This window comes from Anopheles coluzzii, chromosome 2 (assembly GCF_943734685.1).
Source record: "Anopheles coluzzii chromosome 2, AcolN3, whole genome shotgun sequence".
NCBI classification, from domain to species: Eukaryota; Metazoa; Arthropoda; class Insecta; order Diptera; family Culicidae; genus Anopheles; species Anopheles coluzzii.
This window is the reverse complement of record NC_064670.1, coordinates 116,380,407-116,662,256: the sequence shown is the minus strand read 5'-3', so window position 1 is coordinate 116,662,256 and position 281,850 is coordinate 116,380,407. Positions and strand designations below refer to the sequence as shown.

The window sequence follows — 281,850 nt, the reverse complement described above, 5'->3', positions numbered from 1 at the left end:
TCGATGTCATCGACGAAATTCCCGATTTAAAGCTAGAAGAAGAGGCAATTGATCTATTCGAGCTAAACTCTGATGCTGGGATGGACCCACTATTGAAGGAAACAACAAACCCACTCGAGATAAATCCTGATGCTGGGATCAACTTACAATTGGAGGTTAAGGAAGAAATGTTAACAGATCCGTCACCTGATAGTGTCGCAGATAGCGAAACACTTGTGCAAGATTCACTTGTCAAGGTAAAACCGAAGAAACAATCTAAACGGAATATACCTCCAGGATCCAGAGTGTTCAATCGTCCACTTAACTTCTGTCCAGTGCATAGTATCTGGTTTGAACTCAAGCAAATAAGCAGTGAACCGGAGCTAATAGAAATGAACCGACGATTAAAAGACGATGTATTTATGCAGCAGCTGATAAACTGCTTGCGACATATAGCGGAAGAATCAATTTCGGTTCATTTGATGAATAAATCGATGGACATTCTGTTTGACGTAGATTTCCTTGCATCCTGTGGCTGGCGCAATGTGGAGGGAAAAATACCTCTGCAACACCATTCCAAAATTCATGAGCTGTTCAATAGGTTGGGTGTACCCGAAGGACAAAAAATGGCAGCATATAAAATTCAGAGATACTTTGTCGTGAAAATACAACTCGCAAGACGACGAGCTCAAGAATCATTAGATGAATTGCCATCAGAGGACCAAGCGCAGGCGATCCTATGCAATCTGGTACCTACAAGTGGAGAAGAAAACGCCCTACAAGCTGAAGATTTTACTTCCACACACCGATTGAAAAAACGACGTAAAATGTATCCATCGGTCCAAGAAGTTCTTATTCATCCTAAGCGTAACTGTTGTTCGCTGAAACTCAAGCAAATTAGAAGTCTTCCAGAGCTCATCGAGTTTAATCGTCGACTAGAAGATGAAGAGTTCATGAAGCAAGTCATAAAGTATTTGCGGTACGAGGCGAAAGAACCAAGGCCGGATCTCCTTATGAATAAATCGTTGGACATGCTGGTAGATAGGCATTTCTTAGCAACCTGCCTCTGGCGTGGAGATGCTCGAAACTCATTGAAACAACATTCAAAGATTTTGGAGCTGTTTAGTAGATTAGGTGCTTCGGAAGGAACAAAACTGCCAGGATTTAAAGTTGGTGCTTATTTCCAACTTCGACTTAGCTATGTAAAACGAAGAGAAAAGTTTTACAATACATCAAGCGGAACAATGGATGAAGCAAATTCTAACAGTGATACAGAACTGCAAGAAGAAGACATTTTGCGCGATAGCATAGGTAATACACCGTGTACAAGTGTAGAAGAAAGTGTAGAACAAGCTCAAGAGATACATTTCAAAGATCCACTGAAGAAACGTAATCTCAAAGGACCGATGCGCTTTGTTCGATTCAATTCGGGTGCAACTTGCTGCAAGCTCGATATCAAACAAATTACCAGCGAACCAGAGATGGCAGAGCTTAATCGTCGACTGGGAGACGAAGAATACATGAAGCAGATCGTCAGTTACTTACAGTTTGAAACTGGAGAATCAAGGCCAGATCCGCTGATGAAAAAAACGCTTGACATTCTGTTTGATAGACGTTTCTTTGTCGGCGTAAGTTGGACCGGAAAATGTAATAAAATAGCTTTAGAACATTATTTAAACATCCTCGAATTGTTTAAAAGGTTAGGTGCGTCAAATGGTGTGAACGCATCATCAGAACAAATAGAAAGGTTTTTTAATACTAAATTTAGACACGCAAAGCGACGAGCGAATTCAAAGACAGTCAACAGTGCGTCGGCTGCGGAAGCCATGCAACAGGAAATCGTAGTGATTGATGGGAAGAGTAAATAAAATAAAATAAATCATATAAATGTGAAAAAGTCGTCAAGTTCATTTCAATAGCGCTTGAAAGTTGTTTTTTCTACTGTTAAACAACGACGACGGCCGGTCTCGTAGTACAGTCGTCAACTCGAACGACTTAACAACATTCCCGCCATGAGTACAAGCCCCGCAAGGAACGAGCCCACATACGTAGGACTGACTATCCTGCTATTGGCTATCAATAAGTCACTGAAAGTCTAGCAGTGCGGCCTACTCAACGTTAATTTATATTTACTGCGTTTAAGTTCAGGTCCATAATTGTGTATAACTTTTATGTAACACCGCTTCGAGAGGGCCACATAAGGCCCGTTGAATTTAACATATAAACATCAAATATCAAGCCCTCCAGTGGTTGAGGCTGGCCTTGAACGACAGCGGTTGTTGTGCCAAAGAAGAATATGTTACGACGATGTATTCTTCGGTCCTAAAGGAAGGTACTTGTCCAAAATAGGTTTCCAAAATTGGACATGGCTCAAATTGGTAAATCTAGTTTAGCTACAATGTTATTTAGTTGTAGGTAAACTGTGGAATAAAATAGTATTTGAGCGATGGGAACGTACAGAAGATGATTTCGGTCGAGTCCGGCGATTTGTTCGATTCCTGTTGAGTTCGATCATGTCCGGATCTGGAGTCCGAGCCAACCACGCCCACCACTCACATAAATTATTATTTTTTCTTAAATATTCCTCTACACATACGGACTCTTCAGACTGGACCATTCATCACCACTCCCACCCAGTCGAAAAAAACAGAATCTCTCCGAATCTGACTCCGAGTCAGTTCGGAATCGGATTCGACTCCGGGAGCGATGAGTATTTGCCCATCACTACTGTTCAGCGGCTAGCAACTGCTTAATTCCATGCTGCACCATTCGAGTACCATTCGAGCAGTTTCCCTCCCAAATGCCAAATGTGGAATCAAAACAAACTCAACCTATTCGATGGCGAGGTAAACACTATAATTCTACATTTATTTTAATTATGAATAATAGACATAAGAGAGCACCTTGATTGCAGTTGATTCACAAGATGAGTGATACTAGTAGTGTTCCGGCTGGTGTATTAGTTCCGCCACTCCTTGTGCCTATGCCTGATTGTCACGACCAAGTGAATCATGTACAACAACGTCTGGTCAACGAGATCCCCATTCCCACGAGCTACATAGCCAACTGCCGGCTCTGCTTGGGTACCCAATTTGGAAACAGATGTACAACCATTATTGACGAGCCGTTAATCTCCATGATGAAGCAGGTGTTTCCCATCGTGGTAAGTAGGATGATGCTTTTGTCACGATTTGATTGGTGCAACAATCATTTTCATTTTAGATAGCGAACCAGATAGGGCTACCGATGAATGTGTGCACTGAATGCGTAAAGACGGTGGAGACATTTTACGTGTTCAGCAGTCAGGTGTTGGCCAATCAGAACAAGCTGTTGGCAACCTTGCCGGATGTAATACGTCCGGTACAAAATAATGATGGTGTGGAATGTAGAGAAAATCCGGTCTCGACACAAAAATCACAAGAGAACGATCTCCGTGAGGAACCGGAGGCTCCGATTGATACGGATTTGTTGATAAAAATAGAAAAAGACGATGAACAAGAAGGTTCCGACCCTTTGGCAACTACTGAAGATATTGTATTCGATGTCATCGACGAAATTCCCGATTTCAAGCTAGAAGAAGAGGCAATTGATCTATTCGAGCTAAACTCTGATGCTGGTGGGATGGACCCACTATTGAAGGAAACAGCAAACCCACTCGAGATAAATCCTGATGCTGGGATCAACTTACAATTGGAGGTTAAGGAAGAAATGTTAACAGATCCGTCACCTGATAGTATCGCAGATAGCCAAACACTTGTGCAAGATTCACTTGTCAAGGTAAAACCAAAGAAACAATCTAAACGGAATGTACCTTCAGGATCCAGAGTGTTCAATCGTCCACTTAACTTCTGTCCAGTGCATAGTATCTGGTTTGAACTCAAGCAAATAAGCAGCGAACCAGAGCTAATACAGCTTAACCGTCGATTAAAAGACAATGTATTTATGCAGCAGCTGATTAACTGCTTGCAACATATAACGGAAGAGTCAATTTCGGTTCACTTGATGAATAAATCGTTCGACATTCTGTTTGAACTGGATTTCCTTGCATCCTGTGGCTGGCGCGATCGGGAGGGAAAAATAGCTCTGCAACACCATTCGAAAATTCACGAGCTGTTCAATAGGTTGGGTGTACCGGAAGGACAAAAAATGGCAGCGTATAAAATTCAGAGATACTTTACCCTGAAAATACAACTCGCAAGACGACGAGCTCAAGAATCATTAGAAGGCGAATTGCAAAGCGATGAATTGCCATCAGAGGACCAAGTGCAGGCGATCCTACGCAATCTGGTACCAAAAAGTGGCGAAGAAAACGCCAGACAAGCTGAAGATTCTGCTTCCACACACCAATCGAAGAAACGTCGTAGAATTTATCCATCGGTGCGAGAAGTTCTTATACAGCCACTAAGTCATTGTTGTTCGCTCAAACTCAAGCAAATTAAGAGCCTTCCAGAACTCAGTGCGTTTAATCGTCGACTAGAAGATGAACAGTTCACCAAACAAATCATAAAGTATTTGCAGTATGAGACAAAAGAACCCAGGGCAGATCTCCTGATGAATAAGTCGTTGGACATGTTGGTAGATAGGCATTTCTTTGCAACCTGTAACTGGCGTGGAGATGTTCGTAACTCTTTGAAGCAACATTCAAAGTTTCTGGAGCTCTTTAGTAGATTAGGTGCTTCGGAAGGAATGAAACTGCCAGGATTTAAAGTTGGTGCTTATTTCCAACTTCGACTTAGCTTTGTTAAACGACGAGCAAAGTTTTACAATTCATCAAGCGGAACAATGGATGAAGCAAATTCTAACAGTGATACAGAACTGCAAGTAGAAGACATTTTGCGCGATGGTAAAGATGGTCCACCGTGTACAAGTGTAGAGGAAAGTGTAGAACAAGCTCAGGATCCAAATTTCAAAGATAAGCTGAAGAAACGTAATATCAAAGCACCGATGCGCTTTGTTCGATTTAATTCGGGTGCAACTTGCTGCAAGCTCGATATCAAACAAATTACCAGCGCACCAGAGATAACAGAGCTCAACCAGAGACTGGGAGACGAAGAGTACATGAAGCAGATCATCAGTTACATACAGTTTGAAACTGGAGAATCAAGGCCAGATCTGCTGATGAAAAAAACGCTTGACATTCTGTTTGATAAACATTTCTTTACCGGCGTAAGTTGGTTGGGAAGAAATGGTAAAATAGCTTTAGAACCTAATTTAAACATCCTCGAACTGTTTAAAAGGTTAGGTGCGTCAAAAGGTATGAACGCATCATCAGAACAAATAAAAAGATTTTTTATTATTAAATTTCGGAACGCAAAGCGACGACTGACTTCAACGACAGTCAACGCGTCGGCGGCGGAAGCAATGGAACATGAAACAGGGAATTGTAGTGATTGATGGGAAGAGTAAATAAAACATATAAAATCATATAAATGTGAAAAAGCCGTCAAGGTAATTTCAACAGCACTTGAAAGTTGTTTGTTCTACTGCTATACAACGACGATGGTGGGGGCCGGTCTGGTGGTACAGTCGTCAACTCGTACAACTTAACAACATGCCCGTCATGGATTCAAGTCCCGAATGGAACGAGCCCACATATGTAGGACGGACTATCCTGCTATGATAATACAGGGTTTTCCAAGCCAGTGTCGAATGGAAACATTGTTATTCACCACATGCAAAATGTTGTCCCACGTCGATCTGACATTTATTTCATTTCAATCATAGTAATTTTTAAAATCTACAACATGATTTTCAACACGGCTCAAGCTGGATTGAGTTTGACAGATCTTTGTTATGTGTTGAAAATCATGTGTAAAAACTGAATTATCATTTTGTAGCAAATATATCATTTGATAGCTGTTGGAAAACATTTTGGATGCAGTGAATAACAATGTTTACATTCGAAACTGACTTGGAAAACCCTGTAAATAAGTCACTGAAAGCCAACCCCAGTAGTGGTACCGGCAGGCTTTGATCGACAGCGGATGTTGTGTCAAAGAAGAAAAAGAAAAAGAAGATACAACGACGATATATTCTTCGGACCTATAGGATGATACATTTCCAAAATAGGTACCTAGTATATGGCTGGACAATGGCCAAACTGTTCAACTACAAAATTATTTACATGGAGGATTTTGTAGAATAAAGGAGTATTTGAGCAATTGGAACGAACAGAAGATGAGTTAGGGAATGTTCATGATGAGTAATTAGGAGTGGGATGTGATGTGTCTACTCTGAATTTCGGCTTTGAAAACTGAATAAGACTCCGGATTAATATCCGAATTCCGGTCGCGTCCAGCTAGTAAAAACGAGTCCGAAGGCAGGCGAGTCCGAGTAAATTATTATTATTTTTTTAATATTCCTCTACACGTACTTAGATAATAACACTCTTCAGACTGAACCATTTTACACTACACCCACCCACTCGAAAAAACCAGAATCTCTCCAAATCTGACGCCGAGTCAGTTCGGAATCGGATTCGACTCCGGGAACAATGAGTATTTGCCCATCACTACTGTTCAGCGGCTAGCAATTGCTGATATCCATGCTGCACCATTCGAGCACCATTCGAGCAGCAGAACAGTTTACCTCCCAAATGCCAAATGAGGAATCAAAACAAACCCAACCAAGTCGATGGCGATAATTGGAATAATTCTACATTTGTTTTAATTTTGAATAATAGACATAAGACTCTGGATAGTCAACATATTAAAAATGAGAAAGTAAGCCTCTGAGTATGGGGTCGCAAACATAGGAGGATACATCCTTCCCCGCTAAAATAGAAGAATTTCAAATAATATTAAAGAATAAAGCGAAAGGAAACGCATTGATGCAAAGGCGAGTATTATCAGTACGAAATACCAAGGATTCTTCTATAGTGACTATTGAAAGCAGCATTGTTGGCCCTTGATTGCAGTTGTTACACAACATGAGTGGCACTAGTAGTGTTCCAGGTAGTGTAGTAGTGCCTCCATCCCCTGTGTCTTTGCACGCGCAAACGAAACAGGTACAACAGCATCTGGTTAACGAGATCCCCGTTCCGGTCAGCTACATAGCCAACTGCCGGCTCTGCTTGGGTACACATTTTGGAACCAGATGTACAACCATTATTGACGCACCGTTAATCAACATGATGAGACAGGTATTCCCAGTGATGGTAAGTATGATGTTGTGCTCTCGCTACGGTTTGATTGATTGTGATTCAGCAGTCATTTTAATTTCAGATAGAGAACCGGGTAGGTCTTCCGATGAATGTATGCACCGAATGCATAAAGACGGTGGAGGCATTTTACATATACAGCAGACAGGTGTTGGAAAATCAGAATAGGCTGTTAGCAACCTTACCGGATGTAATACGTCCGGTACAAAATAATGATGGTGTGGAATGTAGAGAAAATCCGGTCTCGACACAAGAACCACAAGAGAACGATCTCCGTGAGGAATCGGAGGCTCCGATTGATACGGATTTGTTGATAAAAATAGAAAAAGACGATGAACAAGAAGGTTCCGACCCATTGGCAACTACTGAAGATATTGTATTCGATGTCATCGACGAAATTCCCGATTTCAAGCTAGAAGAAGAGGCAATTGATCTATTCGAGCTAAACTCTGATGCTGGGATGGACCCACTATTTAAGGAAACAACAAACCCACTCGAGATAAATCCTGATGCTGGGATCAACTTACAATTGGAGGTTAAGGAAGAAATGTTAACAGATCCGTCACCTGATAGTGTCGCAGATAGCGAAACACTTGTGCAAGATTCACTTGTCAAGGAAAAACCGAAGAAACAATCTAAACGGAATGTTCCAATAAAATGTAGATTTTTCGATCGTCCGCTTAACTTCTGTCCAGTGCATAGTATCTGGTTTGAACTCAAGCAAATCAGTAGCGAATCGGAGCTAATAGCAATGAACCGTCGATTAAAAGACGATAAATTTATGCAGCAGCTGATAAACTGCTTTCAACATATAGCGGAAGAATCAAGTTGGGTTGACTTGATGAATAAGTCGATGGACATTCTGTTTGACGTGGACTTCCTTGCATCCTGTGACTGGCGCAATGTGGAGGGAAAAATACCTCTGCAACATCATTTGAAAATTCATGAGCTGTTCAATAGGTTGGATACGCCGAAAGGAAAAAAATTGGCAGGTAAAATCCAGAGCTTCTTTATCGTGAAAATACAACTCGCAAGACGACGAGCTCAAGAATCATTAGAAGGCGAATTCCAGAGCGATGAATTGCCATCAGAAAACCAAGTGGAGGCGATCCTACGCAACCTGGCACCAAAAAGTGGAGAAGAAAACGCCATACAAGCCCAAGTTTCTACTTTCGCACAACGATTGAAGAAACGGCGTAGAATTCATCCATCGATGCGAGAAGTTCTTATTCAGGCACGTAATAATTGTTGTCCGCTGAAACTCAAGCAAATTAGAAGCCTTCCAGAGCTCATCGAGCTTAATCGTCGACTAGAAGATGAAGATTTTACAAAGCAAGTCATAAAGTATTTGCAGTATGAGACAAAAGAACCCAGGGCAGATCTCCTGATGAATAAGTCGTTGGACATGTTGGTTGATAAGCATTTCTTTGCGACCTGCAACTGGCGTGCAGATAATCGACACTCATTGAAGCAACATTCAAAGTTTCTGGAGCTGTTCGGTAGGTTGGGTGCGTCGGAAGGAATAAAACTGCCAGGAATTAAAGTTGCTGCTTATTTTAAACATCGCCTTACCTATGTAAAACAACGAGTAAAGTTTTACAATCCGTCAAGCGGAACAACGGATGAAGCAAATTCTAACGGTGATACAGAACTGCACGAAGAGAACATTTTGCGCGATAGCATAGGTGATACACCGTGTAAAAGTGTAGAAGAAAGTGTAGAACAAGCTCAGGATACAGATTTCAGAAATGTACAAAAGAAACGTAATCTCAAAGCACCAATGCGATTTGTTCGATTCAATTCGGGTGCAAGTAGCTGCAATGTACCTGCAAAACTCGATCTCAGGCAATGTACCAGCGAACCAGAGATAGCAGAGCTTAATCGTCGACTGGAAGACAAAGAGTACATGAAGCAGATCGTCAGTTACATACAGTATGAAACGGGAGAGTCAAGGCCCGATCGTTTGATGAAAAAATCGTTTGACATTCTGTTTCGCAGACGCTTCTTCGCCGGTGTATGTTGGACCGGAACAGGTGAAAAAATAGCTTTCAAACATAATTCAAATATACTAGAACTGTTTGCAAGGTTAGGTGCGTCAAACGGCCTAAATGCATCATCAGAACAAGTAAAAAAGTTTTTTCACATTAGATGTAAAAACGCCGTGAAACTGGTTACAGGGAAACGTAGTGGTTGATGGGAAAAGTAAATAAAACATATAAAATCATAAAATCATTATTTTTAACAGCGTTTAAAATTGTTTTTTTTTTCTACTGCTATACAACGACGATATATTCTTCGGTCCTATCCTACTTGTTGTGGGCAGCTGTGCGTACCGACCCCTGGACTTGCCGTGGCAGTTGCGCTGTCACCGGTCAACGGCCAGAAGGACGCACACTGTCGCACACACTAAGCAGCGCAAGGCTTAGTGTGTGCCGAGCGCAAGATTAGAGTGTGTAAGCGAACCGATCGAGCAGGAGCGCTCGGTGCGGCTAGTGCGCGGCCCGTGCAGTATATCATTTAAAAGTGTTCATTGTGATTGTTAATTGTGTATCTTATTTATTATGTATGTTATAAGTGTTTGAATAAAAGCAAAATTATCAAACATAACACATTGGTTTGTGGCTCTCCTATGTAGCTGAAGCCTACCAAGGGATCGAGCAGGCGGCAGGGAATCTCGGATTGCAGATAAACGAGACAAATACCAAACACATGGTGGCAACATTAGCGCTCCTACCAATAAATAATCCAAACCTACGGAGGCGTGACGTACAGATAGGTGAACGCACTTTTGAAATCGTCCCAAAATTCACCTATTTTTAAAGGTCAAAGGTCAGTAACGACAATAGCATGGTAGCTGCGTTGCGTGCCATGATGCTAGCTGCAAATCGGTCATTCTACAGCCTGAAAAATCAGTTCACCTCAAAGAACCTGTAGCGACGAACGAACCAGGCACCTATATAGTACCGGTACTCACATACGCCACTGTCCAAATCTGACGAAACCCTCTTAGCCGACTTCGAGAAGAAGATGCTCAGAAGAATACTTGGCCCCGTAGGTGTGGAAGGGCAATGGAGGAGTCGTTATAATGACGAGCTATACGAGATGTATGGCGACCTCACTGTCGTGCAGCGCATCAAGCTCGCCAGTCGTGGTAGGCCCAAACCGACGTGGCAAGATGGTGTGGAGGCGTCCGCCATTAAGGCCGGGAAAACGGACTGGCAGACGAAGTCGTGAGGCCGTGAGCGGTTTCGGACACTCTTGAGGCAGGCCAAGACCGCAAAGCGGTTGTAGCGCCGGATGAGTAAGTTAGTAAGTAGCTAAGTCGCAAGAGGCCGGAAAAGTGTGGTCTATTTCTGAAAACTTGAAACGAGTCCGACGAGACCAGTCGAGTTACGAGGCAAACTCAGCTTAATTTATTTATTTTTTTAAATATTGCCCTACTCGTTCGGACTCTCGTACTCTTCAGACTGAGCCAGATCCGATATTGGATTCGACTCCGAGAACGATGGTTATTTGCCCATCACTCATGTTCAGCGGGTAGCAGCGGCTAAATTCCATTACTGCACCATTCGAGTACCATTCGAGCAGCAGTTTCCCTCCCAAATGTCAAATGTGGAATCAAAACAAAGCCAACCAGCTTGATGGCGAGGTAAACAACAATTCTACGTTTGTTTCAATTTTTCGTTCAACACACTCTTTGCTTTAGCTCTGTTTCAGGTGAAACATTTCATAATACAATAATGAAATGTTGAGGGAAAGTGGAAAAGGCGAATATAATCAGCACTAAAAAAACCAAGGATTCTTTGAACGTGACTTCGGGAAGCCCCTGCAAGGACAGAGCAACAACAGCATTTTGGGCCATTGATTGCAGTTGGCACACAAGATGAGTGGTACTAAGAGTGTTCCGGTTGGTACAATGATACCGCCACCCCTTGTTCCTTTGCCTAGTTGCCACGAGCGCGTAAAACAGGTACAGACGCGCCTGCTCAACGATATTCCCTTTCCGACGAGATACATAGCCAACTGCCGGCTCTGCTTGGGCACCAAATTTGGAAACCATAGCACAACCATCATTGACGAGCCGCTAGCCACCATAATGAGGAATGTTTTTCCATTTCCGGTAAGAAGGGATGCACCAGTAGCATGGTTTTTAGCGGCCATAGGCTTTAACATTAACTATGCTTTTAGGTAACGAACCAAATAGGCCTACCGATGAATGTATGCAGTGCCTGCTTCCAGTCGGTACAAGCGTTTCACTCATACAGCAATCTGGTGTTGGCAAACCAGCAGAAGCTGCAAGAAGCGCTGGCCTCAGCCAAGCATGGCATTGCTAACGAAGCTCCCCAAACCATCGTCTCCACGGGGGGGAAAGCGCAAGCGAATGTAGTAGAAATTGTGTCCGGCAGTGAGGATGAATTCCAGGAAGACTACGAACAACACATCCTAGACGAATCTGGGCTGCAGCTGGAAGTGGAAACGATTGAAGAAGGCCATGATCCGTTTTCGCCACCGCTGCGGGAAAGCACACCGGTGCGCGCTCCAGTCACCCCAGTCTCTACTGCTGCTGCTGCTGCTGCTACTGGCAAAAGCGGAAAAGCTGCATTAGAGGATATCATTTTTATCGATTGCGAAACAAACGATAACGATAGCGATGTAGAAATACTGTCGGAAGTTTTGGTGCCATCCGCGACAGGGACACGCCTTACGCCCGGAAGCGACACGGGCCGTGCTGCCGCAAAGCTGCCAATCACACCCGACGCAACGAAACGGACGGGGACGAAAGCGGTATACATTTGCAGCACCTGCAATGAAACGTTCGACAAGCACTACGATCTGATGATCCATCAGAAAAAACACTTTATGAAAGTGTGCCCATTGTGCAAGCGGTCGTTCAAATATTCGGTTATCAGGGAACACATCATTAAGGATCACGGTGTGTTGAAAGAAAGTAACGGCCAAAAGAAAGCGTTTACATAGGAGCGGTAGGGCGCGCAAAGGTAAAATAGTGTTTTGTAAGTGTTAGCTCCCCCCACTCTTCGGTATCACCTAGCGCAGGATTGAGTTTGTAAAAATAAATTAAGTTTGATCGAGCGATGCTGCCATCGAATTAGCATCATCGATATCATCACCGATATCACACCATATCGTACAGCGCGCTTCCAAAAGCACAGGCCATGTGTGTTTGGATGGAACGTTGTTTGTACCTATTTGTACGCTTTATGAATGTTGGCCAACGTGTCATACTAATTTTTCAGTTGTTTTAACAAATGCGTGGCGTATCAAATATGTTTACTTTACAATGTGCACATATTAAATGCTCCAATCGGCTGAAACTAAACATTTGTACTGATAGCACTAGCACTTCCCCCTACATAGGAATTGGGCATGGATTAATCTGCTTAAGTGTAAGCCATTGATTGCCAAATCCGTTGACGCGTTCTCAAGCGTCGAAAGATTCTCCTAATCGTCGCTCGAACCCGTCTCAGGCTGATATATCCCCATGTCCATGACAGTAAAGCCTGATGCGCATGCGTTGAAATGTGACTGGTTAATGAAAAAGGTTAATAAAGAGGGGACACACAAGGATTGGGACGGTAGAAATATTCTATTTTTGGGAATTATTATTATTGTACTGTATGATCAATTATGTCAAATAGTAGGAATAATGTGGGCGTTAAAAACGCAATTTAATTTGTAATAATGCCCTGCTGCTGCCCTCCTTCAGAATGTTTTTTTAAGAACTTCGTTTCTTGATGTTGCCAGCGTGCTGCATAACACCGCCCTTACAATGTTTCACACTTGTAAGCTTTAATTTATTGTTCTTTTTTGTCTGTGTTTTAAGAAGCAGAGTGCTGCAGTTAAGAGCTGGCGACTCCTTATTACAGGCTCAGATGAGCAGTATCTTTTAACCATAATAGAGATACCAGGATACGATTCAGTCTATTGTTAACGACTGTAGTTTTGCGTGTTGCCTGTTTAAACCCGTTTTAGAACTTCGTTGGCGCCCCTCCCCCCCACTATTATCCTAGGTTGTGAGCAAAGAGTAGTACTGCAGTTATGTGAGTGCTTATCAAATGCGCGTGTACCTAAACCAAGTCAGCGTAGCAATTAATTAGCGCGGTTCACCTTGCTGCGGAACCACCGGGGTATGCGGTTAGGAATGGTGGCTCGGTGTATAGGTAGTTACTGTACTGTACCAACAAAATAAAATGTGCATCTCAGATGGAGCATGCATTCATCATTCACCGTTCGTAGCAGTTGCACCGTCCTATCCGATTACAGCCGCGGAAGTGGAAGTGAAGGTGAAAAAAACGACAATCAATTGCCAGTGCAGCAGTTCAACCGATCTCAGCATGTCTCTAGCGGGTCAAAGTGCGGTCGTTTTTGGTGGCTGCGGTGGCATGGGAATGGCAATAGGGCAGCATCTGCTCAGGCAGGGAGTGAAGGTGAACATCACACTTTTAAATGTTAATGTGCGAGGCGAATGGTTCGTGAGAATAATGGTTATATAAAAATTGCTGCAGAAACTGTGCATCGTTGATGTGGTGGAGCTGACCGATTCCAATCTGTCGTGTTTGAAAGAAAGCGGTGGCGATGCGCTGATACTCTGCAAAATCTGCGACATCTCGAATCGTGCGGCGTTGAAGCAGCTGCTGGAGCGGGACATCATCGAGGCGCTGGGCTCGATCGATATCTTGGTGAATTCGGCCGGCATCGTTGAGAGTGAAGTACCCGATAAACTGATCGGCGTTAATTTGGTAAGTGGATCGGTCGCAGATCACCATAAGAAGTGGACTTTAATAGCTGATACCACGTGATTATCCTTATCCGAAAGACGGGTGTGATCAACTCATGCCTCATTGCGCTGAACTTGATGTCCCGGGCGAAGGGTGGCAAGGGTGGCGTTATAGTGAATGTGGCATCAACAGCAGGGCTAGAACCGATCCCATTTCTTCCCACCTATTGTGCATCGAAGCACGGCTTAATTGGGTTCACACGATCGCTGGGGGTAAGCGTATGGCTGATCGTTTTTTTAGCTACGCCCGCAACTTATCGAACCTTACTTAATTGAACCGGCAGGTTGAACCTGTGTACAGCGAAACTGGCGTCAAGTTTATCATCATCTGTCCGGGTGGGACGCGTACTCGGATGTTTGAAAACTGCCGCTCACTGTCGATTGAGATCGAGGTGTTGCAAACGATGTTTCGCGAATTTAAACATCCGTATGCGCCGCAAAGGTAAGAGTTTAGGTACTTTTTGTTTTTGGGACGGCAATGAATTATAGAATTTCTTTTCTTATTTCACCCCCTGCTAGCCCTGATGTCGTTGGAGCTTGCATAGTGCAGGCCATCGTAGAGGGAGACAACGGGTCGACTTGGATCTGTAACGATGGTAAAATCGAAATTCATTCCTACCCAGCGTCCCGGTTTTTGTGAGTATGTGTGTTGCATAAGAGTACAGAAAGGATATTCCAAATACATTATATTGAGGCTAAATAAATGTGGATATTGGTACGAATGTGGTTTTAACTAGTTTCCATTAGGATGAGAAAATATCAATGGGTTTGATTCTTCCTCGAACCGCTATCAACTATTTACAGGGGCGATTAATGTAGAAATAATCCAGTAGAGTCTGTATTAGACCGTTAAGTTAAAAACATACCTATAGTTTACTTTTGTCTTCATAATTCCATGTACTTGATTTTGGGGCCTGTTTCGTCGTGTATCACAGTTGCAATATCTTCCTAATTCGTCCGAAAGGTCTTTGGACAACAATTTCTCCATTAATTTCGCCTCCTTTGATCTGTTAAATCATGACTTGTATTGCATGCAATAGAAAACGGTCAAATCACATTGGCCGAGCGAGCTTTTTGCGAATAATATAGATAAATTTTCGTAAAAAGTTAATTATTCTTACCAATTTTTACTTCCTTTTTGAAAATGTGCATTTAAATCGAAAACAACAGTCGAAATGCGATATTGTCAAAACATCCAATACCCAAAGAACAAATATTGCCAGCATGACACAGGGTGTCTCCGCAGGGTGTGTAAACGCTTTTGGGAATTGTACGTGAAATTTCCCCTCTTTTCTCGGTCCAACTGTAATAAAACTAAAAAATGAATTTACATTAAATTGTATCAAGTGTTTTCCACTCACAAACATGAAGAACCCTATTGAAAAATCTTCTTGCACAAAAAAAAATCACCTCAACACAAGACTTTCCTTTTCTCTGGCACTGTTAACGCTACATGGCAAGGCGCCTTAACGCCAATCGGGCAGTTTTGTTTACGTTTCGGACGGAGGAGGGTTGCGTTGCTCGCTGTCAGTTGCTTCATTGTTCAAACAGTTTTTCAACCCCGTCCCGAGCGGAGGTGTCTCGCAGGTTGCTCGCGTCCCTGTTTTTTGTTGATTTTTTTGGTTATACACACGGTGCCGCGATGAGTGCGTGTGCGGGGGTTTAGCGGAGGTTTAGTGCTAAGAAGAAGAAAAAAAAACCCGTTTTCCGTCTGGTAAGCGCACCGAAAAACGGCAGACCGAGCAGAATCGAGTTACCCGCGGGAGTCCCGGGAGCGTAGAAAGCGGCTGCACGGAGAAACCAACTCCAACAAGTGATCCAACTCCAGTTCTTCCAGCAGCCAAAAAGGTTCTAACCATTTTCGTGATAGGTTGTTTTAGCAAGTGTTTTGCACTGTACCGGCATATTACCGGGGGTGAAAATTCTGTGCAATGGCAGTGTAGTGTGGAAACAGGAATTACGTCGTTCTTACGTCGTGTGTGTTGCGATTGCGGCCGTCTCCGTTGTTTACTGCTCCCGTCTCCGTTGATAGCCCCCGGAAGGTTGTTGGTTTATTGTTTTCTGTTTAGTTGAAGGGCCACCAGGGCAGTGTGATAGTGTGCGCGTTTGTGGTCCGAGTCCCAATCGCTCTCTTCGGGAAATTCCAGCGGTTCCTTCGACAGGTGTTATTGAAATCTAGCTCATCAATGCGCTTGTGCATCCGTCCTTGAAACTGGCGAAGAGAAAGGGAGTCTGTAGCAACCGCACACACACACACGCGCGCGCTCACTCACACGCGGGCACATGTTGCTGCAGTGCATGCATCTCCGGTCAAGCAAAGGGGCACACCACATCCTTATCATGGTGTAGTTTTTTAAAGCAACACGAAAACACGAAACCAAACATCACAGAGAGAATAGGGAATGTTTGCCATCAATTGATGTGCTTTTTTTTGGATGCTGCGAAGAGTGCAAAAGCAAAACAGTGCGATAATTATTCCGCTGAGTGTGAAGAGGAAGCAAATAGCCAGCGGTTGCTGCGACTTTGTTGATAGAATTCTGAACATCTGCCAAAGCAACACAGTCCCGTCGTCGTCTCGTCACACCTCGTCATCGGAAATGTCAAGCAGCTGTGTGGTGTGTGTGGCATCGAATTTGATTGATATCTCGGCTAAACGAGAATAGGGAAGCCAGGAAAGGAAGCGGAAAATTTGTACACACTAACAGAACCAGAACCAGAATTGAGAAGGCGCAACCCGGAAGCAGCGTGCGACAGCGCCGAATGTCTCGATGATCGTGCTGGGCGGAAGGAAGGCATCTCGTTGCTACTGTAGCTGACCGGGAGCGAGCGAGAAAGAGAGTGAACAAGAAGCCTGCTTTAAAAGGCAGGGAGCGTCAATACACCGCAAGGAGGTAGTGTTAGGTAGCGGCGGGCACAATGTTCTTCCGCGGCGGGCTCAGCATACGGCGCAATCTGTACACGCGCGTGCTGCTGCTGCTGGTGCTCGGGCTGTTCGTGCTGTTCTACTTCAAGAACCTGAACGGTTCGCCGAACTCGCTCGGCAGCCCGGCCCTCGAGCAGGCGAAACCGCTGGCCCAGCTCGGGCTGGATGTGAACCGGCTGGAGCTGCTGGCGGCGGCCGAAGCGGCCGCCGGCGGGCCCCTGAACAAGGGCAACCTGCTGCCGGCCCTGCCGCCGAGCGGGGACGCCCTGTTCGAGCGGCTCGTGCTGGCCGACCTGGCCAAGCAGCGGCCCGGCCTCGGCAACAATGGCGAGGGCGTCGAGCTGACGGGCGACGCGAAGGAAATCGGCGAAAAGCAGCTGGCCACGATCGCGCTGAACGAGGAGTTGAGCGAGCATCTGAGCTACAACCGGACACCGCCGGACGGTCGGCATCCGGCCTGCAAGCGCAAGCACTACGACCTGACCGGCCTGCCCTCGACCAGCGTCATCATCATCTTCTACAACGAGCCCTACTCGGTGCTGCTGCGCACGGTCCACAGCGTGCTGAACACGGCCGACGGGCGGCTGCTGCGCGAGATCATTCTCGTCGACGACGGCAGCACCAACGTGGAGCTGAAGGGCAAGCTGGACTACTACGTCCGGACCCGGCTGCCGGCGAAGGTGAAGGTGCTCCGGCAGCGACAGCGGTAAGTGTTCCACGCGATCCACGAAACAGGAGACGACCACGCGTCAAATGTGTGCACGCTCGTACGCACACAGTGTGCTGCACGCGCGGATGGCCACGTATCCGGGTGGAAGGTAGCGCGAGCGCGCGCCCGCGTGCGGTTCTACCGTTGACTCATTTCTCACGTCACTCCATACACGCACACAAGCAGAGGCGCGCCGGTTCCAGAGCCCTCTGTCGTTTGTGGCTGTCTGTTGTTTTTTTGGGAGGATTTTTCTTACAACGCGCTACGAATGTTGTGTTTGCTTGATGATTGTTTCCGCTCTTCTCCACGTCATCAGCCACTGGGACCGGTGTGTGAGCTTTTTTCCCATCGCGGGCCCACCACGGCCAAGGCCAAAGTGCCGAGTGACGGGAGTATTCTTTATGTGCGCTGCCTTTCTTTAGGGCCGATTCTCGATTACCGACTTCCCGCTTCGTTTCGCTACATAAACGCTTGTATTGTTATAATTAGACAGCTTTTTTTTCTAGTTTTTGGTTTTTAGTTGTTAATTGTGGTCATTTCATTAGGTTTATTCTGGTTGCAGGGGGTAGCTGTGAATTGTAAAACCTGTTTTCATATGATCTCTTTTACAGTTTTTCAGAACAGATTTTTGAGACAAAAAAAAAAAACGCTTCCTTCACGCACTGGGACAACTTTATTGTGTTCGAAATCCAATAACCAAACACAAATAATGCTATAAATGCCCACGTTCGCCGTAGAAAAAGTTCATCAACTTCTAGATGCGTGCAAGTTCGCCATCTCTCCATAATTGGATGGACACGTTCCAGCTTTTTGGCCAACGTCGACCGTCAAAATCACTTGCTCTGGCTGTAAGGATGGGAAAATTGAAGTTTTCGTCGGAATTCTGGAATCGATTCCAGATAATAAGTCTGGAATCAGTTTCCAGAATTAATTCCGAAATCAGCTCCAGAATCGGAATCGGCTCTGAAATCGGAATCGCCTCCGGAGTTGGTTCCGGAATCTGAATTGGTTCCGAAATCGAAATCGGCTCTGGAATCGGAATTGGCTCCGAAATCAGAATCGGTTTGGAAATCGAAGTCGGTTTCGGCATCTCCATAAGAATAGACGTTTTGAGCCAATCAAACTTACTTGTAAACGATCCATTCTTATGGAGATTACCGGAATGTTTTCGCTTCTGAAACTTCTTATTCTTATCTCAGCTAATTCCAACTCTGGAATCAAGGTCCCAGGACGATTTTGGGAATTGGCTCCGGAATCAATTCCAGCATCGGAACTAGTTGAAAGCCAGCCAGATAGTGGCGGGAGTTCGGAATCGGAAATACCCAATTCTGTGTCCGTGTTCGCAATCAATTCAAGAGCCGATTTCAATGCGAGAATCGATTCCGATTCCGGAGCTGATTCCGGAGCCGATTCCGAAGTTGGCTCCGAAAGCGGTTCCGGAATCGGAAGCGGGTGTGGAATTAGAATCGGATCCAGAATCGAAATGGACTAGGGAATCGTAATTTGCCCTGGTAACGGAATCAGGATTGACTCCACAAATGGCCGATTTCAGAATCGATTCCGGCAACTGATTCCAGAACTACTATCCGGAATCGATTCCAAAAGCACTACGAAGCTAGCCAGAGGCGATTCCGACAAAAACTTCATTTTTCCCATCACTACTTTCAACCTTACCCCATCTTGCCGTGCGGTCGGAACGTTCTCGTTACTGCCTCAGAAGAGCAAGACACATTCGTGCGTTCGTCTCTTCGTTTTGGCTTGGCTTTGGGCCAAGTCTTTTTCGGGACGGCTTACCCAGTCAGACGGCTGGAATGGACTGAGTGTGGTTTGGTCAACGAAAAGAGGAAAACAAACTCCACGACGACCACGTAAAATGGGGCACCACTCAGACCACTAGATCAACGCACGAAGGGAAAGCAGTCTTTCCTTCGAATATTTACCAACTCTATATCGGCCTCAGCTATCTTAGAACGAGTGATCGTCCGCGGGCTGGTAGCCTATAGCGGTAATGGCAGCCAACAACACGGCTAAGCTTCTTAACGCTTTGGTAATCACTACACTTTTTCATTTTCTCTCTCCGCCTGTTCTTCCTTCCCCTAAGATGAATAAGAAGAAGTTCACTCAAACGGCCCACGATGAGTCGGTTACTTTTCTAGCTTGCCTAATGGAGCTAATTTCCACGCCGCACGCGCTACCAAAGGTGCGATCGGGTCTTCGGGTTGCGTCCCGTACAGGCGCTGCCCTGCCACGTCGCAAGTGTGTACGGGGTGGGGGGGGGGGGGGGGGGGTGGGTGGTGGGATGAAAACGGTGGTGAATTAAACCCGATAAGATAAACATTTACTGCCGGTGTTAAGCAATTGTGTTTGCAATGGTTGAATTACTTATTCGGCTCACTCGGCGAGCGCGCCCGCACGCCTTGATCATCGTTCGTTTCGCTTCCGAGGGAGCCTGGATGGTTTTTATTGATACTTATCAGCCAGCCAGCCAGAGCTAATGCTTTCTAGAGAGCCCTTTTCCTGTAGCGCCCAGTGAGTGGTACGCCCATCCACGTCAAATGTGTACTAAACGCTAATTAATTGTTAAATAATGTTCAATCCTGCTTAATGCACCTGATCCGTGGGAATTGTAATACTGTTAAAGAAATGGTTAATGCATTTTTTGACCCGTTGTTTGCTTGTTAGTGGCAGTGTAATTGGGATTGGCATTGTGCATCATTTTGTATTGCTTTGGACATTTACTGCGTTGTGTTGGATCATTTTGGTCAGTCGCTAGCCTTATTGTAATATTGTACTCACTTTAACAGCATCACTGTTAATCTAACCGCATCTTTCATATTTTACAACATGGTTCGGGCTTGGCCTCCAGCTCCACCGTCTTGCGTTTATTGTACCACGTGTGGCAGGCGTGCGATTGTAAATAATCTAAACCGGCACCGTTATAATTGCTTCTGTTTGCCTCACCACGAGTTTCCATTCCATTTTCCCCACAAAATGTTTGAAATAGGCAAAGGGAGATCGTTCGGCTCGCTAACCGAACGAACCGATCATGTGTGTGTGCGGATATGATGCGATCCATTGGGTGCGATGGGTGAAATAGAATATTTGCTGTTTTATTACCGATCGTTAAAGGAAAACTGCCAGCCACACACAACTGCCGTACCGAGGTTTATGTTACGAGCAGCTACATCTAGTGCCGCCGCGATACGACAAAGAAATAGGAAAGTACACTAATGTTGCTATTGTTCTGCGACTGTCCGGTTCGCAAGCAAACGATCGTGTGTCGTCGCTCCGTCTTGGCGTTGCATTCAAAAGTCCCACCTTGGCCAGGAAGGGCGGCGTGTCTCTCGAACTCTCCCGTCCCATCGTCCAGCAAAGCAATGGGCACTCCGGGCACACAGACACACACACACATACCACACTAATCGCGAGTGAAAGTGTTCGCTGATCTTTCCTTCTTTTTGGCTTCCATCGTCATTTCCATGATTCATCCCGCCTTTTCCTCTTCCCGGACGATGAGGGTGATGATGATGGTGGTGGTAGGTTAGTGGTCATGGTGAAAATTATTAATAATTTACACAACAAAGGCCAGCATCTCCCGTCTCAGATGCTGTGAAGGAGAGAGAGAGATAGAGGAAAGGGTTTTTTGTGGTCTCCAAAGTTTCTCCAAAAAGTCAGCTGTTGGAACTGTTGGTAGGGCTTGATCGCCTGGTAGGTTTTAAAAGGAACGTACTGACCAAACGGAAATTATTGTTTTCATCTCGTGGTGTGTGGATTCTTCTGTGCTTCTGCTGGAAATTGGGTTCACAATGACTAGCAGCAATTCTTGTGTTTGGTTTACTGCAGGTGTATGCGCAAACACGCACCAGCTGCACGCAAAAAGGTAGCGCAGCGCAGTTATGAACCGTTTTGTAAGTGTTAATGTTTTTTGCTCCCTCTCATAATTGGATGAGATTCTATTTTCTATCCCTTCTTCCTCCCCTTTTATCTGATGATGAAGGCCAGATTATCTTTAAAAAAATTCAGTCGATCTTCACATAATGCTCCATTCTTTACACCTCATTGAAAGTGTTCATTTACTTTGGGGACAGAAGGTAATTCACGGCGTGTGAGAAATTGCTTGCTGCTCTCGCTAATATGAAGAGAAAAGCCTCCAAATTTGCTGGACTTTCCTTTTTTTTTTTCCTTTTTGGTTGTTGCCAAATTGCTGATCCTGACATTTGCGCCGTGTTTAATGACTCTCTGTCGTTTGTCGCTCAGTACTTAAAACTGACCTATGTGAAGATGGGATATGGGATATGCTGCAATGAAATTAGTGGTCAAATTTCCATCCCACCTATTCTGTACTGGTCGTTGTACTTACAGCCGTAGTGCAACATCACGCAATCGTTAGTTTGTGCGGCCTGACACGGCACTAACCGATGGGGTGGCCATCTTCACTGCAACCGCCTTACCTTTACACGCACGGTTGAACTTGGACAATCACTGAGCTGATGTGTACACCTTGACAAAACGGACCACGGCGTAAGTGTAACCCTTTGCGGGATTTACTCGCTTTCGGTGTACGCTTCTTGAGAAAAATGATAGTTGCGCGCTTTCACTACGCGCCGGCTAGTTTGGAAGGCATTTTAGCGTGCTGCTGCTGCTGCGTGGCTTTCGGGGCGAAGCATGCCATGACTTCGGGGGAAAAAACGATGGAAAGGAAAGGCAAATGACAGCCAGCCAGTCTGCAAAACAATCTCCCAACGTGTGTGTGTGTTCATGGTGCAACGTTTTGCTCATCAAATTGGTGAACCTGGTAGGGCCGCAAGGTTGCCCCAAAGGTGTGCGTGCCTTTGCTGATGAGTTGAGGTCTTTTTTGTGTGTAGAAAAGAAATCACAAACTTATCAATCTCGGGGTGTTCCTTTTTTGCAGTGATGAGATATTCACGTTCCCACCGTGTCAGGTCTGTACCACCTGATGCTTTGTCCACCACATATCGATGGCTAAATTATTCAACACACATCACCCACCGGCTCGATCTTACTCGATTTGCTGCTCCAATTGTTGCTGTTAAGGTGTGGACGACGCTTGAGTGAAGCCATTTTTTGTTGTTGATGGTGTTGAGTGAGTGTGTTGTTCGATTGAAAGTAAAACCCACCCGGCCTGCTGCCTTCAGTTACTCAATCTTTACGAAGGGCGTTACTACGCAACGACTATCGAGCAAATCGGCATCCAAGATGTATGCATTGCATAAGTTTATGGCAACAATGTTCTCGAAGCATCGTTGGCCACCATTGGCCATCGTGACACCGTTTGTTGTGCTAACGGGACACGAATCGGTGAATGGTTGCGTGCCGCGAGGGTCAAGTTATTTCTGCAAAAACCGAAAAGCAACAGCACAACGGGAGATGTTTAACTTTCTAATTCTTGGTAGCACGTTTCATTGTGTCAAAGAACGTAAGCATACAAATTATGTTGGTGTAAATGTTGTTTGTTTTTTTTTTGGTTCATATCGTCGTACGTGACACGCGGAACATGAAAGTAGGTGAATGGTGTAAATGTCACCTTCCAACTTTCCAATGTTGGAAAAATCTTGAAACATTAATTCCAACATCTAAATTGTACCCAAACGAAGCGGTTTGCCGTTCGTAGAAAGATTAATCTATACGCATCTCATCCGTTTTCAGCTAATGGCAGTTGCCTGTTCCGATAGTCACGTTGGTTACGCTATCTACCCACACGCAAGAATGCAATGAGTCAACCGACAGGCATGACGTGTGCCAACGCCGCGCTGTTAAAACCGTCGCAGAATGCCATCCTTCCATTCCCGCCGTAGTGACAAACGCTAATGCCTTCTGCACACACCTTGAACTCGGAAAGACTCGGCCGGGCAAGCCCAAAGCTGGAGATCGCAAAGCTGTTGATGCGTTCGTGCGGCCCACACAAACACACGCACCCTATCGTCGCCGTCTTCGTCTTCAGCGCAAGGCGCTCTTAAGCATAAATATTTAAATTCGGTACCGTTCCTACACACGCCGTCACACGCACACAAGCGTCGCATGGCGACACACAAACCGGTCCGTTTAATAGGCCCCGGCCCCAAAACATCCGCCGTGTGCATTCATACGCTGGTGTGTTGGGCACAATTTTTGAAGGTGGCCTTTTTCCACGCGGTGCTTTCCACGCGGTTATGCTGTTTGATCCTCTTCACGACATTGACGCGCGGCTAGGCTGGCTACGATCACGACGATCGGTCTGTGGTGGCGGTGAGCTTTGCAGGGGGGGAGTTCACTCGTGCAGTTTAAGGGGCTTCTCCGTTTGAACTTCTCCGTGGTTGGAAGATGACAACGGTTTGTGCAAAGCGAGAAAAGATGGCTCGAACCGGACTGTGTGGAGGATGGCGAATGATCCGAAGTCACGAAAAGTCGATCGCCTTGAAATGTTGATCGAGTTAGGTCTGTGTGTCCCCGTTCCATCATTTGCGATGCAGCTTTTGGATGGGGAAAACATCCAATGACATACATGATGGCCACACAAGCATACATTGGGGTATTAGAGGCCGTACCGTAGGTTTGCTTTATCTAAACATGGATCGAGATGGTTGTTTTCTACGAAGAAAAAGGGGTTTTGCATTAGCAAGAGATGTTTTAGTTGTGTACTGCAAGCGAACAAAGATGCTTACAGCGATATGTTCTCAATTCTGGATAGTAAATGTCGTTTTTGAGGAACAATATCCAAGTACCAACTCGAGCTGATCGCGACAAAAGAGATCAGTTGTCTGTGACTGCATGGTGACTAATCAAGTCTAATATTCCGCTTTTGTGGGATAAATGCTTGATTATTGTTAAATTTTACAACTTTACGAAGCCCTAACATCTCTCTAAAGCTCGCGCAGTAAAAATTTTCTAAAGCCCGCGTTAGAGCCCCACATATTGGTTAATTCAATAGTTGGGGAATTGAATATCCTTTCTTGTGGTGTAAGATAAGCCATATTCTGACAAATAATCAATGAAATATAGGAAAAACCAAAATCAAACACCTAAAGCGACCTTAAGGTTGCGTGAAAGTGAACGTGAAATTTTGGTTATTTTGCTATATTTCAATAAATTTGTATCCGAATTTGGCTTATCGTACACGTATTTTTTCACCGTGAACCAAGGGGGGAATCACAAGGAAATGCATTTAATTTATTAATATCAATATCATGCATAGTTGGGGAATTGAATATACTTTCTTTTGGTGTGAAATAAGCCAAATTCTGATATAAATTTATTGAAATATAGCAGAAAAACCATTCATTTCACGTTCAATTTCACTGGGGCTCTAAAGCGGGCTTTAAGATGTAGTCTCTTCAAGATGATTTGTGTCTTTAAGATGAACATTTTGACGGTCCCATCATATTCCATATATTTTATATCTCTTCAAGATGCATGTATCTCTCAGGCGAATATCCTCCAAGCAGCAGGTTGCGATTTGGCAGTCGAAATTCTCTAAGATGAAGGTTTGGGCTCTCATGGATGGATATCTCTCGAAGCTGACGGTCACCTTGAAGATTCACTTTAGAGAGATTTAACTGTAAAAATGTATCGAATATGACGGGACCTTCAAAATCTTCATCTTATAGAAACAATTCATCTAGCAGAGACTACACTTTACAGATATTTCACTGTGTACCGATGACGTCAATGCTATTGCAGCCTGCAAGCAGCAATCGTTTATTCAATTGGTATTAGGCCTTCAAAAAAAAAAAAAAAAGTTGTTAAAATAGTCAAACAGTTTGGGGCAGGTGGGAGTGTGTTCTCCACAGTTGCAACGAATCCGAATTGCAAAACATCAGATTTATCGAATGATTGCAGCTGACGTTGCAGATGATCGACCATCATGCTCCGATCCAGCACATGCCACGTCCACAACCCTGTGGTGTGCATTCATGTGCTACCCACTTCCATATCCCTGTGATATGATCACAATGTACCACCGCTGTCGGGAACAACAATCAATCATTGGGGGTTTTGCAGCGCGCTACTGTGTTGCAATCGAGTGTGCGATCTGCGCGATCGGTGGCCGCAGATATTATTTATCGTTTCTGCGGCGTTCGCTAGTTCGCCGCGCCACGTGTGTCGTTGCACGTACTAGTTGTCGTTGACACAGGAGAGTCGATGGGTTGGTGTGCGCCGTTGCGTCCATTTAGTTTTACGGAAGGGGAAATGGTTTGTAGCCCCAATCAGATCTTCAGCCGTGTGTTGGATGCTTCTGCTATGGAACAAACAGGAACACAACATTGCAGTTATGCGGTGGAGTGGTGTGCCTCATCTTCGTTTGGGGTTTGCCCCTTCAGCTGTGATAGAACCGGTCCAATCGATGCGCCGCTGGGCGACCAAGCTTTGCGGTGCAGTAACGCGCAGAAAGGATGTGCAGGAAAGGTGGACACAGAATTTGCATACCACAATGCATATGAAACCACAACCAATGTGTGTGTGCTGTGTAAAAGAGAAAGCTTTAAGCGATCTTAAGCAGTAGCTACCTTGCTTTCTTACTTTCTTCCAACCTTTCTTCTTACCAGTGACCCCAAAAAATACAAGAACAGCCCAAACCACAAGGAAAAGGACACCCTGTGTGATCTCAATTCCGCGCTTCCACTCTGGTGTGGGTTTGAGTGGCGGTTAATTATGCCAACCGCATCATCACGCGTCGTCGTCGTCGTCGTCTTCGCTACTATCATCCGGCTAGTGTGGCACAGCAACATTGGCAAGGTTCTTTTTTTTCGAGGCCAAACCTAACTCGTTCCAACGGGTACAATCTTTCCCCCTTTCGCATCGCGTATCGTGTGGTTGATAAAATGTAAATTTTTAGTACCCCCGATATGCTTGCAAAACTAGTTCTAGGGGCATGGCGGGCTGAGAGACATCATCTAGCGTTTCACCGGGGTGACAAGCATCTCTTTGACACAGTGAGAAACAGGGAAAATTTTGCAACTACTTGTCAGTGTTGTCGCAACTGGGCTTAGTTTTTGTGGGGTTTTCACTTTTTACTCCCTAACTAGGGCGGACTACGAGGGGACATCTACATAAAAAGTGCTGCCAAAATCGGGGTTAAGCTGGAGCAATTATCAAACGTCAAACTTGTTGCATTAGAACAGTCTTTATCTGTAACATCGCATTATAAATTATACGGTCGATTTGTTTACGTCGTCCCGTCAATCTTTCCCGGTTTGCCTGCTTTGCTCCTCTCCGGTCTGGTAATGATAAAGTATGCAAGATAAATACGTGATTACCACCCGCGATATCGAATGCGTCAAACGGAGGGACGGTTGATTTGCGATAAAACGTCCCAACATTACCCGGCGCAACCTAATTACAGTGTGTATGAAATTAGCCTTAAACACATGTCTTTACCGTTTTTTTTATGGTTGAGTAAATGCTTTAGCAAAGACACTGGGTCATCTTGGTTTGGTTGAAGTTTTGCTTCACATTGCTAATGACTAACTTTTTTTTGGGATTTACAAAACTCACTCTGTGGCCCGACTCGTAGCTCACTAGTTTCGAATTCAACTCACTTACTCTCTGTGACTCGACTAGTGACTCACTCTTGTAGGATCCAACTGACTCACACTCTGGATCAACATTTTTGGCCTTCAAAATTCTTTCTCTCTGGTCTAACTACAGGCTTTTTCGGGATTTCATTTAATCATTATTTGTGCCGAATAGTAACTTACATCGTTGACATTTTACTTCCAGGTACAGTGTTTGGATTAGAAATCAGTTATTTAAATCAGAGTGAAAGAGTAACTATAGATATTTGAATTATTCTTCATAAAGATACATACGAAATATTAAGAAAATCTTCAAGACTCAAGAATCATACAAAAAATAAACATCTTCTTTTTCTTCCTTCTTTGAGATTCGATTCACTCACACTGTGATCCGACAAGTGAACCGTCTTTTTAGGATCCAACTCACTATCTCTCTTCGCAGGGGAGTTCTCTTGAGATTCTAATCATTCTAATGATAAAAAAATGCAAATAAAGCAAGAGATTCATAGAAATACTTCGTACTGAGTTGAATCCATACATTCATTTGGAGGATTCAGTTCACTCACTAGCTCGCTCTCTTACTCAGTGTGCACATCTCTATTTCGCACTGATGCCTTTGAGATGGGGCCTTTGATCGATACAGGTTAGGCACTGCTCTAATGCTGTTGCGTACCGCTTCGAACACACTACGATCAACCGTTTATTTACATACTTTCGGGGTGAAGATTGGTGCGTATGTGTGTGTTTTTTGTATGACGTGTTGACACAATTTCAGCCGGCCAAATGTCAAATTGCATAATTAAAAATAAATAAATAAAAAAAGCAAATGTTTGAAGTCGTGAAAGCGCTGGCCCCTATGATGGAATGTTCAACAGTAGGCCTTGCTGTTTTCATCATCGCACGTCGTTCTTCGAATTTTGAATATGGAAACAGAATTCTTTGTGGCATCGTGTGTGTTCATTCCTCGTTTAGCCGATGCATGCATGATATTCTGTAGCGTATGGAAAAAGCATCACCATTTTAGGGCCAAAGTATCCGGTTCTAGCTGTGCAGAATTTGCATAATAGATTCTCTGTTTTATATGTCACACGAGAATCGCTTTGATCCTATAACTGCATAGACCGGAGTGGGAGAGGGAAAAACGCATGAGTTGCATGAGTAGTGTAGAAAATGTAGTAATTTGATAGATAATTTACAAAAAGAAAGGAGAATCAGATGCATTCAGCATATTATCTCCATTCCCTGCCAATTAGTGCCAGTTTTCCGATCGTTTTTATTACAACAGTTCAATCTGGTGGGATGCCATATTATCATACCAATTAGATCGTATTGCAATTCCCGTTGCTTCTTTTTCCGGAAACTGCGGAATGAACATTATTTTTAAATCCGATATCATCCAGTCCTAACGTTGAGTAGGGAATTGGCATCAAATTCAATACCCGTCGGCATCATATCGATGCGCACAGCGGGCACATGTGCGTTACATCGTTAAGTAGTTGACCGGATTCGGTGTCAATTGGCAATTGAATATCGATTTAAATAGATTTCCTGGCTCTCTCTCCCGTTTTTCTATTCTGCTGCAACGAGTCACGTTTTAAACGAGTTTCGCTACAGAAGGAGGACATTAAAAAGATGTTACGGGGGCAACCTAATGCTAATGCAGGTTTTATTTTATCATTTTAAATGAAATTAGAGCAGTTTTTTCTGGTGGAAATGACTCTATCATAAACTTGTTATTTTCACATAATACGGTCTATTAAAAATGATTATTTGCGTGAACTATTTAAGGCTCGTTGGCACCATATGTCGGTTCATTAACTGTTAATGTGTGGTATCTGACAAAAGAGCTGCATTAACCAAACCGGTAGGGTAGGGACAATTTATTAGACATTATCATTTTGTACTAGAATTTTCTTGCTCGTTAGCCGTGGACAATCAAGCTGTTGGGTATAGACAATTTTCTCCGTTCCACCAAAGTGCATCTGTTTTGCACTGTTGAACTCAACCAGAGCGCAATGCGGGGAAATTCAACTACCTTCACGCTTACGAATGAAATGACACACTAATCTAATCACCTTTTCTTTATTCCTCTTCCTTATAAAGCTACCCTAATAAGGGAAGATGGAGGTAGGAAGCCACTCCAATTGTGTGAATTGAGCTATTTGAGCTGTATTTGCTAAGCGGAAAATCAAACAAAAAAAGCTCAAAATTTATGTCACCTTTAACATTCATAGTCTGTCGGTTTTCCTCCCGGCCACAACAATGGGCCCACCGCTAGTTGATATGAAAGTGAAATTAATGACGGGCTTCGTGGCCCGTGGACGAATGATCGTTTGCAAAGGTGCGAAATCGGTTGCAGCAATGTGCAGCCACGGGAAACGCAGCCGTCTTCTTCGCGTCTTCAGCGCGTCACCTTCAGTGACCCACGATGAGGGTGCACGGCCCGCCTGGAAGAGGATTACATAAATTCAGCTATGTGCGAATGGCGAAATTTAAGATGCATTGGGCGGTATTTATTACTCCAGTCCGTCCGCGCTCGTAAGAGCGAAAGGAAATGGACTCTTTTTTTCGTTTTCCTCCGGTCCGAAAACGGTCTGATTGCAGACAATAGTCTTTTTCAACAATAAACCTGGCTGAGATTGGAATGACGGCTAGGCCAAGGGTTAAGCGAACCGTGACACGATGTGTGAACTCATTGGGGGGAAGGGAGGGGTTTCCTCTTTCTTTGTTTAAGCGTCCAAAAAACAATCTAATTTACAAGATTTATGTTGTGCTTGCGTACTGGCTTTTTTTTTCATACAATACGCTTCGTTTTTTTATTTGCAGGGTCGGATTAATAAGGGCACGGTTAGCCGGTGCCAGGCTAGCGAAAGCCGACGTACTAGTCTTCCTCGATGCGCACTGTGAGTGTATGGCGCAGTGGCTGGAACCACTGCTCGAGCGGATCAAGGAGTCGCCCACAAGCGTCCTGGTGCCGATCATCGATGTGATCGAGGCGAAAAACTTCTACTACAGCACCAACGACTACAACGATTTCCAGGTAGGTGTGGGATCACGTCACGTAAAACAAACAAATTGCAAAGAAGATTAACATGCAATCTGCAATTCTGCTTCTCCTTCTAGATTGGTGGATTCACCTGGGACGGCCACTTCGATTGGCATGATGTGACGAAGCGCGAGCGGGAGCGGCAGAAGCGCGAATGTGCGGAAAAGGATCTGGAGATCTGTCCCACGTACAGTCCGACGATGGCGGGTGGGTTGTTTGCGATAGCGCGCGATTACTTCTGGGACATTGGCAGCTACGACGAGCAGATGGACGGGTGGGGTGGAGAGAATCTGGAAATGTCCTTCCGGGTGTGGCAGTGCGGTGGTACACTGGAGACGATTCCTTGCTCGCGCATTGGACACATCTTCCGCGATTTCCACCCCTACTCGTAAGTGTCGCAGGTGTGCGTTTAGGGGATGAATGTTTGATTTTGAAATATGTTGCCCTTTCCACAGCTTCCCCAATGATCGTGATACGCACGGTATTAACACGGTACGGATGGCCATCGTATGGATGGATGATTACGTCGAGCTGCTTTACCTGAATCGACCGGATCTGAAAGTAAGTGTTTGCATGGTTGAATTCCCATTTTTTCCTTTACTAATCATGCTCTTCCCCCTTCTTCGTAGGATCATCCCGAGCTCGGTGACGTTACGCACCGGAAAGTGTTGCGCGAAAAGCTACACTGCAAAAGCTTCGACTGGTACATGAAAAACGTGTACCCGGAGAAGTTCATCCCGACGCGCAATGTGCGCGCATTCGGCCGGTTGGCCTCCCAGGCGGACAATCTCTGCCTCGACACGCTGCAGCAGAATGCGGACAAACCGTGGAACCTTGGTATCTACACCTGCTTCAAGCCGGAAGTGTCCGCATCGCAACTGTTTTCGCTAACGAAACGCAACGTGCTGCGGAACGAGCGCAGCTGTGCGACGGTGCAGGCAAGCAAGTCGGAATCGAAGTTCGTCGTGATGATACCGTGTATCGATGATGAAGATATCGACGATACGTGGGAGTTTACCGAGCATCGGCAGCTGCGCCACAAGCAGTCGGGCCTGTGCCTGGACAGTAGCGACCTTTCGACGAAAAGCTACGTGCACGTGGCAACGTGTCATCCGGGAATTAAAACACAAAAGTGGGAATTTCAACACGAGTAGACACGGGAGGGAGGGGATCGGTAGAGCGATTCGTATTGTTTTATTTGCGCCCACAACCGGCAGGCTCTAGTGTATGTGTGTGTGTGTGTGTGTGTGTGGAAGGGAAAGCTAGAACTGATGCTTCCTCTTGTTGTGAGTGGTTTGGCAGCATGATTCAAGTATGACTCTTTCGTGAATGTTTGCGTCTTTTAGGTATGCAATAATGGCCAGAGAAATCAGAAATCTGTTTAGTGGCCACATGTGTGTGCGTGTGTGTGTGAGTGTATTTTGTTATCTGTGTACGCAACCCTATGAGCTCCTCAATCGGTACTGCTAGGCGTCAAACATAGAACTTTACTACCACTGACTAAACATAAACGACTACTCGGCTACCCGAGTAAGAGTACTTCGACTGGAAGCAAAACAATAATACCTCGTTAAGGTTGATAGCGTAAAAATCACAAGCTTAACTCCTGCGTGCGTTGTATAAAGCACGTGCGCAATAGTGTGAGAAACGGGGCAACGAACGAACGATATCGCAAGGCTTAGCTAGGAAAAAGGGATAAACAGGAAGGGTATTAAATATGGGCAAGAAAGCATTAAGGAAAATTCTTTCGATCGTTGCTGGAATTGCAAATGGGACGAATGAAGGTGGCAAAATGTGCCGGCAGTAGTAAAGTATTGCAATTGAGGAAAGGTGGAAAGAGGTGCAAAATATCATCACAACGTTGTTACCGACGGAATTGTTGTTAGAGTAGGTCTCGACTACTACGTGTGAGCAAAAAAAAAAAAAAAAAACTATCGACTGGCCAAACTGGATGTGCAAAATGTAAAATTACAGCTTTTTCAGCCAACTTGAAGGTGGAACAGAAGGAAAGGGGGAAAGATTTTTAGAAACTGTGCTCCGACAACCATTACATTGGCCTAGCGGATATTATTTGGTAAGACTTATTTCGACAGCTATTGCTTCCATATTTACTCGTAGACTCGGCCTGAATCGTTTTCGAAAGGGATTTGAAAAAAAAAAAACAACCGCTCAAATACTAAAGGATAATAAGAACAGTTGGTAAAATTGTAATTATTTAATTCTTCCAACTGTAAGGACACTGACACGTGGTAAACTAATTCGTTCACCAGAATGGCGAAACACAAGCAGATAAAAACATTCCTTCCGTAAATTTATTTGATTTTAGAACGACTACAGCGAAAAACTAGGTTCCTCAATTACTTCGACCGTTAGGGATGTTATATGATATGAAAAAGGGTTTTTTTTTATTGTAAGGCAAATAATTGTGAATCTTTAACATCACGCACCTATAATCTTGCTGTAGCTCAACCGAGCTTAAACTGATCTTTTGCAGAAGCGTTTAATAGTCACATCACAGCTAGGAAATTGAAGAAAAAAACTAGAATGCTAGGAAATGGGATACCGTACTTACACAGATGAGCGTGGCCAATAGCGCACATTATACAGCCAATTAGCAAGAAGCGTAGAATGCAAAAACAAAACAAAAAAACTAGAACTCGAAAGTGCCACAGAACTTAAGTTAAAACAGTGCCACGTGGCATTACGCAAATGCACGTGGTAGATGCAGCAAATGAAGCGTGTTGATTATTGTATGTGGATGGCAGTCAGAATATCCATAGCTGTGTATGCGGTAAAAGAGCGTGCTTAGTATAATGCTTAAGTTCTGCCAAAATGCGCCATCACAAATGCCAAATGAGCTTTTTCCCATGATGCATCGATGCGCATCCACGCAGCGCGCTTGCTTAGTAAGAGGATCTTCGTTGAGCAATTGTAAAGGAATTGTAAAAACATCACACAAAATCAAATAAATTGTGCAGTGGAAAGAAAGTGGGAGAAAAGGCAAGGGAAAGTGTATTATAAAAGCAGAAAAAATCGATTGCCACATTAATTGGCACTTTGAAGGAGACTGGTGTACAGAAAATGGGGGAAAAAATTGTTACAATAAACTATTTGTTTAAAAATATTTTTTCTATCTTTGTTTCTTGAAAATTCGAACACTTATTTTATACCTAAAATGAAACTCTTCGTATGAGAAACAATTTTTCGTACCACGTTTCTAAATTCAAATGAAAAAACGAACCTCTTGATTCCGCGCTATTGTTGTCTCTTTCTGTGCAACCCTGCAACACCTACTATGACGTCATTCTGAATTGCACACGCGCGTATTCAGTACGGGACAGCCGTGCAGGGGTTTTGACAGCTGATTTGACAGCTTGCAATGTCAACAACGGTTTATTTACTGTTTACGTCCAACTCCACAGCAGACCGGAAAGGTTCGAAATGAATATTGTGCGAAATGAGTAAGTTTTACTTTGTTTTAGAATAATCGGCACTTGAGAAGCAAGCCCTACCATTCAAACGCTATGTTTTAGCTTCAAAATAATGCCCCGCTCGATGGTGTGCGAGGACAGCAATCTGCGGGGTGACATCACGATCTCCTCCGGATGCGTCATCCATCCGTGCTCCACCATCATTGCCGAGTCGGGACCGATCGTGCTGGGGGAGAACTGTATCGTCGAGGAGTACGCAACGTTGCGGTACCGAATACCGGAGAATCACCCGGACCACGGCGCACTGAAGGCGGAAGGTTCGGCAAAGCCGCTGATAATCGGGCCGGACAATGTGTTCGAGGTAGGTTGCACGGTGGAGGCACTTTCGATCGGCGAACGGAATGTGTTCGAGTGCAAGAGCTACGTGTCGGCGGACGTTACCGTTGGGAGTGGGTGCGTTATCGGTGCCGGGTGCCGGTTAGTTGGTCAGCAAACGCTGCCGGATAAGACGATTGTTTATGAGGCGCAGTGCATGCAGCGGGAAGCGATGGACAAGCAGAAAACGCAAATGATACAGCTGGACTATTTGCGGAAGATACTGCCCAACTATCACCATCTACGGAAGGCCAACTATGATCCAAAAAAGGCACGGGAACAGGTTTAGAGCAAACGGGGGAAATGTAGGTTACTCATTGCTGTGGGTCGTGCACACTTAGCGTGTAGGTTTTCATGAATATTCCGTTCCATTTAATTTTCGCTTTTCATGTTTATTTAGTAATTTAATCAATTAGTATGTTTGTGTAATCGTCGTGCCGAACGTTAAAGGTTTAATTTGAAAGCTAACTTAATAAAGCTTGCTTGCAGTGGAATCATGACGAGGTTCTTTTTCATAATAATTTTATGTTTAGATCTTTGCAACGTTTTTGTCTCGTTATTCATTTTACTGGGAAAAGGTTATTTACTAGGCATGGGCGGGTCGACCCAATCCTACCGGGTCGGAGTCATCCGGGTCGCAATCGTTCGGGTCGACCCTATAGGTAGAAGTAGGTTCAGTAGCTGCAAGAAAGCGACTCCGACTAGTGATGGGTAAAGTTGGAAAAAATCCACAATCAACTCCAATCCAACTCCGATAATTTCGGAACCGTCTCCGTAAGGTTGGTCCCGCATCATCCGGAGTTGCTTGGAATCGTCCGGAGTCGTTCAGATTCGGAGTCGTGTGGAGTCGACTGGAATCGTTCGGAGCCAGAGTTATCCGATGTCGTTTGGAGTCTTTCGGAGTCGTACGGAGTCGGAGTCGTCCGGAATCGGCCTTCGAAACAAAGGCCTGAATACGAAGTGCACAAGCAAGGCGAAAGACAAAAAAACACAACGAAATTAAATGTCTGATCACAAACACAAGCACATTGCACCAGACGGCTCCGATTGACTCCGACCGACACCGATTCCAGTCGACTCCGATCGACCTTGGACGACTCAGAATGGCTCCTAATGACTTCAGGTGACTCCGGACGACTCCGGATGACTCCGGACGACTCCGGATGACTCCAAGTGACCCTGGCCGATTCCGAACGTGTCCGGACGATTCTGGATTACTCCGGACAATCTTCAAACGACTTCGAGCAACTACGAACAGCTCCAGACGACTCCGACTAGTGGTTCGAATTTTGCCGGAGTTGGAATCGGACTAATAATAGCCGGATTCGGATCGGAGTCGTGGAGTGTGCTCCAAAGAGCACATCACTAACACCGACCCGTTGGTGCAGCGAGTTCGGGTTGTGGCCAAGGTAGGTTCAGTCCGACCCGTGGATGCAGCGAATTCGGGTCGACCCGAATGATCCAAGTAGGTTCAATACTCGACCCGAAATCGCTGCTACAACGGGTCGGATTTGGTTCCGACTCTGACCCACCACTACTGTTTACACATTATATTTATTCTTAAACTTTACATACTTTGTAATTTTAACATAAAATTGAGAAATATTGGCTCTTGGAGTATCCGAATTTAACTTCCATGAAGAATCCACCTATCATTCAAATATGCTCTAGATTGTCAGCCTCATCAACCATATGTAGGGAAAAAGGGAATATAAAACATTCTTTTAAGATAATACTCCCTATTTAATTGTGTAACTGGTGTTTGAAGCACAAAATTCTATGAAAAAGTGTCCGTTGAAATAACGTTTAAATAATGCTTTGCGTGCATTTGCACGAACTAGATTACATTTCAGGTCACAGGCGATTTCTAGTCTTCACACCCCAGAAATGCCCGCACCTAAGCTTCCTTCGATGGCCCTTTTCTTAGTGAAATGCAGAGGAAATACGCGAGAATACGCGAGAAGAATGCGCAAAAACGATACGCCACAGCAAGGCATCAGACGCCGCCATGGCTACAAAGAACATCCAATCAGTAACTGTGCTGCCCGTTGTCTGAGACACCAGATCTCCAGGTTGCCATTCGCAATAGCAGAAGCATCAGCACCACCGCTACCGCATTCTCTCCGCAAAGGGCGAATGAAGTGTCACCGTGAAAGAATATTCAAGCGTAAAAAGGCGCAGTCCGACCGACGTGATGGGTAATTAATATGCACAGATGGCATTCCAGACCGATCCGTCGGTCCGTCTGGCATCATCGCCCGCGGTAGCAGCGGCACAATCGTTTGTTGGTGGTGGGCTGTGGGAAGCTTCTCGCTAAACTGTTCGAAGGTTGGGACAAAATTAATTTACGAAGGAATTTTAAGCAATTATTAAAAGTTCAATAAGCCACCTGTGAGGGGGCGCGTACGTTTGAGGGGGTTCAATTTATGATGTGTGTGTTTCCTTTAAATTTTACGATGCATATCCGTTGCTTGTGATGGCAGAGACAGGGACTACGTTTGATGGCGGCCTCGTTTGATGCTGACTTTGCGGTTGGGAATACCGCCAGCAAATGTGCGTCTTGCTGGCGATTATTAAGGGCTATAACTTAATCATAAGCTGTCCGGGGGTTGGTTGATGGTTTGAATTTAGAGAAGTTTGCTTGGGGAAAGACGTTGCCAAGTAATGTTACCCACCACTAGATGGCGTGCAGTTCGTAAGCAGTTGGTGTGCGGAAAAGAGCCGCACCAAATTAATACTGTAACGAGCTTACTTTGCCCTTCTATGTCATTCACGATGATGCTTAAAATTCCACCACTCAACAGTGGCAATTTGACGCCAAAAACCAACAGTGTTTATTTGTTTTTCACTGTACAGCCACGTGCAGGCTGAAAACATCCTCCACTGCGCGCGAAAATGCACGCAACGCATCCGTGCTATAATTTCACACGTTCTTGCCATCAGCCACAGCTCGTTGGTGGTAATTAATGAGATGAAAATTTAAATTTAATTTTCAACACTCCCAAGCACACCCTCCCTTTCTCCTCATTACCAATGCTTGCGCTAACGCAACGCCGAATGATGCAGCTTCATTTCAAGATGCATTTTCTTTCCATTCTGCGGTCTGATCAAGTGAGCCGTGACGTGAAGTGAGCTGTGCGTTGCACAGGATTTGCCGCTCGTTAGGCGCTTGTGAACAGATCGCTGTATGCGTGTGTATGTGTGTGTCTAGTTTAATTTCACGCCGTGTTAGCGTACGCCAGGGTGAACGGAATTTTCACTCCAAAAATGAAAATGTTTGTGATGACGCGCAGCTTTCGTGTTTGGTTGTGAAGTGTGGTGCCGTTTGGTAAGAGGAATACTGTGTTACACTAAGTAGCAATTAGCGTCTACATACAGCCGTTTTGAGGACGACGAAACAGGGTACGATGCAAAACGTGAGTGCGAGTGGAATGTGTGCCGTTGGAAGAATGTTGACAGAATTGGCTTTTGTGGTTTTTATGAATTCCGGTGAACACACGCAAACACACATTAATCAATTATTGTAGGGCGGGTAGTGGTTGTGGGAAAAGGGATGTAATTATATAGAGGAATTTACATTATCAAAAACATGTGTGTTTTCCGTTTGTTTAAGCATATTTGTTGTTGATGAATATTATCATTTGGATGCTTGGCTTTGAATTGATCAAATGAAGGCATTTGGTCTTACTTAAAGTCGAACTTGTTCCTTCCTGAATAAAACAAAATGTCGAACTTGTTCCAAAAACTTTACTACTTTACTACAGCTAGGGAGTCCAATTTTACTTAGCAACTCATAAAAAAATCCTTAGCAACCCACCCGTAAGTCCCTATTTGCTAATCCCCATTGACTTCACCATCCAACATGGCTACCAAAATCAGAGCTAAGCACCTGTAGTCTATCTAAGCACCTTGGTCTCACTGCAGAAATTCTAATAAAAGTTTAGTTTTGTTCCTTCCCTCCCGGCTCCTTGGATGGCTATATTGCTTCGCTGAATTTGAATGCGAGAAATGGTGCGAAACGAGACTTGAACCCATGCACGGAGAGACTTCACCTTTTACCTGCATGCACCAACAACACGCACCATTGAGCGCTCTCTTCTTCGCTGATTGTTTATATCCAATAAAAAAAGAAGTTGTTCCCATGAAAGGTTCATTGACAAGTATGATAGCAAAATCAGTTACTGGATCGGGGTAGGTACTGTAACTGTTCCAGAACTATGACAAGTTTGTGATCCTTTCCATGACTGAGAAAGATACAAGTACAGTTTTTAAACTGGAACTAAAAATAATCGCTGTTTCAGGTCCGCTGGAGTTATTCCAGGACTGATATAGGTTCAGTACCAGTTCCAGGATGTGTTTAGGATCCGTTCCGGGACCGGTATGTGTTAAGGATTAGGTTCAGGACCGGAATGGGTTCGGATACATTTCTAGGATCGGTATGGGATCGGAATCGGGTAAGCTCCAGAACCAAACCTGGTAGAAAATTAGATCCAGCATATGGATATCGATTCAGTAACTATTAAAGGTCAATTATAGATTTGGTAATGATTTCAAAGTCTTTTCCTTGTTCCAACCACAGCTTAAGCTCTAATTCAGAATCAGAATGTAAAAGCTTCAGTTTTCCATTAAAAAATTTCCATTCCAGAAGCTATTCAATGTTTGCACTACACTATCCGGTTCACTTTAAACGAAACTAATTGGCATTATTGACTGTGCGACATGTGCAAAATGAACCATTCCTTTCCCACAGCCAAACCTATCCTGCAAAAAGCTTTCATGTTTTTTTTCTTCCCCATGCTCTGTTTTCTGTTCCACTTTTCCCCGCGTGTGTTTCGTAATTGTTTTCAATATTTGATTAATTGAACAAGCATCGTTTATGTGAGTACACTATTGATTTGAAAACATGGAAAAACATTCACCCCCTTTCTCTCTCTTTCTCTCGCTGTCTCGCTTACTCATATTGATTGGTTCTTGGAAAGTGGTGGAAACTGATGGTCAAGAGAAACTTTTTTTATGTATACCACGTGTGTCCGTTTTTCTATCGCACGACTGTTTGTTGCGCATGTTGGCTGGATAATTGATGTGTACGGCGAAACCGGGTGTAACCGGGTGGACAGCATCGTGTGTCACCACAACACGCGGAAAGTGCGGTACATTTGTAATCAATTAAAAGAACATAAGTATCCGCTGACCTTTTCTGGTTCCGCTTCGAGTAGGTACGCACCGCAAGGTGAATTATAGGGGTTTCTGTAGGACAGCAACTGGTAAGGGTTTTTTATACTAAACTATCATTAGCGAGAAAGATGTTGTAGTAGGAGTAGCAGGAGGTCCTTAAAGGGTAATACAAATTACATGGTGCGAGCAAAAACCCATACACCCCTTTCTGTTGCAGTGGAAAAGGATAGGGTGAGGCTCCATTGAAGTTGTAATTTCAATGTAAATAATAATTATTTGCTTCCAAATATAATTGTTGAGCTTTTTTCTTGTTATCAATGATAAGTATAGTATTGATTTTAATATTTTTTATCATTATTTAGAATAAATAACTCAAGCCAGCAAAAGTTGTCTAATTTGAATATGATAATAAGAGTAAGAATGCAATAATAAGACAAATAACTCGAGATAAGGCAACTACAAGCAGAAAATGATGCGCAAAGAAGAATTCTATTTATTAACATCATATTTAAGTTTTTATTTAAATAGAAAAATGAGCCAATAATCCTACCAAAGTCTCTATAAAATATTAAAAAAAAGAATAAGCGAAAGTTGGTGCTAACGAGAGTTGTACCATTTAATTGGAAGTTAAACTTTCAACGCCGTTTATCTAATGTCACTTCCGACCGATAATTAGATCATCATTAGCAGCATGACGTATATAATTTTTCTTTGTTTAAAAATAGTACCAAATGTGTATGTAGATTCTGTATCTGTGTTCATTGTGCAGTACGACGCTCGATAGAACGATAGAATAACGGTCCCGTCTCCCTTGTTTCCTAATACGAAGTATAGCTCCGCCCTTTTTTTCAACTCCATCTACGCGCGCCTGCACTATGCACCACGAGGGACAAAGCATACGGCACGTTGCACAGCTTTCCCTTGAAACAGCGCCACCTATCGGTGGGTCCTCGCGTCTGGTAGTGCGGAAACGCGCGTGCGTGCGTATTTGCGTGAAGTAGGCGTAGGCTACTGCGTTAGATTGCGGACTTTTCCACAATCCTCGCTCGCAGAAGTGAAATTGCGGCCCCGTTTTGTTCGCGCTGTTTACTGTCAGCAACAAATTAGTGCTAAGGGCATTGTGTGTTGAACAATTCCGCTCCTTGGCAAGTCACTACAATGTTGTAGCCAGGACCGAAATTGTCTAGCAATTAAAAAGTCATTTTTATTGCTCGCTCGTTAGCTTGCAGCTCGTGAGGTGGGTATGGCACAAAACAAAAAAAAACAAACAAATTATATTTGCACAGCACAGAAAATGGTGGAGCTGCTGGAGACATATCGGGAGTGGAGGCGGTATTTTGTTGTGTGTGTGTGTGAAATATTTATTTATCTTGTAACAGTACAAATTAACGGACCTAAAGATTGCTCAACATCCATGAATGAATATGCTTGAGTAGTTTGGTTAGGACAGGCATTTATTTGACTTTCTAATGAATTTTATTTGAATTTTATTTTTTGAATAATTAAGCATATTATCAAACGGTTTTGTATCGACCATTGATTAAAAATTCAATTTAGTTCAAGTCATTTTGAGCATATTTTGGTTTAATAATTGATCATAATTCTATACATTTGCAGTAAAACATTTTGTATTTTTAGTGGTCGGTTTTTAAATGTTTTTAACTAATCAAAATGTCAGTTCTTTGCAATTAACCAATATTGAAGCCTGTCAATCGTTTGATCAGACTGTTAAAAAAATATAATCAAATTTATTATTCATGTATAAAACGTGTTTTCTTCATGTTTTCTTTCTTTATATTAGCAACACTTATTCAGTACCTGTTTGATACACAATCATCTTTAATAGATTAAATTATTCATGCAATGTTTCAATAATTTAATAATTGAGAGACAATTTAACATAACACAATTTGTATTTAAGACCAAAATAAGGAAAAGTGTAGGTGATTTTGGGCAAACGAATATTAGGTATGCTCCATCGCGATAGTATTAATGTTAAAGCTTAAATTTTGCTAAATAACATTAAATTCTAAATGCTAAATTAAACTCTATCTAATATTTATATTTCACTACATTATTTTCATCAGCACTGTAGCGAAAAAGGAAGCAAAAACTAGACAGCTTTTGGGCAACTAAATGTTCATCTAATTCGTCAAAAATAGAGAAAATTGCCATTCTTTCCTTCAAAAATCATCAAATATACTTTATTGTCAAATCACAATTATTGATTGTCTTGTACTTCTGTCAATTCATAAAAGAAAGCCACTCTAAAGCCAACTGTTTCTTTTATAATTATTTCATTATTCTGCCCAATACGACATGTTTGCAGGAATGCTTTAATAAACCCACTCCTTTCCCTGGACTACGAACGCAAACGTTCACACTTTGGGCTCGCCAGAACAATCGACAATCGAAGGTCATTTAGATGAAGTCGTTATGTATTAAGTGTACTTTGCCCACATCCCACTAACAACCACCATCGCTAAGAGTGTGCTTTGTACAAAAAAACACCTACGAATCCATACCGCATTATCCTGCTCACAATGGAGGAGTGTCCTTCTAATTCGCTAACCGGGCTGGATCGAGAAAGAAACGGTACAACACCATGCCGCATACGATGCCGATGGTAGCGGAAAGGAAACGAATATATACGAATACGAATACCAAGCGACAGCCCGGCACCGTCCGCTGCAACAGCAACAGTCAGCCCGCCAGCGAGTCAGTCAGTCGAAAAGTTCCCTCCGCAAAGGGTCGTCCGATTGCCGCAGAGCGTGGTTGCGTATGATCGTGTACTGTGCATAGTGTGTGCGTGTGTGTGTTTGTGCGTATTTCCCCTGTAGTTCCATCCATTTCCTGTGCAGTGTTGGTGGTGGTGTGTGAGTGACACTTCCTATTACCTATGCCGCGGTGATCAAGGATTTAAACGGGTTTAAACGGCAGCACTGAAATCATGGATAAACTCTCCACCGTCCAGCCGGCACCGGTCGGGTCGGTGGTGTGTGGTGTGACGGACGTCAAGTTTTCCCGCCCCCTGCCCAGTTCCTCCTTCAGCATAGAGAACCTCATCGCGGTCAAACGTCGGCGTAGTGCAGGCGCTGGATCCTCCTCACCCGAGATCGATCCCGGCGATCATCATGGGTCGTGTTCACCGCCGGCAGCAGGACCTAACGTCCCACCCGGTTACGGTGGTCTCCTGCTGGAAACATCCCAACAGCACCAGCAGCAGCACCAGCAACACTATCTAGCTGCGGCTGCTGCCGCCGGCTACAGTGCGGCCATGCTTTCTTTCAGCTCCTTTCCACCACTGTACCATCCGTGGAGTACGGGACTGCCGACTGCTGGGCGCTATCTGTCCCAGGCAGCGAATGAAAAATTGTCCTCCCTTCTGTTTCACCACCACTCGAGTGGAGGAAATAAATCGCACCCGGGGGGGATCGAACCCTGCCCGGGGACGTACCCAGCGGCCGAACAGCCGTCGGGTGGTGGTGGTGTCCTACCGACGAGACCGTCCAGTCCGAGGGGTGCTCGAAGTGGCGATAAATTGTTCCCAACCGAGGTGGATCTGCTGTCGAAGGTGTACGCTGTCTACCATCACCAGCAGCAGCAGCAGCAGCAGCCACGCTACCTCACACCGTCCTCACCGGGCACAGGATATACTACTACTGGAGCAGCGTTGGAACCGAATGGCGTGAATCCTGGCACCGGGAATGGCCAACTCCATCACCAACCGCAGTCGCCGGGCGAAACGATTGACCCGGGCAGTGACGGTGGGCCGGAGGATGAGGAGCGAACACGCCCGACCATCGAGGACGGGGGCGAGAGTGCGGACGGGTCGGCATACAGCGATGACATTAGTCTGACACTTTCACCGTCCGGATGCGGCAAAACGACCGGTAAGTTATTAATGATGGGTCGAGTGAGTCGGCAGAAATGCGGTATTGGTTTTCCTTGGAGTGTCTCTCGAGAGGAGGGTATCGACAGAGAAAGAAGTTGTTGTTGCTGGTTGTGATTCAATCGAATGTGATTTGTCATGATTTAATTTGATTTGGTGCAGTCACTTTAAAGGAGGGTGTTCTATTTTACTGTCGGAAGATAGTTGAGAGCGATGTGCCCCCGGGATGTGGAGAATGGGTTGATTGAATTGATCAAAGGGTGATATTGCCTTAAACTGATTATTTTAAAGGATATTTTGTAAGTTTAATTCAGCGAAATGAAGGTGAGAAGGTAATGTGATGTTATTCTCTCAATCTCTGTCGATGCAATTCAGGATTTGGGTATTTTTATTACTTTTATAAAATCTTTCACTTACGGATTATGAAAGCTAGCATGCCGCCGAAGGGCTGTTTTTCTTCTATTTGGCGTAACGTGTTCTACGCGGACATGCCGGCCTGCGAGGCTTAATTCGAGACTTAATTCATTACCACGCAGCCGGATAGTCCTTGCTACGGGGGGACGGTCCATCCTAGGCTTGAACCCATGACGGGCATGACGGAACACGGGACCCATGACGGAAACACGGGACCGTCAAAGGGCTGTTAATAGCCGTTAATTCCGTGCGTGAAGTCGTAGCTAAACTAAGTCAGTTCGGGTGATGGGTCAACCACTATCACAGAAATGCCCTATTAGTTAGCCCTATTGGTGATTTGGTGTTCAATCAATTAGTTGGATAGGCGGTACTAGGTATATCAGTCGCCCAAATAAGGATGATGACGCCCTAAACGTGTTACTCATTATTTTATTCCTGAGCTGTCTATTAATGAATGAATAGTTCTTAAATTGAAAAGAAAAGGATGTTAAAATTTTGTATTACAAATAAATTAATGTTTCGAATGTAATAAGACTTTTCTTCAACAATATATATCATTAATCACATCTTCGAGTGTATGTGGTATTATCTGTAAAGATTTTGTAGAGTAGTGTATAAGGAAAGAAGTTCCGTGTGTATGTGTGTGTATATGTGTGCGCCCAGGATGTAAATAGAATCACGTCCGGCGTTAAGAGGAGCAGACGTGTCAACCGACCGCTTTAATAGAAGTGATCTACAAGTGATAACAATCTCAGATTTATCTTTAACAATCTCGTTTAGTTCGCTTCTAAGTAGGCTTCACAAGTCAGCTCAACACCAAAAGCAAGACCAGTGAGGATCACTAAATTGATCAAGTATCTTGGCCAATTCTCAAGCTAGTTCTAACTTTTGAATGCCTTTCGTTCAATACAAGATTTCCCATGATTGTTTTTTGTTGGTTTCTCGTAATTTTTGGTGTTCGTATAACGATTTATTCACCATTTCTCTTATATTTTTGGATCGTTCCCACGATCGATTGGATTCATCCTATTGCAATACCTATAGCATATAAATGATCCTAAAATTCAATACATCAAAAGGGAAAATATTTCGGGAAACACCCAAAATACTATAGAAACCCTGTACATGTTTCAAGCATAAATATAGTTTTTTTATATAATTAAAGATTATCATACTGTCCTATTTTGGGGGTTCTAAATTTTCCATAAACACCATGATCAGAGGACAAACAACGCACAGCTAAGATTATAGCTGCAAACGTACCTCATTCGTGATCCTAATCCTAGTTTTCATGAGCGATAAGGGTTAATGATCTTATCAGGATAGTATTAAATCATGAAAAATGACTGTCCTATTCGGGTCTTATATTTTAAGCATTTCAATCCTGATTTTAAGGGTTTGTTGTAAATTGCTTAGCAATACAATTAGCCAAATTTACACCTAAACACTACCTTATTTTTGGGTGATAGAGTCTTTGGCTCATTTGACCAAAGTAATGTCAACTTAAAACTCTAAAACAGACACTTTTATCACAAATGAAACAAGTTATTTTACAGTCAAATACACTCAACTTCATAGGATTTGCAATCTGAAGCACAATGTCCTTCCAATGTACTCGATCGTCCGCGGGCCGACGAGATCCTTTAACCATCTTGCTATCGGATAAATTGTACGAACAACTGACATTTTACGCCTCCTTACTCTCTTGCTCTGCTTCATTTGTTATGCTCTTAATAGCAATTTTAACGTGCGTATAAACGAAGGGAAAATGTCCCAGCAGCAGCAGCTGTCATGTACTGTTCCGGATAACCTCCCACCAGCCAGCGAGCCACCCAACCGTCCCATACCCATCAGTCCATCGTCCTTACGCTCGCATCCCTCGCCACCGGAAGGAGGGCGATAATATTCACTTAAACAGATTATGAATAATTTACAAACTGTTCAACCACATCCCCCCCTCTGCCCTGCCATTTCTTGCTGGGCTTCTTTCCTCGGGGCCCCTTTTTTTAGCCACCGTTCGATCACGTGGCAAATCTCGGCGGGAAGGAATTATGATTTGATTACCGAGCTCACACACGCGACCGCAAAGTAAGTCTCTCTGTCCCGTTGTTGTTGTGTTGAGCCTGCGTCCTAAATTGACTTTCATTGTAGGCGGTAATGAAAAGTGGCGCTTTTCTTGTGCGGCATCCCGTGCGTTTGTGGTGCCGTGAGTCATTTGGCAGCCCGGTGACTGTTGTGGTGCCGTTTTTTTGTAGAGTTGTGTGTGTGTGGGTAGAGGAAGGGAAGCTGCGAGATAGGGAAGCGATATTTTGTACGTGGTGTGTGAAGGGGGAAGCAACTGCTTCAGGGGGTGGACGTTTGTGTTTGGTGGGAAATGGGCAATGATTTTTCACGCACAGATTAGAGTTCAAGCATGGGTACAAATTGGTGGGATTACTGTTTCTTACGCTCGCCGCAGGAGGGTGTCTTTTTTCACTGCAGCAGAGCTATCAAGATGGTTTGTTTTGCTAAGTGATCAACGGTGGTGAACTGTATGAGGACGTGTACTTTAAAGGGTGCGAATATAACATGTAGGTGCCAAGCCTCCGATCAAATTAATAATCTAATTAAAAAGGAGGATTTTGAAATAGATCATGCACGTAAAATGTAGTCAAAATCCCAACAGGACTGTTAGTGATACAAACCGATTTAGAATGCTTCTACTAGGCCAACTAGATTGTGAGGATTGTTATGCCAGGAAGAAATACTAGTGATGGGCCTCTGGAGCGCACTCACGGTTCCAAATGGTTACTTCAAATCCGCTTCTGGCGTAAAGAGAATCACCGAGTGACTCCGAACGACTTCGGCCGATGCTGATGCCATAAGACTCCGGGACGATTCTGAGTGGTTCAGATTCCCAGAATCAGGCCGACTTTGGTTGGCTTCGAAAAATGCCGATTGAACCTACGTTCCGGGAGCGATTCCAGAATGTTCGGAACCGAATCACAGCCGATACCGGTTTTTTGGTCAGCTTTGTTAACAGTTTATAGCCTAACTTATTAGCGTGTAATAGCGTGGTAATTCATGTCTAATTTTATGGAAATTTTAACCTTTTTAATCATCATCATCATGTTCATCCTCAAAGGTGTCTCTGACTCTGACGATGACAGTCTCAGTACTGGGCTTGTATTCCGACTACGTTTACCTCCTGATTTAGATTCGAATCGCACTAATGGTCTAAGGCAGATGTGTCACACTCGTTTTTTCGGTGGGCCACTTGTTAACCCGAAAAGCCGTAGCGGGACGCATATAGACCGCCATATCAGGGACCGCCAGTTTGACATACCTGGTCTAAGGCATGTTTCTATCCCCTCTCCAATTGAGATCCTTTATAAGGTCTATGTTTTAAACATTATTTTGACTAGTTTCTGCTTTAACACTATTAAGTTTAGACTATTTTTTGTTATTGTGCAGCATTGCGTTGAAATGAATGTATTTGCGTGTGCTGAATATACAGATATTACAGATTTATTGGTTTAGTTCAATGTACAAAATATCTACGGTTCGTAAACCTTCATTTATTTCAATTAGTTTTGAAATTCATTAGAAAAAGCGCCTAAGAATCATTGTTCCTATTTTAAAATTAATAAAAAAACAACAAATGAAGAGGATAAATAATAAAACGCCTAAAATTTTGGATCAGAAACAATTTATTTCATTCCACATCGTTTCAACCGGTATGTCGATAAACTAGTATTGAAATGTGCGAGTTAATCTTTTGAATTTTTTACAGGCTCTCTTCTAGGCTAAAATAGATTTTTTTCATTATTTAAATCTAGCCTAGCTAACTCTCTTTGCTCGTGAAAACTCATAATCCCAAGTGTGGTACATATGTTCATTTTACCATTGCTGTACGATGGTTTATTTTTAACATTTTGCCAAAACACGGCAAGCACAATTAGACAAACAGTTGTTTAGTGTAACTTGAGAACTCATCCAAATAGTTGCAATAAACTACGAAAAAGTTATATGTACCATTATCGTCACTATCTTTGGGAACAGTTCCTGCAGATGTCTTCTAGATGGATAACAGATAACATGAAGCAAGACAAAGACTGGCTTTTTCAGACAAACAATAAATTCCTAAATCGATTAATGTTTAAACTAATGTCTAATTTGATACCTACTCTCTTTTTGCAGATCTCGGTGACAGCGACTCGGACGCCTGTTCCGAGGACGATTGCACACAAAACTCGTCCTCCTCCGGGCGGGCGGGCAAATCGGGCAGCAGTGCGGAAAACTCCAAATCCCGTCGCCGCCGAACCGCCTTCACATCGGAACAGTTGCTGGAGCTGGAGCGAGAGTTTCATGCCAAAAAGTACCTCAGCCTTACGGAGCGTAGCCAGATCGCGACCAGCTTGAAGCTGAGCGAGGTGCAGGTAAGTCGTTTGCTGGATCATTCCTTTGAGTCCTGTCGTTTAATTTAATCATTCATTTCCTTCCTGGTGTAGGTCAAGATCTGGTTCCAGAACCGTCGTGCCAAGTGGAAACGGGTAAAGGCGGGCCTCAATTCACACGGTCTCGGCAATCGCAATGCCAGTGGATCCGGCACCGGTACAACCGGAACGGCGAACAAGATCGTTGTGCCGATCCCGGTGCATGTGAACCGATTCGCTATCCGATCGCAGCACCAGCAGATGGAAAAGATGAACCTGGTTGGGCCGAAGGCGGAACTGAGGAAGGCTGACCTTGGGCTAGCGGAATCGGGCGGTTTCGAGCGTTTCGGGCTGAACAAACACCTCTCGAAGGTAGTGCCATCCGCGGAAGTAACCGGCAACAGGGTGGACCCTGCGTTTCAAGCAGCACCAGCACCATCAGAGGGTACCTCAAAGAGTTCCATCGAAAGTAGTGGTACAGGTGGTGGTGGTGGTGGTGGTGGTGCAGGAACAGCAGGCATTGGAGTGGGGTTCCAGTTGGGTATGGGGGTGTGTTCACTTGCTGCCCCACCGCACAGTTCCTCCCACCCGGTCGCTCTCGTAGTTAATCCGAAAACATTCTAAAATATGTACAGTACGTGATCGGGAGACGGAAGAAGCACTCCACTGTTTCTCACACTAATTGTAGTTTTGTGACATAGCAACGATTAACTCTAACCCATTCTCTCGTTGGGAGGGGGGTTCTGTGATGGTGATGAAAAGGAAGTGAAATAATGCATCCCTCAGTTCAATTAAAGTGTGTACAAACTGGTTGGTGTTGTGTTGCAATTGCACAATTAACAACAGGAAGAACAAGTACATCATGATGGTAAATTCTGTTCATTGCTGAGTTCGAAGCTGCTGGTGTGTACAATTCACCCAAAATCAACATCATTTTCCACGTTAGTAAATCAACGCTAATTGCTGTGGCATTAAGTGCATTGAAATGATTAATTAATAAACTTAAGCCACACAAACTGCAGCTTCCGGTATTGTGTTGTAAAGTGGAATAGGTGGCGATGGTGGTATTAAACGCACACACTGATTACTTAAATTGATGAACAAGTAAGGGTTAGAAGTGAATAATTGTGGCTTGAATTTAAAAAAAAATCCCTTGTTTTGTTTTATTTGAAGATGTATAAGTTTCGTGAATGTTAATTGATGTTCAATTATTACGAAAGTTTCTATTTGAAATAATTATTTTTCTTCTATTTCCGGGGAGCTAGTCACACCAGTTGAAAAGAAATACTTATTAAATTGTATATAAAAAGAGTAATCCAAATTAAAGAGAGGGAAAATACAACAAAAGCAATAAACTGTTAAGTAAAAAAAATGATAAAAATGGAGCACTTCTACGAGATGTACACACTGGAGAGCAAATCGAGGAAAATGATAACAAAACGCCATACAAAAGTAAGCTAAGTAACGTTAAACACGTGTAAGAAATGTTACGTGATGTAAGAAAACAATAAAAAATGAGATCAACACGAACATTTACGGAAAAGTGTAAAATTATGTGTTTTAAATTGGAAAAAGAAAAACGTTTAAACCATAAACTGCCAATTAACCATAAATAATGAGCACTGGAAAAAAACTGTCGCAAACCAACTGGATGAGAAAAGGGCAAATACTGCTTTACCCCATGTACATATAAATTACCATGAGGCATAATTAATCCACACATTATGCCCTTGTTCGGGGCAGAAACGCCATTGCTTTCTTTCCTACGAAACGACAATTCCTAGCCCGCCCATACCATTCATCCGATATGTTGGGATTTTGTTTTCCACCGTCGAGTTAACGCAATCGGGTTGCGAGATTTCGGGGCGGGATTGTTCGTTCGCTCGCCTCGTCCATTTCCCGCGGCTGCTGCAGTGTGATTACATTAATTGTTGCCCCCTTCATGATTTTGTTCCTTATTTTACCCCGCCGATAGCAAGCCTGCCTGCGCGTAGCTGTGCGAGAGTGTGTGCGTGTTTTTTGCGCATCGTAATTGTCGGTTTGTGTGTGAGCGTGTGTGCTCATCCCAACAAATCGGTTAAGAAACCCCCTCATCCCGGCGCCGGCAGAACGATCCTTGCGTGCGTGGCGCAGCTTGTGTACAGAGCGGGAAGCAATAAGCCAGGATAACAAGGGCATCGATTAACGCACGGCACGTAAAGTCAACAGATTCTAGTGGCGTGACTAAGTGGGACAATTTCACGCACCAAATTGTGGTCTTTTGTGGGTAGCTTAGGGCAACGGGGGAAGAAAGTGCTTTCTTTGTGTGTGTTCTCTCTGTCTCTCTCTCTCTCTCTCTCTCTCTCTCTCTCTCTCTCTCTCTCTCTCTCGGTCTGAGATTGTTCCACCATTCACCAAAGAATGGCTCCTTTCTATCCGTTGCTATGGCTCCATGGGTTGCTACGGCTGGATGTGGTAGGGTCGTCCTACACAACCCCTAAATCACTCGCCCCTGTTACCGGTAGCTCATTCATTATCCCAGGTGTCTCACGCCTTTTGCCTGTTCGTGGCATTATTGCATAAGGCACACAGGCACACACACACACACCGCGGCAAGGCAAAAGCCAAAAAGGCACCATTGTGCCCTATTGTGCGTAAAGATACAATAGCAACGAACTGAACAACAACGGTTAACGTTTCGTTGGCGTTGGAGAAGCGAGGACCGAGGGCGCGGCACCGGGCTGCCGGCTGGTTTGATGTGGGATTGCTGCCACTCCAGGGTCCAGGCGTGTCATTGCGAGGCTGTTCCGACGACACCGATGACACCGATTAGGAAAAGGGGATTGATCCTACACGAAGCCTGCCAAAGCTGACGTTTAGGTGAAATGACACGGGCTTTCGGCACCGTTCCGGCTAGTTCTATCGCCGAATGCCTTCCCAACTCCGTTGTTGTGCCTGATCATAAAAAAATAGCTACGTTTGTTTTAACACAGCAAACTGCAGATAATTGTCGTTTTTTTCCTCTTCCACTTATTTAATGTCATATTTTGGGCAGTTTCTTTGCGCACTTTGAAGTTCAGTGCCTGCACTACTGTCTGCTGTCATCGATCGACGATCAATCAAAACAGGCTGCGAGTTTGAAATAATGAAACAGCATAATAGTAATCAATTTGAAACGCTGAAAAGCACGTTCGCTTGAGCACAAAGAGGAAGGAGAAAATAAAGGATAAAAAGCTGCATTTTCAGTGTTATTGCACAACATTGCAAAGGGGTTAGGGCAGTGTGATTTGAGCAATGTGCAATGTGGACAGTTGAGTGGGAAAGTTTGAAATGAACTATTTTAACAAGGGACTCAACAGAGACTGGCGTTGAATGGGATTGATCGATTGTTTTTAATGTTTTTAATAAAACACAGTGGGGAATTTCCCCATTATTGATCAAGTTCAAAATAATCCTTAATTTCGACCATATTGATCGCAGATGCTTATTAAATTCTTGAAATTAGGATCAGATGTTGCTTGCAATGGCAGATAATAGCTGTAAGAGAAGAAATTTTGCTATTTTTTTTTTATAATAAAACTATACATTGTGTTGTCTAATACCACTGTCGGTCACATGAAAGGCTCCGCCAATTAAATCCTAGAAGTCACAACAACAGCCCCCGGTCCCCCTTCTTTTTCGCACGATCCCAAAACCTTAAACAAACCCCCATTAACTGTTTGCCGAAATGAAACGGAAAGCTGTCAAATCAAACGAACCGTTCCGGGAGCAGGCGGCACTGCTAAAACGGATCAGCAAAATCAAAGACACAATTAATGGCACTGCCAGCAATGTGTCGGAAATATAGTGAAAAGTATATGAGCCCCAACGTGATTATCCTTTGTCAAGCCGGCAGGACCACCGACCGCAGTGGGAATTTTGAAAGGCGAAACCCAAGCCGTCCCAAAAAGGTTCCGTATTGCACTTGATGCCAGATGGTTCGCATATGTGCGCCACGGCAACGCGTAAACGCGCATCGTTTGAAGATGTGCGATGTGGAAGGGTTTTATGGTCAATTTGTGGTTTTAGCACATTGTTAGAGAGGAGTGAGTTATTTTCTCCCTTTGCTTTGTTTGCTTTTGCTTTTTTAAAACAACTAAATCTCTCCGTGATCAAACCTTTTGCTCGTACTTTGAATACGATCATGGGAATCAGGACAGCAAATCGAAACCTTCAGGCCACTCATCCTCAAACCGATCGTGCAGCTCGAAACTCCCTTCGATCAACCCGAACTCCCTATCGTACGAAGTCATCAATTTATTAAACGAAATGAAACAATCTGTGAGGTGAATTAAGCAGTTTCAACAGCAGCAGCAGCAATCCCGGATGGCCGATCTTTTGCAGTGGGATAGCGAGAGCATATATAAAAGAGCATACCGCACATGTGGAGGGGGAGGACTACGGTTACTGCACCTTTCATGATTTGATATATCGGGTGACGTATCGTTAAAAATCAATCAATAAAGCAATCGTATAAATCGTGCACGATTACGTGAGCTGCGTGCGATTCCTGCCCGAGCTGCGATCACGCATTCCACGATGGGAACGAGCGATCGGTTTTTCGGGAGTTGCAAGAATTAATTGCAACAGCAAATTGAATTTGAGCACTGTTTTGGTACACCGAAAGCAACCCAAGGATGTGAGTTGCATTGGTGTGGTGGGTGTTTGAAAATTGCTATTGATAATGTCCTTTAAATGTGGAATGTTTCGACATGAATTCGAGTGATGGAATGAATTGCCTTCGAAGAGCTTCGAGACGTTTCGGTACCAAGAAGAAGAGCTGAATGGATGGATCATGGTAATGTCTTTTTAACAAACTTATAGTACTGTTGTTTAGGTATCAGTTTAGTCTCCCTGACTATAAGTCTATAAGTTTGAAGTAATAGCACTATAATATATCGTTTGAAGACAGTGAGAAGCAATAGAAATGTGGGTAAACCTGTCATCAAACTAACGAAACGACACGAGATGATTTTTAAATAGATTTTTAAACAAATTAATCACAGTTTCACCATGTAGATTTTTTTGTTGAGTTAGAATCAGCATTGTTAAGAATGCTAGTCTCGAAAGCCTATATAAGCCGGCATTTCCATGTAGGAGATCGTTCAAAGATCGTTGATTCGTTCATGATTCAGAATTCTTCAAAGAATATTGACCCTTTTTGCTATGAGAATCGTTCCATATCCATTGGAAATTGAAATCATGTAGTACAATCCAGTGAATTGTTAAACTTCTGTCATACAAACTGCGACCGAAGCTTGTTGATAGCATACACAGCAGAACTGGCTAAAGTCAACCCCTAAAAAAGATCAATTACGATCGAACATCAGAACCAAATAATTCACCTCCACATGGCCATAAATTAAACTCTGCTCGCAGAAATGAAATCATCCTGCTGAACATAACACCAAACACCAATTTTAAACGGTAAATAAATCCAGCACACTTCCACACCAGGTCCAGTTTTGGGTGCAAAGACCACAGGACACACTTTCCCCCCTGCACACAAGGCGAAAACTCTCATCAAATCAATGGTAGCGTGTATCCCGCGGTGAGGATAAACAGCTATGGCAAATAAAAAAAGCAAATTGCTTTACCCAAAAGCGGTACACCCGCACACACACACACTCACACATTAGGAGTCCAATATGATTGTCCTACCCGTGCTGGACCGTGCTGGAACTGGATCCGGTCATATGCGCATCGTCGTCGTTGATGGGAAGTGCAGAAACCGCTGACAACTGCTCTATTCACAGCTTCACCCTCCCTGGGACTTGGGAAAAAATCGAATCCGAGGAAGTCGTACGCTGTGGAAGTCAAACGGAAACGGAAGTCAGTAATCGATGTGGTGAGTAAGAGGGGAGGGGATCGAACGAATTAAGACGGGCGAGCCCCGTGCGAGGGGAAGCGAAGCGGTACAAGCGAGCAATAAAAAATCTCATCCACAGCATGTGCACAAAACCGGACCGGCATAGGAGATGGACCCGGGAACCCGGGTTGCAGCGAATAGCAAACGGGCGATGTAATAAAATTTCCCTTTGTCATCATACAAACTAATGACTTTGGGCACGCCTCTGAAAGTTTGGAAGCGAGCGTGGAAAACTCTCGCATTGTGCAGCCCTGTGTCTGATGTTATTTTGGGTGTGTATGTGTGTGTGACTGGGAGAATCGTCCTGGGGAAGCGATACGTTTCCTTCGGTTTTGAAGATGATCGAACGGCGGGTCTGCAGACCAAGGCGGGTTCATTTTCATGTTGGTTGTGTCGCATTTTTGCTTGGTACAAAAAAAGTTACAATATATCATTTTATTGAAATTATATTGAAAGTGTTGTGAAAAAGACATTTACTTTAGCTCGTTTTTTATATTTCAACCTTGTTTTGATTCAGTATAATGTTGATAAAATTAATTATTGTATCAAATTATACGAATAATTTGTTATTATCATGTTTACAATAGTTGTTATGCTTCGTTTTTCATCGTTTTATACCATCTTTTGTAAATTTAAGATTAAAATTACTACCTCGAGTTGTCTAGTTTATTCGTATGTTTATTTTCTAGTTCTATATTACAGTCTTTCCCCAAGTTATGCGAATTATGCGTTCTGGAGACTTTCGCGTATTTCGAATAGCACATTTTCAACCAAAATATTGTTGATAAATGGTTATTTTTTATTAATTTGAGTAGTTTTATGCACTCAATTACATATAATTTTTACTGCACATACATTTTTATTTTACTTAATACATATCGTACGGAAAATTCGATTATTTCTGTCATTTCAGAGATCTCAAACCTTCAACAATAATGCAATTTATTTTGCACTTGACAAATGTTGGAGAAATTTGTACCGATTTGACATATGAACTGACAACATTAAAAATTAGCTTAACTCAAATTCACGTAACTCGAGTGTCGCTTAACTTGGGGAAAGATTGTACTACTATCTCTTGGTCATTGTTACATTTTAGACCTGTATATTACAGTTTAGGATATTATTTCAATATTTTACAGGGTTTTTTTCAATGACACTAATTCCCACAACCGTTTAATGATCGTTGGTTATTTGCCTTGCAATATGTTGTAAATGGAGTGAAACAGCCACTATTAACATAGTAGGTTGCTCTTCACTCTTACACATGACGAGGTGGCCGAGAGGTTAAGGCGTTGGACTGCTAATCCAATGTGCTCTGCACGCGTGGGTTCGAATCCCATCCTCGTCGAGCAGGAATGAGATATTCTTAGAGAGTTGTTCGCTCGTTTCACACTCTGTTCAATGATGTTTTTAATGGATCTTTTACCGAGTTACTTGAAAAGCTTGTTGTGTCATATCATTATAATAGATTCTATGTTTATTCTCATTTCTAAGAAAATAGCATAATTTTACAATAATAAACAATTATTATTATTTCTAGTCAATAATAATCTTGTTTTTTTTTCATTTAGTTATTTTCTAGTTGTTTATTAATTCTATCGTTCGATCGTTTAAATGAGTAAGAAATGATTACAACCTGTTAACGGTTTCTTTCGAACAAATCAATATTTTTATTACAAAATCTACATAGCGTTTTTACGATCACTTTATGCAAGAAATATTAAACTCGGCACATAAATCATTCCATCACAGCTTATCAGAACTACCTGACAACATTCCTGCAGTGAAAAAAAAAACAAACAAACATCAAAGCACCGACCGATCGACCGACCGACCGGGTTCAGAATCGTTTGTTGGCTCGTGAGCATGATTAGCGAATGGTGACAGCATTAACAATTAATTCATTCAAACTAAACTCGAAATTCCTCGTGGCAGCTTGCATTTGTACGGTAGCAGGCATTAGAAGGCTAACAGGGTATCATCCGCAATAGCTTAGCATCGCGACAAGCCTCGATTCATTCACGGTAATTAAACAATTCATTCCGCTGACGTTTGGTGAATGCTAATTGGTACATCGGCGTTCAAGCGTTTGGTCATTTTTGTCAATGAGATAGAAAATGTGCTGTTTGTGCGGTTTTTATTTTCGGTCTTCCTTCTTCTTCATTTTGATTGTGTGTGTGTGTGTGTGTGTGTGTGTGTGTGTGTGTAGCGACCGGAATGATTGTCGACGGATAATTCGCTCCCCGGTAGATGATCGATGGAATTCTAAGTAGGTATCCGCACCTTCATATTTGCTGCAAAACAGTCAATCTTAAGTCATTTGGGCAGAACGAAATGTCCAAGCTCTGAGACTTGTTGGGAGCAGAAGGAAAACAGAAACCGATTGCAAACGTCGTCGCAATGTCTGGCCAAGGTTCCGAAGCTTGAGTGCTGACGAGTTGCTGAGTACAGTGGGAAAAATGCACTGCTAATGGAAAGGACAGGAAAAGGGGAAAAGGCAAACAAAACGGCCATCATGTATATAAGCAGTTCGCCCCACGGAATACGGGGCACTGGACACGTTTCGACCACAAACATACACGGAGGTCCTAATCTTGTCCAGACATTTTTCGTTGTAATTTGGACAATAATGGTCACCTGATCGGACCGACACGATACTTAGCGTGCGGTTCGGCGCAACACAAAGCGATGGGCGTTGGTGCGTGAGTTGGAAATGAAATTAATTATTTTCGGTTTGACAGATTGCTGAAAGGATGGGCAAGTCTGCAATCGGAAAACGGTTGCAATGGGAATTATATTTTAATTTTTATATATTTTTTTCCTACAGATTTGTTAGCAGAATTGCAACTATAGCTGTTTTGACTGTTATTTTCTTTTTGAATGTCATGTTAACCGTTGTCATCTTAAAAATATCGACTCATAACAAGAAATTGTGTTATACAGTGAAGGGTTGCGAAATTGTGTTATACGGACGGTTTGCAAGGCTGTGAAATTGAAGAAAAAGATAGAGTTCTATCTTCTAAAAGATAGAGTGCTATTTTATTTATTTTCTAAGGAGAGATTTATGATTGGAGTCTGATTTTCTTAACCTTGCTAGCATTAAGTCGTTATTGATAAATTTTGGGATTTTGACAGTTTGCATTAATATTAATATCAATAATTTTAAAACTGTAAATAGCTTTTTCTTCTGTAAATAGCTTCTGGAAATCATGATAAATTCTCTACAAATTTGTGCAACTTGGAACATTTTTGTGACAATAAAAGAGAATTAAAAAAGTCTGTAATTTCAATGTTTTTAGAAAAAAAGTTGAAATATTATAAGAGCTGATCATTTATATAGCGAGCATTTATACTTTAATATGCATACTAGCTTCAAATACTTCATTATATCTTTCGGATTTGGCATATAGTAATATATTAAATAGCATTCATAAAATTCTAGCTTACGTGACTTGAATTCATAAATTTTAAGACAGGTGTTTTCAGAAACTTAATAAAACATTTAATATTAATACCTTAGGAGCAAAACTGGTTTAGATGACACCTTAGAGGTAAAAAATGAGACAATCTGTCAAAAATTGAAACCTTTGTGACAAACATTGAAGAGAAAATAGGCAAATTTTCGCGCCAACAGTAGTTCACTAAATAAGATCTGTGGTTTATCGAAATTTGTAGTGTTTGATGTAGTTCAGTTATTAAAATAATTCCAAACATTTTTCTATATCAGGTATCTTATAAATTCTTCGTGAAGTTAACAAAATATGTGCAATAACAGCAATTGTTTAGAATTAATCTTAGAATACGATTTTATTTTGGTTTTATGCGATAATTAACAAAAGATTAAACAAAGATGAATGAAATAATGTACAGTCTGTTGTCGAGGTTCGACGGTTCTCGACTTACGATAATTCGGAGATACACGGTTTTCCAAAATTTGATATCTGTCAAATCAGAACAATTTGCTTCGAGAATTGGCAAATGCAGAATAAATTGCTTTCCAAATCTATTTGAATCACTTAAAATCCATAAATATCAAAATTTTCTCTAATGAAATTAAATATAAATGGTTAAGTACATAAAAGTACTATATTGAATCGAATATGTCCATGTATTTTAGATGAAAAAATGTACGCGGACTCCTCAGTGACACATAAACCGTGTATCTGCAAATATAGTCTTGCTCGTAACTAATATTTTACCCAATTCTATGAAGAATCACTATAAAAAGCACGACTCTTTAAATAAAAAAAGATGATTTTAAATGTTCTACCACGCTTCTCTAAGTAAATGCAATACTTCTGCAATATAGTAATGCGGAATTTGAAAACGAAACACAACGCAAGTGCTACAATCAAACCAACGAGAACACACAAATGCTACCATAAAACGTTAGTGACTGACTTTGCTTACTTGCTTGCTTGCTTGCGTTAGCACAATTTCCCAAACTGACCGCCCAGTTTTTGCAACCTTTCCCCCAAGTGCATCACAAGAAAGTGGACCAAACACCACATCAGACCTGCTTTTTTATCGTTCCGTTGCCATAAAAAAAGGGGCGAATGGAGCATCACCCCAGACAGATGCTGCTCTGAAACACCCACAAATGGAAAGCATATTTTGTGCTCTGCACATGGTGGTGGTTGTTATGAAAGTAACAAAATGTAGCGACAATAGAATGGTCAATAGGAGAAAACGGTTTGGTGGGATGTTCCCTAGCGGGCAAAATGTGCGGGTTGTGTTGGGTTTATTGTTTGTGTGGAGATTGTGGTAATATGTTTAGCGATTACTAAGAAACAGTAGACAAGTTTTGTTGCGAATGTTTTACAAATTGATAGATGGAATAATTTATAAATGCTAATTCACCATTAACCGAAAACGTATGAAATCATAAATTATTACACCCAACAAAGGGGGGCAAAAAAATGACGAAAGAATGCAAATTTCACTGCTCCGCTTGCTCGGTCGTGATTGACGGATGTTTCTAATTGTGATGGCACATCCACTCAGCCGCTCTTACAAAGCTCACTCTACCACAAACAAACGGCAATAATAGAAAGGATGTTTCCATTTTTCGCTTCGCACAAACACACACACACGGTTGCTTCGGTTGGAAAAGCGCAACGAAACGAGACCAAAGTGTCCCGAGAAAAACCCGTTCCCGTTAACAAACGGCGTGGCGAAGTGTCACTCAACAGCCAACGGGGAAAATGAACTTGTCAACCGGCGCGCCATTTAGCGCCGAAGCTGATTGTTACACTGCTTTTGTTTAGTTGATTGACTATCATATCCTTTGCTGAAGGACTCCGTGGGGAATTATGACCGGAAAGGTATGTCGGAGGGTTCGTTTGAATGGAGGAAAACGTAGCTAAAATATGTAAATGTAAAATATAAATTTGAATTGGTATACAAATAGATCAAAACTGTAAAAACGTTGCTCTGTAAAAGTTAAAGTTAAGCAACTATATAAAGAGTAAAAAGAAAAAAGAGAAAGTAATGAATGAAGCAAAACAAAACAGATAAAAAATAAATTTACAAATACAAATTGGTACACAAATAGAACAAAACTTTAAAAATGTTGTTCTGTAAAAGATAAAGTAAAGAAAATGCAATTATGTAAAGATTAAAAAAAGAAAAAGTAATGAATGAAACAAATCAAAATAGCAAAAAAGTAAATTTACAAATACAAAACACTTTATGATAAATGCTGTAAAATAAAGGAGAAAAACGTTCAAGTATGCAATGCTAAAGTAACGCACAAGTAAAAAAGATGATCCCGTGATGGATCAAACTCATAATCATTATCATCACCATCATCATAATCGTTCTCTATCACGTCCTTGATTATGCTCGGCATTACATGTTACTCAGAAGAGAGGAAAAAAACCGAAACAACCCAGACAAAACCAACAAAAAAGGGGGAAAACTCGAAGGAAACTCGAAGGACCGATCGGCGAATCTTGCCAGCGACGAACGTCGGTCGTTGGGCGCATCGGTGCACCGTGTCGCTGTGGCGGAAGCGGGGACCGTATGCGCGCGGTATGCTTCTCTAATTCATTTATCGTGTTATAATTTTTGAGAGGCGGAACCAACATGGAATGATATTCGCTATGCTTCGCGACGTGCCAAAGGGAGTGTAGATGATTAATATTTATTCCCTTTTCGCCATTGCCTTGGGCGGAGGCCAAACGGTTCGGGAGGGACGGGCGGGTACTGGGCTAACCGGGGTATGCTAAGTAGGAAAATCGGTGCTTAAAACTACGGGACATTTGACACAACGTTAAAAGCGGTTAGTTGTGGGTAAGTTTAGGTAAATTAAGTTTTTTTCGTTAAATAAAACGGTTCATTTCATATGGAAAGTACACTACTACTACTTATAAGTTGCTACATTTCGATGTAAAATAATAATTTCATGTTGTTTAGCAGTGAAAATTCCTTCTCATTTCCCACTGTGCAGCCAGAGCCACTGCCCTCTTTGCAAATCATCACCGAACAACACCATTTTATGGCACGATTTCGCTCGTTTCGGTTCGTTTCCGTACTCACAAATCACTTCACAAACAAATAGAAACCGAACAGCAAGCATCCTTCCCTGCTCGATGATTTGTTTTGCTGCCGTTGTTGAAATACTGTGTGTGTGTGTGAGTGAGTTCTCTTCTTCACTTGTCCATAATTTGCAGCTAGATCCTCTCCTACCATCCTCAGCAAATCTCCTTACCGCGCAAAACGTTTGCTCAAAACGATGAGTTTCGCATAATTATTGCCCGTCAGCCATGTACATCATCATCATCATCCTCATCGTCGTCGTCGTTGTGGCTGTTGTTGTTGTTGTTGTTGCCATCGTAAGCAAAAGTAGCAAACAGTTTTGCAACAGTACTACAAACCACAACAAAGAGGATAATGCTTCTCATCCCGCGGGTTTAGCGAGTGACATGATAAATCGAAAACCATCACCATACTCCACCATCCAGCGGAAGAGTTCCGGACGATTACGGTAGTGCGGCCGTAAAATGGTGCGCATTTCCGCCAACGGTGGTTGTTTTGCTAACTGCTGGCCGTGGGGATGGAGCTGTGTGATCGGTAGTGGAGGAAGTTTATGAATAATGTAGTGATGGTGTAAGTGGAAAAGGAAACGTTTTTCTAGTCACTGCGCTGGATCGATTTGGTTGCATTTGTTTAACAAGTTTATAGTCCGTTTAGTATAATATTTTATAGGATAGTTTAGTTAAATTTATGTATTCATCGTTCAAGAAACTAGATAGCATTGACACAACAAGGTGTTATTTGATTAATGTGGTTGACTAAAAGAAAAAAAAAGATCCAAGTAGTCGTTGAAAAGTTGTATAGCGATATCGACCTGATCACGAGGTCTTTAGTGATCATACAATTGATGCTTAAGGTCCTATTCCTATTTTGAGTGACTCTTTTTGTGACTTGAACTTCTTTTTACAACTTATTAGCACATAAAGTCTTCAATTTAAGACATTCGTGATACTGATACACTTGGAATGATAGCAGTTTGTGGCGGATTAATACGAGTGGAGTATATAAGCGATCACACGAATGGAGTTGTGATGGGAATAATTAAGTTTGGAATCGATTCCGGCTAGCTTCGCAGTTTGCTGGAATCGATTCCGGATATTAGGTCGGGAATCATTTTCCGGAATCGATTCCGGAATCGGCTCCGGAATCGGAATCGGGTCCGGAATCGGCACCGGCTCTGGAATTCTAATTGGTGATTCCGGATATTAGGTCGGGAATCATTTTCCGGAATCGATTCCGGAATCGGCTCCGGAATCGGAATCGGGTCCGGAATCGGCACCGGCTCTGGAATTCTAATTGGCTCGGTTCCGGAATCGAAATCGGCTTCGAAATCAGAATCGGCTTTGAAACGGAGTCGGTTTGAACATATTCATAAGAATAGGCGTTTGAGTCCAATGATGCTACGTATTTATAGCCGCAAAGAATCAAAATGTATTTGTAAACGACCCATTCTTATCGAGATTCCCGGACTGATTTCGCTTCTGAAACTTGGTATTTCAATTCAAGAACTGATTCTCTATCCGGAGCAAATTCCATTTCTGGAGTCAATCCTGATTCCGTTACCGAACCAAATTCCAAGTTCGAATCCGATTTCGGAGCCGATTCTGATTCCGGAGCTGATTCCGATCTCGGAGCCGACTCCAGAATTGGCTCTGGACACAACTTCAGAATCGGCTCCGGAATCGGCTTCGGAATCGGCTTCGGAAACGATTCCAGCATCGGAATCGGCTCCGAAATTGATTCCGAACATGAAGTCGGAATCGAGTAGGTCCGATTGCGAGCTTCCACCACTAGAATGAAGGCCTTCTGATGTGTCGAGCGACAAGTTTTCAAGGAACAAGGAATTCGAAACCAGAAAAGGATTGAGAATCAAAATAAATTGGGAGCGCTTGGTGGGTTCCTTGTCTCGGGGTTCTCGAGGCTTCGGGGCCGCTTAGTTTGCGTAGTGCTTCAACCGCACTTGGTTGGTTGCAAATTCGCTCTATTTTGCACAGTTTCATAGCTGGCGATGCTATATATGACGCACAATGTGAAGGACCAGATAAACTCTTTACACATTTAACATTTAATGCCACTGAAGGGGCAATACAATCTTTAAAAAATACCTATAAATAGAAAACAAATCGATCTGTTTCTGTTGATGGTTTATTCACTACATACACTGCTAACATAACTTTATATGTATATATTTATAATTCCATATGTATAGATTGATATGTTTTACTCAACTACGATAACAATGGCCCTAATGATTTCCTTTCGTATGCTTTTTGTTCGTGTACACAGTAGCTTAACCAGAAAACGATCTGTGCTAGAAGAGGGATTCGAGTAAAGTAAATGAGGGAGAGTAAAGAAACTCGCTAGAGTTTGGACATCGCGGGCAAAGGTTTCTGCGCTGCATACCTCGTACCTATCAAACTAGCACTACGTGTATTATTGCATACCGCTCTATAGCCTAAGTGTAATGGTTCGTATTATTTCTGTCACAGTACGTAATGGTGATCGTGATGGGATTTTTCGCTTTCGAGTTTGACAGAGTTAGAAGAAGAAAAAGAAAAAAAACAGGAAGATATATTACAATAATAACGAGAAAGAGTGTTAAGGGAGAAAGAAACACAGTCAACCAAATACAGTGAATGACAAAATGGCATTAAATTGATCACAATTCACAAAACAATTACTCCACAAAGCGAGTGCTTAAGCAACCAAATGTTGCAACAAAGCAAAAAGAAACGGTACACACGTAACAAATTTAACAAAACATATCCAAACAATCTCTCTCCTTCTGTCTCTTTCTCGCACACAAATTCACTAAGGAGTCAACAGTTCTTTAAGCGTTTTAAGTTAAAAGAAAGATGATTTTTACGTCTGTAAAACCCGTCGCTACCAACCTCCCATCACGACATATTCGTCGCTTCATACACCATCATAACTATTTGTTCTAATGCACCAATTGATTCACGTTTAATCGGGAAAGGTAGAGGGAGTTAGGAAACAGTAAGCAAAATGCGAACAACAAAACCGGACAAAGGGATTGGAATGTTCCGATAAGGATTATTTTACCACACATCCAATGGAAGCGATCGGCACGCCGACGCTGCGATTTGAAGCGTTTGCAGCGTTAGTGGTTTTAACGGATTAAAAGTAAATATAAATTAAACTATCTGTTTGTAGGTGTAGGATAAATCTGTTATTTTTTCTTCTCTTCCCTATTGCTAACATGCGCTCGTTGCACTGCGTAGAACGGTTTGATAATGGAATATAACAGTTTTACGATCACTTTTTAACGCTTCGGGGGAGATTCTGTTCTGGGAGATGATCGTTAATGGAATCTCTTCAATCACAACGGAAAAACAGAAAACAGTACAGTACAGAAGGAATAGATAATGTGTATGTGTGTTTCTGTGTATGACCTTACTTAAAGGAGTACCGTACAATTACTATAACAAATTACAATTCACTTTCCTCTTTGCTTGGCTTCGCGTTTGCAAAACAAAATGTTACATGCTTCTGCTTTACAACAAAACAAAAATTAAACAAAAAAGAAAAACCACGCAACGCGACTCATTGGACACTTTTTGGATCCGCCCAGAGCTCGGGACGATCAGTGCATTGCGTGTAGACGGTCGAATTTTGGGGCTGCTTTGCTTGACGAACGTACAGCACTCGCAGCGATCAGCTGGCCAGGGTATGCAGGACTTTACTTCTTTAGTGGATCGAACGTATCCAGCACATCGTCGGAGCTAAAGAAACCGTTCTTGGTCGTCTGTTGGTGGATGAGAAAGGAAAGCAGAAAGAACATGTTAGTTGGCTTGTAGTTGTACGCTTTTTGTAGGTTAAACTATATTGCTAACGATACACGCACACACGACATGTTTGATCGGAACATAAAACACTCGAGAAGACGGATGAACAGTGGACGTGGACAGTAGGACAACACTGTGACGATGAACAGCGATCGAGACAACTCAGCACAACAGCACAAACAATGATCATAAACAAAACTTTTGTGTTAGACAGACTGGTATTAGAAGGAGCCAACAGAAGCCAACTGATGTGAAAAGCTTCAACCCAACATGGACATTATCATTACTACGACACAGACGACGATCGAGAACAGTGTTAAGACATCCAGTGTTAAGACAACGATGCGCAGCGATCACCGCTTATTACCTTCATCTCGGGCTGCAGCAGCGCGGGCCCACCGGCCCGGCGCAAACGAGCGCCACCACTGTTAGCATCAACGACGCTACCGCCACCGATGGATTTGAGCGACCCGAGCGATGGTTTGTGGAGCGAACGGTCCTGCAGCAACGAGGACTGGCGCTTCACGTTGCGACTGTTGGCGCTTAAATCTCTCTTGAACTCGTTAAAAGCCGATAAAGCAAAATCTTCAAACAGTGCCTCGGAAGCGCCGGCCAGCTCGTGCGCCTGACCGGATGTGCATGCGATGACGGATGAATTGGGGTTAGTAGTACCGGTGCTGTCGGATGCAAGGGCCGCCGGGGCCGTCTTGTTAGCACTGTGCGTCACCTCGCACTCATCCGCCGCATCGAACGAGGCGGAGTGTGTGACCGTACCGGTGTTAGTGGTTAACCGTTCCTTGTCGCCCGTCGCGTTCTTGAACACGTCGTACGCGGCGGCCTTGTGCTGCACGGCCGCCAGCGGATTGCTGCGAATGGCCGCAGCGAAGGGATTCAATTTTGAGGCCAAATTAGCAGCGGTAGTTCCTGTGCTGCTGGTGGTGGTGGTGGTGGTGCTTCCCTGCAATGCGCTTGCACCATTGCACCCATCACCGTAGGCAAGGATCGAATCGAGATGGTAGGAATTTTTGCTCAAAACGTTCACCTCTTGCGAGAACGGACCGAAGCCTGATTGGGTGCTGGCCGAGCTGTTGGCAAAGGAGGAACTGTCCTCCAATGCTGCTGTCTGGGAGTCCTGTCCGGGGAGTTAGTAAAGGAACGTTAGCGAGTAGTTACGCTGGAATAGGGGGGAGAATTTTTGTACGTGTTTCTGTCGCAATGCAACTCGGCGGTACGTTCCGTAGCTTTTTCCTACAAAAAATGAAGGCAATCGGTGCGAAAGCACCCGACACTTACATCATTGCCCTGCGGATTGAATGGGGCCGATCCGAACAAGTCCTGATATGCGCTCGTACCATTGGTGGTTCCATTGGTCTGTGGTACCGTTCGCCGTGGTGCCGACTTTGCCGGTGGAGGAGCCACTACAAATAGAATACGATAATGTAAAAATCAAACTAAAATTCCACCTTTTTCAAGCTTAGTGGCGGGCCTGTCAGGAGCCCTGTAGATGGTTAGCAGATAGTTGGAAGAGTACTTCCGTGAGGGGCCACGTGGGCAATAGATGATGAGGCCCTGTGACCGAGAAACCCTTAGAACCTCACCATCCATGTACAGGAGGCCTCGACTCTTCGTACCGCTTAGGGCCTCCGACACTCTAAACCCGCCACTGCTCAACCTGTGATCACACTTACACATTGGAGGAGGGCTGTTCGGAGCACCGAAACCATTGGTGACGGCACCGTTACCGTTGGTGAAACCATTGTTGTGTCCATTGTTGGTGACGCTGCCAAAGAGCTGCTGGCCAAGGGTAGCACTGGTTGGCTTCGGCGGCTCGAAACCGAACAGATCGTTGCTGATCTTGTTGCCACCGCCCGTAGAGATGCTGGTGTCGGTGTCGGGCGCCCGAGGATCAAAGTCACTGTCCGAGTCGGAGTTGAGCAGCAATCCCTCCAGCTTGGTGCCGACCGATGGCTTGAACGCTTCCAGCGTGTTATTGATCTGGAGGAGAATTAACAAGGTTGTGGTTATGATTGTAATTATTGATGATCTTCATGCGATCGTCGTCTTACCTGATTCTGAATACCGTTTCTCGGAGGTACGATCGGTGCAAAGTGTTTTGGTGACGTTTCGATCAACAGCTGATCATCATTGTTCGGTAACGAGACATCAATTCCTAAAAAAACAGCAATTAACATTAAATTCTGCAACTCTGACTCGTGCTACTTCTAATCGTACCCAAGTCTGGCGTCTTGGTGCCATTCACATTGTGGTTATTGCTGTTAATGTTGTTATTATTGCTGGTGTAGTTATTATGGCCATCCACACCATTCTCTAGCGCCGGCACATCGCAAATATCCCGGATGCCCATCTTCAGCAGCAGCTTGTCCAGGTCCGATTTCGAGACCAGCTCGGACAGATCGCGCAGCCGTTGTCGGTAGGCGGCGATCGTGTGTTCCAGCTGCTTCTTCTGGGCCAGCAGTTTGACCGACTCGAGCGATTTGCCACTGTCGCTAACGTAGCGCCTGGGAATTTAGAAAGGTATTGAGTGAGTAAAAGGAGAATGTGTTTCATTGCAAGAATTTGCACTCACCTGTAGGCAAGATCGAATGCCTGCCCGATCGTCAGCGTAATGTCCGACGCTAGCTTGTTGGAGATGAACACGAAACACTCGTGCCGATCCTCGGTACCGTTGCTGGTGGTCGAGTTGTTGGAGCTGTTCGTATCATCGCCGGAAGAGGCGATAGAGGACGTCGGCGTTGCACCCGTGCCCGTTTTAGCGATGAAGCTGAAGAACTTCTTCACGCCCTTCTCGTCCGCACAGTAGGATATTTTGTGCAGCGGAAACTGGTGCATAATGGTCAGCGATCGCGGTTCCTGCAGGAATGATCAAGAAGCAGCAGTTTAATTTATCAGTTTAAGGGGGTGGGGTTTGCCGTTAAGATTTCATTCACTCCACTACCATCACCTACCTGTATTGCTACGCCGTCCACACTGATGGTGATTTCGACCTTTTTTGTCTTCACATTGCCACCGCCCTCGGCTTTCTTCATCTGCTGTGTGAACTGCAGCCTCCGGATGGCTTCCTTGACGACCTCGATGCCCTTCGGCTGCTCCACGGGAGTACTGCCGAGGTACTTCAAACAGAACAGAAAACAGTCAGTTGGAAGATAGTTGCAGCCTGGTGCAGCCACATAAAGGCGTTCCACTTACTTTGACTAGATAGGCGACGTGCCCGTTGACGAGCACGTCTGGCGCGTGCAACCAGTTGCGGCCGTTTTTTGTGTTCTTGGCATCGTTTCCATTTTGGTTGGAGTTGGAGTTCTGCTTGTTCCAGAACATCAGCGTAGAAGCCATGGTGGATTGGGGGCAGGGGGCAGGGGCACCGTTTGCGCGTTCGTTGCGGGTTTTGTTTCCTCCGGAGTGGAACCGACAGGCCGTGGACCTTCCCTGCTGCGCACTAGAAGCTAATACCCCAGAACAGGCCCGTTCACTGTCCGCCGCGACACTGATCTCTGCAATGAGGCACAAGCGTAAAGGGAAGTTAAACGGGACTGTGACTGCTGGTTCTGTTGTTGTTGTTATTGTTGTTGTTCCGTAATTAGCTACAGCATGATAAGCAATAACCACACAATGACGACACTTATGTATGCAAGATTGCGTGCGTATATCGGGACTTCGGGGAGGAAAGAACGCAGTACGCGTCGAGTGCTGCAACAAAGTGCCCTTAGCTTGGAACGTCATCCCCGCCACTGTGCTGTTCTGCTGGCTCTTCCAGCACAGCGCAGCGGAGGCTGTGACTTCGTTTCCTATTGCGATAAAAAAAAAACACCACACTATCGCAACTGGAAGCGCCAGTCGTCGCGACCGACTTGGGCGTTCAACGGCAATCGAACAGGACTCAAATTACAACCCATTACTTCGTAAACAACCGGGCCGCAGCAGCAGCATCACGATGCTGGTGCGTCATAGTGTTTTTAGTCTTCTCTAGTCCCTCTAACCCCTCCCCCCCCCCCCTCTCCGCTTGAGGCACCAACGATGGAGACCGATCGATCGTATTACCGCTCTGCCGGATGTCATCAATTGTTGCGGGTTCTGGTTTTTGTTCTCAAGGCTTTTTGTGCTGGCTTTTGCTTGTGCGGTGGTGAAGGGTGCGGTGTTTAACCATTCTGATCGCGGCCTGGAACGATAAGTTTTACATCCTCCCCGATGCGCGCATGTTAATGAGGCGTCCATACGGGGAGTTGGGAAAATCCACGTACCAATAGTGGGGCTGTTTCTTGTCGTTACTGTTGTGATAAGACACGTTGACTGTTGGTGCAGGCGTTAGAATTGCTTAGATGTATAAGAAAAAAGTGGTAATTGAAAGCGGCTAAGACCACGGAAATAAAGGGATGATAATTTGAAGTGATCTTCGCACACAAGACATCATAATTGCATGAAGATTGTGAAGATTCTACTCAGAGTAAAATTGTAGATTGAAGTAGGCAAGCTACTGAACCATTAAATGATCAAAACAAAGTCCACCAAGATCGCAACCTGCGTCAAGATCAATCGTTGATCATCTTGGATCGTACCGTGCACTGATCAAATGTACTTTGTATCTCCACGTTTTACAATGTACACAACTTTCAGCTGTCATTTCAACAAAGAACCATTCTACCTTTAACTAACACGCTCTATCACACTTTACTATGCAGCTCATTCGTTTGCTCAATAACTTCCTTTATGAGCACAGTGCCCTCGCGCTTACAAGCGGTCGCGGGAAGGCGTTTGTGTTTTTGTCTGCTTGTCTTGTCACAGTCTGTGGTGCAGAGCAGCACGCACGTCATCAATACTACGCACGTCTCCAGCAAAGTGCGCGATAAAAAAACAGTTATCTTTGAAAGGTAAAGATCTTCACCCTTGGGTAATAACGGCTAGAAAGGGTGACAACAGAAACCGACGAGGGTGTGCCTTGGTGGTAAGATCTTCCGCAGGTTATGTTATGTTTGATGCATGTGTTACTATGGATACTTATACTTATGGATCGCAAAAAGTCAGATAATAGCCGCAGCTTGGATTTGAATTACATGATTTATTTATTATTTTTATGACATGAAAATGATTAAACAGTTTTCAAAACAAAGGGTTATTACCACCATCGAAGAATAATGTAACAATCATCAACGAATAAAAATCCATTATGCCATACACCCAAAGAAATGCGTCCAATCGTCAGCGTTACTTCAACCCGCGGCGAATGGTCACGGTCATCAAATTAACTGTGGCCGAACGAAGACGAATGCCGCACGGTGTTGCAACAGCCCGCGAGTGCATTTGGCAAGCAGCAGCTGACTAACGAAACTCGAGCACTATATAGCGGTTACCTCAATTCCGGTGCATTTTCCACCCACCCGGGCACTCGTTTGGCATTGGATTTCACCTCTCGTTCAGAGATGGTGGCCAAAAAGACCGTACCAAAAAGGGGGGGAACCGAGTGGAATGCAGGTTATGACAGCAGTTTGTGGGCAAACTGTACAGCGCTACCGTTTCGGCTCAAGGTTACCGTGGGGGGGACCGAAACACCGATTGCAGTAATTATAAACCTCAAATTCAAACTCGGATAATAATAGGGGGAGGAAATATTTCATTTCGATTGGGTGAAGCGAGTTGGTTATGCTGAATCCGAGCCCAGCATCGTGGTTCAATTGTGTGGCGTCAAAGCAACACCTACAACGGATCTTGCAATATAAGATCATTCCACAAAAACACGGTTTTGTCTGACCAAACTCCGGTTCGATGCTCTTTCAAGCTGTACGGCCAGTGTGACTGTAACACTAATTTGCTAATTTGGTAGCCGAATTCAAGAGCACAGAGGTAGTGACACAGTGGCATAGTGTTGGGATCAATAAACCATTGGGTTTTAATTGGATTGGAGGTGTTACAAGTAGTAGTGATCGCATTTTTTGATCAAATATAGCAAACATATGTATGAAACTGACTGAAAGGTTAAACATTTGACATCTTTCTGTGAAAATTTGCAAACACCCAATAATATGACAATTAAATTGATCAAAAGGAGGCTAATAAGATCATCTTTAGGATCATATCCTTTACTGTGCTACCAAACAAAGGATCGCAAACACCTCTTCAACTCTCGATAAAGAAACTCATAGCACTAACATCACCCACCAAAAAAGTCTTTGCCTCGGAGACGATTTATTAGAAAGTGTTTCGTTTCGTAATCCCGGATGCGTTCCCGGAGGCGGCCATTCACGATCATCGATCGCTCGTTGTCAAATTGTCAAAATCAGGTACCAGGCGTATGCAAATCGTTGTACCAAATATTATGGCGGACACGAAACAAAAAAAAAGGTGGTATCGATCGAAAGCAACAGTGATGACGCGTTGTGCCTAACATTTGGCCGGCAAAGCAATTAATAATGTGCCACACGGGCGTATGCCTCCACACACAATCTGGTGGAGGAAAGGTAACTCTGTATGGCGCAGAAGCATCATCATCAACCCGACCCGAGCACGTACACAGCGGGAGCAGTTGCGTGAAACTGTCAAAGTGCGAAGGGACTGTACGCGGACGGCCTTTCGCCAGGTTCCGGTGGCTGAATAATGCGGTGTGTGTGTGTGTGAGTCCAATTTTCCAACAATCTTCACATTTATCCATTCGCTCCAATTGATTAAGCACGTACAAGGCATGGAGGGGGGACAGGGACACTGGGTCACATCTCTTGGGGCCGATTATTGTCGTTTAGTAAGCTGTACTGGTTACTTGGCAGTCAACCAACGCGGGCGCACCGACGCCGACCCCAAAAATGGACGACACCGTTGTGCGCCGTTTGTGGTCGTTTCGTGTTGTTTGCCAGAATTGGAGTGCACTTATGGAGAGTGCCATTATCGGGTTAGGTTTCTATTTATACAACCGCACGCGCAACAGCCCCGGGGAGAGAGACCAGGGGACAGGGTACGGGCGATGGATATTTCCGACCTAATGCAAGATCGTTAGGATATATGAGTGTCCTAAACGACAACGCTCTACCCCCGGTGTACTGCCGCTTGTTGCTTAATGATGATGTTTTGCTCCGTTCAGTTCCACCACGGACAGCTGAAGGATGTACTACTTATCTGGCAGGGTGAGTGGTGGTAATGGTGCAAACAAAACAAAATAAGCCAAGTCAACGCGTGACCACAGCCAAGTGTATGTCTGTCAGGGACCTGATTTTGTTTGTGGTCATAAAAATTATGCTCGATGATTGAAATGATCAGGTTCACTTCACAGCAGGCGGACCTTTGGCCTGCGTTGGTCGCGCTGTTCGCTGATGCCCTCTACACACACACTGCTGGCGGGTGTGTGGTGTGCTATAATCGCGTTAAACCATTTGAACTGATTTGAACATTTGATGCTCTCTCCTCCTCGTCGTCGTTGAAGATGGAACGAAGAAGAAGGTTGATTTGTTGATTGAGTTCTCAGTATCACCGTCTGGGCGCAGTGCCGACCCAGAGAAGAATGAAAGGTTGATAAGACGTGAATTGACCAAGAATCACTTCGTTGGCCAAGAGAGAGAAGAACAAAGAAGCAAAAAGAGTGCATCTTCGCTGCATGCCAATTAGATAGAGGGACGAATGCAATGAATATGTTTTCGGTAGAACTGACATGAGTCTGCAACGGTTGGTGTGGTTCATATCAACAGTCGCAAAGTGCTTGTAGTCGGTGTATGAATGAATTGCAGCAGTGAAATTTCAGGAAAAATACGACCTAAGTTCACCAGCCATCAAGATGAGTCGGTGTAGAAATAATGAAATAATCAGCACATAGAACAAAGTGTAATTGCACACTCGACTGCCAGATGGAATCGACGTTCGTGGTACACGATGCGGCTACCCAATGCGGCATCATCCGCAACCGTGTGAAGGTCAACTGCAAGCACCGTAATTAAATGTAGTCCTTCTGAAGTCAGAACGATTTTCTTAAGTGATTATCGCTTGCCCCGTCCAATTTGGTGCTCCACTCGTTTATTTTTTGCACTTGCAAGATGCAAGCCAAGGACACGGCGGAGCATCGCTTGCAGCATCATCAGCGCTTGAGCCGTGAGTAATTGTTTCAACCAGAAGCTTCAAGGATACAGAACGGTTCAGATTTGTGAAGAATGTAATAATAGATGAACATTTTGTATTGTTTTGTGTTTATCTTAAAGAATTCTTCTTATGATATTCTCTCTATCCAAGGCAACGCCCTCTGCCGGAATATTAACGTATTAGTAGCAAGGTAGTAGCTAGAGATGATCACATTAGTTTGACACATCTAGTAGCCTACGTCCAAGCTTTAATGATCTCCGTTTCCAATATCCAAACCAACGGTTGTTTGTGAATGAATGTTATTGAAACGACTGTGCGTCCCAAACCCAAAAAACCGGATTTCATTCGCCATCCATTTGGCAGCGTATACTAAGACGCTGCGAAAAAAAACACACACACCCCATTCCACCCAGCCGAAGACACCGAAGAGCGCGTCAACACACCAAAGACTGTCGATTGACCCCCGCGCGCGCAAGGAAAACCGGAAATTTCATAATTCGCTCCAATCACGCGGACTGCTCCCCACCAAACCCCAACCACTGGGATGGACACTGGCAGGCGCTTCTGGTAAGCACACGGAACAACCGCGAAGGCACACAACCGACAACCGTACAACGCTTCCTTCCGCTCCCACATAGGGGCCACCCTTGTTTGGAGCCCTTTGCACACTCTGCACGCTCGAATACTGGCAGTGTGTTCCACCACACTCGGTGGCAGTGTTTGTGTCTGTGGAACGCGTGCTGTAGGGCAAACCGCAACGACTCGACTTTAGGGTTCCTCATCACTTTCTCCTTTGGCGGGGTGCGTTTGTTTGGCTCGTCTTTGCTATTACCTTCCACGGCGAGGGCCCTGCAAGCGCACCAACGAGACCCACGGCACAAACAGACGGTGGCGGCGTACGGTGTGATTACACGCCGCAATAACCTACCACATGCGCCACAGCTTAATGCCCTCCCTCGGCTAGCAACATTCACACAGTGGGTGTTTTAGTCGGACGGTACATGAATGCATAGGTTGTGGTTGCTTATTTCGCTGGCCGATGCCATCGGAGGGCGCTTTGCCTCGCGTTTCCCTTTCGATGGCACACAGCAACACAACAATTCAACTGGAGATGGTGATTGGACAGGGGGGAGAGGGTTTATGCCGCAGAAGAGCACAGCAAAGGGCAATAGTTTATCATTTGTTTGATGTAGTATAAGTTATAATTTCAATTGAAACAATCGCTATATCTGTCGATCAATTGGCGAGTAAAATAATAGCAAAAGGAAGCAAACAACGCTAACACTCCTCAGAGTTTGCAGCAGCAAACTCCGAAGCATCATAACCTTCTCTCTACCGTAATCCCGCGAATGTCGATGCCCTGGTCTACCAGGGGGGGGGGGGGGTAGCCATTTGGACCGGTTGCGGTTCCAACAGCGGCGGGAAAAACTTGTCCAGAAAATAACGCCCATCCACCACGCGTTTGACTGACGTGAGAGTGATAAGCTGTGCTACTGCGCCTGAAACTGCTACGCGATACAGACCCCGACTGCGGCTTCCTGCTTTGCTTTGGCCGGCGCAAACGGTGGTAGATGCCACTCTCCACCTTTCCAACGGCGCTCCACCATCATCAGCCGGAGAGTGAGGGTGATGCGATTTCTTGCTGCATGCTTGGCATGCAAGACCCATGATAGCAGTCCAATAGCGGTGCATTGGGATGGGGTAGTAATAATCACATTAGCAATAAGGGTAACACTCGGCCGTGTTTTGCTTGGGACGAATAAACTAGTTCTCCCGCAACGCCACCAGGGCCGCATGCAATGCAAGATCGGCTGTGGCATGGTTTTTACTTCCTGCTTCCCTGCAGGGTAGCATGCCGGGGTGCCATTTCGAGCCCGCTGTGCTGTAAGACCCAGGCCCAAACAGTTGGTGGAGTGATTTAATAGATAGAAAAATGTAGAAGATGTTTTTCATTACATCTTTCCTTCGCAATGTGTCACAAAGATCACTCTTCTCTAATGCTCTTCCATCATGGACGACGATGAGTTAGGGGAAAAGAAACCGCAAATAGGAAGCAATCGTGACATCATCCCGCTGTGCCAAATTCACCTTGGTTTCAGCTCTGATCGCACAGCACCGATTAGCTGCGGCTGAAGATGATCGGCAGCAAGAAGCAAGCCATTGACATTGTTCCGGTACAGTGAAGTCGATCTAACCTACAAAAGGGGTGAAACCTAAATTGACATCTTCACAGTGCAACCGGGTCAGTAGGAGGCGGTTTTTGGAGTAGCAAAACGAATCCGAGAAAGTAGCTGAGTAGAAGGAAAAGCAGATGACAGCAATCCCAAATGAAACGTGATCGTGACCTGCAGATAATCTCACAACCTACTGGGAAGGGAGCGTGTTGAATTGGTGGAATAGATCGTTAGTTGCAGCTCTTATTTTGATAGTTCGTTGGGAACTAGGCAAACAGTTTTGATGTTGAATAAAGAAGATAAAATAAAGCACCATTCATGCATTTGAATTTCCTTAACAAAATTGTACAAGTTTGTACAGCGTGATGCACCACACTGCTTCAACACAATCAGCAAGCCGCCACAAAAACACCACACAATAAAATGATGCCCTTGAATGTACGTGACAGCGCGAGAATCGAACGGTTCGATAATCGTTCGTGTGATTTATTGTAAATTCATCACCGATCGTTGCATGTGGTGGAATTGATTTTTAATTAACTGTAAAGGTCGCAACGGGTTTCTCTGTATAACAAAAAACAAACAAACGATTGTTTGCTTCCGTCACAACGATCACAATGGCAACAATGAGCTTGGAGCTGCAACTTTAGCGGGGGGAAGAGGCTTGCCAATACACATGTTGCACGAATAATAAACATAAAATCTGGGGTTTGTTACTAGGGCAGTTTACATAGAGTCACGCTTAAGTTTAAGGGAAAATCGTGCAAAAAAAAGGTTAATTTGGATAAGCACAGGGCAAAATTATTTGCTTGAAACAGGCTATTTAGTGTTTCATTATGTGATGTTATGCCTTGAATGAGCCTCACTTTGCTTGCTGTGGTCTGCTACAATATTAATGGCAGTTAACTCGTTTTTAGAGGGGTTTAAATAGGTAATGGAAGTTATTAAAAGGAAATAAACTAACAACCTCCCATAATCCTATAAGATCATGCACATACAGAAGAAAACCCTAAGCATTCAAACGATCGTGCACAATCGATCCCGTGTTTTAAAAATAGCACCGAAACAAATCAACTACACTGTACCTAAACCTTCATTTTTCCCCTTTACCGGAAGACCCACTAGTGTACGTTGATCACGTACCAACGGATCGTCGTTTTGTGGCAGTGTCTGTTGTGCATTTTTATCTTCAACATGCACAGGTGCACAAACAAAACCCCCCTGTAGCTGCACTGTTGCATAATTGGCAACAAGTAACACAGAAGCAGAGCAGCGCAGTGTTTAGAAATTGGCCAGAAAACAAAGACCTAATTAGAGCGTTGTTGTTGTTCACGGGCCTGTATACAATGGAGGGCCCCCTGCAGTGATGCATCATTTCTTGGTCCGATCGGTGGGTTTAACAAAAAAAAATCCGATCGAATAAACTAAAACCGATGTGAAATGAATAATGAATGATTCATCTTACCACCGCTCCCCAAGACAGCGAGAGAGAGAGAGACTGTCCAAATCGTATCGTAACGGTGCCAAAACACGTCCATCAAACCAACCGTGTCCAGCCACTACCGGTGGTTGATTAAAGCAGATGTGCATCAAGCGATAAAGGGAGAGATACACTTTTGGACTGCACTTTGGTAGTGGTGAATGGTGCTTGATTGCAGCGAGATGGTGCAATGCGCAACGAGAACGTTTTGCTCGCAAAAGCCCGGAATGCGACTAATCCGTCTGGAGCTCGCTCGATAAAATGTAATTGCTGAAGATTTCATTCAGAAAACAACAAAGAAGGCGTAGCGAGGAGGCGATAGAAATTGTGCAAAGTACGCGAAATGCACGCAAGATGCAAGTAAAATGCAACGGGAATGGCAATGCCGTTAGCGAGTCAATTCGAGATTTCATTGCGAGTTTAATGAAGTGATTATTGTTGCTTAAAAAAACATTTTAAATAGCTTTATTTTATTCCATAGCTCGACATACCGTAAATGCTTTCTCCTTAATTGAAAAGGTTTTATTGTAAATTTAAGAGCTTTTCCATCTTACCTAAAAAAAGAAAAAAAAACAAATTAAAATACTGAATCTTAAATAAATAAAAATGTTTTAATTCCAAAGTATAAGATAATTAGTTTGCGTTCGCGTAACGCTCATGAAATTTTCCGCTAAGGCTAGGCTACGAGCTGCGGGCCAAACGAGCTGCGACACCGAGAGGGCCCCAAAAACCTTCGACTTCGAGCCGCCTCTTCAAGGTGTTCATCCTCATTACGTAGTAATGATGGCGTTTTAGTTTGGGCTTTTCTAGACCACCGACCTCGTACCGTGTTTGGAACCCAAAACCGGGCCAGCAACGCGTTCGCTTGCCTCCTCTTCCCCCCTCGGGTAAGAGACAATGCCATCGGTACGCGTTGATCGGTGACACGGTGGCCGTTGCCGTTTTCAAGGTGTTTCTTTTCATTATCAAAATTTAATCAATGTAGCATTATTTCTGCATCCTCCATAAATACATAAAGTGTGTTTCAAAAACACGGACCAAAGCTACGCTTTAGCAACACTGCATTGCGACACGTCCGATAGGAAACCCGAAGCATACATTAGCATGCAACTGGTGACACATTTGTTTTAGCTACAGCTTTACGGTGGAATTTCACATCATGTTCGTGCTGCTTGATGTGTGTTAGGTGTCTATCACGTCACAATGCGTCTTGCGCCTCAAAAGCTAGCCTTACTGCGCCTTAGGGCCCTAACGGATAAAAACCTTTCGCACGAAGCATCCCCCGCCCGCACTGCTCTTCTCAGTCAGACACTCTTCCATGTTGCCTGTTTTAAGGTCACGCTAAGCCCGCACACAAAAACCTTATCTTGTTGGCGTCTGAAGCAACGACGTTTGTCTACCACCCCATCGACACTGTCACAAATGGCAGGGTATATGGGTGGCTTATCCTTGCATCTTTGCAGCAGGAGAGTAGTCAAATTATGCAAGATAAGGCGCGCAACCCGAAGACATCGCACGTAAACCATACCTCAACTGCGTGTTGTGAACCTAAGGGTCTAACCCTAGCAGACGGACGAATCAGGCACGAAGCATTCGTTTTGCTTCCATCCTATGAAACATTCACACCTGCTGCCAGGGGTCGTCACATGCAAAGTTTGTTGCACCCAAGCACCAACAGTGTGGGTGGATGGAGATCCACAAATGTATACGCTACACCGCAAAAAAAAGAGAAGCTTTTGCTAATTGGCCGCTATTGACTTGTTTCCTTCACAGAACGACGTAGCAACGACACTGCACAATTCACTCTTTAAAACACACTCTCACATACTCGGCCACATATGTGCAAGCGCCTACTGAGTGGACCAATTGGACGGTAATGTTGGTATGGAAATTGGGTTGGCCTATTGTTAGACAGTTTCCACACGGTCACACAGCCACCCATTACCACCTACTAATAAAGTGGAGGTGGGTGGGTGGATGGCTGGTTGGCTAGGCAGCGTCCATACTCCCAAGACTGTGGCGGTTAGTTTATTACCCGCCGATTACTTCATTCTCGTGTGGATGTTTGGTGAAAAAACGGGCAGGTAATGGGCATCCGGGCACATCATACCCGGTGGGTGATCATTATTATTATTATTTCACACCGTTGCTGCCATTCTGCATAGATCACCGGGAGGGGGGGGGGATAAGAGGGTGCAGCGGGGAGGTCAACAGTGGGTCATTGGCCCCCGTGTGCGACGGTGTGAAAATGCATTCTATTATCGTGTAGGCGAAAATGGCAAAATGTGGAGCTTTGAACGATCGGGGATGGTGGTGCAAGAATGGTTCGCATCTCGTGTGTGCTTTTTTTTTAGTTTATTTTGTGCAAAGAATGCACCACTGGTAGGGCACAGTGTTTGGTGTGAATTGGTTTGAGTCTGTGCGTGGCGTGGTAATTTGCATGGCAATTTAATTGAAAATTGACGAGTTTTTTAAAGTATTTTCTATTGTCACAAAAAAAGTCTCATTAATCGTATTAAAATGACTTTTTGCACCAACAAAAATTTAGTATCGTTCATATGCATCACAATTGACTGTAAGGTGCAGCTGACGCACAGATTCAAATCCCAATCAATTAATAAATAAAGTTACAATTTACATACAACTTACCAACAACTACACAACCAAGCGTACGGCAGCGCAACAAATTGCACTTCGTCAAGAGCGGCTGCAGTTAGATGGCAGCAAAAAAAGAGCGGAAATATAAACAACAAAACAAACAAACACAAGCCGCCTGCAGCACCGAAACCAAAACACCATTGCGCTGCACTGTGTCGAAGCGAAGCGACTGAAAGGCAGTTTCGTAATCCTGCATGCATCATCATCAACATCAAGGCACAGGTGATTGGCGTGATGGCTGCTGGGTGCTGCTATTGTTTGCCAATAAACAAATAACAAATTCGAAACTGTCCCGCCGACTTCCGCCGGGGCCCTAGGTACCATAAATTCCCTTTTCTCGTTATCGCGGAAATCAATCTTGGTTGCTCGAGGGCTCGCTATCTCTCTCTCTTCCTCGGCATACGATCGCACTCGAGCGCTGGTGGTGTGTCGTCAGGTGCACGCGCCTGCATATGCTTCAAACGGATCGGGACGATCAAAACGGTCGAGGCAAGATTACGACGGATGATGCAAATATTTACATTCCATCCCTCGCTCGGACAGAACGGGAACGAGGAAGGACGTATTTATTTTTATCACGGAGCTTCCTCCGTTCCTTTCCAGCCAGCCGCCATTCAGCCGAAAGGACAAACGGAGGGCAAAAGTTTGCTCAGTGTATTTTTCTCTCTCTTTTTCCCTCTACATCTCCATTCACACGCTCGCAAGTGAGGGTGGATGATGAAGGATTTAGAAGTTTTAATAGAGAGAAGAAAAAAAAACCTGTTCTACAACAATCGCTAGCTAAGACGGGATTCTTCTTTCCTGCCGTAATCCATCGTTAGACCGCACGAGCGGGGTTTTACCGTCCCAGACACAGTGCTAGAGCTTGCTTTAGAGCTTGCTAGAGTGCCAACGTTGCGACGCAGTTTTGTAAAGGGATAAGGCGAAGTGAGCTTACCACTTCCTTGCTTCGATTGTGCGAAGACGGTTGAGCTTTTGACCTTGGCTAGCGTCCTAAAATATTGTCTGCTGGCGATGAATACAGTGCGTCATATGGTCATAAATGTATGTTGCGTTCGTGTGTGTTACCGTTTGGCAAAGAGATTGTTAAACTATACAAAATACAAAAAGGGTAATAAAAATAGAATAAAATCATCCAAAAGGTAAAAAAACATAAGAAAGCATATAACAGAAAGGCAGATAGTTTGAAAACAGAAAATGGTAAAACAATAACAGAAACAACTGTAAAATTAACTAAAAGTTAATAAAACACCACAACGAATGATGAAAATAACAAAATAAACAAAAGTTAGCTAAAATCTATGTAAAACATGTGAAATAAAATGCTAATGAAGCAACTCAAGTAATAAAACAAAACAATAATAAAAGCTTGAAAATGTTCAACAAAGCAATATCCGCATCGCCATCATCAAAAGACGCCAAAGGTTCAGCTGTTTGCACGACAAGACGCAACCACCACAACAACACACATACACACACAGCCCCCGACAGCAAACATCAACGAAAACAAACAGCTAGATTAAAGTTAGAGACTCTCATAAAAATAAACGGCCTCACTCTCCTGCCTCACAGGAGCCGCACAAGAAGGCAAATGCTCCGTGTTTGTGTGTGTGTGTGCGTTGGAACCGGTTTTTCAGTTTTTATTTTGGACCTTACCCAACCGCAACCGGGAGGGCTGGAGAGGTTTGTTGCGTATGTTTGATGCCTTCCGCTCTTCAAACGGTGTATGGAAATATGCTGGAAGCGGCGTTTCGGGCACGCATTTTCAAACTCACAACGTGACGCCGTTTGCCGCTTACCGGGCCAGGTCAGTCCAGGTCCGGTCAGGTGAGTGCACTGCCGTACGACACTACCGATGTGGATTCGATGGTTTGAAGGACAAATTTGGCACTCGAGTGGTTTTAACGGCGATATCACATCATCACATCACAACCGCAACCGAATAAGGTACACGGTGTGTGTTTGCATTTCATGGTGATCATCCCATGGTATGACCCTCGGCTGATCTTCACAAGCGTGTTGATGTTTGCTGCTTGTTGTGAGACATTGCTGGCGTTCTAAGAAAATGAAACCCGCTTCGTTGGAGCTGCAGTTGCATTCCACCACAAACGTTCGGTGTAAGCGAATGCATGTATTGCACACACTCACACACCGACGACGACGACGACGTTGATGATACCGTTCGCATTCCGGGGCGAAAGGATCATGGTTAAAGAATTTCGCCACCCATCAAACCTTCTATCTCTCTTTCTCTCTCCCATGCAGTGTCGTTTAACAGCTTCATTCATCTTTAACTAATTTATGCAAATGATCGTTTCCGACCGACCGTCCGCACGTCTGCTGCAACGCATCTACCCCGACCGATGCATCACTTATCTGCGATCTTCGATCATTGATATGCACGCGGCGATGCACGGCGAGACGTTCGCTGAGCTGAGACGTGCAGCAAGATGCGCACAAGATTAGCTGCTCGAATGGAATGCGGTGAGCGCTTGTAGTTGTGTTTGTGTCTGTGTTGAGGGAGAACCGTTTTCATTAGCACAACCTGGTGTTAGTTAAAAAGGCTATTAAGCTGTTCTAGTTAATCACTGTTTCTCAATTGGAAAACAAGCTTCGCTGAATGAGAATTAATGGTATCTAAACTACTAAAGACCTACTACTACCGGTCTCGTAGTACAGTCGTCAACTCGCACGACTTAACAACATGCCCGTCATGGGTTCAATTCCCAAATAGACCGCGCCGCCATACGTAGGACTGACTATCCTGCTATGGGGGGGAATCAATTAGTCACAGAAAGCCAAGCCCACAAGTGGGTACAGGCAGGCCTTGACCGACATCGGTTGTTGAGCCAAAGAAGAAGAAGAAGAAACTACTAAAGAAAAGAGTTTCATATAGATTGTGGACATAGAACATAGAAAAAGCGATGAAAACGATCGAAATAAAAATGGTCCTTCGAACCGGATTTCTTTACTTTTAGCTCTCACAAGAGCACAACGACAACTGGTAGAGATAAAATGTTTTTAATGTTAATTTTTGTAAAAAAAAAGGTAAAATTCTTGTAAAATACGTGCAAAACTTGATACTCACACATAACTATTAAAAAAACCCTATCCATTAACGATCATCATCACGAATGAGAGGAATGTGAAGAATTTTCAGCGTTAGCAGCGCAAGCTTTGGAAATAATGCCCCCGTTTGCGTGCCAAATCGTCGATTAATTCAAAAAACACCTTCTTTTTTACGGTGTGCGTTGTGTAATTTGTTCCGCATCATTCTAATGGCGTATTCGTGTGCTTAACTTTTCCCCGCTTCCTGGCCTGCCCAGCTTGCATCAAACCAGCTGATGTTAAGGCTTCATCAATGCATCCGCTCAAACGCACGCACACACGGGGATTATTTTATGTGTATTTGTGTGCGTTTGTGCCTGTATGTTGGTGTTGTGTTTTCACCGTTACACAAAAGCCAAAAGCTTCAGCCACCCCTTACCCAACGCTGTGTGCGTGTGTGCGGCTGTGCTAAAGCTTTCAGAACCATGTCCAAGCCGGTTCTAATTAAGATCGCTTGCCTTCCACACCCCGTTGCTCTCCGGTGTGCTGGGGCTGGGGTACTGTTAGGAACGTTCCCAGCCTCTCCGGCATGCACCGAGCGGGTGAGGTTTATTTGTATAGTTTCTGCTGAATTTGCACAGAACTCGAAACCGTTCTCGGCTCGACTGTTTGGTGTCGTTTGGTGGTAGGGTGACACCAGCTTTGCTCGCACAAAGAGACACCTCCAGTGCGGCTGTGGGGGTTGGGTTTTGCCTATTTGCCTTGCATGTTTAATATTCCCATGAGCTGTAGGGCTGTACCGAATCCGAACCGCTTGTTTGTCATCTCGCGTTTTCAATGGTGCGTCGCGTTTGTGTAAAGAATGCGATTTTCAGCGACCGGTTTGGAAGGAGGGACTTCTCCTCAAACACACATAACCAACACACACACACACATACAATATGTGACGCGGTTCCGTTCGCGAGTATAATATTGATGAAGCAAACAAAGGCACGAACGGAGTTATTTTAAAGCAAAAGCTTCAGAGTCAAAGAAAAAAGCTCAGTATACTGTTCGCTAATGCCCGCACACTAAACACAAACAGTTATGCAACGAGCTGATTGGATCTCGCGTGCAGATCTTTATGCTCGCCGTTATCGCTATAATCTGGTGAAGGATGCTGATTTTTTTAGTTTATTCAAACATTGTGTGCTCCACCACCACAACGAAACGGAACGAAAACCGAAAAGCGGATGCGAAAAATGTAAATGAGAGGCTTTTTTTCGGTGGAAAAAAAGGATTGCATAAAACAATAAATTTCGGCACTTCGTTAAGCGATTTAGTATGCTCGATTTAGTTTACTGTTACATTATACAATATTAATAAAACACCAATAAACCCCCCCCCCCATGTCTCGTGTGCCCGTTTGTATGGTCAGAACCGTTCCGAACCGATAGTCGATCACGATCAAGCAGGCCAGTTTTGTGTGTAGGGTACCAATCGTACACAACTCACCATGTTCCGTGACTCACACAACACCAAAGGACACCTTCTCTGCCCTTCCCGTGATCGGTTAGAACGTTCGGCATGCGAAATTCGAAATGCTGAAGCTCATTGTCAGCTGACCAGAACAAACCCTCCCCTGCACGAGCGAAACAAGCCCCCTACACACAGCGAGGAATGGTGACGCCGCTCGATCATGGCCAATGCGATGCGAAAATGCTGCAAAAACCACACACAAACACACACACACCTTCACCTTCCGTTCGATTGATCGCACGTTGTGTACAGGGGAGCGTGGTGGCACGGTTGGCTAGATCGGCGGCCATGACCAAAAGGAACACACAATTGCCCGTACAGGGTAGCAAACAAACAATTCAGCGTTGACATGCGGGAGTGGGAAGGTTGGGGAGGAGGGATGCGAAGGAGTAGTCAGTAGTAGACAGCAAACACGGCACGATTCTGGGTGAAATACGACCCGAGGAGAGCTACCTGTGGATTGATTCCAGCCAGTTTATTTATGTTCTGCTGTGTGAGTAGAGGACTGTGTATGTTTTTTTCTGTTTTTTTTTTTGTAGATTAAGTGTTAGTAGCATTTAACTTTTTTTTGTCTAAAAAGTGTTCAAGATTTTCCATTTCATACGACGATCATGATCATTGTTGGTGGTGATCTTCATATTACATGGAACTGCTAAAAACTTGAATTTAAGTGTCCTAAAGATAGATATCACATGATTCTCCCAACTCTTTCCCAGTTGGCAAACTGCCTGAAGATCATATGCCAAGTTACCAGATAAATACAACGCAGTTAAGATCAATCTAGTGATCTCCAAAAAAAATGAAATAACTTCATTTATTGAAGTAATTTGAATATCTAGAAGTGGAATGAATATCTTATTTTTTACCAAAACTGACACCTCAACTCAACTGCTTCATTGTCCAACTCGTGAAGTTCCCCAAACACACCGCATTTGCTTGTTTGCTGACGTAGTTTCTTCGGTGGTCCTTCTTGAAAGGCACCACCACCACTTGTGTAGCCGGCCCAGAGCTCTGTGTACGTCACTTGTGCCGAAAACGTAACCCTGTAGTCTGTGAGCTGTGGGAACCAGATGCTGGGAGATGCAATGTTGTTTTGTGTTGAAGCCGGGCCGTGCCAAGAAACAACACATGAAAGCGATTTGTGGCACCCTAGACTTGAAAGGCATGGACATGAAAGGCATTATTTTGGTTGTTGTACGAATACATTTGATAGCAAAAAATTACCCTTTTTTAGCAAGACATACTTTTAGTGCCGGCATGAAAGAGGCATGTTTGTGTGTTGGAGCATAGTTTTTTTTTTGTCTCGAGTGAACTATGGGTTAGTACTGGAAGCTGCAATTTTCGGTCACGTCAGCGCATTTGCTTGAAAGGGGGTAATTCTGGGGAGGTTATGTTTTTGTTGTTGGTTGGGATAATAGCAAGGTGATGTTGAAGTTTTGAGTTTAGAACACCGATAACAATGGTGATGTGGCTTAAGATTTTAAGCATGATTTGTCGTTTTTAGCATTCATTGAGAGTGGCTGATGTCCAAGCGATACTCCAGTGTGTTTCAATATACCAATGCAACCAAATTATTATCCAATACTCCATTAGTTGCGACTAACTCTAAAGGCTCTCTAGCTCGAATTCCACCTTCTTTTATTTGGTCTTCAATGTTCAAAAGCCTCCAAAAACGTCCTCCGCCGTCCCCCAAATCCATCTCCCCACGCCAGCGCTCTTCTTGCTGCCTCTTTTGCTTACCGTTTTCCCACCCAGCTCAGAAACAAAAACCCATCGCTTTTCCGCACCGCTGCACTTTGCAATCAATCAATCAATGGCGAGACGGCGAATTGATTAACGATCATCATCATCATCATCAACGGCCAGCAGGTCGGCAAGTCATTTAGATTTACAATCGGCAAACTACTATCATTACGTGTGTCGATCCGTTTTGACTAGGCGAGCGTGGAGGTGGAGTAGACGAACGGTGTGGCTTTGTTTCGTTTGCAGAGTTCATTCCAGCTGTTGGGGGTTAGTCTGTTAGGGTATTGTCCGTCTTAGTACGATTGTTAGGAGGCTTTACGAAATTGCAGTCAAAATGATTAAGCGCCAGAGTCGGGTAGGTTTTGGTGGTTGTTGTGAAGGAGAATTCTTGCTTTCACAGTTGAATGTGGAAAGACTTTTGTATTCAACAAAATATCTCTAACAGAATGCCTCAAAAAATAGCCCAATGGCATACCCGGAGTAAGAGAGAGAGCCTCGGGTAAGATGATGTTCAACGCATTAGTAGCTTCGTTAGTTAATCAGTTGCGCAACTCGAGCACTTTAAGGCAACCGATCGCTGGGTTTGGATTATCAAAAAAAGGAGAGAGACAGTACAGTAACAAGTGCAATCACAGCTGTGATTATAAAACGATCAGAAGAGAGTACAGCAGCAAACAACACAAACAACGAAAAAAAGTCATTCCATCTATGCACATATGGAGCAAGCGGCAGCATAGGCAGCAAGGCAGCTCCCTATCAGCGGGTTACGCTGGCAATACGCAACGCAAATGGAATGTTTGTGGCTGTGGCTTAAATCAGCTGACTCAAGCAGAGAAAATTCAATACACGTGCTCGTTTGAATGTTGATAGAATAAAAATGGTTCCTAGAAGAGTGTTTTATATCGGTTTGTGAATTACTGTGTCTTGTTTTTTGGGACATAAATGTCAAGCAGCAGTTCAGTTCATTAGTAAAATGCAAATAACCTTTCTCTCCGTTAGAGCACCACACAGGCAACCTTTGCTGGAAAGATGATGGAACAGTTCACAACACACACGCACGTACACGAAAAAACAGCAAACGCCCCCAGCCAATCTTTCGCGTGGTGATAGTTTTAACAGCTAACAAAACCCACCACCACATCACACGTATATGGGAAGGTTTATCTCCCTGCTTTCACTTCTTCTATTCCCGGACTCGATGCGGCGGGGGACGACTTTGTTTTATTGTTCACAGAGGGACGCTATAGCAATCAAAGTTTTACGGCACAGTGTTCACATACGTTTGCAGCGTGCGGTTCGTGCAGGAGGAACAACAGCGAGAAGCTGACGGCATTCAACATGATCTTGCACACGATCACTTAGCTTAAGACGTGGTACTAGACGTGGTGCTTACACATATCGCACCAGGTTGGTGCCTATTCGACCGACGACTAGCTAGACGATATGCGGTGAAGTCTCTTTGTTCCCTGATTGCAGCCCGTAAAGGCGGTGTGGTTTATCGCAAATGGGAAACGAACAGTTGATGGTTCACGTGGAGGCGTAGTAAGAGAGAAAAAAAATGCAATTGTTCACTCTTTACATACGTGCTGTGCATCCACCTACTTGGCTGCTGTATATCATTAAGCGTTAGCCTGCAAGCGTAACAAAGAAAGGGAGCCTCAAAGTAGAATGATTCGAATGACAATCAATCAAACAGCCGAACTAGAATAATTTATCAAACCAAAGATTACCAAATGATCGTGTGTCTGCTGGGCCCGTATTATTCCGTCACGCGTTTGATCTTCCCCGGTCGCTGGGCTTTGGTGTTACACAACCGATCGGGACCTAGTACGATGCACTAATGGCATCGTCTTTTTTAACACCCGGCTGAAATGGTTCCAATGTGTTGGTGATTAGTTGGGGTGATGCCCTAGAGCACCAACACACACAGCATTGGAATAAAAAACGGAATAGACACAGTGGAGCGGCATTTTCCACGGCGAAAAAGCTCCAAAGAATATTGAGCGCTTGAGCGCTCTATTCCGGCAGTGTCTCTCTCTCTCTCTCTCTCTCTCTCTCTCTCTCTCTCTCTCTCTTTCTAGTTCGAAAAACACGAACAAATGTGTACCGATCTGATCGATGGCGCCGCATTTCGTCATTCCCCCGGCAGCATCCAAAATGGCCAAAACCGTGCCGGCGTGGCTGAGCGCCAAAACAGCTTGCACCGCTTTTAAACGTGAACGCCGCACGACCGCAAACAAACATCCCATGCCCACTGGGGCGGCCAATATAGAGTTGCGGCCACCGACAGCAGCTGGAGAAGAGAAAGTTCCAGCACTCTTTTTTTCGCTGCTGCTGCTGGTGTTTGCTAGTGTGGTTTGCTGGAACTCTCTATCCAGCTCCTCACGCACACGATCACGATCGCATATGGCGCCATTATGATTGCGTACGGCCGTCCCCGCCGTTCGGCAAAACGTGCAACCACACACACACACACACACACGGTGTAGCGAGGAAACAGAGAGAAAGAGAGAGAGAGAGAGATATCGGGTTGGCCTTTTACGGTATAGAAGAAAGCATATAAACAGTCGAATAGGTGTGAGAAAGGAAAGGGAAGACAGCCACACCGCAACTCGGTGACGTTTGGCGTGCCGTAGCGCCTTATAACCGCGGGTTTATATTTCACAAAAAAAGGAACCAAAGCAAAAGGTAAAAATAAACAAAACCGATAGCCATTGTTGAGCAAAAGCATCGCGACACCGACAGCGGCAAGTGAGGATAGCCATACACATACACACACCAAAAGCACAGGCCAGGTTTGGTTAATCTATTACCTAACGTCCGCCTGGCCCAGCTAGTCACGCGGAGGGCTCGAGGAAGTGGCTTGCGGCTTCCAGTTTGCCAAGGAGACGTGAGCAAAGCGTGTAAACAACAGCTCCTTCCAGCGGGAACAACCGGCGAAGGGAGTGTGGGGGACATGCAGAGAAAGGAGAAAGATTCGTAATCGTCACACGAAGGGGATATTTGCATGCAGTGCGTAAGCTTCCGGGCGGCAGTGGGGCAAGCAAAAAAAAAAAACGTGCGCCCCTTTCAAAAGTCGACCATTAAAAGTGGACTGATTGTGTCGGTGCCATGTGAGGCAGACGGCAGATATCGGCTTTTGGCTTTTTAAAGCAAATTAACTCTGGCACTGATCTTTTGTTCTATTCAGAGTTTAATTTCACCTAAAACTGATCAGAATCGGCTCCGAAATCGGAATCTGCTCTGGAATTGGAATCGACTCCGGAATTGGTTCGGGAATTGGCTCCAGATTTGGCTCTGGGATCGGTTCCGGAATCGAAATTGGCTCCGAAATCAGAATCGGCTTCGAAACGGAGTCGGTTTCGACATATCCATAAGAATAGGCATTTGGGGTCCAATGATGCTACGTATTTATAGCCGCAAAGAATCAAAATGTATTTGTAAACGATCCATTATCCTGGAGATTCTCGGACTGATTTCGTTTTCGCATAAAATTTCGTATTTCAATTCAAGAACTTATTGGGAGCAAATTCCAGTCCCTGAGTCAATCCTGATTCCGTTACCGGAGCAAATTTTCGATTCCGATTCCGAAGCCGATTCTGATTTCAGAGCTGGTTCCAATCCCGGAATCGATTCCGGAGCCGATCCCGGAATCGGCTCCGGATTTGGCTCCCGAATTGGTTCCGAAATTGGCTCCAGAATCGACTCCGGATCCGGCTCCGTAATCGACTCCGGAATCGGGATGGATTCCAGCATCGCAATCGGCTCCGGAATTGATCCCGAACACGGAATCGGAATCGGATAGGTCCGATTCCGAGCTCCCACCACTAATAAGGAGTAGACTCATCGAGTGAAATGTAAATTTGTTGTAAATAATTAATACCATTTCTGAAGATTCTTCTAAAGTAACTTAACTGTGGCACTGTTTTTTTGTTCTATTAAGAGTTTAATTTCACCTAAAACTGATCAGAATTGGCCAAAACATAGGTCCAACAAGAGAATGTTTCATACTTTACTACTACTAATTCGAATAAAAAATCAATTCTTACCTCTCACTTGGCAATTGACAGAACACCGCTCAAAAGCTTGCCGGCTCTCTGCCTGTCGCGTAGAAAGGATAGAAGATAGTCCGTTGGAGAGAACTCGTGTAGCGAGGGTTTACGTTCGCCGTACCTAGTTGCTCGCCCGCTTGTTCCTAATGCCAGCAAAGACGCACACTAGCAAAGACAACCCAAGCATTCACGTTCTTCGACACGACAGCAGCAGACGCCGAGATTCTCGCAAAGCTCTCGCGGGGTGAGCTTTTACTTGTCCCGGAAGGGGTTGAACGCAAAAAGCTGACTATCTTGTGACAAAAGCCAAAAACCACACTTGCACACACTTTGTGGGTTTACAAAACAAAACACTTTACTTGTATCTGCATACAAATCCACAGAGAGACACACACCGAGCTTACGCTGTTACACACGGTGCACACGTACACTCAGCACACACACACACACACACTCGCACACACGCAAAACACAAACGCACGCACACTCGGCTACGATTGGGCTGCTTTTGGGCGGCACCTGGAAAAGAAAGGGAAGGAGTGGAATGGTTGGGACACAATGTTTCAGAAGAGAAAAAATAACAGGATAATAAAAGTCACAGGTGACACACAGACACACACAACACACTTTGGAGGAAAAGATGGCATCTCCGGGATTGTCTTCACAGGCCACGGCAGGTCAGAAGGGGCAGTATTCAGGAGAAGGAACTGTGATCTATCGATAGCGGATACAGAGAGAGAGAGAGCGATAGACAGAGACAGTGACCGAGAGAGAGAGCGAAACTTGGGACAATGCGCATGCAAATGAAGGTGTTTGTGTGCTGCTAGGTAAAAAAAGGGTTTTTGCAGGGCCCTAACCTAACAAATCGTACCGCGCTAGGCTCGATCGATCGGATTCCTTCCACTGCCAACGTTGCTAATGATCGCAGGGAAGGGCGACGTGTGCGGATCGAGGGGAAACGATCGAACAAAAGCACTGCTGGAGGCTGCTCGATCGAGTACGATGATCGTGTACTAATCGACGTCACCGTTGAAGTTGAGAGTAGAATGTAAAACATCCGAAGATCACTTTTGTGCCACAGGCCCGCTCAATACATGCATAGGATACAATAGAACATTGGATTACTCTAATGGCACAGACACACGGCTACTCCAAGCGAGACTCCGAAATTTGCAACTCCGAGCCGAAACGTCTTGCGAGCTTTTTGCGCGACCCATCGCGATACGTGGTGCGTGTATCGTCGAGCAAATCTGCGGCAGAAGAGAATGGGCGACAAAAAACCAAAAAACATCCTCCTGACGATCTTGATGACACGATTGTGTGCCGCGTGTGGCGTTTGATTATGAGAATGGGTCTCTCTCGCGATGTGATCGTTAGCGGGTAGGAGAACGCAGTAAATAGGGCCGAAGGTTAACCCTCCTGTGCTGCAGTCGTACAGGTAGGAGAGCAGCGCTATCTAGACGATCTTACAGCGCCACACGGGGGCGAATGTTGGCCAGAGTTTGTGTTCGAGAACTATCATCACAACGGAACCGGGGGAACAACGGTGATGACCGACCGACCGACTAATGTCCGACGAGATGAGCGAGCTGACTACGACGTCACACAGCGGGGTGTGGGTTTTGATGCGAAAAAAAACAGTACTTTTTGTCCCTAATGCACTGTAAGCAAAGGGGAAATTGTGTTTATGTGTGTGTGTTTGTGCAGGTTTTTACACACAGCGACAGATAGTGCGCTGCTGGGAACGACGATCACGGAAGAATGGGGATGAAGCTTGGCTGCCACAGGTAAGAATGTAGGAGATGCTGTGTGCCAAAAAAGGCATCAGGTGAATGTGCGTAATAATGGCGACGGTTTCGATGGATGGAGGAAGCACTAACGGCAAACAACAAATGAGACACGTACGGGTGAGCACACGGTGAGAACGGTGGGTATGGAGACACGGTGGTGTTCACGGTGTTGCGGGTAGTAGCAGGGCTGGCAGCAGCATCAACAAGGTAACACACAACGACGACAACGGCGAAACACACGTACGGACACACTGAAAGCGCTGGCGGACTGTCCACGGCTCTGCACCGTGTAGGGAAGAAGGTTGAGAGATTTGCACCCCGCACTGTGAGCTGATGTGAGCTGCTGGTGTGGGAAAAAACTTTATATTGAAGCGAAATTTTATTCAATTTTCAGAAGCTGAATGCTACAAGTATAGCAAGAATTTATAGTACGAGTCGTGCAAAAATCATCATTTGCTGTAAAAAGCGTACAAGGGATTTAACCAACACTTGATTCATCATCACTATTGTTTGCATCAATTATCTTTTGGACTTCTACTGCCACGATCGCGATCATTGTGCGTTTGCCCTTCCCCTGGAAAAGGCAAGATCACGCTGGCAAATGCGCTGGAACCGAACCAGTGGTGCATGCTTAAGCCCAGTTCAAACACGCCAGCATTTCGTAAGGCATGCTGAACATGATCATACGATCATGTGTGTTCGGTAGAAGAGAAACATGTTTGTTTTAGTAATATTTTTAGCTAATAATTTACTATAAATTATTTATAAAAGAAATATTATATTGGTTTTTTCTTCAGATGTAGTAAAACACATAATCAAAAGTAGACCAAATACTTGTTATTTTTTATGATCATAAATTAATTTAAAATTTGTTTAGTTATAATTATTTATAATAAAATCCACACACTTGAAAAAAATATATATTATTCCAAATCTGTTGCACTACTGTGTCTATACCCTCCTTATGCGGAGAAAACGATCGCGATCCCATTAATACGCAATCGATCGTGATGATAACCTTCTCGAAGGATGTGCTCCACTAACACTACCTTTGAAATATGTAGCTACAGCTTGTTTTATAGCATTATATTATTTATAGCATTATTATACTTCTGAGTCTTTTCTTAAGGGTTTTAAATTAAATTTTTAATACAAGTAAAACACCTGCAACACCTTTTCCATCACGCACTGTATGTTCCACGCACGAAGCCATTGCAACCCCCTGTTACCTTTTTGTATACAAAACATAAGCTCACGCACACCAATGACGGCTAAAACAATCACACCCTGCCCGGATTGGACGCACACACACATACAGACGCGTGCACACGCGTACATACAACTGCAAACCCACCCCTTTCGTGTGCACTTGTGATGCCAGCATAGGAACGTACAGTTGTGTTGAATGTTTCAAACCAAACACGATCTCGCTCTCGTGCAAAAAGCTTCGAAAGAGGTGTTGAAGGGAATAGGGGAGGAATGAGGAGAATTTAATGCGAAAAAAAGCTCAGCTGGAAGTGTGGCATTTCCTGAATAGCAATCACCGAGCTGTGCTGATCATTCGACAAATAAGCTGGAGCGATCGAGAGGATCGCCTAACTGCTCTCGTCCCGGGTAGTTCGTAGTCTAGTTACACAGCAAAAAACGAAAAACCAGGGCTCGCGATGCACGCGAAACGCGTTGCCGTCGTTGAATTATTTACATCGTCTCTCTTGCCTCAACCCCTCCCGTCGGATGCATTTTTCCCGTGCAGCGCCGTCCTGCAGCGTGATGTGCATTCAAATCACACACACGTCACTCGTACGTACCACGCTTGCAGCAATTGCGGGGAATTCGGGGGGGGGGGGGGATGAATACAGCCAGAGCCACGGCAAACAAAAAAGATGGAAAACAAAGAGATGCGAGAGAGAGAAGAAAGGGAAAACAATCAATTTGCCCATGGGGTCAGGGAGGATCGGAGGCCTATGGCAGCGCCTACCGGACCACGTTTCTCTGGAGTTTTGCTCACCAGCGGGAAATGGCACATGGATGGCGTGAATAAAGTGTCGCACAGACAGCAACCGTTCCAGGCATGATTGGCTTGGACGCATTTTCGACAAGTTCATGATTACAGAGTAATAAATTTACCATTAGCGTCAGCGTAACTGTTTCTGCGGGGAAGGTAATTTGCCGCAAGTCGTTGTTAAAGTGCTACTCTGGGCAGCAGCACGTGCAGGGTGGTTTTTTATTTGGTAGTAGTGTAAACCTTTGGGTGAGACGAGTTTTAAACAGCTGCATTAGTCTTTTTGAACTGTTTGGGAGCACACGAAGTAGTTAAAAATCGATAAAAGCACTGAACAATGGAATGGCACTATTCAGTTGCGCTGTAAAGGACGTGATTTAGCAGCTCGTTAATAAATGAAGATTAGAAGCTTCTATTTTTGTGTATTAAAGGCTAAAATGAATTAAAAATTAAAAATCAACCTTAAATGTTGAAAATAGTCGCTCCTCAGTTGCACAATGCTGTTGCTATTTGCCACGAAAGCGACACTACCAGCCAATGAACCAACGAGATTCGAGATGCCTATCAATGCAGTCCTCCGTTCGGAAGGTGCATCACGAATACCGACTGGGCAGGGTAATTGATGGAGAAATGGTAACCCTCCCCGAGCTTGGTGTGCCCCCAACAGTAAACGACACGGGTTCCGTGGCTTGATTTCTTTATTATGGTTGTCGGTTGAGGGTTTGGCCCTACCGAGAAGTGGTCCCAACACTCCGTGCCACGGCACGATTGTTATCATCATCATCTTGCGCAGATTGATGCTTTTGCTCGTGGTCGTGGACCGCGCTCGGGTGTGCGCTGGGATCTTTCCACTGATTTGACGCTCTATTGCTTATTTCCGGATCTTGTTTCGATAAGGGCCTTGTCCCTGTTGTTACCTTGCTTTAGTAGCACGCCCTGCCCATCCGGAGGAGGTTATTTTTGGATCCACGGGGGGACATTTGCTTGTTGAAAGAAATTAAGTGCAAGTGATCCAATACAAAACATGAACATGATGAAGATAGTGGTGTTGAGATGTATTGTTTTTTTTGCGTGTGTGTACAAATAATAGCCGGCATCGCGAATAAATGAACTCTTTTTAACAGTCGTTTAAAGTTCATTTTGGTTTAACCGAGTTCATTTGCTGTTCATTCCTGTTAAAATAAACGACCGTCAAAACAGTTAACGACTGCTCGATATCGCATATAGGCAAACACGGGGAAAAAATCGAGCAGTATAATTAAACGACTGTTAATTTGTATCGCATACGCTCTTGACAGTCGTTTGTTTAACGGCAGCATATGACCAGTCGTTAAAATTAACAAATGAACTCAATGCGTTCGCGATGCCAAATTCTAGCAATTTTTAACGACTCTGGTTAATTTTTAACGACTGTTAATTTTAAACCAATTCTTTCGCGATACCAGCTAATATTCCTGTATTTGGTTTATAATTTTGCTTAGGTTATTGTTGGTTATCACATTTTCTTGGCAAGGGATTGACTTTCACCTTTCCCGCCGTCAGGCTGAAAGTAACACGCGTGCAAGCAAAGTACATTGTTGTACTATCATCTCGAAAAAAAAGCAACAGACTCGACGGTAGACGTACGGTAGACAACAATGAACTGGGGGAGGGAGGGAGGGTATCGCAAAAACGTGAAATTATGCAGATGAGGGTTGCTTGGCCGCCTTCACCTACATCGCCGGAATGATGTTTGTGTACAGATTTCCTTTTTTCTTAAACATTGTGTGAATCAGAATTTCGTTTCAAAGAGTTTCGGAAATGTGAGCAAGCGAGCACTCTCGTCATAATCAATCGTCGGTTTATTAAAACTGCATGGATATACTAAACGAAAATTTCCCTTATCTCGGACGGGGATTCCTTAGGAGGATAAGGGAGTTTAGGAAGAGGCTAAACAATTCTTAATGCTTACGGAAACCTTATAAATTCCTTAAAGTCCCGTAGATTCATTAACGATTTGGAAGACTAAAGATCACTGAGCTTTATTATTTTGCTGGTTCTAATTTCTTGCCTACCAATGACTGAGTGGTGTATTGGGCTTGGGATTGGGATTACCGGCTATTATTAGTTTCCGAAATTCCGAAACCGACAAAAAAAAGGAAACGCCATTCGCATTTGGAGCAGTCCGGAGTCGAAGCCGGAGTTGGAAAGAGTCGGAGCATTCCCAGTGAAGGCCTATGCAATGTACAGGCGGCCCCCGAGATACACGGTACCTGTTATACGCGGATTCGGAGTTACACGGTTTCCCAAATTAGTTATTTGAGCAAATTGTACTGATGTGACAAATCCATTGTGGAATACCAAATAATTTCCGTATTAATCGAATGTAGAATACCATTTCAAAAGGTTTAAAAATGTTCAATTGAGTAGAAACATATCAAAAAATTTATTTGGTGTCTAAAACTACATGCAAAATTACACGAATATTAGTGAAAATTACGAGATTCGACCTACGCGGAAATTCGAGATATGCGGTATTTTGCGGTCCTTTTAGATCCCCATTAACCGTGTATCTCGGGGACCGCCTGTACTTCAGATGATTTAGGACTTTGGACGATTCCAATTGGATCCCAGTAGGATGTGTTGGAAAATGATTGGAAACTTGCGATGAGAAACGTACTAATCGTTGCAAAAAAAAAAAAATGATAGCTTTCTTGCTCGAGAGAAACATGAATAATTTAAGTAAAGGGGCTTTACGAGAATGTTCAAGCAATAAATGAAATTTACTTGGCAAAAGGCATTTTTTCTCTACCTATGTTACATATATTTGTCGCAACAGCAAAGTAGTTCCTAGCGGCAACTTCTCCCCCTCCTCCCACCACCCGGTTTGCTAACCAAAGTGGAATATTATTCGGAGATTCGAATCACATTCAGGATAAAGTCGAAGAAAAAAAAATTAAAATTAAAAAATTTAAAGTTCCAAACACTACTTAGCATTACTATTTTTAAACACTAACCCGGAAAAATCCCCTCAGTTTTAAGTAGTGCTTATCGAACCTGCTTTACGCTTTACGTTCTATAGTGCACAGTGTATGAACCCACACCAAACATGGTTCTAGGTCGTACGACTTCACAATTTTACGATTTAATTTTTTACGAGCGATTTAATAAAAAACATAGGGATGGAAATTTGCAAATTTGATCAAAGAAAAACATAAAAATACACACTTCATATAAAAATATGTAATAAAACTAATACTGATAGCCTGTTCCTTGAATAGAAGAACGTATTTATGATTAGTAGCTCTTCTTAAAGTCAGTGTGGGACAATTTTCAACACGTCTACATGAAATTTGCATAAAACGGTTCCATTCGAAACATCGAATACAAAAACAAACAATCAACCCTCAATGTAATCAGCCTTCATTCCAGCCCTGAACGTTTTATGACGCACGCATCTCACGCACACCACTGCAGCAGCGCTGTCAAACTTCTGTCATTCGTATTGAACTTTATTTTTACCACTTCAATTTTCGTACAATTCCTTCGTCAGCAGCGAGGATAACTACTCGCATCGCGTAAATTGAATTCCCCTGTACGTGCAGGGGACAAACTCAGCTGCAGGTAACATTTGCCGTTTGCCGTAAACATTTTCATACCTCTCTAACGATGAGCGCTCATTGCAGTTGTATTCGGTCGCTCCGGCACCATGGTTGTGACGAAAGATACGTTCCTGCCGACGGAGGAAGAACTTACGGTACCGGAGATCAACCTATCCGGACCAGCGCTCCGTGCCGGCGCCTTCCATCTGGGCAAGTACTGTGAGGCGCAAAACAATGTAAGTGGTCCCCGGAAGGCAAACAATCGGCCCCAATCCTTTGCCCGAAGGGAAGAGAAGTCGGAATCTTTCCTGCTTGTTTTGTTATATAATGGTGCTCAATCCATAACATAACCTGACGTTCCTTCCGTCGGTGTTGTTTACGTTTCGGCAGGAGTTTATGTTATGCCGCCAGGAGCTGGATGATCCGCGGGCGTGCGTGAACGAGGGCAAAGCGGTCACTAACTGTGCGTTCGAGTTCTTCCGGAAGCTAAAGAAGACCTGTGCCCAGGAGTTTACGCAGTATGCCAACTGTCTCGACAAAAGCAGTGGCGATTTGAATTTCAAGCAGTGAGTGAAGAGTGTGTGCCAAATTACAAATGCATTTCTAAAAAAACATGTTCTAATGTATTGCAGCTGCCGCAAAACGCAGGGCGTGTACGACAAGTGCGTCCTGGACAACATGGATCTGGAGCGTCCCGATTATGGATATTTCTGCCGCGCCAAGGTTCACGCCACGGAACGTCCGCCGCCACCGAAGAAAGAAAAGGCAGTGTACCCGGACGCAACGCCGGGACTGCCGGAGGATTATCCACGGCCCGAGGCCAAATACGGTTCTCGATTCCACTGGCTCAACTAGGGGTGAGGTGGGAGCGCGTGGCAGATGGGGTGCTACACGGTACGGTTTAGCTGAAATGGTTCTAGGCAAAGCGGTGACGAGAGCTCGCTGAACGTTGTTTGAGTGTAGATAAGGAACGAGAGAGAGAAAGAGAGAGGGCTCTAGCCCGCACGCATGAGGGTGTAGAAAACAGCACACTCAACACCATAATCGACCATCGGATGAATCGTTTCTTTAGCTACAGTAAAAATCATTGCTTAAAACAACGAACTATGCTGAAGGGATTGATTGTGTGGCGAAAGAATGACGCATGCGGAAGGCATGGGATGGGGATTCCTTCTGTAGTATGGTCGACATTAAATATTTAGCATCCAGTTAGCATGAAAAGGCACAAAAACAGACAGCTTTGGAAAGAAAATTGCTCCCTTAATGAATGGGAATTACAGAGAATTTAATCAATTAATCATATTAGATATTGGATTGATTCTCCATAGACCTTCCCACGTGTTGGTCTCATTCAATTCGTAACAGTCTTTGGAAAAGAAACCCTTTGCTGGACTGCTGCCTCTCTTTCTTTAGCAGAAGTGATGAACCATCTGTATTTGTACTATCTGCTGGGAGTGATGAATTTCCGTTACGATAAAGCGAAAGAATCGTTTACCAGCAGCAAGACGATGACCGCACTCAAGGTGGTGCTTCATATAGTTATTCCAAATTCGGTGCTGTTGGTAATTTCGCTCATAGGAACAACGGGTATACTACTTACCATACCGTCCGTACAGGTGGTAGCGTTTGCCATGCGCATCCTCTGGACGCTGCTGACGATGAACATTACCATACTGCTGAACTATTACTTTACCGGTACAAAGCAACGTGCACTGCTAACCGAATGTGTAGCATGCTTGCGAGAAGCGAAAAGCGAAAGTACAGATGAAAGTGCTCAAAACAGTCCATTTCGTGGTTCAAGGGTCGTGCTGGGCGTGTTCCTGCTACACTACATTAACTACGAGCTAAACCAGTACACGTACGTGCTGCTGTACGATGAAAAGTGGCCCGAGCTTATGTTTTACATCATCTTTTACTACCTGGAGATGGTAACGGTCATGAATGCACTGTACTTTTCCACCGTTCTCGATATCGTGCATCGAACGGGGCAGCTGGATAGCGATCGGCTGTCCAGGTGTTTGCAACGAAACGCCACGAGCGAGCCGTCCGAGCTTGATGATCCGTACTGGTGGCGTACGATTGAGCATTTTTATCATCGTGTGCTGACGCTACATCGAAGACGGGCGAAATATTGCCATGCGTTTCAGCTGCAGCTGGTGGCGATTGCACTGAACACGTTCATTGCTTCGTTTGTGATATTCTACGTCAATTTGAACAGCATCTTGATGCATACGCACGATAACTGGCTGGAAAAGTACAAGCGGGTGACGGAGTGTTTGGGATTCTTTCCGCAGCTGTGTGCACTGCTGCTGATTTGTCGCAATGCTGATAGGGTTGAGAGTGAGGTAAGGCTTAACGTTTTCTTCTGTGTACTGGCGTGAAAGACGGGAACTGCTTTGCATTTCAGCAACGGTGCTTAATGCGCCTGGTTATTCAAGCTCAAACGAAGCTGACAAAAAGTGTAGCAAATATGGTACGGAGAAAGAGAAAGGATCTCTTACCTACGAAAGCAATTCTAATTTTGGTTATTGACTGTTCCAGCAACGTGGCGATGCTTTTAATGGCAGAATGGTTCTTCTTCAAAATCAGATGAAAATGGCACCATACAATCTGTTTGATTTTGACCTTCAGTACTTCTTTGGAGTAAGTAAGCTGAACGGAAACCTATCTTCCCATTTACTAATATGCTTTCTATTCTAGATCGTGGCAGCGATTGTTACCTATCTGGTGGTACTACTGCAGTTTCGAACAATCGAGTTCAGCTGAAGTCTGGAAACAATAAAGCTCCTTCCGTTCAATGTACAGCTATAACGATTTATTCCTCTTTGCGTTCGTGCTATCTTCTATGAAACTGGATTGGTAGTGGTTTGTTTTAAAAGCACCGTGCTCGCCCTCTCATCGCATCATCGCTTAGAACTTTTTCAACTTGGCCAGCTTGTTGTTGCGCTGCAGCGCCATTCGCCTTAGCTTTCGCCAGTACGCTTTCGTGTTTGGGTCCATCTCTTCCAGCGTAAGCGGTGCCCCGACGTGCATCTTCCACAACCAATCGGGATACTCCGAGTCGGGTTGCAGTTTGATATCCTCACCCTGTTTCAGTATGTTGCTGCCGCACACGTAATTTACCAGCCGGTTCGTATCGGTTTCGACCGGAATGACCTTCTTCTCCACTACCGGCCCGAGCTTGCCGAGCTTTTTCTTTTTTGACCCACCGAGAGCACCTGCGGACACACAAAACACGTGAATGAGAGAAAGCCGGAACGTGCTACCCTTTTGGGTACATACCACCGGCCTTTGGTGTTGCATAAGTTCGCGCTACGGTTAGCTGTAGAAAGCTGCGTCGAAACAGTGGAACCAAACTGCCGATGAGGGAGCTCATTTTGTTTGAGAGGTTGCGCAGCTAGAAAACTATTTACGAACGTTAAACTATAAGTTTAAGCTATTTTTTTTTACTACCAACGTGTTTCCCGTGCACCAGGGCCGGTATTGTTTTGATATTTTCGCTCGTGTGTTGTTTTCGTTTTAATTGTCAAAATGCCAAGGTTTCCATACATAGATGGGAAGTTGGATGCACGAGGTGAATAGAGGTAATTTTTGGGATATTTTTTTTGTCTCGATTTAATTACAAAAAATGCTCATTTTTGTTTAATATTCCTTCAAACTGCCTCTTTTATTTGTATAGGTATAGAATATTGCAATATGTTCGCATTTAGCCCTTCAGATCGGATTCATTATGCACTGTGCACCGTCGGTTTTAAAATATAGATATCACATAGGAACGTACATCGATTTAAAAAGTTTTGTAAAATCAGCAAATGGCAAGGAATGTGTGTTCTGTTCTGATCAAACATTAGTCACGCTGCTTCTTGGGGCACAGCACACTATCATCCTCAGTTGAGACGACTTTGGCCGGATCCACCAGCAGATGATCGTACTGTCCGTCGCGGTGTGTTTGTTCCGGCCCCTTAAGAGCATACTTTTCGATAAAAGCTTCAACGATGGTTCGCTCAAGCACGGAAAACTCCAGCGTTGCGTGCCACGTGACGAGTGCAAACGGACGGTCCTTGTTGGGTAGCTGGGAAGGTGTTATCACATGCCGATACAGGCAATCCTTCACAATGTGCTTCAATTCATCTACCTAGAAAGGAAGAATGTTTGGAAACACAATTAATTGGTTGTTTTTTGAATCATGACTCTTTTCCCTGGTAGCTCCCCCTACCTGTTGCTTGTTTGCACATGGATGATAGAGAGCAATTACTGCGCCATGCTCGCTGTTGTGCAGCCATCGCTGCGGAGGAACGTATCTGTGAAAATGATCACAAATTAAGCATCAATGCGCTGGATATGATTACACAGCTGAGTAAACAACTTACCGGTACTCCCCATACCTCGGCCAGAGCGGACGATGCGTTCCACTGAAAGAGAGAAAACAAGGTACAGCATTCATGGATCGTTTCCTACCAGTCACCACCACAAGTCTCTGGCATCGAACTTACTAGGAAGGAATCCTTTCCGCATATTCTATGCTACTGTTCATGCACTTATGGTTGGCCACGTACGCAGCCGGTACATTGTGCTCGGTGATAACAGCGTCCATATTGTAATCGCCCTTGTAGTCTGCCTTTGGCTCCAGGCACATGTACACCGTAGAGTGCGTCACATTGTACGGGTCAAAATCTATTACCAGACCGTGCTTTGCATCATCACAATCCGCATTCTCGATTCCCATCATAATGCGCGATGGGGACTTTTTCTCTTTGGCGGTGTCGACCTCCGGGAGTGCATTATCGACGGGTTTCATTGTTTCGCCAGCCTCCAGGGCAAGTGCTTTCGGTGCGTTGGGAAACCATGCTCCATTCCAGTCTGCGATGGAAATGAATTAACAAAAGCGTTCAGTAAAGTATATCGAATAGCGTTGATGTTCTGGCGGCGGCTGGTGTTTTGATACCTTCTCCAGCTTGGACGGAAAGTAACAGCGTAAGAACTAATGCTAGCCACCTTAACATACTTTTGCTACGTGATCTTATAACTAAAAAAGTAAAAATCACTGCGGAAATTCTTTGCCAACGAAAACAGCTGCTAGCTAGAATTATTGTGTTGTTGTCATCCGCTATCGGGCGTGCGTGTCACCAAAACGTTCAGGGCGCTACAGGTGGTTTGGATTGATCTTTCTCTTTGATTCACTTGGGCCTTACTAATGAAAACCAATGCGGTTTCGTAAAAACACGAAAACCCTCGTTTTGATAAATTGAAACCGTAATACAGAGCGTTTTTCTCTGTTATCCGAACAAGAGCGTAAGCAATTTGCAAAAAAAAAAAAACAATAACAAATTGCGAGCACTGATTTGACACTTGATTTTGCTAGGTTTACTGCATAAAGTTGATTTCTCATGGTCGGATTCAGCAGCATGAAAAACGCGATTGAAAAGAGTAAACAAATTCACAATTGGATTGGAGACAATTGGTCAAATCGGCTTCAAATCGTGTCTGTGGTCAATCTGTTCCCGCAGGCCAAAAACCGGATTCGTACCGTCACCAGAGGCTCGTAATCGGTGCGAATTTCTCTCGCTAGCGACGTCTTTTGTAAGTACTTGTGACGGTTCTTGGCGAGGTTTTTATCGGGTTTCATTTTCGTGTTCGGAATCGATCCCGATACCGATTCCACTTCTAGATCCCATTCCGGAAGTTATGCTGGAGCAAATGTGGAATCGATTATAATTTTGAATCTGATACTGGAACCGGTTCCGATTTTGAAACCGAGTCTGGAATCATTTCCGGAGTCAATTTTGCCAACTTTTTCAGGAATTATGGTCTGGAATCGATTCCGACCAACACAACTTTTTCCATCACTAGTTATAACGATGATGATCCCTCTTGGTGATGGGTAAAGTTGGCAAAAATCCGTAGTTCACTCCGATCCGATTCCGATAACTTCGGAACCGGCTTCGGAAGGTAGGTCCACCAATCATTTTCCGGAGTCGTTCTGAATCGTCCAGAATCGCCCGGTTTCGTCCGGAGTCATTCGGAATCGTCCAGAATCGCCCGGTTTCGTCCGGAGTCGTTCGGAGTTGTTTGGAGCCAGATCCGGAGTCGGAGTCGTCCTGAATCGTTTGAAGTCGGAATCGGAGTCGTCCTGAGTCAGAGTCCTTGGTAGTCGGAGTCGTCCGGAGTCGTTCGAAATCGTTCGAAGTCGTCGGAGTCGTCAGGTATCGGTTGTAGTCGAAGTTGTTCGAAGTGGGCCGAAGTCGACCATCGAAATAAAGGCATGTATATGAAGTGCTTGCGCAAAGTGAAAAAACAAAAAATCCAACGAAATGAAATGCCTGATCACAAGCACATTGCACCGGACGGCTTCTGTTGACTCCGAATGAATCTGGGCGACTCTGAACGTCTCCGGATGACTCCGGACGATTCCGAACGACTTCGGGCGACTCTGACTCCGGGTGGAACTAATGGTTCGTATTTTGCCGGAATCATATGTTAACCTAATTGAGGCGAGATAAAGAGATTTTTCTGCAAGGAATGGTTAATCATGTTGTAGATTATACTGTTCTCTAGAGTATGTGCATGTGAAGGTTCAAATCGTCCAAACATAAAGCAGGAACAAAACACTAAAAATAATTCATTATACTTGCAAGTTTGCTTTTTTAAATATGAAAGCATTGCTTCATTAATGTTCTAATAAAACTTACCTTTCAAAGAAAGGGAGCCAGTTTTCAATTGGCCCCTACCAAATGTGTTCTTGCAGTGCACTCGAAGAAATGTTCCATTTTTTTGCTTTGGTTAAGAAAGCCGTTCCATCGTGCCACCAATTCAACCCCATTCAGGCACGATCAAATTGAAATTGAACTATGAAAAGAAGATGGTCGCACAAATTGCCAACCGCTCACCCGTTCGTTCCACACGTTGCGTGGAAAATGGACCCACAACGTGTACGCTCAGCGAAGGTGTAGGGCTGGAGTAATTTGAACTGAACGGGAAATGTGTTTTCTGTCCTAGTGAATGGTTGATTGTGCAAGAGGATGGGTGTGTGTGTGTGTGTGTTTTTGTGTCTCCTCTCCCTTGTGACAGTCTGTAAATTGAAGCATGTTTCGCTTATGTTTCCTCCCCCCCCTTAAATATGTTCGTAGACAATTTTCTTTCAATCGAGCACGTGGCCATCAACCGGCACAAAGCGGGAGCAGTTTTGGGGCAAATTTTTAGCACACCGTTATGAATGGAATTCCCACACGGATTTTACCGGGCCATCCTAATGGGTGTTAGTGTGAAGTGGAAATGTGCATGTTTTTTGCGGTGCTAGAACTCCCATTTTGCAAAAGGCTTTTTCGTGCAAAAAGGTACAAATTGTGTTTGGCACAGCTTGTGTGCTTGCAAACGTATGGTAATTGGAAGGGGTTGGTGCCAAACCATACCACAGTTGATTGTAAATGATTGCATTAAATTTAATGTAATCATCGGTGATTGAAGGGATAGGAAATTTGTTCAACATTTGTTATTCTGGGAATGTTTTTGAGATAAAAATTGTTTTTCTGTAACCTTATTTAATTTAATTATATTTTGTTCTTAAATTTTATGTTGTCACTTCAGCAGGATTTTAAACACTAGTAACCCGCTGGAGGTGCACGACTAGAAAACGAAATTCATCAAATTGTTACTAAGGTGTGGGATAGCGAATAGCTGCAACAAATACAGGAGTATTACGGTGTTGTACAGTCGTCAACTCGTACGACCTAACAACATGCCCGTCATGGGTTCAAGTCCCGAATAGACCGTGCACCCATACACAGGACTGAGTATCCTGCTATGGTAACAATAAGTCACTGAAAGCCAAGCTCACTTCACTAGTGGGTACAGGTAGGCCTTGACTGGCAACGGTTGTTGTGCCAATGAAGAAGAAGAAGAATAACGGTGTTGAATACTAAAATATTTAAAATATCCTTCCTGATCCTTCAGGATCGTCTTATCCCGCACGTCGAAGAGATAGTCGGAAACTATCAAAGAGGATTTCGAAACGGAAAATCAGATATTGGAGAAGATGGCTGAAATCAGAGACGACACATACCATATCTTCATTGCCTTCAAAGCCGCATATGATAGCATAGCCAAGGTAAAACTGTACGATGCTTATCTGGAATCACGGCCAAACTGATAAGGCTAGTTAGAATGACTATGACCAGGTGAAGTTGAAGTTGAGGCGTAAGTTGAACGGTGAAGGTGGATGGAAAACTCTCTGGGCCATTTGCTACCACCAAAGATCTGCGCCAGGGGGACTGCGCCTTGCCTGTCTCCTATTCAACCTGGCGCTAGAGAGGGCCATCTGTGACGCGAGGAGAAGGACGAACTTGCTGAGCTGTACGGCGGACCGAGCATCCTGACGGTGGCGAAGGCTGGCAGGATACGATGGCTGGGGCATGTCATGAGGATGCCGGACTCAAGCCCCACCAAGCAGGTGCTCGACAGCTATCCCCAGTTCGGCATAAGGCGCAGGGGAGCACAGCGAACTCGATGGCTGGACCAGGTAAAGCAAGACCTGTCGGAAATCGGATGTCTGCATGGATGCGAGGCTGCAGTTAGGGACATCCCATCCAGAGCATCCTGGAGAATTGTTGTTGACCGGGCCGTGACACATCGACGTGCTCTATCGTGAGCAGGCCTACAAGAGAGAGATTCGAGGGTGGAGACTTCAGGAACCATCTTCTATCTGTCAATCCAGATCATGGCATACGCTCATCATATAGCAGGCGGCATAGAATCTCGGATTGCAGATAAATGAGGCAAAGACCAAATTGATGGTGGCAACATTAGTGGCCCTACCAATAAATAATCAGAATCTACGTAGGTGTGACGTACAGATAGGTGAACGCTCTTTTGAAGTCATCCCAGTATGCACCTATATTTCAAAGGTCAAAGGTCAGCAACGACAATAGCATGGAAGCTGAGTTGCGCGCAAGGATGCTGGCTGCCCGGTCATTCTACAGCCTGAAAAATCAGTTCACCTAAAAGAACCTGTCGCGACGGATGAAGCTGGAACTATATAGTACCTATATAGTACCGGTACTCATATACGCCTCTGAGACATGGACACTGTCCAAATCTGACGAAACCCTCTAAGCCGCGATCGAGATGAAGATGCTCAGAAGGATACTTGGCCCCGTATATGTGGAAGTACAATGGAGGAACCGTTATAATGACAAGCTATACGAGATGTACGGCGACCTCACTGTTGTACAGCGCATAAAGCTTGCCAGGCGTGGTAGGCCCAAATTGAGATGGCAAGATGGCGTGGAGGCGTCCGCCATTAAGTCCGGGATAATACTCCTGAGACAGGCCAAGACCGCAAAGCGGTTGTAGTGCCGGATAAGTAAGTGAGTAACCCGCTGCCAAGCTTAAAACATTGCCCGGACTCAGAGGAAGCAAATAGTGCAAATCTCATACCGAAGCACCAAACAACAAAATGAGATAATTAATTTAATGCACTTAAACGACCTCTTACCACGAAGTATGCAGTGGTCTGTATATGTCTGTGTGTGTACCTTATTTTTCCTTCACAGCGCACTGTACTAGCTGCACCTTGTTGACGGGCCTCATTAATGGTAAATCTCGGCTACTCTTTTTCCCTTCACCAGGCGTAATGAAATCATAACCCCACCGGAACGCAAACCATCCAACGAATGTTGTGAAGATTTTCGCATTAAGTACCAGCATTCGGTGCCCCCGTAAGCTGGTAGTCCACCGGGTTAACCTTCCAGGAACGTGTGCGATTTTCACCACCACGCACGCGGGAGGAAGATTGTTGAAGGAAGGGGAAAATACCACTTGCGACGTAAATTCCGTCCTGCTCTCTTCAACCAGCGTGTACAGAGACGGGTATGCAATAGCTTACGGTTGGGAATAATTTCATTCTCCCCATTTTTTACATTACTGTCTGCCGTGCTGTGTGCACTGCCAGTCGGTATGGCGGTGGGCCATCCCTTCCAAAACCAACCCAACCACCCAGCCAGTCAGTCAGCCAGCCAGCCAGCAAAGGCAGTAATCTGATTAAAAAGTATTCACCCGCCGTCGTAAACTTTTCATTCCGGTCGTGGTCGTGCGACGTGCGTTTGGGATGTCTGCGCCCATCACGAACAGGGAAAAGATCAGCTAGACACGCCAGCTAGAAGAATGTTTCCGGGGGCCGGAAGAAAATCATTTGCTGAAAGTGAAAGTAGAAAAAAGGGTGGTACATAATGAAAGTATCAGGCGCGAACATAACGGAAGGAGAAATCACGAGGAGGGCTTTGAGTCGTTTCCTTCTTGATTCTCGCGAGACTTAAATGATGGTTAAAAATATTCGCTGAATTCAACGCTTACCTTCCAGGCAAGCATTCCGGGGCAACGGTCGCGATAAAAATAAAATAAAAAATAAAAAAAGCTTCTCCTTTTTCAACTTGTGGCAAAAGCGATCACCTGCTTTCCTTCTTCAGTTGTCATTGTGAAAAAGTGAGTGAACAAAGAGGAGAGTAAAAACGGTAGAAAGTTTTCCGATGCCTGCGGCCACATAATTTGACTGGTCCGGTCAAAACTGGCCCGCTCGCTTCCGGTGGGTGTTTTTTTTTGTGTGTGTGTGCTTTGGATGGTGTATTTTTTTGTGTGTGTGTGCTTTGGATGGTGTTTTTTTCGGTGCGTTTGTGATGATCCTTTTTGTGCGGGAAGGAAGGGCTGTACGGTGGAGCGTTTTGGAATTGTTCGGAATAAATTAGGCGGAAAACGTGTGGGATAAATGATTATCTTCCTGCCAGTGATGGTGTTAGCTGATTGCTGATCTTTGATCGTAAATTTGTGCGGTTTCTTGGAAGGTATGCAAAGGGGGCCATTGAACGTAATGAGCAATTAGAAAACAAATTTAAACGGCATTAAAGAAAAGGCTCACATAAACGATCGTTTGATGGTTATCTTATTAGTGGGGTTGGTTCAAAAAGAATATTTATCGGAAATTGATATTCAAATTCAAGACTTTCATTGCATGAAATGGAATATCATGTAGCATTTTATAGTCAAGTATTTAATAAAATAATGTTTTTTTACATTAAATTGTCAAGATCTTGAATTTACTTTTCTAGTTTTGCCAACAGATGGCGCACACATCCGGTAGTACCACACAAAAGCTTAACGTTTAGTAATTCATTAGTAATTGGCCAATTTAAACGATCAGAACCTGGAGCTTGAACTGGATGTTGAATTACTTCAGCCTGAACTCCTACAAGATCTTCAAAGACGTAGAATTAGTCAAGATAAGTGAAATGTTGGTTAAACAAGATGGCAAAAACTACGAATAAATGATTAAAAATAATAAAATAGGAAATAGTAGTACCGTCAACCCATATCTATCCTGGAAATTATCGCCAACTCATACCGGTCTTGGATCTGATCCTGAATCATTATCCGTCAGGCAACAGGTCCTGAACTCATACCAGCTCTCGAATTGATCTTGAACCTAAATCGGTTCTGTAACATTCCAATTGCAAAGACCAGTACTTTGACCTGTCTTCATGAGCTTGCGGATTGTGAATCAGATCCAGTTCAGGCTTCTATGCAGTACCTATTCCAATCAAGTAACTGATTCCTCTACAGGTCAAGGAACAATTTAACCATTTTTAGAAGCTATGAAGAAACAAACGTATGCGTTACACCTTAAAAATGCTATCGACTAACATACAGCGAGATACTAACAAATAATTGATATAATCTACTAAGTATTACTAATGTGGCATCCTTTACAGGATTAAGGAAACAGAATAATAAATAAAAAAAATATCAAAATTCATCACTCTCACTCATAATCTACGTCAAATTTCTGCATCCCCGCGAGCTAATTACATGCCTACCACGTGCATGGCAACTGCGGTCGAATGGCCATTTTATTACCTTCCCGACACATCACATCATTGCCTCATCCCAGCAGTGCAAACAGTACTGGAGTTGCAAAAAAAAAAAAAAACAGAAAATGCAAAGATTGTAGTCATCAAAAATTAATGAGTTGTATCTGTGTCAGCAGCACGGTGAACGGTGATGGTCATGGTGATGGTACGGCGTATAATGCGGCGAAGCATCTCATATTCCACATTTTACCCGCAGCCCTGCCTGCATGAATCGTAGTAACAAAAGAATGTGGAGGAAAGGCTACGGACTACGGAAAGGGTCGGCCAGCGCAGTCTGACTAATTACCGTTTTCGAGGCGAGTCTTTAGACTGTCCTGCTCCTCTTGCCGAGGTTGGTGATCGTTCGCCCTCAAAAGATGGCCCTCGTCATCGATTTTTGGGGCCCGGGACGCGACACAATGGCTTTCGGTCGCTTTCGGCCGGCCGGTCGGATGTGGCTCATCATGCCAAACCGGAAGCCAAAATGACCGAACCGATTCGACCGAGTGCGGCAGTGCATACGGGCTAATTAATCCTTTGACGGTGGCGATGTGACGCATGGCGCGGTAGGGTAAAAGGGGGAGGTTTTAATTTTCATAACCAGACACTGTGGGCCGTACAGTTTGGGAAATGAACGAGCGGTGGAGTTTAGGGCAGGACGGAGTGGTATGCATGAAATCAAATCATTTAAAAACGGATACAACCGGACGGATGTCACATATCGGGCTACGGTTTGGATTATCGGACAGTTCCCTTTTGAAGTGATATTTGATCAGACTGGCCATCACTGACACGTGGTAATTAGATTTTGAGCTACATGGTCCGCTTTGTTGTACGCACAGAGGGGAAAATGGGAGGAAACATTTGGTTCCAAAATCACGTTTCTGACCGAAAACTGATGGGTTTGTTATTTAGGATAAGTTTGATTGGAAGCTCGATAGTTATGGAGATGTTGGAGATGGTGAAGTAGATTGGAGAAGGATATAAAACAGTAATATTTCCTATTCAAACTCTATTTGTAGCTTAATTTTCAGTCAATTTGGATATTGATTGTATTACAAACATAGCTCATTCAATACTACTAATAACTACTAGCGCCATCTACCGGGAATTTAACAGCTGCATTGTGTACTTGAGATGCATCTCAATACATATTTCTGCTTTAATTTTAAATAAAAATATCAAAATTGATTAAAAAATCTAAAATAATAAGATCATAATACAAATTAATTAAAAAAAATATATATAAATATAACTGCAAACAAATTAAATGTGTTAAAATTAAAATAATTTATATACAAAACTGTACCTTTCACAATATTCAATGTACCAAAGGTTGAAGATCATGTGGCAAAATTTCATTTCAGACTTTAAAGCTTTATACACATATTGCCCACAGATATCCACACACTACCCATCATGCTGGTACATCGTTGTACTGAGCTTAAAACGCTACCCTGCCCTCCTACACGATATGTAATAATGCCACAGCGTTTGATTGGAATCGATTTCGGATCGAAAGCGCGCAAGCACGTTAAAGGGATGGAGATGATGATGGCCCCCTTTCACGATATGCGTCTATCATGCAAACGCATCCAATGCTGTATTGCCGTGTCGGATGTACATGCCTGACGCTGACAGCGTATCAAGAAGGTGGTCCGAAAGCTCTAAGTCTTGTGGCAGGAGGCAAGCTGGCGGGGGAGTACTGTTGTTTTTGAGTTTGGCGGCGCTGCCGTGCTGGCTATTAGTGGCGTGTGCGAGAGGTAAATCGGATGGAGATTATCCGGATAATGCGAAAAATTGGATGGCTCGTTGTATCGAAATTTGATCGATTTTGGGTCGACGAGTAATGTTTGATGGTTGGAAACGATTGTAGCTTTCGGGACGATTATGCTTTGAGGAAAATGAGGCATATTTGCTTGTAGGAAGGATGAAACGGTATTGGAATTTAGTACAGCTTCCACAAATGTAAGATCGTATTTCTTAGTTATTACAGGCGATACTAACACTCTCGCTATGCGGTACTGTAATCGTTTCTTGCCTTCATCGTTCATGCAATTACGTCGCACTCAAGCCGCAACAATGATTTAATTTGGGGCACTTAAGGCAAGCAATAATTAGCATCCCACTTAGACGCTCTTACCAGCGCAAGAGTGGTTTTGTTTGTCTATAGATAATAAAAAGCGCCCATAATGCTTGTTCTTTTCCGTGCGCCCACTAGGGCGGGAGGCGTCGTCATTCTTTCACTGGCTACGTGCGCCATTTATGGTGAGCTCCGAAACCACCACCATCATCCAAAGACAGTGCCATTTCAATGGCACCGACATCAATGCATCATCGCCGGCAGAATGCAGCTTTCAATGACTTATTTCCTCTTCTGTGCCCATCGTGCACATAATGCACCTTTTTGCGTTGATGAAGGTTCTCACAACAGCAGCCACAAACTCACCCAACTGCACTACCTTCGCCAGCCCAGCTTCTCTCCGAGTCCTGCGAGGTTTTGGACTTGGAATCGGGGCAGTGTGGTTTATGTGCAAAGGGGAGGACGGCCGTGGAATTTGCCGTGACTTCATCAGACGGCTTTTCATCGAGATGGCTTTCTTGGGGAATGGAAAGCGTGCATGCATCGCTGGGAGAGATGTGGTCTTTTTTTTGCTTCCCATTCTAGTGGTGGCATTCCATCCTCCATTCACCCGCTCGTCTTCTACTTCTTCATTCTACGCAAATGTTCGCAAAAATGTCGGAGCAGTAATTATGGATAGAATGAACGGGAGTGTATGTCATGAGCTGCCTGGTTTTTGTGTGCTTTCTTTCTTTTTAATTTAGCTCGAGAGTTTACCCTTCGGCGCACATACTGTTGTTTGTGCGGTGGTTTTGTTGCGGTTTTCGATTTTACAAGAGCGGACACGAAAGGAAAAGATAATGAAAGAACGCAGATATAATAGAAGAAAAGGTTGCTTTTACCATGTTCTATCGTGAAATTAAAATGAAATACCTACTGCCGCATGATACTAGTAGAGGCATGTTTTGTCATTTCAACAAACCACTTCCAGCTACATTAAGAATGCTTCGGTCTCGTTCCTTTTATTGTAGCGCAACGAGAAGTACAACAGTTTTTGTGTTTTCAAATGAACAAAATATATACAGTCTTTCCCCGTGTTACGCAAATAATGCGTTCCAAGGACAATCGCGTATGTCGAATATCACGTTCTTCAGTCAAAATATGAATGATAAAAAGTTAATAATGATTAAATTCATGAATTTAATGTTCATTTTTATTTATTTTATACGATTCGTGTAGAACATTCGGTTCTTTCTTCTTTTCTTTTGCAGCAAAACTGCAATTTATTTTGAATGTGGCAATTGTTGGAGGAAATTGCACCAATTTGACGTATGAACTGTCTAAACTAAAAATTCTCGTAACTCGGGAAAAGACTGTAAATATTTTTTTATCTAAAAACTAAAACGCAAAATTACGATCGATAACGCAATCACTTCCTCCAAGTATTGAGCATTTCCGATTTAACCTACCACTAGCTCGTGAAGTTAACTCGTGAAAATTTAATTTGTAGCCCCAAAACTGCACACTCAAATCTATTATTCATCCCGGTTAGCATTATCCGTGCGGTTCGCTGCTGAGCCGTGGGTGTGATTTTCCCGCAAATACGCCAACCACACCGTGGCAGTTAGGCGTGCACACCGTGCATCCTGCTCGAAGGCTCAAAGGCTCGCATCATATTACACACTGGACACCGACTGCAGGCACACACACAATACAGCCCGATGCCAGTGACCGCCAATTTAAATAACAATTTCCACCTTTCCATTAGTGCGGCTAATCGGCGTGCCGGTGGGCTCCCTCCTGATGTGCTGGCTCCCACGCCAATTGCGTACCAGAGGCGTTAGGCGTACGTGTGCGTGTACGGTTCGCGCTACGCTGTTACGGATGCGTCAAGAAGTTGATCCATGTGATTGGATTTGCAACGGGGCGGTGGGCGGTGCAGTAGGCTTTGGCGCGTTACGATTCCACACGCCCAGTCGACTTAGTTTGCCCTGAAGCGATTGAGTGCGGAGTGTGTGCTAGTGCGGTTACCAGCGGTCGACGTAATGTGCAGGAGCTGTTAGCTGCACGGGATGCGGTTTGTTTTACATTTGCAGTGCAAATAAGGTGGGTAGCATTAGCCGTGGGATGCAAGATAAGATGGTACAGATACAGGTCGAAGTCGATGTGGCCGTGCTGTTGCGTCGCTTGTGGGTGAGGTTGTGTCGATAGCGACAGCGAAGGATTGCTTGTGGGATTCAGCAATCCCACAATGGTACGGTGATGATGGCATGGGTTCTCATCATATGAGCAGGTTTGTATGTAATTTTAGTGTATGGATCGTTCAATTAATCTCAATTGAATGTCTTCTAAAACATTCCACAATGATGTGCAGCGGACTTTGGGCGATATTAGTTTGCTGATTCATAAAGGCATAAAAGTGGAAAAGTAGTAAAAAGACATTATAAATGGAAGAAATGATTATTTTTAAAGAACTATCAACATATGTTAAAAATGAATAAAAACAAACAACTAACACTTGTAGCCACTTATGTAGCAGCATTGGGAAAAAGGTTTTTCCCGAAAAAAAATTTGCTCGATTCACTTATAACCTTCCAGCAAACGATTCCCCACACAAGCTTAACCTCTATGAATATTAATACCGTTACATTTCATAACACGTGCATTCACCTTCCCGCAAGATGATAATCTGGCCCGATCCGCCAACATTAACTGATCAATTATTTGCATTGCGCGGGACTGTGGTTTTCCTTGAGTCGCATGAAGAAACAAAACAACAACAGCAGCAGTGGGAAAATCCATCAGCGATGATCAAATATTTGGTTCAATTTGGGCAGCTAGCTTACCACATACCCACACACACATATACCAAACAGGACAGAAAACAAAAACAACCCAAACGGTACAATAATATCGTTCGTGATCGTGATTGAATGAGTGTGAACAGAAGGGGAGGGGAAAAAAGGGGGAAACCAGCCGTTTGAACGATTGCAATCAGAAGTGCCCGTTCCCGCTTTGGCAGTGCAACAATCTTATGGGAAAGGAAGAAAAATAAGGAAAAGCAAATCTATCATAAAAAACAATGGAAACATGGAAAATGGTTGAATCATCGTTCGAGTCCAAATCAACAACGGCAGCACGAAGCAGCAGCAGCAGCACCATTCCTGTTCCATCACCCAGTATCACCGGTGCCCGAAGGGTATGCGGATTATTTTGGAGCTGTCTTCGTGCGGGGTGGAGCCTTGTGCTGCAAAACAACATCCACCCTCGGGGGTATTTGTTCGAGGTGGATTTTTTGTTGTACGTTGCCTTTGTTGGATTCCTTGGAAGCTGCAGCGAAACCGGGCTGGCAGCACATGTGAAGGATTTTCCCATCCCGAAGGCGTGCTTGGCACCGAACGAAATGTTATGATATGCACAAATTTTATTCATATCTTTGCTCGTGCTTTGGACGACACACGGACATACACACCGAGTTCACAAATCCATACAGTTCCGTTTTGGTAAAACCCAACCCAAAAAAAAAAGGACAAAGATAGCGGCGGAAGGACGGATGGGTAGGATGGTTTGAAACTCAGCATAAATAAATACTCATTCAGTTCCAGAGCTTACGCGTGTCTGCTGACGTAGGGATTGAAAACTAGCAGCAATGGGCCGAGAGCTGGAAACTGATGATAAAACATTCATTTCCGAAACAGGTGGTAGATCCCTTCCGAAATGATAATGCTCCATGATCCTGAGCTTGTGTGTGAAAGAACAAAATATATTCGAACGGGCTGCAAAATAAAGGAGTGTGTTGAAGAAAGTGAGACAGTTTGTTGTTTTGGTTCGGTATGCCTTTATTTTTAAACATAATCTACCCTTTCTTTAGCATAAGAAGAAGCCTTTAAATACTCAGAAATCTCCTCATTTCCACCTCTCCTTGCAAAAAGTCAGTTGCACTTGTAGAGAAAGTTGATTCAGTACATTCACTCCAGTTCGGCTTTGTTGTACACCACTCACTACTCTTGGTTGGCTGTAGTTGGTGCTGAAAGGCCAACAAGATTGGTTGAAAAATCACATCCTTACATTACCTTTTGTCTGATCCTTCTGCCATGGCATGTTCTATCTTTGTACAACGAGAAAAAAAGGGAAGCATCCGTAGAGAAGCTGCGACTTTTCGCAGCGATTAACTCTACCACCGAGTACGACCGGAAAGTTGTCCGTTTTCGGGTCATGTTCAGATTTGTGGCTTGTTTTGTAGGATTTTTTGCCTATGTGCGTGTGTGTGTGTGTCTGTTTGTGAGTTGATCTTTTTTCTGCAAACTTCATCGAAACTTTGGAAAGACACTGAAGAAAGAAAGAATAGAACAGGGAAAAGTTTTCCCTTTACAGAGGGAACCGAACGGGAGGGGTAGTGTAGTGTAAAAAGTTGTGCAGCATGACAACATGTCATCTGGCTGGCTCACGGGCAGCCTACCGTATGGGTGTGTGTCCGGGAGAGGTTGTGTATTAGTGTGTGGGGTTTTTTTATCCCCTCGGCTTCCGTATTGTTGGCCCTGAACGATACGAAGCTGTTTAGTATATTATGGTGTGCCGAATTGCGGTGGGAAATGGGTTTTTGAACTATATTTAAAGAGCATTAGCATGATGAGGAAGCTGGTGCGGGTTTCGATCGATTGTTTTATGGAAATTGGGGGCGAAAAAGATCACCACAAAGAGTGGGTCGTTGTTTTTTTGGTTGCTGTGAGACTAAATGGTTATTCCTTTAGTCCCTACAGGCTACATGGTTAAATCATTTTTGAAATCATTATGTGAACGAGTTTGTGGAATGTTTTCCCTGTTCAGATTATCAACCTCTGACGACAGGGTAGAAAAAGTCTGGAACAGGATATGTGGAGAAAATTTTAGAAGAAACCGTAAATGTCGTATATTGGTTGGCTTTGTTCTGAGATGGAATTTTGAGAAAGGTTTTTGATTAATCATCCTTTACTGAGAAGCTCGTGATCCTTTCTGATCCATTTAAATTCCTTTGAGACGAAGCCGTTACTTGGATTTTTTTGGAATGGTTAGAATTGTACATTGCCTTGAAGGGACATTAAAAAGAGGTACAATAAAATGGAGAAATTTAAACATAGATTTAAAATTCAACAAAATGTTACTGAGTTTGGTGGGGTGAAATTAGTGTTGTGGTTGAAATTTTGGCTTTGTGTATAAGATAGGAAACAGGCTGGAAGCGTCTGATGGGGGATAATGGACTCACCTGTGTCCTACTCAACTTGATATTATTGGCTTATCCCATACGCGAAGGAAACTATTAATATTCTCTTTATAAATCAATCCTCGGTTCCTTACTGATTATATATCATTAGTCAGATGCTCTCCTATATGGCCTGGGCCTACTAATAGATCGTAAAGGCTGCCAAATTGATGGTGACACTACTATGAAACCTACTATTAAATTCATATCTTCGTAGGATTGACGTACTATTAAAGTCGTTCAGGATTTCATGGACCTTGGGTTAAAGGCCCAATTGTCGGGTCACCGACAATAGCTTGGAAGGTATGTTGTGCTCTAAAATGCAAGGTTACCAGCTGGTCATTATATAGCTTCAGAAAGGCACCTTTATTGTACCACTACTCATATACGCATCTGATGCATCTGAACACTGTTAAAATTATGTCGTAGGCCTTTTTGAAGTATCCAGCGAGATGTTATATGAGGAATTCTACTTCCAGGGCTCGAGATCTCGGGGCCTCACGCGGCCGCTTAGTCTGCGTACTGCTTACCCGGCGCTCTGGCACCAATCGAAAAAGATATCGAACATGAAAATGTATAGAATTTGACAGGTGTTTGTTTGTCTTACTCGTTCGATATGCCTGATAGTGCACCTCCATGGGTCCCTGGGCGGTGGGTTCCGTTGTTAAGGCCAGAACAACGAATTAATAGATGCGTAATATGGGACACTCCTTCCACAGGACAAGGCTGCTAACTAGTTATAGAGCCGGATAATTCTCTCTCTCTCTCTCTCTTGTTGGTCAGCTCACGATAGAGCACGTAGATGTGACATGGCCCGGTCAACAATAATTCTCCAGGATGCTCGGTCCCTGGCTGCATCCTCCCATCGATGTAGAAGCCCGATCTCCGACAGGTTTCACTTCACCTGATCCAGCCATCGAGTTCGCTGTTCTCCCCTGTGCCGGATAGTTAAGTAAATTGAAAAGAAATATTACAATACGTAAAGATGATATTCTCAGTGCTATAAAATCATCATTCTATTTGAAAACAAATAATGCTCAACACTCTCATAATCATAGGCGAGATTAAAACGCACCAAACTTCCCCCTTCCATGCCCACAGTAAATAAATCGCATGGTTTGTGGTTTCAAATAATGCACCATTGATTTATGGTTTGGATTATACAGGACCATATGATAGTGCAACTATTCTCCTGCTCACAATATCATTGATTTAGTGAACTCACGCTGTAAAGATTTACGCAAACACAAACCGCTGTTGTAAAAAGGCTGCCCCAACACGGCGATAAATCATGACACAAAATGAAGTGAGGATCGAATGACAACAACAACAAAAAAGCTCGCTTTCAAACAAGGATCAGCCTACGGAACGCTTAGCCTTTTGCTCGTTTTGTTAAAAATGGTAAAGCTAAAGGGGCGGAAAAAACGGGCGGAAATAGTTTGAATGTGTGTGTGTGTGTGTGTGTGTGTGTGAATGCTAGTGGATTAAAAGAAAGTAAAAAAGGAACAATCAGTAGATAAAGGATTTACTAAAGGGAATAAAAAAGGTTGTACAGGGAAAGAGAGTGCGAAGAGGGTTTAACGAAATGTCGAAAGTCATCCCGCGCCGTACGTACACCATCAGCCATTAGGATTATTCAATTTTATTATTCATACACGCTGCTACCGCTCATCCTTTTTAGCACAAAAAGGGGCCAACCGTTCACCATTTCCCACGTTTCCCTTTCGCCATGGGCACGGGATCGTGTGCCAGTGCCGTGGCGCTATGAATCATTAATCTGTTTGAATAGCTTCCGGGCGCTAGTGCGACCTGTGTGCAGCATTGTTGGAACCTAATCTCGCCAATGGTCCCCGGAAAACGTGTCGCCGTGACGAACCTTTGCGACTTTGACTTTGTGTGTTAGGGCGCGGGGCGAACTCACCGGTAGTAACCGGATAGGCTTGAGTTGCGACCGGGAAATTCGTGCCAAGATTTACAAATAGTGCGATGGACCGGGACGCTATCTATTTGGCTTGTTCGTTGTGTGAGGCGGCAGACCCTAACCTAGGACCTAGGAGCGGTACGAGCGGTACGGGCACGGGGTACGTTTTGTCTGGAAATTGAGACGTTCCGGTGCTTCACAACATTAGCTGATTAGGTCGGCCCAGGGAAACCGAGCCCAGTCGAATGGGGCTTTAATTTTTAAGCACCCACCAGAGGGAGAGTGTTGCTTTGGGTGAGTTTAAACGGAATAAACAAACCGGCAAAGGCTAAACCGCCTGTTAAACGTTTCGATTCGTCTGTCGGGAGTCGAGCAATGTGGGAGCGGGAGGATTATGAACAGGGTTATTAATGTTTGTGTATCAGCTCAGCTTTGTAATGGCGAAACAATGGGAGGCTTGTTTGGTGTGGAGCTTTTGCTGTTTCTGGAGTGAATCAATTGCTGTGGGTTTCTGCCTTTGAGTAGAATTGTGTTGCTTTCACTATAAATAAAACAAATAAGATCTTCTTAGTATGTGAGACGTGGTGTTATTGGGTTTATTTCAAACATGAGAGGATGAAGTACGGATAAGAAAATTTATTTAAGGACTTAAAGATTGCATAAATAGACTCTATTCTCATTGTGTAAACTCAAAACATCCAAATTTTAAAGGCCTTTAAGTTGTATCCGTAACTACATTTTGAGATTAACGCTAAATCATGTAAAATTCTTCTTGGAAGTACAATGAACAGGTCAGCATTGGTTCCATTACGCACGGTAAAAAGCCAAACAAATTCAGAGCTTTCTACCATTGCTTGCGTCACGCTGTACAGGAGATATAAAAAACGGAATGCAAATACACGTGTACCGTAAAAACAACACTGCGAATGGTCAGAGCTCAGGCTGATTTCGCTCTGCTCCTCTTTTACGATTGCAGCTGCGTTTGATGACTTTCATTTTTCGGCCGAATGCTTTTACCATTATTTTCGTCTCGACTCCGGATCCAAATGGATCGAGCATCGCAGAAAGAAAGCGACATGAAAAATGAAATGTGTACCACAGATTGTATCTAACTTGATGATCAACATTGTTTTTCCATTTCCAGGAAATGGAACCAAATTGAATGCGTCATGGGTAAAAAGGCAATTTAATTGGCAGTGAGCGGCAGCCAATTGGGTTTGATAGAAATGGTCAGCGTGGAGTGGGATGAATTTATTAAACTAATTGAACATTTCAACAAGATTTGGCACTGCATTCATCATTTTTTGCATGTAAACAGAAAAACATACTGATGCAAATGGGGCGGTTCAGTGGTACAGTTGTCAACACGCACGACATAACAACATGTCTGTCGTGGGCTCAATCCTAGAATGTATCGTCTTCTCGTAGGAAGGACTTCGTGATACTAATTAAGTGGGATATTTTATCCATTTTCTGAGAATAGATCTGGACAAAAATCAGGATATTTTACCAAACAAGGCTAAAATTGGCATATGTAGCAGAGCAAAACATCGCGGTCAAATCAAGCTCTCACTTCCATGTCTGGATTGACTGCAGTCCTTATACAAAATTACACGTTATTTGCATCAATCAAAATCTTAGCCAATCTTTCAGTTCGTGGGCCTCATTATTTCGCATATAACGGTGTTGAGGATCAGTTTTCCGTTGTCTTTAGTTTATGCGATCGTTTAAATCTTGTTTTTGTAACAAAAAACTAAATCGCGGGCAGCATAATAGGCTCTCGAGGGCAGTTTGGGGTCGCAGCCACAGTTTGAAGACTCCTGATCAAAATCATACATGTCTCACAATTGAATTACGTTCATGTTTGATATTATGACATCAATTCTCGATATTAATATCAAGTATGCCTCAAAACTAATTTCCAAATATATGTGACTTTTGACTTCCAACATTACAGGAATAAACTGCGACAACTGTTACCTCATCACCATTACGGTTGGGATGAAAATGTACAAATTTTGTTGGTTTTAATGGTGTAAATAGTTGTTTAAAAGAAAAAAGAGAAAAACCTATTTCTGTGTGTCAAAATATAATTGTATTAATTTTCTTGAAATTTATTCAGTTTAAAACATTGACCCAATATATGCAAAACTATACAACAATTATCTTTTACTAACCCTCGACACATGCAATAACAGTTACAAAACGGCAGAATGAAAAACAAAAAAAGCTATTTCATTGAAAATTGCCCGCACTCACACATGAGCAGCCACATTATTAGCTCATTGAAACTTTCGACATTTATGCGCTGATTGAAAAGCACTCAAACGAGTGAACAGATGCTGCACCACGAGGGCCATTTTGCATTCGTGTGCACTGGACGCAACAAAAAAATGTGCAATCGGTTTTTGTCCTTTCGGTAAGCCAGTGGTATGAGCGCTCACACTCTCATACCGAAAAGAATTTGCATATTTATGTGCATGTGACTGGACACTGGGTGGCGGTGGCGATGGCACTCTATTGTTCCGTAGTTCGGTGTTTACGTCGTCCGACGTGTTTGGACTTAATTTCCGCTTGCAGAGTTGGCTGAATTGTTTACGCTTTTGGCAGGACGCGTAACATAAAGAGCGAGGAAGAGAAAGAGATAGAGAGAGAGAGAGAGAGAGAGAGAGAGAGAGAGAGAGAGAGAAAGAGAGAGAGAGAGAGACAGACAGAAAAAAAGAAAGAAAGGCTAGCTTAAATAATAATAGTTTAACTCCGAACCTTACAAAACACGTGTAAAAAGCTGAACATACGTGAGTGGCAGGTATTTGATGGCGGACGCTACTTCAGCCGGGCTCGAAACAATCAGGATTCTTTTATTTCTCTCTTATCACCAGGCATGCTTTCGTCTGTTTCAATCGGTGCTGTTGGTTGGCGTTTGTTGTTGGTGATGGTGATGCAATTTTAATACGGAAAACATCGTGCCAACGCCGAGCGGCATACACATTCACAGTATATCGTGTACAATTGGTTCAGCAAGTAGATTATCATAATTTTATACGATCCATCGGATGGTAGCGTATAGTTGTTGTTGATTCGATGACACTTCCAGTGCGTGCTTTTGCTGTTTTTTGTTTTGCCTTACAAATGCTGATTGAGCTGGTCGTTCTGTAAGTTGTTTGTTTGCCGTGCGCTCGAGCCGCTTGCGTTATTTTTTCCCCCGAACTTGATGAGTGGTTGGTTGGAACATAAACAAGCAAAGCAAAAGCGAATAAATAAAAACAACAATCGGAAAGCTTCCACACAAACACAGCAACACACATGAGGTAGCGTTTTTTCGCAAGGTAGCCGGTTTATTGATTTTCCTGCGCGTGCAGGGTATCTGCTTTTGGCCGCTTCGAGAACCGCTTTGTCAGGAAGGGCGGGAAGGACGTTCGTTTCGAGGTCGACCCTCAAAGGCAGGGTACACTTTTCAAGGGCAACGCAGTATAGTCCGCGAACAGCTCGAGGCAGCGGTTGTTTTTGCTCCTTTGCGTTTGCTTCGGTGAGATCGATGAATAGCAAACGGCTAAAAGTGAGTCATTTCAATGCTAATGCGGCCCATAGTTGCATGAAAGTGGGCAATAAGAGTGAATGTTACAGCAGTCAAGGGTCTGATTTTCTGTTGTTGTTCGAGCGCATTCCATAAGACGTTGTATGGCAAAGCATTGGATAGATTTTTGTTGGAAAAACCACACACAACATGACGTATGATAAAACAATACAGTGATTGGGGTATTGTTGTTGATATTGAAGGGATTTTGAATTTTGATTTAAATTATCTGAACTTTGCTACGGTGCACTACGAAGCCGAATCATCATTTTTGACGATTTCAACGACTGAAACGCTCCGGTATAGGTGAACCAAATCAGCCCCATTTCCGTGCCCTGGCTGGTGGTAACATAAATGCCGTTTAGGAAGCTGAAAATAGTACAAAACATTAGCCATGAATGCTTTGAAGCCGAAAGTATTTTAAGGTTAATTAATGCGCTTGGAACCTCACCATGAGTAACAGTCCTTGAACCACCAGCCGCCACCGTACTGGGCGCCACAGTTCAACCCGTGCTCATCGTTATCCTGATCGTAGGTAGAAAATTTGGAACCGACGTGAAACGATAGCGAATCACCAGCTGTGCCGGCGTATTTGCCCACCGTTTTTATCGCATACTTTTCGCGCTCCGTGCCAATGCTAAACGCATCGTAGTGTGCGTACACGGTGGTACCTTTAAAGCTTTCCATAACGATCAGCAGCTCGTGCGGTCCTTTGGCCAGCAGTTGCTCGAGCGCTCTCAAACCAAGCCAATGTTCACCCAGCGGGTTACCGAAGCCGACCCGATACTCTTCCCAGGTACGGTTAAAATTGAGCGAACCGTTGAATCGTTCCTGAAACAGGATCCAATCACCCGCCAGGTTTTGTCCACCGGTGAGTTCGGCTATTTTTTCCAGCCTATAGATGTTCGATCGCCCTGCTGCGGGGAGTTTATCCGCCCCCGGAAAGGGACGTAGTTCACCCAAACCGCAGATCTGCTCCAACTGTTGGGATTGATTTTGAGCAATTTCGGTGAGCGTTGCTTGCAGCCGATTCTCCATCTCTGTCAGATGGGTCAGCAGTAACTCGAAGTGGAAGCCCGGCAGATCAACACTAGCGGCTAGGAGTTGCTGACGGTGGGTAATTTGCGCTGCACCAAACACGATGAACACTGTTGCGAGCAGCATCTTTCTTGCTTTTTGATTTACTGCAGACTGTCGTCGAGAGTTGTTGAACAGAAAATGAAGAGCAATGTATGGATGGTAGGCTGCATTACTACAATGGTTAGGACAGGCGATAAGCAAGTAAGTTATTTTTAAATCAAATGGCCAATTTTGTGGTTTTTGCGGGAGCTGATTAACGAGAGTGATAAAAGCAAAAGAAGGGTAGTACTGGTATCGTTGCGACTTTAGGTCGCTCTGTTTAAGTTTGTCTCAGAGGCAATTAATGATTCATATGTTAGTGAGAAGTTGTTCATAAGATTTGAGTTCCGGTTTGTTTTTTTGTTTTCTTATTTTTTCTTAGACTGTCTTTTTAGACAGTTTTGTTAGACTGCCATAGTCGCTCTAGGTCTAGTAGTCTTAGTCACTAATGCGTTTTGCTATCTGGGACTGACTGATGTACCCATAGCAAGAGAGATGGATCCTCCATAGGGCAGATTGGGGAAAGACGGTCCATACAAGGCTTGAGTCCGCATGATGGGTATGTTACTGAGTCATACGAGCTGCCGCCTGTACCAAGTGACAGGCCCAATGATCAAGAACAAATAACTGCTTGCCATAAGTTCAACCGGTAATAGGGTCTATACCCACAGTGGTAAAGGAGCTCAGCTGTCTTGGAGTACTCGTAACTTCACACAACGACATCATCATGGAGACCAGGGATCTCCAAACTACGGCCCTCGAGAGTCTATAATGTGGCCCGTGGTGTCTTTGTAAAGATTCAAATGAAAAGACTATTTTGTTGACAAATTCAATCGAAATTTTTACAACTAGCATTTGAAAGCCGTTAATCAAACTTGAATAACAGAAAGCTGCAGGAACTTGATATATTTAGCTACTATTTTTCTAACTTTTGACGTTCACCTGACGAAGATCGGGATCGATACAAGGATTCAAAAATCTGTTCTCCTTTTGCTTCTTTTGTTTATTAACCTGATTTTATTGGTAAGACAAACTACGTATGATCGTATGAACTACAGATCTCTATATGGGAACAACTTTCTCAATTCTTCAGGTTTGATTTCAGTATCTATCAAAATAATAATAATGATGATTGGATTATGTGGTAATGTTAGCTAAGTAATTGTACTGCAAATGTTTTATTGTAACTGATACAATAAATTACCCCAAGCACAACAAACATCTCGAGCAGATAATTTAAAAAATGACCACAATTATTCCATTTTAAGAGGACCTTGTAAACAAACAAAAAATTATATCTTGAGGCAAAGCGGAGCGGGCATTAACCAGACAAGTATCGCTACAACAAGATAAATAAACATCATAAAATGATTCGATCTGCAGGGCAGGAGGTGCGGCAAACATGAGGTACACAACATAATGCCCCAAAACAGGGCTATCAAGATTGTCTACCATAAGGTCGGTGTGTGTGCGTGTGTGTGCGTGTGTATTCCTTTTCGGCAAGTGGGCGGCAGAATCAAGCGGTAGAAGTTAATTTTTCAAAACTTCCAAGCCAACGTTCAGGCCACAGGAACGCCACGGTGTGGGTAGTGGTCGTAGCAAGGTGCCCTTTTAGACTAATCCTTCCAACGACACAGCTTCCGCTGCAAAAGCTCCCGAGTGGCCACTCTCGGCGGTTGATCGCTGCTGGGACGTTGGAGGGTTTGCTTTTGTTTTATAATTGGAGCAAGTGCGGTGGGCAAAAGGGGACGAAAGAGACACGGTGTACTCACCCGGCCGCTGCCCGCTGGAATGTAAAATGATAGCATAAATTTGTTACAAGATTTTATTTTTAATGAGATGATTAAAAGTTAACTTTACACTTCTTCTTTGCGTTGAGCGCCGGCTTTTTTTTGTTGCTGCTGTTGTGTTCCGTTCCCTTTCCTCTTTGGCTGTCTGTGTGAAAAGGCTAACGTCTGGTTTCGCGTTTCGCTCTCACCGTTTCAAACGATCGGTAACTTCCTCTTCGCTAGTACCCTTTTCCATCGCAACAGTTTCCCTTTTTGCCAGTGGGTGGGTGGGAAGCTCGGGTGGTTAACCGGTGCAAGAAACAGAGATTAGCAAAATGAGCGGAAGCGCTCAACGCAATGCGGAACCCGTAGCGCAAAAAAAAAAGAAAGGAACGGTGAGAGGACACCGCACAAAAGGGGCAGGAGAGGGGAAACATTCCCTAACCAGGTTTATTAAGCGAGCCGGATCGTCGAAAAGCTGCCCGGAGGCTTCGTGCGTTCGTGCAAAGCGTAACGGCGGAGAGCTTTACGGTAGGCCGGGCAGGCTTCAGGAGTTGCAAATGAGCGAACGGAAACGGAGCGACCGGAAACGGTTGCGGTGGCACAGGGGGTACAGAAAAAATGTGTTACAAAAGTGAGAACAAATTCATGTGCGAAGGGCTAAAAAAAAATTGCTTGCCCACGGGCATGGGAGTGTGGCGCAAGGCTTGTTAGTAGGCATCACATTTGCGCGAATGTTTGAGCAAACATTAAATTACATGTATTTCGTGTAGGAAAGTTTTAACGAACCCACGGGACACCGGTTCCGGTGTTGTCGGTGGTAACCATCGTGCATTTGAATGGAGATTTGAACCTTCAATCGCAGAATTGAATGGAGTTGTTTTGGTGAAAATTAGAAGGTGCTTTTGAAATACAACATTCAAACACCATTCTTTGCTTTGAAAGAAGGTTTTTTTTTGAAAGTTTGCAGTGATCAAACATTTTTTGACTGATGCTGGAGACTGGACTGATAGTGTTTAAACGTCATAAATGATGTCATTAAAAATATCCTAAGTTTTGGTAACAAAAATTGAGTTCATACCAATAAATGTGTAATTTATTAACACAACTTTGTTCACGGTGTAAAAAAGACAAAACTTCATAACCCACCCCCGTTTAGCAGCAACAAGCTTCCACGGAAGCTTTAACTTTTCCCACTTTACCCTCTGCTTTCTCGCCTACTCCAACATCAAATACTGTTTTGGGCCGATTGTTGTAATCCTCCTCATTTATTCTCATTAAGCCAATTGGCACAGGAATAATTTACAGTGACAAGGAGGGGCAGGAAAGGGAAAGCCCCGTCGTTTTGAAGCTGAAACGATCAAGCCTCCCTTGACCTCCTCCCTCCCGCAATGGTCGGCTGGACAGTCCGGGGACGGCTTAGCTGAATAATACCATCGCCATTTCATTTTGATTACGATGCGAACTACAACCGCCACCATCATCGTTTTGCTACGGACCATTTTCCGCGCTGGTGTTAGCTTCGCTGTCGGGAGATTCTTGCGCCAACGGTGCGCCATCACTTGTGGAGGTTGGTTTTTTTTTTGTCGATGAAGCATAATAAAATGTGCTTTCATTGACAGTTCTACACGGTAAACTGGTAAGACGGAGGGAGGGGAGCGAAGGCCGACTCATAAATGGACGTTTAAAAGAGAAATCGAAATTAAAATCAGTCCTCGTCCTCTGGTGGATCTCTCAGTTGAGGCGAAGGAAGAACGGGAGTCTGGTAGCTCCAGGCTGTTTCTAGCAAAGGAAATGGTACATTTTTTTTATTTCACAGCTTCATTTCGTTTTGGCTTTGAATGAAGAAATTCAGCAGTAGAAAGAGGTTTGAGAGAAAAGAAAACAGACGGAAGTTTAGCCTTACCTCCCTCCGGTTTCCTGTCTATGGTTTTATCAGCGTAATTTGATGGAGCTGGGGATTGGGGGTAGATAATTTAAATTGAAACGATGCTAAGTGGCTTGCATAAAAGCTGGTCCGTTTCGAATTCGGTGGATGAGTAATGTATCGTAAAAATTGCAACGAGCAGATGGTTTTGATGAGGTTCTGTGTATCGTAGTAGGCTTTGAGAAAAAGCTTAAGATGGGAGGGGGAAGCTCATACAGTCAGGAAAGTGATTGGTTGTGTTGGCAACATTACTATTTTTGCGCAATCAGTAAGAAGCTTATACGTTTTACGTTAACGTCGTCAAGAATCTCATACATACGTACGCCAATCGCGTGAAAGTTTACTTAATACGTTGTTGAAACCATATACTGTTTTGGATCTGATTCACTCAGCTAGTATTCTTCATGAACTGTGGAAAGATAATATGAGGGAAAGTAGATAAAGACGAACTTAGTGGTAGTCTAATCTCATCGTCGATTAGATCACAAATCTTTAGCTATGCGCATTCTAGTGGTCGTAATTTGACTATTACGGATATTAAGGTCTACGTTCTTTAGTGTTAGTGATTTCGGGTGGGTTTTCTACGTCCTTATTATCGATCACATGATCTATTTTGCCTATGCTATCGAAGTATCAAATCAGATGCCAGTTAATGACCTTCTCAAGAGAAACCTGAAGTCATAGAACATCCAGTAACTGGTACGAATATTTAAACGGGTTGGGATTTGATGAAAATAGTGGCCACAAATTATGCTGTTCCTCGCACGATGCATTTCGAAATACCCAATATCTTGCCACGACTTACCTGCCAATGTGTTCAAAGTGCCAATGTACCAATAATAGGAAGAGAAACTCGTACATTAGGAATAGGAATAGGTGGAAATATGGGCTGCAGTCGCTAATTTGAGTTATTTACTACAATTCAGTATTTACCAGTAAAGGGGCCCTTCACGATTCTAGTCAGTTTTTTGTATGGAGTTTGACAGTTGGAGGCAGAAATCATGTAAACACTCCATACAAAACCACACAAAAAACTAGCCTGCAATTTTCAGTCTAGATTATTCAAGCCTAAAAGCTAGTATTTGATTCGAGTACCTGTTCGAAAACACGGAGTTGTTTACATTTACCCCATGGTGCATTAAAGAGATCACGTGGTGGAATCTAGAATCAAAGTGTATGTAGTCCAGGTGGTTTCATAGCATGATTTTTATAACCAAATTTGAATATCACTTTTTGACAGGATGGGTAAAAACATTTGTTCAAACAAGCTTTCTGGAGGCTTGACGAATACTCAAAACACTCTTAAAATCATTATTCAGAAGCAGAAGCGATAAAAATCAGCCTTCTAAATTCATACATCTTGGGATAAGCCCACCTGTATATTATACACACTTAGATAGCTGCTCGATAACTGCTATACAATGCAATTAGCTGACAGGCTGAAATTTCAGTCTACGAACTTACAACGGAAAGGGCCCCAATTCTGGTATTTAAATCAGACTTACTGATGGACTCTTTTCATTTATATTTCAAAGTAAATGATCTTGCCATTAATCAAATCACCTACCCAAACTACAGTAATTAATAAAGCTGTCTAACTTAAGCATTTGTTATCTATTTATACAGAAACTGTTATCCCTATAATTCCTACATCCAATTTAATCGATACGAAGAGTTAAACTCACCCCTCACAGCAAAGATACCGTCTTTTATTTCACCACCACTAAAGACCACTGCAGTCTAGTCTAGTCGATGGCAAAATTTATATGCACATCCAAATTAGCCCTACGAGAGCACTTTGCACTTGTGAACAGCGGGCCCAAAACTTTCGCTTCCGTACAGTCCTTTGGACGTAGCATTACCATACCCACGCTTACTTAAGTACTGCGGCTGTGGCTAGCGGCAAGCTCAGGTTGCAGGAACACTGCCGTGTGAAGACGGATTGAGCAACGGGAAAAGTGACCGAAAAAAGAGAACATTCTCTATTCTTCGCTTTCGTGGGTAAACTTTTCCGGTGAAGCAAACTGGAGCATGACGGTGGAGGTGGTGGTGGTCGTCCCAGCATTTCCCGCCAGTGGGAATAAGCTCTGCGTCGTCTGCGTGATGACATTTTTGCCGCCCGGTACTATGCCGGTGCCAGGCGACAGCGACAATGACAGCGAGCATAATGACCGTGGCGTTCAAAGTTAGGCTGGCCGCTTCCGGTCGAGACGGTATCGAAGGTTTTACGATGGTGGTAGCAAAAAAAGGCACACGCAGGCTGCAAGCTGGGGCACACCTGGCCAGGGCAGTGAGCTAGCCGGTTTTATGGCGCATTTTTCAAGCGAAGCGCAGGACAAATTTTAGCTTTAAACAAAAGCGAAACAAACGGCACGGACGCTGAAAAGAGAATGAAAGAGGTATGAGGGTCTGTCCGTCCGTCGGTATGCGGTCCACACTGCGGGGTGGCGCAAACTTTAGTGCTCTTAATTTGAATAAATTTAATTTTCATGATTACAAGCCGAAAGTGATGCGGCGCGAGAGGCCGGCGCAAGGGAAGACAAGCAGGACGGTGATGGTAGACCAGGCACGAAACGTGGTGCGGCTGATTTTGATCCTGTCCGTGACTCGGCCACCGAACGTGACCGGGTGCCTCCGCTGGGTCACATGGACGGTTTTGGGCAAATTGGTCCTTAAATCGTGTACTTGGCCGGCTGCCAGCGGTGAATGTACTGTGCCACTGTGTGTGTGTGTGTGCAGCAAGGATACAGCGCCGGATCTGTTGATTGAAATAAACGGTTCGTGGCGATGGCTTTACAAGACTGGGCAGACTGTCGGGTGTCCGGCCAGTCAGTGGGCACCCGCACTGCTCGAGCGTGAGCGATCTGGGATTAAAGCAGGTGAATAAAAACGGACCACTGCCAAAACAAAAACGAAAAAAAACAATACCCCAACGATGCCCGGCGCATGATGTGTATAGATCATGATGTTTTTTTTTCTCCTTCTGCTGTTGGGTTATTCGCGCGAGCTTTTGCTTTGATGACGTCCGCCACAAAGGAAGATTAGAAAGTATGAAAAAGTTAGGCGTGCGAAAAAGTAAAAATGTCAATAAACTAATAGCGGGCTTACCGAGGTTGATCTACCGTCGACATACGTACATACCGGCTCGCTGACGCTTCCGCTGACCTGTTCAAAGGGGATCAGGTTGAAAATTAGCATTTTTTGTTGGTTTGCTGCAAAGAAAATTGTTCAGAAAAAGGAGAATACACAAAACATCCCGTCTTGAGGTAGTATCTTTTAGGGGGCCCGTTTTTGTGGGTCGTCACTTTGTGATGTAGCTATTTGTCATCATTATTCATCGTGAGTGTGCTGTTGGCTGACGGTAAGATGGATGAAAACAGTAAATGAAGGTGATTTTGATGCTTTTTGTTGCTGTTTAGTAATTTCTAATGGCTTAAAATTAGCAAGTACATTGTGTTGTTTAGCAAGTATTTTAATGTGTTTGTTAGTGAATTTGGAGTTAGAGCTATATTAATTTTTTGAATAAAATTTGTATATCAGCAATGAGTCTGGTTTATTGTGGTGTTTTCAGCTCATACTATTGATTTTTGCCTTTTTTCCCTGGTCATGTTCCAATGTGAGAAGTTTTTCAACAGCACAGCTGCCAAAAATACATGACAGCTGTTGAAAAACATCTCGCAAATCGTGAAAAAAGCTGTTTACGTCGGAAACATACATGGAAAACAGTGTAATATGATAAACTAACCCCACGGCAACACCGAGTGAAATGCAAAGGAAAATGACCTTTTACTACAGGTTGCCTATAGTAGATCCTAATGCATATTTTTGTCTATCATTTCACCAGATATTGGAGATTTCTAGATAAACTATACCAATCATGTTGGTTTAGGCTATTTCACCGCGTTTTACGTTGTTACATTGTCTTAGTATGTATAAATGCTCGGTAGGAGATAAAGAGAAAAATGCACTCAAACTCGGATGTCACTACGTTCGCTAACATTCAGAATTGGATGCCAAGACCTTAAAATATATCAAAAACTAGAAAATTGACGGGTGCAAACATTTGTGACGATGCTGTTCTAAATTTGAAGCAAAACTCCAGCTCGAATATGTGCGAAATTGGAATAAAAATATCGTAAACTATTATATGCAAAACAAGCCATAAGTGTCCATAATTCTATATAATATAACCTTCATTTATACTACACATATCTGGCACTCATCAAGAGTTACAAATTGAAGAAATGAAAGCATGAATCCGTTTTCATAAAGCAGATAACGCAAGAAGAAACACAAATTCTCTTTCGCGTTTTTTTTGTTAATACAAGAGAATAGTAACGCAAGAATGAAAACGTAATCTGCAAAACGTCGGAGCAGAGTACAAGCCATTTCCTTCAAAACAATCAGACCTGAGAAACAACAGAAACAATTTGCTGGCTGTGTAAACTCGATTAACGCGTAGCTTCTTGGTTTGGTGCACCATGGCCCTGCTCTTTCGTTATCGTGTGCAAGTCAACAAATGTAGCTGAATGTTTCTATTTGTATCCAAGTTCTTGGGTTAACCTTCATCGTATCTTTCCCCTTATGATACATTAATTTAATTTAATTTACAATTTATTTTTGACTACAAGATGTGCTGTTGTACAAGTAAGACGGAGCTGCTCGCTGTACAGAATAGGGCAAAAACACACGGGCGCATTTTTTTGTCATACCGATGCTTATTGTTTCGCACACAGACTGGTGGGACGGACTGGTTCAGTGTTCCCGTAAAGTTCCCCAAGGGGTTCTTTAATTGAGTTTCCGTTAATTATCCAAATTTGGTTAATCATTCTCGACAGGGCGTGGGCATAAGGGGGTGTGTTTTTAAAATTGATAGACAAACCGGTAGTAGCAGCAACAGAAACGACAGCACAAAAAAAGGAGAAGTAATTCACTTAGATCGAGATGTGAAAGCTCGAGAGTAACAGCAAAAAAAAGGAACGGAAATAACTTGGAACCTAAACTGGCAAAATGGCACAAAGAGCAATGGGTGCTTTTGTGTGTGTGTGTGTGTGTGTGTGTTTGTAGATGTCTCACCGTTGAAATGGGTTTGCCTGCCGCGTCCTAAAGTACCCGTACTGGCAAACTGTAGCCGTCATAATTGCGGCGTTGTCGTTGATGTAGGTTCGAAGAGATTTACAGCGCATTCGAAACAAAGGGAATGAATCACCCGTGCTTGGGTGCTTTTGGGTTTGATTTTGGAAATGACCATGTCATTATTACGGCTTGGTATGCCTGGGAGTTTTCACATCTATGATTAATGAAGTTTGCTGGCAGCAATGGGCGGATGAAGGCGCATAAATTGTGGTAACTTTCGTGAAATTTCGTTTTTATTCGGTTTGGTTTTTGTTGTTGCATTAATTTAATTTATTACATTTAATTTATTATTTTATTACAATTATCATCTTACAACAAGTTATGATGTCGAGGAGACCTCCTAAAGCATAGCGTATAACAAGAAACTTTCCAGTACTATACTGTATGACACACTGCTCCTGATCCAGCGTGTTGTTTCAATTGAGATAAATCTTCGGCAAAACGGCATCCACTTAAGCCCACGTAGCTTGTCACTCTTTGGTTCGGTAAACCAGCCGGCCGAATTGGTTGATGAAATGATACAAACAATGGCTGTGTGTTGTACGAACACGGAGAGTGTGTTTTCCTTCGCTGGAGACGAGAGCAAGGACCAGTGGACGAGCATGAGAAGCATATGCAAACAAGCCGGTGTGTTAACCGTACGCTTGATGAAATGAGCGTCTGCTACCAATGATGGGGCGAACGTGAGAAGGCACTCTGCTTGCTGCTCTGATGTCACCTCTGTCCGTGTTGTTTGTCGTCGTTCGTCGTTCTGCGCTCTGCTCGGTAAGCAGATTATCATTACATAATTTTGCCTTGATCGGTACCGGCTATGGCGATGGTATCAGTATATCTTCTTGAAGCACTGATCCTTCAGCATTCAAGTGAAGGGCACAACGCACAAAACCCGAAAGCGCTTGCCAGCGCGCCAGAGCGTAGGAATGATTTTGTGAGTAATTGTTGCTGGGCAAACATGATTCTAATTTACTGAAACGATCCATGCGACAGAGCGATGGGGATGGGGCGGTCGAATCAGGCTGGTGCGAAGTGTTAGAGTGTAAATGTGCCAACAAAATCACACGCCGAAAAGCCAAACCGAACGAAGCGACAGCCAAAGCACTTCCCAGAGTCGAGCCGGTGTGGACGGCTGTGGTGTGCTCGCGTTTTTGCAACCCAACCGTACCCGGCATGCTTCCGCCCATCGTGCGAATCCTGTTTCGCTTGACAAGTGCTTGAGACCGGAGGATCAGAGACACAAATCCGGTGTTGGCTTTGTAGAGAGCCCGAGCGGCTGCTGCTGCTGCTGCGTACAGAACGGAATGGAACTGCAGTGTATTGGTTCGTGCTTGGAAATCGCCGTTTCATCGCAGTGTGCCTCCCCTTCTCAGTCCTTTCACCACTGCTGCTGCCACACTCCGCACGAGTCCGTACTGGGTTTGGACATTCCAAATGGCATATAATTAAGTAGAGTAAGCACCGAGCTCTAGTTTGGTAGAGCATTTTCATTACATTTAGCTTAATTGAATGGCTTTCGAAGTCATCCCGGGCGAAAAGGTAAGCTGTGGCCGGGGTGCGGTGGTGTCACACTTTCGGTCGTGCTTTCTGTATCTGTGCGGTCACAAGAGTTCAAGAGGCAGGTCCCCGTTTGGATAGGGTAAAGGGTAGGGTGATTGGGAATTGTCATTCGACTGCGTAAGACAGGGGTGGGTCAGAGCCAGATAAATGGAAGGGCCACACCTCGTGTTGCGTGCAACATTTCACTGTTGCTCTCTGAGAGAGAGAGAGTGAGAGCGAGGGTGAGGGAAAACTTGTCCTTTGGTTGTTTTTGCAAACAGTTATAGGGTAAATGTACCAATAGTGGTGCAATTTGTAGAGGTACCGATGTGTTTTAATGTATTTAAAGTGTCAGGAAGGACAATTTCTGAATATTTTAACACATAGCAATTGGAATATGTTTTATCTTCGCAATCGCAACCATTTTTACCATGAAACACATCACATTTACGAAAAAATACATATTTTTGTTATTGCTTCGTTGTACCTATAATGGTGGTATGGTTCCTATAGTCGTCGTATTGTGTTCCTATAGTGGTGGTAAACAAAGATGCCTCAAAACAGTGTATAATATCAATATAACTTAGTTTTGAAGCTGTTTTCGTATGAATAGCATGGATTATTGCCATAATAATGATATCTTTCGTAATTTGATCGTAAAAAATGTATGAATTTGGTTGATGAAAATATTCACTAAAGTACTGCATCACACCTGTTGTCAACCTACACCCGGAAGAGTGTGCTTGATTTGAAGTCAGATAAACGAATTTTGGCCTGTTTTTGGTAAATTACCTACATAAAACTCATTTCTGTTGCTTATTTTAGTGAAAACAGTACGATATGTCAAAAATTTCCTCAAAAAAATCTAAAACGACCTGTTTTTATTGATTTTATAACTATAACCACTATAGGAACATGCCTGTTTTGTGTACCTATAATGGCACTATGGTAAAAAACACTTAAAAATGCATAAATATGGTCAAAAGGCAAATAATTTTAGTAAAACAATAACATTACATAACAGTTATGTTGAAAAACTAGTAATTGCGTGGTTATGTGGTCGTTTAGAACGTTAACAGAAAAATGAGTTTCGTTATGAAATCCTAAGGATTTTGGAAAAATGTTGACACATTTCACAAAATAATGGATTTTTCGGTCACTAAGTAACGGAATGGCCCCATTTAACTTTTAAACCCTTTGTAAAAGGCTAAAGAACATTTCACACTAACTTAAATAACTTAAATACTTGTAATTTGCCCTATGCCCTACCACCACTATAGGTACATTTATCCTATACCTGTCTCATGCCGGTGGCGTGTTTTGGTACGATTGAGGGTCAGTGAAAAGTACAACGCAAATTCTGGATTGGTAATACAACGATTTAATGACAATTTTCTAAAGAAGTTTGAAAGGACTATACTCGTTTTGAAAATAGTCGCATGTAGTAACGCGCATTACATTTCTGAAATTTACATTTTTGAAATTTTTCAATTTACTGCTATTGAGCTTGGATCTTTGACCAGTATGCTACCGGAATCGGTTGCTGGATCAGAGTAGATATTGTTTCGGTCTCAAAAACTGAAAACTGAATTTTCGACTGAAACCGGTCTATGTACAGTTCTTGGACCGACATCATAAATAAATAATAATTGAGCAATTCAGGATCGCTTTAGGAGATTAAGGATCAGTTCAGGAAATTGTATTGCTTCATGGTCAGTTCCAAGATGGACTTAGCATAAGTTCCAAGACTGATGTAGGGATGAGTTCAGTTCCAGGATCATTATGGGTACATGATCAGTTCCTAGACTAGTATGGGTTCAGGATCTGTTTCTTGACAACAGGGCTTTGGAACAGTTCCAGGAGCGGTATGGGTTGTAATCAGTTTCAGAACCAGTATTAACTCAAGTTTATTTGGAAGCTTGCTATGGGTTCAGTATAAGTGCTTCAGACCAACAAAAAAAGAAAATAAGATCCAAGACTGATTTTGAAGAAGGTGAGTCTATTACACCACAAATCTAAGCTTTCGATTGATAGGAGTCACTCGGAGTATCTATTCCAAGCCCATACAATGAAATCCATATAAGTTGTTGTCTCTTTCATATTGTATCAGTTTCCCTAAGATAAATGTCTCCCTAAGGTGAGGGTCCAAGAAAATGGCGAGGCTGAATGACTAATAGTAAAAAGTTTTAGAAATATGGGATCTCCAAAACGAACAATGTTCTCAATTTTGTCCGTTCATGTTGAAGACATTCTGAGCATAAATTGTTCCAATTATGCCCAAACTACGCCATTGATCTTAGATTTGGATCCAGATATTGATATGGTTCTATTTGATATGGTTCTAAGGGTTGTCAATTGATATGGGTTCTGTTTACAAATACTACTTGCAAACCCTTTCGAATCAAATGTTCATACTTAAACCATTATCTGTCCTTAAACGCATTTTAAAGGATGTTATTCGTGTAATTTAAAATGATTTATTTTGAGAAAAATGGAAAATTGAAATTTATTACAGTAGAATATAGCTCTGCAGACCATTGAGTACATCGATTGGTGGCAAGTTTTTACACTGTTGCATCAAGTGTATCCCGAAAAAAAAAACAGAACATTTCCAATTCACTCCCCGAAAAGATGAAACCGTTTAACACCTAAATTTCCATCCTGCAATATTTATGAGACGGGTAAGATAAACAGTAAAACCCCGTTTAAAACACATTGAAACATTTTAAGATGTTTACCGTGGTGTAGCGGTAATGGTGGTAAAGGCGAACAGCGCCACACCAAAAAAGTACCAAGCTTTCTCCCATTACACAGGAAGAAAGAGAGAGAGAGAGAGAGAGAGAGAGAGAGAGAAAGTGAGAAAGAGGGAAGAAGTAGGGTTTACTCGCAAGTAAGAAGGGCACCGTGCAGACGACGCAACGCGAAGCATGCCATAAAAACCCTACCACCAATCCGTCCATGAAATATAGAATCCCATCAAGTGGATTAGCAGGATCCGTACCAGGTCCCTTCCGTTTTCGTTTTCTTTTGCCTTATAATATCGTTTAAACGGAAGCGTGCAGGTTCGGTACACATACACATGTGTGTGTGTGTGTTTTGGGTGAGAATTTCCCGGTAGTGGCAAGTGGCAGTGATGGGAGGGCATAACTAGGAAAGGTAAGTGTATTTCATGAGACCACCATTGTGAGAGTGTATTTATGGCGTATGAGATCAAAACAAATAAACTCCCTGCAGGTGGCCGTAGTACTGGTGGTAGTGGTGGGGATGCTGGTTTATGCTGACTTCTAAATTTGATGCCTTTTTGGCCGTGTGCTCTCGGTGGTTCAATGTTGGTTCTACAACACTGTAGATACTGAAGAAAAAAAAAAAAAAAACCGCCGACGATACGGTTGGCCGTTGTGGGCAGTGTGGAGTATGATTTAAACGCATATTGGGGCCTTTTCTTGACACATTTGCGTGTGTGCTACTGTTGTTCTCGAATCGAAATATACTTCTTTTCACCTTCCCCAAGACGTCATATTCGAGGATGGAGGGATTATTTTTATGGATTCTTTGTTGGTTTACATAGCCATTCAGCAAACGTATCAAAATGATGACTCTGAGAAAAGAGGCTTCTAGGACACCGTTGTGGCGAATAAAATGAAGCATAGAAAAGCTATATTTGTGACGCAGCAGCAAAACATGAAGCAGTTATCTAAAATCAATTATCTTTATTGAAAAAAAAAAAAAAAAACAGATACGTTTGCAAAATGTCCTCGCCATTGTTGAAGACGACAATAATTGAATAGAAAAGTGCGTAGAAAGAACATCAGGACTGGTTTTGAGAATGATGCGTCCAATCGACTGGAAGATGTAAAGATAAGGCGCATGACTATTGCGAAGGAAGAGATTGTCATGCACAAATGTTTGAGAATAATCAACTGAAAGCTTTTTATGGTATGAGCTTAGTGTATTTGCTGGTGTTCGAGATAAGCGATTGAAACCGTTCAAGATGCACTCCAGTACCAACGTTGTCATGGTGTGACGTATGCAGGTACTGGTGATGACTTGAGCTGCTCTAAATCTAGAGCCCAAGTGACCCACATTCATGGATGGAATCGTCGCAAGAGCACCGTCGGCAGTTTAGCTAATCGGTCGTGCAAACACGCCAAGACACCTTCCCCGTGACGGGGGGAATGTGTGTTTTCACTCTCCGTTCGGACGCGTGAAAAAAGAAAGTCCATCAATCATGCGTTTCGCCGTACTCGATTCATATTCTAAACCGTTGCTCTTGGCCGATGTGAGGAAGAAAACGGAACGATTGGTGCGATCTTAACGTCTTCATATTGCTTCGTAGGTAGAAAGAACTCGTATAGGTATCTCGTAAGACTTCTCTCTTGCCCTGCGATAACTGACCTGAACGTAAACGTTTCACACGCACACGGGAGTCTTAACGTCTTCATATTGCTTCGTAGGTAGAAAGAACTCGTATAGGTATCTCGTAAGACTTCTCTCTTGCCCTGCGATAACTGACCTGAACGTAAACGTTTCACACGCACACGGGAGTGGAAATTAGCGCCTTCGTTCGTTTCCGGAGCGGAACGACTCGGAAGCTCCAAGACACTGCGCATCGAACGGCAACATTGTGTGGCCAACAGTCTTGTGATCGTTCTCGGATTGGATTGGTGGGACCGTGCTCGGATTGGAGCCAATTGTAGGCGCTTGTCGCATTGCAAGGCAACGGCCCTCTGAGTCTTACAGTCAGCGTGTGTGTGTGTGTGTGTTTAATTATTTACGCTTACGCCAGTGCAAGGATGAACGTGTGGTTGGTGGTTTTCTGTCTCGGTGTCCTGCACGTAAGCAGAAGCTGTTGCGCCGTACAGCAACGGTTAAATGTAACGGACGTGATTGGGAGCAACGAGCTGGATGTGGTGCAGGCGGGAGCGCAACGCAGTGGAAGATGTGAGTTAAGTGGAGGATGGTGATGGTGGTGCGATGGAGTGGAAAATGGCACAAATCGGTGCAAAAATCTGTGGCGCCCGAAAAGAGGAAATTTGGCAAGGGAGTGTAGTGTGCCACTTTTTAATTTCTCGGTTAGGTGTGATATTTTGCTACGTCGTGACTTTGGTGCTGAATGATAGTAATAAGGTTGAACTGATTATAACAATTTAAAGAAAGCTATGGAGATCTATGGAGCTTTTTGAAAGAAAACAAAAAAAAAACATGTCATCTCTAGACCAACGAGGCACGTGTACTTTGATGGCACCTTAATGATGGAAATTAATTATTACTGCATTAAAATTGCATTTCAATCAACAACCAGTGATATTGCACATAATAGATAATGAGTTCAATATTGATTTGTGCGTTGAAACTAATGTTTGACACACTTTCAATGAATCGAAACAATATTTTACCATCAAAGTCCAAAAACCTGGGTCAACGATTGGTTGGACACTTTCATTCTGTTGTTCGACTCGATTCGGGAAAATGACTTTGATGTGTATGAATTGATGAATTCATCTATACAAAAGAAGTGGTTATGACGTGGGTACAGGAGTTTAAAATTGCAGCATTTTCAATTCAATTGATTTTCCCGATAAAGCTTGCGTACTGTGCATCAGAAATGTTAATATGCATCTCTTGGAAACAACATTCAATGATATGAACATGGCATACAAAATCAAAAGAGGATTTATAGGAGAAAATTCAAATAAAATAAAACGCACAGTAAAACACAGGTTATTTCATATTTTTAAGGTTTTCACACAACTAGACTCTATTATGTTTGATGTCGCATGGCGCTGTCACGATAAGGGAAAAGTTGTAATAGACCACAGAACAGCTCTAAACATAATAGAAACAACAACATTTTTTGTTCCAATGTTTTTCATCATCCTGCATGAGAGCGAGGTCCATTCCATTCCATTGATATAACCCACAAGTTCATCATAAAGTCCGGCGGGACGCGGTTGTTTTACGGTGCCGGCAGATAAGAGTTGAAATATTTCACGTTTAGAACGAACAGGAGCCTCCGATAGCTGCCGTACAGAGCTATTTCACATACATTGTTTTACTCGTTCAAAAATTCGACTCCATTTCTTCGTTTTGATGGGGTTTTTTTTTGGGTTTGTTTGTTTGTTCTTGTTTTTTTCGGGTGCAGTTTTTCCCTTCTACACGATTGGCCGTATTGCGAACGTACCGTGCACGTCACCCTCGGGCCTATCCGGAACCTGTCTGATTGCGGGCGAGTGCAAGGACAACGGTGGCCTAGCGTCCGGTTCGTGCAGTTCCCGCACGAATCAGGCCGTCTGCTGTGTGTGTGAGTATTGCAGTGGTCGGAAGCAGCAAGGCTTGTGATGTTTTACCCTGTCATGTACCATCATTTTGGCAGATACGAAATCCTGCGGGGGCTCTACGAACCTCAATAGTACATACTTTACAAACTCGGGCTTTCCGGGCCCATACAATGGTGGTGGAACGTAAGTCTAATAGCTTCTGAGACGCCCTGGATGTGTATGTTACTCAAGAGAGAACTGTTGGTTTTTTTCCACCTTTCAGCTGCACGTTTACCGTTAACCCTTCCAGCGGTATTTGTCAGCTTCGTATCGACTTCCGTTCGCTAACGCTTTCCCAGCCGACGGGCGATGGTTCGTGCACGACTGATCGACTGACGATCGTTGGTGGCAGCCCGGCCGTAGTGCCAATCTGTGGTGAGAACACGGGCCAACATCTGTACCTCAATTTTGCCGGCAGCAGCCCTATCTCGCTCCGCATTGCCACCAACGGTGACGTGTCGTTCAATCGGCTGTGGAACATCGAACTGTCACAGATTGCGTGTGCCAGTGCGGAACGGGCCCCGGTTGGGTGTTTGCAGTACTACACGGATGAGACGGGTGAGATCAGCAGTCTGAACTATGGGCTGGGTGAGAATCCGGCCCTCAACACGGTCGGTGCACGGGGCAGTCGACAGTTGGCGAACACAAACTATGGAATCTGCATACGACCCGCCGCGGCAAAGTGCTCTGTTAGCTATTCTCTGGTAAGGATACTTGTGGACCGGAAGGTTCTGTCTAAAATAGGCATAAAGATGGTAAAGCAGCACCTATCTTTTGACTACAGCCTCCAAACGATCGATACGCCTTTACGCTATCCGACAATGCGATCGTGATCGATCCAACACTGCTCGGTTCGGCCATGCTGAGTGCGACCGGGGCGGCCTGTACGACGGATTTCATCATTATACCGAACCCTACCGGCCTAACCGCGGATCGGTTCTGTGGTCTTGGATTTCCGGGCGTCACGTGTAAGTATGGGACAGGGTGGCGGGTTGGTACGATCGAAGCCGAAATGTTAACCGTTTCAGTACCGCCCACTCCAACAGCAAGCGCCCGGCCGTTCGTTGTGTACACGGTGACCAATGGGAATGAGACGCCGGACGTAGCTAACCGAGGATTCCGATTACTGTACACCCAGAATGCTTGTAGTGCAGCGTAAGGGCGGTGAAATTGGGATACGTTTTTTAATACGGTTCAAGTTGAAGGAGTCATGGTGCGCGATCGGTGCCGGTTGAAGGACTGATGGAAGCTGTTATGGAATTACTAAGTGCTTCTAAGATTTATCTAACTGATATGTAATAAAACCGGTATTTATGTTAAAATGGGAAAGGATTGAGAAATATATTGATCAATTTTTTGCCGAATAAAGAAAAGTTTATGAATGTAGATATAATTGTGCGATCTAACCAGATGCCCACGAAGGAGATGAAACAATTTGTTGGTTTTGTTATTTGTTGTGTATTGATCAAAATTCAACAGACCGCGAGTGACCCTATTTAAGCGAATTTGGTTACATACATTACAATATACAAGGTTTAGTCTCATTTCATGACCATCACAAATGGCATTAAAATCACGGCACATACAAATAAATGAATCAGAGGAGTCAAAGCGAGTGCGGCGTTCCTCCACGTCGAGTAGCGATCTAGTTGGGAGCGATCTCGGCGGGATATACACGTTGTGCTTCGAAAGAAGCGCTGGCGAGTTGATCCGATTGTCAAAAAGTCCCGCGATAAACAGCATCTGAACGTTGCAGTTCCGTTGTTCAGCGCACAGCGTTGACAGCGTCCTTTTAATACAATTACTCAATTATTAATAATTATTGAACTATACAAAATGCCTTAATTACGTATGACACGTAAAACATATATACGCTGCTCCTGATTAATTTTTTTGCCAATCAATCCAATTATGAAATATAATGAAATTTAACTCTTTTCGTTCAATTGACCATAAGTTAATCATTTGAATGTATTGGGAATAACAATTAGTTTATAGTGTTTTGAGAAACTTGTTTGTTAAATGTTCGTTTAACCAAGCAACTTCTTTAGTTTTCTGCTCTACCATTAATCAATTCACTGAAATTGGAACTTCGTATAACTTCCAATTTTGACGCTGTATTTGGAAATGCTCTAAACTTATTGATTCTCCTAATGCAGCAACGGTTAATTCAATTTCGTGCATTTTCATCGCTCAAAGCTCCATCTTTTTCAACAAATGTATCTAGTTTGAAAAGGATAATTACAGACAGCAGATCCAGTCCCAAAAACAGGAACCAATTACAGCAAACTCGCAGCTATCAGTGTCCACCAGTGCGTGTCATTCGAGATGGCGATGAGAGGCTGTAAATTGGTGTTTCATTACAGCCATTATAGCTCTACGCCCGTCAAACCGAAACCGAGTGGCATGGATCGATCGGTTCACACCTCCCCAAAGTTCGGTGACGTTCTCGGGGAGTTGTACGTGTCAAAGTGATGATTTGGAAATTGGGGCTTGAATAAACTGCCAGTCCATGGTACTATCATACCGTCAATACCTGTATTGGATGGTTGCTGTTGAGGAGCTCGGTGGTGTTAGCTGCTCCAAAAAGCTTCCATGCACTGGCGTTCGTTTCGCTTGATGTTCAGCGATTGCAATTGCTATGAGGGGCGAATTGTAAGCCTGTACCGTTCCTGTTGTGTTGCAATGCAAATGTTTAGAGTGCATGGGATTGCTGGTGTAGTTGGTATTAGTACCGATCGAGTGCATGTGGGAAATGTTAGTAGTTGGGTTTGCAAAATTCAAACGATATTTATGAGCTCATTACTGTGGTTATTCATCCAGTCGTATTTGGTCAATTGGTCGCTCAATGGTGGTTGCACTTTATAGATACTTGTTGTGTTAATTATCCTTCCGTTGTGCCATAAATTAATTGCTTCAGCATTTCAAGGCATTGTTCAGTGTATCAAAACATACCATTGGTTTAGCTTCATTTACAAAACACTGAAAAACAAAATGGTGGAATGCTTCTGTCATGAAATAAATGTAATAAGTTTGAATAAGTTAATGTTTTGTGCTGGTATTTGTTTGTTTATGACTATACTTTGTGAAATGTTTTCAATAGGATTTAAAGGGATTTTTTTGTAATTTGATGCCTTCGCAAAATAAATAACATTGCTTCATATGTTATTTACAATGTAAATGAAGTTCTTTCTCACTGAATGAAACAGAGTCGAGTAATAATTTTATTTAAATTACTGCGATAGAAAACATATCGATTGGACTGTTGCTGCTCTATCAGATAAGCTAAAGCGTGTTGTTGTTGTCCATTGAAGAAATAAAAACAAAACCCACTAGTTCGAAAAATAATTGCATTCAACGGGGGATTAAGTGCATTTTTCTCATAACCCCTGGGCAACACAAAACCCATCCATTGTCGTTGTGATTTATCGGATTTTAGTTTTCGGGTAAAGTCAGTGAAGCGTAGTTGCATAATTTACGCCAACAAAGAGTAATGGATTTTTCACCGTACGCCCCCTTGTAGAAGGGGATTATTTATTTTACCATCCCGTGGTCTAGAGTCGAGGATAGAGCAATGGAATTATCATTTGGAAAGATGCTCGACATCCACGGATCGATGTACGTGCAGTGCAGTTCGTGTAGGGTCAAACGGCCCGTCGTCACGGTCGAGATAATCCATCAGAGATGATATTCATAGTTGTCAGCCGAAAAGTTTGTTAACCGTCCCTGTCAACGCTGGGCCGCGAGAACACAGCGAGTGCAAGCCACAGACCCCGCACCGCTTATCGATTATGTATGCAAGTTGATTTGTCGATAAATGTCTGCATGTTGTTGAAGCGCAATGCTACTGCTTCTGCACTGCACCGAAAGTTCCCGAGCAAAACCCCACGCTTGGTTTACGCTTGTCGTGGGATAACGAGTTTCGCTTAATGTGCAGCTTTGCTGCTTCTCGTGACGATGGTAGCCGCGTCGAGCACTGTTTGCTATCAGCACGGGCAGTAATGAAGGAGCGTCGCCGTAGTAGTAGTTGCTCTGCTATATTACGTTTGTTGAATGGCTCGGATGTTGATAACAAACTTCGTGCCAATCGCGACACAGCAGCAGCACACAGTACAGCCAGCCAGCAGTTGCAGGAGTGATGCTGGTGAGAAGGCACCGTTTGCTCGCCGTGGTTGTTGTGGTTACGCTCTGACCACACGCCATACGCGTTTGCACTGGATTGCCGCAGTGTAGCGATAGTGATGACAGTACTTGGCAGTGTACATTGCTTGCGGTGCTCTCGGAAGAAGCTCTCGATCGGGGTTGGATGGAATGACATTGGATTAACATATGCTATTCCGCCGTTGCATCGAAACCAGCGACGGAGGATTTCGGGCTTACACAATGGGGTAAGGATGGGTTTGCATTGGAGGTAGGCTAATAACTTTGACAAACGCAACTTAAGTGTTGCTGGAGGTAGTTATTGTAGTCGAATATCCGTTCGCTGAGGATGTTGGGAATGAAGCATGGTTGGTGGTATGGGGAATAGAATACATTGATATACTGACCACATAAAAACGGATATTAGGTAGACAAGTTTGAAACGGTGCTCCAAGCGAGTTATGTTTCGTTCGATGTTAGCTATGATACCGTATGATATAAAAAATATGAGTTTTTTTCAAAAGGAAGGATGAAACGAAAACGGAAAATGATACTATATCACATGTGTTGTCGTTTAGAAATCCACGTTTTCACAAAAATTACTTCAATTCTTTGATGAACTTTCAAAATATTTGATAAATTGGAGTTAATTTTTAATTTTCTTCAGTTTCTAGCATTCTTCTGTTATTAATTAGTCTTAGATGTTGATGCCAAAATGTTATCTCAATAGAGTATTCTCTTCAAAATGGCCTTAAAAATGTCCGATCGTGCGGAGCTAGTTCACATTAGAAGGTTTGGCTTAAGCATCACCAAAACGCACTGGGACTGCTCTGGGACTGTTGATTTCTCATGTGTACATTGTGTTTGCACATAACGGTATTTGATAACGTGTCGGCTCATGATTGGTTGTGCTGGTGCGTGGGACGATTGCATTATCCTAGGTGAGAATTCGTATGTCGACGTGTCGGAGCCGACATTAGGATTAACAATTCGATTGGTTGTGTTTATTGGGACAACAAGACTTATAAATTTTCATTCCAAATACTTCTTGATTTTGTGGCCGTTAGTACTAACCTCGCGGCCTTATACACGGAGATAAGCGACTTCATTGCCTTCCAATATTCCATAGGAGTTTGTGGTGAGTCCTACAATTGCTTAAAACAATCTAATGGGTACTAATAACGCAGGTTGGTAATGGACTCTCTCTCTCTGCTCAGATCGCCCCCAATGTAATCCACCCTAAAATGCAATTATTATAACCTATTGTAACGTTTCCGTCTATTATCCTCTCTTTGAAATCCTTACCAACTCCTAACTTTTTTATTTAAATTGAAATTTCTCGAATAAAATGATGGAGCTGTCAAACTTAGACAGTAAGTAGTCAACTTGTACACATACATTGACCATTGCCAGGAGGATCGACGATCAGATGGAAGGGAAATTATATGACAGTTCGGATCACTTCCTTACCTTTCCCTTCTCTTTTTGCTGACTTCAATAATTACATATTTAAATAAACGTATCTCAAATCCTTCCACGGTAAACATACAACCAGGCAAGCACAAAAAACTCATTGAAATAATCCACCTGATCATCGGGAAACAAATTTAGCACCCTTCAGCACATCCACCTTCGATTGGTGCTTTGATTGGCTGGGAAATGTAAAATGTCACCTATCAGCACTTAGTCTATTTACCATTTCCACCTTTTAACCGCTGCTGAAAGTCCAAGTGTGGCTATCGTTTCGTTCGTGTTTGTTACCTTCACTTGTACCAACGAGCAGTAACGGTAGCATCTGGCAAGAAATCGTACCTTCCGGTCGAACGAGAACCATGCGAGAACCATTGAAGTGCATGGAAAGCACATACAAGCACCTGGTTTTTGCATGAATCAGCACCTAAATGTCATTGCACATTGAGTGTATGTCATATGATGGGGTGGGTGTTTGATACTACGTTATGTATCCGGGAGCACCCGCAATGGTTGATACTGTTGCGTGTATGCTAGCCCAGGAATTCGGGTTCACAAAAAAGAAACATCTGAGATCGAGTTTTGCAGCATCTTTTTTGGCCATCGGACAACGCTTACAAAGCTTACCGTGGTGGGAGGAACAGAGCAGAAGGAGTGTTCTTGTTTTTTCTTTCGTGTTTTGGCAAGCGACAACCCTGAGGCTCTGGTCCCAACCGGCCGACAGCAGAAAGAGCAATTTAATTTGATTTCAAACACAATCGCAGCCGGCTACCCAGAAGCGGCCCGAATATTCACACGATACCCGATGTGTATGTGTGGTCCTGGGGGCTGCTGGCAATCGGTTTGATAGAACGTTTTGGTGCTGCACCAGCAAGAACAACAACCACCCCAACCAATCGATCCAGACGTGACGCGAATGGGTGAACGGAGCCACAAATGTTTGCCTGGATGATGTGTTCGTCCTCGGCGATGGTTGAATGGTTCTCGTTTACTTGTAGTTAGGGTTAGGGAGACGTAAAAGGATAAAAAAGCAACAACGCGTATCTGGCTGCAGCGTGCACACATACATGAAGGGCGAACACAAACCCCGCATCGAACGATGCTTCTTCGTTGCAGCAGGCGTTACAGTAATCATTGCAGGATGGGTCAAATGATACTGGGGGCCACATTTCGCCACGCTCATTTCCCGTGACGAGCACTCATTTGTGGAAATTTGTTGTTGAAAAGGCGCTTCAACCCGGCATGCATTCGCTGTCAATTGCCGGCGTCCGCTGAGCCTTCGCTACGAACGTGCTTATCTAATTGGACGTGCATTAAAGCGCTGAGTCTATGGCCACTCATTTCGGTGCCAATTCCACTCTTCGGGAAGGATGGTGATGGAACTGAAGCGGAAGAAAGAAAACACCGAGCACAAAGACACATTCTTACAGGGCACCATAGTCCTTACAAACGGGAACCTGTCGAAAGGATGCTTCAAAGCGTATTCCACCATACGACCTTGCGTCTCTCGGTGCACGGGCGTATACAATATCAAAGCCCTTCGGGCGAACCGTTTTCATTCCTTCTCCTCTCCATCTAAAGCTTCAATGCTCGACTCGCCTAGAGGCTCGGTTGTGCGGGACGGTACAGGAAGCGTAACGGTGTACCACCATACCGTTGAATACTTTATGAAGTGTCAATCGTAATTATCGAAGCTTTTCTTTGTCTTCCTCTACCGGGAAACGTTGAAGGAATGTGTGATTGTGTGTATGTGTGTGTGTGTGTGTGTGTGTGTGTATGTGTGGTTATGCTATTTTTTTTGTTGTTGGCCGGAAGCGTCCGATGCACGGTGTGAGGAGCGGCTAGCGGTTGTTCATTCATTCGCACCGGAGCGCACTACCCACTAGCGTCATTATCGCACTGACGCAAACGGATTCGGTGGGCTTCGATATCGGCAATGGGGCAGGGCGGTTGGGGCGACTGGGGAACCGCTATGCGAGAGAACATTGAAACGATAAATTTCGGCCACTAATTTGACGCAGAACGGACTGCGCGTAACCTGCTGCCAATGGGGCTGTGACCCCTTTGAGGCATGGGGGAGGGAGGAGTTGTGAGAGGCCACCGTTCGTTTGTTTAATGCATGGAACGTGTTTGAACTGCTGTAAACAGAAAAGAATATATTCTCGGGAAGGTAATGGCACTGTTGTGGTTCTTAATGAGGCTGGTAACAATGGTGGACCGGTTCCGGTGCATGTTGTGTTGTTATTGGTACTTTATTGTATTGATGTTCAAGGCATTGTGTTGGTGGAAGAGCGGTGGAGTGTTGGTTGAAGAGGTTCGATAATGAGGGGAAGTGTGGAGCTCATTGAATATAGACATAATTTGGCATTAGAATCTACTTATTACAATATCATTACATGAACCATCACGTTCCAGCCTGAAGGTGCGTCTAATACGTTCCATACTAGTTGAACTGGTCTTTACTTCCTAGAGCTCGTAAATATCCCTTTTTATTGCTCCAAAAGCGATCAAATGGCTGTTTTATGCGGATAGTTTCAATGCATGCTGTTGAAACGTTATCAACAGCATTCTTTCTTTCTTTCACCTAGACATTTCAGCCTTACTTAAATGACATATTAAATGAGAAACAGAAGTTATTTTTGATTTTAATTATTATATACAAATTCAAACCAGTTTTGTTCTATGTTTCTTCGGAATGATAGTTGGAGTAATGAAAGTAAGGATGTTTACATCAATTTCAAGCAGTCAATCTTGAGATTTTTATTTTGTTGCATTTGTTACTGCTTAAAGGTTGCAAATAGTAGGCCAAACTATTATCGATTTGACTAACAAGGATGGTATATGCAGATGACTGCTGCTAGATTCAATTGCTGTTTGAAAGGCATGCCTACGCCGATAGACTTTACTTGGTTGCCTTAAAATAGAGTGATGAAAACAGTAAAATATTCAGGCTTTATAAACCCAAATATAAACAAGCATCTGGAATTAATTATGATTGACAGAATAAAAAAAAACAGTACTCCATCAAATATAGAGTGTGAGAGCGATCAATGAACTCAGTTTCATGCATTGTATCCTTTCTGCAGTTTTTTCTCCCACTATGATGGACATGTTTAATCGATATCCAAAAAGACGGACAGAAGATAAAATACAAGTGACCAAGAAAATCGATTTAACAAGTGGCACAGATTTAGAAGAGTGAGTGTGTGTGTGTGTGTGAGTGTTTGATAATCATAAATTCCTTTTTGTGCTTTAAAGATGGCCCATCTGTATGCGGCAATAATGGGCCCAAAAGCTTCTCCTATGGGTTCGATATTTGCTTTCAAGCTCAAGTCCACTGAGCGGCAAATATCGGACATTTTTCGAACGAACCCTCATCAATACACTCTGCCGACAGGTCCGGGTGCTAAAGACCTATTCTGATCGCTATCTTACTAGTGCCGGAATGAAAGAGTCTATGTGATAGATATCGAGAATAACACAGCACTCACACACAGAAAAAAAACTCATCCCGCCTGGCCTTTGATCGAGCGTAACGAGCGGCTCGTAGAAATATCGACACTCCAAACCTCATTGGACGATGATGTAAGAACTTCTTGCCACGCCGCTCGGTGCCGTGCTGCCGATAAAAGCGTCAAACCGTCGCGCACTACGCAGCCATGCATAAAAGCGTCAAACGACGCATGCCGATGTGAAAACCGATCCGGGAGCGATTATTGCAGGCCCCGGGAGAGGTATCACCCGAACGAGGACTGTGGCAGGTCTGCCAGTGACAGCGTTAATAAAAGTCAATATGTTCCTTTTGGGTGGAGCAGTAAGGGTCGTCTGGGTCGTGTGCCGCAATCGAAACCGGAAAACCGGAAGTTGTTCAGAATGATGGGAGGACACCGGCGGCTTCGCGAAGATCACACTCGAGGAGTGTGCGTCGTGTGCGAAGGGGCACTCTGGCAGCATGGAAGCCGTACCCGTCCTCGAGCCCCAAGCAGCAGTTCACATCCGGTTAGGCATCGTTTGGGTGGAACGGGTAGTCAGGGGCTGTGGGAAGAAAGAAAGAAATGGAAAGGAGGGAAAGAACACGCCAACCAAACTGCCAAGCAAAACGCGCCAAGTCATTAATGATGTATCGTAAAATATCATTATCTGGAAATATTAAGTGATGTCATAATCTAAATTTAATGGAATTCCTCCGTTTTTTTCCTCTTTCCCTTTCGCTTTAGCGCCTGCTAGCCGCGTCATTCACCGGCAGGCGACGAGGACACTTGGGCAAATCCTCTCCGCACTCATTTTCATGTCCCAACGGAGCGCACCGCACTCTTTCTTATCCGCGCACATAAGGGGTTTGCCAGTGAACTGTATTTTCCTTTTTATCATCCTTAATCGAGTGCCGTTGTGGTGCCGGAGCTTTCCTGTGGTGGAGGGTGGGATTCCTTTTTTTATGTTCAGGGCTCGGTATCTGAGATTTGTGGTTAGACATGTAAGCAAGCGTTCCGCGAAGCACGTGCTGGGGTGGGACGTAAATTATTGGTAAGCATTTATATTGCGCCAGCCAAAGGGGACAAAGAAGGTTGACATTTGAGTGAAGAGGGAGCAATGGAGGAATGTTAAATATGAGGCATGTGCTTTATCTGTAGCAGAAAAAAAAGCTGTGCGGAGGATTGTTACCGCGAACAAAGAGTGAAGCAAGCGATGGCAGGTGTTTTGGGTTACGAGTTCGTGTGTAAAAGTTGACACAAAAATGGAAGAAATGAGTGCAGAAATATGTTTGAAGATGAAAAGTTGCAAATGCTTGTTCTGTTATTGGAAAAGAATTTTAAGAAGAAAAGCTCCTTGTTTGTTGCTACTTGCCAGACACGTGTATTTGAGGTAAAATTCTACACAACTGCAAAACGTTCCCGAGAACGAATTACATTGTTTGGTTCCACAGAATATGCACACTTAGGCTCATGCTTGCGCACGTAACCACCTCTCAACGATAAGAGATAAATGATTTAAACCGAAAAAACGCCTATAAAGCCTTCAACGAGGCAAAAAGACAGCAGACGGTTAAATTGTAAACAAAGAAAATTCTCCTCCTCTGCTCTCCCTTCCCTACAGCATCTGTTACGGCATGCAACTGCCGAGAGACGGGCACAATCCACTTCCCAGGCACATCGTCGCACGCTAGGCGCACAGGTAATAATTTATTTCACATTTTCCGTTCCGTTCCCCAGCCTGTGAATGGAGCGATGGATGAAAAGATTGTTTTTTATTATAATTTTATCGGATGTGGTTGTGGAGGAAGCTTGTTTCCATACCCACCTCACACCTTCTCTGGGCAGGACTGGATTGGTTTCGTGGAACGGTGAAGGCAAGAAATGCGTCATAAAAATCATTCCAACGTAAGGAGCGTTCCGTGTGCGAGACACGGTGGACTTGTGGACAAAGCGGTTGTGTGATGCTTCGCTGTAACCGCTCCTTAATTTCTTTTCGAGTATGTGCTTTCCATGCTTTCCCCGAAGTACGGCTTGCTCCGAAACGGACGGTGTAGGCTTTGGTGGACTCAACCCAAAAGCAGCGGGAAAACACGGGAAGGAAAAGGTCTGAAAGTCGTCGCTGATGGCTGGAACGTGCTTCCGGTAAAGGGGCGAATTTTGTGCAGGCTTGTTAGCGACAAAAGGGGGGGGAGGGGGAGGGGTGGAAGCGTGTCTGGAGAAGATGGGTGACATGGAGTGTGGTTGTGGAGTTCGCTGAACCTGTACCGGGACCACGGTCCCGAGCAGCAGCACAATGCCGAAAGCGCTCGGATGCATAAGCGGGCAGCACAGTTAATCTAATGGAATTATTCTCAAATTAATTAGTATTTATAGTGATGGGAGAAAAATTAAAGTCTATTAATATATTATTTACGTTGAATAGGGAAGGAGGGGGGAGGGGGAGGTATAATGCCGCTGCCACCGCTTTGCTTTTGTCGTCTGGCAGCTTCCGCTTTCCGGCGGTTGCCCATTTTGTGACAATGTTTCATAGCTGCTGCTGCTGCTGCTGCTTCTGCGAGGTATGTCGGGGACGACGGCGAATGGGGGACGAAGCTTTGCACTAGCCATTTGTTTCAATTAGAGTCCTGGTTACCCTGGAACTCGGTACAGTTACACACCTTCACACCGTCAAAGGGTTGGGTAAGGCCGGAGGTTTTCGGTGTGAACAGAAAGGCTGTGTAGGAAGCCGACAAATCGGACCCGAAGCCGTGGAAGCTCGAATTGTGGCACGTAAATGGGTGGGCCCTTCGGAAAGAAATGTCACACTCGGGGAGGGTTTCGGGAAGCCCTACTGAACAGTAAGGCGAATGGACGGGGGGACGTTTTTGAACGTCAGTGGAGCTTCCTGTACGGCTGCTTTAATGGGGGGAGTGGTGCTGCAGCTATTCATTGAGTAATTGATTAAATGGAGAGCACGTTTTAAGGGAAATGGCGTGATTGTGAAGTTAAAACTGTGAATACTGGAAGTGAATTTAAACTGTTAGTTGAATTTTGAGTTAATTTTGTGGGAAAGAGTATTTAGTTTTAAAGGTTAAATTCTGCACAGATTTTGAGGGATTCTTATTCTTGCAGAGTTTTATTCTTGCTTGCGAACGGAATTGAATTTTCAACAAACGTTAAGGAAAGGCATGCAATGGTTTAGCAAGCATGATTGTTGCAGCTATGGTATTTGTTTGGAAAATATAAGGATTCATATTTTCATGTTTTATAAGTATTTTCAGTAATCCAAGGCTGAAAATTTCAATTTCTTATTAAATATTTTTTTTTTGCTTTTTTACACTTTTTATAATATTTTATAATATTTTTGATCTTACAACACTTCAAAATCTTAGATTAATAGGCATTACTATATCCACATGCAAACAGTGAGCCAAAATGTTCCTTAAAGAGGCAAGATCTTTCTTGGGATGAAGATACTGCAATATATTTGGAGTAATTTGAGTTCGATTTGAAATGATTCAGAAACTACAGAAAGGTCACAAACAAACGATGAGTTAAGAACTGTCTTCATCACATTGCAATAATTTGCTTTGGTTGGGCAATGTAACTGTTTCCTACCCAGCGTCCTGTATCGGAGTTTAGATTGGCCTATAATATATTCGAAATAAATAACCACAATCACACCCTAGCATCATACAATTCAGCATGGTTTATGTTGGGGCTCCGATTTACTAGCCCAACACATAATATGTCCCTTTTTTGGGCTTTTATTCTTCACCTTTCACCATTTCATTTACACATTATACTGAAAGATCATGCCATTTATTCTTCACTGCTCCATGCTAGTTCTTCTATTCGCCCCCGAACGGAGAAGAGGTAGCCGCCCCAGAACCACTGACTCTAGCCAGCCAAGTACGCAATGGTTTCGTGAATTGGTATAATTTCTGCTCACTGGTAGGACAACCCCTGACTACATGGGATGGTGAAAAGGAATGTTTGCCCACACTGGAAAGAATATTAATATGTATTCCATTGCAACGGCTTCCATCTGCTCCCTGCCGCCGCCGGTATCAACCATCGCTAAGGATTCGTTTGTTTTCGCTGCTCATTAAGTTGTTACGGCGCTGGATGCTGTGAAGGGGAGCAACTCGACTGGGCGGTGGTTTATTTTTATTCCTTCTCGGCAGTTTGATGTTTCCACCCGGTGCTTTACGTTCCAGCGCTCTACTTCAATTACCCGGGAACGAGCATGGTAATGGCAGATAGATCCGTCTGTCGACTTTGACGTACTGCTTTCCGGGGAGTAATTTTTATCTTTCCCGCTCACCCATTCGACCATTAGTGGGACGAGCTGTGTATTGCCTTTCTTTTTTTTTTTTGGATCGGCCGAGGAGCCCGGGGAGCTTCCTGGGAATGGCAGCTCATGCAGCAGGAGAGCGTACAAACGTAGCAATGAAGTCGATCCCTGCTTGAATGGTTTCGAAAGTTGTGATTCAGAGCGTTTGGAATTGTTTTGCACTGGTTCGAACGACCAGAAATGGGGCAGCTTCGAGATCAATTTTCCACCTTTGCTTTGTGACGCAGGGCAGGACTGGGGAAAGGAGGACAAAAGGTAGTACCGGAGGACGGTACAGCATGACACGAGGGTGTAAGACATTCCGAGCACGATGGAATAAGTTTTCGTCGGGAGATGGCATCGTACATTTAAGCTCTCTTACACACACACACTCTCTTTCTCTTTCTTTTACTTTTCAGGACTATGCAGGCATTCACGGGAAGGACTGCAAGCAAATGAGAGAGAAAGAGAGAGAAAGGAAGAAGAGGGCACGAAAGGACACGCGTCGTGATTTATGGTTTTTGGCAGCAATCCGACGTGCCGTCGGTGGAGCATAGAATTTGGTTAAAAGGGCGGAAAAGAACTTTGGCATTAGTGGTGTAGAGTTGTCAACATTTTGTGAAAACAGTCATGATATGGGTTTGACGGTGCGACGGGTGCGACCGTATCTTGCGTATCCCATCTTTGATGGTACGCTCTTCCGCACATCAACAAGCACAGCCATACATAGCGATTCCACGCAGGCTTGCTTGCTTGAGTGAATAATAGATATTGACTGGTCTTGGTCTGTCGATGAGCTGCCGGTGCTTCTGTACAGCGGATGAGTCGGATGTGCCGCAAATGGTTTCCGGCAGCATGCGTGAAGAATGGAAAATTGATTGGAATATGTAGGTCACCGTGTGGGAATGGTACGGTTCTTTATCTCTGCTGGATAGATTCAGGCCAAGATTGGGAAACTCGTTGAGTGATGCTGGTCACCAGTAAGTGCTGTAGAAGGTGTAGTCAGGACTTTCAAATTAAAAGGCAAATGTATAATCGATTGAACGTGTCAAATTGTCATCAATTGTTCAATGTAATTAGACACCTCGAAATGGCTATAATTTTGAGGGCATGTAGCATATGAAGTGTGGAACAATGAAAAATTGGAAAAAAGTACCTCAGGAAGCAGACAATGTCAAAAATAAAAGCTTTTATCACTTATCTTTAGCCTGGACTCTAGGTCCTAGAGACATGATCCAAGAAACTCTAAAAATAAACAAGTTGATTACAATAATCATGGTTATTGATTACTTAACAACTAGTTACGCTGTTTTAAATGTTTTAAAAAGGATTGTAAAAATCCTTGAAATTTAGGCTGTTGTTTGGTTAATGTTATAACTGCTTTCGGATGTTGTTCAAATTTCTGCAAGCCGTAGACTTATTTTAGGCATCTTGAGGCGAGCGCCAAAATTAAAATCTACACTCTTAAAAAAAATTTCCGAATCTCGGTTAATTTTTGCCGAGATCTGCACAACTGAGATCTCGGCAAAGATCTCGGTAAAATTTCTGTTGCCGACATCTCGGTTAATGTCATTTTGTTTTGACGTTTACGTTTAACCGAGATTTTCGGTTAGAACAAATCGAGATATCGGCTAAATATAAAAACATTTTATTTTTATTTTAGTGATTTTATTTGCGTATCAAATGGGTTTTTTTGATGTGATGGAAAGCGTTGGGACAGGCGCCGATTCAACCGCCGGATGGGGCACAGCGTTTGGATGTGGTACCGGTACAGGAAAATGAGCCGGACAAGGAGCGGGCACTGGTACAGGCACGGTTCTGTAAAGCGGGCAGAGTGAAACAAGTCTGAGTAAACCCTTTTTAGATTTCATGTGATCGAGTGTTGATACTTACCTCGTGTAGGTGACCGGAAATGAATCCTGGAAGTCTGAACGGTCTGGCAAAGGTTGAACCAACTGGATTAGCTTCCTCATCTGATCCTTGAATAGGGACTGCCCCGAGCGACGCTCTGAAGAGCACCGGTTGCGTACGCTGATGGAGTTTCCTAGCCCCAACCCCGCTCCATACCTGTGCTCGATCGCACGCTACTGATTCTCGTTTTTTTCACGCTGAGAGACTCATTTTCACTTTTTTTACATTTTTTATTTTACATCACAACATCACTCCGAAAGGTTTTCGTTTCATTAGCACGAGATTAACAGAATGGCGAATGACAGATAGAATACCGAGCCTCGGCTAATCCAAGTAGTAAAGCTGAAATCTCGGTTATTTTGACGGATTATCTCGGTGACAGCAGTGTTAACGTATGTGCTCGGCATATTGTGTTGCCGAGTTTCGGTTCAAATATTTATTTAACTGATATTTCAGTTTTAAATGGTACTGATTTTCGGCTACTGGATTTTTTCAACTGACATATCAGCAACAATCGAAAGAGCCGACGGATTTCGGCAGTTTTTTTAACCGAGGTCGTGAAATATTTTTAAGTGTGTATGGCATAGCTCTAGCCATCCTACACTGTCAGTGCCGCTCAACTCTGTTCGTAACAGTTAATAATGTACTAAATATATCAAAAACTGTAAAAGGTGTGTGCAAGTTCACGAGAAAAGCCTGTTTTGCCATAGTGAACCAATTTATCAGTAATTTGTTGCTTTTTCAGACGTTCACCTAGCTTTTTATAATGCTGTAATAAAATAAGTTATTTTGCGTTTTAAGAAGACTTTCTTCTACTAAGTCCAATCACTTGTCAAATATTTCTCGGTACGTGATGTATCCCAATCATAAAGAAAGTAAACCTTTAAGAGCTCTTAACATATCACTGAACAAACTGCATCATAGTTGTCTATCTCTCCCGCACTGTCGCATTGTAAGAATACCCTCTTCTTTCAACCCAATCATATAGTTTTCAGCTGCAAAAAAAGTATCTAGATTTGATGCATTGTTCTCACCGTTCCTTTCTTTTCGGATTTGGATTACAGAAAACAAACTTTGCGGTCGCCTGCTCCTACCACCGCTTCGGGGCGTGCTGTGCTCGTAACCAATCCCAGCCCTAGCCACTGGCGGGACAGTTTGGGAGAAAAGATACAAATCCTCCGTGGATGGAAACTGAATCAAAACACCGCATTGTTGGAGTGCAATGGCGTGAAATGGTTTTGGCCCGAAGGATTTATGAAGTCACTGACACATTGACCGTTCGGGGACCTTTGGAATGGATTTCGGGCACATGGACCAAGGGTTTTGACCTTTCTTCTGCTGCTACGTCGTGGGGTCGAGAGTTTTGCAAAGTGCGCAGTGTGGAGAGGGGAGTCCCCTTGTTCGACCAAAAATTGCACTGTTATGACAAGCTTATAAAGATGCAAATTTGGAAGATAATTTTTTGTTTGTGAGAATGGTTTTGTATGTGATTTTTTTGTGGTTTGCTGACCAGCTCTTTGGGATCGTTAGCTGAGCCTAGCTTCTGCAATACACAAGCCAGCTTGCATTGGTATGATGTCCATGAGCACTCCGTAAGCTAGCTAGTAGTTGCTGTAGCTAGCTAAGGTGTAGGAAGGCAAGTCGCTCACTGAATGGTGCTCTTGTACGCTTTGTGCTGACCTGTAAAGGGCTCTTGAGAGGGACCTCAGCACCATTGCAGTAGGGTGAAGACACAATGCAACGCTCTCGACGATACGGTAGCGTTACAGAGTTTCAATAGCTGGCATTCACAGGCTGGGCGTTCACTCGTATAATAAAAGCTTTGGAAAAAACCTTCCCAACACCTTTTGGCGATACCTTTACAGGGTGCGTTGAAGGGTCATTTATTTTCGAGCTTGAACGTACGGATGAGTTTCCATGCGTTGTTATCTTTCCGGCGCTGTTACGGTTGGGCTGACGAGCTTTCACAGGAAGGAGGAAATGTATGTGTATGTGTGAGCACCACGCTTGCTACAATTATGAAATACCAGGCGTCCCCTTTTTTTTTTGTCTTCCACCAGGCACCAAGCGTCTCCATCGAAACTGGAAGGAATCGCACCTATCGCATGTATGTGTGTGTGATTTTGAAGCGATGGATTTGAGCATCTTACACAGCGACAGCTGTGGGAAAGGGGACACACTCCCGCTGACGGGTGGTTATTGGGATGGATCGAGCACCGAGCCGGATACGCCGTTGTTACCGCGATGGGATACACATTTAATCCTTTATGACGACAAGGACTCAATTCTTGTGCCGGCGTGCGCAGCAATGTTTGTTTGTTCGTTCGCTTCCTTTGCTTCCCATTGTTGCGAATGTTTGTTTTTCATACCTGTCGTACAGACTGGTATGAAGGGATGAAAGGGGGGCATTCTTCACGCTTTTTTCCTCTTCCTTTTTTGGGATGGAAAACCGAAGCGAAAGGCATATGCGAACGGTGGATTCTTCTTTTCAGGTCACTGAATCCTTTGCGGGAAGATGGTTTGGTAACTGATTATGAATAACGAAAAGCGGCGTGCGGGATGGGATGGGTTGCGGGTATAATAACGGGATGGGTTGCGGGTCGCCAATGAAAAGCGTGCACTGTTCAATGTTTGCCATTGAGATTGTGGCAGCTTTTATGGTTTTTAATATCGAATGGATTTGCTTGCAAAACTTTGTGCAAGTGGCTTACCGTGGAAGGTTGTTGCGAGACTGAAATTTCGGTTCAGGGCTTACGAGGAGCATTTCTTTTTTTTTTCTGCCTCTTTATCAATCGTAAGTGGATGGGAAGAAGGAGCGAGTGTGTGGGTGTGTTTACTGTATGTTTAAGAGAATGCGTATCAAAGGCACCGGCAAAGCGCTGCATAATGAACTTGCCAAAGTGTTTGATGGTTTAAATTGAGTTTGAAATCGTAAGCAAACGGGCAGGACCAGACTGAAACAAATTATGCTTTTATTTTGTTACGCTTTCGGATGAAGGTAGTCTGCACGCTGCTCCTCGTGAGGTAAAGTAGGTCTGCCTCACACGTATGTAAAATATTTCACATGAAAAAGGGGTTTTTTCCTCGGCCAAGAGTTCACGGGATGGAAAGCAGGTTTGCAAGGCTGTAAACGAATCAGGTTTATTTTTAGTTAGTTTACGATACCGGTAACGCTGAAATGCCAGCGAAGGAGTGTTTTTATGGGCCAAATGTCGGAGTCTTGCGAATGTTGTTATGTTACGTAGACGTTCGCTTTCGGCGGATCAGTTTAATGTGGGCGAACCGTATGCCTGGGGGAAGTTGAAGTTCAACCTTACGGAATGTGAACGTGAACTGGTGGATATGCAGTCGTTGGGGGAGAAACGATCGAAAGAGAATGAAATTGGTAACACTTAGCGAAAAGCAACTAGGCAGCTGGCTGGTGTAGCCAATGCAACTAGCAAAACTAAGTTGATGTGCAACGGAGAAGGGATGTGCTTAATAATTGCTCGCCAAGAAGTTGTGCTACACTCGATCGGTTAGCACTGATGAATGAAAAGTTTGCTTTGAGCAAAAGTGTGCGTGTGTGTGTGTTGAGAACTTTTCGCATAACCCGTCGCAACATCCGGCAGATCGGTTTAGAAACAATAATTGTTAACAGTGCAAAGTTTTGCGAGCTTTTGGAAGTGTGTTATGCTGGGCGGGTTGGAACCAATTTCGTTTGCCCTATTGATTATTGGTTGGTAGCAATGTTTGCAGATTTATTTTGAACATTTCAAACTTTGTTGAGTAAAAAAGCAGAAGCATCTCAATCGATGACAGTGAATATAGGAATTTGTGAAAGAAATTTGATTTCAGTATGAACATAATGAGTATAAAGGTTAAAAAATACAAGCCATCAATTTACTACTTAAACTATTCAATCTTTTTCACTTTTCTTGCAAATGTGTTGTAGATTTTTGCATTTCCAGTCAGCAAAATGCATAAAATATATAAAAATAAACTGTCAGTTTTTCTATATGAAACAACACTCACAGCTGCACAAGAAGCGTTTACTTTCATATGCAGCATTAGGCATTGTTTTTTCGCCTCTTGAACACTCTTGCCCGGTCTCGTCGACTGTATTCCCATGCGGCTACAACCCTGTGCCACATCGATATTGCATTCTCCGCGTGAGAGAGAGCGCAAAACACCCGTGAGCGGAGAGAGAGTAACCGAGCGGTGAGCACTCGCTGCATCGGATCCTTTCTACAGAAGCTTTTAAATAGAGAGCGCTGTCGGTAAAGTATCCTTCAGTCGCTAGCTGACAGTCGTTCGAGCTGGTACGAGTTCGTTCGTTTTCCGCAGTGCTACCAATACGAAAACCGGTCTTTCGATCGCTCTTGTATTGACGCCGCTGCTGCTCGCGCCGGGCCCAGGTGTGTTTTTGGTCGTGTTGGTTGGGCAGCCTCGGTTCACTTCGTCTTGCTGCACAAAACTATCCGTTCTGAGCTGGTCGAGCAGGTTCGGACGGATTGAACCCTTCTGAAAATCATCGCTGCGAAACGAAGCTTTGTGAATGGTGTGGGAGGGTAAAACGACGGTAGGGGAAAGGATAATGGTGTGAGAGTTTTGTTGTAGTTTGTGCTGCTCCTGAAGGGTTCAAGCGTTGGTGCATTACTTTGACTTGGAGCTGATCGTATTTCTTCGCGGGTGCGCGAAACCCGGTGCCGGTCACCGTCGTTGGGTCGTGTTCGCGAAAAGTGGGTGTTTGTGTTTGTGCTGAATGTTGGCAGTTGAGGGTGGGAAATCGCAATAGGAATTGAAGTGTGCTGTCTGAATAAATTGTACCGTTTGCCGATGGTGACTGAAGAAAAGTGAAGCATAGTGAGGGATAGTGAACAAAATGCGCAAAAACCTATTTTATCTAAGAATACTTTCAAAGAAAATCATTCATTGAGGATTATTCAATATTTTAGAACAATTTTAGTACAAGGAATTGGCCTTAATGGGTGCGCCTGGTACTTTGTACTGTGCTAAAGAGTTTGAATATCTGCATTCAACGTGAAATATAAAGCAAGCCAGTGCATAAGTTGTGAATATTTTCAATTATTTAGGTAGCGCTTACTTCATACTAAATAGTGACGATGTGTAAAGAATAAGACAAATAACACAAAAACATGAAAACACGAAAAATGGCTTATAAGAGAAAAAAGAATGTCACAAAAAAGCGCGTTGACAACGGTGACACTTCACACCCAGGCGGGGTAAAATGTTCCAAAACATTCCAAAACACAGTGCCGTCGACCAAACAGCTTGAAATCGAGTCGAAAAGCTGTGCTGAAAGTAAATAAATTGTCCAAATTAACGTTCCCGTTGGTGCGGGGGTCCGTTGAATTTTGTTCCTTCCCGGTGAAAGCCGTTTCCCATTTTGCTTCGTGCCTTGCAACATCAGCAAATAACGATCCTGTGTGTAGGGGAGCGAAAAACGAATCAGAGAGAGAGAGAAAAAAAACCCCATCAAGACGTTCGTCCCGTCCACGGGCCACACACAGTACAGGGGTCATGATTTCTTCCCCTTCGCTTCCAGGTTCGCTTGCTTCACTTTCACTAGGCATCGTCGTTAATCCACATAAATTTTGATTACGTTAGTTGTGCACCGAGACCTTCGTACAGCGTCACATTCGTACCTTATTGCAGTGCCGAAGCGCAGGAAGCACCGGCGAAAGGGAAAAAAGTGTATTAGACGAGCGAACGGCGCTCTTCGATATGACTAGCGGACTGATGGTTAAAGCTGCCGTATTATTGTGTTTCGGTACATGTATGTGTGTGTGTGCACAGATGCCAGACGATCCATTTTCTCTTTTTCGGCCGCGGCAAAGGTGGGAGGGTTTGCGCCCTCGAATGAAATGGAGAGCACTCCAAATTGAGGGGGTTGAGTTTTTTTTTCTGGGGTAAAGATCGTCTGGAAAATAGACACGAAGTGGCGGTAGATACGCGTTTCACGCACCATGTACAGGATACAGGAGCAAGCAGAAAGTAACGCTTGCTTTGTTAAGACAAGAGTCGTTGGAGAGATGCGCGCAAAAAAAGAAACAAAACGATCCAACGGCCTCCTTTGTTGTAATCTCATAAAATTGTAATGCTAGGAAAATGAAATTTGCACGCCCTTTGAAGGAAGGTGGTGGAAACAAAACTGGGCATCAGAAGCTGCTTGGACAGTATCGTAAACGTATGCGTGTGTGTGTGTGTGTGTGTGCTCGTTTGCGCGTGTGTGTGTATGTGTGTGTGAGTGTCTTGTGTGGCAGGCGAAATCCTTCAGCAGGATTAACCTCGCCAGGGCTCGCGAGCGAACGAAGATCTTTGCGCTTACGCGTGGATGATTAATGCACGGGCATCCGTTCGATGCTCTCAGCGCATACCCAGCGCACCTTTGCTTCCCTCTCTCATGATGTATGTTTCCGTTTTCAGCTGCAGATTCCGTGACAGGGGGAGAAAAAAAAAAACCGTGCGTATGTGAGTGAGGTGTTAGCAGGTGCTTGATTTGCCGGTGCCGTGGTTTTTGGTGCGCCTGTGCTGATCGGAAGCAGCCGCACGGAAATGCGGGAAGATTTTCCGCAAACAGAAGCAGCAAAGCTTCCGGGCCCGGTTTGCATATGAATCGGTCGATGATTGTGAAGTGCAAGGTGGAAGAAGTTTGGAGTTGAGGGTGCTGCTTGTTGGAGCTGCTGTGTTGGTGTGTAGTGAAAGGTGCTTTACGTGTGAAAGGTGCTCATCCCTGTTGAACGTGTTACAATCAGCCGCTCGCCCCCTTGAAGACCAGACGGGTCGATAAGCAATCTGACGGTTGATACAAATTGCTTCCCAAAATGCGCCCTCACGTTGGACGCTGAAGTTGTTGCGGTTGGTGTGTATCTGTTCGTTTGTTGTTTCATCAGTGTGTCTGTGTGCTTTAAGTTGGACCTGGCTCTCACGCGAAGCGGTTAAAACCGAGTAAAGGATTTGCTTGCGGAGAGTATTGAGCGCAGAAAATCACAGCAGTTGGCTATCAGTAGCCGGTAAGTATATTGGAATGAGAAAGACAGTTCATCAAGAGCTTTGCTCTTATCAGCCCTTTAAAAGCTGTCTGGTTTGCAAGAAATAAAACACGAACCCAACTGTTAATCTGCTCACTTTGACGGGATAGCGACAAAAGAAAGTGAATGGAGCGTCCAATCTTAAAGCATCTTCGTTGTTCGGTCCGCTGAAGCCGCCCGCAGGCGAAGATAAATGGCATCAGATTTACCTTTTGCCTCGGTCGTGTCGTTCCGAGGATCGGAAGGATTCATTTGTATTTGCTGCAGCAAAAGGAAAATGTACGAGAAAGAGACAGAGATGGGAAGGAGAGAGAGAGAGAGAGAGAGAGGGAGTACAAGACAGAACCCATTTGTTTATTGGCGTCACCGGGCTGGCTGCTCGGGGTAACAACAATATTTGGAATATTTATTTGACCCCGGACGTACCCCGAAAACAAAAGCACTGGCGGCGATCAACAAGGGGTTGGCAAAGTTTTCAAACTTTTACCAACCGTGGGGGCTTTGCTTGCTTTGTTGCCGCCCTGTGCCGGCCACGGTCGTGTACTTTCGCAAACACACACACACACAAGGGGAGATGGGGGTATTTTATGGTAGTTTTTGGTGCAGTTTCGGTGCTGCTTGCGGACCGTGGACGACTTTCGGTATCAGAAATCATATCATAGCGTGCACGATAGGCGGAATCGGAAGCACAGCTCGGGTGCTATAAGGCAGCGAAGGGAGCCTGCGTCGAGCGGCGGATAGAAATAGCAAAGTTTTATCGTTCATAAACGCTGACAGCTCGGCCCGAAATCATTTTATCGTACCGGCGGCTATTCCAGGGCAGCGTGCAGCAAAGTCAAACCCGGGAGGGTGGTTGAGTTTGTTTTAAAAGATGCTTCCCCCCGGATAGCGATGATTGTGGGTTGAAATTAATGTTGGTCCGCTTAAAACTTTCCCACCTCTAAGCTTTCTTACCATTCCCCCCCCCTCTCTCGGTATGATGGAAGCTCTCGTTTGCTGTTGTGCTGTTCCGTGAAAGGCCCTGGTGGAATGGTTGATGGGGTTTCATGTTTACGATCCCTGATGGTGCCGGTCGGCATGACAAAAGGCGCGCGCCGGATGATTCCGGTAATGCTTGTTTACCCTGCAAGCCTTTTTATGTCCGAAGGCCATCGAGAGAGAGAGAGAGAGAAAGAGAGTGAGCAACACAAAGAGAGGATGTGGAAATTATCGTTAAAAAGATTACGAAGAACAATGTAACTGAAGCGAGTTCCAGGAATACGTACAATTTACAGCAAACGAAAATGACACACACACACACACATCAGTGGGGAATGTGACGAATTTCATTAACGAACTTTGGTCTCCATTTTGACTCCTTCGTTTCCATTTCCTTCTTTGTTTTTGTGCTATGGGTTTTGGGAAAGGGAAATTAACAGCAAAAAAAAGGACCATGGAATGTATTACAAAGCGATCCGACAGTGAACGGAACAGGAACACAAAGTTCAAACATTACGGTAAAGAGAGAAAGAGAGATAGAGAGTGAAAGAGAGAAATAGTCAACCCATTACAAAACCAGCATTACGTGATATGAGAGCCCTTTGATGGTTGACACGTTTGATGATGACGATGTTGACGATGATGGTTTGCTTTGATCGTATAATTGCTGGAATGATTTGGTGAGAAATGGATGTGTTTAAATTTTGCTCCCACGTGTGTGTTTCGCAGGCAGGCGATATTGTATTTTTTCCTCTTTCTTTGATTTCGATGGAAGCTTTTTTTGTTTTTACTAAAGTTCATTACACACCTGGTAGAAGCGTGCTCATGTGCTCCTTTGAAAAACACTGTAACGTGAAATTAAAGGTCTAATGGAGGAACGCAAGAGGCAGACAATGTGGGGGTTAAATGTGTTGTTAATTGCAGATTGAGGTTGGGTTTTGTTCTTGCGCGATGTGTGTGTGTGTGTGTGTGTGTGTGAGGTTAACGAGGGGACCGAAATGTCTAATTAAAACTACTTTTTATTGACTTTCGTTTTTAGCGGTGGTTGGATAATGGCAGGATAATGATGTGTCTCACGCCGAGTTGGAAGGACATTGTTAATTAGATGTAGCAGATGTTTTTTAATGGTTAACGATTACACAAATAAATCAGTAAAAAGAATTCAGGTTCGGTTCGACAGAGCATGAGTCTAATTTACTACAAAATCGTTGTCTTGGCAAGATGACACAAACTAGCTCCAGCTCAACCGTACAACACTTCCGGAACATACCGTTGAGTTGGATTTAAACATGTAAACAGGGGTTTCGTAAGATTAGAACAACCGCTATGTCTCAAAAAAGTATGCCAGAGCATCAGCAAAGACCAGCAATGACTTGAGATAAATATTTTAAATAGATGTGTTTTGAGCGATCCCGCGGTACAGTCTGTAACTCGAACGACTCAATAACATGCCCGTCACGGATTTAACCCTAGAATAGTTCGTCCCCCACGTCGCAGCAAGCACCAACTATCCAGTTGCATGGTACTGAATAATGTCTCGATAGTCAAATAGAAGAAGATATTTTAAATATTTCTGAATCTCAGAACAAAAGCGTAAGTGGCTTAATGATTAGTAATCATCACCTCTTTAGAATGACAAAAGATTCCCTTCAAAGGAGAAATATTTGTAGCAATGTTTGTGCTTACACAAGATTTACATTTGATTGTATTTCCGAAATTTTAAAAGTTTCTTTGTAACCCGATGGCAGTTGCATTGGAATTTAGCGATCGCCATGTTGTAAGGTGATGTAAATCCTTCTCAATTCCTAATTTAAGCACCTCTCTGTATTACAATCGCCTTTTTGTGATAAACGCATACAAAAGGCGTAATGTGTTACAAGGCAGAATCATGTTTTAATCAGCTCAACTAGGATGAGTCGACAACGTGATTAATGATGCAGCATCCCTCGGCAATCCGAAGTACGTATGAAAAATGTGCTCGCTTCAATTAAACGTAGCTCAAAACAACACGATACCATAAAACATCCACGGAAGTTTGCCCTCTCACACACACACACACACACTCGCATTGTACCTTAATTATGCAGCCAACCACGGACCTTCAACCCTCAACCCTCGACCGCAGCTGTTGATGGTTCGCAGCTCGTGTGCTCTCATTAATCAATAAGCTCGATGGACACACCGGGCGGGATGGCTTTTATTACACTTTCCAACTCCCACCGATGGGGGTTCTCTCGCAAAAGGGGTCCGCTCAGTCTCACCCCGCTGCACCGGGTGGACGAGCAAAATGGGCAAACATTAAACGCGCATGGGAGCACGAAAGTTGCGCCACTTTAATTCTATAACGGTGCTCTAAACTTAACCGTGATACGTGGTTGGATAGAATTTTCTCTACCCATCGTGTAATAAGAGAAGGTGATACGACTTTGTGCCGTCTGTTGTCTGCCTGTGTGTGTGTGTGTGCGATTTTGTGTCTGTGAAGTTGATTAAATCGATCCGCTCCACATGGCACAATGAATCCGGTGCTACCGAACGGCGGTATCAATACGAAAATCGCTCCAAGAAAAGCGCCAGAAGTCAGAGCCGCCGCCGGTTCCGAGATTGAAGCCCCGTCCGACCGGCGCCAATTTCTGCCATCAATTATTAATTGGTGACCCTCGCATTTGTCGTGGAAGGGCGGCTCCGTCTCGACGACGGTGGTGGGCTACGCAATTCGATACTTAAGGCAAGCGTCTTACCGTCGTTTCCCTCCCTAAAGGTACCTTTTACCACCTGGCAGCTCTCTCAGCCGAAACCCCGGCCGCTCTCATTAATGTGCCGGATGTTCGTCAAATATTTACACCCGTTCCGAACGTGGCAGTGGGATAGAGATGTGCTCACGAAATCCTTAGCCAGGGTGGCTGATGATGGTGAACGATGCGATCGCCGGTTGAAGTTGATTGAGTTAGCAGACGAGTTTATGGGTAGCAGTAGCAAGATACTCCTTCCAAAAAAAGGGGAGCAGCTTTGTTGTTTGCACTGGATGTGTAATCTTTGACGGGCGAAAAATGACGAACGGTGGCCCCGGGATCCCGGGAGCAGTCGTGGGAGCAGTTTTGAAGCGCCGTAAACCCTCCCAATAAGAGATGGTGCTCTCCATCCGGAAACGGTGCGGTTGGGTTTGAAATTGAAGCCATCGTCGATCTCGGGTGCTAGCAAGCAAGAATAGCTGCTGATCTATAAATCATAGACAGTGATGCCCGAATGCTCAGTTTTTGTTCAGGGTGTGAAGAAATTGTTACGACAAGCGCATTACACCGACTCAGTGTAGCATAAATCTTAGTAAATCATGTTGGAAATTAGATTGGTCTCTTCGGAGGCCGTCGGAAACGGATACGGCCATCGGTGGGCGTCCCGCTCAGCACGTGCCTGGTGGCAAACGGTACAAGAGTGGAGCAAAACAATTCGCTTTCCTCGAAAAACTGTTCACACACGCACACGTACCCATGCATATAAACAACCACACGGCAACCGGATAGAGCGGTGGAAGTTTTGAGATTGCTTACCGGCTTATGAGGCAGCTTAGCCTTCGATAACGAATTCGCAAACAAAGTTTCATTTCGCAAGACGCGCTCTCACCTTCCTGCGCTAACGCGGATGGGCTAGCGATTGCTATAGGGGTGTGTAAAAATCCTACTCGATTACTTCTAAATGCGATTACGGTCCGACGCCAGGAAGTGGTGAAAATCCATATCCGAACTCCCTAGACAACTGGTCATCCTGGGAACGGCGGTAATAACAATCCGCCATGACGTCGTACGACGGGTACGTGATGATACCCGTGCCGAGCGGTCCGAGTTATTGCCAAAGATGAACGGAGAGAACGCAGGCGGCACTTTTAATAATCGCACTGCCGAATGATCTGCTTCTCCTGCCATCTTCCCGCGTAGCGTCAGCATCATTCCGACCGAAATTGATCGTGTTTTTGCGGGCGGGGATGGAAGAATGTCTGGTGCCTTTTCTTTTGCAGGCCATGTCCCTCAAGACCACCGTCCAAGCGATGCTGTGATTGGGTACGCGTCAAGGTTGTCGCGTTCGGGTAATCGTGCCATGGCAAAGCTCGCACTCAAGTGTCTCCATAATCGTGGAGGACAAATTTAATGCTCTTTTGAGCCTAAAATCATGGTCGAGATCCCCGGCGCACGGAGAACGATTTAAAGCGTACCGTGGAGTGCCATCGTTTCTGCGTATAATGACGGGGCATGAAAAGTCGGCATAAAAAGCCGGCATAACTGTTTGCCTGGATGGCAACGAAGGCAGCAGTTGCGGGCAAAATATGACAGTTTTTAAAAGGCCCCGGTCGCATCATTGACCGCCCTATCCACTGTGGTTGATTTGTCGGGGGGTTGTTTTTTTTGCAGACCTTTCGTTGAAAGTGTATTACCCGATGTGGTCGGTGTAGCAATTTGGGTGCTTTTTTTTGGGAAAGCTGTGCTTTATCATGATGTGAAAAGCGCTTCGATCGCCCGGGCGGCCCGAAATGGCCCTAAAATGTGGCGCTAGCTCCCCTTAAAACGATAGCCGTATATTGGTTTTATTGAAAGGTACTGGGCACCGTGGGACGCTGTTCAGGGAAGCATTCCAGGTAAATTGGATAAAGGTGGGATTTTCTGACGCTGGCACTACCGGGAATCATTAAAGTGGCATTTATTATTATTTCACTTGCGGGAGCAACGCGTAGGGCCTAAATCAACCGAGAGCAGCGTGCTCCTCGGGAGCTCATTTGTTTAATGATAATGAATGCACTTTAAGCGCCGGAAGTGAACTAGACGTAGGAAGTGAACAGTACTAGGAAATGCTAGGTAAGAGGCTAGAGATTGCTGAAGGTGGTTTGTTTGTTGATGTTTTACAAGCGCCCACGGGAGTGGTTTGGAGTAATTATTACGAATCATCACCTGACGTGGAAAGCTGTAAGCCGCTAAGGAAGAGATATAGTTCTTAGGATCGTGTGACATTTTTCCCCGAAATCAACAGCATCATTCCAAGGAATAATTTAGCAACCATTAATGGTATTAACGAAGAACTCCAACCCTTGGAAACGAGTGACAGTTTATGTCAACATTTGCTTTATGAGGGTTTTATCTTTGGAAAAAGTCACATTTGTCCTTTTTGGCAGCAGATCCAAGCATCGATAGCAAACCTTATAGCATCTTACCCTATGGTTGATAATACAATAAACGTTTCGTTTTTCTCCCGCAACCAGCTTCAAAGAACGTGGGCTTAAACTATGTTCAAGTTAAAACGAACAGGGTCACTCTACACCAAGCAGCCGTGTTCGATGTCCGCCCGATAGTGCAATGTCGGTGATGCCTGTGGATTACTGATCCCTCTTTTGTGGCTTTCCCGTCACGGGTTGCTGGTTGCTGTTGGTGCCCTCGCTGCTCACGTCGGTTTTGTGGAACGATGGTAGTAACGAGGCGACACTAGTAGGTGCCGGTCCAGGGGCCGACCGTTTTCGGGCGTCACAAAATCGCAAGCCTTTTAAACCCTGAGACTAAAAGGAAATTATGAAATTGAATTTTCTTTGTCCGTGATTATCTGCTGATGAAGGTTATAACGTTTTGTGGCCGTGCCCTTTTCCCTGTGTGCATGTGTGTGTGTGTGCGTGTGTGTGTGTGTGTGTGTGTCGATGCTTGGGAAGCACCACTGTCTTGTCAACGAAGCCGAAGAATACCAGACTGTTCCAGAGAGCAGACTGGAAGGAGAATCGATTTTTAACGGAGTCTCTAACAAGATACACCGTGGACGGGGTTTTTGCTTGCAGCCTTGCAGAAAACCATGTTCGGATGTTTTACAGCTTCTGTGCCGATGTCGCAAATCGAAAATTGGTGCTGTGGTTTGATGTACACGATTTGTGATTGTAAGTGCGTCGTTAAAACAATGGGGCCGTGCTCGTGTACTTGCTATCCTACCCCCAAAAAAAAAAAGGAGAGAGAAAATAGAACTTGTACTGCTATTGCAAAGCGCTTTGTTTTCTGAAATAAAACAGCGAACTTGTTCTGTTCAAAAAACCCCTTTTTGCCTTCCTATGGGTTGGGCAATGTTTGGACAGGGAATAAAAGTGTTAGCGAATGAAATTTACTGCGGAGAAAATGTAGCCCCGAGGGAGCACAAAGTGCACGGTAATTAAGTTGGAGTGGAAATGCTACTTTTTACACAATGTAACACACAAAAGGGACCGGTCTCGCCAGCCTGATGCTGAGTGTTGACTTGCCAATGTCCCCGAGGGGTTTGCTTGTTTGAGGTGGCAGCAAAGAATGGTGCGAAAAATTGCACGAGAAATAGGGTGCACTGGTACTAGCTGGGAGCTGAATGGGAGAATTCAGGAGAAAACGGTAGGAAATAAAAAGATCGTTTGAGGTTGTCTTTCGGCACAAGGCGCAGGCCTTGGGAAAGTGTTGTAAGTCTTTACGTCGGGTTGTGCAGAATACCGTAACATAATGCGTGTAAAAAGCGAAAATAGAACGTTCGTTCTTATAGAAAGTTGAGAAGAAGGTAGGCTTGCTATATTTTCTGCATTACAATAAGATTCTAGAATAAGACTGAAATTATGTTATCATCCTTTGGTATGAAAAATCGATATCATATCGAAACATTTAACGAGTTGGATTTTACGCAACAGTTTCCTGTTTAAAATTTTCAGTAATGTCAAATGAATTTTGATGTACATTTGAAAAAAATATTACGAAACAAGCTGAATGGATTGTTCCAAGAAAAAAAGCAATACTACCACAAAACATCAAACAGCACAAACTCAAACGGGGTATGTCAAAATTCTCCTGCGCCTGACTTTACAGGAAATGAAAGATAAATATTGCGACCATTTCCCATCATCTGGCGAACGGAAACGAGATAGAATTTCAAAGCAATCCATACTTAGAATTCAGACAAAAAAAAAATAAAAAAAAATATTACTCGATCTTGCTCTAGCGGTCCAAAATTGTTTGTGTGCACAGATGAAAATACAGCTGCATGATCCAATCATAACAGCGCACCACAGAGCACCGATATCATGCACCGTTCCGGACGAGAATGGGTTTGGTTCCTGGTTCGATTGGCAGCTTGAGCGAAACACTTGCCAAAATATATCTGTGCTTTGATATGCAGTCGATTGTTTGCCCCGGATGAGTGAAGTTAACTTTCAGCGCTCGTTATGGATTTCGTGCCATGGGTGTTGATAGAACTCAAATTTTAGCACAATAATAATCACCATTACTGGTAGTAGCAAGCGGTCATGAGTGGGAAGGGGAAGGGAAGGAGTGTATTCAAAGTCATTATTTTACCAGAAAGCGTTTCGGTATTTGGAGTCTTTTTTTTTTGCTTGCATTGTAATCGAATTTCGAATTGAAATTACGGCATAGCTTACACTTATTGCGAGAAAACGTGATTAAAATGCAGACCGCTGTGGGGCAGCCCGAAAGCCGATGCCGAAAGTGATGGATTTGAGTGAAAAGGATACCACATGGGGGGGGGGGGGGGGGAGAGAGGGGTAGAAAGTGGGTCAGATCATTAGCATACCAAAAAAAGGGGCGCGAGCACAACATAACACAAAAAACACCATAACAACGAGTCAGGCACGTCCGGATGTAACGTGCCGGCAACTCTTCCAGCAAACGATACAAACAGAGAGGAGAGAAAAAAAACGCAACAGGCGAAACAAGGCGAACATAAAAAGCCCAAAATGTGAATTGGACAAAAAAAGGGTGCTTCAACAACGCATTCAACCTCGATTGGAATCGATAAATAATTTACAATTCAACAAAATAACCGAAACAATCGCTCATCCGTTACTGTTACTGTCTCGTTTGGCGGATGATTGTGCTTGTGTAGCGCATGGTGAAAAAAAGAAAATAAATTTTGATGGTAAATGTTTTATATTGATAATCATTACCGACATTGTGAAGATAAGAATAAATGTTTATTAAGTAGGATGTGCTACAAACGAATATAATAACATAAATATATTAATGAGCTATAGAAAATTGCCTTTTACGCAATGAAATGCAATTACATGCTTAAAATAAATGTCATCATTAAATTCTTGGAAAAGTACCATTAAAATTATTTAAAATATACTTTGACAAAGGATTATGAATAATTTTGATCTCAAAATTGAGTAGCAATAACTTTACTTTCAATGTACGCTGTCCCTACTCGGGTTGATTGTAAACTGAATACTGTTATTGTTCGATACGGTTGTACAAGTTGGCATCATCGACGAGCGACCCAAAAAAACAAGAACTCGAATGTGATTACTCTCCGGAATTCGAAGCAGAATCGATTAAAATGGGTAAAAGAATAGGTCGTACATGGATTTTTTTCCCATGCTTTTTGTTAAGCAGCTCTTCCAATAAGAAAATCCAAATCAGAATTGAAAGGATTCTATCTGTTAAAGGATCAATACATGGCCCAGAATAAATTGCAATGAAAATGGGAGAGAAAAAGAAAGCAGAATACCCCCTCCACGGAGCATGAAAACATGCCTCCTTCCTAGTAAAGAGCCTTCTAATTGAAAGGCAATTCCGGGACCATCCGGCGAGCGGGGAACCGTTTCACTCGAAGCTAATTACTTAGGTGCCTTCGACGATCTGCATCTGATCCGTTTCCCGGGCAAGTGCTCGGGGTCGAGATGATTGAAATTGGCATTTATCCATTCCGGGTTGGAGGGTTTTTCAAAATAAGACCCACCCTACCACCCTCTCCCACATGACAAGACGAAAGTTGTGAAAGTGGACGAAATTCAATTAAACTCATTCGTTAGATTTATCCGCCCTTGCAGGTAGGGCAAGATAAATTTTAATTTCAAATTACCCAGCCAGCACCCTTTTCGGAGACCTGGAGACACTCGACAAGGGGTAGCGAACAAAGCTGGGAGGATCAATGCGGAGAGCAAGTTTTACCCGCCGCCCAGCCCTTTCGAGGGGCGCTTTCGATCAATTGAAACAACTTTGCAGCAGTGTGCAAGAAACATGCCATTATGCCGCGTCGAGTCAAAGTCGAGGAACATTAAATATTCATAACCTTTTTACAGAGTGAATGTGTGCTGAGGTAGGGGGTGTGCCGGGGGCGTGGGCTGATGCTTTCTTACTTACTGGTGGAGAGCAAATGGAAATGTTGGCATTCGATTTTCGGGTATTTTTGCACCGGCATCCCAAAAAAGGGCGCAAAGAACCTAGACGCGCGCATCGAAGACGTTCGAACAAATTCGCATGGGATCGAAGACTACCAGGAGATCGATCATGCTCGAGTGTGTTTTACGCGAGCGCATCTGAGCCGTAAAACAACCGGCGACCGTAGATTGCGGGTGCACTAGCTCGAAGATAGAGTTTTTTTTGTCTATTTTTAGAAGCAAAAGAAGGGAAATCTTCCCACGGCCCCAAAATGCCAATTCAAACATGAAAGTCAAAAACTGTCGTTGTTGCAAAAAGTCTGCTAGCCGTGCTAGCCGTAAAGTTTGCCGTTTGGATCGTGGACTTTCGGGGTTTCAAAATAGCAATTCGATGCTAATACAGTTGCGCTTTCATGCAAACCAGCTAGCGGATACGGCGCGCGAGCACCGGTGGCGGGGCAAACTGTTCCACCAGTACCGTTTGGAGGTTCCTGTTTGGCGGTGAAAAATGTGATTCCCAAAACATGGCTCAGTGTGCTGCGTGGTGGTGTCTGAAGCAGGTGTGAGAAGGGTAGGAAGGTAGCCGAAATAAAATGCAGAAAAGGCGCGAGCAAAAAGGGGCCGTAAAGATACGAAAAACAAAATGGCCATCCAGCAGCGGAAGACGAAAGTATGTCGAATGACTAACATCCGGCCGTTGTAGTATCTAACACCAGCGATTTCAGGAACGAGGAACAGTTTCCGCTTGCTAGAGAGAGTGAAAAGTTTATTATGCAAATATAAACATCATTGCCGAGGCGAGCCAACGCGGGCGACCATTTTGTGAAGCCTGCGTGGGGTATATGAGCACGGGCGCTTCTTTTTTTTCTTCTTGAAACCCCACGACATAGATACGCTTTCCCGTGAAGTCATGGCGTTTCAGGCCGTCCAACTTTCAAGTGGTTGTTGAGAAACTCCCAGGACTCTGCTAAGTGTGTGTGTGTGAAAGTGCTGTGACAATACGTCACGCCGTGTTCTGAAGGGTTGTGTGAAGCGGTCGTGGGAAGTACCTCCGCGGTAGAAATAGTGAAGCAAGTAGTCATCTTACGCCTCACATACTTATACCAGATGCTTGTTGAGAGCCATGGTCTAACGATGTTCAAAGTCTTCGCAGGCTACGCTTTAATGCAAAGGGAGAAAAGGAGTTTTTTTGCCTCATTGGGGTAAGGCGCTAATGATACGCTAATATGTGACGCGTGTTAATGAGTAAGGTTTAATTAAAACAAAATGTTCGTTTGGCTGGGCTGTCGTTAAATGCAATGTTTTACAATGAGCAGTAAATTTGCGCCATAAGTGTTCATTATGGATGGATGAATAATTAAGGAACACTACAAAACAGAAAAAAAACTTCCTTCAGTTTTATGGTTCGTTGAGTGGTGTCATAAAACAATAAGTGGTGCCTGTTTGCGATTGAAGTTGATTGCGATGCTTTGTTTTGATTGTTTATTAGCTGGTTTTCCCGTGATGAAGGAAACCAAATGAAAAGGAATCTAATCATTGAAACATAATTGAAATATGGTTATGGTTAACGTCTTTAAATACACTGTTTTGTATAAGGTTATAAGGACTGCAAATAAGCATAATCCTTTTCATTAATGTTTGAGCTCGAAAGGTTTAGTAATACAATGTACTTTAATAAAAAATGTAAATTTTTAGGTTATAAAATAAAATTAAGAACAAATTGCATAGCTTCAGGCGTTGTAGAAGGGAAATACAGACTCCGTTTATACGCGTACCTTTTTTCCGGCTATTTGTATATCCGTGTTGTTGAGAAAGGTGATAGGAGGATAGGTGAACGCACTTTTGAAGTCGTCCCACAATTCACCTATCTGGGGTCAAAGGTCTGCATCGACAATAGCATGGAAGCTGAGTTGCGCGCAAGGATGCTGGCTGCCAACCGGTCATTCTACAGCCTGAAAAAGCAGTTCACCTCAAAGAACCTGTCGCGACGGACGAAGCTGGGACTATATAGTACCAATGTAGTACCAGTGCTCACATACGCCTCTGAGACATGGACACTGTCCAAATCTGACGAAACCCTCTTAGCCGCGTTCGAGAGGAAGATGCTCAGAAGGATACTTGGCCCCGTATGTGTGGAAGGACAATGGAGGAGCCGCTATAATGACGAGCTATACGAGATGTACGGCGACCTCACTGTCGTACAGCGTATAAAGCTCGCCAGGCTCCGGTGGGCTGGCCATGTTATACGCATGGAAACGGACGACCCAGCCCGTAAAGTCTTTTTAGGCCGTCCACAAGGACAGAGGAGGCGTGGTAGGCCCAAATTGAGGTGGCAAGATGGCGTGGAGGCGTCCGCCATTAAGGCCGGGATAACGGACTGGCAGACGAAGGCGCGAGACCGTGAGCGGTTTCGGACACTCCTGAGGCAGGCCAAGACCGCAAAGCGGTTGTAGCGCCGGATAATTAAGTAAGTAAGTTGTTGAGAAATGATAGTTCAAGATTAATAAGATAAATTAAAAAAAATCTTGAAGAGACAAACAATGCATGGAATATGTTGGAATTATCAAAATGTTCCTCTAAAGGAAAGTATTAATATTAAAGAGGCTTCTGCTTAGAGAGAATCATTGGAACCTCACAGGGGTCTGAGCCAAGGTGACGGACACTCCTATCTGCTCTTCAACATCGACCTGGAAGGTATCATCTTCTATCGGACTCTCCAATTTCTTCCAACATCATCGGCAGGGCAACAGCGAAGGAGGCGTACACCTGACTAAAGCGCGAAGCTGAATGATTTGGAAGAATGGGATTGAGAATTAAAGCGACGAAGACGAAATATCTGTTTGCCGGAGACTCAGATACATCTGAGAAGCAGTTTATTAGTTAACAGCGACAATCTCGAGATAGTAAAGGATTTCTGCTATCTCGTGACGGTTGTTACTTCGGACAACGACATCAGCGGCGAAATCCGGAGACGCATTATGCATACTATGGGCTTCACCGACTGAATTGAGATCCAGAAGACTACGAGACTTGAACCATCCGAGCGGAGGATGCAAACGCTCTGGGCGTGTTTGAGCGACACATCCTCCGGACTATCTTTCAAGGTGTGCTCGAGGAGTTTGGAGGAGAAAGATAAAGCACGAGCTTGCTGAGCTGTACGGCGAACCGAGCATCCTGATGGTGGCGAAGTCTCGAAAGATATGATGGCTGGGGCATGTTATGAGGATGCCGGATCAAGAAGGTGTTGGACAGCGATCACCAGTTCGGCATGAAGCGCAGGGGAGCACAGCGAACTCGATGGTTGTCGGAGATCGTACCCAGCATCCTGGAGAATGATTATTGACCGGGCCATGTCACGTCAATGAGCTCTATTTAGAACAGGTCAACAAAAGAAAGAGAGAGACTTAGAGATACTTCATTAATTTCCTATTTCTATAAATCTCCAGAAGGATCATTATACGACTATTTCATTTAAAAAATGAAGTACATTACTCTGCTACCACGACCATTAAGATCTAGCAGAAGCTAGAAACAAGCTTATCATTTACCATTACACTGCTCGTGCGGTGTAACCGACAACCGAGTAAGGTGTGTATTTGAAGCCCTTCACTCAGCAACTTTCAAAACTACCCTGATTGATATATACGACCGTTACTTCACCTCCCGGTACGGATTTTGCCGCAGCGAAAAGATAACGTTGACTACTACCAACCGCGCCGGCTAATGTACAATCATGAACTCAACGCGCCCCATCTACCGCGCAAAAAGCTTATGATTTATTTCATCCGTATCTATTTTTTCCTCCCAACACAACCGAAAGTCGCGGATACACTTCCTCTCTCCAAAGTCAGAGGGGGTCAAAAGGGCTGGAAGCGCAAAATATCTTCCACGCTTACACTCCATTTCACCGAGCTGGGAAGTGGAGGAAAAAAGCGACACATAATTCGCTTCAGCTTTCACAGTTGATGTAACCTTGGCTCGAAAGTTACACCACGGATAGCGTATAATAAATACGCCATGCCTTCCTCATCAAACCCGATGGATTTGTTGTGAGGGTGTGTGTGTGTGTGTCGGAGGCAGCACCAGACGCTCGCGGAAGACCATCTTCTTCCGGCAACGAAACTACTTGTACACACTCGCAGCTACGGGTATCGCACAAGATATACACTCAATCTAAACTCGCACAAACTACTCGTCGTGTCTGGTGCGATGCGTTCTAGGGTGCCCGTTGCTTGGGGCGCCCGAAAAACCCATCAAAACCGGTGACATAATCGCCCGACAGCTTGCACCTCACCTTGCACCGTGGGGCATCGCGGTGCATCTTGGGCACAGCTTGCAGAGATATCTCTGTCGCCTCCGGCGTACTTCTCAAGATCGCGAACATCATGATGATGATGACGGTCATGGTGGTAGTGGTGATGTAGCAACAAAATGCATTGCAGTTTGCGGGAACGCAACACGAACGAGTGCGCTTTTCCAATTTATTCTCAACTCTACAGCGTAGCGGCTGTAAAGGGAAAGATGTCTCTGGGGGAGGGTGGGACAGATTTCGGGATAACAGTGGAAAATGTTTCCTCACTTTATCATGTAAATTGAGAAGATTAACATTTTCACTAGCGCGAAGAACCGGTTTCGCGGTATTCCGTTGGGGGTATCTGTTGGACTGGAAAGCCGTTGCTTAGAAGAGGCAAGATTGAAAGCGTGAGTTGAGCAGGAGGATTTTGGAGCAGGAGTTAAAAGGCTCCCGTTACCAGCCGGAAAGGGTTTCGGCTTGATTTCGGATTACAAGCGTGAAGATGGATGTGTTGCTTCTAGTCGAGCTGTGTGCCAGGAGTGATACTGCTTTAGTCTAAACGTTGATGAATGTGCTGTTAAAGTTAAGGATATTGTAAACAAAAAATCTTGTTTAGAAAACGCCTTCCGAAGGAAGTTCTCAATTAAAGGACGCAAAGATGGTTGGCAGCACAGATTCGTCCAAAAGCCTCGCCCAATCCTGATGTTCAAAGTTTTGGCGGGTCTGAACGAAGCTATGTTACCTCACTTAAGCGAAGGCGTTTTTCTTTCTTCTTCGTAAATCCTCATCAATCTGAGATTGAGCAAAGGCGGAAGGAAAGCGGACAGACAGATGATTTATCATCATCGACGTCGATTGATTGACGATTATTTTACGAGCGCAGGTTGTGGGTGTGGAATCAGCGCGAGCGGAGGGCCCTTTTTGAGGGTGGGATTGTAGCCACAAAGAGAGTGTAAATAGATATCTGTCTCGGTGGCGAGCCTGCAGCGTAGGCTTGCTATTTATTTCACAGGAAAATCTGATGTTTGCTACTTGAAAAGCGCTTGTTCCCGTGAATTGTCTTTGATTCGGTGATCAACCGTATCGGTGGCGTTCGGGAATGGCGCAGGATCGGTAGTGCCGTATCAACCCGAAATTAATGATAACTGATGTAATAATTTAACATAAATTAATATCTATAAAACAATCTGGCGGTGGGAAGGCGGTGGATGAATTCGTGCCCACACCCGTTGGCAGCGTATTTATTAATTTCGCTTAATCACTTACCGGGCGGTTGCGTGTTTGCGCTGCGTGGCCCCAGAGGCGGTTCATTTCCGTGCAATTTGCGATCAATTTACAGGCACAAAGCGGGTAGAGTAAATTAATAGCGAAGCTTTTGATTACACCATGGTACGCTTTTTGTGCGTGCGTGTATGGGTGCGTAATGAGGTGATTTTCATCCCACCAGCCAGTATGCAAACGTAAATTGATCTATAGAAATCGGACGCCTTTTCGGTATGCATTTCAACAGAAAATAATCCTTCCGAATGGTGCAACAATGGGTTGCATACTTTCGGGCGCTGTTCGGCACGGACAGGCTGTTCAATATTGTCACGCAAAAGTCGAAATCGATCAGTAACGCAGTAATGATGTGCTATTCTGGGAAGCGACAAAAAAAATATGAATGCATTATGCAAATCGCATGCAGATGGGAGCACCCGACTCCCTAATTTTGAATTAATTGCAACCGATACAATGCTGGGCGATCGGGTTTTTTTGGAATGTTTGTGTTCAGGATTGAAATGCGCCAAAATGTAGGCAATTTGTTGTACGCATGAGTTAAGCCATAAAACCAATAGCAGCGCCATCTCGAGGCAATGACACAACTACTCCCCTTTTCACAATAGCGCCATCTACGTAGTTAGTTATGCAAATTATGGGTTCAAAGGGTGGTGTCTCGACTAATAATTAGGAAACATTTGTATGTCCACGGAAAGAGGGGAAATTAAGCCAGCGTACAAACCCAAAAATGTAAACATCGCTACCGGAACACAGCACGTACCACAATAAGTACCCCAAGAAATACATGCAGAATTTAGTTAACAGCACAGATTTTGGAGCTTGAATTTTATTCTACATCTTCATATCACCTTGCTAGCAAATCTTGCTTAGAGTCCTTGGCGGGTAGCTCTTGCTTGACACTTGTTAGCGCTCTCCGGTGAATATGGTAACTGTGCTGATTTTTGCTCCCATAGAAAACTCGAGTCGCGAGTTTTAACTATCTAGTGTAGGGCGCAATCCTACACATTTTGGTCCTTCGAACCGGATAGCCGGAAACCCTGAAATTCCGGTATGTTACGTAGTAAAGTGAAGTAACAGTGAAAAAGTGAAGACATGCCAACCAAGGCGGTAAACATTCTTCGAACCAGTGACGACGACATCTAATGCAGAACTTCCCTTCGTGGTGCGCGTTGACTCGGGCAATGGCACACGGCTGGCCAGCGCAGGTTCATCCACTGGCAGCCGACTCATCCCTTCGTGGTGCGCGTTGATTTGGTCAACGGCACACGGCTGGCCAGCGCAGGTTCATCCACTGGCAGCCGATTCTTCCCTTCGTGGTGCGCGTTGTTTCGGACAACGGCACACGGCTGGCCAGCGCAGGTTCATCCACTGGCAGCCGATTCATCCCTTCGTGGTGCGCGTTGTTTCGGACAACGGCACACGGCTGGCCAGCGCAGGTTCATCCACTGGCAGCCGACTCATCCCTTCGTAGTGCGCGTTGATTTGGTCAACGGCACACGGCTGGCCAGCGCAGGTTCATCCACTGACAGCCGACTCATCCCTTCGTGGTGCGCGTTGATTTGGTCAACGGCACACGGCTGGCCAGCGCAGGTTCATCCACTGGCAGCCGACTCATCCCTTCGTAGTGCGCGTTGATTTGGTCAACGGCACACGGCTGGCCAGCGCAGGTTCATCCACTGGCAGCCGACTCATCCCTTCGTGGTGCGCGTTGATTTGGTCAACGGCACACGGCTGGCCAGCGCAGGTTCATCCACTGGCAGCCGACTCATCCCTTCGTGGTGCGCGTTGACTCGGACAACGGCACACGACTGGCCAGCGCAGGTTCATCCACTGGCATCCGACTCATCTCTTAGTGGTGCGCGTTGACTCGGACAACGGCACACGGCAGGCCCAGCGCAGGTTCATCCACAGGCAGCTGACTCATCCCTTCGTGGTGCGCGTTGACTCGGATAACGGCACATTGCTCACTCAGCGTGAGATTCATTTCATCATTCGGCACATCTCATTGGAAATCAGTGTATCGCAAAGAATCAGCGTCGAATTAAGTAATGCCAACAACTCGATCCACATCGAAGCGTACGGAAAGCCAAGCAATGCAATCAGAAAACGCAACACCTCAGCCTGAGATGCAAGCCTCGCACTCAAAAACACAAGCTGAAGCCATGGAGTCCAAAGCGAAAGCAGTTGTTGAACAATCATTCCATGATGCAGAGTTGTCTACTAACCAACGCGAGCTGAAGATGTTGCGACTGCATCATTCTAGTCAGCAACGAAAACTCGTAAAGTTGCTGGAAGACGTCACAACAACACCAGTAAATGCAACTACATACAACGTGAAATACAGCTACCTGCAAGATCTAAAAGCAAAGCAAACAGAGATCTTTGAGAAAATAGTAGCCCTGGACCCAATAGACCTAGAAAACGACTTTTCTGACGACGAAGCATGTGCTTGTATGTACATGAAGTTAGACACCATGATAGCAAACGGAACTCCAATTGCTGCACCTATTGCAGTGACTCCTGTGGTATCTTCTTCATTACATCATCTGAACATTCCAATGCCAACATTTGATGGAACATATGAACAGTGGCCTAAGTTCAAGGCAATGTTCCTGGATATTGTGAAAGAATCTAGTGCATCGGATGCGGTGAAGTTACATCACCTTAACAAGGCCTTGATTGGAAAGGCTAGTGGCGTGCTGAATGCAAGTCTCATCGCAGGCAACAACTTTGCAAGTGCATGGCAATTGCTGGAGGATCGCTTTGAAAATCCTCGCGTGATTGTGGACAGGCACATCGCGGGATTATTGCAGATGAAACCCGTGATCAAGGAGTCTGCACGCGGGCTGCGCGAGTTGCTGGAATGCTGTAAAACTCATGTAGACGGTCTATCCTACATGAAGAAAGAAGTTGATGGAACCAGCGAATTAATCATCACCCACATCTTGACTTCATGTTTCGATCCTGAAACAAGGAAGCGGTGGGAGCGGACGATGAACCGAGGAGAGTTTCCGAAGCTGAAGACAACATTGGAGTTTTTATGCAGACAGTGCGAAGTGCTGGATCAGTGTGCCTCTGAGAGAGGAGAAAGAGGCGACAAAAGCAAAATGGTGAGCGCCAAGGTGTACACAGCTTCCATTCAAAACTGCAAGCTCTGCAACGATGACCAGCATAACATCGTTCACTGTCCTGAGTTTTTGGCGTTATCAACACGAGAGAGACAGATCAAGGCTCAAGAACTTCGTCTTTGTTACAATTGCCTTGGGGCTGGTCACTCTTCACGACGATGTGAATCAAGGAGGACATGCCGTAGATGCAACAAACATCATCACACGTTGCTTCATTTTGAGCAACCTGTTGAAATGCCAAGTTCTGAACATGTAGCAACCGCGTCACATCAAGAAGAAGAGACATCAGGCACAGGGTCATCATCTTCAAGCAGCCCATCATCACCTCAGATTGTCTTGAGTGTGCAAGGAGCAGCAAAATCTACCGTCCTGCTATCGACAGTGCTTTTGAACATCGTGGACGATCAAGGAACGAATCACCAAGCTCGTGCACTGCTAGACAGTGGCGCACAATCGAACTTCATTTCTGGACGACTGGTGCAGCTGCTACGATTGCCACGGAAGATAGTGAACATTCCGTTGTCGGGCATAGGTGGCAGTTCAACCATAAATGTGCGACATTCAGTAAGAGCTACAATACGATCACGTTGTTCCGAAGACGCCTTCACTTTGGATATGTTGGTCTTGGCTACCCCGTCGGCATCTTTACCAACCCAACCGGTAGACATCAGTAGCTGGAACATCCCGGAAGACTACATCTTAGCTGATCCCACCTTTAACCAGCCGGGACGTGTTGACATCATCCTTGGAGCAGAACTGTTTTACGAATTCCTGAAGGAGCGCCGCGTGTCATTTGGTCTGCATCGTCCAGTATTGCAAGAATCCAAATTTGGTTGGATAGTCAGTGGCAATGCACTCATCGAACCAGCATCTGATCCAGTAGTGTGTGCTACAGCTTTAATCACGGACAACTTGAGCATGGTGGCAGCAGAGGACAACGCTGAAATGTCCTTGTCACATCATCCAGATGTCAGCAACGCAGTCATCAGACATCGTAGTGATCTTCAAAGTGGCCTGCGCAACGGAGTAATCGAAATTCAGAATGACGAGTTAAGGGTCGGACGGGCCAAACGAGAAGGAGCATCCGTAGCTGACGTCATCTATCCTAAATCATCGGAGAGAGCAGCTGAGGCATCTACCAGTGATTCTACCGCAGTCTGTCTTGGTGGCAGTGACTTTGGTGGCGTCATATCAGTAACGGGTAGACCAAGAAACCACGATTGGGAACTTTGGGCACGATTGGGAACTTTGGGCACGATTGGGTACTTTGAGCACGATTGGGAACATCACTATAATTGATACGTACATCAATTTCGTCGTGCACACGTGTGCCATTTTACATGAATTTTGTCATTATTTCACAGAGTTAGTAATCTTTCATATTGAACTAAAGGAACATGAATCAGGGTAGATCTAACACAGAGCGAGATTGCTTTTGCAGGAAATTAAATTGTTCCAATTTAAGGTGGCAGGATGTTCAGGATTGAAATGCGCCAAAATGTAGGCAATTTGTTGTACGCATGAGTTAAGCCATAAAACCAATAGCAGCGCCATCTCGAGGCAATGACACAACTACTCCCCTTTTCACAATAGCGCCATCTACGTAGTTAGTTATGCAAATTATGGGTTCAAAGGGTGGTGTCTCGACTAATAATTAGGAAACATTTGTATGTCCACGGAAAGAGGGGAAATTAAGCCAGCGTACAAACCCAAAAATGTAAACATCGCTACCGGAACACAGCACGTACCACAATAAGTACCCCAAGAAATACATGCAGAATTTAGTTAACAGCACAGATTTTGGAGCTTGAATTTTATTCTACATCTTCATATCACCTTGCTAGCAAATCTTGCTTAGAGTCCTTGGCGGGTAGCTCTTGCTTGACACTTGTTAGCGCTCTCCGGTGAATATGGTAACTGTGCTGATTTTTGCTCCCATAGAAAACTCGAGTCGCGAGTTTTAACTATCTAGTGTAGGGCGCAATCCTACACAGTTTGAAATGCACGAGCAAACTGGACAGTTTAGCCAAAGTTTAAAGCAGATTGTTGCAACTTTTTATGCGGCTTTAATACTTAAAATATAACGTTGAACGTGTTTTTTTACACTTTAAAGCAAAACCTTGTCTGTACCGAGACAGGACAATGTTTAAAGTAAATTTGGCTTCCTGAGAGCTTGCTGTCAGTGCAAATGAAAGATTGCACTGTAAATAGAGGAAACCCGGGATTGTGCAAAACATGCTTGCTTCAGGTTTTATGGTCGTTGTCATGTTTTTTGGAGCATTGCTTCCTAGTTCCTATCAGACCTGAACATTAAAAAAAAAACACCTTCAATCAAGAGATAAAAAACAGAGAGCGAAAGAGACGTCGAGTCGCTTAGTTTGACAGATTTTGGAGTAGTTAGGGATAGAGCTCGATCTGTTTCCTAAACCGGGGGTGTCCAATCGCTACAGACACAGTCGTGTAGCATTTTCCGGACCAAACGCTTTATCATCCCCGTTTTGTGTGCTCTTCCCGCCAAAAAAGCCAAACACAAACAAACCCAGCCGAGAAGTGTCCGGTGTGGAATTAGTATGATACTGGAGAAGGAGGAGGACGACGGGAACACAGCTCACATACAGGAATCAGTTCGCCTGGATTGGAAGATGGGAGGCAGCAACAAAAAAAAAAAATACCGGACATGTAAACCCTAACGTGGTGTGAAAGTATGGGTTTGTTTGTGTGAGAGCTCAGTGAAAGCAAGAAAGAAAGAAAGTAAAAAGCGTTTGCAGGACCTTCCACAAAATTAAACCATCAACCTCACATCCCAGGGAAGGGAGGATACACCACCAGCAGCCACATGAGGCTCCGAGCAAACGAAGAAATAGAAATGCCACTTATGGCTAGCCGTGGTCGTTATGTTCACCTCCCTCCGCTTGCTACAAAGCACAGCACAAATGGGAATGAAACAGAAAACCAGTCGACCTTCCAGGCTCGCCGGTCCCGGACAAGCCCGGAATAAATGTCACCGGAACGTGTGTTTGCAAACACGGGGAAAGATGCAATCGGGTCACACGGGCTGCCCCGGGCTGCAGGATGGAAAGCTCACGGGTTTTAAAGCTATTTCCGGATCGCGTTTTCATGTTGTTTTTTTTCATTGTTTTTCCGCTCCATTTTGGTGAAACGGAAATTTTAACCAGCAGTTTCTTTTTTTGCATTGTTTGGTTGTGGTTCTGTTGGAAAGTGTTGCAGAAATCTCATTCCCCACTCAACTCCACACCGCACCCGAGCGGGCTTAACCTCCCCTTCGGGCTTTGCGAAACTTGCAAGCTCATCATCGTTCGGAGCGACACCGAGCCAAAAAGTCGGCGCCAACTACGGGCGGAAACGGGAAAGAATATTATTTATTCATTTTCTCATTGTTTCCAAATCAACTCACCTTCCAAAACCGAAGGCCGGATGGTTGGTGGAAGTGTGCGAAACATAAAACCACTTTACGATGGGTATGAGTACGTGCGAGGAATATGGTGTGGTGCCACGTGTACGCTTGTTCGCATGTAGATGCTGTGCTTGATTTTAGCTTCAACAAGCGTTTGTTTTTAAACTGTACTACTACCACACTGGCTGGCAGTAGCTTCAACTCGCATGCCACAAACCAGCAGTCGAGCGCTGGGTTTTTCCATGGCAATGTGCCTCATTTTTAGGCTAGGACCCTTAACCTCAAGAGCAGTGTGTGTCCCTGCATGACCCGGTGCTCTTTTCATCCCGCCGTTACACCGGCAACAGAATTCGATTCGCAGCATGTAACACATTTCCAACACACACACACACACATACACACCGCGTTGATGGGTTGGTTGTTCTAAAGCTGGGAAAAGATGCGATGCGAAATCATTTGCATGCACTCTGTACGTTTCTTCTTCAGTGCCACCGAAAGTGTATGCTTTATTGTACGTTTTTTTGCATCGCGAGTCATATAAAAAAAAACACGATACCAACACCACTCAACTCAAGGCACACGCTAACGAGACGGAAACAGATTGAAACGTTGTTTGCAGACAATTAGCTTACGATTGGGTGGGTGAAATGTATGGGCTGTAGATAACAAGAAAGAGAAAAAAAGCAACAAACAATTATCCCTCAAAAGAAAGCCAAAAGCAGCATCAGAAGAACGGGTTCATTTGGCGTTGGGAATGATTTTTGGAGATGTTTTTTTTTGTTTGGCGAATGTTTACGATTTGGGTGAGTGTTTGCGCCGTGCATTTTTGTATGTTTGGCTTCTGCGCGGTGTTTGAACTCCCAGTCAAACGAAACCCCGTTAGAAGTGGAGCGGTGAAGTTGAAAGCAAACATTCGCTGAGAACCATTTGTATTGGGTTGGTTTTTTAGCGTTTCGTTGTAGAGATGAATATTATTCTAAAATTGAAAGCTTCCGAATAAAATTATGTTTAAGTGTAGAAACAAAGCATTCAATTAATTAAAATCATTATTACGAAAAAAAGAGCCAACGCTAAAGTTGTTTGACATCAACGGGTCATTTTAGTAGCACAGTGTTGTTTTTTTTTGTATGGAGTTTGACATTTACCAGCTGAAATGACGTCATTATTGCATACAAGACCAGACTAACCCTCAGTATTTCAGTCTGAAAACATGCAACGTCCTACATGGACATGCCGGCCTACACAAGCTTTCAAGACTTAATTCATTACCACACAGCCCGATCGTCCATAATTGCTACGGGGAGACGGTCCCCATTCTAGGTTTGAACCCATGACGGGCATGTTATTGAGTCGTACTAATTGACAACTGTATCACGGGACCGCCACAAGATTTAGAGTTATGCTTTTCAAATGATTTTGTCTCAAATTTTAGGACAGAATTCAACGTGCACAATGAGCAAAGAATGTCTACGCCCCTATTGTTTATTATTTTAAAAACTCCCAAAATGTGAATCTTCCTGTTAAATCAATTGTAGGTGAAATATAACGCTAGTAACAAAGCAATAAATAGCAAAAAAATCTTGCATCAAATTTACTTCAAAGCCAATTTTAATTGATTGTCAGTTCTAAAAATCTATGAGCACATATACTAAAACGTCAACTAGAGTTAATTAAAACAACAAAACATTTAGCTATCATTCTTTGTCCACAATGTCCAAAAATGATAAAATAAAACCGCAGAAGTATACACGCGAAGCTGAAAAATTCAACAGCCGTCGAGAAATGTTCATACCCACTCGTTGCACCCGTTCCACCCGTCCAGTGTTTCTAGTGTGCAAACCGTTTTGAACATTGTTACCGCCCTTAGCCAGAAATCAGTCAGCCCTGCACTTCGGACGGCACCAAACAACAAAACGCACACAAACTCCATTTTAATTGCGAAAGCAGCAGCTTAGCTCGGGTGCAGCACGATCGTGTTTGCCATGAATTGCAGTATGCAAATAAAGTTGCAAAGGACAAAATTGAATTTAGTCTGTACACGAGAAATACTCGCACACAACAGGCTCTGTAGGTCCTCTTAGACCTTTCGATGTGGCGTGCGGTGAAGTGGTTCCCTATTCGTTTGTAGCTGGACAATTTTTGCACAGCTCAGCTCAGTATATGGGGGCTAAATGTTGTGTTTGTGTGTGAGTGAGTGCGATTGTGTCACGAAACAAACGTTGCCGGTCGGTGAAGGATATACGTACGCCTGGCTTAACTGTTGGCGGTTTAGGGGCCGACCCGCTTGGCGCTACGGTTTGTGTGATGGTGCTTCAGTGCGCAAAATAAAATATGCAAACATTTGCTACGGTGGGATGCGTTTTGCCTGTGTGTTAGTTTGGTTTTGTCGTGCAGGCATTTTCCATCCATTTTTTTGTTGTTGTTTGATGCCAAAGTGTTTGGCATTGAAATGTTGTGCTTTTGTTTTTAGCGCCTGTTTCACAGCGCCACTGGGAGTAAAATATATAATACAAAGGACAAGAGTTGACACAGAAAACCGGGAACTCCGATTACAGCTGGGAAAAATGGTTGTTAGTTACATGCTACTAAGGACGGTGATGGAGGTGGTGGCGTTGGCCACTGCCGGACGGCGGCCTTGCTAACCGTACCATTCGACCATTTAGAGGATTGAGCAAAATGCCTCCCGGGGGTGAGTTTTTGTTCCCTCCTCTGACCCTAGGAGGTTGCACGGTGACACGCTATACGTGGGTAGAAAGGTGAGCATTTTCCCGAACAAAACCACACCCTGTGCGGCTACGGGGAAGGAACTTACCGAGCTTAATGCATCCTGTGCTCGCGTGTGTGAATGTGTGGGGCTGAATATTCCGACCACCGTATGACCTTTCCCGTGTACCGCATTTCCCTACCATTTCGGCTCCGCTTTTCTCCCGGCTCTCGATTGCATGACTAATGAATGAGCAGTAAAGGTAAGTCCAGCGGGTGAGGCAAAAAAGCATCTTTTCCCAACCACCGACCGGATAGCCCGTAGGGCAATGACACACACACATACACAAACTCGGGCAGAACTAGGCCAATTCGATCGGTAAGAGTAAACACAGAAGCGAACGGCAATGGACGGTGGCAATGGCCGCCTGGAAAACATTGCGCTCCCCCTCCCCGGACCCAATCCAGTCTGGCGTTTTAACGCTGCCTCGTGGCTGTGTGCGGTAACTGACGGAGGGATTATTAGTTTTATTGATTTTTGTAAGCCCTTTTTTACTCCTCCCATCCCCACTGGATTGAGCTGGATGACCTCCTGTATCATCGATCCCGTGTAGGGACAAATCCAATAAACCAATCAAACCCGCCGCAGGACGACTTTATTCGCGCACGTCGTAGTGAAGGCGATGAAGATAAGTGTGTGTGTGTGTGTGTGTGTGTGTGTGTGTGTGTGTGTGTGTGTGTGTGTGTGTTTTTCGTATGCAACGGATGGTTGGGGTAGCTGCTGGAAGCTAATTTGATTTACCACGGATCGTGGATGTGTTTTCTGGGAAAATTCTTGATCAAGCGCAAGCTCTTGACGCGCACTGCTTGTGGATACGAGTTTGCACTGCTTGGTTAGTTTGTTGGAGGAATTTAATTAACGGATCGTTTGCGATGTATCGCATGGTTGCGATAGAGTTGCTTTTGCTGTGTGATCGAATTTTAATATTTTTTTGTATACATTTGTTATGGTTGGTTGCTTTTGTAAATCAAATCGGCGCAACTCTTTCATTATTTTTGAACCTCTGGAGATATATTTTTAAGGATATTTACTTTTAAAAACCCGTATAAAACTTAAACATAAATATCAATTGACTTATGCAAGCGTCGCATCATTATATTCCCTCCCTATCACTAATATGATTTACATCGAATACATTAATATCGAATCGATTAAATGCAAATCGTCTTATCGACACGATCCTCCATTGAACTCACCTGACGCCGCTCTGCAGGGCAAACTCAGTGCCGAACAACGGTCTGCCAACGAGGCGTAGCCTTCCCTCACGTAAATTAGATCAACGATTGACCTCGGGTTGATAAGGGGCCAGCCGTGCACCGTACGTGCTGCCCGAGTCCGTGAGTGAGTCAAGCTGTGCGGCCGTGTGGGTTGATTCTGCCACCCCGGGTAATCCTAATGAAGCCGCTCGGAATGTTAATTCACTCGACAGCACCACGCCACGGTAAGGTCGGGCATGTGCGCGGTCGGGTCGATTTCACCGCCTGCATCATGCCCAACCCCCTCCCTAGGATTGCCAGGTGTCACGGGGTCACGGCAGGGAGGATTTAGTGGCATCGGGTCAGAATAAAGCCGTAAAGGGAGAATGGGGGAAAAAAGGGCGCCCCGGTAACCGGGTTACCGCAGGGATTAACGGACAGGGTTCGATGCAAAACACGTGGGTTCCGAACCGTCGTTCAATCGACGGACACGTAGACAGCGGTCTGGTTAGGTTGAGCGAATTGGCTCAGTGTTGTGAATCGATAAAATTGCAACCATAAAGGATGCATGCTACCACCACCAGTACCCGCGCACGGGCCGGAAAGGTTTAAAAAGAAGTGGGCCGGAAATTTGCCAAAGCCAAAGTGAAATGGAGTAAAACGAAAGCAAAAACAAAAAAAGGTTTAATGGATAACGAACACTGAACAGAAAATAAAACCAAAAATATGGAACGGAAAATGGCCTCCCCCGGCTGGTTGACGTGGGCGTGGAAATTGATGGTGATTTGTTTTATTTTTAGTAAAACACATCCCCCCCCCCATTCGATACCGTTTTAGATTGACAGTTGATTATATTGCGAGCGTCAGGAAGTGGTTCGATTGGTGGGAAAAAAACAAAACAAAATAAAAACTTGAAGCTCATACACCTGCTGTTTTCGACAGAAACACGACAAAGCTCTATTTCACATTGGTGGAAAACACAGAAATGCGATCAAACAGGGCGCAGGTGTCGAAATGGCTAACACATTATCGACAATCTGCAAGAGAACTAATAGGAGGAGAAGGAGAGATTAAGATGAGCAATTCATCGTGCAATAAATCACTGAATAAAACAGAATGTTTGAAAATTACTCATTTTTTTCGAACGAACGTTCGATTAATTGACTTAAGTTGGAAATTTGTCGCTGCTATGATGCTGTTGTGTAAGCAGAAACAGCACTGTAGGATGATTTTTTGCAATCAAATAAGTTAAAAAAACAGTAAAGTACACTTTGTTAATTAATTGAACCCCCGGGCGATGTTATGCCAGCAGGAAAAATGATACCTAGCGACGGAGATTCATTATTCTCCGAGTCATGGTTATCATTACGAAAATCTTGGAAAAAATCGCACAACACTCCAGCAGCAATGTTTACAAAGCTCTTCTACTTTTACTGGCAAAGTTCCCCATAAACACACACAAAACACACCAAACCCCCCCCCCCCCCCCCCCACTCATTGTAAAGGTTGGAGAGTCCTCGCATCGTTTGCGGATTTCGCTTGCATTACACAGGCGAAACACACGAAAAGGGGAATCTCTTCGCCGTTAAAAAAGCTCATAAAACAAACTTCAAAATAAACCATACCGTAGCGCACTTCCTAGGACGTGAAGGGCTTTTTTCCTTTTCCCTTTTGTGTAGAAATTAAACATACCCTTGGTAATTACATTTTTATGATTCAGCATTATTTATGGGCTGCACGGGCTGTTGCCGCAAGGTACACGGAGTACCGTATCGGTTGCATCGGGGGCATTCTTCTTCAATGTGTGTGTGTGTGTGTGTTGTTAGAAGAAAAGTGCAGCGCTACTGAAGCGACCTGAAGCTTCAGAACTGCATCATCCCGCTTTGATGATGGAGGTTTTGGTTGTGGAGGGACGTGGAAACGCTTTGTCAGCACTTTCGGCTTGGATCGAATTTAGATCGGTACACACCCCTATTATACTCTCGACTCTGGGCGTTGCAACGGTGAAGAATAGCTTCGCTGCAAATGGGAAGGAGTGTGCATTGTTCGTCTTGTGTCTTGTGTGTGTGTGTGTGTGTGCAGTTATGCAAGGGCTGGAAACGTTCTTGCTAACAACACACCGGATAGCGTCGGTACGATGATAGTCGCTAAATGCACCTTTGATCGAGGATTATTTATAGTGGGTCGGTCGGATCGATTGAGCCGATTGTTCGAATGATTGATGTTTGCAAATTCCCTGCTCAAAGATGCTTCAAGGATATCGGGCTCGGGCGATGTTTCTGGAGCGTGAGCATCCAGGTGCTCCATTTATCGTTGGATGAAGCACTTTTAGCAGCCCATTGGAGTGAATATTATTTATTTACTCAATAATCGACCTGTAGCTTGAGCCAGTGCAGTCTCATGCTTGATTGGTTGAAGACTGGATGTTGTTTTAATATGCTTGAAATATTAGACGAGCTGATTTGCCCTGAATATTGAGTGCTAATTTTCAATCAAACTCATATCATTCATGACACGAAGTTGAAAAATGAAATTACTTTTTAATGCAATTTAATACATCATTAAAGCCCCACGAAACAAAAGAAAAGAGAAGCGAACCAATGGCCTTCCAGTCATGTTTGATAGCATTTTTATTGCATGAACATATTGTCTAGCGGATTGTGTACTAGAAACGAACGATCCGAGCTTCCGTAACCTTCTTTTTTAAAAGACGGGATTTTCAATCTTGCCCGCGAACAGCATTGTTCCGAGGGTTTCATCTTCAATGAAGAAAATGAACGGCCGATTAGCGTTGAAGATCTGCACACCATCTCCACCGAACTTGTTGACGAGTTGAATTTCTAACAGAAGGAAAATGAAGGTTTAGAATGATTTTTGCAAAACAATTGTGCTTTACACCGTAGCATCTTACCGGTAGCAGCGTAAGCCTCACTGCCCAGCTCATTGATGGTGATGCCGGCCTTCTGGAAGATCCGCGACACTCGCACCTCATCCCGTGCTCCACGTCCACGCGCCAGCAGCGGTAGCGATGCGTTTTGTGAGAAGATCTCACGAATACCAACCTAAAGCCGGGAGAAGTGGATTTAGTATGTGATTGGGTAAAATTCGGCAGCTATTCCTTCCCGTTACCTGTTGCAGTGGCTCGTTCAGCTGTTCGCTAAAGTCAAACTTGAACTTGGGCAGCGTTACGTTCACCTCGTTCTCCTCCATGTACCACAAGGCCTGATGGAGGGATGCACTGTTGATCCGATCCAGCACCTGGTTGACCGTGTTGTCCGGGTTCGGCAGGATGAAGTACATCGCGAGCTTGTTGCCACGGTACGGCAGGCGCAGAATCTGAGCCCCGAGATCGGCCGAGTTGTCGTAGTAGAACTGTCCGTTCTGCTCCATATACTGTGCGTTGGTGGGTTTGCCGCGAGTGCCATAGAACGGTTTCACGTTGTTCGCCACCTCCGGGAACGGGTACGTCCACAGGCCCTTGAAGTAGATCACATTGACCAGCGTAATGACCGCGCCCTCGAGACTGTCGGGCGTTACGATCTCCCGTAGCCGGCCGTTCGTGTGCTCCGACACCCAGTTGTTGATGGTGGCCGCCGTCTGCGTCGGGTTCGAGTAGGACACCTTCTCGAGCATTGCGTGGTAGTGCGTGTTCGCGATCTGCTGATACTTGTTGATCACCTCGATGAAGTCGTCCACGAAGAAGTTGGTCGCAATGTTCAGATCGTAGTCCTTGTTGTCCTGCTGGGCCGATTCGAGCAGCTGCTTGTAGTAGCTGCGCGTATGGTCGATGTTATCGTTCTGGATGACGGAGCTAAGCTCCCGCTTGGTGTTGGACACGGCATTGCCGAAACTCGTGTCGGACGCCTCGTAGATGAGTGTGAGCAGAATTTTCACCGAAAACGGTGACAGGACAACGTTGGAGTTGTGGTTTTTGAAGATTTCCTGCAGAGACGTTTAGGGCGATCCTTTAGTTGTTGTTTTCAATACATAAACAGTGACAAAGAACAAACCTTCACGAACATCAGGTCAAACTCATTCTGCCGCTGACCTTGGAATGGACCGTGTACATCCTGTTGGGCTGTGGCGTCAAAAACTAAAAGTGCAGCAACTGGAAGAAGAAACCAAATTTTAAACTAGCTAAGATTTATCTTCAACTTCTTCGCCCCGAATTTGTAACTGTTGGGATTTTCCCATCGGTAGAACTGGTAGCAGCTTCGTTGGCCCGTTCGCTTCTTCACTATTGTGTATCTCCTGTAAAGTGACCTACTTCAATTCCATCTCTTCCTCTTCCCTTAAGTGTCAGTGTCATCCTCGACTACCTCGAGACGCTCAGTGTCAGCAACGACCACAAATAGAACCGGGAAATACCGGTGCTATCAACGCGACTGCTTTCAAACGGTGGGGAATTCCCACCGGAGTACGCTCTCACGCACACGCACACAAACGGTGAAGTTCATCGTATCAGCCCCGTACGAGCACAGCACGCGCCAGCACTATTCATTATGCATGTTGTGTTCGCACCGAATGTTCAAATGTCGAATATTTGAATATCCGAACCGGCGACCAAAACTTGACTGACCAGTTTTCGACACTTGACACCCAGTCGTGAACGAATCGATCTGTTTTGCCTGTAATATGATGCGCACGAACCGATAGTTTTATTATGTAGGGGTCGGTGTTGGTGTGTCTGTGTGTATGAATTAATTGCACGAATTCGCAAACTAGTCGATCGGACAAGAAATAGATTTCACAGCTTGAGGAAGAACTTGATCAAGGGTTCGTTAAGGGAGTTGGGGGGTAACATATAAACTGGTTACCTCAAAGGAAACGCAATGACAAAGGCGAAAGAATAATCAACACCAAAGACGATCGCTAACGTCTGTGTGTGTGTGCGAGATGTTACAGTAAAGAAAAAACCACCGGTCAAGGCGACCTACGGGTGCCGCGGGTCATATAAACAGTACCTACGGGCTATTCCTGTTGGTTGGTTTGCGTTCTTATCTGTTCAATTCTACCAGCTTGAAGCAAACCTACACGGCACTTAAACATATCAAACGGCAGTATTCTTTAGTGATATTCTGAAGTCAGAAACACGATCAGAGGTTTTGCTCATTTTACCTCATAAAATCAAAATTCAAACTCTTTTACGCCACAGCTATCACTTCAACGTGCACGAAATGATTGAAAATAACAACAAAACCTGCAAGAACAATGACAATAATAGAAGGTTAACTTACGGCACAATATCACAAAGCTTAGCTTATTCATGGTTGAAACCGCAACCAACACCGGAGGAGTCACACAACACAAACTGCGTCCGTACTGGAATACGGACAAAATGGTTCTGCGGTCGATCGCGAGCGCGAGATGAGTGCTCGAACGTGCCGTGCGCGCGTCTTCCCTATCTCACCTGCCCCTACTGCTTTGTGAGTGGCCGGTCGAGATCGGGCTCGAACGAGCTGCTGATCGCGCGCGCGGTTCAGGTTCGCACTCGATCGCTAATAAACCGGTTTCAGTTCGGAAGCTGATGATCGGGCAGGATCGCACCCATACTCGTTTAGGCGCCGGGTCAACAGAAAATATACATGACCCAACGATTGCCACACTGCAAATGTGTGGTGGACAAGAAAGCGATGCCAATGGTAGGTTTGAATAAATATGCTGAATTTTTTTTTGGGCTAATTTTCATTTTAGGCCGGATCCGTAGTATTGTCGTCAACTTGTACGGCTTAGCAAAATGTCCGTCAAAGGTTCAAGCCCCGTATGGACTGCGGCTCTTATAAGGACGACTGACTATCTTGCTATAGGTTATTAAATAATCACGGATAGCCAAGTATAGGTAAGACTTGACCAACAATCGGTACGTTAAAAAAGAATAATAAGAAGAAGGAAAAGACATCACCTACATCTACATCAAATAAGAGGCGAAATAGTCCTCATAAAGGTTTGGTACTAAACAGTAAACCATCTTTATTGATATTGCTCATACAAGAAGCTCTGTTGTTTGTCGCCCGCTTACGTTTGTGGATCTTCCACCTTGCCGGCAAACAGCCAGTTGCCCTTGCCTTCGTCGTAGATCAGGAAGAGGAACGGCCGGTTGGCAATGAACTTGACCGGTTGGTTGAGAATGGTAAACACCAGCGTGCCCTCGGTCGCCGCCGACGCTTCCGTCCCCTGCTCGTCAACCAGAATGCAGCTCTTCTGCAGTATCGTGCTAACCTTCAGCGGGGTGGTGCGACCTCGCGAAATCAGCGGCAACTCTGCCTGGTCGGTGAAGACCCGCGAGACGCCCAGCTGCTGCAGACATTCGCGCAACGAGCTCGAATAAGTCATCGTAAAGCGGGGCAGCTCGATTTCGACCTCCTCCTCAGACATGTCGGCCAGCGTTTCGTGGACCGCATCGGCCGTAAGCCGGGACAGTAGCTGCCCCAGCGAAACCTGCTCATCCGGCAGCACCACGATCATCGACAGCTGGTTGGAGTCGTACGGTAGGCGCAGAAACTGGGCGCCCAACTGCTCGGCATGTTTGTAGTAGAAGATCCGCTCGCGCTGCTTCATGAAAGGAACGGACCGCGGTCCACCGTACCGGCCCGCCGTGTGCATTCTGCCGGTGAAGAACGGCCGCTCGACCGTCGCATTGGTCGGGAAGGGGATGGACCAGGAACCCTTGAAGTAGATCGTGTTGATCAGCATCATCAGTGCGTCCTGCAGCAGGTCCGGTTTGATGATGCTCTGAATCTTGCCGCGCGTGTTTTGCGCGATCCACGCGTTGATTTCGGCCGCTGCCGACTGCGTGTCCTGAAAGTCCACACTCTGCGTCGTGGCATTGTAGCGAGCCGCAATGATGCTGTGATACTTCTGGAGGAGCGTAACCGTGGTGTCGTAGAAGATGCGATCGGTAATGAGCAGGTTTTGTTGCTGCTGTTGCTTGTACTGCAGCAGATCGTCTTGCAGCTTGGGAACGGCCTGCGAATTACCGCCGCTGAGTGCTTGCTGGAGTTCACGCTCCGTCTCGGATCGGCTCGCCGAACCTTCGTACAGTAGCGCCAGCAGGGCCTTAACGGAGAGCGGTGAAATCACCGCATTGCCCGGCGCTTTGTGGAGTACCTCCTGGAAGGGAAGAAACAGAACAAAGTGTGATTAATGCGATACCACCGCCACTGCACCCTGGCACAGTCGTGAGTACCTTTATTACGCTCCAATCGAAATCATCATTCCACGGCCCTGCGAATGGTTCGTAGTCGACGGTGAAGCGATTTTGTAAAAACCTCCTTGGAGTTGCCGCGATCGTCACTGCGTGTGTGGGGGAAGAGAGATATTTGTGAAAGAACAGTTAGATTAGAGACTGTCACCTCCTCCCCACCCCAGTGTGTGTGTGTGTGTGTGTGTGTGTGTGTGTGTGTGTGTGTGTGTGTGTGTGTGTGTGTGTGTGTGTGTGTGTGTGTGTGTGTGTGTGTGTGTGTGTGTGTGTGTGTGTGTGTGTGTGTGTGTGGAGGAAGTATCAGCTGATAGAGGTAAACATACGCGCAAACACACAGCACAACACCGCTGCCCATCGTCGACCGTGGAAGATGCCCATTTCGTCCAGCTCGAACGATCTGCCAACGTTTACTGATAGGCGGTCCGCGGCACGGGGTGTCTATGTTGGATCCACGCAAACCAGCGGACCGACCAGTGGGTGAGTTCATCCCTGTGAGTGCCCTGGGCGGAATGAATGTTTGTTTCGTAAGAATATTCCACGTAGTAGTGAACAAAAGATTACGGTACCCTTTTCGGCTGGGACCGTAGCGCGATGCGGCGATGCATACAATCATTGAGCCCGTCTCAACAACTGGTGAATTGATAAGTGTTTGGGACGATGTACGGAAATGTTTGTCTTATTTCTTGAACTGATTCGATGCAAGTGAATGTTATTGAAGGAGTTGTTGATTGTTATTGTATTACAATTATTAATAATAAAATAGCATAATAAAGAGTTTCTAAGCGCCATTGTACAACATCTTAAAAGCAATTGAATCTGATGGCATTTGGCACGATGGGACGAGGGTGGGGATTTTTATATTCTACAATCATTGTCCTCATTCCGCATCTGATTGCATTCTGCGAAGTCGTTGCACATCGGTCGGTAAATGGTCGGGAAACCCCTGGCCCGGTCCCACCAATTGGTCAAAGCTTTTTGCGCTGATTAGATTGTAGCTTGTTTATTTTCTTACAAAAAAAATCTTACACACTAAAGGAACTATAACTAAAGGCATACTATGTTACACAACTTCCAAAGCTTTAACGTTAACGGGTTACGCCGCTACCGGCGGCCTTGAAGGGTGGCTGGCGGGCGATGATTTGTTTACGGCTACTTGTTGGCTATTTCTCTCTTCAGTCGTGTCAGCGTGTCGTCGCGTCGTCGCTCGGCAATGGGAGTTGGCTGCTAGTGTGTTGTCTCAAGATTAAAAGCTAAAATGCCGACTTACGGTCGCGGCACGTGGCATAGCGTTTTCGTTGAGCGTTTTTGTCATAAAAATGTCTTCAGATGTTGGCTTTGTTTGGAGCGGCGGTATGTTAGGGCGTGCTGCGCGAAGGATCCGTTACCTTTCCCACGAACAGGATCGCATTCGTTTCCTCGTCGAGTATGTAGAACAGGAACGGTCGGTTGGCCTCGAACACGATCGGCTCGCCGTCGTAACCGAATTTGTTGACTAGCTGAATTTCTGTGGAAGAAAAATGGTGAAGACAAACAGGAAGAATGTGTGAGTGGAATGTCAAAGGGGATTTTTTTTCATGTTTCAAAACACTCTGGGATGACTGGGGAAAAGTAAGAAGTGTGATGATGATAAGAAATACTAAATCCATGCAGCAAAAACCAAAAAAAAGGGGAAGAACGATTCGACAGCTGCCTAGCCGACGACATTCGACAGGGTCAAGATGTTATCAACTAGTTCCCTAGCAGATGTTTACCCCCCCCCCCCCCCCGGCTGAACTCAAGTAAACGAAAAAACAAAGTATTTGTAATGCCCCTCGAGCACAACGATGACGTACCAGTCGCTGCAAAGGCAAGCGTCCCCTTTTCGTTGATCTCGATTCCCGCTTTTTGCAGCATCTTCGATACCTGCACTTCATTCTTGGTGGTGCTCTGTTTGGCGTCATCAGCAGACGCAAGCAGGGGAAGTGCTGCATTCTTTGTGAAAACGTCGCGTATTCCCAGCTGAAAGTAGAACGTGGTAAAAATGGAATAGTGAGAACCGGCAACTACCTTATGATCCCGTACGATACGGGATTGGTACAACTGTGACTTACGCGCTGGATGGCCTCGTTGAGCAGTGTGCCGTAGTTGAAGCGAAACTTTGGTATCAGCACCGTTACCTCTTCCCGTACGAACTGCTCCGCTATCGAGTCGAGCATGGTGGGCGTGAGAGCGTCGGCAAGCGTCGCAAGTGAAACGTTCCGGTGCGGCAGCACCATATTCATGCTGAACTGGCGTCCCTTGTACGGTAGCCGGAGCACTTCCGCCCCGAGCTGCTCGTGAACGGTGTAGTCGTACAGATCCATCTGGCGCATAAACTCGGTTGTCACCGTGTCGCCGTCGGCGACGTGAAACGTCCGATTGTGCGTTTGGTCGTCGGGGAACGAGTTCTTCCAGGACGCTTTCAGGAACAGCACGTTCGCCAGTACTAGCTGTGCATCCTGTAGCGTGTCTGTGAGGCGAAAAGAAGAAATGGGTTGAAAAGAGCTCCGATGTTTATCAGCTAATAAACGAGACGTACGGCATTGCGGGGAAATTGCTGTCACCTCTTACCTTCCGTAACTAGCTCCGTGATGCGACCACGGGTTACCTTTTCGCACCAGGTGTTTATCCTCTCGGCGGTCGCCTTTGTGCCATTGAACGATACCCGCTCCACCGAGGTACGGTACATTTGCTCCAGCAGGTCAGTGTACGCTTGGGGCAGCTTGGCGCGCGCCTTGTCCAGGAACATTTTTGTGCCAATATCGAATTCATAGTCACCGTTTGTTTGCTGCAGAAGCGAAGCAAGAAATGTTAGAAACCAAAAATCGAAACAACTACTTCGATCTTAAAAAAAGGGGGTAAAAACAACCTACCTGCGATGCATCTAGGAACTGTGTGTAGAAAGTACGCGTTTGGTTCAGGTCCGGATCGACCAGTGCAGCCTCGAGCTGCGATCGGGTGCCGGATCCCGGTTCGGCTGCCTCGTACAGTAGCGTTAGCAAAAGTTTGATGGAGAACGGCGAAAACACGACATTTGAGTCTTCGTGCCGGAACACTTCCTGGAATGGCAAATGGCAAGGAGAGCAAAAATGAGGAAAAAAGCTCTACTAAGCTCCGAAATCTAGTGCCAATCAACTGTGCACGGCGTGTGGTGGAGTGTACTTACACGAGCGAGATTCCAGTCAAAGTCACTCCTCGACACGAACGAGGGTTGGTGCCGGGGGTGATGCCGCCGGAAGGGTTGCACCGTACCGATGGAAATCAGTAGCATCAGGACTGCATCTGCAATGAACCGGAACGGGGTAAATGTAGCGCGCACATATCGATGCATCGAGCGTCCCCGGACGAATCCCCGCTTGAAGGCAATAAGGAACGCTGTGTGTGAGCCGCACGTGGCGGTGACGCACTAATGTAAGCATCTACTCCGTCTACTGCGAAGCGGTTGGGTGGTAGTGTGTTTGAGTTTAACAACTTTTTGTTGTTGTTGTTGTTGCTGGTGTTGCACGTTGTTGGATCGTTTGTTTACGTATTTCGATTCGCACAAGTGCAAACATCATGCCAGGTCGTATGCTGTTGGAAGCACTCCTCGTCGGTAGTTTGGGGATGTCGGGCATGGTAAATTCTTTGCATGACGAATGGTTCTGAGTATGCGTACCGGTAGTTATGAGGTGGAAAGTTTTCTACTCCAATGAGGACTTGTACAACTGGAATAAGAGCTCTTCTGGTATGGAATTCTTGGAACTCATAAGCATGACTACTTCAGGGAAAGTGCATGAATAGGCACCCTGAACCAATTAATGTGAGTTGAAGATATTTTACTGATTTGCTTATTTCGATTGTGTAATAAAGCTCTAGCAAGCCTTTGAATACAAATTTGACAGATTAAGATAAGACAACAAGTAAGTCAATTTCACTAATTGTTTTAAAAGCTTTAAGAGAAAGTTATTTCTTGAAACTCTATCTTTATAGGACATTAAAAAATTATGCAATTAAACTTTTTTTACACATACCAGCCGCAAACCACACTCTCAAAACAAAACAAAATCTCGGAAGACTTGTTCGATTTCATCCCGTATGCTAATCTGGTCGTCGCGGCTTCTTGAACTATATGGAGATCGTTCCAAAGATTGGCTCCGACGGAAAGCGAACCAAACCAACCCAAGAACCGTCAAGAACATCATCATACCCTAACGCTTCAATCCGTGGGGTTTTTTTGCCCCTCCCCTATCGATTCGTGCCATTGACACCCAGAAAACCTGTTCGAAAACCTGTTAGCGGTCGCCGTTTAATTGACTGGCTTGAGAAAACATCTTCGCCAATCGGAATAAGCTTCCCGAAATTAAGGGTGCAAAAAAGAAAAGAACACACTGCTTATGGATTCCTTGATGTTTTGATCGGTATCGCTGAAGGCTGGTAGCAGGGATCTTCGGTCTGTACACCTGCGCTTATTAATATTCAATGTTTTGACTGGGAAGAGCTGTTTCGGGCTGGCTGCTTGTTTCGCCGGGATGGTTATCACCGTCGGTTAGGTGTCTTTAAGAGATTGATTTGCATCAACAGACAGAACATTAGCCGAGCAGGATGGGTTTAGTTTGCGATGCTTTCACTAGACGTGAAGCTACTACCGGCTTTGGAAAACGTTGCAAAGCGTGCAGCGCGCGCTCGATCAGAGTATCATCATCAGTCACGGCGACGACAAGGCGACGTCAGTGCATATGCGCGCACATGCTAATCGCCCTCTGTGTGGCTTGTGTGTGGTGGGATACGGCGGGACAACAACAACAAAAAAGGCGAGGGAACGGCTGGAAACGGCAAGAGATTGATTGTTTCGATCCGCGTACGCTGCGGTGCTCGATGTGACGCAAGTGCGCCCTATTCGAGCTGAATCATCGTCGTCTTCGGTGTGTCGCAAAACGGCGGGCAATTATGAAGACAACCTTCACTGGCATGAAATTCCAAAGCGATGTAATCGGTACGATGGAAAAAAGGGTAGTGTGTCACCAGTAATTGATACGCACTGGCTCAGGCTTCCCCGGTCTGTTCTAATTAGCGGATATCGATCTACAAGGCACCGTTTGCTGTTCGACTATTCTGCTCAAGCCGCGTCTATACGGAGGGACTCTTTCTGCCTGTTATTGCACACGGAAACCTTGACCTGAAAACGTAATCCCGTAGTATGCTTTTTTTGTTACGTAGTGACACTTACAGCACCTGACGCTATTGGGCACTGCCGACCGCATCTCGCTTGGGAAGCTATCCGTCGCTAGCGGGATCTCCAAATCCGATCCCCCGACAGCTGTTTGGCCGGTATTAAGGTGAGCACGCTCTCTCGCACCGTTTGTGTTATTGACGGTCAGTTGCTTTTACACAGACGCCCTTACACGCACAGCACAGCCACCATTGGCGGTGTGTTGATGTATGTGAACGTGCGTAAATTCCGCCACTCCGCGTCACGGGTATTAGATGATCGATGCAAACGACGCACACACAAACAAAATTCACTAGCTGGGCGCACGCCCAAAGCTGGAAACGAACGATCTAACGACTCCCGCGGAAGATGCGCTAAGGCCACGTTTGACCTTGATGGTGTGCCACCTTGATAGGTCTTGATGTGAAGAACGCAGCGACGCACACAAAACAAATCTAACAATACACACATACACACCAAACAACAAAAATAATAGTAGCTGCACCCCCACAAACGCTGTATGCGACTGGGGACGGACGGTCGCGACGGCACGACTTGGCCGGGACGCGAGCAAACTTTTACTGAGAAAAAAGATCGCGCCGATGCTGCGGTGCGATCGAGCGCTGATTATGCGATCTCGTGTGTGCGTGAGAGTGCCCCGTTGCTGAGCGACTGAGTGGCGTCACTCATCGGAATAAGCGCAGCAGGTCGGGGCGAAATTCGTAAAAAAACTATTTCTAATATTTACGATGAGAGGGGGTGATTGGGAAGGTGGGTTTTAATGATAATTCTAATCATGTAAATTCCAACTGATTTTGAATGGGATTTGGAATTCAAATATGAAGTGTTTTGGAAACATTTTTTTTGTAACTTACCAAGGAATTTTAACAAAAAAGACTTGTAGCAAAGAATACAACAACAAGAAGAAGCTATCAATCAAAATTAAGCGTTTTGTTTTCTGATGAGTGCCACCATGTTTCACGCGCCGTGCACGACCCCGATGCTGCCGGCACCGTTCGGCAAAAAGGGGATTTCCCAACAAGCTGCTCAAATATTAGTACACCCGAGGGGGCACCCGGGCTTCTACTATAGCGAGGTTGCGTCCACTTCACGAAAACAATTTAGATCTCGCATACTGTCTATCCAAAATATGGGGTATGGCGTGTGCGTGTGCACGCCGATACACCGGCATGGTGGCAAGCTGGATGGTGGGAAAGCCCATCAGCTCGTTTCCCGAGCAGCCAGCCAACTCCTGCACAAATACCGGTGCGCAGTTTGCGGTTTACTCTGGCACTGGCCGTTTGTTTAGGTTTTGGACCGGGGGAGATTCTACAAATCTGTAACCGTGACGCAGTATGTTTGTCAGGGTGAGCTTTCAACGGTTATGTGGAGAGGGGCTTTCATGGGTGGCACAACGAGTGTGAAATCACTTTTTTCCTCTGACGCACTCTCGGATGAGCGTTTAGTGGAGCCGGGCTGGAATGTGTAGTACCTTGGATTGCATTCTTCACAGCGAAAGGGGAAAGGCCTCAGCGTTGGACTGGTCTACTCGTCTGCTCATAGCCGTGTAATTCCTGTACCGTGCGCTGTGGATTTACTGCCCGGGTGGGAAAGTTTGCCAGCGTGGGGGACTACTTGTACCCGCACGTGGTCCTGGCGCTGGCGGTGTACAATTGTCAGTACGTGCTGAAGTAATCGTACTGTTCGGGGGTTTTTTGTTTGGTGTGAGAAAGAACGGGAGGTTCCAGCGCGAGACTTTCCTTGCCTGCGGATGAAAAGCGCCCGCTCTCGGAGTGAAAGATGAAGTTTCAAGGAGGGACGAAGCCCTGTACTGCCGCGCTCAGCAGGGGAAAGTTTCTTACTTGGTCGTTTGGACAGCTTCAAATTAACCTGTGGGCCGAGAAGCGGACGAATGTCGGCACAAATTTATTGACCGGAAAATCAGAAGCGATTGCAGCCAGAGAGCGAGATTGCCGGAGGATTTGTTGGAGCTTTCGTTGAACAGGGTGAAAAACTTTCTACCTAAGTTTTATTGATGGAAATCTAATCTTCGGTTATATGGATAAGGTACATTGGTGAGTTAAGAAGGTCAATCATAGCCTCAGGCAAAAAGTCTGACAGTTTATAAAAGAAATGAATCCATTTTATGTTTTATTAAAATGGAACATTTTCTTTGCAACATTCATAGCAAACATATGCTAACTCCACATTGCTTCAAAAGCATTGGTTTCCGTAAAAGTTTTGACCAGCGAGCAACAGCCAAACATCCGCTGTGGGGGAAAAAGTTAATTCAAGCCGTGCACAGCCCACTTACATCGCCGTTCCGCCGTCTTGCACACCACTCATTAGAGTGAGAGAGATCCTTCGGCTTTGGGGTGTCGGTGTAAACGTGCGAAAAGTCTTGAAGTGTGCTGCCACCGTTCAAGATCCTTGTAAGACACACAACCGCAAACGTGGAGAGCGCCTGGAGTAAGGGGCAAGATGGATTTGCCGACGAGCAGTATGTGAGAAAGCGTGTGTAGAAAGTAGTTTTCTTTCCCAACATCCATTTCGCAACTACTTGCTAACGTGGCAGGGAGACTCATTCCACCGTACATTCCCCACCTCTACCCCCAAACAGCGTAATGCGAATGGGCTAGTCACACACAATTATGGGAGAGCAAGTTTTACGGTTCTGTAAATACATCAGTCGAGAAGTTTGCCCAACTTTGCACTACCGGATCTCAGCTCGGGTCTCCGGGTGCCGGATGCCCTTTCTTGAGAGGGGCCGTTGTACAGCTGCACACAAGACAGTCGTCTTTTTCCTCTGGCGCTTGGGTTTCTTTTGGTTTCCTTTTTTGGGGGCTGTAGATTGGGTTGTAGAAAGAAGGAAAAATAAATCGGACTGCAAGAAACCAACCGATGTTGCTTTGAAAGTGCACAGTCGAGAAGATCTTGCCAAAAGGGTTTAACTTGGCCCAACTTTGGCATCAAGAAGCGCAACCCAATCGGAGTAGCATTGCATTTGGGAAAGCAAATAAAAGCAAGACAGGTGACAGAGTGAAGGAGTAGTACGGGGTGACCACGTTCAACCCCCCAAACCACCCTTTCGAATCAGGAATGTGTAATTGAGCCATTTTGCAGAGCAAACGATTGTTCGCCTCAAATTACACAGCATTCCGGGGTTTGGGGTTATGCCGGAAATGGAAAGCAGGCGGACGAACGAAAAATGGGCCATACTTCCTGATAAGGAATTAACTCTACGCCTGCAAAGGAATGCGAAGGTGGCACCGGAAAAGGGTCCAAGTACATGGTACCGGGCACGAAGTTTTATGTGCAATCGGTGAAAATGGATTGGAATTATACGTGCGGGAATTACTGCAAGCTGAGATTAAAACCCGGGGCAGGTCGGGAAGTCTTTGGAATCACCGCACTGAGCTCTGCGCTTGGTTCTAGTGTGCTGTCCTAGGTGAAGCTGTTTTGCGAGGGAAGTGTTTGCAGGTTGAAGTGAAATTATTGAAATTCTTTCGTGTTTCGAAAAGCCAACGTGGTCGCTCGGTGAAAGAAGTTCAGCAACACGTAGTAGAAGTCTTAGCCCCGCTGCTGCTGCTGCCAACTTTCGTAATGGTTGGCGGAACGATTTTCGGAAGGAGGAATTCTGAAAGCCACAACTGTGTTGAAGAATATTGGAGGGTGTACATGCTTTTTTAAAATATTATGCGTTGTGACTTCTTGCGTTTTTCACTGGCGAATGAAGTGCTTCTTTTTTGGTAAGATGGCTCTTTTTCTATTCCCATGTCGGCCCTGTAAATGGTATACGTTTGCCCTTTCACAGAAGCGCGCAGTACGCCACCCACTTAAGACGTGTCTGGAATGTTGTGGCTTTTGTACCACAGCTTGTAGGGGTTTTTCTTATGGCGAAGCCTTTATTCTTTGTTTGGCTGTTGGAGAACATTGAATTGTTTCATCGTGTGAATTGGAAGCCTAGTCTAAGGGTGTATTATTGGTGTTTTAGGAATACGACTATTTTCACAGGCAATTGATTATTGTGTTTAATGTTCAGCGTATTTGTGGTTTAAATTTAAGTTTGTGGAAGGTGATATTCAAAGCAGTTCAACCACTATCTATTGGTGATTATTATTTATTTTTCTAACTCTAACCTCCTTCTGAGATTAATGTTATTTGCATCAGAAAACGACTCGCTTTTGACAGAAACATAAAAAATCCGCATTGAATTTAAATGTAATATACTTACGGTGTACATTGTGATTCACAATGAATCATGGTTTCTTCAATTGATAGTGAATGAAATGATTCGTATATTTACGAAAGGATGTTCTTCCTTTATTCATGAGTTTGTTTGCCATGGCAATTGAATATGGAATCAACGGTCATACATCTCATTTAAGAATTCAACGTTAACGAATCGTTGCAATTTAACCTACTCTGCGTGATCTTCTTGATTGAGGGCGCTACGTGTGAGTCTGGGTATTTCCCAGTGGCTGCAAATCAAAGATCGCTTGTTAGTTTTGCTCAACTTGACGCATCTAAGACAATATTTATTTACTGAGGATCTAGAAGGTAAACAATCGCAGGCAAACTATGATGACTTAGAAAATAATACTTTCTATAGAAATCATCAACTATTAACAACAAATCCGTTCCAATCTTAGCCTTCCATACATCCGGTGGTACACAACTCGACCGATTTCGAAGAATTTCACAAGCATAGCAAATGAAACGATATTTAATTAGAATAAATGTTCGATGCATGCGCTCTTGCTCTGTCGCTCGGTGTGGCGCTCCAAAGGCGTCAATTTGAGCCGCTCGTTTTCGTAACGTAAGCAAATGTGAGTCTGCTGAATAACGAGCAGACAAATATTATCATTGCGGATTAAGTAATTTCCATACGTCGGGTTTTTGGAAGTCAAATGCCACCCGCAGCCCGGACGATGGCGATGGCCTTTTAGGCGGAGCCATGCTTCTGGCTGGCTGTAGGCCCACGATTGCCCACGACGGTGTAGAATCACAGCAGCACCGTGTGCGTGTGTGCTTCTCCCCGAGAGCTTCATCATGTGTTTGTCACTGTTTCTTGTTTTTTTTCTTGAATGCGTATACTCATGTTTGTTACGGTTTTCTTAAATTAGATGATTCCTAACAAATGAGATGGAGCAGGCTGAAACAGATTCCGCGTAGGACATCATCGCTCCCGGAGGTTCCGTTCTCGCCGGGGCCATGCTGGTTCGATGGCCTCGGTTCTGGCCACTGAATAATGTATGCTCGTCACCGGCAGACGATGTGTTGAAACGAATTGCCTAGTAAAGCTGTATGAATATTCGATACTGATGAAAATTCGTGCTGCGAGCTGACGACTTTTGCTGTGGCGGATGCGAGCTGCCTGCTCAACACACTCCGGCACGGGGCAGCGGATGGCAATCCTTGGTGACGGCGGGGCTGGGGTCGGTGCTGGTGGAAAGGTGGATAGGGCAACTTACTTTCCCACAGAATTATCTCTACAATCAGCCGAATTTACGGGCCGGGGGAAAATAAAACACAATTTATAGGCAATAAATATAAATTCGATTACTTAACGCTTCACACCTCGCACGCGCGTGGTGAGGTCGGCTGCGGTTCGGCTCATGGATAGGTTTGGTTGATTGCACGTGAAATATTCGCTTGTGATGAAAACCACAAGCAGCAAAATGGTACGTGTGCTAGCGGGAGATGGTAATACTGAACCTACCGTTTCTTTCCGGATACATACACGCAATGGGGGAGATGTATAAATACGATCAACCGAAAAATCATTCTTCTCTCCCGCTGCAAAAGGGCTCAGACTCGTACGAAAGGGTAACCAGCCTGACGGAACGAACGTCGGAGTGTCACAGGCCACCGTCACAAAAAAAAAACAAGTAAAATAAAACACAGCGAGCAATGCGTGCCGGGTGAAGATTAGCGGTGTGGGCCCACTTAAGCATAGGACCCACGGGACGCATAATAGAGGACGCAAAGTAGCATTTCGTCGCAACATTTCGATCGATATTTTGCTTCACGTGTCGGGCACGAGCAAGCGAACGACAGAGAGGAGTGAATAGAAGGCTAAAAAAATGGTATCGTCGTCCTTGTGAGGACATCTATTTGGCTTGCCTTTAACTTTCCAGTGTTTAGGTTGCTTTTTTATTTTTGGTGTGCGGGTTTGACGACGTTGTTGTACTGCTGCTGCTGCTGCTGCTGTCGTACAGTTTCTTTCGAGGAAGATCGAAGCAGCGGAAATACGACAAAAAAAACTGACATACTAGACACAGTGTGTGTGTGTGTGTGCTAGAGTCATCATCGGCAGGCTCGAGACGGTAATTTATCGTGGCTTTGGAATGGCTTCGCGGCTGAAACTTTTTTGCATGAACCGCTCGCTTGGAACGCTTTTCGTGAAACGTCATTTGCGAAACATGACGCTGGTTGGGCGCTGGATGATTGTCGGCGTCGGTCGGAGAATTCGTTATTTTTGATGTTTTGACCTATCGTGCATAGCTTCTGGATCCCGGTCGACCTTTGAGCCGACGGTGGTTCTGCGATGGTTACATATTGTTTATTATTATTTTCAGAACAAGCACTGATGGCGGTCGTTCGTTTCCAGCAGTTAGAAGTTTGCTTTTTGTCATTTTAAGGGACAGAGCTGAGCTGGTCGGGAGTGCTTACAGAGCACTTCAATGGCAATGGAAAGGGGACAATATTTATAGAAACCCTTTAAGAGTTGTTCACCGATCGCGTGATATTTGAAGAAGTATTGCAAATTGATGCATTTTTGATATAATTTTAGTAGAAAGCTTACGTCAATTTTGCGCTAAACATTCTCCTATTTATTGAGCAGACGTTTGAAACATAATCTCGTATTATGTCTTTCACATCTCAGTTAAGGCATTTGATTCAAATGCTCCTTAGCTGAGTATCGTCGGAAGTATCGTAAGATCTTTAAGTTAATTAGAGTTGTGTTGAAATTAAATACTTCATTGTTAAATGTTATAGAATTACAATAATATTAAATTATAGTGAAATAAAGAAAAAAAAACATAAAATATTTTACTAAGACTAACAGATTGAGCTAAACGTTGTGCCAACTGTTTTCCTCGTACGCTGCATGCCGCCCTAAAATTGATCACTTAAATAATTCCACGAACAATTGAATTACTTCAACGCTTTACTATCCTCTTCTACTTTGTTCGCTAAGTTTTCTTTTGTGATCCAAATATTTGGCCGGATTTTTCTTCTCCTTCTGGCGAAGCAATTACTGGAACCGTTCTTCACCAACACGACCAGCATAACAATTCCAGCAGCGCTCGTCTGGGCTTGATTAAAACAACCAAGTTTTCCATCACCTTCACTTTAAATATCCACTTGGACGGCTAATTGATCGTTGGCATGCCCGCGGAAAATAAATAAGAAAAACACACAGAAACAGAAAGAACAGAACACAAAAGGAACAGGGAAATAGGGATTCCCCCGTTCCACCGAGGGCGGGGGTGGAAAAGTCCAAAGCTTAAGCAAACAATTGCTTCCGTCGGCAAGTGTTTCAACTGTTTTCACCTGTTCCGCCCGACCCGAGCCAGAAATGACTAACTTTTGCTCTTTCTCGCTCTCTATTTACACTTGCGCCGAACTTTGGAGCCGAGCAAATACACGCCCGAAATGTAGACTGTAACTTAGTGTAGGGAAAGAAGGGCAAAAAGCACCCTGAAGCTAGGAGTGGAAATTTTCTTCACCTTTAAGACCTTTTTCGGTGGCCTTGCTGTGAATGCAGTGTGTCTGTTTGGTTGGTATGGTCTTTTTTTCTTCTTATTTTACACGGGCCCGTAAATGGGGCTGCTAAATTTTCATGAATTGAAGCTTTAAGCAGGCAGCACGGGCTCCACCCCGTTCCCTTTTTTCCGGTACGGTTCGTTACCTCTTTTTATGTTTTACTTTTGTGCAGTGTTTTGCTGCAAATCGAATCACTCTGGTTGGAAACACAGGCTGGAAAGACGCGTGCCAGCGCTTCTTTTGGGGGGTCGAATTGAATCGATACAGCAAAAGCACTGACTGGCTGTAAAATGCACAGAGGAGTTTTATTTCTTACCGTGCCTAAAAGTGTGCCAAAAATTTATGGATGAGGATGGGATATTGGGTATGGATTTTTTTCCACCGACATGGCAGGTATTTTTATGCGACGTCTGCTGATGAAGGCAGCAAGGCCTGGGGCCTCGGCGCTGCAGTACTTTGCCGTGGCTCGGCAACAGAATACAAATGAGGCTGAACTGACAACTTGAAGAGAGTGAGTGAGACCGCATGAGTGGATAAACTGAAATCGAACGTCGGAAAAATGTTCTTCCCCTTACTTCCATTGGAAAATCTCCATTTCATTCAATCAAGGTGTAAGGTAAATCTTACACACGCGACAGCAAAGACTGTACAATGTACACCGAAGTTTCGGTGAGTCTGCTTGCGCCTTTTCACCGCCCTCCTGTTGCTTTCCACGAAGGACACAACAATTTTTCACTAAGTGAAACTTTTGAATAATATAAAACCCTCCGCAACGGTGTTCGGTGGCGGTGTCGTGGCGAAAGTTTCACGCTATTGATACCGGCGGATGGAAAATCACTTCACACATAATCGTACACAGCACGGGGTCCAGGGACACAGGGCAAATGTGGCGGGGAAGGGCGTCTGGGAGGGTGTGTTGGAGGAATCTTAACACCCTGCTTCTTGTTGGACAGAAAGTAAGCGAAAGAAAAAGTGAAAACACAGAAAGAATGGAACAAAGTAAAACCTTCCTTCAATACGCAACATCAACATAGGCTCCCTTTCGTACTGAATGCTTACTTGCTTACCCCCAGGCAAGAAACCGATCCAAGGGATTCTCCCCCTGTACCCCGTGTAAAATGGCAAAATTTTTAGAACTCATTAAAAAAAATCTCGTTACTAAAGTTATTTCCCTCACCTTGTCGCCCGCGTGAGTAACAGACACTAGCGCTGGGTCGCCGGTCCCCTTCTTCGCCTGCCCCAAACAGGGGGATTGGCGAAATAAATGGGCTGAGAAAAGCTACCGTCAACGCGTTAGCTGGCCCATTTTTTTGTACTTCCCATGGTTCCACCTTGGCTTCCACCAACAGCTGTGCACTTCCCCCCGGCACACACACACAAGAAATAATCTGCATGAAATTGGTTAACGGAATAAAAATACATATTCAAAGCGAACGTTTCGGGTCGTCTTCTTACGACGACCGCCGCAGGCAAATGCCGGGCAACGCAAGCATAAGCTTAGGCAGTGGGGGTGGAATCCGGAGGATGTTGTCGTGTTTTTTGTACATTTTTACTCTTGTCCGTTATTTACGCTTTGCTCGTTCAGGGTTTGGCCCGCCAGGTAGGCAAGTTTTACATCCCCCACCCCGTCTCCACCCCGGCTGTACCATGATAAATCGAAAAACGGTGTATCGGTAATGGGCGTTTTGCATTTAATGGCCAGTAGGGCATGGCATAGCAGGGCAGAGCAGAGTGTAATGGAAAATTAGGGCCCAATTGCCTGCTGGGCAAAGACGGACGGTGGCCAGCCCGTAAGTACGCGTGCCTTATTTCTCATATCAACCCCTTTGTTTCTCGGTTTTTTATTTTAAATTTCGCAGAGCAGGCAGGCAGCATCATGTGGCTGTACAGTTGGTTCGGGATCCTGCTGGGTGGACTGCTAGACATTACGGCCTTTTCTATCAACACCGATAACCAGGTAAGTGGGGAAAGTGTTGTAATTGTCTCAAATTTGAAGTGCATTTTTGAAATGATTTTTTGTTCTTTAAATGCATAGCATTCATTTTTTTCCTTTTCTTTCATTGTAAGCATATTGTTTTTTGTTATCGCTTTCTAGCCCATAGCCTCTTAAAGCTCAATGAAATGAATAGAAATGTGATCATGCTACTTACAGTGTAATTTAATTAAAACTTTCACGCCGTAAATGTCAATATCCCGAAACGTGATCGGGCCATGAACGTAAAAGTAATGGTGCGCTTCTTTAAGTAAAAACAAGTGCCCCTTTAAAAAAAGCCCCCTCGAAAAAAGAAGAAGCTCAATTTACACAAAGTCACATTAATTCCCGCCCTACACCTGCAAAGATGCTCACTTTCGGAGGAAGCAAACTTCGGCCCGCCGGTATCGATACTCGCAATAGCAATCGAACGAGAATGTATGGCGTGCCATTCCATAAAGTAGCGCCCCATTGACCACCGTAAATTGTGTCCCATTAAGGTTAGATGTTCGGTTACAAATCACACGCCGTTGCGAAACGCTCGCCAAGCCACGGAGGGAGAGAGATGTCTCTAACTAGTCGCTAAACTTTAATCCCATCGACAAGAAAGTATGAGTTTCACCGTTCTGCGAAAAGGTGAAATGTTAAAGTTTGTACAGGGCGATGTCGCTCATTTGTCTTGTGAGTGTATGCACAAGGTTGCTGTATTTGTTTTTTTTCTTTCTTTGGTTCATTTTCCACTGCATAACTATCCAAGCTTAATGGAGAGACACGGAGCAAACAAGCTGCCAGCTGTAATAAGAACGCCCAGCAAAGCTGCCTCACCGTACGGAAATTGGCGTAAATATGTCACTTTGCTGCCGGCCATAGTTTCCGCTCATGTGCCAAGGGACACTTGCATTGTGGTGTCCGGTGGCTTAGGTTTCCATTTTGCTGGAGGGAGGGAGAAAAGGTTATCACCGGAGAGAAGTGAAAGTTATTGAGATGGTCAGGAAGTAAATTTAAAATTTTACGATGCCCGGAACCGAACCAAAGGCTTCCGGAGATTGCTTCGCAACCGCCCGTGTGCAGCTTCTTTTCGGGCAAACTTTTGCCACACTTTGCCAACTGGAGTGTGGGTATAACAGAGGCACACCAAAAAAAACTTGAGAAGGAGACTTTGTCGATGACATTTATTTCCTGGCTTGGCCTGGCTGTGGCGTTGTTGGGAAAGGTGAAGGGAGCGGGTTTAAAAAAAAAGGAAAATTCTCTCGTTCGTCGGCTTCAACCGTTTGTCCGCTGGCCGGAGAGATTGACTCACCCCGTTGGTGCTGGTGTGGTCATGAAGGTTAGAATGCTTCTGTGTGCAATATAGATTATTGAATATTTACCACTTTGAGGGCAGGATTATGGAGCGCCGCAGGTGAGTGTGTTATGGGTTTTGTGCCTTGAACCGTACGGCTCGTTAGCACTGATTGGATTACGTAGGTTCCGATGGTCAAATAAGAGCATTGAAATGACAATCTACTGTTTTAAGGGCATGGGGATCAATGGGAATGGCATAGTTATTTTAGCTCGAAGCAAATGAAACATACAGAGGACATACGTAACTTTAGTGTAATTCATTATTAAAGGCATTTAATTGTGCTTTTCTTTACGTTATTCTCATTTTCGTGCTTGTTAAAACCCTGCATTTTAAGTGTATTTCTTGTGAAATCGAGAAAATATCATTGATTGCTTCCATTGATCTCTTACAGATTTACGATCCACAAATAGGAGAAAACTATGGTAAGTATTGCAGGACATGCAAATGGAACTCCTGGAATTGGAACGATTGGAATATAATTTATCAAACTAAAAGCCCTCGCAAGTTGGACTTAATTCATATCAAGCAATATTCATAACCCCATCAAACCATCGGAACGTTCGCAGCAAATTCCAAGAAATGCACACTGCTACAATACACCGCCAGTTGGTACCGCTTTTATTAGCAGCACAGCAAACCAATAACTCAAGATGAATCATCGTTATTGAAATGAACGTATTTCTGAGTGCTCGCCTAGTGCTATAGTAGTGTAGGGAGCAAATTGTTGTTACGGTTTCTTGGTATCGGTTCAGCGAAAACATTTGCCACATTGGGTCGGTGTGAGCCGGCAAGAGCTCGGATAGCGCTGGCTTCATTTCCGTTGCCCGTTGGCAATCGCATCGCACAGTGGCAGCAGTGTATTGATTTTTCCTCTCGGTTTTTTTTTGCAGATAGTTGCACGGTAGGAAACGGGACGTACTACCACGGGGAAACGTTCAAGCTCGATTGTCGAACACAGTGCGTTTGTCAGGTAAGTTAGACACCGGCGGGGCAAAGGAATCGGAAAAAATAATAACATATAGTGACAAGCCGTTTGCTGAGGATAATTGTTGGTATGGGGAAAAGAATTATGTATTAATTCAACTTATTCTAGTATAAATAGTAACTTTATCCCTTGAAGACATTTTTCAGTAAATTTGCTGTTCTTAAAGTTGAATTAAAATAAAGAAAAGGAAATAATTTCAATCGTCTCAACAGTCTCACAACTGTTTGGTTTAATGTACCTTTATTTTGTGCTTAGCTGTTTAATCACGTTGTATAGTAACTGAATGAAGAAAAGCAAAGCTGTTTTTCCAGACTTTAACCTTATGGCCTGCTGAAATATGAGCAGCTAGATTAGATGCTTCCAGAAGGTTGCTTCCACCATTCCATGGCCTTCGGTAATTAACTCTTCGCCTTGTTCCAACGTGATAATTACATTTAACAGCACTCGGTACTCTAAAAAAACGGTTCCTTTTTAACACTGTTTCCAAAGATCGACTCCCGTTCAGGTATCATTTACTTTCCTTGTCAACATACACAGCAAAAAAAAAAAGCGGGATGTATAGGAGAAAAAGGTATATTTACTTTGGTGCCATCGTACCGAATTTCCTCTCTACGCTAGGGTTGTGCTAACCGTCTCCTTCTCTCAGGTAGCAGGGTTTTGTGAAATTTTGTCATCATTCCAACCGCCTCCCCTTGGCCACTTTGGCCAGAACCGGTCAATCTGATCCGGTGGTATCGTTTCGGTAATTTTGCTCCAAATTCAATCATGGTCGTCCCAGCGGAGCGTAACGCACGGAAGGGTCCGCACGGTATTCGAATGGTGGAGGAAAATTCGGTTTTACAGCCGTGAACTGTTTGTTGTCTAATCAAACAAAGTTACGGCCCCGGCCCCAGGAAGTGGGAGAAAGGTTTCGTCAGTGACCAACCCGCGCGGCCCATGTAAATACGACGGAAACGAGGTTACTGCGATCGAGAACCGCGCGAACCGAAATTGAGGCCATGGTTTGCATAGCGGAAAACGCAAAGGATATCGATTCTAAAAGAGATTTGTTTTTTTTTGCTTCTTGTTTATATTAAGGTGTGGAAAACCAATTACCCGACAGTCAATATTTGATCTGACTTGTCGTGTTCTATTTTTTTCTTTGGGGTGGAATGCACTACGTTTTTTGAGTGCTTTGTTATAGGATCGTCCAGATAGATCTACAATAGTTTATAATCAAATACATAAAAGCGTCTTGAAAAGACATTAAAAATAGGACACGTATTGTAGTTTGTAATTGTGCATAATTTAATGTTCTATTTAATACAATTTTTCACAGAACGGTCGCCATGCTTGTTCGACGCTGTGTCCACATGAAAATCTGCCACCACCCGTTGACACGTCCATTTGCATCGCTCCCAAGCTGGTGGAACTGCCCGATCATTGCTGCAGAGTGTGGCTCTGCGAGCAGCCAGCAACTGATGGTAAGAATTAACATTTTAAAAGATAAAAGCTTTGTTTAACTATTATTAACATTCAAAAAAGCAAACAGAACATTGTTACAAAGTTAGAGCAGTAAGAACAGAAATGCTTCAAAACAGTTTTCATATCTCACGCTGAGATTCTTACGTGCTCTGCTCTGGTTACATTCACGATGGAAATTGGCCAATCTAAATGGCAACTTTTCCAACGGTTTCCTCCATTCAGAAACCAAAACTTAACCACATACAGCCTGATAGTCATATCTCTACAAAGAGTAGACCGTTCTCCGGTCTACCGTAACCAGGGCCGGAGTGATTTACCGATCGTTCTGACACACATTCCTATTTGTGTGTGTGTGCCGAGATTTGGCTGTGTGTTCCGTGGGCCATCTTCTGCTTCCTATTCCATTGAATCTTTCGAAATTTCGGCAAAAAAGGATGTCGCTTGCTTCCCGCAAAATGTTTCCGTTATCCGTTGCCCGTTGCCCGAACGAGGTTCGTGTCCTGCCCAACGGACGATCATTAATTTGGGTTGTTTTCCGTATTGTGTCGTTTCTTTTTTTTCCTGTCCCTTCTTTTATCTCGAGTGAGAGGTTCTTTTTGTGTGAGATGTATCTTCAACGGCAGGGAGGATACTGTGTGTGTGGTGCTTAATTTGGTTTTACATTTTTGCGGGTTTGCTTTATGCGGTTTGGCGCAGTGAACGGTTGCGAACGGATGCAGCACACACTCAGCTCTGTTCACGGTGCGGTTTTCCGTTATCTGCGTGCCACGTAACGGTAACGGGACTGATGCATTGGTTCACGTCCCCCCCTCCCCGGAAAACCACAGATCCCGGTTGAACAGAGCCCTGGCAGCGAAAACACGTGTCAAAAAAGGCACACAACAAAAAACCAAAGCACACACGTTGGCAAATACACATCTCTGTTGCGATTGTTTCGTTGCATGGTACACCCGATGGCAGTGAATGCGACCTGTTACAACTCGTCCACCACGCTGTGGTCACCGTGCTCGCAGAGCTGCGGTATCGGGACGTCGACCAGGAACATCACCACAACGCCCGGCTGCCAGAAGCTCAGCACGATACGGCTGTGCGAGAACCATCGGTGCAACCGCCCGGGCAATAATTACTACATCCCCGGTGAGTACGCGACCGAGGGGCTGCCGGGCCGGGGTAACGCTGATCGCGCGGAAGATGGACCGACGGACAGGGATGGTGACCGTTCCGGTGTCACCAGCCGCAAACAGCGACCGTACTACGATGGCAGCAGTGGTGGCTACAGCGCTCCCAACAGCGTTTCTTTGCTCAGCGAAAACGAACATCGAAGACGGGTAAGTGGCGGGTGGTAATCCGCGTTTGGAGCATCTTCTAAATCTGGCGAGCAGCACTGGTGTGTGTGGCTGTGTGGCCAGTGTAGAAGATAATCTTCCATCGGCTCATTAAGCTTGAATTCCGCTCGCGGCGTTTGGCGGTGAAAAATTTAGCACAGTTGCGTCACGGTGCGCGCGGGCAAGGATGAATAATTATCTAATGACTTTCGATCCTGCTCTTCCTCCTTCTCTCTCTCTCTCTCGCGTGATCTCATTCATGGCAAACTACTATCCGGCAGAAGGGTCACGAGTGCCGAAGCATTCAGCGGACGGCTTCCTCCCGGTTGCGGCTCGGTCCGTGCGTTTCGCGGAAGCTTTACCGACCAAAATCCTGCAGCCTGTGTCAGGATTCCAGCATGTGCTGTGTGCCTTCAATAACCACTACTATTAAGGTAAGCAGTGAGGGTGAAATAGGAATTAGTGGGTGGTTCGTAATCGATAGGGGAGGAGCGGATATCATTATTCGTAAATATGTGTGTTTGTATAACAATCTGTTGGCATCGTCATTAGGCACAATGTGGAAGCTGTGGCGATGCGTCTCTGGAGCGTTGTTTAATTGATAGTAAATAGTTTTTAAATAGGAGCGATTTGTTGGGTTTCACTGTAAGGATGCTGAAGACAAAAATTGAACTTTACTCAGGCAGATTTTTATTGCGAATGATAAGCAACTAAGAGTCTAATTTATTATGCTTCTTATAGTAACATGAAAGTTTATGCTTTAAACTTCTTTTATTTAAAGATAATATTGAAAGAATTAGACGTGCAATTTGAAAAAGCCTTTTATCGATTACAAAACCTAAAACAAGCCATAAATAAGAGTACCATTTGGTCGAATAAAAACATAAAATTGTAGAATAGCTACTTACAAATCTGAACTGAACTTAGCCTAACATGGTTTATGTGTCAATGTCTTACACTAGATTTAACGTCCATCTCAAAACCCATTTCAAAGTACCCAGCTTTTCACATCATTGTGGTTTTGCCGGATTTACATGCAATCGGAGACTTTACGTGGGATCTGATTAGTGCACAATATCCTCCGCTCAATGTACCGCCCTAATGCTCATTTGATGTTTCTTTTACTAATCGGCAGGTTGAATTACTGTGCCCTTTGAACTCGGGCGATCCGTTCGACTTCATCGAGCACGGGTACGACCTGTGGGACAGTGCGTCGATCGATCCGCTCGACCAGGAGATGCTGCAGTCGCGCCAGATCCACATCGAGAACAAGTACGTCGACGTCCAGTGGGTGCTGAAGTGCGAATGCGGTCCAAAGGTGAGTACGGTGGCACGCTCTCTCCTTCGAACGGTGCGCCGGTCATGAAAGTTTTATTCTACTCGACACGGCCAAACCACGGCCAAACCAGTGCAACAATCAACCAGGAAATGAACCTGCAAAGGTATTCTGGTTGACCGAGCAGGACACAGCCTCGCTATGGCTTTGATCTACCGGAGGGGCAGTGGTCATACCACTGCGACTCACAGCCGGATAGGTTGGGTTGCTACAAACAAGAAAGAAGAAAGACGACAAATTACACCATCACATGTGGCGAGGCAATGCTCTCGACCGAGGCCCTCCACCAGACGGTTGGACAGTTTGTGCGGCAAAAGACCGGCATACCACAATGTATTAAAATAAATTGGTTCATTTCCGGGACAAAGTGCTGCTGGAGTGTGTCCGGCCATCGTCCACCGCTGATGACCATTCTGGGTCATGCAAAGTACGGGCGAATAAATTACTACAGCCTCTGTATCACCCAGGTTTCGAGGCAGGATTGCAGGGACGACTTCTTTGTCGCTATGTTTCCCACTCTATCTATCTCTCTTTCTCTCTGTGTTTGGCTATGTGTTTGCGAGGGGCTTGTTCCCTCCGCTCTGTTCGGCTGTATCCAGACTCGCTTTGTGGTTTCGGCCACGCTTTCGGCCGGTGAGAGACATCTTGATTGCTTCGTGGTGGTATCTCTCCACTTTGCGATAAGTCCCCAAGCCCTCGAGCCAACGTGCGTTACACAGCCAGCCAGCCAGCCAGCCAGCATGGATGACGGTGGACGAGCCCCGGCCCAAGACCGAAACGTTGGAGGGCAAAAGTTCAAAGGGATAACCCTTATGTCGAGTGCGGATAAGCAGCAACGAAGACGAGGCATCGAGTGCGCCACTTAGCAGTAGCGGAGCCACTGCCGTAAGCGGAGAAAATTGAGCACAGACACAGATGAAATGGATCATTAAGGCTCTTCCCCCTCCCGGAACGGGGCTTTTGTGTGTATGTGTTGTGTTGTACACGCGCTGGATAAGCATGTTGTTTGTTGGTTTTTGCAGCCGACTACCAGCAGCACGTTTCAGGTGCTGGAAAAATGCCCCCAGAACTCCACAACATCATCATAATCATCAAAACAGGTAGAGGTGGGATGAAGTTCCACTGTTCGATATCGGTGCTGGGCGAGTTTCACAATTCTAAAGCCTCCAGCTGTAGGTAGTTTTGTAAGCGATTGGTTTCGGGTACACCCGTACTGCTGCCCGATTGAACCGTAGAACATATTTACCTTTTTGTGGAGCAACCAGTGTACCGAGCGATAACCTCAAAACCCACAAACCCCGTGCTCCTCTAACCAGCATCCAGGAGTGGTAGTACTTCCTGTGGCGGGCGGCAAAGACACGCTGCTGCCGGTGCTGCTGCTCCATTTGCGCAATCAAAACAATTTCCATAACACTTTCCAATCACCCGCATGCCCACGTATCGAATTGTGGCCGCAGGCACAAGCGCCTTCCCTCCGTCGAGCAGCACGACGGCCCCGAGAGTTGGGTAATAAGGATGTCATTAAGAGAGGTTCGGAGGTTCGATGCAAGCAAGATACATAAAATCGAACGATAACGGTTATGGTGTGCTCCTGAAATCGGAAACCCACTACCAGATGTGCAAACGTGCTGTTAAGGAGCGTGTGTGTGTGTGTGTGCGTGTCTTGCCTGCAGCGTGGAAGTGGAAGCGAACGAGCGCGTGTGTGTGTGTGTGTGTGCAAGAAAATTGGTTTACGAAAAACGTTTGCCTACCTTCGGGCGAAACACACACCGGTGATAAACGTCTTGTGCCGGTGCTTACAAATGGGTAACTTCGCACGCCATGGAGTATAAGGGTGTGTATAGCGCACCTTCTTCTCCACTGTGGGATGGATTGAAGGAGGGTTTTCTTGTCATTTTCTCGCTTCTTTCAACTCCTACTTCCCTTGCAGGCTTGCACGTTGAAAGCATGTGCAAACCGGGCACACCGAAAAATGTGTTGAATGAGAGCTATATGTCACGGGGACTTCATCGGGCCGATGCCAACATTACGTGTAACCCGCAACGGAGAAACAAAAACGGCACGCCATGCCACGCCAGCTGAGCTTTTCGTTGGAGTAGGGTAGGAGCAAGTGTGGTACAATAGCTGGAGAAAATGTCACAACGATTACAGGCGGGTCGCTTTGTTATCAATCATCGTGAGTGACAAGCGGGAATCTCTCCGCTAGTAGTAGCAGCAGCAGCAGCAGCAGAAGGCTAGCAGATTTGAAGCTAGATGATGTAATCGCACATTCGGTGTAAGTTTTCAGCACATTTGTGTGGAGCGCTCGATATGCTTATTTTCGGTGTGCGGGGTGCGATGTTCAGAAAGGGGAAAGAGCACCAGTCCTCCACGTCCATGTAGATAGGGGGGAAAGTTTATGGAATTCTCGTGTAAATAATATCTGTTTTGACTAATGATAGTACCGTGGCAGGATTGCAAGGTGTGGGTTTTGTTGGAACTTCAGCCGAGTGACGAACTACAGCTCGGCCCGGTCCGGGTATTAGCACGTCTGACAGATACGGTGATACGGGACGGGCTTGTTAACGGACCGTGGTTTACCGTGGTTCGGGGATTTCATGCAGCGATTTCACAACCTGACTGTGGATGGTCGGTGTATGTGTCTATGTTTTGCATAGTTTTGCTGAGTGAGGGACATCCATCAGAAGAACAATAAGGCCCACATTAATTCATAGCCCACAATCGTTTACAAGACTATTCGGGAAATAGTAAAATGGTATGATGGTATACAGGTGGTGACGATTTAATCATGAAACTGTTGAATATTTATGACAATGGGTCATACCTTGAATGTTGCTTAAGTGTTTCAGGAATGGTGTGCATAATGTGGCGAGTCTTAAATTCCAATACGACTTGGCCAGGTTACAGGACTACACTGTGCAATTCCCAGATGCTCTTTAAACTCAAAGAGAACATAACGTTAAACTGATTTTGAGTTATGACCGAGTGAGGAAATGATCTTTGACTCATACCGGTTCTATAGCATATCATGAGCCCATACCGGTAGGGGAACTGATCTTCTACAACCTATAATGATCTTGGAACGAAGCCTGAAACCATAATGGCCCTAGCATTGATACCTGACTCATATCTGTTCTGGAATTCATCCCATACCCAATTCAATCGTGGAACTAATTCTGTTCACCGATCCTGGAACTGAACCGGAACCAAAATTGATCATTTAACTAATCCCTTTTTTAGTTATATCCAAAAACTGAACCTGTTTCAGTTTCAACAATGGAACGGATTGTTTCCCAAAAAGGCCCCAGTAACTGATTCCGTAAGAATACTGGTTAGCAAATCATACCGGTAACGGCTTTTTTTAATTCTCAGAATTCACTCTCAGAACACTCAGAACTCAAAATGGAAGTGTAAAATTAGGTTAGATTTGTTTGTCTTTGTTAAAGTATCATAGCGTTTACTAGCTCGTTGTTCTTGGATTAAAGAAAATAACAAAGAATTCGGGAACAGTCTTCAACTCATGAAAACATGCACGTCATGGGTTCCAGCCTCATATGGTCGATATAAGGTCGATGATATGGAGGAATAATTCGGATGAGAAATTACTAAACCAATATCAACATAAACACGATAAGACAATTTTAGAATTTTTCAAAATGAAGTCAACATGTTTAACCATATTGATTCTCAACCAGTTGCAAATCATTTCCACGACCGCTATCCGAACGAGATTTTTAATTCCCTTCATCTCCACCAACCTAGCACAACATTGTTCGGCCTTGCTCGAGTTGTACAAGAAATGCAATTAATTTGTCGTTTATTTTCAACTGCAAACGATCTTTGCCCCCCCCCCCCCCGCCCTCTTCATCCCTCGCCTTACCAGCCCACAAACCTCTTCATCAGAGCGGAACACAACACTCGCGTTTTGTAGTCAGCACACCGTCTTGTTTTCATCACAAAACCGTCATTTTTCCCCTCTCTTTCTTTCTGTCTGTTTTTCCATTTCCCAGAGCAAAAACTGTCACCCCCGGAAGTCGGCGGGATCATCATCGGGTGGCCACTCGAGCAGAACAACCGACCACCACCACCAGCAGCAGCAGCACCAACAGCGACAATTGGGCTCATCTGACCCGCAACCAGCGAGCGCAGCGGGATCCACAGCGGCCGAGCAGCAGCGCAACAGCACCGCATATCGCACGCTGCTGGGAAAGGCACGTCCGCACGGGGCGCAGGACGTGACCGGGACCGTGGGTAGAGCCGACCCACCCGTCGACAACACGGATCCCGTCGACTACTACGATGGCGGTCAGAGCGCTCGGAAGGGCCACAAACATGCGGGTCACCATCGTTCGTCGGTGCATCGGCGTCTGGTGCACCGTGGTCTGCATCACCGACAGCAGCAGCAGCAGCAGCAGCAACAACAACAAAACCGACAACCCGATCCATTCGGCAGCTGGAACGATGCCAGCTCGACTGTTGTGGATGGTAGTGAGGAGCTGCTGAAGCGGGTTCATCGAACATAATAAACTGCTGGCCGAGAATCGCGCGTGTGTGCGCGTGTGTGAGTGTGTCCGGTGTACGGCAATCGATGCGCGGGGTTGAAATTCAATGCGGAAATGCAATTGGCGTACTTCCGCTTCCGGCTAGGCTGGGCTAAGGATCGGTCCCTTGTGATGCTGACTAAACACACAGACATACACACACTCACACATAAGCACACATCACACATATGTGAAAGTTCTTCGAAAGTGCTGTCATATTGTACATCGATGCGTACAAATATCGCCTCAGACGGTGCAAGTTTTTTGTTTCCAGGTTTCGGTTTTCGTTGCCAAGGGATCTTTTTTTGTGTCCTCCCGATGGGCTTGGTTTGCTCTTTGCAAAACTATTTCCCCACCACACCGGGGAAACAGAGCATCATGCGACATGCAAGAGAAAGAAGAAGAAAAAAAAAACACACACACACACATATGCAAAGCTAAATCCCTTACGGAATGTAGACTCACCTGCAAAAGGGAAAGAAGAGGTGCGCTGCAGATGCAATCGAATCGAATTGCTGCTGCTTGTACATAGTTTTTAATGGAATTCTCGATAGTGAGTGATGCAGCAGAATGAGATCGAAGCAAACAAAAAAGGAAGAAAAAGCAAATAAACAAACCCATCCCTGACGTTCTAGTAGAAGAGGTACGAGAAGGGAAATGGTCAAGTTTGGGAGCGTTTCTGATTCCTTATTTGCTCGGGAGTAGATCAGCTCTTTCTCTGTTTTTTTTATCCGCCCCACTGCTTGATGATGCTCTAGATGGCAGAGCTTTTTTTTTAAGTGTGGATGCATAGAAGAAAGCTTGCGCAAAACTTTATTAAATGCTGTGCTGCCTTGCAGTGGAGCGGCAACTCGTGTAGTTAATTTGTTCAAGCGTGACTTTATTATAAGAATGCACACATAGAGAAAGAGTGCAAAAAAAAAAAAAACAAACTTATACTATTATCCCGTGGAACCAATTGTAGCGCGAAATAGACAGTGAATGGATGGACGATTTTTATCGTGCATGGTAATGAACTACCCCGGTACGGTAGTTGCATCCGGCAGTGGAAAAGCAAGTGATAAAACGTAAGTAAACGAGAGAACTAAAAAAAAATAAGAATATTCCCGAACATACACATCAAGCTACATTGCATCACTCGCATCTATTGCGACCGCGAGGTGTAGAGAAAAACCCGGACGGTGAAGTGCAATGCTTGGAAAACCCGCAAGGAGAGTAGCAAACCTGATCCGCAAAACCACCATATCCCCACAGAACCTCAGAGCCAGTGTGTGTGTGTGTGTGTACGTGTGTAGAAGAACAGAAGACATAAGCATCAACGTGACTATTATTATCATCATCATCATCATCATCATACCACTGCTACCACTACACCTTACTAGCTACAACTACTACTACTACTACTATTACTATTCACCCTTCCCAAAACCACAGTTTCGTATCAACGTGAATGGTTTCAAACAAACTCTTGATAGGTCTTTTACTGTGTGTCGTGCGGAAAAGGTGGAACAGGGAAAAAAGGAAACGAAACATAAATCCATGCTTTAGTTCCCTTCTGCGGGCTAGCGCTTCTTCCGGCGAGGGAGTCGCTAGTTCGAGAAGTTGCAGTCATCACTGCATACCATTGCGGGTGGGTAATGAGTGTATGAGTATGTAGGTTCTTGAGAGAGATGGGTTTCCTTCTATTTCTTTGTGGCTGCGTAGGTTTAATGCTGCGTTCTTTGCGATTGCTCTTATAAAACGAGTGCGGAGCGAGGTCAGTTCGCAAGAAAGATGAAGGCAAATCGGCAAAAGAAAATTAGGTCACGCTGTATGCTCGAAAAGGGGGAAGGGGCATTTTTTCCGCGATGCAGCACACTCAACGGCGATAGGAGAGGAGTGCACACAGCCCACAGATACAATTCCACGGACCAAAGCAACTCACAAGTGATTGAACTCAATGCGTGGTGAGTTTGGTATTATAAATAGGCACGGTAGAAAAGGGGGTGAATGGAACATGTTTTTTGTATTATTTAAAAAAAAAACTTTAGAGAAAACATTTTTAGAAGCTTCTTTTCTTAATCATTGTGCTTCGCTCTACTCATATGCATGCGTAATAATTTCTAAAAGAGGGATTAAAGTATGCTTTCCTTAGTATCATTAAAAAAATAGTACTTAGCTCTCATCATCGTCAAGTTTCCACCATTTATTTCCAAACTATAAAGAGCCTCTAATCTGTTGGGAAATAATTGTTTGCAATTATGTTTTATTCCTTTTCGCTTAGTTACGATTAAATCCCTCTCTGCGCCGTTTCAATCGGTGTATAATGTGAATGCAGAACAAGATATAAACACACACCTCAACCAAGAGGAAGGAAAGCTTTTTCGATTTTACTGCACTGGAAAGGACTCGAACAGTGTAGCCGAGTGTAGTGTTAAAAACAAACAACAAAAAAAAAAACAAAAAAACTTAGTGAAAATTATACATACTATATTCTCAACCCTCTTCTGGCGGGATACCTTAACCGTGTATTGCGGTTAATGAACAAGCTCTTCTCCAACACTCCTTGACACAAGTACACCTATACAAACACTCTCAGACGCGTGGATGAGAATTCTATTCGATGCATATACAGACAGACCCAAACAAACCCGTACTCACGATTGTACAAGCCACTTCACAGAATTAGTTATTCTGCACACAAGAGCACAAGAAACTACAAACTACAAGAACAAGACATCGCCACCACTTTCACTGAGCGAAATAGTTAAAAAGAGCAAAAGGATTGAAATTATGTGTTTGTGTAAGCGTGTGTGTGTTTGTGAGCGATAGAGAAGGAGCGAAATGAATGAAACGAGTGAAATATCAATGCACGATACGTATGTAAATATGAAAATAATACTAGACAAAACCCCCGCTCACCTTCGTACGAATGTGAACTGCTAAACCTTCACCGCATCCTTGGAACGATTAGTAGACGAGAATGTGATGGTGAGGGTGGTGTACATGAAGTGCATCGGAAGTCGAGGAAAAGGGCTAATTTTCACAACCAAATATCACAGGACAAAGTGGCTCGGTAGCACGCGTGGCAGCATCGGTTTGCGAGTGTTTAAAAGCAAAGAATAAACTTGTATACTCAAGCAGTTTGCTATCAATTACCGAAAGGGTATTGAGATGGGAGGTGAAGTGGTGATGTGTGAAGCAAATGGTCATGCATTGCAATGTAACCGACTCCAACGGGTAGGGTGATATGGAATGGGATAAGAAAAATAAAAACGACAAAATGAATAGATGATGTGGAACGTGGTTATGTTCATTTGAAGTAATCCGAACTGTCGGACATTTAGTAAATTTCTTTTACGATGGAAAAGGGGGTAAGTAAAGGATTTGTTTAAGAAATGTATTTATTGTTAGTGTCTCTCTTTCCTGTATTATATTCACTCATTTTCTAGCACCAAATGAAATGAATAGATATGTTTTAGAGTATTCACGTTGGCTCGCGTATTTTTAGTATAAACGTAATGAACGTAACGTAAATGATGTTGTTTTTTGTTTTTAATAACTGAATTTACCAGTTCCACAGCAATGTAGGGGTCAAAATCAAGATAAACTAATTTTAACCCGTTACCGGAAACGAAACTGATTCTTAACTCATATAGGATGCAGATTTCGAACCAATAACTCGAGCAGTTTCTGGAACTTAAACAAAACTCATATCGGTCCTTAAACTGGTTTCTGAACCTTTGCCGATCCTGAAGCAGGCCCCAAAACATACCAGTTCTTGTATCGCGTACGGTATAGGTTTGGGACGAGTTCCTGGAACCAGTTTGAGTTCAGAGCCTTATACATAAGAGTGCAGGCTCATTTCCGGGATCTGCTATCGTTCAGAATAAGTAGATTAATTTCTCATCACATGTGCTTTGGGTTGATGCAACACTTGGGAATAGCGTTGAATAGCCCTGTAACCATGCCAAATGAACTAGGTTTAGAGTAAATTTCGTTGAGCCTATAGGCGGAAATGTCGCTGTGCAACAAAGGTGCTTTACCCCGTATCGGATGTTCCTGAGAGTTTCTCCTAAAATGAAGTACGAGCCTTTCTGTGGTTGGTGTTTGAATACAATTATGATGTGTTATAATAGAATAATGTAAGGGTTAATAATAGAAGAGTGTTATTTCTTAGTTATTTGTCTTTTTTAACAGGGATTTTGAGCCTATTGGCCTCATTCACCGTTACTCAAACCAGAACCAGATGTAACTTCATGCGCACAGTTTAATGCCTGCTCATATTACAAACCCCACACTTTTCCTCTTTATCATTCTATATGTCTTTCCTTTTTTCTCTCTTCCCTCACTGTACCGTATTTTCTCACTTTATTTTGTTTACATTCATCAACATCTCCATGAGACTAACTTTCCCATTAAAAAAACCCACGGCCACAACGTGTAAAAGTTACTCTGGCCCGTACAAACAATGTGAGGAGAGCACAGCGAGGTGAGCGCTCGGTGGACACAACAGGATAATGCGTCGAACAGCCCTCCGAGAAACAAAATATTATCAACATAAATAATTACACTTTCTCTGCGATGGCAGTGGCAAACGATTGTTAGCTTTATCGTGCCGACCCGGTATCGAGTGGCCTCCGGCTGTCTGCAGTGTGTGTGCGCGAATTAATACAACAAAATAGCGCCACTGCGACACAGGTTGGACACAAACACCACTCACATCGTCACGCTCCACCACGCTGGTTACGGAGTTTGTTCCGCCGAGTTGCTAATAAAATTTTAATCCATTTCCATTAACAAGGATAACAAGCGCGCAGCCTCGCAAGGGTGAGCAAAAATGAATCACGAAACCGTGGCGCTTCAGCTGCAACTGACCTTCCAATCGAACGCAATAAGAGGGTGCGTACGTTAAGGGGGGGGCGTGGTTTTTCCCGACAGAGGGAGTACTGCGGCGTGTAAACTGTGTGAGGTTAAGTGCAAATTGAAAAGTGTTAAAGTGCTGCACCAATGACCAATAAGCAGGCGGAATGCGGGAGAGCCGTCGAACTCGGTGTTTCGTTCCCGGGTTAAGAAGCGTCATCCGTGTGTTTACTGCGTGGGCGATGGGCTGTTGTTTGCTGTGCTTTTTTTTTGTTCTCTGCAGAGCTCGTTATTAATGCATTATAATTATTTTGCTGTGTTATTTATTTTTCGTATTTCTCGGAACGAAAGAGCTTCAGCATAAAAATGCGCGGAATGAAGCACATTCAGGGATGATCAGGCTGCGAGTGCACTTTTGCATACTGTTGCAGTTTTTGTAAACGATGGTAAGTGTTCATTTGTTGATATTGCGTTTCATCAAGATATTCGCAAAGTGTTGTGGTTGCGGTCGATGTGGTTCGATCGTATGGCGTAGTTTTTGCTTTATCGATTTATTCATGTGAATGATGCACACAATTCCACAAAAACGAACATTTTAATGCACTATTGAGAACTTCAAAGATTGTGATTGTATGAAGTACTGTTGAGTTGAGGTTGAAAAGGGATATATGTACAATTAAATCACTTGAAGGTTCACGGTTATTGAAGTAAACTTTTTTTTCCATAATACTCGTTTTAAACTCAAACAACTTCTTCTTCTTCTTCTTCTTTGGCACAACAACCGCTGTTGGTCAAGGCCTGCGTGTACCCACTATTAGTGAAAGTGAGCTTGGCTTTCAGTGACTTATTGTTACCATATCAGGATAGTCAGTCCTACGTATGGCGGCACGGTCTATTCGGGACTTGCACCCAAGATGGGCATGTTGTTACGTCGTACGAGTTGACGACTGTACCACCAGATCAGCCCAAAAAAACTCAAACATCGCTTTATATTATTTCAGCAGTTCTTACGGGGTTTCTAGGATTTTTGATATTATTTCTCATACCTTTTTCGACACTTTTCGATTGTTTTTGAGCTCGTTTTGGGATTTATTCGATATTTTGAAATGAATTAAACGATATATTGATTATTTTCCGTATGTGTTTTGTCTTTTACGATTTAGTGATATCGTCCCAGCATATTTCAAACAAATCATTGAATGAAAATTGAAAAAAAAAAACAATAAATAAGACAAAAAGTTAATAAAACGTGGGACTGACTCAAACAATATGTAGAAATTGGTCTATAAATCGTCACAAGTAAAAAAGAGACATTGAACCATTTTTATGAAACCCTGTAGAGCTAAGCTTACTAGAGAAAGGATATGTTCCACTTATATTAATCCCCTATGCACCAATATGCAATTCCTATTTCGAACTTACTATTCCTTCTACACGGTTCTGCAAAAAAGGAAAAAAATCGATTTGAAACATGCACTTTGCTAGCATTAATATTACCCCCAGCTTATGAATGCGATCATTTCTATCACTTACTGCTATAAAAAAAATATATGTGCATCGTTTAATGAAGCGAACGCAAAACAGACATAGACTGAAAAAATCAATACCACCCCGGTAGGAAGATAATTAAAACGGACAGCTCAAATTGACTTCCGTTTGGGTTTGCCACCGGACCGCTGGGCCCTCCTCCGCCTTTCGAACGCCTTCAGCGATTGAGCTGGAATGATGATTTTCCAATAAATTTTGCGCTTGAGCGTTCATTATGCTTCGGTGCGATCCATTGCAAAATTCGCACCACTGGCAGCAGAAAGTAATCTGCAATCGGAGCATTGATGAGGATGGAATTTATCGTCGGTTTTTCTCCTTCTCGTTGTAGTTTTTTGTTTGTTTTATCTACTCACAATCCGAGCTCGGGCAAGCTCATAAAACGGAACAGAGTTTCGTCTTTTTTGTTTATTCTAAGAAAGCATTGGCTCCTCGCCTAAGCTAATGAGCTGTTTCGCTGGCGTCCAATCGTGGCGTGGTGATTGTTAGACAAATTGAATCAGTCTCGCGTTCCTCGGACGCTTTTGTCTCCTCGACCAGCATCCCTTAAGCTGCTACACAGCTCGGTGGACTGTTTGTTCGAGACGAGATTCGATGGTCAGATTTATGCTACGCCATCAATTTTCATTTGACTGCTTAGCTTCCGTTGGGCTGCGTTTGGAATGCTTTTGTACCGAGAGCGGAATCCTTTTGCACCGACCGGATCCATCACTCGACCGGCGCTAACAAGCGCCGGGAAAAGCAGTGCAAGCGACATGTGACGTTGTTTATTTCCTTGTTATCTGCTAATGAATCTATCGAGACGGAGTAGAATTAGATTGCAGCCGGAAGATGGCAGCGGTTAGATAGCACGGCGGCGTGATTGAGCATTGGTTTGCCCGGTGTGTAATTCCACCGACTGACCACGGAGTGTTGAATTGAGGTGAAATTGATTTGACTGGTAATAAATTCTGCTAATAAATTAAGGGGAGGGAATTCTAAAACAGCGTAGAACGAGCAATTCAATTTGGGGCTGAATATTTCAAGGCATTAGAACAACCAAACTATGATTGGGATTCAAATTAATGCATGTCCCTTAAAGCGTGTTAGTTGTGATAGGAATAGCATGCTAATAATATTCCAAAATGTGACCTTTAAATGATGTTTTATGCTGTTTTCATGTATAAAGTAATAAAGCTACATAGCTTTGACTCAGTGTCTCTCCAACAGAGACACTTAAAGCACGACTGCTTACACCGGTCGTGATACATTTTGCACTCCGGAGGCGAACGAATCACTCAATAAATAACATAGTAAATTACTTTATCCCTGCTCTCCTGGCCAGTACTGGCCCTGAGCCCTCGGCTTTGATGGTGTGATTTATTGCCCCGTGGACGAGTGAATGTATGTGTGCGTGTGTGTGTTTGTGTCGTGTCATCACGTATCGTTTGGTCGATAATTTTTTTTTGTTGTTTGCCTTAATCTCACCAGCCGAGTCCCAATGTCGTCGGTTTTGCTAAATTCCTGCACCGGAAAGCGAACACTGAAACTGGACAAGAATATACAGTTTTGGGGCTCATGTTTCGCTTTAGCTTTCGCTTCATTTTTAGTGATATATGATGGACCCGACCTGGCCATCGATCTGGCTAGCTGGCTGGTTTGGTCGTGTTAGGCTTATTTGGATGGATTCTACACAATCACCCGCTGGACAGTATGGTCGAGAAGGTAAGCCTGCACAGTGTCAGCAGGCAGAAAATGAACAACCCAACTTGAGTGTGTGAGTGTTTGGAGGCATTTGGTCAGTCGAAACACGTCCGTCTCGTTCCATAGTTGCTTCATAATATGACGATATTTTCATTTCCTTGAAACAGAGTGTGTTACCTAACTGGCTTGCACGTTGCGGAGCGGCGAGAAAGCTTTCCAACGCCTCCTCCAAAACGATGATCCTATCAGTTTGCCGGTGCATTGTGTCCAGCGGCTAAAAGAGACACCAATTTGTTGATGCCATCGAGGACGTCTTTTTCTCTTGACCGAAAGAAAACTGTCTCACGCTGTGCCAGCGACAGCGCAAAACACGCGGCAAACGAAAACATGGACAATCGAATGAGCGGAAGGTTGTTCAGTCCAGCAGGAATGTGCCTCTCGGGTGCTAAACATAGGATTTTATGATCAACATACGCTTGACCGGCAGGCAGGCTGGCAGGTTCGAGTGGTTTGTGTCACGTCGAGGACGAACGGTTTTCATGGCCGGTCAGGCAGGAGCGCTTCGCCGAACACTTTGCTGGAGTTTGGGTGGAGCAGAAGAAGAAAGTGCATAAATGATGGCGTGATGGGTGGGCGGGAAGAACCTTAAGAGTGTGGGGTTTTATGGGCTGGTGAGTGGTGAGTGAATTTGGCAAACAGTATCGTTTGAGGTGGCAACATTTATTGCTGATGTTTTCGTGTCTTGTCCGCAGTCACGCTCCTTGCAGGTTCGTTACAGAAGGTGAGCGAGAGCGTGGAATGTACAATTGTGTTATCGATGATTGAACGTGTGATTTGGAAGATACATAATGAACTCCTTCGTTTTGTGATCTTTTATTCGTGTTCTTCATAAGGCACCAGTCGTTTACAACGGAGTTTTGCATGTTTTGTAACCGAAAAAACACACAAATCAATTTACACGTTTTTCAAAGGCTTAAGGAACAACACACAAGAAATACTGTTTCCATTGGAAATCTACACAATCCTAGCTTACAGCCTCTTAACCGTTTTAGAACTCAGCCGGAATGGTTTTAAGCATCTCCTCCACGTACTCGTTCCACGCGGCAGTCCACTTCTGGGTGGCGATCGTCTTCTCTTCGCCTTCCATCGAACTGTACTCGATCGAGTTGAGGGCGAGCTGCTTGAGCAACCGTAGGTCGGCCCGTGCAGATGCGAGTCCCATGAACGCGACGAAGAAATCGTGACTCAAGGGTGAGGCACACCAGAAGGAGGGATCGTCGCTCGAAACCACGACCGGGTAGTTGTCGGAGAAGTAGAAACCGCCGGGATGGTTGCGGAAGTCTTGCACCAGCTTCAGCACCTGGTTCGAGATCGGGTTCAGCTCGATGCAGATGTTGCGCTTCTTGATCTCCTCCAGCACGACCGGATGCTTGATGGCGGCGAAGCCGTGCCCGATGCGCTTCGTTCCTAGCAGGATGGCGTCGATCTATGATGAGACATAGTCAATAGCTGATTATGCTAGGTTTATAACATATTTTTTTCGTGATCGTGACCTCGTGGTCTTATCTCAATAACTTGAGATCAAGGGCCTCTTGATACTTCCAAAATAAAATAGGAAATAAACATTCTCATTCTTATTACAACGTAAACCTTCATCAATTGATTCTTATCTTCAATGGTGGCCCAAAACCCTACAACAAGTTTAAATATAGCCCATCCAGCAAGCATAATGCACTGATGTGAACGAATGTAAAAATCATATGGCAACAAGCTGTCCAGCAGCTTAAACAACCTTCCCGTGTTATCTTCAACTCTTATCAAAAAACCTACCAACAAGAAGTTATCACAACTTTACCCTTTGCTCGCTATCTGATAGCTTAGCGTCAATCGCTCAATTCTTCCTGTCCAGCAGCTCCATCAGCGCGCGCGCTGATGAATAGAGTACTCGGGATACTATTATTACCTATCTTATCATGCAACCACACACACACTCACCAAGTTCTCGTCCCGCCGTCCAGTCCAGTTGGTTTCGCCGGCATGGAAGAAGAAATTAATTCCAGCCGGGAGACGAAGCAATCGCTCGTTAAAGTCTGTATGCGGTCGGCCAAGGTCTTCCTGACCGACGAGATCGAACCCGGCGATGAAGGTCGGGAAGCGTGCCTTAAGCGTTTGCACCAGCGTAAGGTACCCGTCGAAGGTGCTGTCGTCGCAGAACTTCAACGGTGCGTAGATGAACTTAACGCCCGCAAACTTGGGATTGGCGCGCAGGAACTTTTCCGACTGATCGACGTACATCTGCACGATCTCCTCCGGGGTGTACTTACGATCATCTAGATCGTATACCTAAAACATGAGAGTGATTAGGAATGAGCGAATTTTATGTGAAGTGTATGAAGACCAAAGCCACTCACCGGTGGGAGTAGTCCACGGAACTCCAGGTACGTGACATTGTCCGCCAGCAACTCCTCCAAACACCCATAGTAGTACTCTTCCCAGACCGGCCGGTACGTAACCATCGGTTCGAAGCAGATGAACAGTGCCATAAATTTGCGCCACACATCGTTAATGTCGCGATGCTCATTCAGCGGATCGGTCGTGTACAGCGTGAACATCTTGCGAATGGCCGCCTCGTACGCTGCGTCACCCATCGTGCTGCGAATGTCCGCTACCAGACGCCACTCACCCTCCGCCGTGGGTTTGTTGCGCGAGAACGTGTACACCGGCATCGGATCCGCAGCCGCCTGGGGAATGCTACCGCTCTGCCACAGATGAGCGTGGCGTGTCGCACGCACGATCAGCTCCGTACTACCGATGGCCGTATCGTGGGCATGCAAAACGCCACCCTTTGGCATCTTCTGAATCAACCGGAACAGTGGTGACTCGTTGATGCGATCCAGCATCTCGAAGAAGTGTCGCGCCGATACGAGCTCGTACGGGTTCTCCACACCTTTGGCCAGTTCCTGCTGCTTCAGGTGCATCACGTACTGGTTGAGGCGCTGTTCGGATGGGCTGAGCACGAGATTGGCACCAAGGCCGCGGCCCTGTTCCCGGGCGAAAAACTCCTCCCGCTGCCGGCAGAACTCATCGTACGCTGGACGAGCCATTCGCTAGATCGATCTATGGGCACTGGGCAAAGGCAGAGAAACAAAGCTTCACGCAGCGCGTTCGCGATAGTACTGAGCGTGTGGGGAGACACAATCGTGGAACCTACGCAGAATGAAGGTTCAAAATGCGAGCATGTTAAAGCGAAAAAAAACCAGAAGAGAGCGGGCAAAAAATAAGATAATATGAGCACGATCGTCACCCGACACGCCGCGTGTTTAGCCCCGCTGTGAGGTAGCGTGTGATTGAGGTTCGGTAAGGGGGTTGTTGGCATTAGCACCATCACTAACACCATCAACCAAATAGCACACTCAGTCTGTGGTGCTTGTTGGACGTCATCGTTGTGCATCGTTTGGGGGTGGCAAGATGGTGGAGTTTGCTGATTGTGTGGTGGATCGATGGCATACTGGTGTGAATGCTAGCACTGGGGGGTTTAGATTATCAACGTGCTCACAGCCCCTCAACCCAGTACATAAACACACACACACAGCCACTGTTGCCCCTCCTGACGGGGTTGTGGAGGTGAAATTCTCATCGACAGCACGCGGCCATGTCGGCATCGGAGAGTGAGAGTGATCAGAAGTGGAAGGGGGTGCGTTAGGGTTGTTTATTTTATTATTGTTGCCAAACAAAACGGTCGTCTGTTGCTCGTTTACCGTCTGCTTTGATGCACGCCTTGTTCATTTCTCTTCTTCCATTGCGCACATTTAATTCCGAGGAATGGCAGAGCGGACGTTGAATTAAAAATAACAGTAGCGATGTTTTTCACTTTTTTGCCAGGCAGTGACAATCTGCCATGTGTGCGGTTTTGGGATAGATAAGGCTACAGTCGATAAGAAACAGTGAGCGAGGCTGTTTGATTCAGGGGTTTGTTGTTATCGGAGGTGGTCGAATGTTATAGCCAGTGGAAGGTATCAATAAGGCAAATGTAATGAAAGACGGAATAAAAGTGGTTGTAGGGTTGATTTAACAAAGTTTAACAGGTTAGTTTAGGTTAATTTTCGGTTCTTTATGCATTCTTGCAATAATAAAGATTAATACAGGATATCTCAAGCCTGCTCAACACCATGATACCACCTGCTAGCTTAAACCTAATTTATGGTGAATGAAAAATATAGTACAAAAGAAGTCGTTCTTGTCATTTGGTGCAACAACCACTATCGGACCATTACCATTAATGGGGTGATTTATTGATTACCTTCAGCAGGACGGTCAGTCAGCCAGTACTGTCTGGAGAGCACGATCCATACGGGAATTGAGCCCTTGACGGGTATGTTTTAAAGCGCTCAACCGAGATAATGGTGTCCATGTTCGAAATTTAAACTTTCAAATACCACAGGAATGATTCGAGTAGTCGTGTCTTTGGTACTTCATACGGAGCTATAGCTTCAAGACTATCTCGACATCAAAAACTCCGCAAAAATAAGTCAAGCTCCAATTGCAGAGGCCACAGTATTTACAAATAACATCTAAGCAGTCAGCTGTTATCTTGTTTATCAATGATCTCGATCACAGCGATCACAGCGGGAGTACCACACATGTGCTTCTATCGAAGCCTAGATGCCATATATACTAGTTGTTGATCTTGAATTCAGAATATTATCGTGAAATAAGAAATGAAGCTTATGCTTTTGAACTTGCTAGGGAAACCACCGTAAGTTTAATTAATTTTAACAGTATCCAATTTGCAATAAAGACAGTAAATGACTGAGATACATGCAGAGGTATTATAATTTCGATTGTATTAGGACTTAATGGCTCATTAGTTGTACCGGTTGCAAGTGCAAGTGGTACCAGTTGTCCAATGATCTTTAAAAACATGTTCTCTGGCAATTCTTACCAATTTATTCGTTGGTATGTGTGATTCAAGAACATTGATGAGGTGATTTATGATCATAATCATGATTTTACTACGATCCAGTACCAATCACTTTCTCGCACAGCTCATCGACTGATGTAAACAAAAATTGTGCAACTTTTGTACCAGAACCATGCTATATTTCTCCTGTTCAAAGCTACACCTCATTCCTACTGCTCGCCCTCAGCTGCTCCGCCTTCCGATCGATGAAACCATCCCAGGCCAGTTGGAATTTTCCAAGCGCCACCTCCTTCTCCCGATCGCTCATTAAGCTGTAGCGTATGGAGTTGAGGGCCAGCTTTTTAAACACGCGCAAATCCTGCCCGACCGTCGTCATGCCGAGAAACGCCATGTAAAAGTCGTGGCTCAGTGGTGCAGCGCGCCAGAAAGACGGATCATCGGACGACACTACCAGCGGAAAGTCGGACGCAAACAGTACGCTGGCCGGGTGATTCCGATGGTCGGCTACTAGCCGGAGCACCTGATTCGAGACGGGATTGATTTCGACGCAAATGTTGCGCTGCCGTACCTTTTCCAGCAGCAGCGGATGCTTGAGCAGCGAGTAGCCATGCCCGATACGCTTCGTGCCGAGCATGATGGCATCGAACTGGAGAAATGAAATAAAACAAAACTACAGTTTCAGTATTTTACCGGGAGCTGCTCCTCCGACAGCATACAGATATATAAACGTACCAAATTGCCATCCGATGGCATGCCGTTCCAGTTGGTTTCGCCCGCATGGAACACAAAGTTGATGGACGCGGGCAGCTGGAGCAGTTGGGGTACAAAATCCAGCAGCTGGCGGCCCAGGTCCTCCTGGCCGACAAGGTCGAACGCTACCACGTAGTCACCGTGCAGGCGGTGCAACCGTTCGGCAAGGCTCAGGTATTGATCCATCGTCTGGTTGTCGACCAGTCGCAACGGCGCGTAGATGAACTTCGTACCGGCAAACCGTGGATGGGTGGCTTTGAACTCCTCCGTGATTGTGCGATAGATTTGTACCACCTCCTCCGGCCCGTAAGTCTTGCCATCCAGGTCGTACAGCTGCAAATATTGGCGAAATGAAGTTGGGGGCTTTATTTTTAGCAATCGCCGACGGCCCTTCAAAACGATGGGCGAGTAATTTTGGAGGGAAAATTGCTTTTGCTTTGCTGCACCGTTTTAATATCGGCGTTTGCAATTGCACCGAATATTACAGAAAAAATGTTACTGGACTATTGAAAATTGGATGTTTGAGATTAGCAATAACGATGTGTTTGATTTCATCGGCTCATCAGCGGTGATCTCTGTTACGTATTGAAATATTTCAAACCCCATCTAATGACCTTCCTTGGGCGGTGAAACGATCTAAAAATCTCTTCAAAGTGCCAGTAACAACCTGATAAGCATGTTACCTAATGCTGCTGTTACAACAATAAGACACTTTGTCTCGCTTTAAGACACCTCACGGTGCGTGACGTTATGTCACAATGCTACCGAACCACCTGGCTAGCCCCAGGTTCCCTTCATACGCAGACCACACCACATGGACCACACAAAAACCCATCAATCATTGGTGCTGACAGTCAAATAGACTTCCCGAGCCTTGTCTCTAGCTTACAGCGAGCCCTTACCGTAGGTAGCAGTCCGCGAAACTCCAGATACAGCACATTGTCCTCGTGGAACTCCCGCAGCGCCTCCCGGAAGTAGAACTCCCACACGGGCCGGTACGTAACGATGGGATTGAACGCTAGAAAGATCTGACTAAACCGATCCCACACATCGTTGATGCTGCGGTACGCGGTCTGCGGGTCTGGCGTGTACAGTGAGAATAGCTGCCGGACGTGCTCATCGTACCTGGCCGGGCCCATCCTTTCTCGGACGGTTTGCACCAGCTCCCAGTCATCATCGTCATCACCATCGTCATGCTTATTTCCTCGCTGGGGCGCTGTGGGTTTCGTGCGGGAGAAAAGAAATTCGGGCTGCCGGCCGTGCTCGAAACAGCCACGCTGCCACAGGTGCGGTTGATAGGTGGCTTTCACGATCACTTCCGTACTGGCCAGGGCGGTATCGTGCGCATGCAGCACCGCTCCCTTCGGTAGCTCGCGCACGAACCGAAACAGTGGCGATGCGTTAATCTGGTCCAGCACTTCGAAGAAGTGGCGTGCGGGTGAAAAGTTGAACGGATTGGTGTAGCCCTTCTCGAGCTCATCGCGCTTCAGGTCCATCAGGTGATTGTTCACGAGGATCTCGTTACCGGCGAGTGGGATGTCGGCACCGAATGCAAGGGCGGATTCCTCGGAGGCTAGCAGGGCGCGCTGGTACCGATAATCCTCCGGTGATGGACGCGAAGGTCGCTCGATGATGGTGTGTGCCTCCGGGGAAGGGAGTAGCGCCAGCCAGCAGCACAACAATAGCAAGCTAATGATAGGAGAGGGGATGGTTTATAGACGAAGAAGGGAGGACATTCCAATGATAATGAAAATTTAAATAAAAGATTAAACTAGATATAAGGAAAGCATATTTCTAGTTACGTGCTTACATAAAATGTAGCGAAAGTTCAAATTGCCTAATTTCCCTTAATTTCTGACAGTAAAAAATGGATGCCTCGAACAACAAACGATGACAACGAGGCAACAATCAAAATATCGGACACAAATATTTGCTCACTTAGAGACAAGATTTAACAATTACTGTAGCTCCTAATAAGTTTTAGTTAGTAAGAAAAACGAACAAAAAGCCATGATAAAAGAAATGTGTTCTTGCATTCTATACATGAGTTCCATTTAACTCAACAACTAACACTAATAAGTTCTTCTTCTTCTATTTGGCTTAACGGCCTACGCGGACATGCCGGCCTATACATGCTTTCGAGACTTGATTTATTTTCACCCAGCCGGATAGTTAGTCCTTGTTACGGGGGGACGGTCCATTCTAGGCTTGAACTTATAACGGGCATCATATTGAGTCGTTCGAGTAGACGACTGTACCATTAGGCCGCCCTAAAACACTATTAAGTTATTTACAGGCAAATCAATCATCCAAATAGACGAGCAAAACAGGCTTCAAATTCATGTTTCATCAAAAAAGCATAAAATAACCGCTGTTTAGGAACGAACAAACTTTCGATAAATGTTTTCCCTGTGTATAGCTAGGTTTTTCACATTCATGTGCATCTTTTTTCACTTTTGAGGCCCAAATTCACTATCATCACACATAGCTGCAGCACAGTTTACGTTTTATATTTCTTCCATCCCCTTCATCCGACAGCGTCTCCGCATGTGCCATTCGAGTGTGTAATTTGTTTGTACAGCAGCAACCGTTGATTGTACGGGCAGGAGGATGCAATCATCAACACCTCCCGAAAAAAAGCTCCATAATGCACTGTGCTGCATTTCACACCAAACAAAAAACAAAAAAAAACGCCTGCCTTTTGATAGCGAAAAAGCAGCCAGCCGAATCGTTATGTTGGTGCCGGTGCCAGTCCACGGGCGGGCTGCAAATTTGTAGCAATCGGAAACAGCCACCGTGTACAGCCCGGCCCGGATATGCACGTTTGAAATCTGTCAGCGTGCAAAATCACCGCGAAATGCCGTCAATCAATCGTTCGGGTTTGAAATTTGCACAAAGCTTGCACCGGGCAAGGCCACTGGCAGGCTAGGAAGCCGGAAGTGAACGGTTTGTTCTCGCGGTTCGTGGCACCTTTTCTTTGCCGCGCTGATGGTTTGACGTCCTGTTTCATTGTGACGGGCAAATACACACACTCACACACGTGGAAAATCACACTCACTTACACACACACACACACGTACCTGCTCGAACATGTCAATTTCGGTTGAAAAACGATCGTTCTGCAGCGGAATGGCGATGGTTGCTTTGCGAGCCGCGCCATCGTTGTCGTCAGGCTAGAGGCTAGAAAAAAGTGTGTCCGCCGCACGCCGTTCGCTGTGATCTTTTTGATCTCTTAATCAAGCGCCGTACGGGAGCGCTGGACGGGATTGGAATGGCTCCAACCGTTTCTGTCGAAAGGTTGGAAAGTCAACCGTTTCCTGTGACGAGGTTTTGTGTGTTTTGCAGCACGCGGCCGTAGTCGGGACGGCTGCCACGAATGAACTGCCACCGAATGAACTGACGCTGGACGGTACCGGCTGGTGCGGTACTTGCTTATAAACCGCACACACACATACAGTGCGTGTGTGTGTGTGTGAAAAACACAATCCGATGCTGTTCAGGCCGCCCTTAGTGGGTTTGATGCTGGTTTGGGGGCAGGTTTGCCTTCAATAGGCACCGACTGTACTAATGTGTAGCACGCGAGCATAATAGTGTGTGCGTTCTTACTGATCTCAATTTCTCCCGCACGATGCTTTGTGTGCCGGTTGTAGGTGGTGTTGGTGGTGGTGGTGGTTGTGGAAGCTGCGCCACCCGTTAGTAAATCGTGCGAGCCATTAACAAACAAACAATCGAAGCGGTTGATAAGCGAGTCTAGCATTTGGGAGGGGGAGCCTTTTTCCCCGCTTAAGGGGGCACTAACCGCCACACGTCAGAGAGGCAAAACGGACATTTTCATATGTCAAGTGAGTAGTAATTAATCAAAACAATCTACTATGATTTTAATTGGATCAATACGTGTACAGTGACAGGCACACTGAAAGTGTGTTAGTACAAATAAATTTCAGAAAAAAAAATTTAAACAGTGTTTACATAATTTATAAAGGAAATGATCATTTTGGTCAGAAGCACATGCATTGTTCACATTGGTTATCTCAGAAAATGAAGTAAAAATATGCTTTGAAACCAATCGGTTTCCTGCTATTTAGATTAATAATGAGGCACTTGTTTATGCAAAAATATATGTTAATACAACGAAAGCTTGATTTGATCATTTATTTGAATATTGAACTGTTTTGTCATTAATTTGTTTTAATTTTAAATTGCGTTGATTTTGCTTTGAATAAATTCCTGAATTTTGTTTGTGTTGTTGTGTTTTACACTAAGGAGTCCACAATGAATGATATTTCAGAGAAAGTGGTTTATTTATAGCATTTTATCAATCTTTAGCAAAGAAATTCAAATCACAAAAATTCAAGTGCAAATTTAATTTTGTATAAAAAAGTATAAATGTTATAAAAAAGTATCAATGATGTAGCAGGAGTAAAGCAGAGCCATATATTATAGTTTAATTAAACACTCACGATCACATAATCAGCTTATGCAGTCATCCTTATATGTCTAAACCACCCCATTTACCTTTGATTCCATTGAACTAGAAACAAAACAAACAACACGTGACTTCTATACTGTATTTAAATTTACTCTTTAATTATGATTTAATGACAACAAATCCCATTTTCTGCTGCAATAATGGAAACCCACACGATTAGCTACATTTAATTAGCCACCCGTACGCAGCACCTGGCCGGTGTTTCCGCTGCCCCTTTCATTCTACAGGATACGGAGCGCAGCAAAAACACAGATCCATCAGCTGTAATTTTCCCGCCGGACAATGGTTTTCTGGTATAGTTTGGGTGATTGATTACACTCACCGGTGGTTGGGAATGATTTACATTGTCATCGAAACTGTGGATCGTCAAGTCAGTGAAGGGATGTGGTTGCGTTGGTGTGTTGGGCCAACGCGGACAGGCGGCTCCGATTAAAATTTTAACGGCTAGCGACAACTCAGCGCTACGCGAGGCACGTGTGTGCTGACGGAAGTGTGTCACTGAAGGGCTGAAAAAAAAAAATACTAAACACAGAACCAAAAAACCACACAAACACACAGACACACGGTGATGTAAAATAAAGTGCCCCCGAAACGGGGGACTCCTTCCCCCGGTTCGCCGGGGTAGCTTAATTGATTTAGCAATTTGCTCTGGTTTTATTGATGTTAATTTTGTCAACATGTGGTTTGCTGTATCTCGCCCATGTTGCTGCCCTTTTTGGACTGCTTTCCTTAAAGGGCCCAGCATGTGTGTGTGTGTATGTGTTTTTATACATATCCGTGTGTGTGTGTCTATGTTTACTTTACGCTGCTTCACTTGCAAGGTCCTATTTACACGCCCAGGCTGCCGAAGCTCTAGAAGGGACAGCAAATGTTACCGACATCGTCCGGGTCGAAGCACCAGCCGGAAGGGAAGCAGATCACATTCAGCGCCACAAACGCGTACACATCCAGCTCCGACAGACCGTAAGCGATCATAAAGTGGTCCAACAGGTTGAGGGAAAAATGTTCCGGCTCGGCCGCGTCCTGCCGCAGCGTGCGGGTGGGGAAAAGGTGCACAAAGGTTCTGTTTAGAGATATTGCTGGGATTTACAGCGGCAATGCAGCTACCACCGGAAGCATGAAACAGTATGTATGATGCAAAGCGGGGCATCTTTTGCCATGTGCATTTATGAGAATCGATGGGTAGGTTAGCTTGCTGGAATGTTATTTTTGGCATCATGTCCGACCGCCCAGCAGAAGGGAGTGTGAGTGTCCATTCAGAAAGGGCAGCAGATGTTACCGATGTCACTCGTGTCGATGCATCCGGACCGGTAGCAAACGATCGAATATCTAATGAACGATGGGCCAGTGACGACAACGGCAGCAGCGGGTGATAATAGCTTCGTGCTGTTCGGTTCTTCCACCAGCTCCAGATGATTTTCACTTACGCTGGGCTGTGGAAGAGATGACATACGTTTACAAGCCACCCAAGCATCCGAAGCGATGCAAAAAGTGAAGAAGCAAAATCGTTCGTTTCTGCACCGGCAGCAGAACTTTAGCGGATGAAATTGATCTGTCTGCTGGGAAGCGGGAAGCGAAAGAAAAACGAAAGTCGAAAAGCTGATTGCTTTCTTGCGCCGGGTTTGGGTGATAAATTATTTCACCCAAACACACACACACACACACACTCACACACTGACATAGAGGTATGAGAAAGTGAAAAATCTATGTATTAATCAACATTTCACTCCTCCTCGGTCACGATGTTTGCCGTCTGTTGATGAGCGGGCAACTATCAACCGGAATGCAAATAGCGACATCATACGCTTGAAGTCAAAATCGAAGCAAACGGAAATGCAAACGGATGCAGTTATTTGAGATGAATGTGCTGTGCGGGTGTGTGTGTTTTTTCTCCCTGCAATGGGTTCGATGTGGTGGTGGCGAGTGGGGTGAATTTGAGCGAACAAGAATCATGCTGCTGGTAGCCATTGGTCCGTTATCGAGCTGGCAGGAAATCATTATCGATTCAATGTGTGTGCGCAGGACGTTTCATCGATTGGCCTGCCGGCACTGAGGCAAGGGACGATGGTTGAATAATCATCATTCGATAGGGGGTCTGTGTAGGTAAAACGTTCAAGTAGAAATAGTTACGGAATCGAACGTGTGTGCAGTAAAGGGATTCTGGAAGGAGTATTCCGAAATGCGAAATGAAAAGGAGAACCTGTTGATGTTGGGTGATATATTTTCGTTTCGTTCGGTGCCTTTTGATTACCGGATGTAACAGATTTTCGTCGAACGAGAGCGCTAGTCTGCTCACGTACTATTGATTAATATGAGTTTAAATGGTTAAAGAATGGTTCAAAGAGTTTTCTGAGAAATCGGTCTCAATGAGCCAAACTTGCATCCATTTTTAGTGCAATTTATGTAACGGGAAAATCTATTTACAGTAGCTCACTGAGTCGAATATATAGCTATATTGGATTTGTATCGTAACGTATTGATCATTTTAAATGAAGTTTAATTCATACTAAAAGCCTTGTCCTTTGTGATAAATTTATATTACTATTGATAGTATCCTTTTGTTGAGGAAAAATAAATTACAGCCACGAAAGATTATAATTATGTAACGTTGAAAATTGATTAACTGATCATCAGAGAGTTGTTAAAGGCGCCACTATCGTTTTAAATAACAGGCGAAATCGATCGAGCCGAGGATCAAGCCTTATAGATGAATTCGTGTTTGGACGATTAAAAGATAGAGTGAAGAAAACGGAGCATTATTTCTTGCCTAACATACAATCAACAATATGCGAAAAGATCCCATTCATTTTAAAGATATTGTAGCAAATAGCTGTGTAATAGTTAAATGCGCCATTGGTTAGTAAGCCATTAGTAAGCCACATTACCTAGAACCGAAAAAAAATGAATACAATAATGGGGCCCTTCACGATACTAGTCAGCTTTTTTGTATAGATTTTGACAGTTGATGGCTGTAATCATGTCAACACTCCATACAAAACCACACTCAAAACTAGCTTGCGATTTTCAGCCTAGATTATTTCAGCCTCAAAGCTAGAATAAGATTCGAGTGCCTGCTCGAAAAAAAGTCATAGCAAGGACGTGTTTTTCATTCATCCCAAGGTGCATTCAAAAGATCAGGTGGTAGAATCTAGAATCAATGTATATGTAGAGCGGGTGGTCTCAAACAGGCTTTCTGATACCTTTAAGAATACACAAAACTTTTTTTAAATCTTCATTCATAAGAAGAAGCGATAAAAGATCAGCCTTCTACATACATATGCCTTGGGATAATCCCACCTGTATGCTATACCCACATTGATAGCTGCTCGAAAACTGCTATACAATGCAAACAGCTGACAGGCTGGAATTTTAACCAACGATCTTAAAACGCTTAAAACGCGGCCCAATATTTAGTTTGTAAAGATAATAGTCTACAAATCTAAAAACAAATCTAAGCCGTGGGAAAAAATAAGGTGGCTGTGCAAATTTTATAATTATTTGTCTGCTTCTTCATCACGAGTGTTCCTTACCACAAGATGGGAAAATTTATTAAACGATCATTCCAAACCGCTCACAACCTTGCAGCGTTCCCAACCATGCAACGCAGTCCCTGAGCAGCATAACCTCCCCAGCGTCTATTATTGGCATAACCGGCGCCAAGGGTTGGCAATTTCGCTGCATTCGCCGCCTTCTAAGACGCTTTTAAGTGTGGTTATAAAATTTCTCTCTCTCTCACACACACACACAGCTTTGCACCGCGCAGAACGTAACGTTTTACGAGCCTTGTGCTGGAACGACACACTCCGGAAAGGCTGTGTCCGCATCCAGCGACCGAAGCATCGGCGCGCTGCACTGCACAGCCCAAGACGGCACCGTTCGGCGCTTATGGATTGAGGAAAATTAATTTATATTTAAATTTTCATCTTTGCCGCCTGCCCCGGTGGTCGCCACGGTGAAGGTAACCAACCGTGGCAGGTCAGCCGGATCATTGCAGCGGGGACGCACGTGAAAGCTCTACCGCTGCGAATGCTGCCACGAAACCATACACAGCACGACTCGCAGCGCCGGCGAGGGTGGATCGTTTGCACCGGGACGGCTTGATGCCATTTTGGACGGATTAAGCTGCTGTGCGGAAAATTTCATACCCGATCTTCATCATAAACACACACACACACGCACACAAACTCACTAGAGATGGTGAATTGCACGAAACAGCCGAGCAGAGCTCCGGGGGTTTGTCGTACCAGAAAGCAGTACCACTGAAGCACAAGACGCGAGGGTATGGCTTTTATAGTCCACTGTTGGCCAAACCCTTGTGACCTGATAAAGGAAGCAGTAATGCTGCTTTATCGGGCTACTCAAACCTAGGAGTAAGTTTCAGCTAGGGCAAGAGGCAATGCGACCAATCTTGCGAACTGGCCAGACTCGGGACAGCTTTAATGAACTGTGCAAATTGATTCCGGTGAAACTACTCAAAGTTTTCGGGCAAAAGTTGCTGTCGGGGTTACGAGGGGGAGTGGGGGAACCGAGCACAATGCCACCCGCTGGTCGAGATGTCAATCGAAAAGAACAAAGCAGCAGACACAGTAGTGACAGGAAATGGAGAGAAGACGACGACTGATCGAGTGGCAGACGAAGCGCATGGGTAGCGCAAAATGTGTGGTAGAGTTTATCAAAAACTTTGCCCTTCTTGTGGCGACTGAACTTCGTGCCTTTTGGATTAGTTTTGTCTAGTTTGGAGAGTTCCATTCGTCATTGACACCGATGGGGTGTGGTAATGCAAGTGTTAATGAAAGGAAGCTGGCGTTTTTCAGGTTGCAGGTTCTTTGAAGCTATCTGTCAGTAAGAGTGCATCGTGCTATTGATTGATTATTTTGGTACATTGTTGTATCTATTTCATAGTTTTGTTTCTTCAACGTAGAGTTAAAATAGCAGCTTACCAAAATGCATATTAAAAAAAAAAAAACAGTAAATGCGAAAGGTTGATATCAACCTTTATTCAAGCTTATAAGGACTAATGTAATAAAGGTTGTTTCAAAGCAATAATGGTAAATGATCAGTGCTTCGCTCCTTGAAATGGAACATTCATCCTGTTTTGACATACTCTGATAACTGTTGTTATCAAATTCGTATATTGATTGATTAGCTGATACGTTAGAGTGTAAGAGTTTCCTCGTCAAAGAATTAATTAACTGATAATTAAACGATGGATCCCTTTCATCTGTCAACGCTCCGTTTTCGCATCCGTTCTACCATCTGCAATGGCCAAGCTCGTTGTCACACCCGTTAGCACATTACAAACCCGACCTTTGTCGGGCCGTAATTGAGTGGCAAAATGCAGTTCTCCTGTTCGAAAAGGTCCGATTTCTAATTGAAGATGAACGACACTTCAAACCCTCTTTCCCCCTTGAACCCATTCCGTTACCATTCATCGGCACAAAAGCTTCCCAGACGACAGACACGACAGACACTATTCAGATGAGTTCAGATGAAAACGAAACAAAATGAGTGGCAAAGAAGTTGAAATCGAGCAGACATGCAACAGAAGCGAAAAAAGAGGCAAGCTGCATTTGGTCGAGCAGGGCTCAGACTTTGAATGGTTGACCTTCGCCGTTTGATTTCCATAAAGACTTTCGGTGGTTGGTGGTAGGAAAAACAATATTATGACAAGCGCAAATGAGCGACCCAGTGAGCTGCGGCTGACGTCATTGGCGAAAGGCAAGCAGGGCTGCGTAACAGTGCCGTCCGATTTCCATCATCCCAGTTAAACGCTTGAAGCTCTTGCGGGGCAGAAAAAAGGTTGAATGATTGAAGCTGAGTGTCTCACCTGGAAGGCAACGAACTCAAAGTCCTTCGGTATGCTGCTCGTGTGGCGGGGTAAACGCTCCTCCAGTGCCCTGTCCAGATGGTATTTGATGAAGTTTTCTCGATCTGCCAGGATTGGAATCGGGAGTAGAGAAGAAATATGGTTTAGTCATCGAATCAAGCATCGGATCATGATTGATGCTTTGTTCAGGGGGTGGCGTGAAAATCACCGCCAAAGGCACATTCTGCAAATAGCTATGCTATGGCTCTAATCAATCTTTGTCTAAGTACTGTGCCTTTATCGCGCCAGGGGGGGCATTTGGCAGCTGCACCGGCACTCTTCGAAGACGGAGGGTTTTGCAAACTTTGTGCAATTAGTTAACAGCTATTTCTGGAAAGCTTGTTTCAGTAGATCATACAGAGTGAAGCACCTGCTGAGGTGCTGGGCATTGTATCTCGATGGATAATTAATGAAGAGAGTCTCGTGTTAAGGTTAATGCTGACGGACATTCGAAGTTTCTCTTATTTTTAAGCGCCTGAAGGTATGCAAACTATGTTTTGTTCTTCAGTGAGTGATTAGAAAAACTATCTCTTGATTTATGACGCCCAATCTACACCATAAGAAGTAACTTTAGAATACCGATTAAATGAAATTATACGTATCTTAAACCTAACAAGTGTCTCACACAAAACTAACTACAAATTAAGCCCTAATAAAATAATTAAATTATCATTACTGCGCATAATTCAGGCACCTATTCGCAAACAAGGTAAAGCATTACAATTTAAAAAAAAAGGTTAAATATGCCTGAAAAACCCACCCCGTTCTGGCCCACTTTCGCATGAATCATGAGAAAACTGCCACCCCAATCGAACGTGGTTTAATCGATCAAATTTAGCTCCATCAATAAATCATACCCCGTCCAATCAGCCACACACGCACGTGAACCAATTATGGGTGATAACGAGCTCGATTGATAAATTAAAGATAAACCAAAGCGGACGACACAAACAGAGGTGAAATGAAGCCGGCAGGATGGCCAGTAATCCTTCTGTTGTGTGTTGCCTTTCTACTTGTAACACAGCAAATGCAACGGCCTGTGCTTAGTGACAATAGTAATGGGTCATTTTGAATCACCACCATCATCACACCGGGCACATTGGATTGTCCGGGAATGGACAATAATTGCATTCGCCCGCAGCCATGCGTGGCCAATGTGTGTTGGGAAAACTAATTCCAAAACATTCATCGAGCCACCGGGTTTGACGGAGCGAGGCGCAATTAAAACTAATAAAAGCAGTTGAAAGTTGGTTGCAACGCCACGCCGGGCTTAGCGCTTTCAACTGCTGTGGAAGAACGTTTGAGCGGTACGGATCACCCTTACCTTCCGGTGCAACGGCATCGAAGTACTGTTGGGCGGGCGTGGCCGTCGATTTGGCTGGTGGTGCAGCATGTCGCTGGTAGTGGACGGTGGTGGCCGCATTTGCGGTGCAAAGTTTCCCCACTAATCCTACGACGATCAACAGGATGCCCGCAATGCCCGGCAGGCCGGCCACTTGGTTGCGTTTGCGTGCTCGTTGGCTGTGCCGCAACATTGCTTCAGATTTGTCGGCTCACACACACACCACTATGTCTTGGATGCACTTTTCTGGAGGGAAATCCTGTTTCTCGCAACCCCTTTTTCTCGGAAGGATAATGAGCGATTAATGGTGTGCGTCTTCGCAGACCCAAACGTGTAAACGTCTTTTGTGTCGGAAAGGAGGGTGGAAAACTTTCTTCCTCCAACCGTAACCGAAGCCTCTGCCAGAGGCTGGTGAAGTGCTCGTATTAATTACACACACAAAAGTCACACAAGAGTCGGCTCATAAAGCGAGGAAGCAAAGGATTCGATAATTGACACACACACACACACACACACACACACACGCACGCACACGCATGAACGGGTTTCTTGTTCGCGTCCCAAGGAAAGGAGCAACAATCTTCGGAAACTACACTAATTGACTTTTAGTTTCACCGGCACACAATGGAAATGCGAACACTTCTATGACGAGAGGGAGGTATGGAGAGAGAATCGAGAGGACTGTCGGGGTGGCTGACAATCGACACTTGTTGTTTACGGCACGCCACAAACCGTTCAATTGATGCCTTTCGCTCGCTACCGGGTCCAGTTAAGGCGAGCGGCGAGGCCTACCGGATCAAGATAATCGCCCGTTAGATGAAAGCTTCCCAGGGCTGGCCAGCAACCTGAGGCTGGGAGGGGCGCTGGTGTGATATGGGATTTTATGAGCCTGCTCCGATAGCAAACACACACACACGCGCACGCACCGTGTTGGCAAGGGCTTTGGCTTTGTTTTGGGCTCATAAAATCATTAATTGCCAATGCCACCGAGTTGGTCCCGTCTGGTGTGACTGCTCTTTTGCCGGGTTGTGCGGGTGTGTATAGCAAAAGCATGGTGCGAGCAGGGGGTTGGAAGGTGAATTGACGGGGACAGTAATTAATGATGGGTCACCGAGACGGGAAATCGAACTCGGGTGCTGCTGCTGTGTTTGATTGTGTGCGAAGAGAGACGGGAACACAAAAAAGTGACTCGAAAAAAGGAAAATGGCTGATAAAAAAAAAGGAAAAGGATGTCCTGGGTGGATGGAGCATCACCCCATTGTCCGGAAGCTTCTACGTCCTTCGGTTCAAGTGGGTCGCTTGATCCGGAGATTCGCCTGAATTTCGGGCTCGGTTTCGGTGGCGCGGTCTCACACGCGGCTGACGGGTCTGTCCCTCGATGGCGCTGTTTGACTGGTGTCTGATTTATGGGGTCCCGGTAGGAGGATCACCCCGTGCGATACCGTTAATGTGTAGAGTTTAATTGGTATTTCGTCAAGCTCGGGATGGGTGCTCGTAGCTGGGAAAGACCAGTCTGGGTGGAGCGGGGTATAGACACATGCAGACGTTGTTTTGTTCGACAAAAGGGACAACAAGGCAAAGGAAAACCCACCCTACGTCAGATGAAACGTTATGGGGGAAAAAGTTTACAGTTTCACATGGGCGACTCGGGTGGCATTTGTACCGAGCGCGTTAAGTTGCCGTTTTTTTTTTGATAAGCCCCGTGCGAGGAGCTTATACTGTGTTATCAACAAGCAATTGATTTGATCTCGATTACGCAAAAAATGTGTTTTTCGGATGGTTATTGATAAAATTAGAGTGAATTTGATAAGATGATCAAATAATAAAAGCAAATCATAATAAGAGAAATAAGGTGGGAGAATAAGATGTTGTGGGAATACAATGATGTCTGTGAAGCAATACGGCCGAAGCCGTTCTTTCTGAATAAAAAAAATACAATGATGTCTGTATTCTAATTAAATGTTTGTTATTCAATTATAATATTCATATTAATATTATTAATTGATGTATTTTGCTTCTCGTTGCCTTATTCCTATAAGCTTTTTTCTCAATAATTTTTACAGTGTGAAGTTTGTATTTTTTTGCCAATTAGAGAAATGTTAATATGCTTTTTTGATGTTGATGAAGTGGTATGAAGGTCTTATTTATCAGATGACTAATTATGTAATAAATAAATAAACAAATAAATAAATACAATTATGTTTACGATAGCCCGGAGTAAGTTTTAAAAAAAATATTACTGGGGATCTTTATTTGCGAACTGCTAAACTAAGACTAAAGCTAACTTCTGGATTCGGTACTATTTAGCTAGGCTGGTGTTTTCGGTGCTGCCAGGTTTGTCGGTCACGTTGTCGTCCACGTTTATGATGATCATGCTGCCTCGGTCCGTCTGAACATACGACACCACACTTGGTCGTGGGAACCTGCTTCCAGTGGAGTTCCCGTTGAACCTGACTCCGCGCGTGGAGTAACATCGATGGCTCGCTTGCGACCGTTTTCTTACTCAGCACCTGTATCATAGCGCGTAGCGCATGTGTACATATCTATACATTTTCTAAAATTAAGTTTTATTAATGGCGATGTATACATTTTTCATCATTTTATTAAAAGCAAACCGCTTTGGTAAAATTAGTTTTGACACGCTACCTGTTGGAAAAAAGGGGTACTAGCACCACATGTACTGCATGTTGTTTGCAAGTGTTGCATGCAAGCAGTGAAAAGCTTAGAAGTTCTCAGAAAAGCTCATGAAACGACAGGTTTCTAGAATAGGTTATAACAGAAAATACGAGCATTTGCAGGTAAACACATCCGAAGGCTTGTTTTCCTGCCAGCCTAAAACGGCTTTCGATACGGAATTAAATGCCACGCAGCCGAATAAATCTGTCTTTTATACGGAAGACGATCGTTGAACGCTTGAACGAGGCTTGAACCCACGACGGACATGTTGTTGAGTCGTGCAAGTGGTCGACTATACTACGGAACGACCCGACATTTGATGTGTATCCATCATGTTTGTTAATTACCACAGAGATTGAATACCACATGTCTTTCAGTTTGATTAATAAAAAAATCGAAGTTACCTCTCATGTTTGACAGTTCATATTCTTCAGTGATTATATAGAAAAAACGAAAACACAACGTAAATAACTAACAACATGTTCTATTTGTACAAACCTTTTCAGTAATTATTCGATGATGCTCTGTTTGTCGTGAGTGTTAAACCTGAACACTTTTCAGCGCTGTGTTTCCCTCGTGTTCCGATCCGCGAGTTATTTTATCCAAAACTCAATCCCTCGTTAGTACATCGCACTATCACACCCATCCATGGACAAACCTCCACACGACTGCGGAACAACAGCTCAGCTGGGCTAATTTTCCTGCTCACTGCCCAGCCGATACCTGGCTGCCAAGGGAAAGGTCAAGCTGGGCATTAATTTTCCACCAATAACCCGTACACACCCTCATCCCACTCGGCCAAATCATTCTGCCAAGTTCACAGTGACACGGAGCGTAGTATCTGGCATGCAAAACAGTTTATCATGCACCGTTCGGAGACGTCGCTAGACGACGTTGCCTTCCCTTCGACTGCCTCCCCCAGGGCAGTTGACAGCCCAAGAGCGGCAACAATTCAGTGACCTGATTTTTATGCAAATCATCGATTGATAATTAATATGCAAACTTCCGATCCGGTGTGGGAGTACAGCGGTTGTAAATAAAAAAAAATTGCAATAATAGAAGGTAGCATTAATTCGATTTTTCTTTCCTCTACAGCCCGATCTTGAAATGGAAGGATGGCCAAGCTTCTGGTTAAAACATGACTGTGTTTTTATTTTTTTATTTTTTATTTGATTCTCGCCTTCCTATCTGAACGCCGTCCGCTCGTCGGTACGATAAAGTAATAAATATATACAAAATGCTGGTACAGCATGGTCACCGAACACACACGGCACACCCTCCCGCGGGCCGCCACTCTCTGGCCTGGCCTGGTGCGATCGATTATGATCGATGCCGACGAAGACGGGCTTTGAAGGGGTAAAGATAAAAGGGGTGGAGAGGGTTTTTCTTCTGCTTCTGTTGTTGCTAGTTGCTTGCTTGGTGCTTGGTTTACTCTGCGGCTGCAGGTTTGTAAAACGGGCAACAATATATATATGTATATGGTACAATAAAATGGTATCGTTATTTAACATTACACTGTAAACTGGGGAGGGTCGTGCTTGTTTTCCTCTTCTACTGATATCCTGGTTCCTGCACTCTCTGTCTCTGGCACTCTACAACTAGTTACCGCGCTCTCAGTCGACAGTCGACGACGAAGTCCAGTGTCGCTGGCGCACCCGATCGAATACGATCGTACTCGATCTGCATCGGAATGTGCAAGCCCTTGCTGTGTCCACCTATCGCGGTCCTATGTTCCTGCCGTGGGTGTGATGATATGTACAGATTTGTTTCTTCTTTGTATTACTGTTTGCAATTTGATACGTGTTCCGCCTTTTCCCGTTTCTAGTACTAGTACACTTTAAAAGGCACCAGGCTACTGGCGCTGAACCAGTTTTCGTTTCATTAGTTAACACCAATTAGCTAGCAAAAAAGACCTATGGCTAGTGACTTGCCTTTTGTATCTCTCTCTTTCTCCCTTCTCCTCTCTCTCTCTCTTTCTCTTTCTCTCTCTTTCTCTCTCCATATGTATTTATCTGTCTCAAGCACCTTCAATTTGTTGCTAATCACTCGTTCGATTCTTCACTGGATGGACACATTGGAAATCTTAAGACCGGCACTACGACCCTACTCTTCGCTGGTTATCCCCGCTGTACGCTACTGATGAAATCCAACCAGACAAGCAGTCTGTTGTCTGTTCTGCCTGCTGTACACACATGCCCGTTTGATGCTGCTCACCCATTGAGATCAATTTCGGTGTTTGATGTTTTTTTCTTCTTCTTTTCGTAAGCTCCTCTCTGTGTGTGACCATTTGTTTGTTCTGTTTAGTCCATCCGACACACACACACTTGGTGGCAGTTTCGCGATAGGGATTGTCTTGGAGTTATGCTGCGGCAGTTGCAACGAACTTTTTTGAATTGATTCCTCCCATTCTATTTCCAATTGCGATCGTTCCAATTTTCCCGGCTAACCTCAACGCATGGGACTAGCAGCGGCTGACAAGGTACGCTCCCAGCAAGAAACCCGCGAGGGCTGTTGTAATACTGACACTGGTGCCGGTGATCGTGGAAGCTCCATTACCGCTGTACCCGTCCGGATCCGGCTGATCGTCGGTGTCTGCTACGTTGTGGGAGTGAGGGGCGTTTGTGTTGGGAAAGGTGATGGAGAGAAAAAATCAGACGAAAAGAACAGATAACAAAAGATAACACACATCGGTTGGTTCATGAGATGCGACACTGACGGTCACACATTTACGGCAAAGGTGCTCCACTACGGCGTGTGAATAGCGGCGCTCGCAACAGCCGTGTACGTGATCGGTCGTATGTAAAGTCATTGCAGAAGGTAGAAATGGCAAAAACAGTGTTTGTAAGGAAAAGATACACGGAAAAGTAAGCATAACTAGCACGGCGCGTGGTGTAAACGTGATGCGTAGCAAATGAAAGAAGGAAATAAAACAATATTAAGCGAATCGGTACTAACGCAACTGAAGTGCGATCACCTCTCGATCGGATCTGTTTTTAGCTCTGGTTTGAGGAACGAAACATCCCTTTTCCGGTTGTTTGCGACTTTAAACGATCTTTGCGGTACGCCGGCACGCACAAGTTTGGCACATTTGGTAGGCCGCGGCTAGCAGGAGAATCTAAACCGATTCCCCAATTTGCAGGGGGATGAAACGGACGCGCTCTATGGACTGTATGTTTTGTGGGTATCGTAATTTGCGCTTCTTGTTAACAACTATAAACAGGCGGGTTGGCGGTGTGTATCTGCTGATCGAACACATCTCTGCTTGTTAAGAGCACACGGACACACCAGACACACTGATGCTGTTCCAGTCGGATACATCATCTGGCTGGCATTCATCCTCATGCTGCGCGTGTACACGTGTGGGTAGAAAAGAGTGTGTCCGGAGTTGGTAGGACAGCACGGATAATAGTAGCGTTTGTTTGTTTGTTTGTTTTGGTTTTGGTTTGTTACAATTAATTGCAAGGCAAGAAAGAAAAAAAAACAACAACATGTAAGAAAAAGAAAAGAAGAAACAAAATAAAACAAATCAGTGTTGGTAGTTTAATCAGGTGAGCTGTTGAACATGAGCATGTTGTGCGCTACGGATGCATTGCTAATCTCAATAAAACGATTCGTGCAGTACGGTGCAGGTGCAGAGCTAAGTTCTACTTTCGTGCAGCAGTTGCATTGTCGTGCCCTTTTTGTGCGACAATCGTGCAGGGATGTGTTTGGTGGCTTCCCGTGATCGTGTTCATGCGATGGATTGTTCGAGCTTTCTTTTGCCAAGCGTTTCAATCCTTTCTGAAGGGCGAAAGTCGTACAATTATGAGATGCAGACTGTACACTACAAAGGTGCGGGAACTACGAAGTAGCGACTACTGTTGCTCATCTTTCTATTGGTGCATCGAGCAAAATATCCCAAAGCATTCGAGTAGAGTGGAGGTTTTAGTAATTTCACATTCCAATCGGCCCAACTTCCAAACGCCCAACGACTATCAAAATTTGGAGAAAATGGATTTTGCTCATTTTGACTACCATTTCCAAACAGAAAAGCACTATTGATCAGCCTCTATGAACCATTATGACCAACTGAAACACCATTTAATGTGACGATTTTGTTAGTTCATGCATCATTGAACACCTCGCGTAACTATTTGGATTAGTAACGAAAGAAGAAACTCCCAGCTCCGGTTAAGTAAGACGGAAAGTGTTGAAAAGTAAACCTAATCATGCTTGCAAATCAACCCAAAAGTGCTTGTGTTTGTGTGTTTGTGTGTATGTCAATGTGTATCGTGCCACGCCACAGGTGTATCATTTTTTTACTGTGCTTTCTACCACTGCCTACCACTGGTGCGGGGCTACTACTACTACTACGCTAGGCGGTGAGTGGGTTTTCAGCAAACGTTTCAGGCATCATTTTTTCAAAACTACTAGCAAACTACTTCACTCTCGAGGTGCGTGAGTGCTGCTACGGTGCTATCAGAAGGCTATCACACAGGATTTGGATTTGGATACCTTCCACCCCGACGGGCAACGAATGCACCATCGGGTACGTACATAGTACGGTTGTTGTAACGATCGGAAATGGCAATGGGGTAGTTTGCAGTACCCCATTCACCTCCGGTCGTTCAACGTGGCTTTTCGGTGAAACCGACCTGCTGTAGCTGTAACAGTTTGTGGAGGAGGGAGGATCAACACGACAAGTGTCCAGGCACGGATGCAGCTGGGGTTTGCTTTTGACTTGTGAACGGCACGGTACAAGAGTAGGTTGAGGTGGTTGTCGTGAAGGGCAATGGAACATCTGGTTCTGGTTTAGTTTCCAAGAACTCGGGTTATTTGGATTAGTCACAAATGGCTTATCTTATACGTATTAGAGCGAAAAGAGATGCGCGATCCGGGACGTCTGTTAGAATGGGGTTCGTTGTTAGATCACATAAAAGAGTCGCATTATACGCAAATTGAGGAGGTAACAGTACATTAACATCGTCCAATCGTTAGAAGGGGATCTGTTTTTTGCTGACGTCTGACGAAGCAGTTACGGTTATCGATGGATCGGTTTTTATTTGACATGCTCTGCTTGTCACCCTAGCCACGGAGGCACTGAGGAAACTGATCACCGGGATGAAAGCATTCAATATGAAAGATATGATAGCAAGTGTATTAGATACAGAGCAGTAAACACAAACCTTAGCGAGGAAGACTCTCTAGGAAAGGCGCTACAAAACACAACAGAGCAAACAAGAGCAGGACAGAAGATAGCGGATAGTAGTAAGAGCGGGATGCAGTTGCTAGGAAAAAGGGGAGCCAGCGTCCGGCCCTACAGTATTACAGAGAGTTGCGACTGAACGGTTGATGCTCATCGATACCTACAAGATAATGGACAGAAAAGGCGTTAGACGAAGACGAAGGCGACACTACGGCGCGCGGGAGACAACTACTGGATCAATCCCCTGGATCAACCCGAGAACAATTTCACTACAACATACGGACACACGGCGACACATGTAGTGTATTATTGAGTAATAGCTTTACTACACCGGGCGAATGCCCTACCTGTTCTCCCCGATCCGAAAGCGGAGACATGTAAAACACAACCGTGACCCTGAGCACGGACGGAGCTGGCGAAGCTACTTTGCATTCTGCGCACAGTCCGATGACTTGCGAACGATTACAAACATACAAACACATACATACAAATGGAAGAGCAAACGGGCGTATAAAGGATGAGACAGACTTGATCGGGTACGACGACCTTGCCGAGCTGTCAAAAATCTGACAGCCGTACGATCATGGTGACCTCGCTGATTGGGGACTTGGGTTTGCCTTGTCAACGGGAGTATAAGTTGGAAAAGGATAGGAAGAGCAGGAAGAAAGGGAGAGGTAGAGCGTACAGGTAGGTTTGGTCGGTTTCACTTACCGGCATCCTGAGCCAAATCTCCAATATCGTAGGGATGTTCGTCGGATTTTTGCAATCGTACATTACCTAGCGTGTTGAAGGTCGACGGTGTGTTCTTGCAGCCGTACCACCAGTGGGCCGTCGGGCGCGGGAACGGTGGGTCGGACTGGTCAACCTGCAAGGAAAGAAAGACGTGGATCGTGGTGACGATTGGAGTGTGATTAGCGATTCCACACGACGCACGCCCGGCATTGAATGGTTTTGGGGCCGGACCAAGCATACTAAACGCGGTAGTCGCTTACCGTGAACGTTCTATCGTTAAACCGATAGTACTTGTCGTCCTTGAAGAAGTAGGTGTACCCGTTGGTGTACTGTAGCGCGGCATCGACACTGTTCGGCACACCCTCCCAGTTCGAGATGGGCTTCGGGTAGGTCGACTTGACCGGTGGCCGCTTCAGCGGATCGAACCGCCAGAATTTGCTGCCCTTGTAGAAGTAGATCTTGCCGTTACCGCCCCACACCATCGCCGCATCGAGATGGTCGGGCACGCCGGTGAAACCTTCGCTGATCTCCTTCGGGTAGTCGCCGTCGATCGTGCGGCCCTGGTACCGCCAGTACTTGGTGCCCTGGAAGAAGTAAGTCTTGCCATTTTTGTACGTAAACGCGGCATCGATGTTGCCTGCAAAGTGACGGAGAGGGGTGGGAAGAAGTTTGGTTAGAAGAATGTAAGAAGAATTGGGAAAAAGATGGGTCCTTTACCGGGCAGTCCTGGCCAACCATCGGAGATTTTCTTCGGATAGCCCTCGGCGACGGCATTCTCCGTCAGCTTGTAGTACTTATCGCCCTTGAAGGCGTAGGTGCTACCGTCGGCAGTGTTGAATATGGCGTCGATCTTTGGTGAGGTGCACAGCTCCGAGTCCATCTCCGTGGGTGTCTTCGGTCGGGGCGTTCGGGTCGGGGTAGCACCGGCACCACCGCCTGGATTTCTCGTCTTCGTTCCGTACAGCGTTTGAATGCCCTGTTTGGAGAAGCAGTCCGAGTGTGAAAATAAAATTCCAACAAACTGGAAGATCCTGTCCTGATTGCCCTACCTGAATATCGTCGGAATCTAACCGAAACACGGGATCATATCCACGGTAGAACGGAGCCATCAGTGCCGATCGTACGTCCGAGTGACTCAGACCCAGAGAGTGGCCAAACTCGTGCGCTGCCACCTGGAACAGGTTCGTCCCGCGTGGCTTATCAATCGTCCACTGTTCGGCGTCGTCAAAGTGTGCATCACCACCGTACACGGGGAAGTACGCGTGGGCCAGAGTGCCACCCGGTCCGTCAAATGGATCGCCATCACCGTGTTCGTTCTCCTCGAACCTAATGTCGATATGAACTGCGCCCGTTTTCTTCGGCGTAAAGCGCAAATCCGTGTACTCGCTCCACACGCCGAACGCTTTCGCGATCTCCTTATCCACCGCCGTCCGTTCCAGCCGCCTCGGGTACTTGGATATCCGGTAGGTAAGATCCTTCACCTTCCAGCGGCTGCCCTGCAGGGCGTAGCGCTTCGAGCGGGTATCGGACCCGAAGCCAACCTTATCCTTCACTCCACACCGGGGCAGCGACATGAGCTGCATCGTTTCGCCGTCCAGCTCGCCGGTAACATTCAGCCCGGCAAAGCTCTGGAACTCCATGATGGCTTTCTCCCAGGTGTCCTGGTCCAGCAGGTTCCCGCTCGTCGGGTTCCGATACTTCGGGCTTAGGTAGCCAAACTGTGAGAGGTAGAGCTGTGACAAAGAGAGATTGAGATTGATCTGTTATTAGTATCAGATTGTACACGATACGTTCATTGACGGGCGATAAACAAACGACCGACAGGAAATGCATGGCTACAACTCAGCAACACAACTGCCCAGCAGACGTTCATCTTAAAGACTAGTGTACGGGTTCTCCTCCCGTAGCTTCATCTCATCGCGTACGTAGCAATCCTCACGTGGTGTACTAGCGGTATAACCCCACTCAAACAGGTCATTATTCTGGCAGCCGAGATTAGCGATTCCAGACAGGTGCCGCAAGCCAAGAATAGGTGGCTGTTTGCATGGGCAAAATATGAGCGCAGAAAATTACCCGAAAGCTTAACACTGCTGCACACGTTGCACCAACAACGTGTGGCTCTTCATTTGACGTCCGAAAGTCCGCTGCCACCGGCATGCATCGTGTGTATGTGTCTGGATGCACAATCTGATCGATCGTCAATTAATATTTATGACGACAGCATTCCGCGCACGAACTGTCCGATGCCGCCGCCTCGACACTGGCCGCGACGTCTCGCAAGAAGCCATTTTTCATAGCGCAAGGTGCAATATTTATTTGCGATCAACGCGTGCACCGAATCCTACATCTTACCGATCTTTAGAAGATCCTCCCAATCCGAAGGGCAAAGCGGTTTGTAGGTTCCGTCAGTTCATTCGAAAGGCATCGAATTTGCATCGAATCGCATACAATTTGTCAGCTGTCAGCTGATTCCCGGCGGGCGGGCTTTGGTGGGCGCTCTAATCGCGATAATGATTCCATTCTCATCATCATACCCTCACCCTCTTCAGTCTCCGATGGGGATGAGTTCCGAGCCTTAATTAGCCAATCTTGTAACTGAAGCGTGACACTACACACTTGCGCGCACAGAGCAGAGATGTAATTGGTTGTAATAACCCGCTGCCCGTTTTTGTGTGTGTGTTATTGTTGTTGTTTTGCTACTCTTCCTCGTTCCCTTTCGTTGCAAAATGAATCCAGAATTCTAAGGAGCACTCGAGGGTTGACGGGGGAGTCGCCGGGACGGAACATTCCAGCATGGACTTTGCCAGCAAACAACAAACAACCATGAATGGCGTCGTGCTGACGGTGCTGAGTGAGTGTCGCTCGTGTTTATTTTCGCATCCCATCTTTTTCAGCCTGCCTATTGGTGAGGGTGATGATGATAAGCACCTTTATTACGGGCTTAAAAGCCACGGTTGGAAGATTTATGAAATGAGGTGGTTTTGTTTTTTGTTTTAAATCACGTTATCTTCTTGTTGGCGATCGCCAACAGCTGTGAGTAGCAAAATTGAAATTAAGTAACAAAACTGTATCACGGCATTCAATAACACTGTAGATTCCTTCCGGAGAATCCAATGTACTGTTTGGTGTTTAAACGTATGGTCACTGATAGGCCATGCATTCTTGATCAACGCTCCACTCGTGCTTGAAAGTTCAACGGAAATTCCGGAACATCAAACAAGACTGCTCTGAAATGCCATCTCAACAAAGCATCAAAACCATTTAACCTTTCGACCATTCCACTATCACTTGTAGCTTCTGTCCGTTCCCATGCCTCTATTTCTGGCCTTCCCGTGGCGCAATGACTGCACAGTGGACGCTACTCTTCGGGGTGGAGCCCTTCGTCTGTGAACGTTCAAGGATTTAGGGATTGGGTGACTACAGTGCCCAGATAAGCGGCTAAGGGGTCATCGTATCAGAGGCAACAGGAGTTTATTTTAAAAGGCCACGGAACGTTGTGAATAAATCAACGAGCAATTGAATCAAATGGTAATTAAGAAGCACCGTACGTTTGGACGAAATCGCCCTACGCCGTGTACACGTAAACTGCCGCGCCACCACGCTTAACACAGTGATGTAAGATGTTATCAGCGATTAGAAATTGGTAGCTGGCACGTGCCAGCGACTGCAGCAAGGTTGGCAGCCGAAGGGGTTTGCAATTTTCGTATCGATCGAGCAGTGAGTTTACTGAGCCGAGTTCCAGAAGTGAGAGGAAGTCATAAATAGTCGGACGCTCCTGTGGCGGCGCTATACATACATTAAGGCAGAGTCACGATCGAGAGCCGTGGGGATGTCGGCATTATTACGTTCCCACCCCCTCGGGAACCGAAATAGGTGGCGACGTAATGGACCGTCGGCCGTCGGCTAATATTTGACTCGTTCAGGCTGGATTGTGCTTACTGTCCCACACGGCTCAAATAACACACATTTTGAGGATATTGTTTATCGAAGGCACTGTTGAGGCATAAGGAATTGGAGCACACTGCAAACGACCTGGATTATCAAGTGCTTTCGAACCCGAAGCGTTCAAAGGCTCACACAATCTACCAACAACCTTCAACAGCTTGTGATTGTGGGTTTACTGTGCCGAGCGGGATGCCGATGTCCGCTCGAGATTGATGATCTGTTTTTATTTTTGCATGCAAATTTAAATGACCTAAAAAGTAAAGTGGGACTGCATTTGCACGTGCAGTGCGCTTACATCGGAACATTACGGAAGCGTGCACAAAGAGCGAGCGATGGACGGAGCGAGCGGGAAGGATAGAGAACAAGCTGCATACTATCGCCGCAAGGGACGTGCGATATGCGCTCGTGCCTGATCCACGCGAAGATGCGCATGGTTGCCAGTAAGGGGGATAGGATGTGAGTAATAAGCGGATGCAGTGGGTGAGATAAGATATTTTCGTCACTTTTATGGTGGCACTCGTTGCGGTGGCATGGTGAAGCTTTAAATAGTAAACAAGCCAGCCAGTGCTATGCAAAGTAATTGTTGTCACGAGCTCGGACGCTGTCTTGCCGGGAGTAGTAAATACTGTTCTGCGTTGAGTCATGGGCTTTGTCGGTGGATCTTGTAACCCTACGGTAAGCCGCTTTATGATATCGGTTTTGAGGTATTTCGCACAAAGGGTCAAAAGACGATAGAACGATTGGAGCAAAATGTCATCTCATCGGTAAGAAAATGCATGATAACTTATTTGTTTAATTGTCAACCAGTGCAGCGAGCAATGTAAAAGCCAACACTACCGGTCGGAACAGAATGCGAACGCCGACCAGTTCATTTGTAATCAATAAACACATCAACGCGGAAGGTTAATCGCGCATCTCAGGCGTGTCCGATTTGCGTCCGCACTTCCTATTGCTACCACTACTGCTGCTACTACTACTGCCAGCACTGGCAAGCCCGGAACTCCGCGCGGCAGTGGGGCAAGTTAATCGCGCACATACCATCCCGGGGGCACCGGGCCACATGCACAACCATTGAGAGGGAATGGTGAGAGTGTCTGTGAGGGCGCCACCCCGCGGTATCAGACGCGGGCTGCATGAATAGTAAATCAAAGCTCATCATTGTTGCGGGACGGTGCGGAAGAACTGTAGACAGAACGAGAGAGAGAGAGACAGTGGATGCAAGCTAGTGGGAGGGCGGGTTCGATGGCAATGAAAAATCATAAACCCACCGGCAAAGCCTCCCCCCACCCTACCCATTAGGGCAGAGTGTAGCTTCCCAAGTGGAGGTGGAAGGAGGTGGTGCGCATGATACGACACTGCCACCGTTGTTCGTTCGATCGATGTAAAGGAAGGAAGGACGAATGGCTGTTGGTGTTCGTGGCGGTGGTGGTGGACTGTGCAAATAATGAACTGCCACAATGCCACTGAACAGGGCGGGGAGGGGATTGGAAGTTGGAACGGATTGAATGACCTATGCTGGCATGTGATTCTAGCGCACAGGCCAATCGTGGGTCGCACTGAAACCGAATTGTGACACTTATTTCGGACACCGCGGCAGAAGGTGGAAGCTAGGAGGTTTGCTCGAGGCCGATTCGATTATTATGCTGCGAGCGATACAATGCACCCACGAGCATTGTGGCGCATGGGAATTTCGTTGGCCAGCGTGGAGAAACTGACTGGGCGGAAGGAGAGACGAGATCTTTGCGCCGTCCGGTTTAGGTAACAAACGGCAGCTCCGACAAGAGCGACATCTATCACGGAAGATTTGGCAGGAAGAACCTCGAGCGTTTGGTGGCGATCGTTAGCCACGGGGAAGACATCGCGAGGTGTCACGAGAACTGGATGACGGCGGGGTGAGTTCATTCAACTCTCGCGGTGCAGCGTGAACCAGGTGGTGACTTAATGGCTGACCATCTCCTCCCCCATCGATTTTCACTGTCGCGCGACGGTCGCCGTTGTGTGTGTGACTAATAGGTTGATAGAGGGTGAAGAAGTGGCTGATGGCGCCACCGCACTAGACAGTCGGGTGAGGAAAACGGAATCAGATAATGTTCCCCAGGGGTTCATAGTGGTTGCTCCTGAATAGAATTAGAATACATTCTTCGTTCAGTTTTTGTTTGATTTAATGTCTTCAATAACAACATTAAAAAAAGCGCCCATTACCTTCCGCACTCATCAGGCAAGCGAAAGACGTATGTGTGTGTGACAAACACGCTGTTTTTTATGATTTATCTGTGTGTTTGTTCCTGGTTCGAAGCTTCGCTATCTTCCACCGGTACGTGTAATCTTTTTCATTCAATCGTTCACTCTCTCTCTCTCGCTCTCTCCTTCTTTCAAACCTCTAAGTCGATAATCACCGAAGATTGCTCACGATTAGGCTACACTCTTAGCGAAGCGAGAACCTCGTATAGAGAAAAAAAAAAGAACTACAACAGCGCATTCATCACTGGCAGCACCATGATGCATGTTCGAGGGGTAGTTAGATTATTATTTACAACCACCACTTGCACGAACTCGTCAACGATGTGGCAGTGTGAGTGAGTCAGTGTGTTTGGTGGCAGTGCTTTACAATTACAGGCAAATCGTACCCACAAACCGCGCATCAGAACCGGTGGGGTGGTTTTAACGGCGGTCAGCTTTGATTTTTCGCTATCGCATCAGGAAGCAAATGCGTCAAGATTTGGCGAGCTCGTGTCTGGCTGCAGTGTACGTGCCCCGGTGGCTTCGTGGATCGACAGCTTCTTGATCATCGTGGATAGAATGAACAATTCCTTTCGTGCTGCTGCTGCTGCTGCTGCTTATCGCCCGCACGCCCTGGCGAAACTGGGCCAACAGAGTTGCCTGCGTCAAAGAATGAACGGCGCAATGATTGACCACAACAACGCCATGCTGGAATGCTTTCCAAAACCTTGAAGATGGCCTCACGGCGAGTAGGAGTTTGACGCTGTATCTTCGATGAGGATTGCAACACACTCACACACCCTAGCTCGAGGGTGGATCCTTATCGGTTTGTTATCGATGACGAAAGTCGCCTCTAACCTTCAACTCGCAGCACTACACACATAGTGCCGGTTGGTTTCGATAGTGAAGGAGCTGGGCGCTGCAAGTGATTGTACCGTTGAGTAGGTTCGGTCTTTCGGGGACATTCCCTGTGCGCCGACTTCCTGTGGATGAGTAACTTCCCTCCAATGGAGTGCCAGGAAATGACAAAAGGTTTAGCCGATTCCGCAGGCAATTTAGCACGCGCTTCGAGCTTGGATGACACTGTTGGGATCGGTGGAATGCACCAGCGTACGGATCAGTGCGGAAGAGAAGTCACATTGCAATCCGCAATTAATTGCATAACGCCAGCACTGACCTTTGTTGCAGTGCAGTGTGTGTTCCGCTTGCGTGTGTGCATTTAACCCACGCTGACGACGGTGATTCGTTTGTATCACCTGCTTATGGGGCATTTAGCGAGATGCCCGGATCGGGTGACGGCTTTCGTGACAGCCAGCGGATGGGACGGGTGGGGTTTAGGGCAACAATTCATTAAGCGTTAATTGAATGGACGAGTTAAAGATCAAATCCATAAACGCTACGCTGAACTTTACTGGACTGGCAACAATGCAGGTCCGCTCGCGGGTTGTGTGTGTCTCTCTCTCTCTCTCTCGACTCTATTTCCCCGTGGTGCAACATGATCGCTTACATGAACTTCCTAACAGATGGCCCTACAACCCGAGAAATAGTGTTCAGCGAGTCAAATAGTACCTTTATTCTACGAACGAGCTGCTGAATCATTTTGGTGTGATTTGTCATGGTCGAACCCCCGCGGGAGGTGTGTACGACGTGGGTTGATTAAACTTTCCCGAGAAGTCGCCAGATGTTGGTAGCCACATTTGTTAGGATTGATTCCGTATGGATTGACGATGAGTAATAGTGTGCTTTGTCTGTTGATCTTCAATTGATCGAATGTCGTTTGCTACTCACAATGATACGGATCCGATCAACGCTTTGTGCATTAAAACGAGCTAGAAGACTCATAACAATTGTTTCACAAAAAGAGCAAGATTACTGTTTGAAATTTTCAGATATTTTTGGGTGCCTTTAAAACGCTTCCTCACGATGCGTTGCCCAATTTACCGGGATGAGTATCACTTATGATCGGAATCGATTCCAAAACCGATTCAGAGTTCAATTGGTTCAAGATCGCAGCAAACAGGAAAAGAAAAACAAATAAAACAAAACTGCTCTCCAAAAAAACTGCTGCTTGAACCATCATCATGATCATCGCGGTAGAAGATGTACACTGTTTTTTTCTTCTTCTTCGTCTATTACTTCTGCTCCACGCGGTACGATTACTAACGCGTGCTTCCAGGAAAGTCCACTCGTCGTCCGGCCCCGGTGAAGGAGGCGATTAACGGTGCCGTTGCGGCGAAGTCACGGCGTACCGTCGAAGAAGTTATCTTGCGAACGAAACGCAAGCGCACCAAGCCGGTTTCGGAGCGTGACTCATCGGAGAAGCCTCTCGCCGTGCGGGAGCGTTTCATGACGTCACAGCTACACTAAAGCGCTGTTTGCGAGTTTTGGAGGGTGGCAGTTGATTGGACCATACATATTTTTTCAATCTTAGCATTATTAAGTTTCGACGAGGTGTGTGCTGTGTGTGTTTGTGTGTGTGTTATTTTTGGCTTTTTCTGATAATTCATGTTAGTTGAGGCGCAATAATAAGCCTGCTGAAGGAATGTCGATTCACTTTTTAACGTCAATGGAGCTCTGCAGCCGAACCGACCGACCACGTGGCTTGTTTCCTTTACATGTTACTGTGTTCGATCGAAAATGTCCGATTTACATACTGGGAAACGGAAGGTGTGTGCTGGCTTGGACAAAAACACCAAAGTCACAGCGAGACGCCACACCGTACTTCGTGGGAAGGTGGACGAATGGAACATAAACATATCCTGGGCCCCAAAAGTCACGCAACGTCGGGTAGCATTTTTAACGGGGCAACGTAGGGACACAAAAACGTAACAGTAACATTAACCGACGGGTCGATATGAGGACGTGTTCTTGAACGGGCTGGACACTGGACGTCACGTGGACGGTGAGGATTTTGAATAACAAAAACAAAGCTAGCAAGAAGAAAGAAAGGAATATAATTAACGGTAAAGGCACTTTTAACCCCCGAAAAAACTCACAAACACACACACACACACACACAAACGATCCGTTTGAGGTGGGTGCGTTGACCTAGGGCTGGATCCCCAGGCCGTGTTCCTGCTCGCGACGGGAAGTGAAAAGCAAAAAAGGGGAAAGCAAAGGGTGAGAACTATAGCGAAGCAATGCGAGGTGAACAGTCATTCGTAGGGCGGTGACATTCAGCGGGCTCCCGCCCTGACCAAAGCTTGAAAATCGATGCAAGGTGCGATTCGAAAACGTAAAGTTCAACCGGAACTCGTTCGGAGGTTCGCCGAGTACAGCCGAGTTCTGAGAAAGTGGAGGCAGGAGAAATTGCCGGTGCTAATTTATGACTCGTTCGTGCCATTCCTGAAGATGGTTGCTTTTTGCTAGCGAATCCGATTTATTCCTAGATCGCTACTACTGTCCAGCAGTAGCTAGACTTAGCGCGGGAGGCTTATTTTTAAAAACGAAACTCTGAAAAGGTTAATTTAGGCTCCGTCTGGGTTTGTAGCGAGAACGTGCGAGCTTCTTTCTATTTTGAAAACGTGCTAAAATGGCTGAAATTAACGTCTGACGCCCGTTTGGAAGAAAGCTCTCCATGTGACCTACAGAGCTGTACTACAGGCTGGCTAGTTATCCTTGAGAAAGGTTCATCATAGTAGGCCATCGGGTGTAGTACAAGGTTTCGTGAGGATGGTAACATGCGCCCCCTAGCGGGTTACTAAGAAGTTGCTTCATAATAACTCAAACCTTAAAGCATGTGGAATGTGGAATTTCGCCGGGCACGTTTAGCTCAACGTAAAGCTATTTTAGAAACAATGCATAGAGCCTTAAAAATAGTTTACTGTGGGTACATTCTTCGGTGCCGTTTGCTGCGAAAGAATCCAATTCAACTTCAAAAACGGCAACTCAGCCAGAGAAAGTGTTGGGCCGAATGTGCGGCAGGCGGAACCTAAACCTTGCGTCCATCTTCCCCCAAACGGTGGAAGGACATGTCGCGTTCTGGAAAGACCTCCCTTGGCACGCGACTGGCACTGCATACAGGCGAGGCCTCACGGCAAATGTCCTTTTCCATAAACTGGCAGCAGTGATTTGCCGTGAGGACACCCGAGCAGAAAAGATTTACCGCCCCCCCGTGCGTCGTATGCGGCGCTGTGCAATGAGAGTATAATTTCTGCACACATTACCTGGGAAGCTGAGTCTCCACCGGGGCTGTACGTGACATAAATTATTAGAAAAAAGTGGACAAATTGCAGCAAGATTTATGGCCGACGTGGCGAACTTAAATGAGCCGAGCCTGCGATGGCCATCGGGTAACCTTAGGGTCGATTTAGCTCGTCGGGCTTGTCGGGTTTGCAAGTAAGCAGTCGTTACTGGGCTCCAGCATGTTCTTGGAAAAGGTTTTATTGCTTTGCAACGATATGATAATGATGATATTTATAGTTTTTTGATGTTGCTGCATAACCGGCCCCGTTCTAAGAAATGGTGAGCATTTAATATTCTAGCCACATTATGCGTGAGTCAAGACTACATAGTTTAGTGTTGTTTGATAGCTGGCATGAGCTTGTGGTTGGGCTCACATTTAAAGCGAAACTCTTCTATCATAAAGCATTGATAATGAAATCAACGGAACCATTCATCGAAAGAATACAAATGTCACTTGTTGAATGGCAAACGCCACTTCTTTGGAGGACAATTGAAAAGCAAAGAAAGCAATGAACCCTAAGTGACTAATACCATTTCTCTTAGGAGTGTGAATCATTTACTCGCGATGAGTAAATGATGCCGCTCAATACATAATGGTAAAGATCTATTAATTCACACGCACCACCGAATGTCTAATGATCTAATTTGATGTCAATATTCATTCAATCGACAGGTATCGATGGCATCAACACCCACTCTGTACACACAGGTGAACAAACGATTGGAGTTAAGCTAACAACACTCTGACACTAACCCGACAGCCAACTGTACCAACGATCACGCTCACGAAAAAAGGAACAATTCAAATGGGGAGTACAAAAAAGCCCCAAAACAAAGCCACCAGCTGGACAAATGTTCGTGCCGGAGGACATTAAAAATAGATTACACGGCTGGGTGGCCGTTGTCAGTTCATAGCCGTTGGCTGAAACATCCCAGCTATGATGCGCGTATGAGAAGCGGTCGCAACAAGAGCAAAAAAAAGCATTATTCCACACCCGTCCAGTCATCATCTAGCGCTGGCAACTCATTTACACTTCCGATCGAGCCGTTTTTGCAAAGCTCTAGCAAACCCCTGGCGATAACAAACTAGTTTTGCAAGCGGACACCGGTGACAGTACGCTTGCTGGCCCCAACCCTTGACCTTGTGGCGATGCCTTTCGCGCAGCCGATCACCGCTTTGGCCCGCTGGTGACGGTCAACTGACAGCTAGATTAGGAGTTGCAGTTGTTGCCCAGCGTGTGCCTACGCAAAGTTGCACCCGGGACAGTGCGTTAGCATTCGCGTTGATGTGGAAGATAACCCTCTCCCGGGAAGGTGCACTTTCCAGACAGATTGCTCCAGCGTCGGGTGAGTGGGCCATTTGGGTGAAGGAATTTAAATGAGAGCTCCCTGCGGTTATTCAACGTTTGAATTGAGCTTAATTAAAACGAACTCGGTGCGTTCTTGCGCCGTCTTGCGGCGGTTGGTGCAGATTGAGATCGTTAGCATTCGTTAGCCAGCTTCCAAGCCCGAATAATCTGCTTCCCAAAAAATTCAAGACGACATTTTCACCTACTTTCATCCTGCCTCAAAGGGTGACTTACCTCAGCCTGTGGTGTGGTCGAGACGGGCGATGCAGTGCCGGCTGCACATGCACCCACCAGCACGATCGCCAGCGCCCGTATCCAGTGTGCGTGATTGCGTAGCATCGTGGCGTCGTTCCGTTGCCGCGGGTAGTGGTGGTAGAGTGCGGGGGCAGCTGTTTGCGGCGGGTTCGCGCACTTGCGCTCGTCGAGCGCTAATTGCAATATGGTTGTAATCTCGATCTCGAGCGCAAACGGGGGAGGCTCCGCTTTAGTCCAACATCTAGATTCTGTAACGATAAGATGGCGCGAGTGTGAGTGAGTGGACAGGAGTGTGTGGATCAGAAGCTCTTTTCGTTTGCGTGCGACCGTGAAGTGCAGCGTGCGTGAAGGTGGATGAAATTGGGTGGAAATCCCACCCAATGACTGCCGCGCTGTGACAATGTAATTAGAAGGAAATGCAGCAAAACGAAGTCTCCAGTTCGAACGAAAACATTGATCGTCGGACAAATTTTCGCCAACAAATGTCAAACACTACATTGTAGATCGAACTGTGGGTAGGGACGACGAACGACTGGGCAAATATATTACACCACGCAAGGTAAACCTCGTTCCTCGGCCGCTCGTTCGTTCGGGGATAGAATGCTCTCCCCAACTTGTTCACCCTCATCGAACACTCCGCCGCGCCCGTGTGGTAAAAATTGGAATATTTTAGCAGCACAATCATCACACGCCGGTGTCCAGCACACGTATAGTGAAGGCCACAAGCATTACACAAACACACACACTGGGAAGGCAATTTAAACGGGAGCAGTCATCGTCAACTCTAATTGCCTCCAACCATGACCGCCGGTGATGTTCGTTGGGGGTTTTTCTGTTTTTGCGCTGACGCTCCAGAGAAGAAAAATAACCTCCCTCGTTTTCATACAAATTCCTCTAAATGTCGGGAAATTGTGGGGAAAATTGTACGGAAAATTTCCGATCCCGATTAAACGCTTCCGCTGCTGCGACCATTGCTGGATCATTTCGTGCAGTTGCAGACTGGTGGAGTGTGTGTGTGCGCGCGCGGACAGAAACAAAACATCCCGCCAAACGGGCTGTTGTTTTGTTTGGATTAGATCAGCGATGCACTATCAGCAGCCAGGTACAACCTCCACGCGGGCACGAGAGGCCAACCATGTGAGACCAACCGCTCCGTTCTCTCCCCGCGATCCGCGGGGTGGTCAAGGTTTTTCTTCCGCTCTTGTACCACCACCACCACCACCACCGGGTGGAAGTTGACATCGACATTCATTCGGTTGACTGCAGCCGATCAGATAAAAGAAAAAGCTAAACCCGATCATCGCGGTCACTGCACAGGTTGTGTTGTGGATGGTCTGGATTTTTTCGAGGTAACCAAAAGTGCTCCCCAAATAACGGTTAACCTTCTCCAATTGGGGAGATTAGTTACCGGAGCGAGTATGGTGGTGATACGGGTTTTATTTTTGCCTTTTCGACTCCAGTTACACTGCACTCACACACTCACTCTGAAGGGGCAGTCGGTTGGCTATCTTATCAGCTACGCCAGCTCGGGAATGTGTGAGGCTTGCGAAATTGGAACCGCCTCACCTACACGAAACACGGGACAGGTATGCCCGCTATCTAATCTATTCTAAGGTCTGGTCTGGTGGGTTAGTATCGCAACTATGCAAACAGTTGCCCCTTTGGCTGAGTGGCAATAGAGCATGGGGAAGACATCCATTTGAAAAGGTGTGCCCCGAACTGTTTTGATGTAACATAAGCTACAAGTTTATGAAAATAGGGAATTCAGCAGTTCTGCTGATTCTGAGGAAAGGTTTCCATTTACCCTGAGCACTTCGAGACTGCGTACCGCGCAGTTTGTATGCAGATCAGAACTGGTGTGTGTGTATGTGTGTTGAAACCAAGACCATAAGCGTGATGGATGGTGAAAGACCCTTTCGAACCACTCACGGCGCGTCAACGACCAGACGCTGACCACCTCTCCCAAAACCGGAGTGCGGAAAAAGAAAACAAAATCTCACCATAAGGTAATGAGCTGATTTGCATAACGCACTGCCAGTGGAGTGGGGACTCCCTTTTTATTGGAGTGTGGACAGTGGATATCTCATCGATCGTATGCAAAGTAATGTCGAGACAAAGACACGACGCGCGGCACAATTAGCCGCTTGGAGCAACAGTACAAAACACAGCGAGAATGGCCTCCACTTGTCACTTTAGCCTGTGTGCAAACAGTTGCAGTACAGGGCTGGTTTTTTTTTTGCTGTTTTGCGCTACCATCGGAAGATGATCCATCGCCTGAGCGCACACAAAGCGCACAGCACGGCGAGTCGGGATGGAATAAATTAGTGCGCCGATTGGGTGTGTAAAAATTATCTTCACGTCCGCGCACGCTCTCGCACCCGTTCCTCTTGAGTCTTGAGGTCGGCTCCAAGTCGGCTTGACGTCACGTGTGGCGGTGGTGCGATGGCGATTTGCGAAACCTTAGACTCTGTAAGGGCATGCCAGGAAGCGTGAAGGACGTTCGGCAGGTCGGTGAGTCGGTGAGTTGACCACCTTTCAATTTGTGCGTAAGAGCAACGGAGAGTTGCGTTTAGAATTTACGATTACTTGCGCCAAAAGGTGCGTAAAGCTGTGAAAGAAGGCAACGCAGCAGAGCATCGTCCTGCCCGCCCGAGACTGACCATGATAAGCACCCGGGGCCGATACCGCTTTCATAAAAGGCACACTCGGAAAAGGATCAAGTTTTCCAGTCACGGCCAGCACGCTCCGTTGTCGTGAACCATATTTAGCGTATCATTAGCAAAAAACAAACGGTATGCCTATCGAGATTCGTGGTCGGCGCAATTCGGTTCAAGGAAGTGAGGAGTGAGCGTTTCTTCAGTGACCGCGGGCGCGGGTCTAACGCACCTCCAAGGGCACCGTAGGGCACACACACTCGATGGAGTGAATATTCAAATCATCCCATCACCCAGGTGGAATACTAAACGAAGCACACAGTGGGACAGTGGATGGGAACAGAAAAGAAACAACAAACGGCGGGACAAGCCTGCGTGAGATGAGCTGCTTGATTCTGGCCACAGAAAGGGCGAGAGGGAGAGGGTAGTGGGGATGGATAACGAGTAAATGAGATTACTCATGCAAAAGGTAAAAGCGCGGCCCGCGGGCACGTCGATCGAGCTTGCGATCTTGCGTGAGCGGAAACATCGCACCGCTCCGGGGCTAGAATCACACGCTCCGTCACGTTTTGCGCTCGATAAGTCGCACCGGACAAAGGCATGCAAAGCAGATCGTCGCTCTCTATTACCAACTGGTGCAAAGTGTTTATTACTGGTGCAAAATCGATGAGAATCGGTGTACGATGTACGCTGTGGCGAGTAGCCAAAAATAGTAAACGCTCACACGATCGATTAAAGACGGGAACAAGCTGGACAATTCCCCTTTTTTACACGGTGTGCTTCCTTCCTTTACGCTCAGATGAATGGTTTGGCGTCGTTTAATGAGATTAACGAACGCAGGTTTGTTTACGCATTTTCGCACCTGCAGCGTGTTAGTAGATTGTACTCGTTTTCTGTTATTATCGCTCCACCCGTTGGTCCACGTTCCCACGAAGTCCCACGAGCGTTGGCGAGAGAATGCATCAAAACAAATCAATCTACACAGCTGGCGGGGGAAATGCATTCTCAGTTCGAGGTTGTGTATTTTTGTTTTGTTTGTTGCTTTTGTTTTAAAAAAAACGTAAAAATGCTCTCAGCTGAATGTCGATAACCGGGAAAGTTTGTTTGGTGCATCGTGCGAGTTAAGGTATCGGTCACAAGAGCAGACAGGGGAATGCTTCCGTGTTTGATGTCGTTTTGTTTTCCCTTTTTTACCCTTTTACTCTATATCCAAATATGTTTGGGCTGCTCGCTATAGTAACCAAGGGGGGAATATTTTGGGAGTTTTTTTACGCGAGGGTTGTTTCGTTGGCATTTAGCTGCAGATACACTGCTAGGCTGTTGTTGTTTCACATTGATTTTATTATGTTCTGATTCTTTTATTTATTGAAAAGTTTTGCTGGAATTGGTCGTCCTGCATTAAGAAGAGAAAAAAAGGCTCTGTAGGCTGTATTGTCTCAAGTCTTCGTGCCTGATAAGCGAGCAACGCTCAGGCACATATTATCTCACCACGATTGTTTGAATAGAACTGTCTAATGAGGTTATCATGGTGAAGGTGCAGTACAGATTGCAGATTGCGGTCACTTCACCAAGCAATCTCGGTGTATCAATCCGTAAAACAAGGGGTTTGTGTGTAAGTTTTGCGGGGTTGCTAAGCATAAAAATGTCTCTCTACGAGCCTCGCCACGAGAGCCGGACTTCCGTAACACTCAAGAAAGCGTCGCGAAATATCAAATTTCATATCGAATCAATTTGTCGGCGCTGTTTTCAAAGCTTCCCGCAGGCATCAACTGCACCACTGTTCTGGCTATTGGCAATGACAGTGGCTTTTACACGTAATAGAGCAAAACGCTTCGCAACACACCCTTTAACTCTCTCTCTCTCTCCGTTTGTCTTGCTTTCCCGTGTATTCCCCCGAACGCACCCAAATGCGTCCCATTTTTGTGCCGGGTGACAATTTGTCGCCACGCATGAACGATTCCACCAGGCGGCTGACGGGGGCCTGACTTGACAGATCGCGATCGCCACCGCCAGCGCCGATGGTGCAATGCAGCAACGCAACGAATTCACGCGCCAAACGCTTTACGGACAAACCGCTGTGAAATACAGTGGCAAGATTTGCCAACTTTGCGCCGATTTGTCCTCCCGCCTGTTCCGGTTCCAGTTGATCTCACACACACACACTGTTCGGGGGCAGTTTGGTGCAATGCTTGCTTGCTTGCTTTTGCTCTCTACTTCATTCCATCTCATTCACCCTGCCTGGATCGTGTAGCACTGCATTTTGGTGACTCGAAAAGATAACCCTCGATAAACACTCACACTACAAGACACGTGCTCTGGAGGATTTCTTTCACTCGAAGCGACGAACTCGCCCGTTCGTCGATGGAGCAGCCCGGTGTACGGTGTGAGTCACTTGCTTTCAGCAGCAATCGAAACAGCGATATCACTGGCACTGGCAGCACTGGCCGGTCCGACACTGTCGAATGACTGATTCACTACCTTCCTTCAACTTATCACACATACACACACACACACGCGCTCAGTAGCACCAGCTTTGATGTGTCGAAAATTCGAACCCCAGGAAGCGAACAATGATTTAAGAGAAAAGAACAACCGAATCACTATCAGACAGTAGTAGTAAGCACCTGGTTTCTTAGCTCCACCGAAACGGTACGGTCCCGTGACTTGCCGTGTTTGCGTGCAAAGCCCCGGTTTTGGCGTTTCCAGCGTGTCCTCACGCGGCGGACTGAGGAAAAAGGATGGTGCAAAACAATCAGGTGAACGAGACTAACCAAAAAAACGGACAGCAAACACTCGCGACGCACGACGACTACTGGAACGGCACGGCACTCACCATCTATTGAAGCTCGATAACGTTGAGCGCAACATATTTATAAAAGAAATCTCTCGCTGAAGCGCGGTTCGGCACGGTGAGCACGTGAGATTCGTGAGCCGAGAGAACTGCCGAGGCTCGTGAGACTGAGAGATGGGCAGGTGGGTGGTGCACTTTGGGCCGGTCCGAACCGAATCGACGGCCATAAATGAATTGGGTGGAAGTAATTTAACGGTGAATTGTTGTAAATGTGTTAAATTTTTGTTTGAAATTGAAGTTAATTTTAAAACGTTTGTCATAAAGCGTGATTCAACATTGAGGATGAATGATTTCGGTTCAAAATTCTAGAAAGGCTAGAAGAAATGTCTTACAAAGAGTAGTTACAGGAATACGTAATAGCATTTAAAATACACGTCAAGTGCTGCTGAAGTAAAGCAAACAATAATTATAACATTGTGGTACAATTAATAGCAACATGAAAGGTAAGCTTTGATTAAACTCGAAGTGTTTTGAAATATTCAGTCAATTAAAATAAAGATAATTTAGACAAACATATTAAATATAACTTGAAGGTAGTTATTACTTTTAAATCTTAAAATATTTTTTTAAGATTATTAAAAAGGATTTGAGATCATTTTTCCAATCCGCATAACGTCCTAATTGGCATAACGTCCCTAAGCGGACAAGCCAGTCTGTACTGGTTGATTCGAGGCTTATTCAGTATTGTGTAGCAAATAGACCGTCCTTGCTATGAGGAAACGGTCAATTCTAGGGCTGTACCCAAGATGAGCATGTTGTTAAGTCGTCTGTGCTGACCACTGTACAACTGAACCGACCCCATTTTATAGATCAAGACAATTTTAAATATATTATGTTTCACAATAAAGGAACGATTCAATTCAAAGCAAATATATTTAAAAATTGATGCAATTGCTTTTTAATCTCCCAATAAAAACGCCACTGTTTTAAAGAATACGTAAAATACTATCCATTTACAACTTTGTAATACAAATGACATCGCCGTTTCTCAGCTTTCGTAGAAAACTTTTTTTATGTTTAAAAAAAGAACAGTTCATTCACCCTGAATGTCCATAAAAAGGCAAATAATTCATAGAAAAGCAACTCTTGGGCCAAGTAATTCATTTCAAATTAACTGGTTAATAGATTGCAAACATATTTTTGCCACGCTCCGCCCCATAGTTTGACATCAAAGCGAACTGCAATCTTTTGTGTTTTGTTCGTGTGAGAGTAGCGAGAGCGGAGAGTCTTCCCGTGCCTTTGTTTATATCACCTAACCGCACAGAACATACAACGTTGCTCCAATGTACAACCCCTTCAAAAAAAAAAAACCCCGTTGCGATGCAAAGCCACAGCTCCCAACCACAATGAGAGTCTGATGGGTGAGCTCCCATAGTTGGTGAGATTTCTCATCTCACTCAGTGCCGATCTGGCGGGGTGGGTTGCACATTTCGTGATCATGATCTTGGAGTTGACACATCGGTGACGTCATAAACTCCAGCCCAAACTACCGAACGGATGGTTTATACCGGCAGCCGGGGGCAAGAATTGAGAAATGGCGAAAATTCAAGTGCAGGGAATAACCCGAACCAGAGTGATGCATAGGTGACAGGTGATAAGGCAGCGTGTGACAATAGTTGCTTGCGATCGCGTGAGTTATTCGGTATGCAAATCAATAAAGACAAGACGGAGCAATGCCCTTTAAAGCAGCTCCCGTTTCTAGTGTTTGTTTGTTGTTAAAATGTAGTCATAAAATTGATACCGCGGTCCATGCAACGAATGCCGCCATTGTCTCTAAGCTACAGCGGCTCTATTGTGCGATGAAGCCAAACGGCTAGAAAGTGAAGATCGACAAACAAACAAAGACTCATAAATCATCCATTTGCGATCGCACAGGTGATCTCGGTTGTCAACGCAGCCAATGTGGTGCATCTTTTTGTTTTCCGCACGAGAGCGAGATGCACCGGATGCGAGGCTGCATTCTTTTCCCGTAAATCACTATGCACTGAAGGACTGATTGTTCCGCTTTGCAAAAGCTTTGCTTTCATCCCGACCACCTTAAGAACAACGGTCTGCTCGGTAACGGTGAACGATCGACGGGTTTTCTTTAAGTTATGGGACCGCCGTTTAACACACAGTAGTGTGTCCTTGCATTGTGAGGGAACGTTTACTTCTGGCATGATGGAGTGCTGCATCCTTAGAATTGTTCCGCAAGCATTGAACCTTTGCTCACGATCTGAAGTACGTGACGGAAGAAGTAACTAGCGCTGCCGACGAACCAATGATTCATTATCGGATTATCGAAGTTCGTAACCTAATGCATTGAAATTCGTGTCTCGTAGCTTAATTAAAAGGAAAGAAGCCGAATCGGCCGTGTGATCGGTTTCCCCTTTTTGAGAGTTTGTAGGAATATGCCGAAAAGTGTTCTACGGGGGTTTACCGATGGGAAGGAAAATGTCGGCACTTCAACGAGATTAGTCATGATGGTTTAGGCATCAATTTATCTTCAAGAGAAATTGTGAGTAATAAATTGATTGTCTTGATCGAATCGAGAGCACCAATTTTCTCCAAAATGCTAATTTACTTGAACAGATTTGCAAACACTTGAGTTTAGTAATCGTTTGACGCTACACCAAAACATAGCAATGAAACCACTGTTCTGGTTATTCCCCGTGGGAACTGTCCTCAAGCTTCAGAGTGACCAAAACCTTGGGATTTTACATTACTATCCAGAGCACATTCAAAATTGAACACAACGTGCTCTTTGGTCCACGGTTTGGAGGGATGTAATTATCTGATTCGAACCAAAAGCAAAACGCACGAAACACAAAACTCTGCGCAATTGCTGTAACATACCCCTTTGCAGCTAATTAGCATCAACCGGCATCGCCCGCAGTACGGTGACACTCTCGACCTAGACAAAGTACTCGTAAAACTTGCCAAGTTCAGGTCGTAAAAGACGCGCGGGTGCATCTCTTTCGGTGTCTGTCCGTCTGCGCATTGAGCGGCTTCACACGTTTCGGTCAGTGGCTGCCTATGTGCAGCATGTGCTTGCGATCGGATCAAGCGATAAAAGTCCGATTTACTGCAGCTTCGCGGTTGGCATGGGCCTGCAGACCGATGTTCGGCAGTGGCTTCCGGTACTTAAAATTGAGGTGAAAACATAATGGACGCGTTATAAATCTTCACCCTTAGAGGGACATAGAGCGTTCCGTGAGATGGCTGCAGCTTTTCCCCGGGGTCGTACTGGGTGCAGATAGGTTCATGTAAGTCGTTGCACCGTATCAAGAACCGTACGGAACGCGAAGCATGCGATAAATAACTGCAAGGTTTCACACCAGCCGGGAAGTCGGGCTCTAAGCATATCAACGCCCTTTTTAAAGGTGTAAAGGTGCAAAATTCCTCCGGCGTGCCAGTGGTCATTTAATTGCTGCTCTCGTTCCACGACTGCCACACAGCGGCGGGTGTAAATGTCAGCGAATTCGATATGCACTCACGTCCCCCGTTACGAGCTCACATGCCGGCTGAGCCGGAGGAAGAAGTGACTCTAACTCGTTGAGTTAGAAGCGCATGTATTGTTTTTTCTCTCTAACCTCTCCTCACGGGCTTCTTTATTTCTAATCTTGATACACACAAATCCTTTACCGATGGATCCGCTCTGGATGGAATGTCTAATGCCGCTGTGTGTGTTTGCGCGCGCGTTGGCTGCAGACGCGGGCACGCGCCGTCCTGACCTCAGCTGTCGATTTGAATTGCTTAATTAATTCGTGCCGTTGTTAATTGTTTCGCGCCAGCGACGACATTTTGCTTCGGTGTTAGGGAGGGTTGGTGAAGAGATTCCATTGCTCCTTATTCATCGGCGATTGGCCGTCGGACAGGTGCCGGAAGTCGTCGCCCTCGCAACTAGCACCGTTCGAGTTGATCGGTACGGATGCGGACGGTGCCCTGCTGGAAGACGCTGTAGTCGTCGGCGGAGTTCATTCGGAAGACGAGCAGCTTCTCCGCCGCTAGTGGATGCCACGCACCGAACGTACAGCCGAGGTTTAGCTGAGGAATGGAAGATTGAGGAGTGAGAGGGACTGAGTGGGACGGAGGAGAACCTAACCGAGGAAGGTGCTTACCTCGTCGTCATAGTAATGACACAGCCCGTTCATGCGAGTGCTTGGTATGTATTCCACCACGTCTATGTAGCGGCAGACAGGCAATAGAAGACCCAGCCCTGGAAGTTGAACGATCATACATTATTACTCCAAGACCAAGAGCTTCTAGTTTAACGTCCACCAGCTTACCGATAAAGCCAGACGTTGGAGGGTTCTTTCGAATTGGCACATCCGTCAGATCCTGCAGTGCAGTCCAAGCCCTCCAGATGCTGCGCGGGTCGATGATGTGAAAATTCGACTGTGGGTGGCTGCTCCGGAACTTTTTGAAGTTATCGAACAAATTGAAGTCTGGAGTTGCTAACCTAATGACACACCAAAATGGCTCTATTATCTTACTGAACTCCCAAAGCAGTACCTTCCATCGGTATCCATTCCATACCATTCCGCCAGCGTTTGATCGAACTTGCCCGGGTCCCAGGCAGCGATCGTGACATTCCGGAACAGTGGCGTTGTCAGCAGTTGATACTCGGGTTTGGTTACGACCTGGGAGTTCACCACACGGATGGTAGTCTTCGAACCAACGTCCGCCTCGTACCCCTCCGTAGGTGCGTGATTGAACCGCATCACGATGTCGTGCTCGTCGATGAACGAGCCAAGCTGCGATCGCTTCAACGAACCGGCGCTGGCAACGATGACACAGCTCCCATTGGTAACGTCACCGAACAGTGGGCTCGTTGGCAGATAGCTACCGATCTCGTTCCACGTAAAGGGCGGCTCCTTCCAGGACAGTACGCGCACATTGGCCCGCATCATTCGGCACACGGGACTAGCGACCGGTTCAAGTGGCCGGCCGTACCGAACCTGATAGTGATCGCCGTCGGTGAACGGTTCCTTCAGACGCTTGCGCAGCTCTCCAATGATTTTGGCCCGAAACAGCACCGTCCGATTGATGCAGTCCGGGGTGACCGGTTCGCTGCACCGGTACCGATTGAGGTCGAACAAAAAGTTGGACGTTTTGGTTAGGCTGAAGTGCGGTCGTATCCGAGGTGCATCGTGGTCCTTCAGCCAGAGGGTCGGTTTCTCGTCGCTCGATGAAACCGACTTTTGGCTCTTCTCGGTCGAGTTGTGCTTGACGTAGAACACGCTACGCCTTTCGCGTGCCTGTACCACTGGAAAATGGTGTTGAAAACAGGATTAAACACACACACTTACACACTCATATTGTTGTTAAAATGATGCCATATTTACTTACCGTTGAATGAGAGGATTGCAATTATTAATAGCTCGATTAAAACTCTCATGTTTCCTTTGCTTATTTTGATTTGGTATGTGTTATAAATGACTACTGAAATAAAAACGAAAAATGTTGTGATTAATGGTATTTTGTATCATTTTTGTAGGATATAAGATTTTTGAGTCTTGCCATGGTTGAAAAGTAAAATTAAAACAGATTAATTCCTCACTCTTTCGTCATGACAATTTTGAAACGAAAACCCCGAACGTATTAGTCGGTGTTAGGAAAACCTCCTAAATGTATGCAATCAGCACTACACGGTCGGTATTTTCGTATGGATGTTTCGAACGATAGTCTGCGTCCAGCTAACTTTAGTTTGTAGCCGTTTCTATGGGAACAGCGAATCGTACATAGAACATTGTGCATTCAAAGAAAAACAATTCTTCGATAAAAAAATCCTTTCTGCCCTATACCTCATACCACCAATCTTCATTGGACATTCATTCCTACCGCATGCTTTATGGAGGCAGTGTTGAAGCTTTTTCACTTTTGTTCACCATTATTTTCCGGCAGAATAATTTAACATCACAGTTTAACATCGCATATCTTATCGAACCGGGCACAAACTAATCACGGTAGTTAAAACTCACTAGCAACAAGTGTAGCAATGGCACGATGGCGAACAGCGTTAAACGATGTCTGGTCTCTACCGACAGACCGTGGCAAAATGAACTATCGTTCGTAAAATCGAACACAAGTACGCCCTATGTGGAATACCGAAGTACGCAGGCGCCGCATTCGTCTCTTCTGGAGAAGGAGAACGTGTGTTTTCGGCACAAATTTCAAGAGCAACAGCTTGCTACCTACCTCACCTCGGTTTTGCTTGCTCTGGGTGCTAGGTGGTTTCATGTGGAAAGCAAACTTTAACGTCTATTTAATGAACCATCAAATGCCGGGATTGGATTTTGGTTGAAAGATTTGCCACAAAACTGGTCGTTATAATGAAGCCTTTGTTATGAAGAGGATGTTTTATGTGAGTGTAATAAACGTATGTATAATATGAGGCAACATTATGTCTAGTACACATTGTCCATGATCACGTAGATCACAAGAATTTTGAACAGGATGTTATCTAGTTAATTAGCAATAAGATGGAACCAATCTCCAATGGATGTTTCGTGCAAAAGCATAATTCAGACAGCCAAACCACGTTTTGTAGATGGCTCATCCTATCTCAAATACTTCCATTCTTCCCGTATCATATCAAACCTGCAATAGAACAATCTAAATATTTCTAAAACATACTTACCTCCAGTCAATGGCAATCTTCTTTCCGCGCCCCAAAACAAGAAAAATGAAAAGCGAACTCGAATCGTAATTTATTCTCATGTTTGTAATTCATATAGTATCTTTATTCTACGACTTTCTACATAGTGAATTCATCAAATTCTAGTTAGCTGTTCTTCGTACAGAGATCGTGAATTAGATTATACCTACTCGTTACGATTTACTATGTCACAATTGTACAAGTACCCCCCAGGCCCGCCCAGTGGCGTGGCTGCTCGCTATGGTCTCCGTTGTTGGCTGTTTTTGTGTGGCTGTACCGGCTTTGTTTTGGGCTCTCTGTTTGAGTACCGTTGTTCGTGTGGGCTAAGCTTACACCGTTTCTTGTATCTATGTTTTTTGTTTTGTTTTATTTAACTCTATCCTGCCTATGCTGGTGGGAGGATGGGGAGTTATGGTGCACGCTGCATTTGATTTGGCCGGTTTGGTGCCGTAAAGAAGGATAGAGGGCATAATGTTTTTGTTTCTGTGTGTGTGTGTGTTTTCATGGGGACAACTTCATTTTCCGTTACATGGTAATGTCGTATAAGAGCTAGTGGTACGATAGCGGTGTTTTATTGTTTGCTAGTAAATTACGTATGGAAAGTGCGGTGCACGTATCGTGTCGGTGTGTATGTAGCTGAGAAAATGTGTGTTACCGTGTGAAGAGTAGGTTGTTTAGCTTGCTAGTCATCCCGCTCCACACATGCAACTGGTTCTAGCAAAATTACCTAAAAGCTTGTAACGTTCCAGCAACAATTTGACACTCTTAACAATTGTTTCCTCCACGGATGGAGTGTGTATCATTCTCTCAGTGAACTACAAAGATGTGACGGATTATAGTGTAGTGTGATGTGTTTGTATCTCTTTGCCCTCGCATAGCCTAACACCCGGGCAGTGCAGGGACAATGGCGGTGACCCGTATCCTGCAAACGTTTCCATCCAGCAATCGTTACCCAAAATCATTAACATATACACACACACATTCACACACGCATACACACACACACACACACCATCACCATGAGAGATAACGTGTTAATTTTTAGAGTCTTTATTGTTTATTACTTTAGTTATTTAGTGCCTTCCCATCCCGCGATAATCCACGACAGCACAGTAGCACTAGTGTGGGCTGTGCTGTGAGCTAGGTACACGCTAACATTATTACTAGTTCTCTTGGCATGCCCAACCCGACCCGGCCCGCCACACACACACACACGCGCGCGCACGCGGGCACGCTGACAAAAAGGGACATTTTCCTATAACATACACACTAACATTTAAAAGAAAAAACACGGTTGGTTTTTTTCCTTCCTCTGCTTAGTTCCTCTGTTCGCAACGGATAACAAATGACGGTTACCAAAAAAGCAAAAAATGGTAGAGGTTTCTCCTCTCTCTTTTTCTCTCTCTCTTTCTCTTTCCTTTTACGTATGCTAATAAACATCATCCTCTCCATGTTGGCTGTTTTGTTTTTGTTTGTTTGTTTGTTTGTTGTTGTTGTGGTTTCCTTACTTGTCTCTCGTTTTCCAATCTCACTATAGGCAACTATCCATGTTAACTATTAAATACAATTCAACATACCATACTACTTGCTAGTGTTATAATTCATATATATCTTCAACGAGGGATCAGCGTTTATTTTACTTTTTTTTTGTTGCGCCAACACCTTGTGCTTCGTTTCGTGCTGTTATTGGGTGCACTTGATGCCTTATGGCCCATGACACGCATTTCATCTTTCGTATTTACTTTCTTTGTTTCTCTCGCTCTCTCTCTCTCTCTCTCTCTCTCTCTCTCTCTCTCTCCAGAAGTAGCTCTAATAGGGTTGAGTGTTTTACTGTTTCATTAACGACTATTCAATAGTTGAAGCCATAGGCGGAATTCATTTCCATCAACACGAAACAACAAACAGCTTACCGATCGTTTTCAAAGCCGGCGCGAGAGCCAACTCGCGCGTACGATCAATCGGCCCGTTTCGAGACGGGTATGGCAAATGTACGGACAGCCAGTTCTGGCTTTGTTTTGCATAGATAATAGTTTGTTATTATTCTACGTAATTGTTAATCATTCATTCCGTTTCAGCTTACTCTCGCCGGCTTATCTGTGTTTCACCATTTGCCTGCTTTAAACATTGGATTTATTTCTCTGTTTTGGCTTCACCTTTTTTTTATCACAACTACTTTTAAAATATTATGTATTGCATTTTAAGGCCTAATATAGTTCTTTTGTTTGCTGTGTTTTACTTTGTTACTCGTTTTCAACGTGTTTGTGCTGGTTTGCTTCTTTTAAGTTTTACTTCTGTTATCTATTCACCGGGTTAAGGTTGTTTTTTTTTCTTCTCTTTTTTGGCGAGCAGGTGTGTCGTTTTGTGGAACTGGACAAGTCACGGCATTACCAATGAACAATGGTTGAATAGAGTGAAGTATTAACCAACGGTCGGATACGTTCTAGCGTTCGATTTTGGAGTAAACGGTTGATAGATGAGTGTTTGCAATTTGAATCTGCATACAGTTTCAACTTCTAGCTGAAAGAAGTAATATTTAACGCGTTTTGTGCTCGCTTAAACGTTGCACATGTTGCACGCATCAACAGCAAATCGGGTGTTGCGATAACTCGAAAGGAAGGAGCATGAAAAAACGTCATACATTTTTATTTTAAAATTAGATCTATTTAATGCGTCTGTTCTGTTAGCTACCTTGCATTGAATTAGACAGAAGGCAGTCCAGCTGCTTCTGTTCTTTTTGTTGTGGACAATTTTTTCAATATGGGTATGTTTCTTAACTTGTTTCCAGTTTTAAACTTGTTTTGTTTTTGTGATTATTGTTCCAACACTACTGTAGACTGTCTACGATAGGTTTGTAAACAAATCAATGGCAGTTTTACTGTTCAACTCTAGCAATTGCTTCAGCTAGCTTGCATCCTCGTCCTTTGCTGTCTGGTAATGTATCTACAGTGCCTTTGCTTAACAGATTCCTAAGTATTACGCTACACTTGCCTACCATCTGGGCTTTATTACATTTTGTGTGGTTTGTGTTGATAGTGATGTATTGTGGTCTAACAAGTTGAAGCTGATAGTGAAGAGCAGCAAGAAAGTATGAGTATGTGTGCAGACAAGACACATTGGAACAAGGTGAACAGAGTGTATAGTAATGCTTTTGGGAAGAGAAAAGTGCTAGAAATAGATGATGAGTAAGACAATAGTAACCAATTGGCGAGCCGCGCCATATTAAGATAGGGAAAGAAACACACATAAACTTGACAAAGTACAAGAGCAGTTGCGAAGATATAGAGAGGAACAAGAGTACAATAATTATATAACATAGACAGACAGATAGTAGATAGAGCAGAAGTGTTGAAAAGAACACCAGA

At 44.7% G+C, this 281,850-nt stretch overlaps 23 protein-coding genes and 1 non-coding gene across 46 annotated transcripts in view; 12 read left to right on the top strand and 12 right to left on the bottom strand.

Moving 5' to 3' along the window:
* LOC120948392 (uncharacterized) overlaps positions 1–1,869 on the top strand; it is a 12,098-nt gene extending 10,229 nt beyond the window's left edge. For 2 of the 3 annotated variants that reach the window (XM_049605934.1, XM_040364657.2), the window contains one exon: positions 1–1,866. This exon is cut by the window's left edge. In XM_049605934.1, coding sequence (XP_049461891.1) covers positions 1–1,847 — 1,847 coding nt within the window. In that variant the 3' untranslated portion in view covers positions 1,848–1,866. The other variant, XM_040364655.2, reaches the window with a different exon arrangement.
* A 710-nt stretch (positions 1,870–2,579) lies between these two features.
* LOC120948391 (uncharacterized) lies at positions 2,580–12,229 on the top strand. 6 transcript variants are annotated; one of them, XR_007451922.1, is made up of 6 exons: positions 2,588–2,825; positions 2,894–3,142; positions 3,202–3,756; positions 7,755–10,787; positions 10,845–11,258; positions 11,327–12,229. XR_007451922.1 is itself a non-coding variant. In XM_040364654.2 (3 exons), the coding sequence occupies exons 1-3, from the start codon at positions 2,787–2,789 to the stop codon at positions 5,371–5,373; spliced, it is 2,460 nt and encodes an 819-aa protein (XP_040220588.2). In that variant the 5' UTR covers positions 2,580–2,786; the 3' UTR covers positions 5,374–6,146. The 6 variants fall into 6 exon arrangements, 3 of the variants coding, with proteins under 3 accessions (XP_040220588.2, XP_040227514.2, XP_049461889.1); XR_007451923.1 differs by lacking the exons at positions 2,588–2,825; positions 2,894–3,142; positions 3,202–3,756 and adding an exon at positions 6,552–7,135 and having other exon boundaries at positions 7,203–10,787; XR_007451924.1 differs by lacking the exons at positions 2,588–2,825; positions 2,894–3,142; positions 3,202–3,756 and adding an exon at positions 7,046–7,135 and having other exon boundaries at positions 7,188–10,787.
* A 1,130-nt stretch (positions 12,230–13,359) lies between these two features.
* LOC120953310 (alcohol dehydrogenase 1-like) lies at positions 13,360–14,656 on the top strand. The gene is made up of 5 exons (XM_040373119.2): positions 13,360–13,584; positions 13,663–13,896; positions 13,974–14,147; positions 14,219–14,376; positions 14,454–14,656. Exons 1-5 carry the CDS (start codon positions 13,492–13,494, stop codon positions 14,572–14,574), a joined length of 780 nt encoding a protein of 259 aa, XP_040229053.2. The 5' UTR covers positions 13,360–13,491; the 3' UTR covers positions 14,575–14,656.
* A 780-nt stretch (positions 14,657–15,436) lies between these two features.
* Positions 15,437–33,248, top strand: LOC120949235 (polypeptide N-acetylgalactosaminyltransferase 1). The gene is made up of 5 exons (XM_040366405.2): positions 15,437–17,563; positions 29,905–30,118; positions 30,202–30,512; positions 30,580–30,685; positions 30,754–33,248. The coding sequence occupies exons 1-5, from the start codon at positions 16,851–16,853 to the stop codon at positions 31,276–31,278; spliced, it is 1,869 nt and encodes a 622-aa protein (XP_040222339.2). The 5' UTR covers positions 15,437–16,850; the 3' UTR covers positions 31,279–33,248.
* A 227-nt stretch (positions 33,249–33,475) lies between these two features.
* On the top strand, positions 33,476–34,430 carry LOC120952130 (dynactin subunit 6). The gene is made up of 2 exons (XM_040371291.2): positions 33,476–33,585; positions 33,658–34,430. The coding sequence occupies exons 1-2, from the start codon at positions 33,566–33,568 to the stop codon at positions 34,217–34,219; spliced, it is 582 nt and encodes a 193-aa protein (XP_040227225.2). The 5' UTR covers positions 33,476–33,565; the 3' UTR covers positions 34,220–34,430.
* A 7,031-nt stretch (positions 34,431–41,461) lies between these two features.
* Positions 41,462–48,883, top strand: LOC120952794 (homeobox protein unplugged). The gene is made up of 3 exons (XM_040372308.2): positions 41,462–42,998; positions 47,591–47,829; positions 47,902–48,883. The coding sequence occupies exons 1-3, from the start codon at positions 42,056–42,058 to the stop codon at positions 48,448–48,450; spliced, it is 1,731 nt and encodes a 576-aa protein (XP_040228242.2). The 5' UTR covers positions 41,462–42,055; the 3' UTR covers positions 48,451–48,883.
* A 6,099-nt stretch (positions 48,884–54,982) lies between these two features.
* Positions 54,983–55,064, top strand: Trnas-gcu (transfer RNA serine (anticodon GCU)). The gene has a single exon. It is a non-coding gene; the product is annotated as a tRNA-Ser (tRNA).
* Positions 55,065–62,380: 7,316 nt separating this feature from the next.
* On the bottom strand, positions 62,381–90,873 carry LOC120948751 (PTB domain-containing adapter protein ced-6). 4 transcript variants are annotated; one of them, XM_040365448.2, is made up of 10 exons: positions 90,705–90,873; positions 67,267–67,568; positions 67,026–67,190; positions 66,647–66,930; positions 66,292–66,578; positions 66,126–66,229; positions 65,748–66,054; positions 65,353–65,477; positions 64,834–65,191; positions 62,381–64,019 (listed from the first exon to the last, which is right to left on the bottom strand). In XM_040365448.2, the coding sequence occupies exons 2-10, from the start codon at positions 67,408–67,410 to the stop codon at positions 63,997–63,999; spliced, it is 1,797 nt and encodes a 598-aa protein (XP_040221382.2). In that variant the 5' UTR covers positions 67,411–67,568; positions 90,705–90,873; the 3' UTR covers positions 62,381–63,996. The 4 variants fall into 4 exon arrangements, with proteins under 4 accessions (XP_040221382.2, XP_049461900.1, XP_049461901.1 ...); XM_049605943.1 differs by lacking the exon at positions 90,705–90,873 and adding an exon at positions 88,797–88,850; XM_049605944.1 differs by lacking the exon at positions 90,705–90,873 and adding an exon at positions 76,272–76,334.
* Positions 90,874–96,059: 5,186 nt separating this feature from the next.
* Positions 96,060–97,276, top strand: LOC120950655 (NADH dehydrogenase [ubiquinone] 1 alpha subcomplex subunit 8). The gene is made up of 4 exons (XM_040368875.2): positions 96,060–96,194; positions 96,257–96,408; positions 96,563–96,738; positions 96,805–97,276. Exons 2-4 carry the CDS (start codon positions 96,280–96,282, stop codon positions 97,025–97,027), a joined length of 528 nt encoding a protein of 175 aa, XP_040224809.1. The 5' UTR covers positions 96,060–96,194; positions 96,257–96,279; the 3' UTR covers positions 97,028–97,276.
* Positions 97,277–97,401: 125 nt separating this feature from the next.
* Positions 97,402–98,978, top strand: LOC120950654 (uncharacterized). Of its 2 annotated transcripts, none has more exons than XM_049605959.1 (2): positions 97,402–98,815; positions 98,873–98,978. In XM_049605959.1, exon 1 carries the CDS (start codon positions 97,594–97,596, stop codon positions 98,551–98,553), a length of 960 nt encoding a protein of 319 aa, XP_049461916.1. In that variant the 5' UTR covers positions 97,402–97,593; the 3' UTR covers positions 98,554–98,815; positions 98,873–98,978. The 2 variants fall into 2 exon arrangements, with proteins under 2 accessions (XP_049461916.1, XP_049461914.1); XM_049605957.1 differs by lacking the exon at positions 98,873–98,978 and having other exon boundaries at positions 97,402–98,645; positions 98,714–98,865.
* On the bottom strand, positions 98,966–99,688 carry LOC120950656 (39S ribosomal protein L54, mitochondrial). Its single transcript, XM_040368876.2, has 2 exons — positions 99,455–99,688; positions 98,966–99,390 (listed from the first exon to the last, which is right to left on the bottom strand). Exons 1-2 carry the CDS (start codon positions 99,546–99,548, stop codon positions 99,083–99,085), a joined length of 402 nt encoding a protein of 133 aa, XP_040224810.1. The 5' UTR covers positions 99,549–99,688; the 3' UTR covers positions 98,966–99,082.
* Positions 99,689–99,807: 119 nt separating this feature from the next.
* Positions 99,808–101,506, bottom strand: LOC120951797 (uncharacterized). Its single transcript, XM_040370726.2, has 5 exons — positions 101,118–101,506; positions 100,666–101,032; positions 100,543–100,584; positions 100,389–100,473; positions 99,808–100,307 (listed from the first exon to the last, which is right to left on the bottom strand). Exons 1-5 carry the CDS (start codon positions 101,173–101,175, stop codon positions 100,020–100,022), a joined length of 840 nt encoding a protein of 279 aa, XP_040226660.2. The 5' UTR covers positions 101,176–101,506; the 3' UTR covers positions 99,808–100,019.
* A 19,551-nt stretch (positions 101,507–121,057) lies between these two features.
* LOC120952860 (microfibril-associated glycoprotein 4-like) lies at positions 121,058–122,075 on the bottom strand. Its single transcript, XM_040372408.2, has 2 exons — positions 121,314–122,075; positions 121,058–121,231 (listed from the first exon to the last, which is right to left on the bottom strand). Exons 1-2 carry the CDS (start codon positions 122,024–122,026, stop codon positions 121,102–121,104), a joined length of 843 nt encoding a protein of 280 aa, XP_040228342.2. The 5' UTR covers positions 122,027–122,075; the 3' UTR covers positions 121,058–121,101.
* Positions 122,076–136,875: 14,800 nt separating this feature from the next.
* Positions 136,876–139,843, top strand: LOC120950307 (uncharacterized). Its single transcript, XM_040368249.2, has 6 exons — positions 136,876–137,287; positions 138,489–138,647; positions 138,720–138,807; positions 138,887–139,367; positions 139,448–139,631; positions 139,710–139,843. Exons 1-6 carry the CDS (start codon positions 137,140–137,142, stop codon positions 139,820–139,822), a joined length of 1,173 nt encoding a protein of 390 aa, XP_040224183.2. The 5' UTR covers positions 136,876–137,139; the 3' UTR covers positions 139,823–139,843.
* Positions 139,844–153,693: 13,850 nt separating this feature from the next.
* On the bottom strand, positions 153,694–154,470 carry LOC125906562 (uncharacterized). Its single transcript, XM_049605980.1, has 2 exons — positions 153,955–154,470; positions 153,694–153,879 (listed from the first exon to the last, which is right to left on the bottom strand). Exons 1-2 carry the CDS (start codon positions 154,032–154,034, stop codon positions 153,741–153,743), a joined length of 219 nt encoding a protein of 72 aa, XP_049461937.1. The 5' UTR covers positions 154,035–154,470; the 3' UTR covers positions 153,694–153,740.
* Positions 154,471–160,044: 5,574 nt separating this feature from the next.
* On the top strand, positions 160,045–222,378 carry LOC120947948 (uncharacterized). Its single transcript, XM_040363809.2, has 9 exons — positions 160,045–160,988; positions 209,250–209,347; positions 211,099–211,129; positions 211,598–211,677; positions 213,011–213,155; positions 214,117–214,484; positions 214,763–214,915; positions 215,617–215,799; positions 219,828–222,378. Exons 2-9 carry the CDS (start codon positions 209,267–209,269, stop codon positions 220,338–220,340), a joined length of 1,554 nt encoding a protein of 517 aa, XP_040219743.2. The 5' UTR covers positions 160,045–160,988; positions 209,250–209,266; the 3' UTR covers positions 220,341–222,378.
* LOC125906553 (uncharacterized) lies at positions 177,595–181,284 on the top strand. 2 transcript variants are annotated; one of them, XM_049605935.1, is made up of 2 exons: positions 177,595–177,989; positions 178,375–181,284. In XM_049605935.1, the coding sequence occupies exon 2, from the start codon at positions 178,756–178,758 to the stop codon at positions 181,132–181,134; it is 2,379 nt and encodes a 792-aa protein (XP_049461892.1). In that variant the 5' UTR covers positions 177,595–177,989; positions 178,375–178,755; the 3' UTR covers positions 181,135–181,284. The 2 variants fall into 2 exon arrangements, with proteins under 2 accessions (XP_049461892.1, XP_049461893.1); XM_049605936.1 differs by having other exon boundaries at positions 177,595–178,297.
* Positions 189,823–192,585, bottom strand: LOC120947950 (serine protease inhibitor 2). Its single transcript, XM_040363812.2, has 5 exons — positions 192,448–192,585; positions 191,221–191,318; positions 190,340–191,152; positions 190,122–190,272; positions 189,823–190,050 (listed from the first exon to the last, which is right to left on the bottom strand). Exons 1-5 carry the CDS (start codon positions 192,476–192,478, stop codon positions 189,914–189,916), a joined length of 1,230 nt encoding a protein of 409 aa, XP_040219746.2. The 5' UTR covers positions 192,479–192,585; the 3' UTR covers positions 189,823–189,913.
* Positions 193,152–200,186, bottom strand: LOC120961395 (uncharacterized). The gene is made up of 11 exons (XM_049611198.1): positions 199,636–200,186; positions 197,596–197,711; positions 197,303–197,488; positions 197,001–197,217; positions 196,502–196,899; positions 196,244–196,409; positions 195,774–195,915; positions 195,424–195,466; positions 194,735–194,849; positions 194,397–194,503; positions 193,152–194,320 (listed from the first exon to the last, which is right to left on the bottom strand). The coding sequence occupies exons 1-11, from the start codon at positions 199,667–199,669 to the stop codon at positions 193,226–193,228; spliced, it is 2,619 nt and encodes an 872-aa protein (XP_049467155.1). The 5' UTR covers positions 199,670–200,186; the 3' UTR covers positions 193,152–193,225.
* A 6,907-nt stretch (positions 222,379–229,285) lies between the features above and the next one.
* On the bottom strand, positions 229,286–231,629 carry LOC120950636 (adenosine deaminase 2-like). The gene is made up of 3 exons (XM_040368831.2): positions 230,840–231,629; positions 230,424–230,771; positions 229,286–229,914 (listed from the first exon to the last, which is right to left on the bottom strand). Exons 1-3 carry the CDS (start codon positions 231,530–231,532, stop codon positions 229,477–229,479), a joined length of 1,479 nt encoding a protein of 492 aa, XP_040224765.2. The 5' UTR covers positions 231,533–231,629; the 3' UTR covers positions 229,286–229,476.
* A 1,874-nt stretch (positions 231,630–233,503) lies between these two features.
* LOC120951791 (adenosine deaminase 2-A-like) lies at positions 233,504–237,519 on the bottom strand. Its single transcript, XM_040370714.2, has 4 exons — positions 237,180–237,519; positions 235,002–235,788; positions 234,082–234,432; positions 233,504–233,995 (listed from the first exon to the last, which is right to left on the bottom strand). Exons 1-4 carry the CDS (start codon positions 237,257–237,259, stop codon positions 233,546–233,548), a joined length of 1,668 nt encoding a protein of 555 aa, XP_040226648.2. The 5' UTR covers positions 237,260–237,519; the 3' UTR covers positions 233,504–233,545.
* A 1,695-nt stretch (positions 237,520–239,214) lies between these two features.
* LOC120952684 (uncharacterized) lies at positions 239,215–247,334 on the bottom strand. 2 transcript variants are annotated; one of them, XM_040372142.2, is made up of 3 exons: positions 245,779–246,985; positions 244,416–244,519; positions 239,215–239,611 (listed from the first exon to the last, which is right to left on the bottom strand). In XM_040372142.2, the coding sequence occupies exons 1-3, from the start codon at positions 245,987–245,989 to the stop codon at positions 239,441–239,443; spliced, it is 486 nt and encodes a 161-aa protein (XP_040228076.2). In that variant the 5' UTR covers positions 245,990–246,985; the 3' UTR covers positions 239,215–239,440. The 2 variants fall into 2 exon arrangements, with proteins under 2 accessions (XP_040228076.2, XP_040228074.2); XM_040372140.2 differs by lacking the exon at positions 239,215–239,611 and adding an exon at positions 239,644–240,021 and having other exon boundaries at positions 245,779–247,334.
* A 2,263-nt stretch (positions 247,335–249,597) lies between these two features.
* LOC120947394 (matrix metalloproteinase-14) lies at positions 249,598–271,856 on the bottom strand. 10 transcript variants are annotated; one of them, XM_049605950.1, is made up of 8 exons: positions 271,296–271,853; positions 266,323–266,591; positions 255,439–256,122; positions 255,107–255,365; positions 254,650–255,026; positions 254,369–254,522; positions 253,638–253,817; positions 250,958–251,815 (listed from the first exon to the last, which is right to left on the bottom strand). In XM_049605950.1, the coding sequence occupies exons 2-7, from the start codon at positions 266,425–266,427 to the stop codon at positions 253,777–253,779; spliced, it is 1,620 nt and encodes a 539-aa protein (XP_049461907.1). In that variant the 5' UTR covers positions 266,428–266,591; positions 271,296–271,853; the 3' UTR covers positions 250,958–251,815; positions 253,638–253,776. The 10 variants fall into 10 exon arrangements, with proteins under 10 accessions (XP_040218621.2, XP_040218620.2, XP_049461903.1 ...); XM_049605952.1 differs by having other exon boundaries at positions 250,974–251,064; XM_049605951.1 differs by having other exon boundaries at positions 250,977–251,067.
* Positions 271,857–275,497: 3,641 nt separating this feature from the next.
* Positions 275,498–277,714, bottom strand: LOC120961396 (beta-galactoside alpha-2,6-sialyltransferase 2; the record flags this gene model as incomplete). The annotated part of the gene is made up of 6 exons (XM_040385108.2): positions 275,498–275,874; positions 275,949–276,046; positions 276,117–276,289; positions 276,367–277,096; positions 277,180–277,272; positions 277,672–277,714. Coding segments are annotated over 6 exons (1,281 nt in total), but the record flags the coding sequence as incomplete, so codon positions are not given.
* Between the last annotated feature and the right edge of the window lie 4,136 nt (positions 277,715–281,850).

What these genes read in the sequence shown, in the direction of transcription:
- LOC120948391 (XM_040364654.2), top strand. Translation starts at nt 2,787, where the DNA reads ATGTGGAATCAAAACAAACTCAACCTATTCGATGGCGAG. An exon ending in TCAACCTATTCGATGGCGAG is followed by an intron (nt 2,826 to 2,893) that starts GTAAACACTATA and finishes CCTTGATTGCAG; the next exon opens with TTGATTCACAAGATGAGTGA. An exon ending in AGCAGGTGTTTCCCATCGTG is followed by an intron (nt 3,143 to 3,201) that starts GTAAGTAGGATG and finishes TTTTCATTTTAG; the next exon opens with ATAGCGAACCAGATAGGGCT.
- LOC120953310 (XM_040373119.2), top strand. Translation starts at nt 13,492, where the DNA reads ATGTCTCTAGCGGGTCAAAGTGCGGTCGTTTTTGGTGGCTGCGGTGGC. An exon ending in AACTGATCGGCGTTAATTTG is followed by an intron (nt 13,897 to 13,973) that starts GTAAGTGGATCG and finishes CTTATCCGAAAG; the next exon opens with ACGGGTGTGATCAACTCATG. An exon ending in CATCCGTATGCGCCGCAAAG is followed by an intron (nt 14,377 to 14,453) that starts GTAAGAGTTTAG and finishes ACCCCCTGCTAG; the next exon opens with CCCTGATGTCGTTGGAGCTT.
- LOC120949235 (XM_040366405.2), top strand. Translation starts at nt 16,851, where the DNA reads ATGTTCTTCCGCGGCGGGCTCAGCATACGGCGCAATCTGTACACGCGC. An exon ending in GTGCTCCGGCAGCGACAGCG is followed by an intron (nt 17,564 to 29,904) that starts GTAAGTGTTCCA and finishes TTTTATTTGCAG; the next exon opens with GGTCGGATTAATAAGGGCAC. An exon ending in CGCGATTTCCACCCCTACTC is followed by an intron (nt 30,513 to 30,579) that starts GTAAGTGTCGCA and finishes CCCTTTCCACAG; the next exon opens with CTTCCCCAATGATCGTGATA.
- LOC120952130 (XM_040371291.2), top strand. Translation starts at nt 33,566, where the DNA reads ATGAATATTGTGCGAAATGA. An exon ending in ATGAATATTGTGCGAAATGA is followed by an intron (nt 33,586 to 33,657) that starts GTAAGTTTTACT and finishes GCTATGTTTTAG; the next exon opens with CTTCAAAATAATGCCCCGCT.
- LOC120952794 (XM_040372308.2), top strand. Translation starts at nt 42,056, where the DNA reads ATGGATAAACTCTCCACCGTCCAGCCGGCACCGGTCGGGTCGGTGGTG. An exon ending in CGGATGCGGCAAAACGACCG is followed by an intron (nt 42,999 to 47,590) that starts GTAAGTTATTAA and finishes CTCTTTTTGCAG; the next exon opens with ATCTCGGTGACAGCGACTCG. An exon ending in TGAAGCTGAGCGAGGTGCAG is followed by an intron (nt 47,830 to 47,901) that starts GTAAGTCGTTTG and finishes TTCCTGGTGTAG; the next exon opens with GTCAAGATCTGGTTCCAGAA.
- LOC120948751 (XM_040365448.2), bottom strand. Translation starts at nt 67,410, where the DNA reads ATGGCTTCTACGCTGATGTTCTGGAACAAGCAGAACTCCAACTCCAAC. An exon ending in GCATTCGATCTTGCCTACAG is followed by an intron (nt 66,579 to 66,646) that starts GTGAGTGCAAAT and finishes CTAAATTCCCAG; the next exon opens with GCGCTACGTTAGCGACAGTG. An exon ending in GAACAGCCCTCCTCCAATGT is followed by an intron (nt 65,478 to 65,747) that starts GTAAGTGTGATC and finishes TTCTATTTGTAG; the next exon opens with TGGCTCCTCCACCGGCAAAG.
- LOC120950655 (XM_040368875.2), top strand. Translation starts at nt 96,280, where the DNA reads ATGGTTGTGACGAAAGATACGTTCCTGCCGACGGAGGAAGAACTTACG. An exon ending in ACTGTGAGGCGCAAAACAAT is followed by an intron (nt 96,409 to 96,562) that starts GTAAGTGGTCCC and finishes ACGTTTCGGCAG; the next exon opens with GAGTTTATGTTATGCCGCCA. An exon ending in GGCGATTTGAATTTCAAGCA is followed by an intron (nt 96,739 to 96,804) that starts GTGAGTGAAGAG and finishes AATGTATTGCAG; the next exon opens with CTGCCGCAAAACGCAGGGCG.
- LOC120950654 (XM_049605959.1), top strand. Translation starts at nt 97,594, where the DNA reads ATGAACCATCTGTATTTGTACTATCTGCTGGGAGTGATGAATTTCCGT.
- LOC120950656 (XM_040368876.2), bottom strand. Translation starts at nt 99,548, where the DNA reads ATGAGCTCCCTCATCGGCAGTTTGGTTCCACTGTTTCGACGCAGCTTT. An exon ending in TGCAACACCAAAGGCCGGTG is followed by an intron (nt 99,391 to 99,454) that starts GTATGTACCCAA and finishes GTGTGTCCGCAG; the next exon opens with GTGCTCTCGGTGGGTCAAAA.
- LOC120951797 (XM_040370726.2), bottom strand. Translation starts at nt 101,175, where the DNA reads ATGTTAAGGTGGCTAGCATTAGTTCTTACGCTGTTACTTTCCGTCCAA. An exon ending in CCGAGGTATGGGGAGTACCG is followed by an intron (nt 100,474 to 100,542) that starts GTAAGTTGTTTA and finishes TCATTTTCACAG; the next exon opens with ATACGTTCCTCCGCAGCGAT. An exon ending in CATGTGCAAACAAGCAACAG is followed by an intron (nt 100,308 to 100,388) that starts GTAGGGGGAGCT and finishes CTTCCTTTCTAG; the next exon opens with GTAGATGAATTGAAGCACAT.
- LOC120952860 (XM_040372408.2), bottom strand. Translation starts at nt 122,026, where the DNA reads ATGCTGCTCGCAACAGTGTTCATCGTGTTTGGTGCAGCGCAAATTACC. An exon ending in TTCAAGGACTGTTACTCATG is followed by an intron (nt 121,232 to 121,313) that starts GTGAGGTTCCAA and finishes TACTATTTTCAG; the next exon opens with CTTCCTAAACGGCATTTATG.
- LOC120950307 (XM_040368249.2), top strand. Translation starts at nt 137,140, where the DNA reads ATGAACGTGTGGTTGGTGGTTTTCTGTCTCGGTGTCCTGCACGTAAGC. An exon ending in TCAGGCCGTCTGCTGTGTGT is followed by an intron (nt 138,648 to 138,719) that starts GTGAGTATTGCA and finishes TCATTTTGGCAG; the next exon opens with ATACGAAATCCTGCGGGGGC. An exon ending in TGGATTTCCGGGCGTCACGT is followed by an intron (nt 139,632 to 139,709) that starts GTAAGTATGGGA and finishes CCACTCCAACAG; the next exon opens with CAAGCGCCCGGCCGTTCGTT.
- LOC125906562 (XM_049605980.1), bottom strand. Translation starts at nt 154,034, where the DNA reads ATGAGGAAGCTAATCCAGTTGGTTCAACCTTTGCCAGACCGTTCAGAC. An exon ending in TTTCCGGTCACCTACACGAG is followed by an intron (nt 153,880 to 153,954) that starts GTAAGTATCAAC and finishes CCCGCTTTACAG; the next exon opens with AACCGTGCCTGTACCAGTGC.
- LOC125906553 (XM_049605935.1), top strand. Translation starts at nt 178,756, where the DNA reads ATGCCAACAACTCGATCCACATCGAAGCGTACGGAAAGCCAAGCAATG.
- LOC120947950 (XM_040363812.2), bottom strand. Translation starts at nt 192,478, where the DNA reads ATGAATAAGCTAAGCTTTGTGATATTGTGCC. An exon ending in AAGCTTTGTGATATTGTGCC is followed by an intron (nt 191,319 to 192,447) that starts GTAAGTTAACCT and finishes TTCTTCTTCCAG; the next exon opens with TTGCTGCACTTTTAGTTTTT. An exon ending in TGAACGAGCCACTGCAACAG is followed by an intron (nt 190,273 to 190,339) that starts GTAACGGGAAGG and finishes TCCCGGCTTTAG; the next exon opens with GTTGGTATTCGTGAGATCTT.
- LOC120961395 (XM_049611198.1), bottom strand. Translation starts at nt 199,669, where the DNA reads ATGCGGTCGGCAGTGCCCAATAGCGTCAGGTGCT. An exon ending in ACGGATCCTTCGCGCAGCAC is followed by an intron (nt 195,467 to 195,773) that starts GCCCTAACATAC and finishes TGTGTAACATAG; the next exon opens with TATGCCTTTAGTTATAGTTC. An exon ending in GTTGTGCTGTGTGTTTGCGC is followed by an intron (nt 194,504 to 194,734) that starts GTATGTTTACCT and finishes CCACACACGCAG; the next exon opens with TGACGATCGCGGCAACTCCA.
- LOC120947948 (XM_040363809.2), top strand. Translation starts at nt 209,267, where the DNA reads ATGTGGCTGTACAGTTGGTTCGGGATCCTGCTGGGTGGACTGCTAGAC. An exon ending in ACAAATAGGAGAAAACTATG is followed by an intron (nt 211,130 to 211,597) that starts GTAAGTATTGCA and finishes TTTTTTTTGCAG; the next exon opens with ATAGTTGCACGGTAGGAAAC. An exon ending in CAATAACCACTACTATTAAG is followed by an intron (nt 214,916 to 215,616) that starts GTAAGCAGTGAG and finishes ACTAATCGGCAG; the next exon opens with GTTGAATTACTGTGCCCTTT.
- LOC120950636 (XM_040368831.2), bottom strand. Translation starts at nt 231,532, where the DNA reads ATGGCTCGTCCAGCGTACGATGAGTTCTGCCGGCAGCGGGAGGAGTTT. An exon ending in TCCGTGGACTACTCCCACCG is followed by an intron (nt 230,772 to 230,839) that starts GTGAGTGGCTTT and finishes CTCATGTTTTAG; the next exon opens with GTATACGATCTAGATGATCG. An exon ending in GACGGCGGGACGAGAACTTG is followed by an intron (nt 229,915 to 230,423) that starts GTGAGTGTGTGT and finishes GTCTCATCATAG; the next exon opens with ATCGACGCCATCCTGCTAGG.
- LOC120951791 (XM_040370714.2), bottom strand. Translation starts at nt 237,259, where the DNA reads ATGGCGCGGCTCGCAAAGCAACCATCGCCATTCCGCTGCAGAACGATC. An exon ending in TTCGCGGACTGCTACCTACG is followed by an intron (nt 234,433 to 235,001) that starts GTAAGGGCTCGC and finishes CAATATTTGCAG; the next exon opens with CTGTACGACCTGGATGGCAA. An exon ending in TGCCATCGGATGGCAATTTG is followed by an intron (nt 233,996 to 234,081) that starts GTACGTTTATAT and finishes TCATTTCTCCAG; the next exon opens with TTCGATGCCATCATGCTCGG.
- LOC120952684 (XM_040372140.2), bottom strand. Translation starts at nt 245,989, where the DNA reads ATGTTGCGGCACAGCCAACGAGCACGCAAACGCAACCAAGTGGCCGGC. An exon ending in CGATGCCGTTGCACCGGAAG is followed by an intron (nt 244,520 to 245,778) that starts GTAAGGGTGATC and finishes CAATCCTGGCAG; the next exon opens with ATCGAGAAAACTTCATCAAA. An exon ending in TTGAGTTCGTTGCCTTCCAG is followed by an intron (nt 240,022 to 244,415) that starts GTGAGACACTCA and finishes TCTCTTCCACAG; the next exon opens with CCCAGCGTAAGTGAAAATCA.
- LOC120947394 (XM_040362687.2), bottom strand. Translation starts at nt 266,427, where the DNA reads ATGCTACGCAATCACGCACACTGGATACGGGCGCTGGCGATCGTGCTG. An exon ending in CGACCACACCACAGGCTGAG is followed by an intron (nt 256,123 to 266,322) that starts GTAAGTCACCCT and finishes TCTTTGTCACAG; the next exon opens with CTCTACCTCTCACAGTTTGG. An exon ending in TAGATTCCGACGATATTCAG is followed by an intron (nt 255,366 to 255,438) that starts GTAGGGCAATCA and finishes TTCTCCAAACAG; the next exon opens with GGCATTCAAACGCTGTACGG.